This window comes from Macrotis lagotis, chromosome 3 (genome assembly GCF_037893015.1).
Source record: "Macrotis lagotis isolate mMagLag1 chromosome 3, bilby.v1.9.chrom.fasta, whole genome shotgun sequence".
NCBI classification, from domain to species: Eukaryota; Metazoa; Chordata; class Mammalia; order Peramelemorphia; family Peramelidae; genus Macrotis; species Macrotis lagotis.
The window spans coordinates 96,969,284-97,257,641 of NC_133660.1; the positions used below are offsets into that span (position 1 = coordinate 96,969,284).

At 34.5% G+C, this 288,358-nt stretch overlaps 1 protein-coding gene and 1 long non-coding RNA gene across 3 annotated transcripts; one reads left to right on the forward strand and one right to left on the reverse strand.

Annotated features, from left to right (window-relative positions):
• Positions 1–37,699: 37,699 nt before the first annotated feature.
• Positions 37,700–103,774, forward strand: SLC25A27 (solute carrier family 25 member 27). Of its 2 annotated transcripts, XM_074227417.1 has the most exons (5): positions 37,700–39,594; positions 62,426–62,523; positions 77,330–77,418; positions 101,566–101,690; positions 103,686–103,774. In XM_074227417.1, exon 1 carries the CDS (start codon positions 37,828–37,830, stop codon positions 38,794–38,796), a length of 969 nt encoding a protein of 322 aa, XP_074083518.1. In that variant the 5' UTR covers positions 37,700–37,827; the 3' UTR covers positions 38,797–39,594; positions 62,426–62,523; positions 77,330–77,418; positions 101,566–101,690; positions 103,686–103,774. The 2 variants fall into 2 exon arrangements, with proteins under 2 accessions (XP_074083518.1, XP_074083519.1); XM_074227418.1 differs by lacking the exon at positions 62,426–62,523.
• LOC141517712 (uncharacterized) lies at positions 90,242–155,223 on the reverse strand. Its single transcript, XR_012476959.1, has 3 exons — positions 155,150–155,223; positions 154,890–155,073; positions 90,242–90,292 (listed from the first exon to the last, which is right to left on the reverse strand). It is a non-coding gene; the product is annotated as an uncharacterized LOC141517712 (long non-coding RNA).
• Between the last annotated feature and the right edge of the window lie 133,135 nt (positions 155,224–288,358).

The following is a 288,358-nucleotide window of genomic DNA, read 5'->3' on the forward strand; positions in this document are numbered from 1 at the left end:
AATACCTTTTCTTCTTTAGTGAAAAGTTGATAGATAGATAGACAGATAGATAGATAGATGGATAAATAGTATCATAGACATACAGACAGACAGATAAAGAGCATCTACCTATCTACTTGATTAAGAAAAGAATCAAACACCTTTGGGAATAAGTCATTTGGGCTTAGTATAAAACAATAAATGGTATTCTAGTGAACTGAAGACTAAATGCAATTTCTATAACTGACAAAATTTCTCTAAGGAGTAGATAGATAATGTATTAGGAATATTCACGAGTATATGTGAATGTGTACATTTTACCTATGTATGTGTAAACATTTATGTATACATGTACATGCATGTATGTGTGTATTTTTGTATATATCACTTATGATTAAGTCTATGATGTATGTGCCCAAGGTGAAAATTCAAAACTGAGTAAAACATGTCTCAATAGAAAGGAAGAAAAATATGTTATTGCCATCTATGATGAACAGAACGCATTTTAAATTTCTCATACTATTTCCCATATTAAACAAAAATTTGTGACTTGGCTCTATTACCTTAAAGAGAGGGGTTATAATAAAATGGAATAATATCCATTTTGCTTTGTCCCACAGGTGGAAGTTTAAGGATAAATTATGCCAGAATAATTTTATAATCTCTTTTGCAGCTGCTTTCTTACTGAGGCATGCTTTAGAAACTTGGAAATATGAGAGTTCAGGTGTGGAAAAGAATGCATGTTCAGTTTCCTTTTACATTCCATGGACCATATGAGATCTCATTTGTAGCTTACATATTGCCATTTCTTAGAAATAAACAAAGATAGAGAAATTGCATGAAATATGCCCTCTATATTGGATGAGTCATTCTGAACTGATTCTTCTGAAGACCTGGACTCGATTCTCATTTTAAAATTGATTTTATTTAATTTTTTTCTTGATGTGAAATTGAAACAAAAGTATAGCAAGCTGAGATACACTCTTTAGGAATACCATCATGGCAAGGTAGTTGCCAAAATAGAGACATTTTGAGGGAGACTAAAAGAATTTCCTGAATCAAAAGTGGTTTTTCAGTGGTTTTACTGAAAGCATTTTTGAGAGAAACTTAAGCTTTACAAAGTAAATGGAGCACTCATATAATTATTCTGATGAACTTCTTTTATCCTTAGAAATATTAACATGATTGCCTCAATTCTCTGACTTCTCAGGTATAGATGCAAAGTTTGTTTTTATATGTAACCTGATAAAGTATTTTACTAATTTGACTAGCTTTTTTGAATTTCAAGAACAAAATAAACTGATTGTTTAGTGGTTTAAAAACTAAATTGTAAAGTGAATCTCCCTTTTCAATAAGTTTTGGGGTACTATAGGGACAGATCTGTAACTAAACCAGACTTTGTCTCAGAGAACCAGTCTAGGGAGATGCTTCTTAACTTCAGTCATCATTTCCCAACCAGCCTTGGAAATCAACAGCACAGCCTTATAAGGTTCCACTTTTTTCATAGAACCCTTCTTTCTACACTCCCTTCTACAATCTTGTAGGTGAGGGGCTCAGGAGTCTTCAATAAAGTGGAGAACAAGGCTAGACACCATGGGGAATATGTTGTCTCCTCTAAATGGTACTGCAACCAACTGGGGCCCACTCAATATCAACCCATAATTTAATTTGTCCTGTGCCAGAATTACAAGTTACTACCCTTCATTTGTACTCAGTGTTAGTTACTGGAGTCAGAGAATAAAAGTGATTAAACTATTTCTAACCCACAAGGTATAATTGTTCCAAGTATTATACTTCTCCAGAACTTTGCTTTATCTAATTTTTCCCCAAAGAATTTTGTAGGATCATTAATAAAGACCACCCCAGTGATAGGTTGGATGATAATTAGAAACATCCTTCCACAAATTAAGATTCTCCTTGGAGCTTCAGATGAAGTTGTCCCATATTTATCTTCACTGAGATCTTCATAATGTTGCACAGGTGTTCAGAAAGGGGAGGCACACAAAACTATACCAGAGGCCAAAACCTAGAGCTGGATCCATGCCCCAATTCTATAGCTTATTTGCAATTCATATGTTAAGTTTTACTTTGGATATTCATTTTGAAAATACCATTATCATCTTTAGAAAAATAAAATTAAGCTTGGTGATTAAAACCTGGAAGAAACTTAATCCCATTTATCTTTTTTTTTTTCTCCTGACAACAAAATTTAGTGTTGACCAAATGTTGCAAGCTGAACAGGTTTATTTTTAGATTGTCTCAAAAGTACTTAGAAGCTACTATTAATGGTGTGGCAGAATGCTGAGCTCTTTATATTTCTGTGGCTGCAGAATCTTGTCTCTACTGTAGATATGCCCTTGGGCTATAGAATAAACAAAGAAAGTATTTATAGCCATTCCTCTGTACAAAATAGATCTTCTCATTCAGAAAGAGGGTGGTCAGTGTATTGCTTGGTGTTTTCTATGAGTGTAGGTATTTATTTGAGGTTCTTTCTCTAATTTAGTGATAAATTCAGGGCTACATCTACTCTGATGCTCCATTCTATTCAGAGTTAAGAATGCTGATCAGGTTTCAAACCCAATGAGAACTAATACTAATACGGGGATATCCTGGAGTTAACTGTTTTATTTACACATATAGGCATGCCACTATGCTATATATGTATCTACTTTACCATATTGATTAATATATATATATATATATATATATAAACATGCATATATACACATACTTACCTTTCACATATGCACATATACAAATTTATGTGTGTAAATATCGATCTCTAGTTATTTATCTCTTTTTCTACATATAAATGGGTATATACATTTAGATATATCTATGTATATAATACAGCTAGATATATCTCTATATCTATAAATATAGATATGGAACCATAGATAATGATATATATACATACATATATATATATATATATATATAGCCATAGAGATGAAAGACATAGATCCATATCCAGATCTAGATATATCTATAGATATAGATATATGAACGGACAGACAGTAAGACAGTAAGACAGACAGAGAGAGGCAAGACCTGAACGCAGATCTTCTTAGTTTCAAAGTCAGCTTACTTGAATCCAGGAAGATCTGGGATCTGTGATTTGTGGCATACTTATATATTGGTTATCTGACTCTGGGCAGAACACAACTTCTCAGTCATCTCAGTAGTGTCAAACTCAAATAGAAATGAGAGCCACTGAATCATAGTTTGATTTAGAAAACCACCTATTAACATTATGTCCTATTATGTTCTTATTTATTTTGGTAAATGCTTCCAGATTACATTTCAATCTGAATCAGCTGAACTGAGGAGAACTGTGGGCCATTGGCCTCATGGTTGACACCTCTTCTCAAAGTAATTCTCTAAGATTACAATTTGCAGAAACGCTACTGACTTGAAACTCTCAATACCAAAAATACTCACAGGTCTAGTTTCTCTCCCTATTACATCATACCAAAGCCCTTCTCTGAAAGTCACATTCTTTGCTATTAACTTCCTTCAGCCAGTCCTCAAATTTGTGTCTAACTTAAGCCTCCATTTTTTTAAACAGATCATTAAATATCACATACAGAGTGTTTTGTACAAATAGTTCACTTTATAAAGGCTTGCTCTTTCTAGAAGCAACCTGAATCTCAAACAGAGAGAAAAGGTCATTGTTCTATCTCCTATTTCTGTAACAGAAATAAAAAACAAAAATACCCCTTGATTGTACACACACACATACACACACACAAACACACATATCTGAGGAGACCAATTGTACCATCCACAGATGTGGACAACATTATTACTATTACTATTACTATTACTATTACTATTACTATTACTATTACTATTACTATTACTATTACTATTACTATTACTAGTACTAGTACTAGTACTATTACTATTACTATTACTATTACTATTACTATTATTATTATTATTATTATTATTTTAATTCAAAGGTGAAAGAAGTCTAGACTCATCCATGAGTTGTTCTATCTATCTACATTTTAAACTGGAGTTGAGAAATTCCTTGAAAGGAAAGAATTAGTCTTTTTTTCTCACCCTTTGTAAGGAGATTAGTAACTTATTCATTCTCTTTTTCACCCTTTCTCCAGTATTCCTGGAAAGGAATAAAGATCATAGCATGACATCTAGTTTGGAAAGGCCCCAACAGAGGCCATCTAGTCCAGGCTTGATGAGTTACAGATGAGAAAATTAAAACATAAGGGGGTTAAGTGACTTGCTCAAGATAATAAATAATCCTCACAGTTGGGATTTCATACTGGTCTTCTGTCTTAACAGAAAGTGCTTTTCCCAGGGTATCACTAATTACCCCCTTTCAATGTTGTTTCACCTAAATTGCCACTTTGAAGGAACCACTTCATGAATAGGTAGGAGGTATACCTATACTTTTGTTAGTCTTTTAAAACATTTTAATGAAGAGATTAATTCTTTCCCCCAACTATGTGAAGAGCTGTTTCTTTTCCTTCATTACCACAACAAAGCTGCTCTCTCTTTCCCATCTTTCCTTATCATAAAAGAACATCTGAGGGAGTTTTGAGTTAAAAGATCTTTTGAAAATTGAAGACATTTGTTAGATGATGGAGTTGCCAAATAACACAGTCAAAATAGCCTGTTTACCTTTCTGTCAGGATATCTTTACATTTTGTAATATTTTAAGTAGTATAGGATAGAGATCTGAAAACCTAAATGATTTCAATATAGTTATAAAGAGTCTAAAACTCAACAGTACAAAATATTTTCATAACCATGTTTATTCCCATCATTTTTACCTAGTAAATGAAAGGATAAAATGTTCCTGGTTACTATTACGACTGTCATTGACAGACATCAGTTCCTGAGAATAGAATCCAGCAAAGGAAACATCTAGGAGAATAATTTCCTCATACGTAATGGGAGAAGAAGTAATTCTTGAACCAAGGAGTGTTGAAAGTAAAGGAAGGTTTAGTATGGGGCTAGAAGGTTCAAATCCATAGTACTTAAAAATATTTTCACTTTGATTAAACAATTTTATCCACATTCATTCCCCTGAAATCATTCTTACCTAAGATGACCACCATAGAAGCCCAAAATTTAAAAGGATAGGGAAAGGAAATGTTAGGAGAAATGAAACCATGTGAAAAAGGAAATGAAACAAAGTTTAAATTATATTTTACTTATAAACCACAGGAGTATTCTTGGCGGTGGGTAAGGTAAAAAAAGTTCATATTCATTTCTTCATGGCATTCATGAAAATTCATTTGAAAAAGTCAATTTTCATTTTTTTTGGTACCATCTTAACATGATGGGAGATGGTATTGACAGTCATTCAAAACCAATGTGATCTCTCAGAATTCAATTATAAAAGTCAAAAGTATTAAATTTATTTCAATTAATGGTATTTAATGAGGAATATATTGACTTTCAGTGAAGTATAATATTATCATATACAAAAGGGAATAGGAATGGCCTGCAGTTTCACTAGTATAGGGAACTCCCCTGTAAGTAAATTCTTTTTACCAGTATATAATCAAACTTTCTCTGGGAATTAAAGAGTAGTCTGGGGAGCCCTGATATATTAAATTATTTTTCTAAATTCATATAACCATGTGTCAGAAAAGGAACTTGAAGTTAGGTATTTCTAACTTCACAATTCACTAAATAATGTTGCCTCTACACTAAAGGTAATAGGAATAGTTATTGGGGCACTGGAAATATTGACTCTGGGAGAGGAAGGGCATAGTCGGGATGTCAGAGTGTAGGCAGCAATTCAGCTAAACTCAACCAATATTGTCCTTCAAACAACTTTAAAATAACACCACAAACTGAATTTTGAAGTATCAGGATGAGATTCAGGATGAAACTTTTTTCCCGGTCCAGTCAGTGAGAGAGGTCTGTGACACTATGGCAGGTAGGAGTCAGTCCTAGACTACAATGCAAGCTGAGGCAATGTTTGCAATAGTGGTCAAAGCAACTTTGGGAGCCTTCAGCTCAGCTCAGATAAGGTAAGGGAGTCAGATGATCAGTTAGTAAGAGATTATGGGGATTCTTTGCTGGCATTGTTGCATTGCCAGTATGCAATTCCAGGTCACATTCCTAGGGTTAAAAAGAGCAATAATATTTGAAACTTCAGGGGAGCAGGGGACTTGGTTGCAGTTGCGAATCAGAGAAGAGTGCTTTGTGGTTGCTCAGAAGGAAGCAGGGATCTTGGCCTCAATTCTAAGGCAGAAAGTAACATTATCCCTTATGGTTGCTGGAGAGTAAGGTCACTTCCTGGGAAGACACCAAAGCACAGACCAGGAGAAAAGTGGATCATATCACCTTTTGGAGCACCAAAATCTTATAGAATAGACCCCCAAAACTAGCTCTGAAAATAGTAACATAAAAAATCTGAAGCTTAGAGCAGTGACCCCTCCAACACAGGAGAAAAGCCCAACTTTTAATAAGTTAAAAGTCAAGAAATAAATTGGAAAAATAAGCAACCAACAACAACAAAGAACTTTTTCATAAAAATATACTATGGTGACAGGAAAGCAACACAAATTGAAAAAAAGCCAAAGATGTTAAAACAGCTACTCCAAACAAAACCTCAAAGAAAAAAATATAAATAAGAAATAATCCCCCAAAGAAATCCTAGAAGAGCTCAAAAAAGCTATTAAAAATCAAATATGGGAGGTGGCTAGGTGGCACAGTGGATAGAGCACTGACCCTGGAATCAGGAGGACCTAAGTTCAAATTCGGCCTCAGATACTTAATAATTACCTAGCTGTGTGACCTTGGGCAAGTCACTTAACCCCATTGCCTTGCAAAAAAAAAAACAGAAAAAAATCAAATATGAGAGCTAGAGGAAAAATGAGGAAAAGAAATGAAAGTATAGAAGAAAATTATGAAAAGGAAGTCAAGAACTTGCTAAAAGAAGCACACAAAAATATATTGAAGAAAATAACTTAAAAACTAAAATTGGCTAAATAGTAAAATAAAAAAAAGACACAAAAATCCATTGAAGAACTCCTTAAAATATAGAACTAGCCAAATGGAAAAAGTGGTACAAAACCTTATTGAAGAAAATTCTTCAAAAAATTAAAACTGGCGTGGGGGGGGGGATAACTAGGTGGTACAGTGAATAGAGTACTGGTCCTGGAGTCAAGAGTACCTGAGTTCAAATCTGGACTCAGACACTTAATAATTACCTAGCTGTGTGACCTTGGGCATGTCAATTAATCCCATTGCCTTACAAAAACCTAAAAAAAAAAGAGTGGCAAAAAAGTAAAACTGGGCAAATGGAAGCTAAGAACTTCATGATACATCAAGAAACACTTTTTAAAAAAAGAAAAAAAATAGAAGAAAATATGAAATATTTCATAGAAAACAATTTACCTGGAAAATAGATGAAGGAAAGATAATTTAGAAATTTTTGGGAAACTTGAAAATTATGATGTTCAAAAGGAGCCTAAATATCATATTTCAATAAATTATCAAGGAAAATTTATTGTGAATGTTTGTTTGAATAGTATTGTGCTATAAGAAATGATGAGCAGGATGGTTTCAGAAAAATATGGAAAGACATAACTGATTCAAAGCAAATTAAGCAGAATCAGGAGAACATCATGCACAGTAACAACAGTATTGTAATAATGATCAACTGTGAATGACAATTATTCTGATGAATAGGATGATCCAAAGCAATTCCAATGATTCCAAAACAATTATAGTAAAAAATGCTATCCACCCAAACAGAATGAACTAATGGAATATAAATATAGATTGAAGCATATTTTTTACTTTCTTTGATATTGTTGCAATATGGTAAATATGGAAATACATTTTTGCATGATTTCACATATATAATTGATATCACATTTCTTGACTTCTCAATGGCTGAGGAGGAATGAAAGGGAAAGAATTTGGAATTCAAAAATTTTAAATGAATGCAAAAAATAAATACTTTTTTAAAGGGGATATTTATTGAGAGTTGATATCCTAACTCAAGGAACCTCAAATTTCAGAATCATAAAAATAGACATTTGAAAAATATGTTAGAAAATTATTCTTGGTATTTCTGGTAGAATTAAGTTAAAGTTTATTATGTGTATCAAACAATTGCCCAGAGGCCTTTGGATAGCTTGTACTTTTTTTTTTGGCTTTTTCAATATAATAATGTTCTCACATACCTGGAAAACTCTAGCTAACATTACTTTGTGGTCTAAGATGAGAAGATAGTCAAATCCTTTAGTCCCTACTCTTTTCTTAATTTTATAACCCTAGAAAAAGTTTTTTTTAATCTTTGCTTTGGACATCTCATTTAAATCAAATGAAAAATGTTATTTTTTAATTTCTATATTCCAGGAATAAATGAATAGGAAATTCAGAGATGAATAATGAATGTGAACAATAATGTTGAAGAGACACTTTTTGTTGGGGTTGAAAAACTGACCAAATTTGATCAGAAATGAGAACCCACCATGCACAAAGTTGATACAAGTTATAGTTAATTCAAAAGGCAAATATTTGCATGAAACATCTGATAACCCAAATAATGATGCTGAGTGAAGTGAGCAGGTCCAGGAGAGCATTAGCTACACTAATAGCATCATTGTGAGATGATCAATTATAATGGATGTGACTCCTTTTAGTAATTCAGCAATAAAAGATAATTCTGAAAGATATAATCATTAAAGAAAAAGGGGGGAAACAACTATGGATTCTGAATGCAGAGCAAAGCATAGTATGTTCACTTTTTAAAATTCTTTTATGCTTTTTCTTTTTTTTTCATGCTCCCGCTTAGTTTTAGTTCTTCTTTCACAGCTTGACTAATGTAGAAATATATTAAATTCAATTTAATATGTACAACCTAAACTCATGATTTCTTATAGAACAATAGTACTCCATAAGATTCATATACCATAACTTCTTCTCCAGAATGGTTCACAACTTTACCAACAGTGCATCAGCGTTCCAGTTTTCTCACATTCTCTCTAACACTGAGCATTTCCCCTTTTTGTCCTTTTAGACAATCTGTTGGGATACCTCAGAGTTGTTTTACTTTGCATTTTTTAATCAATAATTATTTGGATCATTTTTTATCTGACTACAGATAGTTTTAATTTCTTCATCTGAAAACTGCCTGTTCATATCCTTTGACTATCAGTTGGAGAATGACTTGTATTCTTATAAATTTAACTCAATTCTTTATATATTTTAGAACTTTTCTTGTTCTCCTAATCAGTTTATGGTATCACCCTTTATGTCTAAATCTTGTACCCATTTTGACATTATCCTTATATAGAATATGAGATATTGGTTCATGTCTAATTTATGACATACTATTTTCCAATTTTTCCAGCAGTTTATTGTCAAATAGTGAGGCAGTTTTGGGGACTGTTGCTTTATAATATTGTTTTAGTTTTAGATCTAGTATGGCTATCATATGTTACTCATCTACCCACTTTTCTGGCCATATATATTTTTGGCCATATATACTCAACAGGCTATCTATCTGGCTATATTCCATAATGTAATACAAATGAATTTTTTCATTCACTTTGTTTTCCCTGTTTATATGGTCAGATTTATCTCTTTTATATCACTATAGATTATGCTGAAGAATTATTGTTGAATCCAGGAACTTATGCAAGATATAAATAGATGAATAGATATAGATAGATAGATATAAATATCTATACATATAATATATATGTCTAATGTCATTTGACAATAGGAGCATTTTGAAATACCTCACTATCAAGATTTTTATTAGACTTTATGTAAGACTTATTCCATAACAATTGAAGACCTCTTTGATAGCATTTAATAGCTTGTTTGATGCCATTGTTCAGTGGATATTTGAGTAAATTTATCTCTGTAACCATATACTTTTTATAAGCTTGTGTGATATACTGATTGATGTTAGCCTTGCATCCTGCATCCTTTGTCCAGGAAAATCCCAGGTCATTTTATTCTCTCTTTGATACACTTCTTGGGTAGGGGAGAAACATAGTTCTTCATTCTAAAATTCCATTTTGTGGTTTCAGTTAACTCTATATATTTTAAAAAGTCAAGATCTAATAAAATCAAGATTCATAAGGGACTCCTGGTAAAATTCTTACTTTCCTATCCTGGAAGACAGAGAAGGAAAAAAAACCAGAGAATTTTCACTAATCAGAGTTTTTTTTTAATAGAGTTTTTATTTTTGATGATGTAAATTTGGGACTTTTTAAAACATCATCTAATCTTTATGCTTCAGGTCAGGTTCTGGCTATAAAAACAATAATACTGGAACTACTTAAATCAGAATCTGAAATGTCATATACCAAACCACATCTATGATTCTTGAAAGAATTTTATGTAGATTATTATGGGAATATATTTGTTTTCTGGGAATCTAAATCAATGGACAAACTGTTAGGAGCACTGATATCGATAGATGATCCAAAAATGACAATTTTGAATTCATGAGCTTTTAAGTTCATCAAGAATGATGACTTATCCATGGTGAGGAAAGATTTGATTTTAAAATATACATAATTCAGGTATTTTATTGAACTATTTTAAAATGTAGATATATATGCATTCATACATATGTATGTGTTATATGCTCATGAAAAAATAAAGAACCTTCATGGATTACTATCAAAAGAATTCAAATCTGTGATAAAGATGTAAGGTTTACAGTTTAGAATTAATTCAATTTCTTTTGGCAAAAGTTGTTACATCTCTAGTAGTTAGTGGATTGGTTTAGGAAACTATTATTTATTGAACTTTTGAATGTAGTGGTTTATAACAGTACTTTGCATGCTGTGGGCACTCAAAAAAATATTGATCTATGATGATATTTTCCTAACACGTGAGCTTCACATGTCAGTCTTCCAAATCATTAAAAAACATTTAATTTGGGTGGTACTGTGGTATGAAGAATTTTAAGTACATTACTCCCTTACTTTGTTCTCAAATATATCCATGCAGTTCAAAAGGAATTTAAAGATTAGTAACCTTGATTTTCCTTCCTATGTAGGAGAGATCAACTTTCTGTGTGGTTTCTAAAACAATTACTTCTTCCTGCTATGAGCAAATGAGTGGTAGACTCATTTGCATGACTTCTTTTCTCATGTATAGTGGTATAAGGGATTGCAACCAGGTTGAGACCAGAGTTGTAAGGAAGAGCCAACTCTCAATTTTATAGACTTCAATTTATTCCATGAAACTATTGTCCCTTTGAATTTTAGGGTAGATTTTTGGTGGAATTTTTTTGTCATTGGATCTAATGATTATAGTTTGGTTGGGGGAAATGGGTAGCAAAATAAACAAATACATAAATCTGTGCAGGATTAACAAGAAACTGTGACCAAGGTCATAGCAGATAAGAGTTCTGAGCCTGATGTCAGGAAGACTCATCTCCCTGAATTCAAATCCAGCCTCAGATGTTTACTAGTTGTGTGACCCCTAGGCGAGCCACATTTGCGTCAGTTCCTCATCTGTAAAATGAGATAGAGAAGGAAAAAAGCAAACTATTCCAGTATCTTTGTCAAGAAATCCCCAAATGGAGTCATAAAGAGTCAGACTCTATTGAACAACAACAACAAAACCATATGAAAATTGATTTATGTAAACTAGCATAAAAAGGAAAGACTAAAATGTACCAATTTAATTGAATAAGCCCTGGAACACAGTAACTTGGCTACAAATGATTTGAAATCTGTGAGCAGACTAACAGTGAACTGTCATGAAACTGAAGTAAATGAGGGAACTGAGAGAGGATAAATAAGCAAAACCTTGGATTTATCAAATTTAAGAATCTCTGATCTTTCAAATTATGCCACTTTTTTGTACACAGTGCTACTCAATAAATAATTCAGAAGGATCTCCCTGCTCAAACTAAAATTTACCAAATATATTTGGAGACTTCAAGACTTACTTAATACAACAGAAATAAATGTCCTTTGTGGTCAACTCATTTTCCATATATTTATTAAATGAGAAGTAAAGATGGAACACCTCTCTTATGTCCTCTAAAAGAAAAGCTATTAACAATTCAATTAATCATAATATTTATGAAAATGTCAAAAGAATAAAACCTAACTATCAATTATTTATCCCTGACTATATTATGAAACAAAATGAGTTGTAACTGCTGCTCAAAGTCTTGTAATTAAATTGAGATCAGAGAACTAGGCCCATTTTGTCTTATTCCATGGTTAAAGTTATACAAGGATATTTTAGTTTGACTTATTTAATTTGTCTTTTATTTGTAGCAAGCTTTATTCAATAGTATAGAGAGGGGGCAGCTTGATGGTGCAGTGGATAGAGCACTGGCCCTGGAGTCAGGAGGACCTAAGTTCAAATCCAATCTCAGATACTTAATAATTACCTAGCTATGTGACCTTAGGCAAGTCACTTAATCCTATTGCCTTAAATAAAAAGATAAAAATAAATAGTATATAGAGAAGGATGTTATATTAATCTTTTAAATTTTTTTCTTTAAAGTAAAACCTTTTTAATTCAAAATAATTGATCTGAATTTTTATTTATATAGCATATTCATCTTTATTTCCACTTTATGCTTTGGTGGACTGTCCCAAATTTTGTCATTGCTAAATGAACATTTCAGATTTTTGTCTTCCCAAAGAATTTTGCATTAAATGATGTTGTTGCAAATTTATTTCCCTATTAAAATTTCCTGAAAAAATAAAATTTCCTGACTATGCAGCAGACTTAAAAACAAATAGATTATTGGTCAAAGGATTTGAATAGACAGTTTTCATATGAAGAAATTAGAACTCTCTATAGTCATATGAAAAAATGTCCTAAATCACAAATTAAAACAACTGTGTGGCACCATCTCACACCTACCAGATTGTCTAATATAACAGAAAAGGGAAATGATAAATTTTGAAGGGATATGGGAAAACTGGGGCACTAATACAATGTGGGTAGGTTGTGAACTGATCCAATCATTCTGGAGAACAATTTGGAACTATGCCTAAAAGGCAACCAAACTGTATCCCCCTTGATTCCAACAATACACTATTAGGCCTGTATGCCAAAGAGATCATAAAAAAGGTAAAAAGAACCTTCATGTGCTAACATATTTATAGCAAATCTATTTGTAGTGGCAAAAATTTAGAAATTATTGGATTGCCTTTCAATTGGGGGATGACTAAACAAGGTGTAGTATATGAATGGAATGGAATACTATTGTGCAATAAGAAAGGATGCACATAAAGAATTTCATAAAAATCTGAAAAGACTTGTACAAACTGATGCAAAGTGAAATGAATGGAACCAGGCGAACATTTTACACTTTAAGAGCAACATTGTGTAATAATGTTCAACTATAACAGATTTAGCTCATCTCCTTTAGATAATTCTAAAAGATTTATGATGGGAAAGTCATCCATTTCCAGAGAAAGAACTATAGAGACTGAGTGCAGATCAAAGCATTCTATCTTCACATTTTTATTTGTTTTTATTTCTTTTTTCTTTCTTATAATTTTTCCCTTTTGTTCTGATTTTTCTTCCATAATATGTGTTGAACATGATTGCATATATATTGTCTATACCAGATTGCTTGATGTCTTGGGGAGGGAAGAAAGGGAGGAAGGGAGAAAAATTTGAAACTCAAAATTTTCTAAAAATGAAAAATTTGAAACTCAAAATTTTCTAAAAATGAAAAATTTGAAACTCAAAATTTTCTAAAAATGAATGTTGAAAATCATTCTCAAATTATTGATAAATGGTCAAAGAATATGAACAGGCAGTTTTCAGATGAAGAAATTAAAATAATCTATAGTCATGGGAAAAAAGTTCCAAATCATTATTGATAAGAGAAATGCAAATTAAAACAATTCTGAGATTCTACCTCAGACCCACCAAATTGGCTAAAATGACAAAAAAGGTAAATAATCAATGTTGGAGAGGATGTGGGAAAATTAGGACACTAATGCATCCTTGCTGGAGTTGTGAACTGATTCAACCATTCTGGAGAGCAATTTAGAACAATACCCAAAGGGCAATGAAACTGATTTGGAACAATGGAATTTTGGAACAATGTTATTTGGAACAAAGCAATTTGGAACAATGCCCAAAGGGCAATAAAAAATTGATCCAGCAATATCACTAATTGGCTTGTATGCCAAAGAGATCATAAAAAAACAGAAAAAGACCTACATGTACCAAAAAAAAATATTTAGAGCACTATCTTTTGATAGTGGCAAAGAAATGGAAATTGAAGTAATACCTATCATGTAGGGAATGACTGAACAAGCTATTTGTGAAATACAATTATTCTGTAAGAAATCATGCATGGTCTGACTTCAGAGAAGCATGGAAAGATTTGCATGAACTATTGCTGAGTAAAAGAGCTGGTCCAGGAGAACACTGTACACGTTACAGTAACATTGTGACATGATTAACTATGATGAACTTAAACTTCAAGGACAATCCCAAGAGTCATGTTAAAGAAAATGTCATCTACATCCAAAGAAAAAACTGTGAATTTTGCGTAAAACATACTATGTTCACTTTTTTTTTTTTGCAAGGCAAATGGGGTTAAGTGGCTTGTCCAAGGCCACACAGCTAGGTAATTATTAAGTGTCTGAGGCCGGATTTGAACCCAGGTACTCTTGACTCCAGGGCCTGTGCTTTATCCACTGCGCCACCTAGCTGCCCCTATGTTCACTTTTTAAAACTTCTTTTATGTTTTCTCCCCTTTTTCATGGGTTTTTTGCCCCTCAGTTCTAGTTATTCTTTCATAACATGACTAATGTGGAAATATGTTAAGTACAATTATACATGTACAAGCATATTGCTTACTGCCATGGAGAGGGGGTAAGGAAGGCAGGGTGGTAGAAAAATGTGGAATTCAATAGCTTGCAAAAGAATAAATGATGAAAACAATCTTTACATGTAAATGGAAATTAATTAATTAAAAATGAATGTTGAAAACTATCTTTACAACTAATTGGGAAAAAAATAAAATACTATTAAGATGGGGGCAACTAGGTGGCGCAGTGGATAGAGCACCGGCCCCGGAGTCAGGAGTACTTGAGTTCAAATCCGGCCTCAGACACTTATTACCTAACTGTGTGGCCTTGGGCAAGCCACTTAATCCCATTTGCCTTGCAACAACCTAAAAAAATACTATTAAGATGAAAAAAATTGTATTTATAACTTTTTCTTGATTCTTATTATATAAGTACTATGGGAGAGTGCTGAATGAGAAGGCAAGAGAGGTAGATCAGTGGAAAATGTTTTGCCCCCAAATCTCCAGAAACAAGTTCTTCCTATAATCTTTAACATTTTAAAATCCCTAAAACTAATGAAATATTGTCCAGCAGATTATCTTTCCCATAGTAACACTTTTCTAAAATTCAATAAATTAAAACATTTTAATAAAGGAGTATCACTATCATATGAGTATACCAAGTACTTCAGTCCCCAAATCTGCCATTCCTGAAGAGTCATCTTTTATCCCCTGGTGAAAGGAAAGATCATACAGGGAAAAACAAAGAAAAGTATATATCATAATGTAGGTTCTAACCCAGTAAAAGATCAATTAATCGTCAACTCTGTTTCTATCTTTAATTATTTAACATACCAAAAGCACTCTGCTTTGTGTGGAAGCTAAAAATACAAAAATGGGTACCTGCCCTCAAAGGGCTGGTGACTGTGGCAGAAAATTAAACTGGCCCCAGAGATATGCAAGTAGTCATTCAAAAGAAGAAAGGATCAAAGGCATGGTATTGCATAATATTTTATGGAGCAACTTTTTTCTCTACTGGAATAGTGGTTTTGTCTCCCAATTTTGTTTAATAAGAAATCAGTATTGAAATTTGACAGCAATAGCTTTCTCTACCATTTCATTTGGAAACACCACTCCATCCCAATTCACAGTGTGTTTGAAAGCTTTTGGGGATGTCAATTTCCCTGGATAGGTGCCCATAACAACATAGGAGTCCAGCTCCATAATCCAATATCATCTATTCCACATCCCCTCTATATAGATTGTCTTTGAATCCCAAGCAAAACCTCCCTTTATAGAATTCTCATATTTAACTGAGCGAGGATGCAATAATTGCTGTAAAAGTGGGAAAGGAAAAATATTTTTGAAAAAATTAGAAATAAAGTTCTTCTTGATTATAACTGTGAAGGCACCTACTAGACTCTTTTTTATTTAGGTTTTTGCAAGGCAATGGAGTTAAGTGACTTGCCCAAGGCCATACAACTAGATAATTATTAAGTGTCTGAGGCCAGATTTGAACTCTGGTACTCCTGATTCCAGGGTCTATGCTCTATCCACTGCGCCACCTAGCCCCCCCCCACATACTAGACACTTTAATAAATTCTTTTATCATTCATTCATTAAACTTCTCTCATGATACTTGGGAAAAAGGGAATCTATCTCAAAGTTATTAAATAATTTTGGCAATAAAAAAGATAGCCCTTCTGATTACAACTATGATATATAGTTCATTTTGTCTTAACCAAATAAGTGTTAAATAACTCCATCACTGTAGATATGTTCTAAGAATTGGTGGCTTCTGGAGACATATCATGCTCATATCTTTACTTCAGACACAGAAATTAAATGCCCTGGTTACTGTGTACTATTTCAAATAACAAATCAACACCTTCAGATCCATTTATCAAGTTGCTGTGATCACCATAAAGCAGATTAAATTATTTATCACTTTATTAGCAAGGTTAAAAATACAGTGAATTTGAGCTTTACCTTTGAATTGTGCATGGACAGTCAACCTGGTATCAGCTAACTTCTAAAGCTTGACTTGAAACCATTCCAGGTTGCCTGTAAAGACCTGGTCTAAAAGTGAACTTCATTAGTTACACTAAAAAATAAAACATGATTTCATTCATAGGACTAAACATATCTTGGGAAATGTATAATGATATATTTTATATTAAAAAGGAAAAATCTGAAAATTAAAAAAATGTAATTCTTAATGAGAAGTCATGTGTTTGTTCCTGGCAAAAGAAAAAAGCATTGTTTCTCAATTATATAATTCAAATAACAATTCCTATTTATATGTCTTTGTAAATTCATGAATGTCAATTAACAATCAAAATGGAAGACAGGATGTCAAAGGACAATATTTCTTAATTAGAAACATTTTTGAGTTAAGGTGTGTTGAAGGATAGGAGAATTCTGTGAAGAGGAGGTTATCTATAAAAAAAGGATATCAGTCTCTCAGAATCTCTTGCATTTGACCCTTTTCTAAGAAACAGGGCTTTCTCTAGGTTAAGAAGTGGTAACTTTGAGTGATAAGTATATTTGTTTTCAGGATATATTTTTTATTCCTCCTAGGTAATATACAGAAATAGATGGTGATATGGGCTAAGGCATAAATTTTGCCACCATCATCCTGAAAGTCCTTTATATGACATGCCTTGATTATTACAATGGCCTCCTGAGAGGTTTATCTGCCTCAAGTCTCACCCTTCTTCAATTCATCCTCCAGCCCCTAAAGTGATTTTCCTAAAGCTCAAATCTGAACACAACTTACTCACTAAACTCCACTGGCTCCCTATTGCCTCCAGGAACAAATACAATATACTCTAGTCATACACCCTTTATAACCTAGCCCCCTTGGACCTTTCCAATGTTCTTCCATCTTACTCCCTAAAACATAATCTTCAATCCAATGGCATTGAAATCCTGGTCACTCCTTCTTTCTCAAATCCAAGACACTCCTTTCTCAACTCCAGGCATTCTCTCTAGCTCTCTCCAATACTTGGATTATGCTCTTTCCTTCACTTTGACAACCAACCTCCCTAGCCTCTCTTGAGTTCCAAAATTCCATCTTCTACAGGAAATCTTTTCTAACTACTCTTAATTCTAGTTCTTTCTCTCTTTTTAATTATTTCCTATTCATCCTATAAGGGAATGAATTCAGTTTAAAGATAAAAGATGTTTGATCTTGGGCCATATCTATATGTTAATGAGGTTGATGCTGCATTGCATGTGGAAAGTCCATATACATAATCACATGAGTGCATTTAAGTGGGAACATTAGTAATGATTATAATACATGATACATGTGTATGGACTCTGCTTCATATATATATATATATATATATATATATATATATATATATATATTTGTGTGTGTGTGTGTATAGTCACATTTTTTCCTATTACTGTCCTTTTCTCCCCATTTATAGCCCCATTTTTATAGATTTGGTTAAATAACTAAATGTTTATTTTAAAAAGTCATATAGTGACCCATGTTAACCTGGAGACTCAGTGTTTCTGTGGGATCATTTGATCCTCTAAAAGTCACACTTTAAAGGAAAAACATAGCTCCACATTCATTAATGTCAACTAATAGAAATTCACTAAATGTCATTCATAGCTAGTAAATATTTTTTTCTTTCAAATGACTGATAATCTATTTTAATTTTTAAAACCAAAGAAGGAAAACTTTGACAAGCTACCCTGATGCTCTCCACATATGTAGATTTATGATTTGGTTTTTTTTTTCTTTTTTGGTAGTCTTGAAACTAACCAAAAAACCTAAAGACTGTCAATAAAATATCAATCACTGCCTATCATGTGGTTTTGGAGAATGTGGTACACATTCTGTGACCTAGATAGTCATTCAAAGTGGTAAAGTATAATGATATATCATTTGAAGGAAACTAAAATCTAATATTGGGTTTAGCAGAAAACCAGCTTGAGCCAACCAAAATATTTTTTGCCTATGAGTAAACCATATTTCTCTGAAGGAAAATTATTCAGAGAAATAAAAGGCAAATGTGTGTATCAGTCTATAGATGACTCATTTGATTCACACATAGCTGAATTAACTTTGAGAAATAAACTTTTCTTATCTCTATATCTCAGACAAAAATAAGTGTGGCTGAAGGTTATTTTGGGAAGTCAAATTTTTCCCTAAATGTCCATTTTAAATGGAATCTACATAAATAGAATCTCATTCTATTTTTAGAATTTCATACTCACGATTTCTACAAAGCATTGAGTGAGCAATAGCCTCATACAGATTTGTTATATTTATAACCTGTTTTATATAGAAAGGAAAGTCAGACAGGACATCAGGGCATCAGTGATATCATACACTCCCTCTTGAAAACATATTTATTTTAGTTACCAATTATAACTGCTTAGATAAATTTGGAGTCCTTAAACACACCCACACAGATTGACACAGAATGTTGAATTGTTAGCTATAGTTTTCAGGATTATATAGAGAAACATCTCTGTATTTCAGGAAAGATTATATCAGGTCAAAGTGATATGGAAGGTTAGCAGTTATCCAGTGAATAGACTGTTTGATAGGGTAAACAAATCATACTGGGGTGTGGAGGGCAATATGGCAAGCTATACTTCCCAATTCAACATAATATTGTTAGTTTTCCACTTTCCTTTGACTATATAGATTATCCTTGGGACAAAAAAGGGAGATATATATATATATATATATATATATATATATATATATATATAAATTTATATATAGATCATACATATATATATATCATACATATATATAGATCATATATATACATATATATATATATATATATATATATATATATATATAAAGAGAGAGAGAGAGAGAGAGAGAGAGAGAGTAAATTCATTGGGTCAGTACACATTTCAGCTTGGAGTAGGTAATTTAATATATCTGTGACTGAGTTCTAAAATCTCAAACTGGGATTGGATTGAATTTTGCTGATTCCTCACTGATATATTTTCCTTTGAAATGTCTCTTTTACTTCCCACTGACTCCTACTACTTAATGGAAACCTCCCTTTTAAAAAGTAAACTTACTGAAACAAAGCAAATTAATACATTGTCACCTCTTTAAATATATCTCATTCCATACTTTATTTTTACCATTCATCTGGTAAGAGGCAGGAGATATGCCTCACCATTATCTATCAACCTCCATTTTCATTGGTCATTGCATTGGTCAGAATTCTAAAAGTTATACATGTTTTCCTTTACAGTTTGTGATATAAACCATTCTCTTCTGCTTTTTTAGCTCTGCATCAAGTTATATACTTGTTCCAAAGTTAAAAAAAACTCTTCATATTTGTAATTTTTCAATATACATTAATATGCGCATATTTATTTAGCACAGTTTGTGGAATCATTAACCAATTTGAGGCATCTTTATTTCAGAGGCAGCTGGTGGAACAGAGGATAGAGAGCTAAACTTAGAATCAGGAATAACTGAGTTCAAACCCAGTTTCAAACAATTACTAGTTGTATCACTGAGCAAGTCACCTAACTTCCATTTGGTTCAATTTCTCCATCAGTGAAATTGTAATATTAATAGCACCTCTACTTCACAGAATTATTGTGAGAATCAAATAAGATAATATTTATTGGAAGCATTTATTATGGTACCTGGCTTATAGTAGGTGGTAAATAAATATTTATTCTTTTCTCTTACTTTATGTCTAGTTCTTTGCTATTATAAATAATTTGTATATAAGGAAACTTTCCTTCAGCTGTAAATTACCCTAAAGTTTGTCAACAGTTATTTGGTCAAAGAATATGTAATGACTTTTGGGGTAAATTCCAAATTGTTTTCCAAAATAGTTGAATTAATTTCCAGTTTCACCAAGAATTCACTAGGGTACTCAACTTCCAGATGCCCTTCTAATATTTAACATTTTTGCTTTTCATTATATTTGCCAACATACTAGACATGGGGTGAAATTTCAGTTGTTGGCTTTGCATATCCTTTGATATTAGTGATATGGAATATTCTTTGACATAATTGTTGAGAACTTGCAGTTCTTTTTGTTGAAAATAGTGTTCAGAGCAAGCCAAGATGGTGGCAGAAGAGTCTCTTAGGTGCTCTCTCCAAAATATTTCAAAAACCTTAAAATTATGAATCTAAATTTTTTTGAGAGGCAGAATCCACAGAAAGATCCAGTGAGGCAATTCTCCAGCCCAAGGTAACCTGGAAAATAGTGGGAAACTCTATTCCATGGGATTGGAGGAGTGGCACCACACCAGAGGGAAGGAGCATCAGCCTCACAGAACAGCCCCAGGGTGTCTGGGAGCACCTGCACCTGGCAGCAGAATCAGTTTCCTGATCTGCACCCCAGGAAACAACAAGCACAACTTGGAAGGTCAGCAGGGAGACCTCTGAGAGAGCTAGCATGAAGCCCAGCCCTCAGCGCAGCCACAGCACTCTGCTAGCCCAGGCCCTCAGCATGACTGGCACTCAGCCTGGCCAGCACTCAGTGCAGCTCAGATCCCAGGAAACAGAAGCAGGCCCATGGAGTCATCCAACAGGAGCCTCTAGGCAGTTCCACCCTGAGTGCTCAGCCCAAGGAAGGTAAGGGAGTGGAGAGAGACTGCTGAGGTCTGTTCTCTGTCCCTGGAACAGGACTCTGGGACTGTGACCACATTCAGATCCTGGTCACAGCCTAGGCCCCCTATAGAGCAGGGACACCCCACCACACAACCTCCAGGGCAGAGGGGTGAGCTTGTCGTCATTCACAGACCAGGAAAGCAACCACACACTGAGTTCCTTGGGGGGGGGGGGGATTTCCCAATAAAACTCAAGAGCTCAGGAAGCACCCCAAAATCAGGCACAGACGGGGAAATGAGTAAACAGAAAAGCAAAAAGGAATCTGACCATAGACAATTACTTTGGTCCCATGGAGGATTAAAATACTCAATCTGAAGATGATAAAATCCAAGCTTCTGTGAAAGACTCCAGGAAATATCAAAGTTGGGCTCAGGTTATGATAAGAGTTGAAAAAAGATTCTGAAAATCAAGTAATGGAGATAAAAGAGAAATTGGGAAAAGAAATGAGAGAGATTCAGGAAAAACATGAAAATGAAGTCAACAGCTTAGTCAAGGAGATCCAAAAAATACTGAAGAAAATTATATGTTAAAAACCAGCTTAGGTCAAATGGATAAATCAGTTCAAAAAGTTATTGAGGAGAAGAATGCTTTAAAAAGCAGAACTGGCAAAAAATTTTTTTTAAAATTTTAAAAAATAAAATAATAATAATAATAATAACAATAATAATAATAAGCAGAATTGGCCAGATGGAAAAGGAAATAAGAAAGCTCTCTGAGGAAAAAAAATCCTTCAGACATAGAATGGAGCTAAAGACATGATACTTCAACACCAAAAGAATGGAAAAATTGGAAGAAAACGTGAAATATCTCATTGAAAAAAAACAACTGACCTGGAAAACAGATCCAGAAAAGATAATTTAAAAATTGTTGGGGTACCTGAAAGTCATGATCAGGAAAGGAGCCTTGACCTCATTTTTAAAGAATTTCTACTGGAAAATTGCCCTGATATCCTAGAAGCAGAGGGCAAAATAGAAATTGAGAAAATCCACCAATCTCCCCCAGAAAGAGATCCAAAAATAAAACAACCCCAAGAAATATTATAGCCAAGTTCCAGAACTCCCAAGTCAAAGAGAAAATGTTACAAGCAGCCAGAAGGACGCAATTTAAATACAGTGGAGCTATAGTCAGGATCACACAGGACTTAGCAGCAACTACATTAAGGGCTTGTAGGACTTGGAATATAATATTCTGGAAGGCAAAAGAGCTTGGAATGCAACTGAGAATCAATTACTCAGCAAAACTGAACATCCTCTTCCAGGGGAAAAGATGGACTTTCAATGAAACAGGGGAATTTCAAATGTTCCTGTTGAAACGACCAAAGCTGAACAGAAGTTTGACCTTCAAATACAGGACTCAGGTGAAGCACAAAGAGTAGACAAGAAAGGTAAAGCATGAGGGACTTAATGATGATGAACTGTATGTATTCCTTCATGGAAAGATGATACTGATAATATTCATATGAACCTTCTCATTTAGTAGAGCAGGTAGAAGGAGCTTTTATAGATGAGGCACAGGAGAGAGCTGAATTTGAAGATATAATATATGGTAAAAATGGAGTCAGTGGGTGAAAGGAAAATGTACTGTAAGAGAAAGGAGAGGTAGAGTAGGCTAAGATATTTCATATAAAAGTTATTTCATGTAGCTTTTACAATGGTATGGAAGGAGGAAAGGTGAGGGGGAATAAGGGAGCCTTCATCTCATCAGAAATGACTCAGAGGAAACAGCATACACACTCAATAGGGTAAAGACATCTAGAAGAAAAAGAAGAGAAGAGGGATGGGGGGGGGCTGTGGGTGATAGAGGAAAGGGTAGATCATAGGAGGACATAGTCAGATATAACACATTTTCTTTTTTTACTTTTTGCAAGGTGCTGGGACTGGGTGGTCTGTCCAAGACCAAGGGGCTAGGTGGTTGCTCGGTCTCTAGGGTGGGGTGTGGGCTTGGGGTCTCTTGGCCCCAGGGCTGGTGCTCTCTCTGGTGTGCCACTTGGCTGCCCTACAGCACATTTTTGAAAAGGGACAAAGTGAAAGAGGAGAAAAAATACAATAGATGGTAGTGGGGAGGAATGGATGGAGGGAATTACAACCAGCAATAACAACTGTGGAAAAATATGGAAGTAACTACTATGATGGACTTATGATAAAAAAAAGTGATCCACCCAAGATAGAACTGATGGTATCAGAACACAGACTGAAACATATTTTTTTCCCTTTCTTTTCCTTTATTTCTCAATTATCTATGTGATATTGATCATTTCTTAACTTCTCTGGGTCTTAACTCCATTATCTAAATTTTAGTGAATCAGAAGAGACACAGAGAATTACAACTTATACTCTTCCACTTATTCCATCATCCAGCCTAACTTGCCAGTTTGCTGCTTTTTTTATGAGATCCTCCCTCTCCCAAAGCTGCATTTTCATTAGCCGTCCCCTAATTCCTAGAATATTCTCCCTCTTTATCTCTGCCTTCTGTGTTCCCTAAATTCTTTCAAGTCTCCCATATTCTATAAGAAACCTTTCCTTTGTCCCCCTTAATACTAGTTTTTGCCTTCTGAGATGACCTCCTAAATTATCATAAATATATATATATATATATATATATATATATATATATATATGTCTTATTTGTACATAGGTCTTTGCATGTTATCTTCCCCATTAGATTATGAGCCTCTTGAAGGCAGGGACTGATTTTTGTTTATTTTGGTTTTTACCTTTGTTTCCCTAGTGCTCATAGTAGCTGCTTAACAAACTTTCGTTAACTTGAATTAGACAATCTCTGAGGTTCTTTCTAAGCTGCAGAATTCCTTGATTTGACAAGTAGCAGTCACTCAAAATACTAAACTTTGGGAGTTTGGTTTTATATCTCTATATCACTAAAAAATACAAATTCACATGAATCAGAGAAGCGACTTTGCCTTGTTCTCTAACTGTGGTAGGTAAAGTTTTTGTTTTGATTGGGTTTTGTTCCTGTAGCTTCATGCTTCAACTTGAAAACAATACAGTAGTTTGAATGGGGGAAGGGGAGGATAAAGATTGTCCTCACAGTAGTAGTAGCCAAAGTTCAGCAAGGAGAGAGTGGGATAATAGCCCATTTCCTTTTTTCTGTTTAAGCATGGGTGGTAGCCAAAGGTATTCTGTTGAATGTTGCTTCCTGTATACACCATGTATCATTGTGTATGCTACTCAATCCAAATTTTAGCAACTTTGCCAAGTGGAATTTCACATCAAGCTTGGCCAAAGGGAAAACGAACAGTCAACTCACTTCCCCTCCTAATATAATACCTCATTCCCACCCTTTACCATGCAACAAGGAAGACTTGTGAACACTGAGTCATTTCAATGAAGTCAAACATGGATTTTCCAGGTAAATCTATCAGAAAATAGTGGTCTATTGTTGTTATTATTTGTTGTAGGTAGAATCAATCAGCCAGCTGTAATGTGAATGCCCTCTTGCCCTCTTTCTACTCAGAGAATTCAAAACTTTCAGTTCCCCCAGTATGGATGCTATCCCTCACCTCTCATTAAATACCTATAAAAGAGACCCCTCATTAAACATCACCCTCATTTTTACAACATAGTTTAATTTTGTCATATAATGAAAGGTAAAAAAAAGAACTCAGAAATGGAGAAAGGTTTTTAGCAGAAACTAGAGTCCAATCAAGTTTGAGTGAGAAAAAGAGAAAGATCAGCCCAGCAAAGGAAAAGGTTCCTAATAGTCTTTGAGGTTAAAAGGAATGAGGAATATCGTTTACACATATCTCAGAGAGAAAGGGGTAAACTAAGAGAAAATATCTCTCTTCTAAGGGAAGAGTATTTCAAATGATGAGCTATATAACAGGATTTAGTAAGAAAATTTTAAAAGTAGCCAAGGATGAGAAATAGTATTATTTGGAACATCAATTTTAAAACTATAAGCACATTATAAATTATAATTACAAGGTATTACAGAGAAATGAATATGAAAAATTAAATGTAAAAGCAACCCCCAAATAGAACTGAAAATACCTTTCAGTCTGTTTTGAAACCTTGGGGGAAATGGAAAAAAAATGAGGAGGGATGTAGACAAATCATAAAACCTAGTCATTTTTCACCTATGGCATTGGAGGATTGGAGCTAATTTACTGCCTATCTTATAGGAGAGGATAAGGCAGGTGCCAGCAGTGTAAAGAAAAATAAATACAGGCATCCTTTAAACAAAGGAGAACAGGGAAATCCTGGAAACTACTATTAACCTGTCTAACTTCCTTCCCAAGTAAAGAGATGGAAGAAATATTAGTAGGAAAATATGTAAACAACTTGGAAAACTACAGGCAATTTTCTTATTCCAAACTTACTCCACAAAAGTAAAAGTTATTTTTTAAGGCTGAAGATTTAAAAGAGGCTATCCTTATATCTGCAGCTTTGAACAATAGAACCATTTCAAATTAGGTGAAAATAGATTTAGAACAAGAAGGGACAACTAATCAATCAATCAATAAGAACTAAACCAGTTAATTTTGTCTCTATAAGAAGAATTTTCTAGTGGCAGTAAATAGAACTATTCTCAGGAAGAAAGAATTGGTTATCTTCTAGGACAGCAAAGTCATTCTGGAATTAACAAATGGTTTCTTTCTTTTATTCAAATTTAAATTGAGTTTTATTGTAAAAGGATGCCTTATTGATACTGCTACCAGTAGGCAAAGGAACATAGATATACAGCTGGAAAAAGACCTTAGAAGTCCATCTAATCAAGCATTCTCATTTTACAAATGAGAAAACTGAGTCCCAGACTAGGGTTCAAGAGACCTGCCCAAGGTGAGAGAGGCAGGATTTGAACCCAGGATTTTTGACTTAAAGTTTAGGGCTTTTCCATGGTACTAACTCAAATTGGGGACAGGTAGTTAGTTGGTGGTGGTGTGACTTACAGAAGCAAAAGTAGGGAGTTTGGCAAATGTGAAAGAGACATCCAAAACCATAGTGCCCTAGGAACTGGAGGGTTTGAGCTTATTATTTTCTCATATGTAGGTCTAAATAATCGTGGGAACTGAACTGATAAAGCAATTACTATTCAGATGACCTGAGAGGCTTAGCCAATCTACCATGTGCTATGCTTGGAAGATGGTTTACAGCTGAAGTCTGAATACTGAAGTGAACTATTATATACAGATCATAGTTTGGATGAAGCCATGAGGTGTTGACAGCTCCCTGGATGCCATCTAGCCTGCTCATTTAAACACTACACAGTCTCTGAACAGAGCAGGTTGTTAGGCATGTAGACATGTTGACATGTTTAGTATATGACTGATAACTATTCAGGGTGGGTTGATAATTGTGGTTTCACAGATTTTGCTTTACCCTGGGGTATCTGCTATTTGCTCCTTCACAACTTTTCAAATTTCTTGTTTTATAACACTTAATGATTATCTCTGCTTTATCATGTATTCATGGCTGTCTGCAAAGTCTCTCCCCCATTAGAATGGGAATTCCTGGAGAGCTGAATCAGGTTTTTTGTCTTTGTAACTCCAGGACTTGGAATTGTGCCAGCAAATAGTATGTGCTTAATAAATGATTATTGCCTGAAATTGAAAAAAAAAATCCTCTTAAAGGACCACCTACTTTAAAATTGAACAGGAAAATATCTTAGAAAAGAATGGACATGAAAATGTTTACATTATTGGAACACTTTAGAAAGATGAACATCTCATGCTTTCCATATTAATCAGTAAACTCTTATTTATGAAAAATTAAATAGCCTCTGCTTTCAAAGAGTTAACATTTTATCAGTTAGACAGTATATCTGATTATGTAGATATAAATTGTAAACAAATTCTTTTGGGTGTGTATGTACATGCATGTGTGTGTGTGTGTGTGTGTGTGTGTGTGTGTGTAAATGTATGTGTATATGTGACTAGGAAAACCTTTGTGTGAGAGGCAGTACTTGAGCTAAACTTTGAGGCAGAATGAAGGAAGGAGAAAATGCATTGTGATCATGGAACCTGCGTAAAGACATGGAGACGAGACATACACATACAGTTTGTCTGAGCCCAGTTTGGCAGAGGCAGTTTGGCTACAGTTTACAGCATATAAAGTAGGAAGAGTGTTCTATTAGTAGGAAAAGTAAACTGGTCCCAGATTGGAAAGGACATTAAAAGTTTAACAGAAGAGTTTGCATATTATCCTAGAGACAATAAGAAATAGAACTCCTCTACTTTGCAAGCATTATATGAAGAAAAAATGTATCTTTGGTTTTATTACTATTATTGTCCTTTGTGCTATGCTAACTCAACGTCTTAGAAATACAAAAATGCTTAAAGTATTTGCTAGAAATGAATTACTTTTCAGAACAGCACATTTTCTGGGGCACCCCATGCAGCTTTTTGAAATAAAAGATGCAAGATTTCTTCCAGTGTTTTAGTCAGTGAAAAATTGCTTTTCCTTGCAATAAAGTCTATTTAGCAATGCATTTCTTTAATCCTCTCATTTTCCCTTTATTTCTTAATATCAAGGATAATGAAAAATTCCACATAGGAAACCTGCTTTCAAATCAAATGAACAAACTGATAGAAAAGAGGTATGAAGATGTATGATCTATAATTAAAGATTAATGAATGATTCTGAGATGAAACTTCCCAGAATTTTGCAGATATTTGAAAAATGAACATGAATTGGCTAGGTTATCAGCAAAGGAATGAAAAGAAGCTAATGGCTTTAGGGTTGGGCAGTGCTACATGGAAATAAAATTAAAGGAATGAGGAGGTAATACCAAGATGCCAGAGAGATGAGATAGAACAATCCAGATTCCTTTAATTCTGGCTTAAGAGATAAATAGTATTTTAATTAATCTCCCAAGTAAAGCTAAATTAGTTCCAGATCACCTGGACTACATGATGGAGGACTAGATATTTTCTCTCACCTTGATGACCTCTCAAACTTCTCCAAATTCAGAAATCATATGATAAATATAAAGCAACTTCTGCTATCTAGGATATGTGAAACCGAAAAGAAGATAAAACAGATAAACAAAAATGACATCTTATCTGAGATCTTGCAGCAATCTCTCCTTCACCTCCTGCCATGCTACTGGTGATGCTGCACTAGTTGACCCAAGGGCTCCACCCCAGGGTTTGCCAATAATCCTACCCACAAACTGGTCAGCCCCTCCTTCTTTTCACTCCAAACTGTAGAAGTTTTCTGGGGCTTCCTTGACCGATATTGCGGCAGTGAAGAATGGAAGGAAAAAGGCAGGGCACATGACTGTACTTCAAATAGAGCTCAGTATCTCTCCCTAAACACCAACACTACCACTCAAAACCTCACAGACCCACTCTCCAAAATGGCAGAAATCACCTTCAGCTGCAGTGACACCACTATACCAATGTTCTGAACTTTGGAATTGGAGAGAAGGGGTTGTGAAGTGCCCCGCTAAACCTAAGGGAAAGAACCCATTCTCTATGTGGGACCAGTTCTGTTTCCCCAAAAGTCATTTGTGGCAGAATACTAACCTGGTTTTATGAATTGCTTAGCATGAGAAAGCTGAGACTTTTGAGATTTAGCCCCCAGGAAAAAATACTACCACAGGGAGGAAGTCAGAAAGTGAGTAATAGGGGTGAAAAATAAGGAAAATGTCTAAAATTATCCAAGCTCTAAAGAAGAAGAAAATTCAAAGGCATTGAAAATAAGCAGAAAAATAAACACTGAAAACACTTTACAGTAGAAATAAATATGTCCTCAAGATCTAGTAAATGAGTTCAGGTCTCAATGCATAAATATTGTAAAACAGAAAAATAATCACTTGATAAGACAAAGGACCCTATGATTTTGTAGGAAATATGGAATTATACCAAACTGTTCCTGAGTGGTTTAAAGAGAAAAGACAATTATGAAAGCAATATTTATGGCCTGCATAGCAAAAAATAATTGGTGGGGGGGGGGTGGTTAGGTGGCACAGTGGATAGAGCACTGGCCCTGGAGTCAGGAGTACCTGAGTTCAAATTTGGCCTCAGACACTTAATAATTACCTAGCTGTATGGCCTTGGGCAAGCCACTTAACCCCATTTGCCTTGCAAAAACCTAAAAAGAAAAAATGGTGGAATGAAAAAAACTAGAATCTGAGATAGCAAGTCTCATAAAAAAAACAGAACAATGAATTAGGAATTCAAATATAAAGAAGTGATGAATGAAAAAAATAGTAAAACAAAATATGTTCTTTTCCAAAGTATAACTGAATCTAGAAGACAGACTATATAGAAACTACTTAAAGATCACCCAGAAAAACATGTCAAAGTTCCAAAGGAAAAGAGGTAACAAATGAAAGGAGTGAAAGAAGAGTCAGTCAAAATTGGGTCATCTCTTTAAAAAAATAAGCTCAAATAGTTGAGGAGGTATAGTATTACATTAACCAGTAAAAAAAGTGGGAGAATCATAATTTTAAAAAATAGAAATAGGAAAATTCTAAACTTAATTTCCTTGACCTTAAATATAAGTAGATTTAAAAATAAAAATAAAACTTAATTGTAGGTCAAATAAGAAAACAAAGTTCTATATCTGTTGCTTACAAGAAACATATTTAAGAAAACAATGACATACACAGATGAAAACTAAGGGGGTAGAAATTTTTGTTTTTACAATTCATCAAATGAATCCAAAAAGTAGGAGTTGTAATGATGCTACCTGATAAAGCCAAAACAAACATCAAAAATTAAAAATGGATAAACAAGCAAACTATTGAGAGAAACCGTAGGAAATAAAATAAAACAACTAAACATCTTTAAATGTTCCAGATGCCTTAATATCCAAATTCATAAAGGAAACATTAACTGAGCTACAGGAAGACATAGACAGTAACACAATAGTGACAGGAAACTTCAAAACCCCTCTCTTAGTATTGGATAACAAAAAAAGATTTAAAAAGGGAAAATAGGGATTGAACAAATTACTAAGTAGAAAAAGGAGGATTACTGAAGTGGTAGGTGTTTTTTAATATTAAAAATCTAGCAAATAAATGGATTTAAAATAAGCATAAGTGAGGATATATTAAAATCAGCGAAGAAATAAACTAGAAAAAATAAAACTCCACTGATAAATAAAACTAAAAACTACTTCTTTAAAAAAAAAACTAGTAAAATTGAATTACTCTGATTAAAGGAGAGGGTCAATTAATTAGGAGGGTCAAATTAGGAGTTGTGAAAAGTATTAGCGTTATCTATGTACCATCTTATAAATTCCCCCCCCCCACCGACTTAGTAGTCAGGTAGTAAAGATGATTTTAGTAATCTGTCTCAGACTAATTTAATTATGTCTGTAGTAGTTTGTACATGTCTCTCCTATTAAACTGGAAGCTTTTGAGAGCAAGAACTATTTTTTACCTTTCTTTGCATACCCAGTCATAAATATATATGCTTGTTGATGGACTAATTTTTTTCCAAATTGACAAATATTTCATTGACCCAGAAAAATATCTAATTTTTTGAAATATTGAAAATCATATATGAATGTAATTTTCCAAGGTTTGATGGAATTTTAAGGATCATTAACGAAAGCTTGTCTCAGTGGTCATTTACTATGGAGGTTTTCTTCAGCAAAACATAAATTTTCAGGAATCATTCCTGTGACATTACACATTAGTATTATTTATAATTTTAGCCTAGGGAGTTAGAATTTGGATTTTTCTGGATTTGCAAACTGGGAGCCAAGTTGTTATTGTTTAAGTCATTCAATGTCTCCCTTATATGAGGATCTGGGAAAGCCAGGTCACCACTTAGGGACTTAGTCCAGGCTCATGTAAAAGTCATGCCATGGCACAAGCAGATCCAGACACTTTGGCGAGCACCTTGGAAAAGCAGTCCGAAATGGAAGGCTGGAGTGAAGTCTGGGTAAGGATCCAGGATTCCACAATCCTTTCTCAACTGAAGAAAGATGGAAAACCAGATTGATTTGAGTCAGGACAATTAAATTAGATAGAAGGTTATAATTTAAAATGCACCCTCAAACATCTGTATGGCAAAAAGGTTTTATGTATAACCTTCAACACCGCAGCCAAAATTCACTAGAAACATCAGCAAGCTGATCAACATAAATCTAATCCATAAAGGATTCACTTCCAAATAAACTCCCTTAAAGAACTCTCAGGGGCCATGCTTTTCTGCTGAGATGATGCTAAAAGGCTTATTATCCCGGAATCAGCAGAATCACCTTCCCTAAATGCTAGGAAATATCATGACTAATTGAAAGTCATTACTGTTTCCATGAAAGAGAACTGTGGCATAACAAATCAGAGAATCAGACCTGAATTCAAATTTTAGCTTCTACTTAGTAGTTTCATGATTCTTAGCAAGTCATTTGACAATTTAGTGGCCCTTAGGGTACTTCTTTAAGACTATAAATTAAAGAGTAGGTGATCATTTGCATCTGTGAAAGAGATTTTCTCAATGGAAGTTCCTGGATGGGGAAAAAGAAAAAAAAACTGATTTCATGAAATTACTCTAGAGATCACTATTCTGGAGAATGTTCTGTTGCTATTACTGTTGTTAAGTTGTTTCAGTCATGTCTAACTCTGTGTGACCCGATTTGGGATTTTCTTGGCAGAGATGCTGGAGTCGTTTGCCATTTCATTCTCCAGCTCATTTTATAGATGAAGAACTAAGGTGAACAGAGTTAAGAGACTTGCCTGAGAGCACTTGGCTACTAACTGTCTGAGGCCGGATTTGAATTCAAGATGAGTCTTCTTGACCCTAGGCCTATCGTTCTATGCACTATGATGTCACCCAGCTGCCATTACTTAGAATCATAAACATTTGTACTAGAAGGGGTTTTAGAAATAATCTGGTTTAATCTCCTCTTTTCATAGATATGAAAACTGAAGAGAGAAATGAAGTGAATTTCACAAGACTGCTAGATAGCAAATAGCAATGCAAATGGTTAGCAGAGGCTGGTAGACCAAGTACTGGACCTAGAATCAGATCTTAGTTCAAATCTTAGTTCAAATCCAGCCTCAGGTACTTACTAATGTAGCCTTGGGATTAACCTCTATGTCTAAATTTTATTAACTGAAAAATGGGACTAATAATAGCAAAATGGTGATCAAAAGAGATTAGTAAAATGCTTAATATAGTACCTGAAAAAAAGAATAGGTTCTTAATAAATACTTTTTGCTCTTCCTTTCTTCTACTCTAGATTCTATCCAAATATCACCACCAATATACTAAATGCAAAAAAGCGGCAAATAATATAAAAAATATTCCAAGAAAATTTACTTGTTAATAACTTTGATTAACAGAGGAGATATTAATTTGAATTGAAGCAAATGTCAAGCTAAGAAATTTGTATGTTATCCTAGAGTCAATAAGAAACTACTGAAAATTTTTTAAAGAGGAGTATTATGATCAGATCAAAGTCTTAGGAAAACATTAAGGCTTGGAGAGAAGGAGAACTTCCAGATTGGAAGGCCAATTTGAAAGATGTTTACAATGGTCTAGATGAGAAGTGATTAGAATTTGAACTGGGGTATTAGTGATAAGATCCTGGTCATTAAGAGAAGAAAATGATGAATGTAAGAGATATTGTAAATGGAGAATTAACAGGACTTGTCAATTTGATCAGATATGAAGGATGTGGGAAAGGGAACAGCTTATGATCAAGTTAGCTCAAGAAGGAGAAAAGAGTTATTGGAGAAGATAATGTTTAGCTTTATACAAATTGACTTTGAAATATCTATCTGACATATGGTTCAAGATGTTTGAAAGGCAGTTTAACTCCAAATAGAAAAGTTTGGGATGAATAAGGAGATTGGAATATAATGCATTGGAGTTGATATGAAAATTCTAGTTGCTGATGAGATCAACAATAGAGGAAGAGGACTAGGATCAGAGACTGAGACCCTCAAGGTTGGTAGGTATGACTTAGATGAAGATCCAGCAAAAGAGAGTGAGAAAACATGATCAGATGAGTTGGAGACCCAGGAGAGAGTGGTATCTTGAAATCCTAGAAAAGAAAATTATCAAAGAGAGAATGATCAACAGTGTTAAAAACTGTAGAGAAGTCAAGAAGAATGAGGACTGAGAAAAGGCCATTGGATTTGGCAGTTAGGAGATGATTAAAGAGAGAATTTTTAGATGAATATTGAAGCAGGAAGCCATGTATAAGATTTAAAAATAGAGATAGAGGAAAGAAAGTGGAGACAACTATTGGACAAAAGCCTTCTAAAAGATTTCATTTACAAAGGGCAGAAGAGATAAAGGATGGTAGTTAGTGGGGATGTATGAGATAAGGTTATGTTTGTAGGCAGCAGGAAAGGAGCCAATAGACAAAGAGTGAAAAATAAGTGAGAGAGTGGGATTGGCAGAGAAGGCAATCTGCCAGGGAAGATGGGATGGAAAAGGATTGCCTGTGCATGAAAAGAGGTTTGCCTTGGCAAAGAGTAGGGACTAATTCTTTGTATGTGACAGGATAAAAAGGGGAGATAGTAAAAGAAGGCCGCTGAGTGAAAGGAGATATGGAAGATGGAAGGAAAGAGAGCTCTTGATGAAAGGTCTCATTTTTAAATTATAAGACAGAGTTCTGAACCAGAATTGTGGGAATAGGGAAAGTCATGGGAAGTTTGAGGAGAAATAAAGAGATTTGAAAGAACCTCCATGATAAGTGAGATAAGGAGTTGATAAGGGAAGCATAGAATTGCCAAACAGCAGTGAGGATCTACTTGAAAGCATAATCTAAATTTAGAGTATACCCAGTCAGAACAGTTGCATGATTTTTTCCCTACCTTCAGTAGCCCAATGTGTAGGAGCAAAAATCTGTGGGTGGTAAAAGTAATCCCAGGCAGAGGTTTGAAGGAAAAAAATCACCAATATAATAAGGGGGTCAAGAACTCAAGACAAAAAGAGAGTATAGAATTAAAATGATTCACCAGGGTTCAAGAAGAGGAAAGAAGGAAAAAGTGGCAAGTGCCAAAATAAGGGTCTATGAGAGACCTAATGGATCACAGAATTGAAGGTCTTGGTAGAGATGAAGAGTGGGGTTTATTATGGGAAGGCAGAAGGAGAGGTGGGAAGGAAATATATTATGATCAGAAAAGGGAATTTCAGAGTTCTTGAATATAGAAGTGATGCTTTTTGAGTAGTGGTAACAGCAAGGGACTGATGATCTTTGAAATGAAGTAGAGGATTATGTCACAGGGAGCAAATAGGTTGAAAGGTGAGGATATTTAAAAAGATATCAGTAAGCATGTTGAATCCCTTTAGTATGAAGCCCATGTACAGGAGTTGGGTAGAAGAAAAATATTGTGAGTTAGGTATGGAGCTTTTTGAAAAAGAAAGGGTTTTTTAATTAATAGTATTTTTTCCAATTACATGTAAAGATAAATTTCAGGATTCAATTTTTTTGTTCAAAACTTTTAATTTTTTCCAATTACATATACAGATAGTTTTTAACATTCATCTTTTTGCAAGCTTTTGAGTTCAGCATTCATTTTTCTAAAATTTTGAGTTTTCTCTCACTCCCTCCCTTCCCTCCCCCACTTTAAGACAGCAAGCAATCTGATATAGGTTATAGATGCACAATCATGCGAAACATATTTCCATATTAGTCATATTGTGAAAGAAGAATCAGAAAAAGGGGAAAAATTTCGAGAAAGAAAAATTTAAAAAGTGAATATAGTATGCTTTGATCTGCATTCAGAATTCTTTCTGTGGATGTGGATGGCATTTTACATCACAAGTCTCTTAGAACCATCTCTGGTCACTGCATTGCTGAGAAGAGTTAAGTCTATTTTATCACACAATGTTCCTGTTACTATATATAAAATGTTTTCCTGTTCTGCTCACTTCACTCAACATCAGTTCATGTTAGTTTTTCTAAGTTTTTCTGAAATATACTTGCTCATCATTTCTTACAGGATAATAATCTTCCATTACATTCATATACCACAAATTGTTCCCTTCTTTGTCACCAAAAACAAAAAACAAAAAAAAACAGCTATCAGTATTCTGATTGAGTAAAAGATGTAGATTATATGGAGAGGTCAATGAATGATGATGGTAGGGGGAGAATCTAAAAGTGGCAGTGAGGATCAAGGAATATTTGACCAGCTATCCCACCTCAGTCAATTAGCAGAAGGTAATGAAAATACAGTCAGAACTGGAAAAGGTGGTGAGGAAAGTTGTATCATCAAGAAGGAGCCAGGTCTTAATTATTTGCCAGAAGATGGAGAGGGAGAGAAAAAGATTTTAAATGAAAACAAATTTATTGACTATGTATCAAGCATTACAGAGGGCACAGGGGAAAGGGTGGATAGATTTGGTTTGAACTTTAGCATGGGTGAGTTGAAGGGGATGAGAATAAACAGTCCAGAGGTGGGAATGGGGAATAGGATTTGGACAATTACTTACAGTGGTTCAAAATCACTGAGACATATAGGCTATGATCAGGGGTATATTTTGCTTTATTTTTTGGAATTGAGTTTTGTTTTTAATAAGAAAGAGATACCTAATCTTTTTTTTTTTTGGTCTCTTTCCCAATGTCCTACCACATAGGCTTCTGACCAGTCTCCACTCTCTTGTCAGAGATCTCTTTCCCACTTCCTAAGTTGTCTTGGGCTAGAAGAATATCTGTTTTCTCTCTCACACCAAAATTCAATTTAAGGCATTATTTTAATGATATTTGAGGGAAATATTATGACAGCTTGGCCAAGTGCTTCCTCTATTCTGCCATCTTGACTCCACCCCTGTCAAGTGGATGTTAATGATTGAGCTCTACTATTCTATTTGTCTGTTTTGAATAAACAGAAGATGTTTTTTAATTACTGCTTTATAATATAGAGGTATGAAAGTCATATTTTCCCTTCATTCCTTTCTTTCAATATTTATCTGATATTCTAGAACTTTTATTTTCCAAATAATTTTTTTAAAAAAATTCTGTAACTCATTCTTGTGATATTTTGATTGATATATAACTTTAAAACTGTAAATTAACTTTGACAGTGCTTTTGTTTTTATTATATTTATTTTGTTATATTGACAAAGTAGAGAGCTGATATCCTTGATAATTATTCTTTAAGAAACACTTTTGAATCTTTTTTTTTTGGCAAGGTAATGGGGTTAAGTGACTTACACAAGTTCACACAGCTTGGTAATTAAGTGTCTGAGGTCACATTTGAACTCAGGTATCTCCTGACTCCAGAGGCAGTGCTCTATCTACTGTGCCACCTAGCTGCCCCCTTGAATCTTCACAAGTATCTTATAGTTTCATAGACTGATTTCCTGCTACTTTATGCATTTTGAAGTTATTTGCAATGAGTTTTCCATTTATATTGTTGCTTCGACTTTTGTTGTTATGATATATAAATTCTGGGTAGCTAAGTGGTGCAGAGGATGGAGCACTGGTCTTGGATTCTGAAGAATGTAAATTCAAATCTAGCCTCAGACACTTGCCAATTACTAGCTGTGTGACCTTGGGCAAGTCTCATAACCCTGATTGCCTCCAGAGTAGTCCTATTTGTATCTGGCCACTGGACCCAGATGACTCCTGGGACTTGTGACTTAGCACTCAGATCCATTTCATATGCTTGTCGTGGTATCAACTCCCTGATGTCATGGCCTTCTTCAAAAATGAAGGACAAACATTAATATAGAAATGCTATTGCTTTTTAAAAGCATTTTTTTTGTGGCCAAAATCTTGCAGAAGTTATTATCTTGAATAGTATAATTTCTGATTCCCTAGGATTTTCTAAGTAAACTATAATGTCATCAGTAAATAGGGGTAATTATTTTCTCCTTTATACCTATTTTTATGCCTTTATGTTCTTTTATCTTATTACTACTGTCAGTATTTCTAAAAATATGTCAAATTATGTGTGTATAGCAAGGTTCTAGTAGATCTCTATTGTATATGATGCTAGCTTTTGATTTTAGATATTTTGAGATATCAAAAATGTTGCTCTATGCCTGTATTTTGTAGGGTTTTTAGCATAAATGGTTGTTGTGCTTTGTCACAATGAGGGATTTTTGCATCTATTGAAATAATTGTAGGGTTTTTTTTATCATTTTGCTTTAATTATGTTGAATGTTTTTCTAATAACGAATTATTCTGTATCTTATAAAAACAAGATGGTCATGGTGAATTACTTTTTTGATGAATCTTTCAGAATTGCATTTCTTTTGAATTAATATTTATTAATATGTTGGTCTCCTTTGTTTTATCCTTCTCTGGCTTAGGTACTAGAATCATATTTTTTATCATAAAGGAACCTAGCAGGGTGATTTCCTTCCCAATTTTGACAGTCTGACTGTGGTCCAGCCAGGCTGGGGGCGGGGGGCAGGCAGGTGGCAGGCGGGCTCCCCTCGGGGGATCGTTGGGCACTCCTGCGGGAATCGTTGGGCTGAGCTCCGCGGGAGATGGTTCTGATCGGGCTGCTGGCTGTTTGAGACAAGGGCTGCCCCCGGCTGGGAGGCGAGCCCCGGCAGGGGAGGAAGGGGAGTGGGGTTCCACGCTTGTCCTGTTGCTGAATGTCCCGCCAGGTGGAGAAAGAGAGAAGTTTGACACTCCCTCGGAGATGGCCCAAAACAAGCACGTTCATACTGTCCTCCTTCGCTTCCACTGTGGCCGAGATATGCACCTTTCCTCTTGAACTCACAAAAACTCGACTCCAGATGCAAGGAGAAGCAGCAGTTAGCCGTAACCGTTTTTTCAGAGATAGTACCCCCTACCGGGGCATGATAAAGACAACCATTGGCATCGTACAGGAGGAAGGCTTTCTAAAGCTCTGGCAAGGAGGAATACCTGCAGTTTATAGACAAATACTGTATTCTGGGGTCCGAATGGTCATCTATGAATATCTTCGTGACTCGGTTTTTGGGAAAACTGAAAATAACGAATTTCCTTTTTGTCAAGCAGTCATAGGAGGAGTATTGTCTGGTGCGTTGGCTCAGTTTTTTTCTACCCCTGCTGATCTAGTGAAGGTTCAAATGCAGATGGAAGGAATAAGGAAACTCCAAGGCAAGCCTTTACGATATCATGGTGTGCATCATGCCTTCTTAAAGATCTTGAAAGAAGGAGGAGTGCGTGGCCTTTGGGCAGGCTGGGTGCCAAACGTCCAAAGAGCAGCCTTGGTGAACATGGGAGATTTAGCTACCTATGATTCAGTGAAACGCTTTTTATTATTGAACACAGTACTTGAAGACAATATTTTGACTCATAGTTTGGCAAGTATGTGTTCTGGACTGGTATGTTGTCTTCTGGGAACACCATCTGATGTCATCAAAAGTCGAGTGATGAATCAACCCACAGATAAAAAAGGAAGGGGACTGCTGTATAAATCCTCAACCGACTGCTTGATTCAGTGTGTTAAAGGGGAAGGATTTCTGAGTTTATACAAAGGTTTTTTACCAGGTTGGTTGCGAATGACGCCTTGGTCAATGGTATTCTGGATTACTTATGAAAAAATCAGAATTTTGAGTGGAATTGATCCATTTTAAGACTTTAAACATATACATTCAACATCATTAAAATGTGGGCATTCACAGAGTCTATCTCCTACTATTTATACCTCAAGAATGTACTTTGTGGGGTGACAGCCCTAAATTTTCATTTTTAAGATCCCAAGTGTCCTTGGTCCCTTCTCTTGCTCCAGGAAAGACTGTATATCACATCAGAATGTGCACTAATGAGCTCCAACACAGCATATTCTAAAGAGCCATCGGGTCCTGGATCCTGACCACCTTGGGAGCTAGGGCCTGGAACATTCAGTAGAATGATACAAGGTAACTTCAAGGAGTCCCAATGATGAAGCTGCTCAAGTCTGAAACACATGCTAGAACATAAAAGAAAGAACATGCCTCTTCTGAAACAGACATAGCCAGGGAAATCAGTTTTCTTACAATTAAAGTTGAAAAATGCACTAAAAAAAGGAGATGAATTAAAAAGGTGATGAAGAGAAAAGATGAGTTTCTTAAATGTAGGATGGAGATGATGGATTTCTTTCTCCCAGAAGAAAGATAAGAATGGAAACTGAGTCTACTATCCCTTCAACAGCAAAGAGATCTGCCTTGATAAGCCAGAATTCTATGACAAAAGTTCATGAATTGCAGTACCTGGAGAAGTAGCTAACAGAAAAAGTCTTGGACCCTGGCATGAGCCCTGTTTAAATTTTTAACTGTTCTCTGACTTTGACATTTTATTCTTTATGAATAATTACTGTATTTTTACATGCTAACTAAAGTTTCTCTGGATACATTCTTTTTTTTTCTTCTTCTGTTCTGATCAGCCCTTCAAAGGTATTTACAATCTTAATAGGAATAAGTCAGAGTTGGCAATCTTCCTTCTTCCTGTTTACAACTTCTACTCAGAGACACTGTACATTACTAAAAAACTAACTACTAACTAAGGTCTCATGATATACCAGGTCTTTAACTCTTATAAAAATAGTTAACTGTAAATGATTAACTACTCACAATGGCATCCACTCTTTTTCAGTAGATTTTTGCTGACCTATGTAAAACTTTTTGACACATTGCCCCTTAAGTAATATCACAACCATGTAATAAAGCAAAACCTAAAATGGAATCAGAGTCGCAACCCTGGTCTTGTTGTGATGGCTCTATAAATACCTGAGCTAATCAGCCATAATGATGATCAGTTTGTATGAGACTGACCACATTGGGATCATAGGATCAGTTAAATACTGAAATATTTACTAAAATTGTAATGATAGCATTTATGTATAATCAGTGCCTTTTTACAGAAGTTCTAACTATTGTCTTTGTCCAACTATTTGGACTATTTGTCTATTTGTCTAACTATTGTCCCAATTTATGCCTCCTGGGGTTTCCTAGTTGCATACAGTCAAAACTACTCTTCTCACTAATTTAATTGGTTATTTGCAGAATGGGCATTGTTTTTTGTTTTTTTATAGGTGATCTAAATCTATATGCCTTTGTCACAATTGGTTCAAGCAAATTAGGTTAAAACATTTAATAAAACCTTCATATAAATTCCAAAATGTCAGAACCTGAATAGTTGGAGCATTTTAACTCTTTAAGACTTGTGACACTTTAAGTCAAAAGCACAAAAGTTTTGTAATTTAATCCCAGACAGACTGAATGGGGATCAAAAAAATTTAGTCAGCTTTATTCTTTGGTCATTATCAAGAACTAACAGTGATGTTTAATGTCTGTCTCTAACATATTGATGATTTGCAGTAAATCAAAATTACATTTAGACATAAACAAGTTCAGGCTCCTTTACCCCTCACAATCTCATATTTTTGCTACCATGTTACATAATAGCAAGTGTTCAGCATACCTATCATTCTTCCTATTTTTTATTTTTTAATCCATTCTTATTTCTTCTCCAACTTGGTAAATTGTAATAAATCTTCTCTTAAATACAGTTCTCTTTTAACATGGCTTCAGTTGTGTAGCTCCCAATAGTCAAATAAATGAGATTTCTTAAATCTTTCTATTGATAAAAGGATGTTTTTATCAGTATATTTGATATGCTTCCATTGTTTCTCCATTTTATTGTAAACCCCTTGAGGGTGGAACTGGTCCTCTGTTTTTTTGTTTTATTTTATTTTAATATCTCTACCTTTCAATATCTCTGCAATGGAAATCAATGTTCAACAGGTATTTCTGGCTAGTTTGTTAAAGTTCATTTATTTGGTATTCCCTGATTCAAGAATCTGTGATAATTCTGTAAGGATGGGGTGAAATATAGAGCACCCAAATGTGTAGAACCTGTGGGATAATTTGAGCAAATCTAAAATAAGATGCAAAACTACTAAAAAAATTTAAACTTTCAAATGCCTTCAGTATGCAAAGACAAATTACCAACCATTAACATGTATCCATTCCCACAGGAACTCTTCTAGAACAACTTGCCCAATTGTTTTATGGATCCGAGATTGAAAAAAGTAAAACAACTTGAAAAATGTGCTATAATTCAAATTGTTAAAAAAAAAAAAAACTCAGGCAGTTCTTATATGGCCTAAATCTATAGGGTCTTAGGTAAATATCAGAAAGCCAAATTTTCAATCTTTTATGTTCCCTTAGAAACCTTATTTTGTTACCTTGTTTGAAAGACACTTCATAGTGAAATAATGATTTTTGAAGGATTTCTCTTTATTTTTCTTTCCTGAGATTTAAGTTTTATGTGTTATTATTCATTTTTACAATATGAGAAAAGTAGCCCACTGATTGATATAATAAATAGTTTTTAAAATGCAGATCATATATTTCAATTGGTTAATGTGCCTTATGAGCACTATTAGAAAGCTAGTAGGTTTTCACTGGTGTTTCATCTTCTCTTAAATATAATCACGTTTTTATTCCAGGGTGATACTTTAGAGGGCATGAAGTTTAGCAATTAATATATCCATGCTAGTGGTGCATACTTTATTTTTCCATTTGTTATAAATAAAACTAAATTATAATACAAAAAAGAATAATTTGGGTAGTACTTTTAGTGTCCTTTAAAAGTTTGATAGAATTCTCCTTTAGGATCCTCAGTCCTCTGAGTTCTTCTATAGCAAAGAACACTGCCATATTGTTGTCCCATTCAGAGAAAGCTTTTGACTTTTTTGGTTTTCTGTAATTCTTAGAGGAGGCAGGGGTAGAATTGGGTTCTGCTGAAAGCCTCTGGATCTGCCTGTGCAATCCTGTCTGAGTAATAACTGAAGTGATGTTGAATGACCACAATAAGATTTGAGATTATCCTCTGCTATTAGTTTATCAGATTTTAACCTTGCTTGAGTTCTTAGTGTTCTAGACCTTATAGACAGCTGAAACTGCTGTAATTTATATTTTCAAGAAGTGTTAGGGGTCATGAGGATTGTAGAAAATGAGTTATCCTCCATCTTGTTGGCCTCATGACTCAGAAGTCAGTATTTACATATTAAAGAAAAGCACTTTAAAATTCAAACTATCTTTGTCTTTTTCTCATTTCTTCTCTCTCAAACATATACACACACAAATATGTGCCTTTGTCATTCTGAGAGACAGAAATTCAAGGAAACAAAGGATAGAAAAGAGGAAATCACAATACCATCATATGATCAAAGATTTAGAATTCTTAAGAGATTTTAGAAGACATTTTGTCCAAGCTCATTTTAGAGTTGAGAAAACTGAGACCCAGGAAACCTTGACTTGCTAGACCAAGAGCTGTTTCTACTCTAACCTAACATGTTACTAAGACTGTAGGGGCCAAAATACTGATGATTGCTGCTCCCCAAAGGATCAAATGCTTTTTACAGGTTCTAGCTAATTCTTCAAGTGCCAAAACCAAAACTCAATAAAGACAATATCTTTCTCACTTGCCTTCTTTAATGAAGCTACATTCAAAACACTGTTAATTCCACCTATACTCATCTCCCAATGGTTATAAATTTCTCATCCATTCTTATTCTCTACAATAGTTAGATACTAAATCTCAGTGTACAGATTATTCTCTCATTTCCATCATCCAAAATACTAGCCACCTCTACAATGCAACTAGGCAAATCTTCTCACCATTCCTCCAATGGTTACTAGAATACTGGTTCCTTTTATTGCAAAAGTCTTCCTCATTTTCCTTCCATGTCCTCATTAAAACTTAATTTCTCTTGGAGGACACTGTATTTCAATCTGTCTTTTTCTAGTATTGGTTGCATCACCCTGACTCACTGGCTATGGAATGAAAGACAGGGTACTGCATACCTTTCACTGTCTCTTCCAGATTCTTATCACACAGCAACTTCACCCCTTTTAAGATTCACAATGTCAAAAGGTATTACCCAGAGCAGCTAGGTGGCAGTAGTGGATAGAGCACCAGCCCTGGAGTCAGGAGTACCTGAGTTCAAATCCAGCCTCAGACACTTAATAATTACCTAGCTCTGTGGCCTTGGGCAAGCCACTTAGCTCCATTTGCCTTGCAAAAGACCTTAAAAAAAAGGTATTACCCAATTTAGACTTTCCAATCCTAGAACTTGCTCTCTCCCTTCTAACTGAACTTAGAGTCTGCCTCAGAGCTTCTGCCCTCATAATTCTTCAACACATGTTGATATTCCTTCCTAAAATTCCCTAACCTCCCAGTTCTATAATCTGTACTTCTCCATACCCATCTCAGCTATACTCAAAATGATATCACTCATGATCTTGTTATCACTCATAAATGATTCACCTTTTGATTAAGTATTTAGTAGTCCTTTATCATTCACAATATATCATTTCCTTTCTATTTTGCTTATACTAAATATAGTCTTTAACTTTGTTGTGTTTGAAAGCTCTTTATTCCTAATAATTTTGCTAAGTCATCATCCTTTTAACTTAGTTACTCTCTTCTATCACCAATCTCCCTTAATGAATTAGGTCCATTTCTTGTTCTCCTTCATTCTTGGATCCCTTGTTCCCTTTTCCTAACTCTGCTCAGACTTTACCAAACCCAATACTGAACTAATCTCACAATCCATCTTCTCCACTTCTGTTCATGTGTTACTGTGTAGAGAAAGAAAAAAATTATGTAAATATGTTAGCTAAATTTACTACTACACAAAATTATGTTGTATTATATCAACTGGGACTTCATTGTACCAAGGAAATTCTGTTTGATTCTCATTCCTCCTCCCTATATCAGCTATTGAAAACTTTTGGTTTTCCTTTCCAGTTTGTTAGCTGAGAGTCATGTCCTTCATATATTACCAAAGAAAAACTGGGGCTGCTCCCCACAAACTCTTTGCTTGCCTTTATCATTACCTGGCACCATTCCCTTACACCTGTGCCTTTAGTTTAATTTAATTTAACTTATTTATTATTTATTTATTTTTATTTTTTTATTCTCATTTTGTACAAATTTTTTTTACATTAATAAAATATTCTTGTTTACAAGTAAACAAAATACCCCTCCTCCCCCATGAATATAGATAGACTTGCTTGGGCAAAATAAAGTAAAGGGGAGAGAAAAAATAATTTAAAAAAATAATAGTAATAATTATAGGTATGGCCAGGTGGCGCAATGGATGAAGCACCAGCCCTGGAGCCACAAGCACCCAAGCCCATATCCAGCCTCGTAAACGCAACAATCACCCAGCCGTGTGACATGCAAGCCACCCGATCCCCACTGCCCTGCAAAAACCCAAAAGAAGTAAAAAAAAAAAAAAAGACCCCAAATAAAATAAATAGTAATAATAGTAGGGGTGGCTGGGTGGCAGACAGAGCATTGGCCCTTGAGCCAGGAGCACCTGGGTCCAAATCCGGCCCCAGACACCCAAAGATCACCCTGCTATGTGGCCCCAGGCAGGCCACCAAGCCCCACTTGCCCTGTACCCTCCCCCAAATAATAATAACAAAAATGTGCTTGAGTCTTTGTTCCAACACCAACAACTCTGTCATGGGTGGATCTCATTCTTTATGATAAGTCCATCACAAAAGTTACTTCCATATTTTTCCACCTTTGCCATTGCTGATAGCAACTCCCTCCTTTCTTATTTCTCCATTACCATGTACTCTATTTTCTCTCTCCTTTCACTCCGACTCTGCTGTAGGGTCGTTGACTGGCTCAGCAGACAGATCCCTGGTCCTGGGGCCAAGAAGCCCTGAGCCCCCATACCACCCCTTGGGCCCAGAATCCACCTGGCCCTATGGACCTGGACAGGCCTTCCAATCCCAGCCCCTTGCTAGAAGTAAAAAGGAAAATGTGTTATATCTGACCACTCTCCCCCCCCATGGTCCATCCTCTCCTGCTTTATTCACATCCCCACCCCTTCCCCCTGCTCCCCCCTCCTTCTTACTCCAGATGTCTATACCACATTGGTATATATGCTGTTTCCTCTCCTAGCCATCTCTGATAAGAGCATCATTCCCCCTTGCCTCCCCCCTTCCATATCATTGCAATAGCTCATTGTAATAAAAAAATCTTATGTGAAATATCTTGGACCATTCCCCCTCTCCTTTTTCTTTCTCCCATTCCATTTCCCTTTTTTTCTATTGACTCCATTTTTACACCATATTTTATCTTTTAATTCAGCTTTCTCCTGTGCTTCAACTATAAAAGCTCTCTCTACCTGCTCCATTAACTGAGAAGGTTCATATGAGTATTATCAGTGTCATTTTTCTATGCAGGAATACATGCAGTTCATCCTCATTAAGTCTCTCATATTTCCCCCCTCTCCTCCAACCTCCATGCTTCACCTGAGTCCTGTATCTGAAGATCAAACCTTCTGTTCAGCTCTGGCCATTCCAAAAGAAACATTTGAAATTCCCCTGGTTCATTGAAAGTCCATCTTTTTCCCTGGAAGAGGACATTCAGCCTTGCTGGGTAGTTCATTCTTGGCTGCATTCTAAGCTCTTTTGCCTTCCGTTATATTGTATTCCAAGCCCTACGAGCTTCCAATGTAGTTGCTGCTAAGTCCTGTGTGATCCTGACTGCAGCTCCATGATATTTGAACTGTGTCCTTCTGGCTGCTTGTAATATTTTCTCTTTGACTTGGGAGTTCTGGAACTTGGCTATAATATTCCTGGGGGTTGGTTTTTTGGGATCTCTTTCTCGGGGCGATCTGTGGATTCTCTCCATTTCTATTTTGCCCTCTGCTTCTAGAATATCAGGGCAATTTTCCTGTAGTAATTCTTTGAAAATGATGCCAAGGCTCTTTTCCTGATCATGACTTTCAGGTATTCCAATAATTTTTAAATTATCTTTCCTAAGGCTGTTTTCCATATCAGTTGTTTTTTCAATGAGATATTTCACATTTTCTTCTAATTTTTCATTTTTTTGGTTTTGAAGTATTGATTCCTGATTACTGTTAAATTCATCAATCTTCCTGAATTCTATTCTTTGTCTGAAGGATTTGTTCTCCTCAGAGAGTTTTCTTATCTCTTTTTCCATCTGGCCAATTTTGCTTTTTAAAGCATTCTTCTCCTCCATAACTTTTTGGACTGTTTTATCCATTTGACCTAAGCTGGTTTTTAGCATGCTATTTTCTTCAGCATTTTTTTGGATTTCTTTGACTAAGCTGCTGACTTCATTTTCATGTTTTCCCGGCATCTCTCTCCTTTCTTTTCCCAGTTTTTCTTCCAACTCCCTCATTTGATTTTCAAAGTCTTTTTTGAGCTCTGTCATAGTCTGAGCCCAATTTCTGTTTTTCTTGGAGTCTTTAGATGCAGGAACTTGTGCTTCCTCATCTTCAGACTTAGTATTTTGATCCTTCTTGGGCTCATTTGCAAAATATTTCTCAATTGTCTTCCTTTTGTTTTTCTGCTTGCTCATTTTCCCAGCCTGGGCCTGGTTTTGGGGGTGCTTCCTGAGCTTTTGGGACACTCCCACAAGGGTCTCAGTGTGTGAGGCTCTGTCTTCCCTCCTGGTCTGTGAATGACCATAAGCACCTCCCTCTGCCATGGGCTGAGGTGGGGGGGGGGCCTGCTGTTCTATGGTGGGGCTTAGACTGCGATCAGGATCTGAATGTGGTCAGAACCCCAGAGTCCTGTTCCAGAGGCAGAGGACTGAGCTCACAGTTTCTCTTCACTCCCCTCCCTCAGCTCAATGGGCTCATGCCCTGGGGGCTCCTGCTTAAGGCTCCGCCTGCTTCTTTTTCCAGGTCTGGGCTGCAGAAAGACCAAGCTGCTTTCTATGTGCCCTGAGGGCTAGGCTCCAAGTGCTCGCTCTAGCAAGGGTCCCCTGCTGTTCCCCCACTTTGTGCCCGGTGCTCCCTGGGGTGCAGCTCAGGAGACTCCCCTGCTGCTGTGAGCTGTGACTCCCAGCGCCCTGGTGCTGCTTCCCCGGGAGGCTGAAGTTCTTTTGCTCTGTCAGGCTACCCCTCCAGCGGACCGCCCCTCCGACCCTGGGGACCAGAGCCTTTCTGCTCTTTTTCCAAGTTACCTTGAGTAGGAGAACTGCCTCACTGCATCCCTTTGTGGGTTCTATCTCTCAAAAGTTTAGTTAGAGTCCTTAGCTGATGAGTTTTATCAGAGAGCTCCTAAGACTCGATCCCTTCTTGTCGCCATCTTGGCTCCACCACCCCCCCCCCCCACCCCCGTGCCTTTAATTTTAGATGAACAGTTACTCTTTTTCCTTACCAAGGTCACCCACTCTGCATGCAATACTTGAACCCATACACTAATATTTTAAATTTTCTCCACTCTCCTCATTCTACCTAATCTTCAATCTCTCCTATTCCTCTAGTTTCTTTTCTGATGCCAACAAACATGCTCATATTTGCTTCATCTACCAAACAAAAGATAGCTAAAATTTCAGCTATTATTTCTTATATCTCTTGTCCTCTTTTCAGCCAAACAAGACCACTCTATCCATTTTAGTTCAACTTTTTCTCAACTAATTTCATCTCTCAAATAAAACTTCTTTCTGCAAAGTTACCAATGATATAGTAACTACCAATTTTTTTCTACTGTGAAAATTGCTTTAATTGTGCTATCTGTAAAGCATTTGATGTCAAAGAACAAAACAGCAAGATGTGAACTTCAAAAAAAGTTTGTGAATGAATAAAAAGAATTCATACAGCTTTCAAAGTAATTTACAGAGTATCCAAATGAACAATTTTACACCACTTCTTCTTCATCCTCCTCCTCAAATTCTCCCTCCTCTTTAGCTGTGGCATCCTGATCCTGTTACTGATGCTCAAAAAACCAAATCATTCATGTTGCTTTCTCCTTAAATGAATTCCATTTCATTCATACTCCCTCCAGTGTACCAGTATAAAAAAAGCCTTTTTGAAAAACCTGGCTATAAACTGCTCAGAAATGGCACTTTAAAAGCTCTTGAATGGTAGGACTGTTACCAATGAAGGTGGCAAATATTTTCAGATCCCGGTGTGGGAAATAGCTATTTTCATTGTTCCAGATCCATTCAAGAAAGAAACTGCTGTTCTTTGAACATTGAGTATTTGCTCATGCATCTCTTTTATGGACCAATAGCCTCTGAACAGGGCTGCCACTATCAGATAACACCCATTCTTTGGTTCACAAACAGCCAATATGTTTTTTGCTTCAAACATATGTTGGATGATCTCTGACATGATAACTAACAAATCTAATGGCTTTTGAGAATGAGAAAGTTCAATTTTCAACATGCTTGACTTGTCTGATACATTTTACTATTGACTACATTCTGAATACTCTCCCCTCTATCATGGTTTTCCTCCTACCTGTTTCATCAGTCCTTATCAATGCCCTATACTGATTCACCATCTTTGCCATACACAGTAACTGTGCATATACCCCCAAGGAAATATTCTTGATATATTTCTTTTCTCTTTATAGTTTCTTTATAGTTATAGTGACTTTATCACTTTGTAATGGTTAACTTATCTGTATGAAGTTCTAACCTCCAAGATCAATTTACTCTATTTAGTGATCTATCTATTCATAATCTCTTGAACTCTAATCCCACATAGCCAATGAACTATTAAATATTTCAAACTAGATGTCCCATAAGTGTCTTAAATTCAACATATACAAACTAGAATTCATTATCTACCTGTGCATATTCCCAAACTCATTTTTCTTTAAAACCTTCCTGTCTCAAGTTTGTTTTTTTTAAACCAGCTCTGACTTTCTGGCTTCCAGTGTCCCCTAGGCCTAAATCCAGTTCCAAAGTCATAAACAGTCATAAACATAAAACCTAGATGGTTTTACCTCTACAAGATACAGAACTTCTTATTCTAATCTGGATATGTGGACACCTATTGACTCGTTGGGATGGCTTGTTAATTCTAATGTACCCTTATATGCAGGAAGGAATTTCAAAGAAGGAATACCAACCAGGCAGTCACACTCCAAAACCTCTCAAAATCATCTAGAGAATTGTTTTTAAGGCAAGTATATTCTCCTTGCCATTCTATTTCTTGAGCCCCTACTGATGTGTTTCTATTTATACAACCAGCCGCTCGCTATAATGACTTTTTTGGATGTTAAACATAAACATTTACTTAAAAGTAAGACAAAAGCATTAATAATGTCATAGGTTTTCATAAATTAAAGCAAATTCATAAATAATTACATTATAATTCATGCATAAACCTCACTCATAGTCATCCAAAAAGTACTGAAGTATCTATGAAAAATTGTGAACATATTCTTAAAGAAAGCTACCAAGTAGAGACACAAATGAAGAAAACTCATGTGCAGAGTAACTCAACTCTGGAAAAGTAAACTTTTGTGACTCATTTCTGATCAGAAATTATAAATTAAAAAACCCTTGATGAAGGTAGCTTTCTGTACTGAATAATTGAATGCAAATTTCTACTTTTTAAGCTGAGTTAATTCAAGTTGTGTTCAACTAACACCTCACTAGACAGATGCTAGGTGGCACAGTGAGTAGTGCACTGGCCCTGGAGTCAGGAGTACATGAGTTTAAATCCCACCTCAGACACTAATTACCTAGCTGTGTGACCTTGGGCAAGTCACTTAACCCCATTGTCTTGCAAAAAAACTAAAAAAAAGCCCCCCAAAATTATTAAAAAAATAATCCCCTCCAAATTCTAAGCATAATTAACTCAGAAATAAACTCTAAAGGGACAGTACATTATATTAATACACTCCCTTCTAGGGATAAGCCAAGGGTGGAGTGAGAGGAGGAGGTACTTCCCAGATGAAGGCAATGCCAGGGTAGGGAAGTACATTGAGAAAAGCTCCCTCAAGAAAGCAGAATCCTGAGATAAAGAGGTCATTTAACTATCAAATTCTAGTGAAAGTAGCAAAAATTGATTGCATATATTGGCAAAAGTACAGTCCCTGGGCCACAGGGCATAGAAGAAGAATTTCAGATAGTGTGCCTCTATCTCTAGGGGCTGCCTTAAGGTTCTAGCAGTGGGAAAGCCCTTTTCTTCATAAAACTGAGAGGAGGGAGATGACAGCAGCTCCCCTGGATGGATCACTATACAATATACAATTATAAGAATTTCCTAGACCTGATGATGATTGGCAGTTCCCCATGCTTAAGAGGAGTTTCTTTGTTGGGAAAAAGAATGCTAGGGCATTGTATTAATATATTTTTAAAAGTATTAATCCATTTTTTCTTGTTTCATACTAATTTTTTTTACTGACATGAAGTTCCATAAAAGAATGTTTTCACTGCATATTTCTTTTCTAGCCATTATTATCACTGAATTTCATGATTATTGCTAAAAATAATTTTGTTGTATCAAAGAGAGGAATGTTAAAAAAATTTTCTGTTCTGGGTAAAAAATATTCTGGTTTACCATTACTCCCTTATTTTCTTTCCATCCCAGTGATTCTAAAGTTCTAGTTGCCCATGAAAATATCTTTTCACAATCCTAAGCCACCTATTCCTTCATTCTTATCCAGCTCAAGCCTATCTCCTCAGGGTCTCACACTAAATAGATTTACTTTTTCCAGGTCTTCTGCTCTATAATTAATTTTATTTCATCTTAAATCCCTTCAGTTCTTACTCCTTCCAACTCCTGGTATTCACTGAGAACATGACCCTGGTTCCTTGGAAACTTTTTCTATCATTACCAAAACTTTCTTACATAAAAAATCAGAATATCCCAATTTTGCACCCAATTGTTGCTGTAGATTTCTACTTTTACATGATTCAACTAACTTCTTCTCCTTTGAAGGGAAGAAAATAAACATTTATTAAGTAATGTTCAAGGACTATGCTAAGAATTTTGCAATTATCTCATTTAATCTTCACAAAAACCCTGGGAGATAGGTGCCATTATTATCCCCATTTTCCAGTTGTAAAAACTGAAACAGAGGATGAGAAATGTCTTCAAGTATCACACAGGTAGAAAGCATCTGAATTCAGGTCTTCATGGTTCCAGGTCCAGTGTTTTATCTGCTCTGCTACCTAGTCATTTATTTGAGGTTTACATTAACTGTTATTTATTAATTCTAAGATAATTTTCTATCCTCCCTCACTAATTCAAATATTTCTCTCAATCCCAACCCTTGGCCTTCACAGAACCCTCAACTCTCCTAACTCCCTAGTTTCTCAATCTATTCTATTCTATGACCTTCTTAGGCAATTATACACAGAGATAGTCATTTTTTCATCTGTCACTCATAAATACTCTACTTCCATGTTCATGAGCACTTAAAATTCCTCTATCTGATAATAATTTTTTTAACATTCCATCTTTTCTTATAGCTTACAGTTCTTAACAATGATCATATTCTCATCAAAAGCTTCTATGTCTCCACCCCTCAATATTTTTCCCAAGACATGGAAAAACATGTAGTTGATACACTTTCCTCTCTTCCTGCTACAATTCATCTCAACAGTTTCCACTATGCTCAGGTCCCTTGCCCTTTTATCCTTGCCAGTTCCCAAACCCAGAATTCTCCTACCAATTGTCTCCTTTGCTGTCATTTATCTGCTGCTGAATAAAATCAAAGGAAGTCATAAAACTCCTAAATATTTCTTGAGGTTTTCTTTTTAATCTCACCACATCCTCATTGCAACAAAGTAAGCCTTCTACCCCTTCCTAATAAATTCCCCATTCCCATCATGACCAAGGCAATCCCAAAGCTTCTATTCTGATCTGCAGTCTCTCCTGGTACCTTTTCCCCTAGTTTTATAATATAAGGAGGACCTGGTCAATATACATTGAAAAAAATGAGCATGGGGTCATCCGATGAGAACTACCTCTTATCCCCTTCTCATTCTAAATGCCTCTTATAAAAGTTTCAATTATATCACTTTGGTCTCTGATGAAGAGGATGTCCTTCTTCTTGCCAAGATAACTGAACTGTATATACCTTTTTTCTCTTCTTCCTCCTCCCAACTTCTCCAGAAGATTTCCTCCATTTCATCCCCATTCATTCTGCATTATCTCCATATCCTTTATTATTTTATTACCTAGAAACATATACCTGTCTCAACCTTACTTTAAAAACAGAAACCTTCACTTGATCCTACTATAGCTAACAATGAATATTCTACCAGCTATTCTAGTTGATTTTTAAGAATTGTTTTAAAATTGAATGTGTGTGTGTATATATATATATATATATATATATATATATATGTATATGTCATTTTATTTGTTGGAATGATCCCCAAAATATTTGAATTATTTTGAATGGAATTTCTCTTTATATTGTTGCCTTCTTGATTTTATTATATAGAAATATTATTTTTGAGTTTATTTTGTAATCTGCAATTTTTCAGAAACTAGTATTTCAATTAGCATTTTTGCAGATTCCATAGGATTTTGTAAGTAAACTACTATGTCATCAGCAAATACGGATAGATTTATCATTTTTGCCTATGTTAATCCCTTAATCAATTTCTCTAGATTTATTGTTGTTGTTACTAGCACTTTTAGAACTTTTTAAATGATCATTTTAAAAAGTATATATCTTCCATTAGTCCTATATTCATTGGATAAGTTCTTCATTATTTCCATTGCTTTGGGCTTTGGATATTTTGGGGATATTAAAAAAATTTTTCTATTGTGATACTTTTTAAAGTAATTAATTTTTTGCATAGTTTTAAGTATAAATGAGTGTTGTACTTTGCCAATGGGTTTTTCTGTTTTTCTGTATTTATTAAAAGAGTCATGTTGTTTGGGATATTTTGTTTTTTATATCACTAATGATATTGTTTCCTCTTTTTTTTTTGGTAAGGCAATGGGGTTACATGACTTGCCCAAGGTCACACACCTAGGTAATTAAGTAACTGAGTCAGAATTTGAACTCAGGCACTCCTAACTCCAGGGTCGGTGCTCTATCCGTTTCACCACCTAGCCTCCCCACTACTGATTGTTTCCTAAGGTTAAAAACCATGCTTGAACCTCTAGTAAAAATCTAACTTGGCTATAATGAATGACAATCTGCTTGACTAGTTGGATTTTAATATTTTGAATCAATATTCATTAATGACACTAGCCCATATTTTTAATCCTTTATCCATCTCTAGTTTTGGTATTAGGATCATATTAATCTCATAAAAAGAGTTCTTAAAGCATTTTTCTTATTTTTTTTTGGGGGGGGAATAATAAAAGTACTGGTACTCATTATTCTTCAGGAGCATGACTGTTCTTCCCTCTTCCCCCCTTTCTTATAGTTCCATTCAGTTAGTTTTACTCCCTCTTCTGATAGTGGATATTTGATCTTCTGTTGGTTTCTTTATTTTACTAAAGCATCGTGTGTGTGTGTGTGTGTGTGTGTGTGTGTGTGTGTGTGTGTGTTTGTGTGTGTGTTCTCAGTTTTGTTATTAACATAAAAGTGTTCTTAGTACATTCTGATAATTCTCTTTTTTCTTTCTCATGTTGTTGATTTGATTTTATGCCCTCTTATTTTTAATCAGATAGGCTAAAAAGTTTGTCAATTTTTTTAGTTTTTTCAGAGAAATAGTTTTCTTTACCATTTTCTAAAGACTATGGTTTTTAGTTTATTTCTCTTCAGATTTTTAATAGCTCCTTTTTTTGTGTCAATTCTAAGTTTCATTTGTTAGCACCATGTCTTATAACTACTAAGATTTTAATAAATGCTTGTTTATTATTGGCCAAGGTCACACAGATACGAAGTAGAAAAGCTGAAATTCAAATCCATGAATTTTGCTCCTCTAAATTAAGTAATCATTCCACTTTACCATGTCAAAGCTTTAGGGCCTACACCATTTGTTTCACAAATAGCTCCAAATGCTGCTGTCATATTTGTTCTTGGTTGATTTCTTTCCTTTAGTCTACAGGGTACTAGACCCATCTTTTTCAAACTATATCTGCTGCATTGTATCCTTTTTTATTATTATTTTTGGAGGCAATATGGGTTAAGTGACTTGCCCAGGGTCACATATCAGTTAAGTGTCTAAGACTGGATTTGAACTCAGGTCCTGCTGACTTTAGGGTCAGAACCCTATTCACTGTATCATCTAACTGCTTCAGCAACCTTTTTATAAAACATTTTCCAAGCCATATATCATTAAACTACTTTACCTCTTCCTACAGATGAAAAATAAAGTTTATATGTATATATGCATGTATGTGTATATATATATGCACACATCAGTGCAGATAGATATATATGCATATATACATAGATATTAACAAAATAAATTTCATTATATTTTATGTAATTAAATTTTTCTAATTAATGGTATATTTATCTTCATACACATATTTTCCTGCTTTCTAGATTATAAATTTCTTGAAGGTAGGTATTGTATCCAATATCTTTATATATTCTCCAGCACTTAGCTTGGTATTTTACACACAATGGAAAGGTTAACAAATGTTTATTGTGAATTGATTAGGCAAATTGAAATTGATAAAATCACAGAGGTAAAATCAGAAATCATCTAGAGATACATATACCTAAATAGGAATTTCTTTTCTACTATCTACAGAACAAATACCCATCATTTTCAATTTCCCATGGTCTCCTAAGGAATCATAATTCATATGCCTTATTCCTTATCTGCCAGTCCTTTAGATACTTGAGGCCAGTTATGTTTCCCTAGATATTATGTTTCCTTCCCATGTATTCTCCACAATAAACAGGAATAATTCCTTTAACCTAAATACCATTTTAAAAAGAGTTTAATATTGGCAGTTTGTTATAAATTGGTAGAGAATGAATAAACAAGATTTTTTTTTAAATAGTAAAATCCACCAGTAGTAATACTTATCTTTTGTCTGGAATTACTTTGAAAATGTTCTTCCCCCCCTTAATTAAATGTCAGGATACCCCCAAATCTGGCTAGTAGATTATGAAGCCACTATTTTCTGAGAATAAATGTATATAAGGATCATTGTTCTTTTGGCAGAAAGATGAATATACAAAATAATATTCCCTTTACTCTCACATTCTGTAGTAATCTCCCATTGAGAATGAATCTCAGAGAACCTTCAGTGAACAGATGGTAAAATTCTAATTTATCTCTTTGCTGATCACAGTATGCTTCTCCATAATGTGGTCCAATAATACAGCCACAAGGTTTCCTTTATTTCTCTGTTGGTCTCTCTCCTACAGAAAAATGTTTGATTTTTTCAAAAATAATTATTTCACCTCTGTCTAAGCTTCTTTCTCAAACCAATACTGGATACAAAACTGAAATGGAGTCACCTTATACAAACCATTCTTTGGGAATTGCTGGCCCTTCTGGGATCTGAGATTTAGCTTTCCTCTTCTTACTTTGCTTGGAGATTATATTGCAAATAGTGTTGTTTTTACATTGGTATTCCTCTTAGACATATTCTACCTAACAGAATCTCTAAACTAGAGGGAACTTGAGTCCACAGAGTCCAGGCCTAGAGCTAGAGAGGACCTAAGAAGTTACTTAGTCAAACTTAATCCAAAAGTTCTCTATTCCATATTTATTTGTGTTGGCCTGACAAGAGCTCCCTCATCTCTATTATTCACTTTATTCATTACAAAGAAGATTCATGGAGGAGCTCTGCTTTATATAATTGAAGAACATCTCAGAAGGGGCCCATAGACTTCACCTGCTTGTCAAAGAGAATATGAAACAATCAAGAAACACTAGTGTAAAGCAGAGTGGAGAGAGAGCTCAGGTCAGGAAAATGAGTTCAATTACCACCTCAGACAGTCAAGAGTTGGGTGATAATGAGCAAGTACCTGAAGCTCTGCCTCAGTTTCCCCATCTGTGCAACAGGGTAATAATAACAAATAACTTATTTTCCATTGTTGTTCTAAGGAAAAATAAGATAATATTTGTAAATCACATTACAAACCATAAAACATTATCTAATTGCAAGCTGTTGTCAAATTAAAAATAATACAAAATTACAGTTTGCAGGTTAAGAAATCCTTGCTTATACTGAGGCAACTATAGCAAAATGAGGAATAAGGATAGAGGGAAAGAGCAAAGGATGATTGTCACTTCTCACATAGTCTCTTACAAATACTAAAATATTGACCAAGAACAAAGAACTTTTGGTCAACTTCTATCTTCTTTTTGACCATATTTATATGATCATTTCATGGTAATTTGGATATGATTTTGATGTGTGTTTAGTTATAAGCTTTTAATTTAATTGATCTCTCCAACTTGAATTTGTACATTCTATTTTTTAAAAACTGTAATATATCATATTTATATATATTAAACTGTCAGACTTCTAGACCTAATACATATGACACCTATGGACATATCTTTAACCCCCCTCCTCCTCCAAAAAATGAAAAAATCAGCACAGATAAAATTAGGAGGAAAGAAGGAAACTAGATAGAAATTTTACAGCAAATTTATCTGAAAGGCTTCATTTCTCAAATACATGTTGTACTGAATCAAATTTATAACATTATCAGACATTTTCAGTTGATAAATGGTAAAAGGATATGAATAGCCAGGTTTTAGATGAAGAAATAAAAACTATTTGTAGTCAAATAAAAAATACTCTAAATCACTGTTGATTAACACAATGTACATTTAAACAACTCTGAGGTAGCTTTTCAGACTTATCAGATTGGCTAATATAGCAGAAAAGCGAAATGACAAATTGAAGAATATATGAGAAAAATGTGACATTAATGCACTATTGGTGGAGTTGTGAACTGATTCAACCATTTTGGAGAACAAAAGCAACTATGCTCAAAGGGCTATAAAACTATTTATACACTCTGACCCAGCAAAAGCAAACATTACACACACACACATATATATACATATATATGTATACACACACATACACACAATACACACACACACACACACACACACACACACACATATATATATATATATACAAAATTATAACAGCTCTTCTTGTAGTGACTAAGAATTGGAAATAGAAGGGATGCCTATCAATTGAAGAATGGATGAATAAGTTGTGATATATAATTGCTATAGTTTACTATTGTGCTATGAAAAATGTTAAGTAGGCTACTTTGGGAAAGACTTATATGAACTGATACAAAGTGAAGCCAGTAGAATCAGGAGAACATTGGATGCAACAAGAGTAACATTGTATGATGATCAATTGTAAAAGACTTAGCCATTTTCAGCAATTCAAAAATCCAAGACAATTCAAAGGACTCATGATGAAAAATCCATCCCACATCCAGAGAAAGAAATGAAGAAGTCTGATGATAGACTGAAGCATACTATTTTTCCTTTTTTTCTGTTTATTTTGTCTGTGCTTTCTTTCACAACATGACTGATATAGAAATATATATATTTTATGCCTGTGCATGTAATAACTACATCAAATTGCTTGCCTTTTCAATGAGAAAAGAAGGGGGGAGAAGAGAGTTTGGAACTCAAAGAATTTAAAATATTAATATTAAATTTAAAATTTAAATTGTTTTTATATTTAATTGAAAAACATTTTTAAAAGTAAAAGATAGGGTTTTACGATTACCTTTAGAGTTCCAGCATTAGAATTATTCTCTAAAATGTCATAAAGATATGGAGTTGATGGAGCTAGAGCTGGGGGAGAACATCAGGAGGTACAAAATATAATCTCTACAACAGATAAAGAAGTAAAAGCCCAGGCAGGTTAGATGGCCTGCCCAGGTCACACAGGTAATGTCAGAGATGAGAATCAAATCTGGGGGCTCTGACTTAACAGCCATTGATCTTTCCGTGATACCTTGCTGCAAGTAGTTGCCACTGAAACTCAAAATGGGGCAATTCTCTCTCCTTCACTTTTTTCACCTCTCCTCAAACCTCCTGTACCTCTCCCTCCATTGAAAAAATAAACAAAACCCTTATAAAAATGTGCATAGTAAATCAAAACAAATTTCCCCATTGACTATGTCCAAATATGCTTGTTTCATTATGGATATTGAATCCATCAATTAATCAGGAAGTAGGTAACATACTTCATCATCAGGCCTTGGGAATTATCATATAACTTTATGATGCCTTGATTTCTTTATCTGTAAAATTGAAATATTCTTGCATTGTCTACCTCAAGATTCCCATGAAGACAGCACTTCCTAAAGTTTCTTGTGAAATCATTGCTAAAAACTCTGAAGGTCAGCAAGTACACCAAGAAGAATTAGTTCTCTAAGATTTCTAAATGTTCTACAAGGGACTGAATCATTGACCTCTGGCAGGAGGTTGAAGAACAGAATAATTATCTGAAGCCACAGAAATGAACTGTCTCACTTCCCTCTCACTATACCAATTGAGAAGAGCTGTTCGAAGATGCTCTGTCCTGGGGATTTTTGGAAGGTTCAGGTTTCAAGACATTGCAAATCCAAAGCAAGTAACTCAAAAGGAAGCACACTTCTCATTGCAACCCAACTTTTGACAGCATTTCTAAAGATGCCAAGAAAAAAAGAACCTCTCAGAGGAATGTGGCTCTTTGCCAGAATTTCCTCCTGCAAAGCTAGTCTTCAGTTTGACATCTGGGGACAAGTTATGATTGACATGCAATGAAGACAATGAGATGCAGAATGGGGTGACAATGGGCAAATGGCTCCCTATTAGGAAGCTTACACATGGTGAAGAGAAATTCTTGATAGCTTAGTATCGCAATATCTCAAGAGAATAGACCATCAAGTTAAAGCTAAATGAGGAGATTGAAAGAAAACATCTTGCTATTCCCACTGAGAACAATGTGTTTGTAATTTGCTTTATCATGTTGAGCCTTTGCAATGCGTCATTGGTGAAATGAAGGATATAGGAAAAGTACTGCATTTCCATACTGTCTCCATTAGAAAACAATTCAAAAAGTCAGTTCCACAGAGACTATATAATAGAAAAGAACAGAATAGAATATGTTATTCTCTAAATTCCCTAAGGCTCATAGCTTTAAAAGCAGAATAGAAGGTCATCTAGTTCTCCCTCTCATTTTCAGAAGAGGAAAGAAACTAAGGTCTAAAGAGTAACTTGCTCAAGGTCACACAGGTGGCATTTGAACCAGGTCCTCTGAATCCAATGCAATTTCTACTTTCCTATTCCTTCTCCTTATCCTCGATTGTTAGAGCTAGAGCAATCCAGTTTGCTAGAGGTAGTAAGTTTTCAGTATAAGCATTTATACTGATAAACATTACATATCAGGAACGATTTATTGTTTTACTGATTATCTGATCTTAAGAAAATGATGGAGAAAATATTAATAATGCAGGTTAAATTTTAAAGTGTTCCAACAGAAGTTCCTCCTTGCTTCACAGTCAGCTGTTCAATATTTACTAGCTCATCTCTTCCTTGATTTCACTAATTTTGGGTGAAAAAAGTTTGAGAATGGGGGAGAGAGAAAGAGAAGAGAGAAAAGAAAGCAATTTCTTAGTAATATTAATCCACCAAAAGGAAAAATTATAATATAAATAATATAGACTATATTAATACAACACTATATTATATTAATAATATATAATTATTATATATTACAAATTACATAATATATAACAATATAAATATAATAATGATTCCTAAGGTGAATAATTCTTATTTCTCTCTTTTTGTTTCTATATTTAGAATTTAATATTATTTCATATTACTATATTTGAATTGAAAGGCAGCTAAGTGACACAGTGGATAGAGTGCCAGGCTTGGGGTCAAAGAGATTAATCTTCCTGAGTTCAAATCTGACCTCACAGGAATACTAGCTGTGTGGCCCTGGGCAAGTCACTTAATCCAATTTACCTCAATTTCTTCATATGTAAAATGATCTGGAGAAGAAAATTACAGTATTTTTGCCAAGAAAGCTCCAAATAGGATCACAAAGAGTTGAAAACAACTGAAACAATTGAATTGAATTGAAAATAATATACAGAAGATCCATCTTTATAAAAATTTAAATCTAAATGGAGGGCATTGATATTTCTAAAATCTATTTCAAAGCACCATTCCATATTAAAGACCCTTCTGCACAGTTAAGAAGGTGGAGTCTTCTGAAGACTTAAATTTAAGACTTTCATTCTCCTCAGTCTTTATCTTGATTGCAAAGTCAGCTTAAAACCCAACAAAGAGAATTTCCAAATCATTACTTCAACATTTAATGGATCTGTTGTTTCTTTTAATGTCAACATTCTGTTGATACTGACTGCATTCCCCCAAACACTTTTACAATACATTTCTTTTTTTTTCTTTCTTTTTAAGGTTTTTGCAAGGTAGATGGGGTTAAGTGGCTTGCCCAAGGCCACACAACTAGGTAATTATTAAGTGCCTGAGGTTACATTTGAACTCTGTTACTCCTGACTCCAGGGCAGGTGCTCCATCCACTGCTCCACCTAGCTGCCCCAGTGCATTTCTTAACCATATCTTTATGCACATCTTTCCAAGTGGAGCCAAACTCCATGGAGGAAGACTCCTGGTCTTTGCATACCACTTGGACTAGTATTCTCTCTGCTTAAGTATTTGATTACTTTAATGATTATATTTCAGGCACCTTTTCCTAAAAGATGGCATCCTTGATTCCCACAGTCCTCAGTGCCTCCTCAATATTGTTTTGTTCATTTGTTTATATTTGTTTATTGTTTATATTGTTTATATTTGTCAATGGACACACAGAATGAAATTCCTGTGGATCAAAGATTATTTCATTTTTTACTTTGTGCCTCCTACTGTTTAGCATAATGATGGTTAGCATAATAATACATGAATCAATCTTGAATTCAGATGAAAAGTAGTTTGAAAATACTTTAGTCTCTATGTTATTTAAATGTAATTTAAGAGAATAGTATGGCTTAATGGTTAGAGAGTTGGCCTCAGAAACAGAAATACCTAGATTCAAGTACATCATCTAACACATAGTATCTCTCTAAGTAAACCACTTAATTTTTCGGTCTTCTCAAACTCAAATGGAAATGGATGTCGCTAATCTCTACATAAGAATCCCTGTGGACTGACATCATTTTAAAAATGTATTATTATCTTGTTTTATAGTATTTAATTTATTTTATTAAATATTTACCAATTACATTTTATTCTGAGTTTGCCACACTGGAGAGTATTATGGGTCTGTGGGTCACAGTTGGCACTGACCAACTGTTTGACACCTCTACTCTAGACAGTATTCTAAAACTACAAACTAAAGAGAAAGTAACTTCAGCTGGGAATTGCCTATACCAAAGATATTGTAAATTCAATCCTTATCCCTGCATTTAAACTTGAATTATGAATATCTTTTTTCATTAAAATATAAATAATTCTAAGTATGCTTATCATCTAAAATGTGAAAATATGAAAAGTAAATATATTACTGACAAAAATTATATTAAAATTTGTTCAGCATTATTCTTATTAAAAAACACTGATGCAGCAGAAATGGAAACAATGATATGTTTAAAAATTTTGGTCTTGTTAACAAATAGGACAGATAGCATCATAATCAAAATGATTTATATAGACAGCATATTAGAGATAACATTGAGCCAAAGTTCCATATAAAACTAATGCATTCTATTGTCACAGATGGGAGAATGACCTTTTCAATTTTAAAACTCCACCTTTATGAATTATTAGCAATTTCCCTATTATAGGGAATATCTCCTTGATCTGTTTCTTGTTAAAAAAATCTTTTTCCATTTACACATACAATGCCAACAGATAGATAAAAACTATTGGCAAATTGTGGAATTCTTTAGGGGAGGCACAGTTTTGGCATGACTATCAATGAAACCTCTCCAAACTTTTGAATGGGGTTTGTAACAGTAACCCATTTTCTAAGAAGTACTACTTTGCACAGAGAAGAAAAATAGTATTATAAAGAACTGGAAGTGACTTTGGAAACAATCTAATCCATCTTCCTTATTCTATGACTGATGAGTAGAAGGATAGAAAAGCTTATTCACTGGTCCTAAGTGACAGAGGTAAGTTATAGGTGAGGTATATAGGTAGTTAAGATAAATGGGTAAATTATAGTTTTAGTAAAATTATACAAGTGAGTTATAAAGATAAATTACATAGGCAGTCAAGTTATACAGGTAGTAAAGTTATGCAGTAAATGGCAAGTCCTGGATTTGAATTCCAATCCTGTGACTCCAAGTTCAACCCTCAAAAATCAACACTCTTTTCTGTGCATCATTTGCTGATAATGGGAAAGGCCATAGGGTCAAGTGAAATTTGAATATAGTCAGATTCTAGATGTACTCTCCTCGCCAAATACAATGTAAATATGTATGAGTCTAATGTAAAAAGATTGGTCCACATGTGTCTTGGGTAGATAGATGTCTGATCTGGGATCTGGAATGCTCCAATCTTTGTTTTTAGAGGAATTCTATTTTTCTGTCTCTGTGAAAGAAGGAAGACCTTGGCTAACCAAGCAGAGAAGGGAAAGGCAGGATCCAGTTCAACTACCCTTAAATTACTCCACTCTTCTATCTCCAAGAGGATTTGAGGTACATTTAAATCTATAATATATCAACTATCTATAGTCAAGGAATAATTCTTTTGAAATTTAAGAGCAAAGCTATTTTTCTCTGGTCATAAAGGGAAGATAACAGCACTTCATCCCCTTAGCTCCCTTCTACCAAATTATTGGCTTTACAAAATATAATCATGAATCACAATCAATTTCTTTTCAAAGGAAGCAGAAAGTAAATTAATAATGTTATAAATATAAAGGTAAGACAGTATACTGGAGAGAATAAACTCTGTGATTTGGTACCAAATTAGAATCTCAACACAACCAAGGAGAGAATGATCTCACCAGGGAAGTCTACTATTAACAGTCTCTAGGGTTGAAGACACTGGAGTTCAGGGAACATGCTATAGACTGACTTCTGTACATATCTGTGACTGTCAATGGGGTACTATGAACAAAACTGGTTTTCTCTTTAAAATAGAAATTGAATTGAGAAAGAATATCTTCAGTCCTTTACCAAATTCCTACAATATTTTAGAATGAAGAACAATTATTAAATTTTTTAATAACTCAAGCCATATTAGTTTGACTCCCTAGGTCTATTCATAGGAGGTGGCAGCAGAACTCTATATAATAATAGAAGCATAGCATGCAGTTTAGTGCAACAATGGTCCAAGTCTCTTAACTCCTTGTTCATTTTTTTTCCATTTGACTGTTCTATTCAAGCATCCATATCAAGGTCAAGTTAATCTTCATTCGGAGAACTCTGAAGAAATCAAAATTTATGCTAGATTCCTTCAAGGGTTCATATTGATCAGCAGTTTCTCCTGCTTTTAAACAAACAGAATAAGGGATAAAAATAATTCATATTTTCTCCAAAACCCATCTGTCATCTGATTTTTCTACTTTATATGAAGGACTCCACCCTCCTTCAGTCACCTAGATTCTCAATATGGTATTATCCTCAACTCTTCAATGTCCTTCACTATACTTACAAAATGGTTTCAAACTTGGGGTCATTTCTACCCATCATCACTCATGTCCATCTCCTTCTCCCTGTTCTTAGTCACCATTGTCCTAATTGGTTTCCTTGCCTCAAATTTCATAGCACTTGTGTCTTCCACACAATTTCCAAGGGGTGATTTTTCATAAAGTCCAGTTCTGACTATAACCAGTTTCCAATTTAAGAAGCTCCAACAAAGTCCAGGAGCCTTTAGAATCAAAAGTAAATATTGCATTTATTTTATTCTATCATCTTTCTCTGTGCCTTTGTATCAGCTATCTCCTAAGCCTGGAATGTATACTGCTTCCTCCCCTTCAGCTTTTGGAATCCTTAAATGTCTGTAGAAATCAGTTCAGAAGTTACTATCTATGCTATGTCTTTCCTAATTTCCTCTAGCTTCTAGTGTCCTCTCCTTAAAATGAACTTTTATTTATTTTGTAAAATATATTGTGCAAAAAATCATAATAATGGAATCCATAAAATATGATAAAATATATTGTGTTTCTGAAACATAGAGTTTATTTAATAATGAATATGAATTGATTGGAGCAAAGAACCATTCTAAATGCCCAAATCACTGTTGACAGCAACTGGTCCCCTCTGGAAAGAAAGTGCTTTTCTGTCAAAAGCCTCAAACCAAGAAATTCTAGAAGTAGCTAGATCTAAGGATATGATTAATGTTTTTGTATGTAAGACTATATTGAGAGAGTATTGAGGCAGAACTGGTAGGAAACATCCCAGAGAATTCTTCAGGATATAATCTCTTATTCTAGTGGATTTATGTGTGTGCATACATACATATTTATATATGTATTTCTATACATTGCATAGATATGTGCACAACACATCTAGTTATACAGGTCTATACATGTGTCAGATATACATATATAACTTGTGTGAACAACTGTGTGTATGTATGTGTATCTGTATATATATTCCATATGTTCTATTACTACATCATGTAAGTATTCTCAGGACATCCCTCACTGAGGTCAAGAAATAAAATTACAATTTCTTCATTAGATTCTTTTTAAAGTATACTGTCTAGTTTTGGTTATCAAAATGCTTTTAAGTTAAAGAAAATTCTTTTAAGACAAATTCTCAGTAAGAAAATAAAACAAGAGAAAATTGACCTAGGTTAAATATTTGACCAGAGATTTCACATGAACATGAAAATCTATTCTCCAGATAATTAAAAAAACAAACAAACAAAAATACCATGGCCTATCTGTCTTTGTGGAAATGATGATGATATAGATGCAGATGAAATGAAGAATATAGATAATGAAAAATTATGTGTCCTACCTGAATTATTAACATCCTCCTACCTGAAGTAGAGTTTAGAGTCGTAGTCCATTCTCTCTCTCTCTCTCTCTCTCTCTCTCTCTCTCTCTCTCTCTCTATCTATCTATCTATCTATCTATCTATCTCCCTCCCTCCCTCTCCCTCTCTCTTATTTATTTAAGGCAATGGGATTAAGTGATTTACCCTAGGTCACACAGCTAGGCAATTAAGTGTATGAGGTTGAATTTGAACTCAGGTCCTCCTTGACTCCAGAGCCATTGCTCTACACCACCTAGTTGCCCCAGTTCATTCTCTTTTACCCTATATTGATTTCCCTAATTTTAGACTATTGCTTTGGAATTATGCATACTTTTGTCCATACACACACACACACACACACACACACACACATACTTATGCACTTACATCTGCATAGACAACAAATTCACTTCTGTCCTCAGATACTTAATAGCTGGGTGAGCCTGGGCAAGTCATTTATCCCTGCTTGCCTCAGTTTTCCCTTCTATAAGTTGAGATGGAGAAGAATATGGCAACCTATTCTAGCACGTTTGTCAAGAAAACCTTAATGGAATCACAGAGAGTCAGACAAAAAGTTGGTTTTGTACATATTTGTTTTCATATCATGTCCCTGAATAGAATGAAACCTACTTGAGGGCAGGAGCTATCTTTTATCACTTTTTTTATTCTCATGTTTTTAGCCCAGTGCTAATATACAGCTAAATGTTTATTGATTTGGCTGATATTGGTTAGTTACACTTTAGTATCAATTTAAATTATATCTACAGCTTTCATAATCAGAAGTTAACACACTTAAATTAAAATATTGGGTATTTTAATGAGAGGTCAGACCTAAAAGAGGAAAGGAAGGGGGCAGATCCTGTAGTTAAAGACTTTAGAGAGCCAGAAGAACAAGAGGTGATGACAGGGTTTTAGAGATAAAAGGCCACATGAAAGTGATATAGTTGCTGCTAAAGACAAACTTCAACTATTAAATAATCTTGCTTAGAATAGAACCCATTCTTGTCTGTAACATACTTTTTTCATGTTCATTGTTTCATATGTGTAAGCCTCTTCCTCCACTAAATTCCTATTCTACCACACCATCCATGACTGGAAGGGACCTTGGACTCTTGTAATCATACTGAACTAAATGGTACCAAATTCTTAAAAGAATTTATTAGAACAAGTGCTTGACTTAGGAATCTTATAACATGATTTCTGAAGCATCCTTCTAGGGATGGATTTTTTGAGATGACTTTCTATAGGTCCAAAGTCTTCTTTAACTGTACTGTGGATCAAGGAACTGCTAAAATCTATCAATAAGTAATATTCTTTCCAGAGAGACAGTATGCACAATGATAATATATAACTATATAAAAATATGTATAAGATAATTTTGGGGGTGGTACTAAAAAGCAGGAGAGTCAGCTAAAAGTGACATGTAAGAGATATCATTTGAGTTGGATCTTGAAGAATAGTAGATATTCTAGGAGGGGAAGATAAAGAGACATGACTTCTAGGCATGTAAAAATAGCAGATAGAAGGTTGTGTGTGAGGTACTTATGACATTTGAGTAAGGTATAGCACTAGATGAGAAGGTTGGAGTCAGTTTGTGAAAGACCATGAATAGTTGATATTTTTTCCTTGAGCAATAGGGAGCCATTATAAGTTTATTATATTTTCAACACTTTTTCTTTGAGGAGTAAAGTATCTCATTTCTAAGTTGCATTTTTTCAAACCATTTATATATTCTCTGAAAAGACAGTCAATAAATATTTATCAGTTACCTTTTATGGATCAAGTAATTTGCTAATTTTATTTATTAGACAAATAAGTTTCCTCAAGGATCTTATAATCAAATAGGTACAAATAAGTTATATAGGAAATGAGAGATGGAAGGTACTAGGATTAAAGAAGTTGGGAAAAGTTCCCATAGAAGATGGAACTTGAGAGTTGATTTAAAGTTAGCCAAGTAGTAGATATTTTTGGAGGACAGCATTTCAGGCATGGTTGACAGCGGATATAATGGAATTTCTTATTCATAGAATAGGCAGGAGACCAGTGCCACTGGTTCAAAGAGTATGAGGTATAAAATAAAATGTAAGAAGACTGGAAAGGTGAGAAGGGTCTAAGTTGTGAAAGGCACAAAATGCCAAAGAGGAGTTTGCATATGATTCTGGAGGTAAAAGGGAGCTACTGAAATTTATTGAGTTGGGAACTTGGTCTAACCTACAGTTAAAGGAAATCACTTTGGTGGTTGAGAGGAGGATAACCTTGATTGTCCTCTGTATGGAGAGATTGATATGTGACTTTGTAAGTGGTATATTGTTGGATTGCCTCTTATAGAAACACAGAAGGATAATAGGATTATAGGATTAAAGAGAATTCTAACACTCATCCCTTCTAATTTTTAATCAATCACAGAATATTGGAAAGGGACCTTAAAAATCATCTAGGCCAGGGCAGTTAGGTGGCACAGTGGATAGAGCACCTGCCCTGGAGTCAGGAGTACCTGAGTTCAAATCTGGACTCAGAAACTTAATAATTACCTAGCTGTGTGGCCTTGGGCAAGTCTCTTAACCCCATTGCCTTGCCAAAAAAGAAAAAAACTAAAACAAAATCATCTAGGCCAACCTCCTTGTTTCCAACCCCATGATTTTACAGTTAGGGAAACAAAGAATTCTGTTTGCCAAGGACAGAAAGTTCACATTTCGCTAATATGAGAATTAGAAAATGCTCAAATGTTTCAACTATTGAAACTTGAGAATCAAGGTTATAAAATGGCTTCCATATAATTCCAGTTTTCAGTTGCTTGTGACTCTTAGAAATGTTGAGCACCAAGAATTCATGTTTTATGTTCTACTCAAAGGTAACTCTGTTTTTAGAATGTGGATTTTAAAAAAAAACAGCCATTTTTGGATTCTGAAAAATGTTTTTCATTTCAATAAAATACTACATTGTTCATTTAAAATAATAAATAGGGTTTATCTTTGAAATATCAAACATAATATGTCAATTGTGAAGAGAATTGGAAAATTTTCCAACTTTGAAAAATAAAAAAGTCTGAGATTTAAGTAAGCTAAAACTATTTGTGAGTTCTCTTCCAACAATATGTAGTTGACAACATTGAACAAAGAACACCGACAATATTGGCCATGTGTGCACATATTTGAAGTCTAATTACTTAAGGGATGTGACTTGAGTTTTCAAAGCAAGTCTTATGTGCCCATCCATTAAACATACATTTCAAGATGCCCTTGTCTGTCCCAAGGGTTTCTATAACAAATATTAGCACAGTGCTATAATATGGCAATGCACACAGTTTTACTTAAGTCACCTTGTAAATGCAATAAATCATTGTTTAAAAGAAAGGAATGAAAAGAAAATGAATTCATCCTAATTGTTTCAGTTTGTAGCAAACCACAAATACTAGTGCACGGGCCATAGATAATATTTTTCATAAAGAGTTCTTTTCCAAAATCTTCCATCAAATAAGTAATTACAAAGAAAAAATGATTATACATGAAAATAAAATGTTATTTTGCAATGATCTATGTAATCAAGATCATCAGTGGCCTTTCTTTTGCATTCAAGTTTCAAATAAATATAATCATTAAAGAATTACTATATGTTATCACTCAAGGAAAAAATGTAATAGTAAATAAATCACAAATTTTAAAGTCAGAGGAACTGGTTTCAGATTCTAGCTCTATTACTTGCCAACTATGAGATGCTGGCAAAGTCACTTTATCACTCTGAAACTCAGTTTCTCCATATGTAAAGGGAGTACATTGGACTAGATTATTTCTTAAGTCCCTTTCAACTTTAAAAACATATGAACCACAAACAATGAGTTCAATGGGATAAAATCCATAATTTCTAGTTTCATGAGAACTTTGAGTGCTTAAAACTTTTTTCCTAATCTTGGGCTAATAATGCACATATATTTTTCCTTATTCCTTATAGCCTCTTGATAACATTTTTTTCTTTTTTATAATCTAGATATTACTCGATTTTATTACATTTGGAGAAAAATACATATTTTTAGTTGGAAACTTTATAAACTCTCAAGCTTTCCAGATGTTTCTGGAAGGGCCATAGAAGAATCACAGTTGACAAAACTTTCTCTACCTAAAGTGAGGATCAAAACTTAATTTATATCCTGCCTTGTAAATTTACTTTCATCATTCTGAGATCTTGTTTCCCAGTGAGGCACAGGACAGATTTAGGCTTAATTAAATTCTCTCAAAGTTAACTATCTCTCATCTTGGAAATTGTGTTTTATGTATGATTTTGTAAGTGATCTTTATGAAGAAACAAACCTTACTATTAAATGATTCATTCTTTCACAATGCAACCTTGATTTGAAGTTAGATAACTTCTTTAAAAATATTTATATTTATAATTTTACTTAGCTATTCATTTGTCTTTATGTCTGTTTATCCATGTATCTATCTAAGTCTACCTAATTATTTTGTTGTTTAAAGATTCTTTATCCAAACCCAGCCTACCATTGCAGACCCTTCCCTAGGTCTCAATTTATTGATGATAAAGTTAGTGATAGATAATCAGTCAGAACTCAGAATTCTGAAGATCAAAAGATCTACCAGTCTTGTTTTCCCCAGGAATAGAATGTAGACTTGCACTACCTTGATGGAAGTTATATATCTTATTGAAAACTCTGCTTTCTTCTTCCAATCAGTTAATATGGGGATGATTTAACTTCCCACTTGAACTTTGATTTTCTGAACATATCAGAAAATTAATTGCTATAACTCTTTGAATTTTCAAAATAAATCACTCATCAGCTGATGATTTAAATAAAGTCATTTTGGAAAGTCATGTTACTTTGAAATAATTTTAGAATAATTTGAATAACCCCAATCACTTTTTAAGCTAGGTGGGTACTTTTTAGCAACCGATTCAGACAAATTAGCTGTCCTAAAGAAATACTTCCTTTTATTCTATTTCCTCACCAAGAAGCACCTAGGTGGTACAGAGAATGAAAGGCTAGGCTTGGAATCAGGATGACCTGAGCTCAAATCTAACCTCAGACACTTACTAGCTGTGTGACTCTGGGTAAATCCTTTAGCCTCTATTTGTCTCAGTACCTTCACCTATAATATGGGAAATTATAGCACCTACCTAACAAGATGGTGCGTATTAGTGAATGTCAGGCATTTTGTAAGCTCTCATTAAATATTTATTTTCTCCTTTTAAATCAGAGATTCTCACTTTGGAGTCCCTGAACTTCTTTAATATTTTGATGACTACATTTAAATATAATTAGTTTCTTTTGTATTTTATTTTAATTTTATGCATGGAAAAAACAATATTCTGGGAAAGCATCCATAGGCTATACCTGACTTCCATATAGAATCCCAATGCAACAGCAGCAGCAACAACTAATGCCATATGTTATCTCATTTGTACCTCACAACAACGCTATTATATAAGTGCTATCATCTCAGTTTTACAAAAGAGGAAATTAAGGCTGACAAAGGCTGTCACTGCCCAAGGTCACAGTCTAGTAAGAAGAACTTGTGACTGAACTTTGATTTCTGATGCTCCTGACTCCAAGGCCAATATCCTATCTATTGAGGCCATCTAGCCTACTACAAAAAGCATTAGGTAGAAATTAGGAAGAGTTTCATGAGATACATCAAGAGTATATAATTATTGCACTTCCTATGCATTTATGAAAACACTTAAGAAATGGCAATGAAATCTCTTACTTTCCCCATAAAGGGGAAACTGGTTATCCCAGTATCAGAAACAGGTCTAGCTAAGACACATATCTGAAAAATGAGCTGGAAACAGAAATTATGTTACTTATTCTATATTCCAGTTTGCAAAGGGAGCCAAGACATCCATTTTCCATAATTACAAAGCAATATTGTCTTTAGATCTAAAAACTATCCTGGGAATAGTAAGGGACTGGTGAGTGTGGGGGTAGGGGCAATTGGGATAAGATGTCTGATATGAATCTGTAAGTTAAGACTTTCCTAAGAGAATTTTTTTCTTTTGAGTTTGAAACATTTATATCCCTTTCCAAATAAAGATCCACATGCAAATGAAATCTACCTGAAGGGGTTAAATGAAACCATAGACATTAGCTTCCAAAATATCTGCATAATTCTGGAAGAATACACATAATTGTGACTTTCCACTCCTTGCTCTGGTTTCCAGGGCTACCCTCCTGGTAGATATGAATTATTAATACAAAGAAAGAATGGTAAATTTATTCAATGTAATGGCAATATAGAGTAGCCTGAACTATTAACCCAATCCACTTAAAAGCATGCTATAGAAATAAAGAGTTGTATTAAAGTTAATGGTGACATAAGATCTACAACCTAAAATATGGTTAAAACATGCTCTTCTTCTTATCAAGAAAACACAAATAAATTGTAGATTTCCATACTCCATTATAGTAAATCATCTGTTATCACTGACCATGAACCAACTGATATAGGTCATAATGAATTCATCAAACAGTACAGCAAGTACTGGGGTAATAGAGTCCAAATGAAATGACTCCCCTGTCATTGACAATGATAATCATTTATAAAAATGCAACCCATATCATTTTGCACCTGTTTCCTCTTCTTGTTTGATCTCTTAGAGCTCCCAGAATTATCAACACAGTTGAATTTCAGACCAAATTATCTTCAGACTGGTATTTTCTTCAATTGTTTCTCACTATTTATGGAAAAAAAATACATTTTATATTCTTTGGGCATCTTCAAGAATATTAAAGAAAAGAGTATTCTACTCTGATATTTTTCATGCTTTGTGTTATCTCTTTGGTGAGATTAAGTCAAGAACAGCTAGATTTAAACAAACATTTATATATTTCAAAAGATGTTTAATTTCATTAATATGGGTACTTCATCTGATAGTAGACATTAAAACACATCCACACTTGTTGGGGATTGTTGTATGTGGGAATACTGTAGATTATCATCATCTGGTGCCTTTGAGCATCAGAACCTTGTTTTACTAACAGCCATGGGCGTGGGAGTAGATGAGACAGTGGAAAGGTATTTAAGCACTGGTGTTTTGGTAAAGGAACAGAGCACTTGGAGAGCTTGATGGAGTACTTGTCTCCTTTGTCATTCTTATTTCCTGCCCCTCCAATGCTCTCCTGGTAAAGATAAGGAAGTCCAGAAGTGGTATTCCACATAACAGTCCAGGAAAGGGACTCTACACATATCTAATCCTATAAAAATTTTGTTCAAATCTTTCCATAAATCAATTCAACCTGATAAGGGCCTTCCATTTTTCTCTCCTATTATATGGCCAATCCATCTCCTTATAATTTCTGAACATCTTTTACATTATTTTTTCCCTTATTTAATATTTTATTTTTTCCCAATTACATGTAAAAACAATTTTAACATTATTTTTTCCCTTCAAATTTTGAGTTCCTTTTTCTTTTTTTTTTCCTCTTTGGGGTACAGACCTAGAAGTGGTATTACTTGGGCAAAGAGATTTATAGCCCTTTGAGCATAGTTGCAAATTGCTCTCCAGAATGATTGAATCAGTATGCATAGTACATTCCCATATCCCTTGCAATATTTGTCATTTTCCTTTTCTGTCATATTAGCCAATCTGACAGGCATGAGGAGTAGCTCAGAGTTGTTTTAATTTGCGTTTTTCTCATCAATAGTGATTTAAAGCATTTTTATACAACCATAGATAACTTTTTTTCTGAAAACTAATTGAGAAATGATTCTTTTTTTGAAATAAATTTGACTTAATTTTCTAAATGTTTGAGAAATGAAGTCTTTACCAGAGAAACTCACTGTTAATTTTTTCACAATAATGATTACAACTATATATTTCTCTCCATCCTCTTTTCCCCCTGTTTATCCTACTCTTTCTTTCCTTTGATCCTGTCCATTCTTGAAAGTGTCTTCCTACTAATTTTTACACCCCCAAACAGCACTCTCTTCCTTTCCTACCTCAGTGTATATTTTATTTTCCTGAGACAAATCTGTTGAAAGTAAGGTTTATATGCTCTCCTCCCTGCTTCCTCCATTTTCCCCTTCACTATAAAATCTCTTTCAGGTCTTTTCCCCTTATCCCAATGCAGTTTTCTTTCTCATCCCTTAATTTTATTTTTTTTAGATATTCATAATATCAATTTCAACTCATACATCTGCTTTCTACCTATATATACTCTTACCTGCCCTAAGAATGAGAAAACTTTTAGGAGTACTAATTATTATTTTCTCAAATAGGAACCTAAACAGTAACTTTATTGAATCCATTATGATTTCTCTTTCCTCTTTTTTTTTATTCTTCTCATGAGTCTTGTATTTGAAGGTTAAATTTTTATTCAGCTCTGGTCTTTTCATCAGGAATGCTCAAAGTCTTCTATTTCATTGAATATTCATTTTTTTTTATTCAGTTTTGCTGGGTAGTTGATTCTTGACTATAATCCTAGTTCTTTTGCCTTCCTATCCTCTTCAGTGCTTTAATGTAGAAGCTGCTAAATCTTGTGTCAATTTGACTGTGACTCCATAATATTTGAATTGTTTCCTTTTGAATACAAAAAGAAAAGAAAATAACTCCTTGATCTGGGGGTCTGAAATTTGACCATAATATTTCTGGGAGTTTTCCTTTTGGGATTTCTTTCAGAACATGATTGGTGGATTCTTTATATTTCTAGTTTACCCTCTGTTTCCAGAATATCAGGGTAGCTTTACTTGATATTTTCTTTTTTTTTTTTGCAAGGCAAATGGGGTTAAGTGGCTTGCCCAAGGCCACACAGGTAATTATTAAGTGTCTGAGGCTGGATTTGAACTCAGGTACTCCTGACTCTAGGGTCGGTGCTCTATCCACTGTGCCACCTAGCTGCCCCTACTTGATAATTTCTTGAAAGATAATTCTAGGGGTTTTTTTTATCATGACTTTTGAGTTGTCCAATAATTCTCAAATTATCTCTTCTGGATCTATTTTACAGTTCAGTTGTTTTTTTTCCCCAAGGAGATATTTCACATTTTCTTCTATTTTTTTCCTTCTTTTGATTCTCTTTGATCATTTTTGATGTCTCATAAAATCAATAATTTCTACTTGTCTACTAGCTTTTAAGGAATTACTTTCTTCAGTTAGCAATATATAATACCTCCTTTCCATTTGTCAAATTCTATTTTTTAAGTTCTACTCTTCAGTTAATTTTTGTATATTTTTTCTATTTGTCCAATTCTGCTTTTCAAATCATTCTTCTTTTCATTGGATTTTTTGCCTTTTTAAAAATCATTTGGCCTATTCTATTTTTAAGCCATTACTTGCTTCAATATTTTTTGTGCCTCCTTTGCCAACATATTGACTCTTTCTTCATGACTTTCTTGCATTATTCTCATTTCTCTTCCCAATTTTCCTAATTATCTCTTGCTTAATTTTTAAAATCCATTTTGAACTCTTCCAAGGCCTGAAACTAATTCAAATTTTACTTTGAGGCATTTGAATGAGTGATTTTGACTTTGTTGTTTTCTTAGTGTTTCTTCTGATCTTCTTTAACACCAGGATAACTTTCTCTGGTCAGAAATTTTTAGGTTTTTTTCATTTTCCAGACTATTTCTTGACTTTTAATTTTTTGTTAAAGTGGGGCTCTGCTTCCCAAATGGAAGAGGCCCTGACTCAAGCTTCAGGTTTTTTGTGCAGCTATTTTCAGAGGTAATTCTTGGTAACTATAAGATTTTGACTCAAGATGGTATGATCTAGGGAGCAAGGTGTTTACTACTGGCCTGTGAGTAGTTACAAGCACTCTTTTTAACCCTGGAACTGTGACCAGAATCCTTGCTCCCCTGAAGCTACAAATTCTGAAATTCTAGTGCTGCTTCTTGCACTGGGACTAAGAACCCCAGTCCAAGGATGGGTAAGGCAACAGAATCCTTCCCCTGGTATCAACAAAGGGACCCCGATAGATCTCCTTATGACCCACTATTGCATCCCTTTACAATCTGTGGGTTGAAAAGTCTGGAAACCACCACTGCTGCCACTAATTCAGTCACCCTGAGGCCTTCTACTAGTTTTCTGGGTTCTAGTCTGCCTTAGGATAGCCTGCATTGGACTGTGTTCATCTCTCACCCTGATGAAACAGACCTTTCCTGCTGACCTTCTAAGTTTTCTTGTGTTGGAAAACTTCTTCACTCTGTATTTTTTCGTGTGTTCTGATACTCTAGAATTTGTTTAGAGTCATTATTTAAAGGTATTTAGATGGTTTGGGATAAAAATCAGCTAAGTCCCTACTTTTATTCCACCATCTTGGCCTACACTATTTCTTGACCACAAATCATCACTGGCTATCTGCTACAACCTATTTATTCCTACCACATGTCTCTGTACTGACCTTTGGTTGACCCACAAATGGATAAAAGATGCAGATGGCCCAGAGTATGATATACAGTTGAAGAGACAACCCTCTGAGCGGATCCATCATTACATATATCTTGGACAGATGCTACAGATGGACAATGACCTGAGTCCGGGATTTAATAAGACATGATTAAGAAACTATGCAGAGCTTTCAATAAACCTATAATTCCACCTGAATGAAAAACTCATTTTTTAACACCAATATTTTTCCAGTGATGCCATGTGGCTGCAAATCATGACACATCCCAATTTCAGAAGAAGAAAAACTGCAAGGCTAGAGACATCTAGAAATCTGTACTGAACTTAGGTTCCTAGTACAAGTTATCTTCAAATAAGAAAGGCTGAAACTCAAAAACTTACAAAAGGATGAATGTAGAAAACTAGCTTGGCATATAAATTGGTAAATAACTAAATAAATAAATAAGAAAAAAGAAAACTTGAAAAAAAGAATTTAAAAAATTATGAATTATCATAGCCTCAAAAAATATGAGGAAGAAGACATGAACTACTTCCAATAGAGGGCTACCTTTCCATCTTTATAAAAAAATATAGGATGGTTTAGTCACAGGCAGGGTACTTAGAAACAATCTATGAGAAAGAAATAGGTAAGCTTTAAAGTCTCTTAGGCAATATTAGTGAGTCAATAGGTACTTATTAAGTGTTCACTATGTACTAGAAAGGACTGGGGATATTATAGACATGGTCCTTGCCTTCATGGAGTTCATATCCTAATGGCAAAGAAAATATACTAAGACATCTGTCAAGACATTATATATGCTAGGCACTAGGTGGGGAAGGAGGAACTCAAAACGGTCTTGGAAATTTGAGCTGACTCTTGAAGAAAGTCAAAGAAGCAAGGAAGTAGAAGGAAGAAGGAGAAAATATTTTGGTTCTGGGGGTCAACCCAGAAAAAGACAAAGAGACAGGAGATATTGTATCATGTGAAAGGAACAAAAAGAAACTCAATCTTTTTGAGATGATAGAATAGATGGAAGGAAAAACTGTAAGATATTGGATTCTTGATGGAGCCACTGTCTTTTATTGAATATAGAGACATCATGATCAGTCTTGTGCTTTAAAAAGATCAGTTTGTTAGTTGAATGTGGGATGTATAATGAAGTGAACTTTCAAAGGTTCTAATCAAACATAACATATCTCATATCAGTCAAATTGTATGATATACCAATATGACCATGGAACTCATTGTTTAAAAATACTTAGAGGCCCCTTAACTGCCTTTAGATAAAAATAATAGAAGTAATATTAACTATCATCTATTTAGCACCTGCAAAACATTTTATAAACATTATTTTATTTGGCCTTCACAATTACCCTTGAATAAAAGTATTGTTAATATTCTAAATTATAAATGAGAAAATTGAGGTTAAGGGAAGTAAAATGACTTAACCATGATCATAAGTGTGAAGGGTTCTTCCATTGCAGCACATCTTCCACCTTGTGTGAACACAAATGGACTCCCTATAATGTATGTCCCAAGAGTATGCCAATAGTCATTTCCACCTTGGTTTGGTACATCCCTGATGGATACAGCAAAATCCTCCATGACAAATTTTGATTTCAAAATAAAAGAAGATGATCTGTTGCATCATAGTTGCTACAATTCAGTATTCTGGTTGGCAATGTCAGCTCTAACAAAGAGGGAGGATTGTATAAACTCTCCTTGCAATCTTGAATTAATCATTTCTCAGTGTTCAAAAGGGGGCTATTTTCAGTGAGGTACTAAGTAGTATTTTATGTAAAACACTTTTTCCCATGTGCTTGGGCAAGCCTTGTTTTTGGAAGTCCAGAAATTACAAAGAGCCAGAAACTACAGGAGAGCCTTCACCTGACTAGAGAAAAAATGTAGAAAGATCCAAATACATTCAGACCATTTGCTCAGTCAAACACTCCCTAAAAGAGAAGTCTGAGTTCTTTTCATTTCAAAGGTTTGCAGTACTTGTTCTCACCCCACAGTGATGTGTCAAATTGGTCATGGGCAGAGTTCATCAACCCCTTCCTGATTCAAAAATAGACATATACATCCACTTTGCTAAATATCTAAAGAGAAGAATTAACCATTAGAATCAGAACTTAGAGATTGAAAGGGCCCTCAGACTCCACTAAATCAAACTCCTTTATTTTACAGGTGAAGAAATTACAGGTCAGAGAACTTGAATATCTTATTCTAGCACTGCTCTATCACAAGATTTGAGTTCAAGTCTTCTGACTCCAAAGGTACTCTTTTCCCACTTTATTTCTTGAATAAAAGACTATATACAGTCATTTTCACCATTACATCTGGACTCTAAGTATAATACAAATGGAATAAAATAACTTGAAGACCAAACCTGTGATTCATTATTATAAAGAATTGTTAATGAGAAAACATCCTCTACCAAAGCAAATCAGCGTCTGTTTGCAATTTATAATCCCAGAGGGTTGTCTGGGGACACTGAGATATTGAATGACTTGTCTAAGGTGACATCCAAGATTTGTCAGAGATGGCACTTGAATCTAGGCCTTCTAGGCTCTCAGGTCCATATTGACCCTCACTATATATGTAACATATTAGAAAGAAAGAAATATGTAAATGTCATTTCAATGATTTCTTTAAACCAATACATCAAATATATTCTTGCATTGAAATTAACATTAACCTTTGACATTTTCATTTATCACTTTGGGTCCCTTATTTTTAAATGCACGTTTCTATTTTTATTTCATGATTTATTTGTGGTCTCCAACATTATCTACAAGGGAGAAACAACAGTTAACCTTAATGCTAAGGATTGAAAGATGTGTTTGATTTACCAAGGAAGTCTCTGAAATCATCTTACTGTGGATTATAAAACAACCTGAAATATAAGGGATCTATCTGAGTCCTTTTGGGAAGAAGAATGTGGCATGTATTCATTGATAATTTAAAATAGTACAATTTTTTGATACATTAGCTATTTTTTTCAATTTCTGTGAAAATGCTGCAGGTTTTTCAAACTCTTTGCTCTCCCTGTAGCGGAAAAAATCAATAAAACTGAGAACCAGGAGAACCGGATTGCAATTCCAGCTATGTCATTTTTGTATCAATTCAGTTTCAACTACAAATTTAATGATTTTTTAAATGATCTTTTAAAATCTATTATCCTACAATTATACTCTAAGTTCAAGTAATGGGGGAGTTCATATAGTCCAATGTCTAGCACATTGAAGAGATTGAAGCTGAGTACAATTTCACAATTCTGTGGGTGAACCACACATATGGCACCCCCATAATTGGGTATCTGCCAAATTTTTGCCTGATTCTCTTCAGGGTGTTGAAACTTGATGAAAGTTCCTATGAGTCTTGAATTCTCCTAAATAGAGTTCTATTTTTAATAATTTAACCAGAGATGGACATTTGTCTTGAGTTTTTCTTATAACTATCTTATAATAGCTTATAAACTGCTTTTATAAGCAGTCCATCAGAACTACTCAATCTTTATTCTGGGAAGTTCTACCATTGCAGAAAACTCTTTCCCCATCACCACTACCAATGGAACCACTGTTAAGTTGCCTGGCGCCATAGGAATCTGCTAAGCTAGATAGGTGAAAGTAGAAAAGACATATAATGCACTCATTAAATCTCAATTGTCAGTAGTAGCATGGAATTATATGAAATTATATCAATCAAGAAATATTTTAAAGTACCTACAATGTGATAAAACATTGGTAGGCATCACCTTTTCTCACTCATCTTTCCTATCACACTCCTTAATGGTGCATATTCCCCCAGCTTTGTCCTGAGCACTATTTAAATCTCCTTCTAATTCCTAATTATTGGATATAATTCTTCCTTCATCTCTAATTGTGTATTGGTTATTATAAGTGGATATCTTACAATCATCTCAAATACAACATATCCAAAACTGAACCTGATCTCTTTCCCAATAAAATCCAGCACTCTTCTATACTTCCTGCTTTCTGTTACCATCACTACCATCATTTTTCCTTTCATCCAGGTTCACAATCTTATAGCTAGATGGCACAATATATAGAGCATCACACTTGGAGTCCAGAAGACCTGAATTCAAATCCTGCCACAGGACACTAATTGTATGACCCTGAGCAAATCACTCAACTTCTCTCAATCTCAGTTTCCTTCTCTGTAAAATGAGAGTATTAACAGCAGTTCCCTCCCGGAGTTGTTGCTGGGATAAAATGAAATGATATTTGCAAAGAATTTAAACCTTGGGGGCGGCTAGGTGGCACAGTGAATAGAGCACCAGCCTTGAAGTCAGGAGTAGCTCGGTTCAAATCCGACCTCAGACACTTAATAATTACCTAGCCATATGGTCTTGGGCAAGCTACTTAACCCCATTGCCTTGAAAAATCTAAAAAAAAAAAAAAAAAAAGAATTTAAACCTTAAAGTGTCATATGTTTTATTACTGGATTTTATACATAAATATAAATAAACATTATACATGTTTATATTATATATATATATATATATATATATATATATATATATGTATATGAACTAATGGAATAACCAAGTGGGAAAACATATAGAGTTTTACAACTTTAAAGCATTATATAAATGGTAATCATCATCATCATCATCATCATTATCCTTAACTCCTCAGACTTCTTCATTGCACTTGTCCAATCAGTTACCTTCTTTTTTACCCTAATAGCTCTCTTGCTAGTTGAATTTCTTACTGACTGTCTTATTCTCTCTACTCAGTGGGCTATCACTATAATCCAAGGCCTCATCACTTTTTACTTGAACTTTTATAAGTCTCTGTCTCTGTCTCTGTCCCTGTCTCTCTCTCTCTCTCTCTCTCTCTCTCTCTCTCTCTCTCTCTCTCTCTCTCTATATATATATATATATATATATATATATATATATATATATATATATATATATATATCTGGTTCAAGTCTCTTCTGCTTCTAATCTATCCTACACAGAGATGTGAAAGTGACTTTCCTAATACAATTCTGATCATATCACTCCTCTCTTACATAAACTCTAATGGCTCTTTATCACCTCTACTAAATTGGCTTTTAAAAATTCTTTAACACTTGGTTCCTACCAATATTTCTACCCTTCAAATACATCCCCCCTTCCTTTATTCTATTTTCTACTTGCTATCCTCACACAAAATACTCCAATTCCTATCTTCCTATATTCTGACTGGTTATCCCCCCATACCTGGAATGTATGAGTAGGAGGAGTACCTTCCTCACCTCCATTCTTAGAATTCTTTGTTTTTTTCAACTCTCTGCTCAGATTCCTTCTTCTACCTTTCTTTATCCCCTCAGTTGCTAATGTTTTCATAAAACAATTTACCTTCTGCTTATTTTCTGTGTGTGTGTGTGTGTGTGTGTGTGTGTATGTTCCTGTTGTTTCTTAGTGAAGGTCAGTGATTAGGTATATAACAGGTGCTTACTGTTTTCTGATTTATTGGACAATAAAAATGAAGGATCTCCTCTCTGTGAGGAGATTACATTCTATCCATATCAAAGTGAAAGAATTTTGAATCTGGGGTCCTGGCTATTTGAATTCCTACCTTATCTGGAACAATTGTTTTGATCTTGGTAGAATTTACACAAACCCCTTTCTCAGAAACTATGTATATTATCCCTACATCTTTTAGAGAGATTGGAATCCTAGGAAAATGGCAATTTTAATTTGAAGATGATTGCCCATCATGACTAGAGACAGACTGTGTGAAGCACAGAAATAGATGACTAAGAAATTTTCATCAGAGACTGAGTTAACTGGATTTGGTGATTAAAAAATTTTTTTTTAATTGTTCTTAAGAAAGTTTAAAAAAGTGGTTCTCTGAGATAATGGAACCAAACACCTATTTTGCAGATTAAGAATTGCAGAGAGATTTTGACTACCATTCTGGGACGGATGAATAGTAGGACTATATTTCCAGAGTTGAGAATAAGTCATCAATTACCAGAAGTGGCTAAATCTTACTCTAAGCATGCTTTTTTTCCCACTGATATACTTACATATGTTTTTATATTGTTTGTTACAATTGTATAGCCAGTAACATTAATCAATCTTTGAGACTAAGGAGTTTTAAAAGAGAAAGGAAAAGATTAAAAGGCAATAGGTTTATTTTCTAAATTGAATTGGAGGATCAGTGCTAATTAGTTAATCAGTGAAAAAGAGTATATATTTCTATAAATTTATGAGAAAATAAAGGGATATAATTTTAATTTCCTCAGAATCAAACATGGTGATTATAAAGTAATAAAACAAATAATTAATGGAGTAAATATCAATTTGTGTAGAGTACAACCCAGCCCTCTCCATTTTAAAACTATTACATTCTAAGTTACTACTTGTGAAAATAATTTTAAAGAATTAGTAATTAAAATGATTGGTCAATAAAATAAAGTGAGAAAGAAAGCATGCCAAAATCAGTTTGATTTTATGCATATTGATGAGAACAAAAGGCATGATTTGGTATTTAGAAGACCCATGTTCATTCATAGCCTTAATGTTATTTTGATAAATGCTCTCATTTTCTATGGGTAAAACTACCTTCAGTTTTTAAAAAATATTTCTCAATCAATATGTGAGAATTAACTCAATACTTCAAAATATCTGTGTATTCATCTTAACTCTCTACACTGAGTCATATTGTCACCCATCCTACCATCAGTGGGTAATTTCAATAACCATCAAGTGATAATTCCCTCCATCACCCACTTTAATTAACAGTGTATGGTCCCTTTCAGGACTCAAAATCAAAATCTTATTCTACTGGCATAGGCTTTGAGACTTCAGAATCATCTCAATTATACAAGAAAATATAGGAATTGGTCATAATATTTAAGCTATATATGGGTGATGCTTAAATTAATTTGTGATCTTATCAATGGGGCTATTCCTTCTATTGGTTTAGATCACATACCTATGTGACTCCTGTTCATGTTTCCCATATGTTTGCCATAAGGACATGTAGCCAACATGCTTTAGGTCTTCCACTCTTTCTGATGACATGACAAAGATAGCCATGGAGTAATTGACTTACCTAATGATTATTCATCATGCTCACTATGGTCAGCCTATCACCTTTCCACTGATATATTTCTTTGATTACATCCTTTAGTCTACTTCTCCATAACTGCCGCCCACCATGTAACCTTCTGTTGTATTCTGGGTGATATACATTTTCATTTCTTCAGAGAACACAGTGCTCCATGTCTCACAGTCATACAACAAAACCAGATGAATACTGGCATCAAAGAAACAGACCACTCTATCACATATAGAATATAAATGGAAAAGGTTGATGGTCACATTTATGATCACACAGAACATATAGTAGGAATAGTTGAATTAATGGGATTTATTTACAGTCAGAGATGATGTATATAGTAGTGACCTGCTAATCCCTTTTCTTTTTGGATCATTCCATTACAGCATTTTCTCATTTAGCAGATTATTATTGTTGGTGATGTATCTGGAAGATTATAATTCAACCAAGCTGTTATGTTATTGGGTGTATTTTTAAAATATCCTTACAAAAACATAACCGAACTTTATGAACCACTTGTTCTTTAACTCCCCTTGTTCAAAGGGTGATGGGGAAGGGGTGGGAAGGTGTGTCTACCTAAAAGAAAACACAGCACAGCATAACACTTTGTTTCAAATGTTATTTGAAAATATATTTGAGATCACTGCAGAGAGGTCCCAATGCCTGCTGACATGGAAATAGATTACACTATGCAATACATATTACCATCTGCCCCGGCAAAGTCACCCTTTTTGCTGAGTTGAGTGGAAAGGTTCGTTTCAGCTTAGCTCTGTGGTTGGGCAGTTCACCAAATGGAGCTCAATACCAAAAGAACACAGGGGAATGGTTTGAGAAAAAGCAATTTCAAAATTCGTTTGTGAAGGCTCATGCACTGGGTTAATTTCCTGTGTGCTCTTATGAGGTAGATCTGGCTCTGGGAGGGAAGTTCCTAGAGAGGGGAGGGGTCCTTCACACACTACATGTAGGTGGCCTGGGGGCAAGGTGAAAGTTCACCCCAGACTTCAGCAAAGGGGCCTACCATAAGGAACTGATTTATGGACTCCACCCTGGAGAGAGGATGAAGAAGAAACTCAGCAAAGATTTGTATAACAAAGCTAAAAAAAAGTTTCACCTGCCATGGGAGTTGTGATAAAGTTGGAATGCACTGAAAGGAACCTAACAGAGCCAGTCTATTTATCTTGAAGATTTAGTATAAAATAAGCTATTAGTGTTAGAATATTAGTGAGATTTTTAGTGGCACATTCTTGAATGTTCTGCCCTGTATATTAAAAAAAAAAGTAATTTGCATTCTGACAGTGCAAGGGAGCCATTACCCTCTTCAAGTTCATTCCCAACCATAGGCCCTAAAGACATGCTTCACATGTGAATGTAAAATTCATATGACATGTACAACAATGCCAATTCAAAAGAAAATCATTTTATGTCCAGAACTTTATTTCCAGCTGTTCCCTTCCCTTCCTCCCCCCCCACTTCCTATCCTCTTCTCTCAATTCTCAGAATATGCTGTGAATTTCATGCTTCAAGGTTTAGTAAAGAACCATGGCATCTACTCACTTAACACACCAGAAGTCTCTTTATTTGTGTATCATTTGATTTAAGAAAAGGCAACCTATGAAGACATCCCTGGGTTCATTCACAACAAATAACAATGTTTAGCATGAAATAAGTGAAGCCAACTGGGATCTAGATGAACCCATGCCAAAAACCTAGCTCAAAGAAAATAAACCTTGCCTCCTGTTCCAAGCAGTGAACCATCTTCAATCTGTAAATAGAACTCTGCCTCCTAGAATACTGTATACTATTTCTTAGGCTCTCCAAAATATAAAACTGCCAAGTGCTAAGATTATAAGCTTTATGTCTGTACACTGCCTCTAGAGCTCAGAGACAATCACCAAGATATTCATTTTGAAATGCTATTTGAGTAAAACCCTGGATGAAAATATTGTAAATCCCAAGATTTGAAACAAAATAAGGTCAGATGAGATTTACATATTTTAGAATTCATGAATGTACATCTTTAGAGTTCTGTTTCCCTTGACTCATTCATTCTAAGTGAAAAGTGATTATAGGATTGGCAAATACACTGATACCATGAAATACAATTATTTTAATTTCATGTGACTCAATAAAGCTTAAAGATAGTTTCTGAAGGAAGATAGTTATTAGAGGAAGTCTCAGCAGCTCAGTTATGGGAAAAAAAATCTCCTACCCTAGCCTTCTCAAAGTTGTGGCCTGGCAAAGATTCTTGAAGGCCCCATTACCCTTTCCCTGGCTCCATGGGTCTCTTTTTCAATACAATGTGAGTGATCAAGTGGTTATTTAAAAGGAGTAAGGACAGAGAAACTTAAATTTTCACTTGAAAAATCTTAAAGGATAGATATCTCGGTTTTACTTAGAATATTAAGTAATCAAAACCCCAATAGATCTGATGTCATCAATGTGGGCATTTCCTCCAGTGATAGACACTCAGATAAATTCAGGCCTGTCTATCCCAGGCAACTCAATAGCACCAGGATATTGATGATAGCACTAAGAATTGATGATAGGCTAGTTCTCAGTTCTGCCAAGACACCAAAATGGACAAACAGTCCCAGAACAGAATGGAAAGAGATCATCTTTGGGAATCTGCAAAGTTTTCTACCCTGAAACTTGCCTATCCTTAACATCATTGAGTATCACTCAAAAGGATAAATGCCTACATATGTGTATTAATGTATTAATGAATGCATGAATATTGCATGCATATGCATGTGTGTGTCTATACGTGTGTAAATGCATGTGTATATATACCACACATATTATATGGCCCTTAGATGTGGTCCTCCTAGAAATTCTGGAATTTTCTTGTCTCCTATGTTTTGAGTCCTCTGCTTTCAGGATTCTTTGGACCTTTCTGAAATTTGGTGTTGTTCATACATGATGTTATTCAGTCATGTCTTATTCTTCATGATTCCATAGCCAAAGGCTTTTCTATTCTTCCAAAATCTATTCAAGTTCATACTCTTTGCTTCCATGACACTATCTCTCTCATCCTCTTCTGTTTCCTTCTCCTTTTGCCTTCAATCTTTCCAGCATCAAAGTCCTTCCCAATGAGTTCTGCCTTCTCATTATGTGGTCAAAGTATTTAAGCTTCAGTTTCAGTGTCTGACTTTCCAGTGAATAGTCTGAATTAAGTCTTGATTTGATCTCCTTTCTTGCTCTAAATAGGACTCTCAAAATTCTTCTCTAGCACCACAATTCAAAAGTGTTAGTTTCATAACTTTATTTATAGTCCAACTTTATATTCTCAAAGCCATACATTACAACTGGAAAAACCATAGTTTGGACTATAAAGACCTTTGTCAGCAGGTGATATCACTGCTTTTTAGTATACTGTCCAGATTTGCCTAATTTTCCTTCCAAGAACAATTTTTATTTCAAAGAGCAAGGAATTAATTTTATGACTGTAGTCTGCAGTGATCTTTGAACCCAAGAATAAAAAATCTGACACTGCTTCTATTTCTTCTCCCACTGTTGCCAGGAAATGATGGGACCAGTTGCCAAGATCTTAGTGTTTTTGATAATAAACTTCAAACCAGATTTTATATTATCTTCTGTCATTCTTATAAGAGTTTTTATATACTTCACTTTCTACCATCAGAGGGGTATTCTGCATATGTGAGATTGTTGGTATTTCTAATGGGAATTGCAGGACAAAATTGATCTATTCAGCCAGGCATGATGTTCTCTGGATATGTTAAATAAATAAAGTGACAATATACAGATTTGTCATTCTCTTTTTCGTCTTAAATCAATCAATTATTTTATGTTTGCAATTTTGTTTTGTGACTACATAGAGGTTCCTCTGGTAACAAATAAACTGATCTGAAACTATCATCTCTTTGAGAATTTTTCACATTTTGTTGTGATCCACAGTCAAAGGATTTGATGTAGCCAATGAAGCAGAAGTAGATGTTTTTTTGGAACTCCCTTACTTTCTCTATAATCCAGTGAATGTTGGCAATTTGGTCTCTAGTTCCTCTGACTCTTCAAAAGTCAACCTGAACTTGCAGTAATTTTCAGTTCATATATTACTGAACCCTAGTTTGCAAAATCTTAAGCTTAACCTTGATGGTGTGCTAAAATGGTGCAATTATTCAGTAATCTGAATATTCTTTTGCCCTGTCCTTCTTTAAGATTGGGATGTAAACTGATCTTTTCCAATCTAGTAGTCCTGTTGAGTTTTCCAAATTTGATGATTTATTAAGTGCAGGATTTTAATAGCATCATCTTTTAAGATTTTAATTAACCCAACTGGAATTCCATCACCTCCTCTAGGCTTTGTTTTAGTAATATTTCCTATGGTCCACTTGATTTCCTTTTCCAGGATGTCCAACTTACATCTGTAACCACACTAATCAATGTTAATAAGGCTATGTTCTTGTCATCCTTTTTTAAATCTCTTCTAGTTCTGCTTGGTCCCTACCATTTTTTGTCTTTTATCATGTCCATTTTTACAAGAAACATTTCATTGATATTTCTAAGTGTCTGGAAGAAATGTCTTGTCTTTCCCATTCTACTGTTTTCTTCTATTTCTTTGCATTGCTCATTTAAGAAGACCTCCTTATCTCTCCTTGATGTTCTCTGGGATTCTGCATTCAATGGGTATTTTTCTTTCTCTTTTATCTTTCCCTTGCCTTCTTTCCTCAACTATTTGTAAACCCTAATCAGGTAATCATTTTGCTTTCTTGCTGCCCGCTGTACTATATTGCAAACTTCTGTTCATAGTACTCCAGAGACTATAAGATCTAATCCCTTAAATCTATTCATCACTTTTAATTCATTATTTATAAGGGATGCTATTTAGGTCATATCTATACAATCTGATGGTTTTCCCTACTTTCTTCAATTTAAATCTGAATTTTGAAATAAGAATCTCATGATCTGAGTTAGTGACAGTTCAGTTCTTGTTTTAACTAACTATATGGAGCTTCTGAACTTTTGATTGCCAAACAAATAATCAATCTGATTTTGATATTGATCACCTGACTTGCAATAACCTTAGTCATACTTCCACTTCCATTCAAGAATTAGTAACTTCTACTGCCCCTGTGTGTAAAAAAGTCAAAGAACCTAAGGAAAACAAAAAAGGTTAACTGGTAATATGAGAAAGCTGGTCCCACTGATTATAGCTAATTGCTTATATATCTAATAAGTTTTTATTATTTTCCCTTTTAAAGAGTATAAAATCATTTTCAAATTTTAAAATGCCAAATTTTAAAATGAAAAACTATAACTTCCCAAAACAAGTCTGTGAGACTGTGCCATACAGTCTAAGGATATAATAAATATTAATGAGTAACGGAACATATAAATTGAATATATCTCTGCCTTATGTCCTAAACCAGGCTACAGTATAGGAAGTTTTTTGCCAAGATTAAAAAAAATGAACCAACTCATGCCCTTGCTAGTGCAAAGGAAAGCAGTATCAGTTTGTAAAAGACCATTGACCTAGTCAAAAGATTTGGGTTAGAGTTCCAGCTCTGCTGTTTATTAGCCATGTAATTTAGGATAAGTCATTATATCTGTCTGAGCCTCTGTTTCTTATCTGTCTAATGAGGATAATTAGATATTTCCTACCTCACAAATGTTGAAGAAATGAGATTATATATGTGAAAATTTTATAAATTGTTAAGCACTATGTAAATATATGGTATTATTGCTATGATGAGTTCTTAAAAAAACAAGAATTGGGATATTTCTATCTTCAAACTAAATTAAGGTTATAGAAATGTGTCTCTTATCTAGTTTTTCTCTTCAGCAATACTCGGGGCAGCTTCATCCAAAAGGCTTTTCCTATAGAAATGCCAACTCATTATAAGGAAGTTTCACTTAGAAAGCAACCTTACAGAATATAAAATATTCTGAATATAAATAACATGGAAGTTTCATACACATTTCCATTTGGGACCCATGCCTTTATGCTCTCTTTTCAGGTTGACTAGAACCTTGACATAGGACAGATGTGGTTGGTATTTGCCACATTGGGATCAGGTTTTTAGAATTCTGAGATTTAGATAGATAGCTAGGAATCAAGAACAGAATTTGAGGAGGCAAAGATTACAATATCTGGGGCAGAAAGTGGGATAGTGGATAGAGCACTGGCCCTGGAATCAGGAGGCCATGAGTTCAAATCTGACTTCAGACACTTAATTATCTAGCTATGTGAACTTGGATAAGTCACTTAACCCCATTGCATTAAATAAATTTTAAGAAAAAGAAAAAAGATAACTATCACTGGGCGAGAAGTGGGGACATTGCACAAAAACATGGACTCTAAGAAAGGTAGCACAGGACAAGTGTAAAGAAAACAGCTCTTAGAATTAGGAAGTCCTAGGTTTTAACCTCACCTCTGACATATACTAACAAATGACCCTGGGTAAATAACATTTCTCCAAACTAATTCTAACTATTCTTTGTCCTTTATTGTTGAGGGAAATTTCTTTTTTCTTTTTTGGAAGTAACCTAGATTAGAAAGATGCATGAGTTTAGTCCATCTGGCACCAGATTAAAAGGTATTAGCAAAATGTTTAACACAATAAAAATAAATTACAACATAGATAATTTTCATTTTTGAACAATATGTGGCCGAAGGGATTCTAACTTCTAACTGAGTCTGGCACTACTGCCCAATACCAAATGCAATCACAGGTTCAGGTATTTCTCACCCCATCTGCAACAAATTGAAGGTAAGAAAAGGAAAGAGGAGACAAGAGGTAAGGAGAAAAGTGACACATATAGAACAAATGAAAGATAAACTTGGAAGGGAAAACTAGCATCCCAAGGAACTGGAAAATGCCTCCTACAGAAAATGGAATTTGAGTTAAATTTTGAAGGAAATCAAGGATTCCAAGAGGTGAGAGAGAAGAGCATCCCAAACATAGAAATAGGAGAGGGATTGCCGTGAAGGAATAAGTGAACTGGTAATGTTGAATTAGTGAGTAGACAGGCAGATAGATAGATAGATAGATAGATAGATAGATAGATAGATAGATAGACAGACAGATAGATAGGAATGATTCAAATTATGAAGAGCTTCAATTACTAAACAAAGGACTTTGCATTTAATCTTGAAGGTAAGAGGGAACTTCCACCATGGGTTTAATGGAGAACTTGTGCCATCTTGTGACATAGCCACCAAGATTCCCCCTTGTCTCCATTGGATATGACTTCTGACCTGTGAAGTTCAATTAGGGACTGGATGGCTCTCCAAGGCCAGCAGACTGACTCTTAGTAGCTCCTGAATGTTAGGACTGAATTAGTTTTATTCTTGGAAGTCAAGATAGAGAGCTGAAGATCTTTGTAAATTTAGTTAAGTAGGATTAACAAGGTCGAGTCTCCTTTAAATCCACTGTAAAGTAGACTAGACAAAGATGCCAGCATGGGTTTGAACAATTCTTTAGGTGCTCTTTGTCTACAGATGGATTAGTCACTTTGGCTCTCTTATGGATGCTACTTCCACCTCTGGCTCAAGTACTATCTTCTATTAATGCTATATATGTCTTTATATGCATTTGTCTTCTTCATTAGAATGTAAATTCATTGCAAGCTCCCAGCACCTAATGTAGTATATAGTAGGGGGATAATAAATACTTCTTATTGATTGAATGGGTCACATATTATATGATTGTACTGCTCTAACCACTCACTCCTCAACCATCTGTAATATACAACATTAATAGAAAATAAATATAAAATGTAGTTAAATGCAAGGCAGTTTTGGGGAGAGTACACTAGCACTTTAAAGATATCAGGAAAAGTTTCTTACAGAAAGTGATCACCAAACACCTCTCAAATTGTGAATTTTTGGACCTCTTCTTGGCCCTCATTTTCCTTGACCTTTCTACAAAATATCACACTATTGAGATTTTTCAGCATACTCTCCTCTACCTTAGCTTTTAGAACACAGTAGTCTCCTGGTTCTCTTTTATTTACTTAATTGTTGGCTATTTCAGTGGTTTGTCCTGTTCTTCCTCTCACCTCCTTTAATGTGGTGTTCCCCAAAGTTCTGTTTCTGATCTTCTTCTCTCTGGAAAAAAGAAGTTGACTATAAGTCTTATTGTCTGGAGAGAGACTTCAGTTAAGAGCCTTCTTTTGACACCTCCTACTCAGGAAGTGATTTAACCTCTTACAGACGTAACAAATGTCTGTAGCAGGATTCTAACCCAAATGTTCATGATTCTAAGTATGGCATTATGCCACACTCCTATTTCTTTGAGGGCAAAACCACTTCCTAAATATTGTCCTTAGTCACTGTCATTAATCACACAAGACAGGATAAGTAATCAAACACTCATTTATTTCAAGGGGAATAAATTTATAGCAATGAATAAAATATATAAGTGGATCAGAAATAGAGAAAAGGTCTCAATTATGGAACAGAGTCAATTTCTCTTTTAAATCTACCCCCTTGTTCCTGAAGATTTAAAAGACCTCCAAACAGATGAGTTGGACATTTAACAAGGGTGTTACCCTTTTGCCCAGAAAGAAGATGGAGGAAACAAGTCTCAGGCATCATAATGCCAAAGTAATTCCTATGACACCAAGACAAAGGGAAGGACCCAGTAAGAAAAGATGTCCAGAGATCAGACCCACAATTCTGACCACTACTTAAAGGACAGATTCTCCTTTTCTCTCCCCTCTCCCGCACTTATTCTCTATCTTTCTGTCTCTCTGTCTCTTTTTCTCTCTGTGTATGTTTCTTTGTATCTATCTCTCTGTCACTCTGTTTCTGTGTCTGTCTCTGTCTCTCTGTATCTCTGTCTCTGTCTCTAACTCTGTCACTCTCTCTTTCTCTGTCTTCCTGTCTCTGTCTCTCTCTTCTTCTCCTTCTCTTAGAGGCCTTTTCCAAAGCCAAATTCAAATATAACAATTACTATGACTTCTGATTAAAAGTCTTTGGTTGGGGCGGCTAGGTGGCATAGTGGATAAAGCACCGGCCCTGGAGTCAGGAGTATTTGAGTTCAAATCTGGCCTCAGACATTTAATAATTACCTAGCTGTGTGGCCTTGGGCAAGCCACGTAACCCCGTTTGCCTTGCAAAAACCTAAAAAAAAGTCATTGGTTATAATAGGTACACAGTTATCCAGGATTTATGGGAAACCTTATTACTTCATCAGTCAGGAAGTGAAGGATTACATGTAGAATGGGGATAATACCTATTCTTCCTAATTCACAAGGTTATTGTGAGGATTAAATAACATAATATAATGTTTACTTCTTGCCCCTCCTGGTCCTATTTCTAACTTTCACTGAATTTCTAACTCTTTCCCCCTTACTGTTCTCTTAGTAGCTGGTGCCTCCTCGCCCCAGAAGCACCTACCACCTTCATGACCTGATTACCTCCACCTATCTAATACCAATGCTGGGGAGCTTTGTTTTGTCACATTTATGACCCGTGTCCACTAGCTCCTCCTTAGGTAACTCACAGTACCAGATTTAGTGCAAATATCAGACTGCTATAGCAACCCAGAACTCCAAACTACAGTTCCGTCAGCCTCAGCTTCCCTGGTCACTGGGATTACAGGCATGAGCCACCATGCCCAGCCCAACAAATATTTAACTGCCAACTATATGCCAAACTCTCTGCATTCAAGAACAGAAACTAAACCAGTACCTGCTCTCAAGGAACTTAAACTCTATAGAAGGAAAGGTAACTTTATGCATGTAATTACAGACTCAAACTTAACTCTGATGTTTGCTCTAATTCATTTGCATGTCGATACCTAAATCTCTAGGTAAGGGAGGACAGAAGAAATACTGTGGAAGATCAAACTCTCACAACTTGGGGGGAAATTGAACTGTAATAATGAGAATTTCCTAACTCTAAATCAGAAAGTTGCTTGGGGCCAAAAAAAAAAGCATCTTGTTCAAAAAAGTAGTTCAAAAAATAGGCTTAATTTTAATCTGGGACCATTTTGCCTGCCTCCTTTCATATTTAATTTTTTGCATTGAATTGCCACTGACGCAACTAGATTAATCTATCTTCAACAAAGCTTCATTTGTTTTATCTATAAAATCTGTTCTCCACACATCACTGAATTGTTGGAGGCTCAAATGAAATAATGGATGTAAAACTCTGCAAACTCTAAGGTGTTATGTGAAGGTGTTTTGCTATTTGAAATGAAGTATGACCTTAGTGAATGGATCACTTATCTAGGAGTGAGAATACCCAGCTTCAGGTCCTGCCTCCAAATTCATATTATCTTTGGTTTCATGAATTAGTCATTTAAACTCTCAATGCCTTAAGCAATTCTCTATGACTAAAAGAACATTATAATGGGTTACTGATCTGAACTGGTGGAGGAAGTTTGTATATCAGAGGGTACTCTGTATTGATAATAAAACAGGGCCAGCTTGCCATTGCTGCACCAGCCTGCAAATTAATATTATTATGCTGAAAAAATTCAGTGATTCTCTATTCTATATAAAATTCCAAACTCCTTGGAAAACTTTCCTGCTATATGGTCCCTCTAAGATTTCCTTATACTATAATTCTAGAGCAACAGGTATTAATTGTTGTTGTTGTTGTTTTGTTACGTTATTTTCAGTAGTGTCCAACTCTTCATGACCCTATATGAGGCTTTCATGGCAAAGATCCTGGAGTGGTCTGTGATTCCTTCTCAAGATCATTTTTACAGATGAGAAAGCTGAGGCAAACAGGGTTAAGTGACTTGCCCAAAGACACACAGCTATTTAGTGTCTGAGGTGCTATGCATAAGTTCAAATACCATCTCTGATGTTTATGAGTTGCGAGATCCTCAGAAAAACACATGATTGTTCTCAGCCTGTTTCTTCAACTACACAATGGAGATAGGAATCGCATCTACCTCACAGCATTGTTGTGAAGATCAAATGAGCTAAAACATGTAAAGTATCTCACAAAATTTAAAGCTCTATTAAATGCTATTTCTTACTTTATTATCATTGTTTTCATTATCATCATCATCATCATCATCACCTGTATTTGCTTTTGTACTTCTATTTAAATCAGTACCAGGTAAAATTCATCGAGGGCAAGCATTATCTCATTTTAGTTTCTATGCCCCCAGGTACTGCCTGGAATATAGTAAGCATTTAATAAATGTTCATTAATTGACTATGCTTCTTGGTTGAAAATTCCTTATTCTTTATAATTATCTAGATTCTATCCTTTGGTCAAACTTAAGTTTGGGTTCTCCAGAAGCTTCCCAAATCAATGGCCTTCAAGGGAATTTTCTTTTTCTGAACTCTCTGTTGCCTAAACATTTAGTGTTTTTAATATGCTACCACATATAACTATTTTTTATTTGTTCATCAGAGTCCTTAAAATCCAGAAATTTCTTTTATAAAGCATCACATGTGAAGCAGCTAGGTGGTGCAGTGGATAGACCACCTGCCAGAGAGTCAGAAGGACCTGAGTTCATTAAGTGTCAGCCTCAGACACTTAATAATTACCTAGCTGTATGGCCTTAGGCAAGTCACTTAACCCTGTTGCCTTAAATAAAAATAAAAATTAAAAAGAAATGATTTAAAATAAAGCATCATATGCTTTAAAAAAGGGGCTGTAAGCAACAATAAGATTTAAACATATATATTGCTTGGTTGATTGATTGATCAGCATGGATCAGTGGGTAAGTGGTTTTTAAGAAACATTAAAACCAACATTTTTACATGTTTGAACCAACGCTAATACTGCATACCAAATCCTTTCCCAGATGCCCTGGAAGATCTGGTTGGCCACAAGGAGAGTTCACAGGAAACCTTGGAGGTTCTCCCTTTCAAATCAAGTTTTTCAAGGACAGCATTTTTAGTTCCATAAATGTGACTTCCTTTTTCTGAGAATGTAACAACAACAACAAAAAAGCATGCTTGAAGAAAGCTTATTAAGATGGCTTATCCAGCTTTCTGACTATCACACACTTCTTACCAAACAATACTTTGATGAGTTAATTGTAAATGAATCAGAAACATATGGATAAAATTTCCCCTCAAATATACGTGGGTTTAAAAATGAATGGAAAAAAAGCGCTTGGCAAAATGCATTTTAGGTTTTATTTTACCCAAAATGTTTGAATAATAGTTCAAGATGTTCAATGAAACCAAAACACAGCTGGTCTCCCCCATCCATGGTAATTATGTAATTAGTGGGCATGGGATAAAGCCATATTTTTAGCTAAGAGTCGACAAATAGCCAATGAGAATACAAATATTCAGATAATAATCAGATTCAACAGTTCTCAGTGAAAAATTATATTCCTTTTATGCTTGAAGTACCATGAAATCAAATAAATTTTAAAATTTCATTGCCATCAAATAGTCAAGGAACTTAATAACTAATTTATTTCATATATGTGTAATTACATCTTCACTAATAAAAACACACAAGAATATGGACTCCATATTTCACATTTCATAGTAATCAACACTTGTTCAAATTCCACTAATGTCAGCAATAGTTAGACAAAACTAGAAGCTACCCATAGGGCATTCAAAGTCTCCCTTCTTAAACTGTTGCCCTTATTCAAATAATTTCAAAACAAATACCACAGGCACTGGAGGAAGACCTTTTATGTTTTTTTTTAACTGAAGGATCAACATGACAGAAAAAATCAACTTTTTATTCTTAAAAAGCAAGGAAGCAAGGATTCAGTCTTCTAGTTTGTATATTGTGGTATAACTTCAAGTTTTGTGACCTTAAATACAATATGTATTTTCATTATATGCAATCTATTTACAATTTAAGATTTCTAAACTAAAACATTTAGAAATAAGAATTAATCATTTCTCAAAGGCCCTCAATGACTCTCTCTCTTTCCTTTCTTCATTTAATGAACTAATGAAATTAGTTCTCCAAAACTTCATTTAAATGAATTCCATTTAATCCTTTATAGACAATCTTGAATACCCTTTTCTTTCAAAGAAAACCATGCAAATTTCCTTGGAAAATTGGTATTTCTATTATGTTTGCCTGAAGGCAAAAAAGTAACAACTCTACTAGCTCATTCTAATATTTTATCCTATGGTGGAATTGACCCTTAGTTCATAAAGACTATGATAGGTAAGGAGCAACATCTACTCTACATAGGTTAAGCTAGTTTTGTAACTTCTAAAAAGGTACCTACAATGTAATTTTGTTTGTATTTGTGTTTGTGTGTGTGTGTGTGTGTGTGTGTGTGTGTGTGTGTGTGTGTGTGTGTGTGTGTGTGTGTGTGTGTGTGTGTTTTCTCTCTAAAAAGGGAAAGCCCTAAATTGGCCAGGGGTCAAAAAGAAGGATTAGAGCTTCTTGGTCTGACTCATACTCCTTCTTGCCTTGGGTCTGAATACATCTTCCCTTTTCATTAGATAGCAGCACTTCTTTACAGAGATAAGGAGAGTTATGTACTCCCTGAACCATGGCTTTATCTTTGCTAAATATTATTTTATTCTATTATCAAGTAAATTATTGTTCTTGTTAAAAGTAAGAAAGTTCTTCTAATCTTGATCTTGATGCAAAGGGGAGGTCTGATTCAGGATAAAAACAGAGCATAATTTCTGCTATTTTCAACTGGTAGATATACCTGAAACATTAGCTAAGTCACCCTGGGCAGGGATTTTTAACTGAACACTTATTAAGGTCAGATAGGAACTGTATTAAGTGCTGAAAATATAAATATCAATACAATCTCCAGCTTCAAGATTACATACATTCTATGAAAGTCACTTTTCATTTCTAAATCTGACTTTTTTTCCTTAAATGCAGATAGATTAGAAATATCTATAGAACCTGTCTCACAGGATTTTTGTGGACTTCACAAAAAAAAAATTCATTAAAAGTGCTTTGCAGACCTTAAAGAACTATTTAATTGCCAGTTATTATTATTGTCGCTGTTATTAGTTATTAAAAGGGACTCATCAGGGGAGGGTTGGTTGCAACCTGATACATTATTTTATCTACAATAATTCACAAAGATTGGATATGTCATAATTTTGAAGATTTCTAATCATTTTGGAATGGGATATATTAAAACTAATCTTCATTAGAAAAGGGCATAGTGCTTGGACAATAGCAAATGACATGAATTTATGCTTTCCTTGGTTGTTACATTACTCCCAAGTTAGTAAAGTCTATCTATTCAATGTGTATTGCCTCTGCACCATAAAAGTTAAGCATTTTGCCTCCAACATTGAAAGGATAAGTGACTCGTCCAGGGTCACACATTTAGTATGTATCAGAACCTGACTTTTAACCTAGGTCTTCTTGTCTTTGAGGTCAGCTCCTTAACTAACTACTATACCTCATAAGCTCTCTTAGCTTTAACACAGCTTTACTTTTTCTATATTCATTTTTGGTCATATGAATAGCATATGCAACTTTCAATATCATATTCTCTTTCTTTTTTATCAGATACTGAAATGTGATAAGGATCAAAACAAAATAGGATTCCTGCCATTGCACTATTCAGCAGAATTTGATTTCATGCTATTATGCATTCTTTATCTACTTATGGATAATGTAATAACATGTTTTAGGATAAGGATAGGAAACACCATTTTCAGATGGATAGCCATAAGAGAATTTCATTGAATTCTTTTAATAGATGAAGAAACTGAGGCATCTAATGGTGAAGTGACTTGCCAACAATTAATAGAGTTAAGGGCATAGTCATTACAAGAATGCAAGATTTTTTAGTTTTTCATTCTTGCATCCAGTGGTCTTTCAAGTGTAATATATTGACTCCAGAGAATATAAAGACTTTTTACTTGTCCATGAATATTGTTACTAGACTAGTATTACTGGAACTGCACTTCAGAAATCCCTATAACCAATTTAAGCCATAGAGTAAGAGGTTAGTAAAAAGATTGTGAGGGAATTCATCTCTAAATTCTCTTTATCTCACAAATCTATAAATGAAACTTTAGGCAAGATTTATAGTCAAAGTTTCAACTTCTATTCCTCATAGTCAATCATTTATCTCTGAAACCACTACTGTAGTAACATCAAATGAAATCTCCTTGTTGGTTCAGACATAGTTCTGCTACAGACCAAAGGGTTTTAATAGGTACCATAAAAATAAAGAAGAAAACAGAATGACTGGAGAAAGCATTTTTAAATTTGTGGAATTTCTCATCATTAGAGCGTGAAGCCCATTTTGTATCTTCTTTGCACTCAGCAAAGCATATTATAGAATATTATTTGTGCAATTGTCATATTTCCAGGCAAAGTTCAGATAACTGAATGTCTTGCTGAAAGGTCTATTGGTACAATATTACATATTTAATTTAACAAGATAGCTTGTAACATATTTCCTAGTGCCTTGAAATATGTCCAATTAACATTTCATCACACATATTCCAAAAGGTCTGACATTCATTTATCTTCTTTTTGAAGGCAAGGTACTTTATATTGAAGGAAAAATTACCAGATCCAACTTAATTCTTACCTATTCTTCTCCATCTACAGCAATGGGTGGCCCCCCAAATACTCCCACTGATTGGTCTCCATTGGCAACTTTCTGCTTATTCAAAGATTTAGAGTCCCTTGATTCAAAGTTATCCCTACAAAAAAAAAAAAAACCTACACTGGCCTTCATGATAAAGGAACTTAGAATGTAGAAGAGGGAATAGAGCTTCCAGTTATCTCAAAGTCAAGGAATGACTCAGGTCTAGATCTTAGCAGGTGATCTGACTAGCATAGAGGTCCTAGAAAGACTTTAAGACAAATGTCTCTTCTGCTTTATCTTTAGTCTCTCTCTCTTTACTGTTAAGCATATAGGAATATTTTGTCTCCTTTCCTATATAATATAGAAAATTAGAGCATTTTATCTCTGCTCTGCCTTGTCTTCTCTTGAAGCATGAATACTATGAGACATTTTGACTTTTTACTTTCTCTGGAGGAAGTGATGATTGCCCCATCTGCTTCTCTTCTCTGCAGAAGGACAATAAGGCCCTTTGGTCTCTCTGTTAGGAGTTAAAGATATCATATCATATAATATCATAAAGAGATATGATGAAGTAACTCCTATTATTCCTGTAGGTAAAGATGGAAAGATGTTGGGTAGCAAGATGGTACAGTGGATAGAGCATGGGGTCTGAAATCAGGAAGATCTTAATTCAGATCTGGCCTCAAACACTTATTCAGATTCTCGGTAAATCATTTAAACTCTGATTTCCTGTAGGGCTATTATAAGGATCAAATGAGATAATATTTATAAATTGCTTAGCATGCTATCTGGCAAAAAAAGACATGATGTTATTTTTATAAGATAGAGAGAAAGATGTGATCTTGATTGATTGATTCATAGATGAATGGATGAACTGAATAAAAGAATCATCATTAATGGTCCAATGTCAACTTGGTAAGCCCAAAGATCTGGACCTAGCTCTAGGCTAAGCTGTTCAATCTTTTTATCAAAGATATAGATAAAGACATAGAAGTCATTGTTCATCAGAACTACAAATGACACAAAACTGGGAGGGATAGTCAATGTCTAGTATGACAAAATCAAAATACAAAAAAGATTTGACAGATTAGAATACAATAAGTAATGTTTTACACTTGTGTTCAAAAGACTGACTTTCACAAGTATGTGGAATATGCAGTTACCTGGGGGGAAAAGATCTTAGGGTTTTAGTGGAGCACAATCTCAATATGAGTCAACAATGTGATGTAAAAATGAAAAAAAAAAAAGACTTCGGCTGCATTAAAAGAGAGGTATGGTTTCTAGGAATAGAGCAGTAATACTCTGTCCCTACTCTGCCCTTGTCTGATCACATCTGGAACACAATTGTAGTACATTCTGGGGAACAATTAAGAAAGGACATTAATAAAGAGTGTCTAAAAGAAGCAAACCAGATGGTGTAGGACAATTTATTCATGCCATATGAAGACTGCTTGAAGAAATTGGTGATTTTTAAGCTAAAAACGAACATTCAAGGGAGATATGACAGTTATGCTTAAGTATTTGAATGGATGCCACATGAAAGATAGATTAGAATTGATCCCTTTGAACAAAGAAGACAGAACTGGGAACAGCATGTGATATTTATAATGAGGTAAACTTAGGCTTGATATCAGCAAAAATTTCATGCCAGCCAGGGCTCTCCAAAAGTGGAATTGAAAGTTTTTGGTGTCAATGGATTGACTATCCTTGAAGGTCTTCAAGCAGAATTTATAGATCATTAAATGTAGTACAATGTAATGGGCATGCTTTGAGTTATATAAGTTGAATTAGATTGAAGTTGAAATTCTCTTCTGATTTCAAAATTTTGTGATTCTGTGAGGTGAGTAGTATATGCAGCCTCATATTGAGGTAGACTCAACTGAGCACAGGAGGGTAATCGAGGACCATTTTTTCTTGTGATATTGTTTTTAATTGTCTCAAACACCATATTTTTCTTTTTGGCAAGGTAATGGGATTAAGTGGCTTGCCCAAGGCCACACACCTAGGTAATTATTAAGTGTCTGAGGCTGGATTTGAACTCAGGTACTTTTGAATCCAAGGCCAGTGCTCTATTCACTGTGCCACCTAGTCACCTCTCAAAGACCATCTTAATAGTTTCTCATGTTTGTCCTGAATTGAAAATTTTCCAATAATACACTTAATTAATAGTATTAATTGACTTTGTTTTCCTTTCCTCCCTCACACTTATTCAATAGCAAATTTGCTCAGTAGGTACTTAAAAGGCCATGGTCAAAAAAACATTCATAGGTGGAAAAAAAAAAACCTACTGGCCCTTAAGTATAGTGCTACAGAATTAGCCTTCCTTAAACCTTCAAGGAAGAAATTTCAGTGTGGGTGGCGAATGGATAAGCTAGTTTGTTTTTCTAAAGGATGTCATTCATTATATAATCATCAAGTTATGACCAAAAGAGATAATGACATTAGAGATAACTAGAAATCTAACATTGCTCTATGTGATGGAGAAAAACCTTTTCCCCTTATATATATAAATCAGTCTTATAATGTTAATGAAAAAATGAAAAAAAATATTATTGACATTTGAATGTCAACTCTTAAATTCCAAATGAAGTCAAACTTTGTTTTGGTTCTAAGTTTCCATTTCAGTATCTATGCTGTTTTGCTCATTTCTCTTACTGAAACAAAAATATTGCCAAGAAGAAAAAAAGCTATGCCAATGAAGAAAAGATTCATAAGAATCAAGCACAGCAAAGAATTGTGTTGCTCATAGACTTTGGTCCTCCACTAAAGTACTACTTCAGTGCCATGTCATGCATGGAAAAACTATCTTTTCTCTTTACAAAAAAAGATGAAAGCTCCAATAAGTCCTACCAAACTAGGAGTCCATCTGACTTATTTTACAGATGAGAAAACTGAAGTTGAAGAAGTTGCTCAGGTTCATACAACTTGTAATCATCAAAGGTTGTATTTGAACTCAGGTCTTCCTGATTCCAAATATTGGACTCTAGTCTGCCACATTGCATTCTTTTGAATATAGACAAAGAAATATACTATGTACAACTGAGTTCACTCAAGTTCATAACCAGAAGGGTGGCCACCAGGTGATTAATTATTTTTATTTGACAATTCTTGAAAAAATTAATATGTTATAATAGAAAGAGCATTCTATTTGCTGTCAGATGATGTTAGATGAAATCCTTTATCTTCCATTTAGGGAGCACATGACCTAGGCTACTTAAACATTCTGCATCTCAGTCCTCCTAATCCATAAAATAATTGAATTGAATGGAGAAAACAATCCTATTAGGGTGTGTTACCAAGCCTGCTTCACCCCAAATATATTGAGGGACAATACTTGGAATCTTCTTAAGTAGAAAGGTACCTGGAAAACTAACCCACCAATTAAAATACGTTATTTTGCTTGAGAGAAAAAAAGGAGAGAAAGTATCTCAGAGAACACCAGATACAAACTAGAACATGTGAACAATGTGAACATGTAAATCCAATATAATGTTAATCTAGAATGAATTGAGAGCAATCCGAAATATGAATTGTCTATTTTTTGTCTTAGTTTTATGAGCAATGGGGTTAAATGACTTGCCCAAGGTCACATAGTATCAAGTGCTGAGGCTGGATTTGAATTCAGTTCCTGTTCAAAGGAATACCAAAGAAAAGATCTTTAATAATAATTTTTAAAATAACAATCATGAAAAAAAAAAAGATGAAATTAAATGCCTCTTCTGGTCCTGGATGGTCCTTCTTTAATTGAGATCACATGAACTATTTAACTTCTTGTAAAGAAAAAGATAAGGAGAGAAAAAGAATCCTTGATGTTTCTCTCTCTACCAAAAGAATAGCCTTTAATTCTCTGCTGTTTCTAAAGATGAGGAGTCATTATTCTCTCTACTACTCTAAATTTCAGAACAACATAGAGGCTTCCAGAAGAAAAGACCAAGGATAAAAAGCTTCTGTTCTTCTTGCCACTGGGTATGGAAAATCAAGAGGCAGCTGTTTTCTTGCCCTGAGAAACTAAAAGAACAGGACAATGTGAGTCAAGAAGATATTTGTCTTCAAATCTCAAATGTTTGATCAAATTAGGTCACATGCTCTGATTATGTCCCTTATTTCTTAGGCATAAACCTACTTAACTCTTTCTTATCAAGAATTAGAAGCTATCTTGTGTTGTTCAGTTGAGTTCAACCCTTCAAGAGCTCATATGGGGTTTTCTTGGCAGACATACTGGAATGGGTTGCCATTCCTCCTCCTCCACTCACTTTCTAATGAAGAAACTGAAGCAAACAGAGTTAAGCCTAGGGTCTTATAGCTAGTAGGAGTCTGAGGCTGCATGTAAACCTAGGTTTTCTTGACTCAGGGCTCAGGGTTCTAGCCACTGTACCAACTAGCTGCTATCTCCTAAAGGTTAGTGGGTTATTACCTTCCTTTCCCAAGTAATAAATCACTTTGAATTTTTTTTAAGGTTTTTGAAAGGCAAACAGGGTTAAGTGGCTTGCCCAAGGCCACACAGCTAGGTAATGATTAAGTGTCTGAGGTCTGGATTTGAACTCAAGTACTCCAGACTCCAGGGCCCGTGCTCTATCCACTGCTCCACCTAGCCATCCCAATCATTTTTAATTTTAGGAGATTACTCATTAATAAACAAAATGCTGCCTTCTCAATCCAGTCCATATAAATCTTTGGGGAACACTTTCCTAGATGAAGTTGAAGGGACATTTTACTCCCCAACTAACTTATTTCAAGTAGCTAAATGATAAATAGTGACCAATTCAAAGGTGGTAAATAAAAAGACAGGATTCTAATAATTTCTATTCAAATAAAATTACAATGCATACTAACAGAGTGGTGGATATTCCCAAGTATCAAAGGCAGCATATAAATATTTATGGATGAGAAGTGATCATGAGAAGGGTTATTAAAATAAATAATCCAACACTCTGTGATCTCATCTGAGAAGATATTCCCCCTGCCAGCTAAGACTTAGAACCTCATCACAATTTTTTATATTGTCACTAAAGGTTCTGTGACCTCAAACAAGTTCTTAACTAGGTGGTCGTCTCTGAGGCAATGACCCTCAGATCACAAGCCTGAAGACCATTACTGGCTCTGACTTTAATACTTGTCTATGTTGCTCAGCTCTGCTTGGGTTTGTGTTTCACTGGTAGGGGCTTCCACAATCCACTTCCATTCCATTCCATTCCATGAGGAAGCAACAGAGAATTACTGGTAGCAACAGTTCATACTTGGAGAATACTTTAGGATAGGGATATGGGGCTGTACCTGTGATGTGATTTTCAGATAAGAAAACTAACTGTACCAATATGGGTTGGAACTTTTAGGCACCTTATCCTGAAACAGCTATTTCAGTGTATAGAGTCAGGAAGTATCTTGCTAATTATGAGACCCTGGGCAAGTCATTGAACCCTGTTTGCCTCAACTTCCTCATCTGTAAAATGAACTGGAAAAGGAAATGACAAATTACTCCAGTATCTTTGCCAAGAAAACCTAATGGATAATATGGTCCATGAGGTTATGAAGAGTTGGACACAACTGAAACAACAATGCCATTTATACTCTTGGAGAATTCATAGAACATGGAAGCTAAATGGTTTATCCAGGATAGCAAAACCCGGGCACATCAGAGGTGGAACTTGAATCTAGGTCTAAATTGAAGACCAACTTCACTATCTAATGACTATCCTACTATGCCACAATGCAGGGAAGTGTGGAGGGAATTTATTAATTACCTACTATCTAACAGGCACTGTGCTAATTTACAAATATTATTTCATTTGATCCTCACAAAACTTTGGGTAATAGATATTCCTAATATCAGGGTCACATAACCAGTAAACGTCTGAGACCAGGTTTGAGATCAGATCTCCATGACTCCTTGTCCAGCACACTCTGCTCTGTATCAGGACATTTTAGGAGAAATGTCCTACATCCCTCATTCTCCAGACATGGCTACTATGGTAATGTTCTTAAACAACTTTTTCCCTTCCCCTCCCCTTTCTTACTTTTCAGCTTCTCTTTTTAAGGAATGGGCTTTCCCCCATGGGAATGTAAGCTCCTTGAGGATGGGAAATGCCTTTCTCTTATCACTGAACCTGGTAGGACTAAATGTTTAACATATGCATTGACTAATAGATCTATTTCCTTGGGTGGATCACAAAGATCTTGGTGGTTGTATTTCATCCTAACTGGTTTTTAAAAAAGGAAGCTAACTCTAGATCAGGGCTTTAGAGTGGACTATTTTCCCCAACAATAGGAGTTTGTCTTTTTATGGTAGTTTACTGATTGTCCTTGCCCCATACCTACTCTAATCATATCTTTTTATTCCCTAAAAGACTATATTTGACTACATTTATTCCTTATAAAATTAACCCTATTCTTGCAGTTTCTTGTGACCCTTTGTTCATGAATGAGGATAACTCTGGGAGCCACTTAGGAAGAGAATGAACTTTTCTAGACAGGGTTAGAATTCTAATCTCATATCCTATAATTAAAGAGTTTTTGTTCTTACCTGGGGCCATAATCACAAGCCCTTCATCAACTTGGTAACTACACTTCCCAGGGCAGAATTATTCTGAACTTAGAGCATTTTAAAATCTATTTCTTCAAACACAAATCTAACATGGTGTCCCTCAGGTTTACAAAAGGACCAACATCAGGACTTCAGGGATGAGGAAGGGATGTTAGGAGTATAAAAACCCCAGACTATAGAGTATTGGTGATGGAAGTTATAAAGTTATTCCCATTGCCTTTTAGGAATGTCTTTTTGTCCTAGCATGACCATCAGCTAGGGGAATGAAGTAGATTTTTTACCTAAATTACTATCATTTTAAGCTTAGGTTTTGTATCCTTTATAACCATCTGGGTCATAGAAATGTTTTAATTGATACAGCTTGGTTGATGAAAGCATCAAGGATTGTCTGATCATGAGTTTAGTCATGCTGGGAAAGGGGGGTAGGGAGACTAGCCCATGCTATTCCTGTGAGAGCTGGAGAGGAAAAAGATTCCCTGCAAAGGGCATGCTTCAGTCAACAGACCCTGGTGACGCCAGTACAGGTTGGGAATCACAAGAAAAAATGAAGAGATGGTCATTGCCATAGGGAGAAAGAACACAGCCTAGGGATGGGAGAATGCATCATGGACAAAATCCTGACCACCTCACACTAATTCTGAAGTACAATAAAACCATCTTGCATTGGATTTTCTCCTTTATTCTTCCTTCATCTTAGCCTTAGAATTCATGGTTATTTCATTAAGAACTCAAAAAGACACTGCCTCACTATCCAGAATACCAGTGGGTTATCCATACCAATAGCAGTCCTTGATATAATAACCACCCCTTGCATGTGACCTCAGACCTATAACAGAGTTAGCTCAGGGCAGTAAGCCTCACTTGAAAAGACGCTAACTTGATTTCAGTAGTTTCAAAAAAAAAAAACAATGAACCATGGGAGTTATTTGAATGGATGTGTCTAGTGAGACATAGCCTGTGTCCACTTTCTTTATTTTCTAGTCAAATGGTAAATGTCTTAGATCAGAGTTAGCCCTCAGCATAATTTTTGTTTCACACTTCTAGAAGGTCTTTTTTTTTAACTTCTCCAATTCCTGGATACTTCAGAGAAAAAATTCTTGATGGTTCCTGCTGGTGGATATCAGGAAAGCTTTTGTTTCATTCCCTCACCTTACTCTTTGAATATTCTTTTCAACATTTCTAATTCCTGGAATAGTTTTCTCTATGAAAGCCTTAAGCACCAAGGGCAAACTGAGAGGAAAATGGCTGGGCAGCAGCCAATGCTTTCTGCTACTGGGGACATCCTCCTGTCTCCCTCATACCACCACTATATTGGTGCCACTGTGTCCAGGAGCCATCTCTTCCTTTAAAGAACATAAAAAGTAATCTTTAATCAGCAGACACTGATTAAAGAACACTAATATACACAGTACCTTTAACTGAATGCTTCAGGGTACAAGAAGAATGGATCTTATTTAGTCCTGATAAGAAAATATTATTTCTTTTATTATGTCAGCATTCCACATGTTTATTGGCCCTCTCATTGATATTTTTTCCTTGTCTTTGTGGTCTATAATCAGACTACACTTTTGATGGGCAAAAAATACAGACTTTCTCCAGTTTAAGCAATGAGGATAATAGAAATTCAGTTTTTATAAAACAAAATATGGGGGTCATTTCTTTACAAAAAGATTCTTTTGAAAGATAAACTCTAGGGTTCTTGTTCTAAAATAATGAAAATAGAATTTCTTTTAAAATATTTGAACAAGGACAAGGTTTATTGATCAGCATAATTGGAGAGAGGGTCATTCTTAAACTCAGGAAGTCTAGTCAATCTAGCTTCTGACACATACTGGCTGTGTGACTATAGTCAAATCTTTGTCCCAGGTAGTAATCTAAGAATATAAATATGGTGCAGATTAAATGCTGACCTGTATCAGGAGAGAGATTTTTCTCTTCCAAGAGATCCATAGCAGCAGTTAAATCAAAGTTCCAGATCCATTCTCCCAAATGTTTTGTAAAGTAAAATATGCCCCAAAGGTATTAAAGAAAAAGGAAAAGGACACACACACACACACACACACACACACACACACACACACACACACATTTATAGCAACTCTTTTTGTACTAGCAAAGAACTGAACACTAAGGATCTGCCAATCAATTGGAAATAAATGGACAAATTATGATGTATGAATATAATGAAACTGAGAGAAGCTTGAACTGTTGTAGAGTGAAGTGAACAGAATCAAGAACATAATTCATACAGCAATAACAATATTATAAAGAAAAAAAGCTTTAAAAATGTAAGATTTTTTTTATCAAGAATGAAAAAACTCTTTTGGATAGGCTTAGTTTAGTCACCTGCAAGAGGAATGAAATTGCTAAAGACTCTAGGGACAAGATTCCTCACCACCCCCAACAGAGTTTTTGTAGGCTCTGTTGAGAGGAAGATGAGAGGATATGAGAAGAGGAATGCAAGGTATCTTTCCTTCTTCCTCTCTAATCCTCTTTGGAGGCTTGGATCTATAATTGTCTTCCTCAAATCCAAGCCTGCAAAGAGGACTCCAAGAAATGGAAGCAAAAAGGGAGGCATAACACTGTGTTATGTGTGGAGTAGCTAAGTGGCACAGTGGATAGATTACCAGTCTCAGGGTCAGAAGGACTTGTGTTCAAATCCATCTTCAGACACTAGTTGTGTAAACCTAGGCAAGTCACTTAACTCCAATTGCCTCCAAAGAGGAGGAGGAGGGAAAGGAGGAGGAGGAGGGGAGGAGAAGGAGCTCACTCATGTGACGAGTGATGAAAAAAACATATGAAGGGTAACTAATAATTTTTATTTCTCCTCTTTAGGGGAGTATAATTTATACTTCTAATTGTGTTCTTTTTTATTATACAGTTAAAGACTGCATCTGTCTGATCCAATATTATTTCTCATAAACACCTGTGGGTGACCTTGTTTCCCATATTTTCTTATGTCCTTTGTTACAGGAATAAGAACTTGGGATATAAATAGAAGTCAAACAGAATAATAACCTTTCCTGAGACAGAACTGAGATCTCAACTTTACAATTCTTTGCAAATGAGTTAAACTGCTGCCTAACTGGAGGCATTATCACAGGACTTTGTGTTTCATAACTCTAAGAGGAGAATTATTAGAATTTTGGAGCCTTAAATCATGAACCTAAAACTTTTTTATGACTCTCAACTCATAACAAATGTAATGACCAAGTGTGATCCCAGAGGGCTGATATGGAAGATTGCAATTCATCTCTTAACAGAGAGGTGATGGATTCAAGTTATAGGAAAAATATGTATGTAAGAATGTAAGTAACTATATGACACAGACAGTACATCAATATGTCATATTTGACTGTATATTTGCTATGTGTTTTGTTTTTCAGTGGATGGGGATAGAATAGGATGGAGAAAAAATAAATTTCTGTTAATTAAAATAATTAGAAATATAGCTAAGTATCCACATAGCTAAACTTTGCTCAATATCTACAATGTCACATGCACATAGGAAGTAGATATTGAATAAATATTTAGAGTTGATCATGAAAATTCAGAATTGTTCTGTACCAAATAAATACCAATAAAAAGAATATTTCCATGGAGTTGTTATCTGGCTCCTGTTTTTAAATAAACAGTGGTTAACTCTTTTGAGGTGACTTGTCTGAGGTCACTGAAGGAGTCAGCCAGAATTTAGAAGTGGAATCCTGCTGGCTCCCAGCCCCATTTCTAATAACTATCCCACCCTTGTTTCCCTAGCAGAACAAATGGACACTTGATAGGCAAGCAGGTGGCACAGGCTATAGTAACAAACCTCTCCTTTCCTGTAAAAGAGCAGCAGAATAGGTTTATGGGTCCATGAGTTTTCCTGTGGGAAGCCACTATTTCCAGTCAAAAGTGTAGCTGAAAACTTTGCTTTCTGTCTGTCAACATCTCAGTAACCTGACCCATGTACTGTCCAGAGATGTTTTTCCCCCCATTGACCGATTAGTTCATATTTGTGCCTAACAAGCTTCTGTGCTAAGAGAGACCACACAGGGGGAGGGATGGAGTCATTACTTTGGATTGCCTGTGCCAAAAGCCACCTGTCCATTACTGCAATGGTAGAGGAGCCAACTCCAGCTTAATGTGCTCTTCAGCTGCATGCTTCCTTTGTTCCCAAAACATCAAGCACTGTGGCTTTGGGATACCAGACTGTTCAATGGAAGGAAGGCATGGGCTCATTAGTTGGAGCCAAAAGGTCACAATTAACTTCCCACAAACAAATCAACCAACATCCTTTGCTTTACCCTAAACATAATAGGGAAACCTTACCTTGCAAATAAATGAAGCTTGGAGTTGTTTCAGTAAACTCCTATTGAAATTTTCCTGATTAATCAGAAACTTTGGCATGAAGAGTCAAACTCCTTCGGGGCCAACACTAGTCTAGCTAAGAATTTCTTATCAACAATAATAGTGACATGAATGGGTTCTCTACCCAAACTGGTACACGAAGGGTGCTTCATCAATGTTGACAATTTCAGGACAATGAATAATAGTGCTTTTCCCTCCTTTGTTCCTACAAGCTTCTTCAAACTTGAAAGAATATGAAAATCAGAATTTCCCCAGCAATGGTCTCAAAAGAGGAGAAGTAACTTGGGTTGTTTTTCAAAGGATATCCCTTATGCTAACAGGATTCTATGACCTGAATCGAGGAGTACCAAAGCCAGAGGCCAATGCTGGCCAAAGAAAACTCTGTTTCTATTGGAGTTGAGTAAATCATGGAGATTTTTGATGAATCAAGAATGAGTGCATAGTTAAACTCTTGTTTATATTATATTGTGATAATACTAAGAGTAATTAATAGCAGTTACGAAAAAAAGGCAGGAAGCCAAGATGTAGAAAAAAAAGAATTCTTAGACCATCTTTTTGACAGTCAGCAACATGAAATAGATAGAAGCCTGTTTGTAAGGAAAAAACCCAAAATTACATATGTATTATGTATCTAATGAAAATATGTATTCATTAATCAATATCTAAAATATAGATAATATATGCCTAATATACAAATTTGATTTGTAAATGTGAACTAGATATGTAAATGCAAATTAGACTTAGAAGTAGAAAGGACATTAATTCCCCCTATAATAATAATAAATAACAAATTTGAGACTTACACAGGTTAAGTGACTTTACTTCAGTGGTTATGGCTTTCATTGTAGGCTTCTGAATGAGACCCATAAAAGAATTCTCAAAAAAGAATTTGACCTATTTACAAATGTAAAATCCAAAAATCTGAAGAAGAATTCTTATTATCAAGATTATTACATGCAGTTATACAAATAATTTATAGAGATTGTCCATCTAAGATAGACCCAGCAAATATATAAGTAGAAATCAAAATCAGGCGGTGGGGGGGGAGTAAGTGATTTGGATTGTCTTTGAGAAAACAAAAAATATTCCAATCTTCTCCCTGGGGAGAAATCAAGTCCATCTTCTTAATACCAGCATTTTATTGGTGATGTTGTATGAGTATGAATTATAGAATACTACAGTCTCTGAAGAATTATTAATGAATATCAGCAAGAATGTACTGGAGAAACATGAAGTAAGTGTGAGTAGGCTGAAACAAAATAAGAAACTAAAAAGAACCTGAGTTAAGGATATTGCTGCAACAGAAAACTGAGAAGGGAATAATTGATGGACAAGGTTATGTATTCTGCTGATTTCCTTCAACAGAGAGAAAGCAACAAAGGTTCTAGTATGTTGAGTGGACCCCTGAACTGAATTTATGTGGACATGTACAAAAGTTGTATAGGATGTCTTATGGTATGCATCATTGATCTCATCAGTATACATACATGCATATATATGTGTGTACTTAGATAATTTTGTTATTGTTGTTGTCCAGTCATTTCAGTCAAGTTCAACTGTTTATGACCTCTTTTTTGGAGTTTTCTTGGCAAAGATGCTGGAGTGGTTTGCCATTTCCTTCTCTAGTTCATTTGACAGAGGAGGAAACTGAGGAAAACAAGGTTAAGTGACTTGTTCAGAGTCACAGAGCTAGCAGGTGTGTGAGGTCATATTTAACTTAGCAAGAGTCTTCCTAACTCTAGAACCAGTGCCTATTTATTGAGCCACATAGCTACATTTATCTATCCATCTATCTGTCTGTCTATCTATCTATCTGCTTATACACAGATATATACTCACATATACATAAATACACAAACCTACACATATATCTATATCTATATATAATATATAATATTAGGTAGATTCAAACTGGGAGAAATAAGGAGAATACTATTTATAATGTTTTATATATGTGTGTCTGTAAATACATAAACTTTTTGCTAGAATAAATGAGAGACAGCAAGGCATGGAAGTTAGAAAGATTCCCAGGAAGACCTGAATTCAAATCTTGTGTAGAAAAATACTGACTATGTGATCCTGGACAAAATATTAAACCTCTATTTGCCTCTGGGCAACTCTCTAATAATATTTAAAAGTTGCATAAGAGCTGTCAATCATTGCAATGATCCTTCATCACATATAATCATATAGGTTACATGGCAGATAGTGTCCAGCTTTAAGATGGGAAAATCCAGGTTCATTTTCTTCCTCAGACACTTACTAGCTGTGTGATCCTAGATAAATCACTGAACTTCCCTGTGTCTTAGTTTGCTTATCTGCAAAATAGAGATAATAAAAGTCAATACCTCAAAGAGTTTTGTGAGGGTCAAATGTACATTTTAAATACTTTGCAGCTATCTAAAGTGATATAAGAGCTAGCTATTAAATACATACATGCACACATGGATGTATGATATAGGTCTTGACAATGGATAGGTACTGCACTTGGACAGTAAATTGGGCCAGCAAATAAAGAGGAAACCATCAGATGATAGCTGACAAATAATAGAACACTTCTCGTGATGCATGCTACAAAATAGCATCATTATCATCTTCTCTTTCTTTCTTCTTTTTCTCTTTCTCTTTCTCCTTCTCCTTCTTCTTTCTTCTTTTTTTTCTTCTTTTTCCCCCTTTCCCCTCCTCCTCCTCATTCTCCTCCTCATTCCCCCTCTTCCTTTTTCTTCTCCTTTGTCTCTCTGGTGAAGTCATATGACTATGAATCCCATGCTCCTAGAAGAACTAAAAATTAGAGGATGTCCCTAAGGGCAATGACATGCTGTATGGTGAAATCAAGTAAGTATATGACCAAAGAGCATCACTTGCAATAATGAAGTAATGAAAAGGGCAGTACCCATATCATCTAAGACCAGAAAAGGATTGAATACTTGTCTTGTGGTCAGAATGAAAGGTCACATATGGATGCTCTGAATGTTGTATTAATAGCCTCAAACCATTTAAAAGAGCTGAAGAAAGGTTTTCAGTACCTTGGGTGGTCATTCCACCCAAGTATCATGAAAAGACATGGACCAGGATTAAACAGGAGAAGACATGGAGAAATTGGGACCTTCATCAAGGGAGGGAAAATTCATGCTGATGAAACCACAGATGCATCAATAGATGCTTTATTCATTTCTCAGTCTACAAGAAAAGGTTTGAGTCCTCCAAAAATTATTCAAATGGAAATAGATCCCTTAGGCAGATTCAAACAGGGTATCTGGGGAAATAAGCAAAATGCTGCCAGAGCTTTTCTATGCCTACCACAAAATCAACCTCCCTCAGTATAAGTGCTGATATTCAGGCAATGTTTAGATTTCTGCTCTTTCCATACATGAGCATAACAAGCAGACCCCTTAATTCACTTTTGAAATGTTAAACAATTACTGAAATCATTAAATAGTGCTGAGATCAAGAGCACATTTCCCAGTGTGGTGTCTGATTTGTTTGTAAATATGGGTGGCCATGCATTGACCTCAGAAAGGCCCCAGAAGATAGGGCATGGCCATTGTATGAACTAAATATTTGTGTAATAACATTAGTGAGCAAACAAGCTTCTCAAAAAAAGAAAAATCAAAGCAAAGACCACATCTAAGATCTTCTGGCTATTAAATCCAAAGTTCTATGAATATCTATAAGACAGGCAAGTTTATTAAAATTTTTCATCTGTAAGATGGGAATAATATATGACTGTACTATCTTATGGGTTTATTGATTTTAAGTCATAAAGAACTATATAAATTACTTATTCATTAAATATTATGAATATTAAACATTAGGAATTGAAATTTCCTAAAGTACACAGTGTACACTAGTATAGATATAATAGTAACTGTGAGGTGAGTGTATAAATGGGAGACAGATTCCAAAGATGGCATATCAAGAACTTTACCATTCCTTAGTTTAAATCAATTAATTACTCTGGGATTCTTTGTTGACTTGCTAGACTTCGTAAAAAGCAAATCATTAATGATAATCAAGAGACCTATTTTATCAGAAGGAAGGAAGGAAACAAGTATTTATTATGTGGTCCTTATATGCTGGACACTGTTGTCCTATATTCAGGTCTTCCTGAATCCTGACCCAGGAGCTGCCTAATGAAGTGAATATTTAGAGGGGGAGAACAAAAGTCAGAATTATGGAAAGGTAAGGAATGGGTAGAGAGGCAGCAGGGGCAATGACAAACCAGGAATTCTCTGGATGATATTATTGTCATAATAACTAAAAAAGATCTTTACTTTTGTTTAGTTGTTTTCAGTTGTGTCTGACTCTTCATGGCCCCATTTGGGCCATGGCAGAGATAATGGAGTGGTTTACCATTTCTTTCTCCATTTCCATTTATCTATGAGGAAACTGAGGCAAATAGCACCTTGTCTAGGGTCACACAACTAGTAAGTGTCTGAGACCGAATTTCAACTAAGATCTTCCCAATTTCTGGTCTGGTACTTTATCCAATGTACCAACTAACTGCCTAAAAGGGAACTTACAGAACATTTAGTCCAATTCTCTCAATTTACAAATAAGAACACTGGACAATAAAGGTAAGGCTATTTATAAAATGTCATACACAATTAGTAAAAAGAGAAGAACTTGGATCAAAGTTTTGTTATTATGAGCTAATGGTCTTACTATTACATAGGGCTAGTATTTATAAGAAAAGGACATAGTATATGACAACTTGAGGATGAATAGGAATTGATAAAATGTTCAGGGTCATGTTGTAGAATAAAGAAAATCTCCTCAGACATCTTCTTGAAAGATAGAAAATGAAAAAGTGGTATAATTTTGTCTTTCCTCCAAAAGGTTTCTTTGTGACTTTTTTTTTTTACTTTAAAAAAATTCATTGAATTGTTCAGGGAAATCACTAATTTTTATTTTTTCCACATAATTATGTCTGAATAATTAAATGCATCTGTATTCTCACTGATTTGTATTCTCCTTTAAATGATGCCTGGAATCTTCATATCAAAGTCCATCTCATTTCTCAACTTCCACTGTGGACTCACCTGGTCTGCTCAAATGGCCATCTGCTTATCCAGGGGTAATAATTAGCCTAAACACATTTTTCAGTTGTTACTATATTTATATCTATAATATTCTCTCTATTACAGAGGTTATGAACCCTCAGTTGTCAGAATATAATACCATTTCCATCCTCAATTGTCTACTTGTTTACTCCCATTCTCCTTAAACCAATTCCTCCGCTCGATGTTCCACTCTAAAGATACTGAATCCTTCCACTGTGCTCAATGGAATAAGTGATCCATATTAAAACAAAAACTAAACTTCTTTTCATTAAAGCCTTTTCCCTTATCACTCTATTCATTATCTTGCACTGAGACCTGATTCCCTTCAGCTGGCAGAGCTTCCTTGGCCACCATTTCAAGTATTGGTTGCATTTTTCACTCATGCTTCCTGATTCCTTGATCATGTTTAGGAATGAGGGTGTTAGCATACTCTATTACACTTTGCCACACCTATACTATTGCTCTATCATCACCTCTATCATTCAATAGCCTCTCTTCCTTTAAAGTTCATTCAAATTATATTTATCACTGAATCATTATTGAATTTGCACAAACTCTGGTAAGCTACTGTTTACCCTTTCTTCACTCTTCAGAACATACTCTTTCCTTCCTCATCAGTACCTGACACAAGTTTTTTGTCTCTGCCTCAATTCCAGTCCCCATATAAGAGTAATAGTCCCTCAAATACCCTAATTTCCATACCCCCTCCACACCACCTCAACTCCATGCAAAGATACCATTTTTTTGCTTGTTACTACCCATAAATACTCCATTTCTATGTTTATTAACTCTGAAATTCCATTATCATAATCATAATATTTTTTATTCTACTCTTCTCTCTGACTTAATAATCTTTGTCTTTATGGTGGCTCCAAACCCTTGACCTCTCAGTTCTTCTCCAGGCCCACAAACATTTTCTCCCAGCTGACATCTATTCCAGAATCATTGTTTCCCCCTATCAATCCCACTCTCTCACTAGGCTTAAATCTCTCTTGTTTTACTGACTGCTTTTCTGATGTCTACAAACCCACACATGTCTCCAGTATCTTTAAAAATCTCTCATTTGAACCATTCATCCCTAGTGGCTATCTTTCAATATCTCTTTTCTTTGATGGATAAACTCTTTGAGGAAACAACTTCCTTTCTTCTTACCTCTTTAGAATCTGGCTTCTGATCTCTCCATTCAACTGAAAGTGGTCTTTCAAAAGTTGCCAATGATCTTTTAATTGTCAAATGTAATGGTCATTTTCTTTTACTCATTATCCTTATTGACCTCTCTGTAGCCTTCTTCTCTTTAGTGTTATATTTTATTCTCTTTGGTTCTTCTTTCTGGCTCCTTCTTTATGACACTAAGGACCATTCCTCTTTTATTGGTTCTTCATTAAGGGTGCCCTGGATAACTGTGAGCAATCCCCCAAGTCTAGGGATTTTTCTTGGTTATCTCAACAATTCCAATGAATTAAATTATCACTTCTATGCAGATACTTCTCATATCTACTTATGAAGCCCTGACCTCTAGTCTTACATCACCAATTGTTTATTTAATATCTCAAACTATATATCTCCTCAACATCTGGACTTATTATTATTATCTTCCCCCCCAAAACACTCATTTCAATGACAAATACTGGAAGAGATGGTGGAAAGTGGGTATACTAATAGAACTGCAAAGTGGTCTAACCATTTTAGAAAGCAATTTGGAGCTATATCTCAAAAGTTAAGGAAAACTAGGTGGCCCAGTGCACAGTGGCCCTGAAGTCAGGAGGACCAGAATTCAAATCCAACTCCATATGCCTTACCTGTGTGACTCTGCACAACTTAATCCTGTCTTCTCAGTTCCTTATCTGAAAAAAAAAAAGAGCTAGAGAAGGCAGTGGAAAACTTTTCCACTTTCTCCATCAAGAAAACCCCAAATAAAGTCATGGAGGGAAAGTCAACTCAACAACAAAATAAAAACAAAAACTCCAAAGTTATAAAACTATACATATACTCAGCAATACCACTACTAGGTTAATACCCCAAAGAGATCAAAGAAAGTGGAAAAAAAGACCCATGTGTATAAGAATATTCATAGAAGCTCTTTTTATGGTGGTAAAGAATTAAAAACTAAGAAAATGCCCATCATTTGGATATCGGCTTAATGAATCATGATTTATAAATGTGATGGAATACTATTACTCTAATAAAAGTGATGAAGAGGTGTGTTCAAAAAAATCTGGGAAAACAATACAAAGAAATGTGAGCAGAATTATGAGAACAATTTATGCTGTAACAACAAAATTGTAAGAGAATTAACTTTGAAAAACAGTAACTCTGATTAATAGAGTGAACCACCACAGTTCCAAAGGATTCACAATAAAAAATGCTTTCCAATTCCAAACAGAGAACTAATGGACTCAGAATACAGATTGAAGCATATTTTTCTCTTTCTTTTTCTTTTTTTCTAAAACAAAGCTAATGCAGAAATATGTTTTGCATGCCTTCATTTGTGAAATTAATTTTGTTTTTCTTGCCTTGTCAATGGGTAGAAGAAGGCGGGAGAAAATTTGGAACAAAAAAATAAAAGAATGCTTTTAAAATTTCTCCTATCTTCCAAATTTCCCCTTTTATGTTGAAGCTATCATCATTCTCCCTGTTACCCAGGCTCACAAAATTGAAGCCAATCTCAACTTTTTAGTTCTCTTTTTATTCTCCTTTTCATATATCCAATCAATTTTCAAGTCTTGTTGATCCCATCTTTGGTAATGTCTCTCTCATATATGGCCTCTTCTCTTCCCTGACACTGTTACCACCCTGATGTACTAATCACCAAACTCCTTGACTATTGCAATAGTCATCTGATTGTTATCTGTCCTGAGGTTCTTTCTTAAACACTTAGATGTTCAAAGGAACTTAATAAAGATCAAGTCTACCTATGTTACTCTTATTTAATAAACTCTAGTGGATCACCATTACCTCCAGGATCAAACATAAAATTCTCCATTTGACTTTTAAAGCTCTTTATTGCCTGGCTCATTCTTTCCTTTCCAATTTTCTTATACTTGATTTTCTTCTAGTTATTCTACCATTTAGTGACATGAAATTGATTGCTATTCTTGGAATGCTATACCTCCTCACCCACTCCTGGCTACCCTGGCTTCCTGCAAAAACCTTTCCTAATCTCTCTTAATGTTAATGCCTTCACTCGACATTTACCCAATATGACCTAAATATAACCTGTTTGAAGACAGTTGGTTTTATGTTTTCTCCCCCATTAGAGTGTTTTTAATCTCCCCCCCCTTTTTGTATTCCCACTGTTAATCAGAGCACAGTACAAAGTAAACATTCAATATATATGCTCATTGACTGAATGAATTTTTTTACTCCAAATTTTCTTATTTTTTATATAGTTAAATAAAATACCCACCATGCATCTCTCCATTGTTCTCTTGATTAAAAGAAGGCCACAAAAAACCTTAAAGCTGAATGAATTGAGTCCTTTCTCTGAGTAAATTAAGTTCCATATTCTTACTATCTTAATTTATTTTTGCTTCAGAGCCATCCAAATTCTTGCCTGAAAATATGAAAGTAGCATTAGATAGCAATGCTGTTTTTCAATCATTATCCTTATGGTTTGATTAAAAAGGAAATAGATTTGGATATTCAATTAATTCCCATCTCAGCTCCAGCAGCCCTTTTCAACCACATAACAAAAGATTTCTTTTACCAGTTGAGGAACTGTCCAAACCAAATACAAAAGAACCCTGACTCTAGTCTTTAAACCTGATTTGTCAAACTTCAAAAGGGGAAATCTGACAAAATATTTTAAGTGAATTTAATTACATTTAGAACACAGTCAGGTCAAAGTCATCACTGTATTGTTTAAACTTTGAACTAACTCTTAATTCTAGCTGATTTATTTTTTAAAGTTGCCACTGTCTTCTATTAGCTTTCGAAAAGTCACGCATTTCAATAACCCTATGGAGGACAGCTAGGTGGTGCAGTGAATAGAGCATCTTCCTTGGAGTCAGGAGTACCTGGGTTCAAATCCAGCCTCAGACACTTAATAATTACCTATCTGTGTGGTCTTGGGCAAGCCACTTAACCCCATTGCCTTGCCAAAAAAAAAAAAAAACAATCAATCAATCAATAACCCTATAACACGGTTTGTTTCTATGTGATTTGACTGAATGAATGTGAATAGTTAACTTAAACTTTTATTTAAACTAGAGAAATAGAAGAACAAACAAGTTAACTTCATGTCTAAAATATAAATAATACATGAAGGAAATTGTTTTCCTGCCATATGATTCATGCATTTTGTAAGAACATTCAGAAATAACTCTAATTCCCATTTACATCGGAGCAATAGTTCTCAATGTATACTCCAGGGAGATCAAAATATGCTCCCCAAAACAGGAAGATGGTTTAGTTTCTAATTCAATAAATATAGACAGATAGGACCTCCATAAATAAAAGCTTTTAGGAGGAGTTCTTCATATTTTTTAAGATTGGAAAAGGATAGTTGATAAAAGTTCATAGGATATGAAAAGGAAGTTTTCAGATGAAATCAAAGCTATCTATAGTCACATAAAAAATAAAATTACTCTGATTAGAAAAAGGCAAATTAAAAATGTAAAAAATGCAAATACTTTAGGGGCAGCCAGGTGGTACAGTGGATAAATCACCAATCCTGAAGTCAGGAGGACCTGAGTTCAAAGCCAGGTTCAGACACTTAATAATTACTTAGCTGTGTGGCCTTGGGCAAGCCACTTAACCTCATTTGCCTTGCAAAAACCTAAAACAAAATGCAAATACTACATCATCCCTATAAGATTAGTCAATATGACCAAAAATGTTGGAGGCGTGGAAAAACTGAGATTGATGATCTTTTGGTGAAGTTGAGAACTGGAGAGCAATTTGGAAGTATGTCCAAAGTTCCATAAAACTGTATACTCTAATACAGCAAAACCACTACTAGGTTCATATCCCAGAGAGATTTTAAAAAGGAGGAGGGTGAGAAGCAAAGAACCTATATGAACAAAAATATAAAAACCAAAACAAGAAAGGAAGCTCACTGAGGGAAAAATAATTTAGCAAAGGTCATGGAGGTAATTATAGCAAAGTTGGGAATGAATACAAGGTCTTATCGCTCCAAATGAACACTATTTCCACAGCATCACAATGGTTCTCAGCTCTCACATATTATCCATATTACAGAATCACACATACACAGAGAATTTTTCATGGTTGGTTTAATGTTTACAGTTATAATTGCGTATTCTTTTTCTTCTCTGTGATTTTGGCAGTCTATAACACCAGAAATCAGCTTGAAGTTTTAATGTTAGTCATTGAAAGTTGATGTTGAAGCTGCTGTATTCAGCATTCTACATAATTACTTTTGCAGAATTCAGGGAAGTTCACCATATCTCACCTTCTCAGAAGAAAATTGGCTGGAATTTTAAAGTCTAGATTTATACATCATTACCAAATAATGTTTTATAACATGTTCATGAATATGATTATACTTGGCATCATTTCTAGCATTATCCTTTGTGTAAATTAACAGAAAAACAATCTCTTCTAAGTGTTTATCATCGAGTTGGCCAAATAATGGAAGTCAGGAAATAGAAGAAATATTATAGAAAAAAAAAGCTATGTGCAAAGGGTACAACATAGTACAATTCTGAGATACAATAAAAGGGATTCATCAAGGTGTCAGGAAAATGCATTGCGAGATAATCCTGGAATCACTGAAAAAATTCAGAAAACTCTGACAAGTTACTCATTTCTTTGATGAAGATATCTTTTTCTCTGTGTTTGATAAAAGGATACCCCCCTTCTCTTTGCCAAGACTAAATCCTCCACATGCATCTTTGATCATATTTCCTTCCAGTTCTCTCCAGCAGTTGGTCCTCACAATCATTCCCTTTTTTTATTTTCTGATTCCTTTCCTGCTACCTTCATGTAAATTCATATCTCCTCCATTCTGAAAAAATGTCCATGGGATTCTACAATCCTCTCAAGTGACCATCCTATAACTCTTCTTCACAACCAAATTCCTAGGGGTAAAATTATACGTGTAATGCATGTATAATTTTTTCTCCTAGGAGTTTGTTAAAGATTGAGTGTGCATATTATCACACACACGACACATATACACATATATGTATGTGTTTGCACACATGTACACACACACACACACACACACACATATATATATATATCCATACACATACATACATTAGCTCTATTACTCTCATTCAATTCTCAACCTTTGCGATCTGATTTCCAGCCTAATGGGATCCTCATTGATTTTTTTTCCTAGGTTTTTGCAAGGCAAACAGGGTTAAGTGGCTTGCCCAAGGCCACACAGCTAGGTAATTATTAAGTTTCTGAGACCAGATTTGAACCCAGGTACTGCTGACTCCAGGGCCAGTGCTTTATCCACTATACCACCTAGCCACCCCCCTCACTGATTTTTAAACATCCAATTTGTCTTTTCCAAAGAAACTAGTAATCCCTTAATTGCCAAGTCAGATGGTCTTTTCTCAATCTTCATTCTTCTTGTCCTCTCTGCAGCATTTGACTCTTTTAAACACCATTTTCTGCTTAGATACTCTCTCCTCTGGGTTGTTTTGTTTGTTTTGGGGAAATTGCTCTCTTGGCTCCTCTGTATAATCCCTTCTCCATTCCTCTGAATGATTAATCATCTATATCATGTTCCCTAACTTTAAGTACTCCCATTGCACTCTGTTCTGGGCACCCTCCTATTCTCCCTCTACAGTCTCTTCATTTGGTGACTTTATTTGTTCTCATGAGTTAAATGAACACCTCCATGCTGAGGACTTTCAAATCTATTTTTTCAATCCTCATCTTTCTCCAGAGCTCCGGTGTTATATCTCTTACTACCTCTTGGTTATTTCAAAGTGAATATTCCATGAGCATCTTAAATCCAAAATGTTCCCAATACCCCATTCCCTTCAGAATTTTCCTTTTTCTGCTTAGGACATCATCATTATCCTTCCTATCACCCAGGTTTGCAACCTTGGCATTGTTCTTGACTTCTTACTTTCTCTTACACACAAACAAATCTTGTCATTTCTGTCTCCACAACAACTCTTGAATTGATCCCATATTATCCATATAGGCATCATGCTAATTTAGTCCTTATCATCCTTCATCTAGAATATTGTAATATCCATCTAGTTATTCGGACAGTCAGTTAATGAGCATTTACTATTGTCTATGAATGAGACAATTTCTGTGGATACAAAAGAAAGAGACAAAAAAGTCCCTGCCTTCAAGGATCTTATATTCTAATAGAAGATTGAACATGTAAATAATTCTGTACATAATAAGATATTTATGGATTAGCTGGCAAGTAATCTGAGAGAAGTAGACACTAGTAACTGAAGACAATTGGGAAAGGCTTCCGGCATAATGTAAGATATGAACTGAACCATGAAAGAACAACTCATTGGTTTATCTGCCTCAAGTTTCTACTCTCTTGAATCCATCTTCCTTTCATCTGCCCAAGTGATTTCCCTAAAGTGAAGATCTAACATATAATACTTCTATTCAATAAACTTTATCAGTTTTAATGCCTCTAAACTCAAATATAGCCTCTGTTTACCTTTTGAATACCTTCACAACCAAATCTCAACTATTTTTCAAACTTAATTGAAGTTTTATCTTTTCCCATACTCTATAATCTGCCTTCTTGTTGTCCCTCATAAGTCCCTCCATCTGTCTCATCTCATTTCTTTTGCACTAACTGTTGTTAATACCTGGAACTAATCTCTTTCTTGTAGGATTGGACTCAGTTTTGCTGGATAGGTTATTTTTGGTTTTGAACATATATATTTTGCCTTTTGTAGCATCATATTTCATGCTTTATATTTTTTTTAGGTTTTTTTTTTTTGCAAGGCAAATGGGGTTAAGTGGCTTGCCCAAAGCCACATAGCTGAAGATAGATTTGAACTCAGGTACTCCTGACTCCAGGGCCAATACTCTATCCACTGTGCCACCTAGTCACCTCTATATTTCTTGACAGTAGTAAAACTGATAAACTACCTGGAATCCCGAGAGGATTGTCTTATACCTGTCCTAGCCTGGAGTTTTTACAAACAAGTTTAGCTCTGGATTCTGGTTCCTGAGAGTTTTCATTTGGAATTTCTTTCAAGAGATGACCAATGGGGTTTTTTTTTTCATTTTGCCCTCTGGATCTAAGAGATCTGAACAGTTTTGTTTCATGATTTTTTTGAAACACAATAGCCAGACTATTTTCTGAATTCTCAGGTGACCCAATGATTCCTAAATAATCTCTTTGAACAGTTGCCCAAACAAGTCAGTTGTTTTCTATATGAAATAACCTATATGCTCCATTTTCAGTCTTCTGGCTTTGTTTTAACATTTCTTGTTGCCTTATGGAATAATTAACCTTTGCTTGATCCTTTCTAATTTTCAGCCTCTCTGAACCTTATTTGGATAAGTTTTTTTTTTTGGGGGGGGGTTTCACCTCTTATGCTAACAGGTTAATTCTTTTTCCAAATCTTTCCTTCATATCTCTCATTTCTTTTCTGGTTCTTTTCCTCTTTTGCTTTCCTTATGTATAAGACCAGTTTAAACTAATTTTAAAATCTTGTATCATTTTTTACAGTAATTCTAATTGATCATGTGAAAAAACTGTATTTTTCATTGAGGCTTTGCTTATAACAATTTGGAAGTTATTCTCTTTGGAGTTTGTGATTTGTACATCCCTTGCCTCATAATAGTCCTTTTTCTGTGATGGTCATTCTTCCAGTTATCTGCTCTGGGCAATCCAGAATTGCTGGCCTCTTTGGAAGATCTGGAAATTTAGTCTGTAATCCTAGACTCTCTGGAAAAGCCATTTATTCTGTTAGTCTGAGGGGAATAAGATGAATCTTTGATCAACTCTCAGGATTCCCTCTACCTGTCCTAGCTTGGAATTCTTGCCACCAAGTCTATGCTTCTAAAGCCTCTGGAAGATACTTTTATTATTGGTTTTGGTACATGACAAAAAGGAGGTCCATGATTCTGACTATGAATTGCTATATGGGGGGTTAGGGCTGAATTCGAGATTTTCTCTGAGTGTCCTGTGCTCTAACTTGGAGCTCTGGGCAGAGTCTGTGATGCCAGTCCAAGCCTATTACAGATTTCCTTAAGTGGTTATTTGCTGTAATTCTTTCTTCAATTTACTAATCACTTCTAAGTCATTGTGAAAGGAGATCAGCTATATTGCTTCTTCCTATATTGCATCATTCCCCTGATCCTCTATACCCAATACTTTTTTTTTTTTTTGGTTTTTTGGTTTTTGCAAGGCAGTGGGGTTAAGTGACTTGACGAAGGTCACAAGCTAAGTAATTATTAAGTGTCTGAGGCTTAATTTGAACTCAGTTCCTCCTGACTCTAAGCCCTGTGCTCTATCCGCTGCACCATCAACCTACCCTCTACCCAATACTTTTTAAAGACTATACAGAACCATAACTAAAAGAGCATTATATTTCTAACATGTAGATGGGCATAATTCCAGATGAAAAAATGTGCAGGTACCTGGTGATCCCTCTTGCTAAAACTATCTCCCTTACTTCTTGTGATTTTTCCTTAAATTCTATTATTGGAGATTTATTTCCCTGAATCTAAAAGCTTTCCTTATTCTAGGATGATAACACTTAAGTGATAACACCCTAGTTAACCAGGATTAGTTGCAGCAAACAAAGCAGGAAGTGCTTTGTCCATGGACAAGACACTAAAATGGGCTCCTGAGGGGGTCAAAGACAAAACTCTCTGGCCTCACAATTATATCTAGAGTTGACCTCCATTAATAATGCAAGACAAACACTGTTTCTTTCTTCCTTGTGATAAGATAGAGAAGACTGCACATTCCAGTAATGATCAACTAGTACAAAATTGTAAGTCTGAGTAAGAAGAGTTAATTTACAAAGACAAAAATCACAAGAATTTCATGGGACAACAAATTCTGATTCAAGTCTGATGAATCTGAATTCCAGAATTCTGATCAGGAAGCAAATGAGTTAGACACTTTATAAGCACTAGAGAGATTTTCAAGATTCTTTATCTAATGGACCTAAGTAATTCCAAATATAGAGAAGGATACTTGTAGTGGTCCCTTATCTCACAGGGCCATTGTAAATGGAAAAAAAAATGTTTGAAAAGCAATTTGTAAATATTAAATCCTTTTGAAAATGGCAAATAATTGTGATATGCTAACAAAGTAAAAGGTTTTTGATGCTTCATATATACATATGCAGACATACATATAAACATAATCATTAGAAGCATTTTTTTAAAGTATGATTTGGCTCTTAGATTATTCTCTCTCTTAAAAGAGCCCCTAAATGCTATATTTTATTTTTTTTCTTGCACAGAATTATAGAGTAAGATCAGACCTCAGAAGCCATCTTCCAGTTCTCTTGCTATTCCTGGCAAATAAGAGTGACTTAACAAAAACTAGTGGATTGATTGACTAATTCCTGTACAATCTATGTTAGAAAGAAAATTCACTATATCAAGAGAAGTGGCCATTCAACCTCTTCTTGAGGACCTTGAAGAAAGTGAAGTTACTATCTTTTAGGGCAGTCTATTCCACTTTTGGACACCCTAACTGATAGCTTGTTTTCCAAGTGTTTCATCTCAAATATCTTTACAACTTTCATTCACCACTTCTGGTTTTGCCTCTTTGGGCCATAAATGGAAAGTGAAATTTCCCTTACACATGACAGCCCAACAAGTAACTGAAGATAGCTATCTAAAACCTTCTCTTCTTCAGGTCAAACATTCATAATTCTTTCAACTAATCTCTATATAATATGGATCCAACCAATGTGAATGCCTTTCTAGGGATGCTCATCAGATTAACAGCATCCTTCTTAAACTTTGGTATCCAAAATTGAGAATAATATTCCATATGTGATCTGGCCAGAGAAGAACACAAAAGAACTCCTTTCCCACTTAGGGCTAGACTTCTGACTTGTCATATTACAGATGACTCATATGGAGTTTGTGGTCCACTAAAACTTTCATATCTTTTTTCCCACGCAACATCATAACTTTGTACTTTGTGAAATCTGCAAGGGAAATTGTTTTTTATGACTCAAATATAAGCTTTTTTACATTTATCCATATTGAATTTTATCTCAATTTCAGTCCTATATTCTAGCTTAGTCTGTCTAAATTTTGATCAATCTTGATTGGCATCCATTGGATTATCTGAGGTTCTTTCCCTCCTAAATTAATTAGATCATCTTTTGCTTCAATTCTTATCTAGCCTTTAACTCTTGAATTGACATTGTCTTAGATAATCTGAGACCTGGGAAAGACCTTAGCTTAAAAAGACCAAAATCTTCCGCTGTATCCAGAATCATCACTAGTCATCTTTCCCCATCTCTTGCCACTAGATTCTTATCACTCCCAAGAAAGAGTGAGACTGATGACCCTGCACAGTTCGGCCTCACTTAAATCCAATTCATTTACAAGTCAAGACGTCATCTTACCAATGTCATTGATCCTTTTTGTGAACAAGGGATGAATTATTAAAAAAGTATTCTTGTACAATATATTCCACACTCACACTCTCCAAACTAATCTTCCCTCTATCTGATGGAATTCTCTTGAACTCCATATCCTTTCTCTATAACTTTTTCACTGGTCATCCCACATGTCTGGAATTCATTCTTTTATTACTATAGAATCTTCTTCCCTTAAGATTTAAGTCATTTAATTTAAATTACATTATACTTAACTACTTTGAATAAATCTTATTTGCTCACTTTATATCTATTGTATATATCTGAGCATGTGCAATTATTAGAATGTAAACTTATTTCAAGTAAGGATTGATTTATTCTTTATACTATTAGCCCAAATGATCATCATACTTGATCATTTAAGAAATTGCTGTTCAGGAAGAGCTAGAAAGAGAAATCCCATTCAAAGGAACCTCAGACAATATAAAATACCTAGGAGTCTATTTGCCAAGGCAGATTCAGAAACTTTTTGAAAACAATTACAAAACACTTCTCACACAAATTAAATCAGATTTAAATAACTGGGCAAACATCAAGTACTCATGGATAGGTTGAGCTAATATAATTAAAATGACAATTCTACCAAAACTAAGCTACCTATTTAGTGCCCTACCAATCAAAATTCCAGAAAAATTACTTCAATGAGTTAGAAAATGTTGCAAGTAAATTCACATGGAGAAATAAAAAGTCAAGAATTTCCAAGGATTCAATGAATAAAGTGCAAAAGAAGGTGGCTTAGCCCTACCTGATCTAAAATTATATTATAAAGCATCATTCATCAAAACTGTTTGGTATTGGCTAAGAAATAGAGTGGTGGACCAGTGGAATAGACTAGGTACAATAGCAGGAAATGATTATAGTAATCTGCTGTTTGATAAAACCAGAGTCCACCTATTGGGATAAAAACTCTCTCTTTGATAAAAACTGTTGGCAAAATTGGAAGTTAGTATGGAAGAAACTTAGATTAGACCAACACCTCACACCCTATACTAAGATAAGATCCAAATGGATACAGGGTTTAGACATAAAAAAACAATATTATAAGCAAACTAGAAGATCAAGGAGTAGTTTACCTGTCAGATCTATGGAAAGGGAAGCAGTTTATGACTAAGGAAGAGATGGAGAATATCACTAAAAACAAACTAGATGATTTTGATTACGTTAATTAAAAAGCTTTTGCACAGACAAAGCCACTATAACCAAGATTAAAAGAAATATAGTAAACTGGGAAACAATCTTTGCAACTAATGTTTCTGACAAATTTTTTTGAGTCAATTTTTTTAAAAAGCCATTCCCCAATTGACAAATGGTCAAAGGATATGCAAAGGCAATTTACAGATGAGGAGATCAAAGCAATCCATAGTCATATGAAAAATTGTTCTTAATCATTACTTATTAGAGAAATGCAAATTAAAGCATCTCTGAGGTACCACCTCACAGCTCTCAGACTGGCCAATATGACCAGAAAGGACAATGATCATTGTTGGAAGGGTTGTAGAAAATCTGGGCCACTATTACATTGTTGGTGGAACTGTGAACTCATCCAATCTTTCTGGAGAGCAATTTGGAATTACACCTAAAGTGCAACAAAAATATATATACCTTTGATCCAGCAGTACCACTACTTGAGCTATACCCAAAGAGATGATGAAAAAGGGTAAAAACATCACTTGTATAAAAATTTTCATAGCAGCCCTGTTTGTGGTGGCAAAGAATTGGAAATCAAGTAAATGTCCTTCAATTGGGGAAAGGCTTAGCAAATTGTGGTATATATATGTCATGGAACACTACTGTTCTATTGGAAACCAGGATTCCCAGGGATGGGAATTCGGGAACCCTGGAGGGATTTGCATGAACTGATGCTGAGTGAGATGAGCAGAACCAGAAAAACTTTGTACACCCTAAAAACAACATGGGGTGATGATCAACCTTGATGGATTCACTCATTCCATCAGTGCAACAATCAGGGACAATTTGGAGCTGTCTGAAATGGAGAATACCATCTGTACCCAGAGAAAGAACTGTGGAGTTTGAACAAAGACTAAGGACTATTACCTTTAATTTAGGAAAAAAACCTAATATCTTATTGTCTGATCTTACTATCTCTTATACATTATGTTTCTTCCTTAATGATATGATTTCTTTCATCCCATTAAATTTGGATCAATGTATACCATGAAACAATGTAAAGATTGGTAAATTCACTTCTGGGGGTGGGGGGAGGGAAATAAAATTAGGGGGAAAACTGTAAAATGCAAAATAAATAAACTCTTTATAATTCAAAAAAAGAGAAATTGCTGTGGATTGATTGATGTTCTCAAGTGTAAATGGGCTAGAGATTCAAGGATTAGATGCTATTAATGACTATATACTTTTCATAAAGTAAACTGTTTCTCCCTCACAAACACAGGTCATCATTTGGGAGCAAATGGTGGTACCTACACCCATGTTCAATTATCATATTCAGTAAATATTTATTGATATAAGAAAATGATCATTTGACCTTGGCTTACTAAGAGTTAACAATGTGGTTGGACAGATAAGACATGAATACATACATATATATATATATATATATGTATATACATATACGTATATTAACAATATTAGGAATTAATTCAGAACAACACATAGTTAAATTCCAAGTAAAGTAATCAAAAGCCCCAAAGAATGAAATCAAATTTGTTAGACTGGGGAGGCTAGGTGCACAGTGGATAGAGCACTGGCCCTGGAGTCAGGAGGACCTAAATTCAAATATGACCTCAGACACTTAATAATTACCTAGCTGTGTGGTCTTGGGCAAGCCACTTAACCCCTTTGCCTTGCAAAAAAACAAAAAAAAAATTCTTAGATCATAGGATCATATAGTTAGAACTCAAAAGGATCTTAGAGGTCATCTTGTCCAGTCCTCTCAATTTATAATGCAATCAAGGCTTAGGTTTAGTGAATTACCCTAGGATCAATTGGTTCTTAAAGTATATCTTAATCAATATATGGGTAACAAAAAGTTACAAAGAAAAAAATCATTACTTTGAATAATTTCCAAATCATCAAGAACTAATCAGCAAATCAATACAACAATAATGAGGAAGAAAGTTCTCATCTTTTAAACTTGACTATGGCGACTTGACTTTAGTCCTAGACAAAATCATAGAATAGAGGAAGTTGCGCACCCTCTGTTTTCCCTTCTGCTCTTTTGTAGCATTCCATCCCATGAAGTCAGAGAATCATTCTCAGTTATACCTTCTCTCAAATTTTAAGAATCTTAAGCCCTATATTTAACTACCACTTTGTCCAAGCTAGTTGTCAAAATAGAAAGAACCTACTCCTTCTAAAAGGTATTTTTTGGGGGAGGGGGATCAAATAACATTTCCTTAAGCTGCTATTTTTTTCTGTGTATGCATAAGGCTCACCCAAGTTTTACTTACTACCAAGAAATTTGATCGTGTTTGTTTATTAAAGATGATTTTTGTCTGATTATCTTACATAGTTTTTGAATTCTTTTCTGAATCTTTTCCAATTAAATAATTTTGGCCTTTTTCAAAAGACTAGCTCTCTCCATTAATCTCCTTTCCACAGAACAAGAAATATTTCCAAGTAATGAGGAAAAAAAAGCAAAAAATAATATCCTTTTATAAAACACCCAGGATTTCATGACTATCAATTGAACTCCAAATGAATATGTGATCTCAATATAAAAGGTCATAATCATAAATTAGATACAAAAGAAAAAAATTCCCTTTCTCATCTAAAGATAAATTTCCATACTCAAACAGGGATAGAAATGACCAAAAAAGATAAAATGGATATCTTGATTAATAAAAATAAGCATTTTTGCACAAAATTCTACATAACTAATAATTAGATGGAAAATCAGTAACTGAATCAGAAACTGAAGTTTCTTCTATAAATATCTCATTTCCAAGTCATAGGAAACTGATTCAAATTTATAAGACTAAGAATCATTCCTCAATAGATAAATTGTTAGAGTACTAAGAGGCAGTTATCCAGGGGGAAAAACCCAGGCTATCTATAGCCATATGAAAAATGCTCTAATTTACTAATAATTAGAGAAAAAATACAAATTTAAAAATCTGTGGATCCAATTTATATCTAACAGATTAGTAAAACGGACCAGAAAAAGAAAAGAAATGAGAGAAGGGCTGTTGGGGGGGATATTTGGATGAATTCAACATTCTGGAAAGCAATTCAGAATTACATAAACAAAAAAGTAACTAAACAATGCATGCCCATTGATCCACCAATACTACTACTGGGTTGTTATTATGATCATTTAATCATTTTTAGTCATGTTCAACTTTTCATGACCTTATTTAGGATTTTCATGGCAAAGATACTAGAGTGGTTTGCCATTTCCTTCTCCAGTTCATTTCACAGGTGAGGAAACTGAGGCAAACAGGATTAAGCAACTTCCCTAGAGTCAAACAACTAGTGTCTGAGGTCAGATTTGAACTTGGGAGAGTGCAGGTATATCCATTGTGGCACCTAATTGTCCATTGCTGGACCTATACCCCAAAGAAATTAAAGAAAGAGAAAGAGGCCCTAGATGTATAAAAATATTTATAGCAGTCTTTTTTTCTGTGATGACAGAAAAAAAACCAAACAAACAAAAACCTGGAAATAAGTAAGTGTCTATTGGGGAAAAGCAGAACAAATTGTGTCAAATAAATCTGATGAAAGGCTATTTTGATGCAAGGAAAAAATAGTTTCAAAGAGACAAAGAAAGACTTGTATAAACTAATTCAGAGTAAAGTGAGAACCAGATCAATTTCTACTAAGACATCAATATTGTAAAAACAATTTTGAAATACTGAAAAGCTCTGATCAACTAAATGATAAAGATGCTACATACCTCATAATATAGATGATTCATGCAGAATAAGAAGTGCATCTTTGGATATTACCAATTTGGGAATTTGTATTGCGTTATTATGCTTATGAACTATATGTTTTTTCTCCCCCCCCCCCACCCCATGCTTTAATTCTTTATTCTGCTGATTTTTTTCTTCCTAACTTTCTATTTTCCATTTTCAGTGAGTAGGGAAAGGTAAAAAGCTAAAAAAAAGAATGTTCGATAAACAAAGAAAGTTATATAGAAGATAATTAAGAAATAATTAATGGAGGGAAAGCACTAGAATTAAGAGAAATTGGTGCTAGTAACACAGGACCCATAATCTTGATATTTTATGTCTTGCTCTTTAGTTGTGGTTGCTAACAGTTTAGTACTCCTGATTCCAGTGACATGTGCAGAAAATTTCAAGCTAATCCTTCTAAGTTTTTGTTTAGAATTGTTTAGCTATGACTCCATTGCTTCCTCCCTTTCCCTGCCCCCCATCCCAAATCTGATTCAACTAAATAATTGTCTCCATTTTTTTTATAGGAAGGGAAAAGGAAATGTACAAATAGTCCCTGAAGTTCATGCTTAATAACCACAAGTGCATGTTTAACCAGAACATACAATACCTTAAACACAAAGGTGACTAGAAAAGAAATTTCAAAATAGTTTTATTACAATTTTAAATGAACCCAGAGAATGGCAGATTTTCAAAATTTGAGCTATTGTCCCTAGCTTAATCTGTATCTATAATCTGCTAGGTTTATGAGTCTATATATTATATTCAAATCCCACCATTCTCAATCCTTTATAACCTCAGATTGTGCTGGACAGAACTAAGTCTCCCTCATAATTTTAGTATACATTTATTTAGTATACATTTATCTATTTAATTTTCTATGGAAATTATGAATGATTATAACTTCCCTTCATTTTAACCAGTTTTAGGGGAATGGGAAAAAAGTGGAACTAGCAATTTAAAGTTGATTTTTTTTATTGTTTTATTGAATGTTTCTGTTTGGTTTTAAAAGGGAAAAAAGTTTTATCTTTTAGAGCCAGAAGTGAGGAGTTAGTAGGAGTAGAAGCTGACCCCAATCTACTTGGTATAGTCTCTACTCTAAGGACATGAGCAGGAAATGGTCAGCCTAGAGATACAATGAAAGGAAATTCGGCAGCACAGGTTTTACTGATAACATGGGATTTGAAGGCAGTGAACAGATTCCACAGTCACTCACTTGCTCAGGCTCAAGTCAATAGCCCTGTGCAAGCTCCATTGAGATCTTGTCCTAAAAAGTACCAGAAAGATTGATGCTTTACAGGACAAGCTGAGACAGTGTTTTCATACTATTTCACCAGTTAATGTAGGAGAACAGAAAGTAAAGATGGGAAGGAAATGCATCAATAAACTTATTTTTTCAAGAAGGGAGCATATTGAGAAAGGAAGGTACTGCACAAAAAAAAGATATCAATTAAAAATTAAATAAAAAATAAATCATCAAAAAGCTCTTCTTTATCAATGTACATCCTGCTAAAACTTCATATCCAACATAATGGGGGTAAAATCCTATAGAAAAGGCCCCATTTAATAAACAATAGCATCTTCAATATTGAAAATTATGTTAAATGTATTTAGGATAGTAAGGGCCTTATCCATTTAATTCAATTTTTTTTTAATTTAAGAATTTTTTTATTATTTTTAAATTTTTTTAATTTAATTTTTTTAAACTTTAAATTTTTTATTTTAAGAACTGGGGGAGCAATATTTCAAAGAAGTATTATACTAAATAAATAGACATTGATTAAATTCTTCCTATGTGCCAGGTTTCTATTAGACACAAAGAAAACAAGAATTAAGTAAAATGTTCATTGCTCTTACTTACTGTCTATATATGTACATACATATCCTCGTTTTGGAGAGAATAGAAGTGGTTCAGGTGTATAATTTTATCACTCAGTAACTTCTACTGTGGATAATACTTACACACACACACACACACACACACACACACATACACACACACTCATGCATGCACAGACAATTTATCTGTACTTTTCAATGCTAAATAGTTGATGGGGGGCACTTATGTCTTAAGTAATGTGCTTACAGTCCTAGGAATCAGGTATCAAAGATAATATTTGTACTCAGATTTTCCTGATTCCTAATTGACCAACAATCCACCATATTATGCTGCTTCTAAAACACTCGGCGACATTTTAGAAATATTATAGAAAAATTACTGTGCTGTATGTAATGCTATTTGGCTTAAACAAAGTCATTCAACATTCCTGGTTGTTTTTTTTTAAATCTTGTAGTTTTAAAAATCTTATAGTTTTTGTTTGTTTGATTGAATTGGTTTCTTTCCTATTGGGATGTTGGTTTCTTTCACAGTTTAATCTTTGGTAGGTTTGGAAACCAGATTATCAAGATTTTATTTTTTGGTTATATGAATAGGATGTGTTTGTATGCTTGTGTGTGTATGTGTTGATCATGCATTTCAAAAATGAAACAGATCTTAGAGCTAATCTACTCCCAGTTCTACCCAATGTCAGAGACCTCCAACATTCCTGATAGATGGGCATCCAGCTTCTGATTTAAGGGTTCTCAACCATTTTGGGGGGTGACAGGCCCCTTTGACAATCTGATGAAGCTAAAATAAAGTCCTTCTTCATGATAAATACATTAACCATTCAAATATATTGAAATACAATTATCAACTTTTTAAAAAAAAATCAGATCTCAGATTAAAAACCCCCAGACTAAATATCTCCAGGGTTAAAGAACTTAATCTAATCAACTCTCAGAGTTAGAAGGGACTACAGAGGTCATCAACCCCCTTAATCTGCACTTTCATAGGAAACTCCTCTACAACACTCTAACAAATAATTAACCTCTAGTGAAGTTGAACACATTATCTCTTTAAGGGTCTACTTAAATTTTGGACCTTTTCATTCCCTGGGAAGTTTTTCCTTCCCTAAATCTATTTATCCATAATTTATACTCCCTAGATGTGCTCTTTGGAGCCATTCAGAAAATATCTAATCCTTCTTATGCACAGTTATACCCAAATCCAGCTAATTAATGATTCTTTTTATGTTGGAATAGAATCTTCCTCTTTGTCTTTTCCACCAAGTTGTTTTGGTTTTATCTGCTAAATCAGTCTGCCCTCTGTGGTGTATAGCAGTCTTACAGATATTTAAAGAAAACTATCAAATTTTATTACATTCAAATGTAATGAAAAGAACACTTAATGGGTCCAAATAAAAGGGTTAATGTTGGCTAAGAATAGGGATATCTCTTTTTTACTGAAAGTAAAAGAAAGTGTAGTTTGCAATAGCATGATTCTGTCTTACACTGAGTCCTGGGAAGGAGAGGGAAGGAATAGGCAAAATTATCAGATGTTTTGGGGTAAAATTCCCATATCAATACAATCACCCTTTCTCAGTGAAAATAAAATTCAAATCAAAATCAACAGAAGTAAAACTAATACTATATTTACTCTAAGTGATAATGAATGCACTGCAGTAATTATTTAAAGCAATATGCACAAGGGAGATAAAATGAGTTGGTTTGTGCCAATCTCAATGATACTGATTCTGTCAGTCAGCAAAGATTGATAGCCCCCACGAATGACATCATGTTGTCCTGAACTTGAAAATGAAGGCTTGAACCTCAAGTCAAACAATCTTTGTACAGAGGTAAAAAGTTCCATGATGTCTTTTATGTGCCTTTCACTCATTTTATGTTAAAAAGCTACTTTCCCTAAAACTACAACTTGTAAAGATTGAAATAACTTTCAATTGATCTTAAATAAGTCCTTGAAATTTTCAGCAGCTAAATTAGGAATTTATTGTGTTTTTAATTGTCTCTAATTTTTAAAGTAAAATAATTCATAATAGAGAAGGGCATAAGGAAATTCATTTAAGCAGTAGCAACCAGTATGAAAAAATTTAATAAATAAAAAAATTAATTTAAATAGATGTCTCTGGCAGGGTGAAATGGATATGTAACTTTGGACCTGGAGTTAGAAAGCCCTGGATTCTAATTCCATATCAGATGCTTCCCAACAGTGAGACTCTAAGAAAATCATTCTAAGTCTCAGTATCCTCATCTGAAAAACCAAAGGATTGGATTTGGTACCTCTGAAGTGCTTTTTAGTTCTGAATCTATGATACTTTAATCAAAATAAAAAAACTGCAGTCTACTGTATTTATCATTGCGATCCACAAGCAATGTTATTGATAGAAAGACTGTTATTTTCTCTGAACAAGTGTTTCAGCAGTATTTAGTATGAAATATAACAAATGAAAACCTCTTGAAAGGTACCTACTGTGCATTCTAGTATGATTTCTCATTTCTGTCTAGTTGGAGTATTGAGATCATTTCTTAATATCTTTCTGTCTCCTTTCTCCACCCTTCTAATCTATCTTTCATGGCTGCCAATTTCATCTTTCATATTCATAAATAGTTATGTTATTCCTCTGCTCAAAAATGTTCAGTGACTTTATTCCCTGCTAAATAAATTTCAAACTTCTTTGCTTGATTTCAAAATAAGCCATAACCTGGTGCCACTTTACCAATTTAACCTTACATTTTCCTCTCCCTATTCTCTATACTCTTGTCACAATGGACTCTCCACCATTCCTCTAAATGACTTTCCTGTCTTCATCCTTTTCTCACACTAGTCGCTGTAGTCAGAATGTCTTTCTGTCTCCTCTTTACCTGATGAATCCTTACCAGTTCTAGAAAGAACAATTAAAATGCCACCTCCTCCATGCTGCCCTCCCTAATTGCATCTGCATTGATTGTGCTGTTTATGTGTTCTACTCCTTCTAGATGAAAACTCTGTGAAGACAGGAGCCCTATCTAATCTGAATTTTATTACATTTAGCCCCTCAAAAGTACATTTTGTAACACAGTATTAACACATTATAGATACTGAATAAATGTATATTAAATTAAATCTATACATAAATTTTCCCCAGCAGGAAAATGACAAGTACAAATGTGTATATAGATGTGTAGATGGATAAGTTATAGTTATATAGATAGATATAGATAAAGACATAGTTATGGATATGGATAGAGATATCTGCTGAATGAATTCATTATCTCTTAATGTTCTGGCTCTTATAACACATCTGGTAAAAGGAACCACTCAAAGCCTCAGGTAAAAATCCTTTTACTAAAAACATGTTCTACAACCAAAGGAGAAACAATTCTCTCAGGCAGTTTAAAAGCAATCCAGATGATAAAAATAAAGGCCATTGGCAAAAACTGTGTAGAAACAGTCAATAAGAGGTTTCCCAAGAGTTCCATAAACTCCCTACTTCTTAAAAGTTATTTTATACTCCTATTGCCCAAAGGACCCACAGCTGGGTCCTAGATAAATTCATCCATGGACAAAGTTAATCCCAATTGCCCAAGGTCTGTTACTTAAGAAAGTCCTAACTGATGCTGTGGAAGCAGATGTGTGGGGTTAACACACCTCCAAAGTTCTATCAATATCCTGGCCCATAACACCTAATAAATATAAAAGCTAAATATTCCAACACTTTGTACCCTTCAAATGTTACCAATATACTTACATTCTTATTCTGTTTTCTGGCCCTCCTAACACATAGCTTCATCACTTTGACTATCATATACTTTATCATGGAGTTTTTCCTTCAATGATTTATTTTTTCTTCTCTAAATCACTGATGATGAAGTGGTCATACTCCAAACCTTATCCACTTGTTATATAGGGTGAAGTCTATCTCATTGATAAAACTTTTTCTTATGATATTTTCTATTTATTTTTCAGAAGTTATCTGCATTATTAAACTTACTTTTATAGTTTGATTTAGCTCCATTGTTCACACTGTCTCAACTCTTTATAAGTGATCTTTGGTGAGGGTCAACCTTTCTAGTCTCAGTATTTATTATCTAGTCATTTCAGTCATGTCAAACTCTTTATGACCCCATTTTGAGTTTTCTAATGGCAAAGATACTGTAGTGGTTGGCCATTTTCTTCTCCAGTTCATTTTACAGGTGAGGAAACTGAAGCAAACAGGGCTAAGTGATTTGCCCAAAGTCACACTTCTAGTGAGTATTTGAAGCTGGATTTGATCTCAGTAAGATAAGGCTTCCCAACTCTAGATTCAGTACTCCATCCACTGTGCCAGAGGCTTCACTGTCCTCATCTATAAAATTAAGAGACTAGAAAACCTCTAATTCCCCCAAATTTGTGATCCTATAATTTCTTACATAGAGAAACCTCAAGTCGCAAGTATTAAAATTCAATCCACTATCCTTTTTCTAGTGATTACAAGGGGCTCAGTCCTATACCAAGTGCTGGAAAAGGAAAAAAAGAGAAGGATAGAAAAGAAGTATGATATGGTCCCACTTTCCTGATTCATGAAGTTGTTTTCCCTTTCTGACAGACAGCTTCATTTCTTAGCATTAACTTTCTATAAATTTATATTTACCAGTTTAGACATTCTTCCCCTAGTCCTTAGAGAGCAAACTACTTGAGCACTGGAATTGTTTCCATTTTCTTTGTATTCTTATTATCTAGCACAGGTTCTTTTATAAGCACTGATTTAATGCTTAATGAATTAACTTGTTTCATCCCTCAAAGAACTTACTATCTTAATTGGGAAGGAAAGAAAAAATACCAAATTTCAGAGTTATAAACCATCTAATTCAACTTTTACTCCAGCAAGAATTTCATAACTTCTCTGACAAGCAGGCATACAATCTAGTCTTAAAGATTTAAGGGAAAGGGGAGTGTCACTACCTTCTGAGATAACTCATCTCTTTAACAGATATTTCTAATGGTTGGAAGTTTTTCCTTCCTTCCAACATAAATCTGTCTCTCTGCACCTCCATTCCCTGGAGCATAGAATTCTGCCCTCTAGCACCAAGCAGAACAAATATAATCCCTCTTTCATATAAGTATAAATCAACTATTTAAAATGATTTTCATATATACTCTTAAAGCCTTTTCTTCTCTAGGCTAAGCACTTACAAATTCTTTCAATGGTTCTTTGTATGCCATGACCTCCAGTACCCAAGTTATCTTGGGTGCCTCCCTTTAAAAACTCCAGGATGTCAATGTAATCCCTAAAAGATAAAGCCCCAAACCAGAAGCATTTTTATATGGCACATATATAACCCAGTTCTCAAGCCTGAAATGAATTCAGACTCTCTTCCTGGATAAAGACAATGATGAATCCATACTGTGTTTCTATGTGAGAGGTGGAACTGGTGTAAAAAGACAGTTTTCAAATTTACTTAAAGGGGAAATTCCCTAAAGACTCCACAGAGGCAAAATGCCAGTCAGGGATATGATGAGGAGCTGGCTTTCCCTACACATGTTTGCCATTTTCCAGCATCTTTCTTTTCTCTTCTCTTCTCTCTCTCTCTCTCTCTCTCTCTCTCCAAAAATTTTTACTTAAAGAGATCCAAGTGCCCTTTTCAAAGGAAAAGTGATAATTCCCCTTTCCAAGGTTATTACCACTCATACAGGCACATGACCTCAATTCTCTCCTCTAATGAGTAGGGAAGAAGAGAGAAACAAGCATGTATAAAAGGGCCTACTGTAATATAAGCACTTTTTATAAATATTGTCTAATTTGATCTTCACAATAACCCTGGGTAGGTGATATTATTATCCCCTTTTCATAGTTGAGAAAATGAGGCAAACCCACAGTTAAGGGACTTGCCCAGAGTGACACAACTAGTGTATCTGGAGCCGTATTTGTTCTTAGGTCTTCTTGACTCTGGGTCCACCACTCTCTCCACTATGCTACTAGTGTCCTCTTCTTAGCCCATCATATCATACACATATCATGCTAGATTTGTGTCTTTGATTATAAATCAATGAAACAATTAAGAATGAGATATCAAAGGATAGAATATGGTACTGAACAGTACAATATGGATTGTAACTACACTAGAAGTTCATTAAAAAGGGCAGCTGTGAGGGTAGGAGTAGGCTACAAAGGTCTGATAAAGGAAATGCCTTGTCTGTACTCAGGCTTGAAGGTTGAATGGAATTGGAGTTCTGAAGATAGAAATGAGCAAAGAAGATTTGGAGGAGGAGAGGGATAGCATAATTAAAGGCAAACAGATGAAAATGAATGTTGCATGGGGAAGGGGAGACAGGGTCATGAAAGAGAATTGAGGGTTGATTCCAATGAGAACTGATGGTTTATTTTAAAAAAAACCATAGAAAATAAGATTAGATAGAAGAAAGTACTATAATTTGGCAGTGGGGCATGAGCCAGGAGTATATTTCAGAGGATGGAAAAGATCATTAAGGGCCAAAAACCAGGCAAAGAGAGATTCAGTTTTGGATTGATAGAATACCAGGGACTGTCGTAGATTCTTAAGAATAAGAGACATAATGATAGAAATTATCGAGTAAAAATATTTGAATGGCAGTATAAGAAATTTATTTTAAGGAAGAAACAGAGAGAGCAGTTAGGAGACTGTTGCTACAATTTAAGCGCACGAAGATATAGGTCAGACATTGGAAAAGAGAGCAAACCAAGACCTAGTCTAAAGGAAAAAAAAAAGATTTGATAGCAGATTGGTTAAAGGGGAAAGGGGAAGAGAAGGGAAGCTAAAGAGTTAATATTCTGGACAACTGAGCTAAGGTATTTTGGAAAGACCCAGCAGACTGATTATACATAGGAAACCCTTCTTTGTTCAGAAATGACAATTATTCCTTGTTTGCCAAGTTATAGCTGCCATCACCTATACACTCCAGACAGGCATTCATTGTATAGTTAATAGGAAATGAAGAGCATGGTGTCAGCAAGTGGCAGAATTAGCAAGAGGCAAACTCAGCCACTTTTCTTTCACAATAAGAGCCAAGTCAGAACTAGGGAATCACTTGCCATTACTCCCAGGAAACCTCTCATTCCCCAACAATCAGAATTCAGTACCTGAACTCACACAGGTCACTGGTTATTCCAATTTACAAAAGCCAGCTGATTAGGAGGAAAGTCAAACCACACTGCCCATATCTTGACTACAATTTTCAGGCATTTATTAGATTTCTAACTAGTGTTGGAGAAACAAGAACAGAAATGAAAATAGACCCAACCTCAAAGAGCTTGCACCCTATTTTGGGGAAATAACATATACATAGACAAGTAAATAAATACCCAGTAATTTCAAGATCTTGATCGGCACTAATTCTGGGGAGAATGAGGTCTCCTGTATGTAAGAGGAAGCTGTTGAAAGGAATATTGAATACAGACAATGATATATTATAGGCATGGCAGACAGATTATGCAAAAGGTGCCAAGGAAGGAGGTAGAATATCATACATGGAGAAGAGTAAATAAGGAAACCATTGTCCTTGAGAAATAAAAAGAAAAGATTCAGAATACTGCTGGAATATGGGGAGAAGAAATTCTCTTAGAACTGTGTGCATTGCATTATGCCACTTTTCTCCTTCAATATTATCTTCTATCCTTCAAACAACTATACTGAGTGGTAATAACAAGGAGGTATATAGAGGAGCTTATCTGACTTAGCCAAGTTACTTGGATCTAGCAAAAAACTAATTGGACTAAGATCCTCTTTGCTTTGTTCACAAGTGCACTTTGCAGAAAGCAAAACAGACCTTTTTCATCCAGGCAGTAGTTTCTCAAAGATGTGCCTTTGATTGCAAACCTAGTAAGGAAATTGTGAAGAGCTCAATGTGTTCATCTTTACAGAGGAAAAGTAACTTAAAACACTATGAATCACTATTCAGTAGTATTATAAACTCTTAGAATATTAAAGCTAGAAATGGCCTAATATCATTAGTAATCCATTAATCTTTCTCTTATCCCATTACTATTTTATAGATAAAGAAATTCAAGTATAGAGAGGTTAGTGGTGGTGATAGTGGGAGTTTTTTTTGCCCATGGTTACAAAGCTGGGACTGAAACCCAGCTATAGATAAACAAGTTACCCATAAAAAGGTGCCTTGTCTTCTCTGGTGAGGATGGCACCTTTCTCATCACACAGATTTCTCATCTAATTCTCCTTAGAGGAAGACTCCAAAGTGCTATATGCCTTCTTAGAGGTCTTATTCTTAGGTCCTTTTTCCTGCCATACCAAAGGGATACTTTGGTGCCATTTATCTCATACATGAAGTTTTTGAAGCCTACCTATATTCTTCATCTATTTTTTTCATTCTTCTCTGAGTCATGTGCAATCTTAATTTTTCTGTAAGTGAGGTCATGATTCATAGTCATATAGCATCATCAACAGAATATTAGTATAAAAGATAAGAATACTCCATAATCAACAAAGTATAATCTTGTCTACTTTCTGCCCCTATTCAACCTTCAGTCTAGTTCAATTGTTCATTTGAAGAATATATCCAAAAACATATGGACTGAATGGCTAACCCAAACAGACCAGTGTATTGCAAGAGGAGCTTACTTAGTTTATCAGGTCTGGGCTCATAATCAGTGTGATTTGGTTTCAGCCTCTGACATATACTATCTGTGAAGTCCTGGGCAAGTCACTGAACCTTTAAATGATACTTTCCCATCCCTCTTCCAGGAAACTTTTTTAAGATTATATGTAGCAGAAAAATTCTTGTATTGGTTTAGGGAATCTCCTCATTGCAGAACTCTTAATGGTATCATAGGTCGAGATATTTAACTCCAAAAAGAGCAGGTGCATCAATGGACACACAAAAAATATAATCTTATTTTGAAATAAAAAATTTCCTCCTATCTCTTTTTTAACCTTATGGGTAGAACATGCTAATGCAGCAAATAACATGGTTTTGTCCTTTGAAGTATTCTTAAATTCCAGTCCTTCTTTTAAAAAACTTCTGTAGTGTCCATGCTATAGTATATATATCAGCTAGCAAACTGTTGCTTTGGGGCATCAGAGTAATACTTTTATGACCTGAAAATATATATACTCCTTCCTAAGGTGTCTGTATTAATTCATCACTGATTACACATCTATTTCTGGATTTTGTTGACTATTCTTGGCTATAGAGTCAGGAAGACCTAAGTTCTAATTCAGTTTTAGATACTTAGTGGTGGTCTTAGGATAGTCATTAAATCTCTGTATCCTTTTCTTCAACTTTAAAATGGACATAATAGCACCTGCCTTTCAGGAGTTTTGTTAAAATCAAACAAGATATTTGTAGAGTTTAGCACAATACTAGAATAGAGTAAGCAAGTAAGCTATATTTTATTGCTCAGTCATTTTAGTCATGTATGACTTCTCATGACCTCCTTAGGGGTTTTCTTGGCAAAGATGAAGTTGTTTGTCATTCTCTTCTCCAGTCCATTGAATAGATGAGGAAACTGAAGCAAATAGGGAATATGTGCTTACCCAGTATCACTTGGTTAGTAAGTATCTGAAGCCATATTTGAACTAATGTTTTTTCCCAACTCCAGGGTGAACACTCGATCCACTTTGCATCACCCAACAGCCCAGTTACTATACTAGTACATTATTATTATTATTATTATTATTATTATTATTATTATTATTATTTATGTTATCATTATTATCATCATCATCATCATTATTCTAGGGTAAATTTTCTTTCTACCCCTTCAAGTCAGCATTATTTGCTTGTATTAGCTTAACTTCCATGTTTAGATCATGAAGCAGATGTCCTTAATAGCTTCCTTCTTTTTTAATAAGCCACACCTTAGTCCCCTAAACATGACCAGTTGAACAAACTAGACGTTAGTTATTTATAAGGAAGACTGATCAGCAGAGCAGGAAGAGATCAACACAAACCTATTAGATCTTCCCTGACAAAGGCATGGAATGAATAACAACAACAATCACTTTTTGTGGATAAAGGATAAAAAGTATAGGGCATCATTTTTATCATTTTGGAAAAAAGTAGTTTTTAAAATGGAGAGGAAAAAAATGAGGATGAATAAATTTAACATCTTTCTCAAGTTTCCTGACTTTTCTTTTCATTGCAATTCTCTCTCTCAGATGCAGTTTCTTCTTCATAAAATGAGGAAAATAGTAGTGCCTACCTCACAAATTGTTTGGGTATCAGATGAGATAATATATGTTAATAATCACAAAACAGTGAGGATCAAAAGATATTGTGAATAGAAATTGCTGTGTAAAACATCAGATCCTCTACAAATGCAAGGAATTATTATCTTGTTATCTGGGGGAGAAAAACAATTCTGAACTATTTTAGGACAAGACTACTCTTATGAAGCATGACATGCAAAAAAAATCTTCTCCCTGGGCAGTATGCTATACTGTAGAGAACAGCAGGGGATTTTCACAAAATAGAACTTTCTTCATCTCCCCCCCCCCCCACAAATAGCTTTGTTCTGCTAACTCCAAATGGTACTCCAGCTGTTCATGCAGAATTTTGTGTTATTTTTCACAATCACCTTTGAGACAGAAATGGCTTAAAACACACAGACGTTCACACATATGAAATAACCTTCTCCAAAACATGGAATTGACCCTTCAAGACATTCCTTGATGAATGAACCAAAAGAGACAAGGGAAAGATGCAGAAAGCCAAAAAGAAGAATCTTTCCAAAGACTGAGAATTCAGGGTCTTCACAAAGTGAAAGGAAGGAAGATTTATCTAAAACATTTACAATTAAAGGAATTTTCTCCTCAATCTTTCATTTCTTCTTCCTTTTCTCTCTCTCTCTCTCTCTGTCTCTCTCTCTCTGTCTCTCTCTCTCTCTCTCTCTCTCTCTATATATATATATATATATATATGACTATAAATATATTTCTTTACATACATATATTTACAAACAAATCTATTATTCTGAATATATGAATGTAGTTAAATATGTTCATATTTAAGGAAAATTAGTTAAAATTAAAAGAGGTATCCATCTTTTTGCTCTCATTAACTTGGGAATCCATTTTTATAGAGCAATTCACTATATAAACTTATAAATCAGTGAGCTGACATCCGGAATTGAAGATATAAAGTAATTCTTAATGTGGGGGTCATTGGACTTGATTTTTGTTTTTGTTTTTTTTTAGGTTTTTGCAAGGCAAATGGGGTTAAGTGGTTTGCCCAAGGCCACACAGTTAGGTAATTATTAAGTGTCTGAGACCGGATTTGAAGCCAGGTACTCCTGGCTCCAGGGCCGGTGCTTTATCCACTGTGCCACCTAGCCACCCCGGACTTGATTTTTTAAAAAACATTTGATACCTATTTCATTTTAATCTATTTTCTTTGTAAGGTGATTAATTTAAAAACATAATTCCAAAGAATCCATAGGTTTTTACCAGCATCCAGGCTGTCAAGAGTCCATGATACATGGGGCAGCTAGGTGGCAGAGTGGATAAAGCACCGGCCCTGGAGCCAGCAGTACCTGGGTTCATATCCGGTCTCAGACACTTAATAATTACCTCGCTGTGTGGCCTTGGGCAAGCCACTTAACCCCATTTGCCTTGCAAAAACCTAACCCCCCCCCCAAAAAAAAAGAGTCCATGACAGAAAAAGATTCAAAAATCATGATTTTTAAGACTTATCAGGTTCTTCTGAAATCTCCTTGTTTCATTTACTGTTTATGTTCATTATTTTACTGACATGTTTTAAACCAAAGCCACAATTGTCAAATATACATCTATAAAGGCACTGATAAAAATGCTTAAGAGTGCAGAACCAAGAGTTAAATCCATGGCATACTCCACTAAAAACTTCCTTTCCAAATGAACATTGAACAATTAATTATTCTTTTCTGGATTCAATCATGTAAGCAACAAATTCACCTAGACTTACCATTTACAAATTATAAATCCCCCTAATCTTATTGTCTAACCTTCAACTCTCTATCTTTACCACAAGAATTTCATAAAAGACTTTGTAAATCTTTTGTTAAAATTCAGATAAACAAAACAGTTCTCTTTTGATCTATGAGTTTAGTCATAGAAAACTTAATTTGTATTACCTTGGCATGACCTGTTTCTGGCACAACTAGAAAAAAGTCAAATCCTTTTGTAATCACTGTTTCCTTTTTTTAGATGGACACCAATCCCTTTAAAAATACATTCCAGAATTCTACTAGAAATTAAAGTTCATCTCCCTGCCCTTTAGTTTTCACACTCCATTCCCTTCCCCTCTTTGAAAAGTAGGACAATATTTAGCTTCCTCCTGTTCTGTACTACTCTCCCTTTTCCATGACATTTCATTTCAAAGATCACTAGAGTGTTTCAGCAATCACAACTGCTAGCCCTTTCCTCATGCTCGGCTGTGAACACTGAATTCATCAAGGTCAATTAGAAACTCGCATCTCCCTTTTCTCTTCATCATTCACCACAGATTCAGGACATCCTTTTTTTTTTGAGTTTTACTTCTATTACTTCTCAATAGTGTTGGGTATAACTATTTTCTGCCTCTATTGATTTCTTTCTTTAAATTGATTTTGTGAAATCAAAAAAGTATTTCCAGAACATAGTATAATAAAAAGGTGATTATATTTAAAACTATAAATCTATTCTAGTTATTCTTTTAAAATACATAATAAAGTATCCTGTATTTTTTTCCCTTTTTCCCTTTCCCCCCTTTCTCCCCCTCCTCCACCCTAATCAAAGAGATGGCTACTATTAAATATGTGTGTGTGTGTGTGTGTGTATCTGTGTGTAAAATCATGCTGTACATTCTTCTATTAATCTGTTTTTTTCCTCTGGATGCAGATAGCATCTTCCTTCATATATCCTTTAGAGTTAATTTGGGTATCTGTAATAGTCAAAAAATTGTTCTTAAAATAATATTACTACTGCATACAACACTGTCTTGGTTCTATTCATTTTCCTCTTCATTATTGTGTGTTAGTTTATTCACATTTTTCTAAAATTCAACATTTCTAAAATGAACTCATCATTTCTTACATCATAATCATATCCCACAACTTGTATAGCTATTCATCTCTGAAAATAGGCCTAGATTATTCAGTGTTATGCCCCCTATTAACATCTCTATCCTATTTTATTTTTTTTAATTTCACATAGCTTTTCCAATTATATGCAAAGGTAGTTTTCTACATTCATCCTATGGCAAGTTATGAGTTTCCCATTTTTCTGCCTCTCTAACAGTGAACAATCAGATATAGGTTTTACATGTACATGCAAGTTTAACATATTTCCTTATTAGTTTTGTTGTGAAACAAAAAATTAGAACTAAGGGGGAAAACATGAGAAAGAAAGAAACAAACATAAAGGAAATTTTGAAAAGTGAACATAGTATTCTTTGCTCTGCATTCAGTCTACATATTTTGTTTATTTGTTTTTCTAGATGTGGAAGTCATTTTCAAAAACAAGTCTCTCAGAATTCTTCCTGATCACTGAACAGTTCAGAGTAGTTGCAGCTATCATAGTTGATTCTTCTCACAATGTTATCCTTTAATGTGTGCAATGTTCTCCTAGTTCTGCTCACTTCACTTCATTCAGCATCAGTTCAAGAAAGTCTTCCCAGGCTTTTCTGAAATTTATCAGTTAAAGGTATCTCTCTCTCTCTCTCTCTCTCTCTCTCTCTCTCTCTCTCTCTCAATTACATGGAAAGGTAGTTTTCAAGACTCATTCATTTGCAAGTTTTTTTGAGTTCTATATTTTTTCACAACTATCCCTTCCTCTTTCCTCCACATGGAAGTGAAAAACCTTGTATAAGTTGTACATGTATAATTGAGTTTAACTTATACCCATATTAGTCAAGTTATGAAAGGGAAATTAGAACTAAGAGAGAAAATCAAAAGAAAGAAAGAAAAAATATAAAAGAAATTTTAAAAGAGAATAGAACACAGAATGTTTTGTTCTTCATTCAGACTCCATAGTTTTGATTTTTTCCCTTTGGATATAGATGGCATTTTCCTAACAAGTCTCTCAAGATTGTCCTTGATCGCTGAAATGCTGAGAGGAGAGGCATCCATAGAAATTGGTCATCTCACAATGCTGCTACTCTACTCACTTCACTCAGTATCAGTTCATGCAATTCTTTCCAGGCTTTTCCAAAATCCATCTACTCATTATCTGAAAGTTGTTTCCCAGTTTTCTGAACTCCTCCTAAACTTGGTTGCATTGGTTTAATTTATGCAAAGCTTTTTACTTTCCCTCTGTCCCATCTTTCCCCTATTTGTACTGTCTCTTTTCCTTTCCCCTTATCCTTCCTCACCAATATTTTGCCTTTGACAGCTGCCTGCCTCACACTGTACTTGCCCCTATTCCTTCCTATTTCAATGTAGAATAAGATAAATTTCCTTTTTTTAATTTAAATATTTTATTTGTTTTCCAATAATATACAATAGCAGTTTCCATCAATAACTTTTGCAAGGTTTTGAATTTAACAAATTTTTCCCTCTCCCTCCCTTCCTTCCACCTGCCCCCCAACAGAAGACAATCTGATAGTCTTTATATTTGTTTCCAGGATATGCATATATCAGAATTGAATGTGTTGATAAAAAACCAAATTCTTAGGAAAGAAAGAAAACATGAGAGATTGCAAAATTATATAATACATGACAAGTTTTTTAAAAAAAACTTGAAGATAATAATCTTTGGTCTTCATTTAAACCCCACAGTTCTTTCTCTGGATACAGATGGTATTCTCCATCAAAGATCCCCTAAAATTGTCCCTGGCTATTGCACTGATGGAGTAAGCATGTCCATCAAGGTTGATCATCACCCTATGTTGTTGTTTAGGTGTGTAATGTTCTTCTGGTTCTGCTTGTCTCACTCAGCATCAATTCATACCAAGTTTTTCCAGGCTTCTCTGAAATCTCATCCCTCCTGATTTCTAATAGAACAATAGTGTTTTATCATATACATATATCACATTTGCTCAGCCATTACCCAATTGATGGACATCCCCTTTGTGTGAAAAGTGTTTATATTTGTTTTCATAGAGTTTCTGAGTCTGACTTGGCAGGTTAACTCCAAAGTATTTTGTGCTGCCTGATGTTTTTTAAATGGGATTTATTTTTCTAACTCTTGCTGCTTGGTAATATATAGAAATGCTGAGGGTTTATGTGGGTGCTTTTTAATATTCTGCAGCTTTGCTAAAGTCACTAATTGTTTTCAGTAGCTTTTTAGATGATTTTTTAGGTTCCCTAGTTATACCATCATATCATCTACAAATAATGAGAGATTTGTTTGATCCTTTCCAACTCTAATTCCTTCAACTTCTTTTTTCTTCTATTATTGCTGAAGCTAATATTTTTAATACAATGTTGAACAGTAGTAGTGATGATGGACATCCTTACTTCACCCTGATTTTTTTTTAGGATTTTACAAGGCAAATGGGGTTAAGTGGCTTGTCCAAGGCCATGCAGCTAGGTAATTATTAAGTGTCTGAGACGAGATTTGAACTCAGGTACTCCTGACTCCAAGGCCAGTGCTCTATCCACTGTGCCACCTAGCCACCCCGTCACCCCAATCTTATAGGAAATGCCTCAGCTTATTCCCATTGCATATAATACTTGTTGGTGGTTTCACAAAGATGCTGCTTATCATTTTAAGAACCAATCAATTTTCTACACTTTCTAGTGTTTCTAGTGAGAATGGGTGTTGTATTTTGTCAAAGGATCTATTGAGCATCTGTTGAGATAATCATATGATTTGTTAGGTTTGTTATTGATATAGAAAATTATGCTGACAGTTTTCTTAATAATGAATTAACCTCGAATTCCTGGAACAAATTCTGCTTGGTCATAGTCTACTATCTTAGTGATAACTTGCTGTAATAGCTTTGCTAATATTTTATTAAGATTTTTGCATCCATATTCATTAGGGAAATTGGTCTATACTTTTCTTTCTCTATTTTGAATCTTCCTGGTTTAGGTATCAGCATTATATTGGTGTAATAGAAGAAATTAGGTAGAGTCCCATCTTTGCCTATTTTTCCAAATAGTTTATATAGAATTGGAACCAATTTTTTCCTCGAATGTTTGATAGAATTCACTTGGGAATCCAGCTGGCCCTGGAGATTTTTTTCTAGGACGTTCATTAATAGTTTGTTGAATTTCTTTTTCTGAGATAGGATTATTTAGGTATTTAATTTCCTCTTCATTTAACCTGGGCAATTTATGTTTTTGTAAATATTCATTCATTTCACTTAGATTATCAAATTTATTGGCATACATCTTGGCAAAATAGTTCTGAATTATTACATGTACTGCAGAAAAATAAAGTATATTTCTATCTGCATTCAGTTTTCTCCAAAAGTCTATCATGTCTAAGTTTTCTAACATTCTGTTTACCTCCTTAACTTCCTTCTTCTTTATGATTAGATTACCTAATTCTGAGAGAAGTAAGTTGAGGTCTCCCATCAGTAGACTTTTGTTGTCTATGTATTCCTGTAACTCATTCAGCTGCTCCTCTAAGTTAGAAGCTATACTGTTTGGTGCATATATATTTAGTATTAAAATTACTTCTTTGTCTTTGGTACCTTTTAGGAGAGTATAGTTTCCTTCCTTATCTTTTTTCTAATGAGATCTATTTTTGCAGCAGCTTTTTCTGAGATAAGGATTGCTATCCCTGCCTTTTTTCACTTCAGCTAAAGCATAATATATTCTGCTCCAGCCTTTTACCTGTAATTTGTATGTATCTCTCTGCTTCAAATGTGTTTCTTGTAAGCAGAATGTTGTAGGATTTTGGTTTTTAATTTATTTTGCTTATTTACATTTTATGAGAGAGTTCATCCCATTCAGATTCAATGTTATAAGTACTAATTCTATATTTCCCTCCATGCTAACTTCCCTCCATTTGTATTTTCCCTTTTTCCCACCTTATCCCTATTCCCCAGTATTTTGCTTCTAAATACCACCTCCTTCACTGTGTTTGTCCCCTTTTGCTTTGCACCTTCTTCCTTCCTTCCCTTCCTTCTTTCAGTTCTTCTTTTCCTCTCCCCTCCCCATTTCCCTTCTTAATTCTTGAAAGGTAAGATAAGTTTCTAAACACAACTGAATATGTACATGTATTTATCCCTCTTTGAGCCAAATCTGATGAGAGTAAGATTCAAGTGGTTCTCACCTCCTCCCTTCTTCCCCTCTATTGCAATAGGTCCTTTGAACCTCTTCATGTGATGTAATTTGCACCATTCAATCTCTTCCTTCCTAGCCTCTCCCTACCCTTTTAAGGAGATATTATTTTTAAATCATTCCATCAGAGTCACAGACAAGTCATGAATGTCCATTACTTCTGGCTAAGTATATTCCATCTAATAGAGTGACAGTTCCCAAAAGTTATAACAATCTTTCTCCCAGGTGGGGATATCTTATTTGATAAGAGGGTTTTTTTCTTTTCTCCTTTTTCACCTTTTCATGTACCTCTTGAGTCTCCTGTTTGAAGACCAAATTTTCTATTTGGCTCTAGTCTTTTCATACAGGAAATCTATCCTATTATCACTTATGGGTTGGGGCAGTTAAATGGCACAGTGGATTGAGTGCTAGATCTAGAATCAAGAAGACTTATTGATATCAGTTCAAATTCAACTTCAGACACTTACCAGTTATGTTTCCCTGGGCAAGTCAATTAACCCTATTTACCTCAATTCCTCAACTGTAAATTTAGCTGGAGAAGGAAATGTCAAACCACTTTAGTATCTTTGCCAAGAAGACCCTAAATGGGGATATAAAGAACCAAACACAATTGAAAAGCTATTGATGTTGATGTTGGATACATCTATATATGCACATTTGTGAGTTATGTGTGTTTGCAAATTCATTTATGTGTATATCTATGTATGCATGTATATTATGTGTGTATATGTGTGTATATATAATTATATTTATGTGACTTCAGTTTAGTGGATAAAGACTTGACCTCAAAAGCCAGAAATATTTGGGCTAATATCCTATCTCAGAGGATTAGGTAACTCCAAGTGAGTCACTAGCTATTCAGTGATCTAAACAAATCAAACTTCATGAGCATAGGATGTTCCTTATTTAGTAAAAATCTCTCTGGTTTGTGTTGTATTTAATATTTTATTAATTTTGCTAATAATTTAATGTTTAATATATTGTCATTTCTCAATTAAGTGAGATATTCAGCAAGTCAGAGTAGTCTATTACCACAATGGCCCTGGATTCAAGATAACCTGAGGTCAAATCTGGCCTCAAACAGTTAATAATTACTTAGCTGTGTGACCTTGGGCAAGTCATTTAACATCATTTGGCTTGCCAAAAATAAAGGACAAAAGAGGTATGTTTGATAAGTGTCCTATGCAAGGAGTATTCACATCAATAAAATTATGGAACCACCGAGATTTTTAAAGTTCAAAAAGAATGGCTAGGCAGAGTGGCAGGTGGCCAGAGATGGCTATATGACTTGGAGTCAGCAAGACCTTAGTTCAAATCCTACACTGCTCAAGTCGGTTAACTTATCTATAAAATGAGACTGATAATAATAGTACCTATTTCACAGGATTATTATGGGAATCAAGATTTGCTATTTATATATATATATATATATATATATATATATATATATATATATATATACACACACACACACAAACACATACATATATACATGCATGTGTACATAAACACATGCAGACATACACATTCATATATGCATATCAGGATGTATTTGTATATGCACCTGTATGTATACAATATGTTTATATGTGGAGTGGCATTTTTACATATTTTACATATAAATAGATATTTATGTTTACCTATATAAATGTGTTTATATATATATTTGCACATATAAAGTTATTTGCAAACTTTTAAGTCCCTATACATATACATATATGTGTTGAGTGCATATATGACTATACTTGCTAACATTATTAGTTTATCTGAAGTGATTAAGCCACAACAGATTTTAGAAGACAATGAAACCAAGAATCTGATTTAGTGAGTTCTCTTTCAAACTAATTATTCTCAAAATAAGCACCTGGTCCCAATAAATAAATTATTAGTCTGGAGAGATAGTTTAGATATAAAAAGAGGGAAGATAGGAGTGAATTTATTGTAAAGGTACATTATAGCAGGGAGAGAAAATCTATTAGCATTTTAATCATTTCTTCTTTCCATGATATGATGGAGGTCTGAGGAAATTCACTTGCTCTTTATTTATAGCATCAATTCAACTGTAGCCCAATTCTCTTTGAAATGAATTCACTTCAAGTCACCATGTCATTATTAATCCATGTCCTCAACTGCTGATAACTCTTTGATTGTACTTCACTATCATTCCAATTCACTGAAAGTATCAGATCCCTACCATCCTGGAATTCTGAGCTTTATTAATAGCTGCTGGATTGTAATTTCTAGCCATAGCCTTTGTAGGGGGTACAGTAAAACAGTGGGCAGTGGTTATTTAGACCATATTGAATTCAACTCCTGCCAAATTCCAGCGGCGAAAATATGTAATTAGTCTTTTAGGGAGGAGTAGAAAGACATTTCCATATGCTCAGGTTTAAGCAGATTTCTAAAACTACTACCAAGGGCCCCATTCAATCAAATATTGAAAGAGTATAGTTGGGTCATTCTTCAACATAAGTGAGAAACATTTGTCTTTTGTCTTTTAGAAAATTTATGAAGAACAAAAGCATGTTTTATCAAGAAACATAAGGTAAACTGTTCTTAACAGAAAAAAAAGTACTCATTTAACAAAAGGAAAAAAAAAACCTCTTCTCATAGAAAAAAATACAGGAGGGGCAGCTAGGTGGCGTAGTGGATAAAGCACTGGCCTTGGAGTCAGGAGTACCTGGGTTCAAATCCGATCTCAGACACTTAATAATTACCTAGCTGTATGACCTTGTGCAAGCCACTTAACCCCATTTGCCTTGCAAAAATCTAAAAAAAAAATACAGGAGACATTTGAAATTGAAATTTATTCTTAGAATGTCTAAAAATATTTAAGGCAGAAAAAGGTAAAGATACATGCAGAAAATCCCATGAAAAATAACAAAATAAAAACTCAAATGTGCCTTTATAAAACATGTTTTATATTATTTATATTTCCTTTGAGTTGGGATGTGTGCTTTTAAGAATTAATATGGGAGCTTCTTTGAAATGAAACTTGAATTTCTACCATGTACAGTTGATAAATCCATCTCCTTCAACAGATGAGAGTAGAGAGGGAGAGATGGAACAGCTAATTCCTTTGACCTAATTGGCACCATAGTGTATAGCTTCATCTTCATCTATGTAAGTTAATACTAGGAGTTGCAATATTTTCATGGTCTCTTGAAGTTAGATGAAGCATTGCATACTTATTGTCCTATGGGCCACTTTTTAAGAGACAAGCTCCTTTTGGATCAAATTAGAACATTAAACAAGGTCTGATCATGTCACTTCTCTGTTTAAAAAGTTTCATTGGCTGTCTTTTTGCCCTAGGGTACTATATAGATTCCTCAGTTTGACAGTTTAAGCACAAAAATCTGACTCCAACCCAAGCTTTCCCCCCATGCAATCTATGGTATAGCCAAAGTGGCCCACTTGCTGTTCCCCATAAGAGGAATTTAATCTTCTGTTTACTATGAGTTCTCATAAATTATTCCTCCTCACCTCTCCTCTTATCTTGTTTCCTTCAAAGCTCAACTCAATGACACATCCTTATGCCAACAGTTGTTAATGCTCTCTTTCTCATTGCTGAAATTACTTTGTGTATCTGTATGTAAACATACAATGTGTGTATATGTATATATATTTGTATATATGTATGTATGTATATATATGTCATATTTACTTATCAGTGTCTCTTGTTCCTAATACACTCCTAGAAGAAAGGTAAGCTCCATGAGAAAAGGGACTAATTATTTTTTTCTTTTATTTCTGGCCCTTGCTACATATTAGGCAGTTAATAAAACATTTAATTGAATCAAACATATAAATAATTGAACTGTTTTTATGTTTGTTCTGCTTGTTTAATTTCATTTTTTCCTAAATATTGTATCAGCCATTAAACAAAAGCAAGCACTGGCCCTGAGCCTAGAAGAAATCAGTTCAGGTTTAATGAGAAATGATCCTAATGAGAAAAGTAATATATTATTCCTTTCCCTTCCATTTCCTTTTAGGAGTAGTTGTTTTCGTGTTTGGTGCTAATAAATGTATCCTCTCCCCCCCCCCCCAGCCCCACTGTGTGTTTGGTTAGACAAATTCTCATGATCTCTTAGCTTAGTGATAAAGATTTAAGTGGAAAATGATGCCAGAAGGAATCAGCTTTAGTAGATGAGTACATTTTGCAAACCAAATTAAAATGCTTAGGGACTTTTGGAAAGAAAGTAGGAGGTCCTATTAGATAGCTATCCCCAAAGGAAAAAGTCTGTCTTCTCTAAACAGTACTATGTTCTCTTTCCCCAAACAACATCCTAAGCACTGTACTTATGTTAAACCAACTCACCACACCCATCCACACAGCCTGGCAAGCCTGCTCTTCTTTGTGGGGCTATCTTGATGAACCACAGGAAACCAGGTCAGAGCTTTCTGTTCCGTCCACTTCTGCTGAAGAACTCCAGAGTCACAGCCCTGCATCCCTCTAAACTACTTAAATGGATCTGTGATTTCAGAGATTTGGGGTTCCCTCCAACCCATCCATACTTGTCCAGATTGGACAACTCTTATTAATATCCTACCAAAATTTTGTCATATTCAATTAAAGAAAAATGATTGGAAGATCTGCATTTAAAACTGGACTCTATTCCTAGCTGTTTGAGCCTAAGTAAATCACATAATCTGTTTGCCTCAATTTCCTTATCTGTGAAATGGGCTGGAGAAGAAAATGGCAAACTACTCCAGTATCTCTGCCAAAAACCCCAAATGGGGTCACAAAGAGTAAGAAGTGACTGAGCAACCACAAATAAACTCCTAAACTATTTTAAGTTTATAGAAGAACATAGATGATAGATTGAAAGATAGACAGATGATAGATGATGGGATTTGTTTTTAAATTTCTTTCTCTGCTCTGTTCAAAATATTATGTGGTAGTTTGTTGATATCCTATAGAGTTTTCCAATATCAAATGTGATCAAAATGGATTGTTATTCTGATATAACATGAAGTAATTTATCTTATCCTTTCTCTCTCTCTTTCTCTCTCTCTCTCTCTCTCTCTCTCTCTCTCTCACACACACACACACAGAGAGAGAGAGAGAGAGAGAGAGAGAGAGAGAATAAAAAAAATGTTTCAGAACTTCCCACTCAAATAAGAGACTAGGCAGATTAGTTGGAAGTGTGTTCTTAGAAGCAGTTGTGACTCCATCAATTCAGAGCAATCTCTGAAAGCTACCAGAAAGATACAAATCAGTGGAGGTTTCTACTTTTCAAGGTTTATACCAGAGAGTTAAACCACTTTCCCTTAGACTAGAGCCTGAGACACCAACTCAGAGCAGAGCAAATACCTACATTCAAGAGTAAAAGTGGGCTGACTAATGAGTTGACATACTTCTTTGGTATATCCAATACTATACAAATTTTGTAATTCTATATCAACAATTCTTTACCTTTTTTTCTGTAATGGATCCCTTTACCAATCTGATGAAACTTATTGACTAAAACTTCTCAGAATAATTTTTATGTTCAAGATATAAAAAAAAAACATAGGATTTCAAAGGAAACTATAGAAATGCAGTTATCAAAATACTTTTCAAATATTTTCATGGGTAAAGTAGTTTCTCTTTATTCACACAAATATGAATGCAAAGAATGAAGAAATAGAAATGACAGTGAATTGGAGAAAGAAATAGAGCAACTGAGATCAAATATGCACAAAAGAATGTATCAGTGATGCCATAATTTTGAGGATGTTGAAGGATGGATTCTTATATTGTCAAAAAGGGAATATCAAAGACACAGATAAAATCTCAGGTCTTATTACAAAATAAAAAGAGGAAATATCAGTAACTTTTAAACCTAATACCAAATCTCATCTGTACAAAAACTGTGTACCACTCACCTGATTCTTGCTCCTTCCTAGTGTGATGGATTGTAATGATAGGGAAGGGTGGGGGTGATGTCACACTAAATCATTCCTCTTTCTGTGAGTAGCTTTAATTGAAGACCCTTCCTTGACAAGAGGAGGGAGAGGAAGGAGAAGCCTTTCCTTTTATCCTTTGATCAGTCTGAGGCTGTACCAACTCCTATAAAAGAGAAGAGTTGAAGCCTTTTCCTTGGAGGGGGGGAAGGGAGGAAAGATAGACTTTTTATTTTATTTACCTCATGATTTTTGAGATCCATTAGTTCCACTACCAATTAAGGCCCATCTTCCTTCTGCTCCCCATCCTTTTTTTTCCTATAAAAACAAAGGTCAGGGAGCACTAGGTTTTGTGCTGAGGTTGTTCTTTTTTTTCTTAGTACAAAGTCTTCATTTTAAGGGTTGCACCTTGGACGATATGGCTCATATCTGCAGCTTTAGAGAGTCGGGGAAGATTTAGGTTGTTTGTAATAAGTTTTATTAGTTGGGGGCTGGGGGATTGAGGGAGGGAGAACTGAGCTGGAGTATTTCCTTCTACAGGATCTTCTTGGTCCCTTGACAATCGTTTCTGACTTACACTGAGCCTTTTGACACCTGCCAATCCACCAAGCCTCATAACCAATCAGACATGACCTTTCCTTTGCTTCCTGTATCAGGAGAGGCTAAAGATTCCTTTGAGGACAGGCTTCATCCCCTCCCCTGGACAGGTCTCAGAGGAACAATAAGGTTTTTGAAGCTCTAGGTGGAAGGGCTGATTCCAATCTGTTGGCACTCTCCCTCTGTTGTTTTTTTATCAGCACAGAAATGAATGGAAGCATATGGAATAGTCTCCTACATACATTTCTACTCATATCTTCCTGCTTCTCCCCAATCCAGAGATGATGCAGGATAACATAATGGAAAACCTACAGAATCCAATGATATGGATTATTAGTCAATCAATCAGTATTTATTAAGGGTCCTCCATGTATTATTAAGCATTATTGAAAGACCAGAGATGGGAAAAGAGGCAAAAGATAGCGCTCAAGGACATTACAATCTAATAGATTCAGATCTCTTCTCTGACATATCTTATATGATTTTAGGTAGATCGACTTAACTTCTTTGAATATCACTACTCCAAAAAATAATAGAGTTGGGCTAAATACCTATGAGGTCTCTTCCAGCTCTAGGCCTTAGAATCAGTCTGCTAAAATATAAATCTTGGGCAAACCCTAGAAACGGTCAATGAGTTGGACCCAAAATGGAAGGAGAACAGACATGGACTGTCTTTGAACAATTATATAATGTTTTCAATGCCTCTTCAAGTTTTCTAAGCTCTCCTGTTTGTCCACTCTCTTGTCCTTGTCCACCCTTGACCTTGTCCACCCACTCATCTGCCTTCTTTTTTATATTAATACTCCTAGCTATGGTTCTGTGGGATATTGCAAGGGAGAATAGAAGAGGAAAGCAGGGGGAAATAGATTAATAGATTTTGTAGGGATCACCTCAGTAGGTCACATGGGAAGCTTCTTATTACCTGGTCTACAGTTGACCTGAACCTAACAGGCATAGGAGTCAATCAGTAGTAGTTCTACATGTGGAATCTTCTCCTCTTGTCTTGGAGACTATGGATGAGGCTGAGACCAAAAAACACCATGCATAATGAATAGGAGTAGAAAAAAGAGCATTATCTGGGCAAAGATACAATCAGAGGCCATGCTGGAATCTTGTGCCATAGATTTAGAGCTGAAGTGTATCTAAAAGATCATCTAGACTGTTTCTAGATGAGGAGACTTAAAGTAACTTGCCCAGGATCATGAAGGGAGTATTCACCAGAGCCAGTCTCTAAATCCAAGTCTAACATTCTTCCCCCTTTCCATATTGAATACCAACAGAATACCAAATCCATAGAATGTAGAATCCAGAAGGCTACACTTCTGGAAAGGAGTTATCTGGTCTTTGGTTGAATATTCCAATCCCTACTTCATTTTTAAATGCTTCTAATTATTAACAAATTCTGTTTTCATGTTAAAACTCAAATAGGCCTCCCTTACCTTCTATTTCATAGAAAATATAAAAACTAATTTTTCTCAAATATTTGAAAGTAGTTATCATGAGACATCCACTAAATTTTCTCTTGTCTAGACACCAGTCCCTCTTTTAAGCTATCTATTTCTCATGGAAATGGCAGACCCTTCTACGAACATGATTATTCTTTTCTACAGCTGTGGTTTCTCAAAATTCATCCTAAAAATCTGACTCTCCACCTCCACAGTATTTCAAAGGCTAGTTTGAGAGCTCAAATAAGAGCTTTCCTAGTCCAAGGTTTTAGGAAAAAAATTATTAAATTATTAAACATTCTGATTTTTAGCATTAGAGTTGATGAGTATAAGAGAGTGAAGTTGAGCAGAAAGAATATTTCATTGATAATAGAAGGACCGGGCCAACTAGGTGGTACAATGGATAGAGCACTGGCCCTGGAGTCAGGAGGATCTGAGTTCAAATCTAGCCTCATACACTTAATAATTGCCTAGCTGTGTGATGTTGGGCAAGTCACTTAACCCCACTGCCTTGCAAAAAGAAAAAAAGAAAGAAAAAAAAAGATAATGGAAGGACCTGTTTCTTTTACTTTTTCTGCCATTAAGTAACTGTTTGGCCTTGGGTAAATTACTAACATTTTCTTTGAGTTCCTCATGTATATGAAATGAGAAGATTTGGACTAGATAATTTCTCAGACACATTATTGTTTTAGATTTCTATAATTCTATGATGCCAGGAGGTTTAACTATACTCATTTAAAGTCAATGTGTACTACTTCTTGACCTTTATTCTGCTTTGCCTTGTGAACATATAATAAATTGGTTCTAATTTATGTTTTAAATTTTACTTCTCTCCTCCATATTACCCTCTACCTGAAAAAGAAAGTCCAATAGTTAATCAAATAATCAACCCATAAGCACCCACGCTATGGTAAGTGCTGAGAATACAAATATATATTCAAGGAAAACAATCCTTACTCTCAAAGAGCTAACATTCTAATAGGAGAGAGAATAAGACCATGTATAAATATGCAAAGAATAAACATAAAGATTGTTAGGAAGAGAAACCAGCCATTGGGAGAGGGATATTGTTTTAGTCTACATGTTCAGATCAAAAGGGCAAGTGGAAAAAAAAAAAACTAAGTATGATTCTCTGAGGGAAAGGAATGAATGAGGGAAAGACCAATCCTTGGGAGCTACATGTTTATGCTTGTAAAAAGATGAAATCATAATCTTAACAGAATCCATGTATCTTGCCCTCGGGGTGGCTTCAAGAATATGAAACTCCAGTATGAAGAACATAGGCCTAATATGGTACAATTTGATTAACCAAATAAAGTTCTTTGGGAATTTTCTAGATTTTAAGTTATCTCCCCCAACAATCAAGTCCATGTTTTACCAATAGTGCACTACTAAATACTTGGTGAATTGAATTTGGCCTAAATATATTTCTCTTTCCTTTTTTATCAGGATTGTTAGTTGAACTTAAAACTTAAAATCATGTATAAGTCTCTTAATCTAGTTTCCCAATAAATTCCTTTGTATTCTAATCATTTAAGCATCTAGACAGGATGCTTCTGTGTTCTACACAGGACAAGTTACAAAGGCTGTTTAGGAAAACCATTATATAACAATAATAGCTACATCAGTTTTTTCTCTTAAGTGCTCTGGAGTAAAAACTTAAGCCATTTGGGGCTTTTAATATTTTGTCTTTTTCAAAATAAATGAAAAAAAGCTATTACTGGAAAATTCAGGTGTGAACAATATTTGTTACAATAATATAGGCTGTGATCTTACCTACATATTTGTTAGGAGAAAGAGAGGAAGGGAAAAAAATCACCTTTTTTATAAAATACAAAGAAAACTTGGTAATACCAGATCAGAAGAGGGATCTTCACAAAGGAAAAGTACTTCACAGAAGCCGGAAACTGGGATTCCAGAGAGAGGAAACTGGTATTAGAATATTTCATTTAATGACTGTATGACAAGTCCATCACAGGTCATTATTTATAGGCCATTTTCCTGTCAATTGTAGGAATCCTGGCCTTAATCATTTGTGTCAACACGCACTTCCGTATAAAAACTTCCAATGGTGATACAGATAATTCTGAGAAACACGATATGTGTTTTGACGATTCTGTGCTTTCCTTTAGACTCTGAATTTGCCAAGATATTTCCTGTTAACTCCTTGGCATGGGTAGTTTTAAAGTGTCCCGTTAACCAATGCCAGCATTAGGTGTCATTCTGGGAAAATTACAAAACTTTGCTGTCAGCATTTAGTTTAAAGGAACCCTGCAATGTGTTATCATCTTAAATGTTTTAAATAATTTCATCTTTTATTTCATGATGCTGTCTTTTTCCATTAAGCAATGAGTTCATGACGAAAAGAACTAAGAGTAATGTGGCCATCTTGTGCCTGGAGAGTTGGTCATGAACTTCTGCCCCCAGAAACAACATAGATCACCCCAAAAGCACAAGACATTTTCTAGTATTTTCAGGCTTTTGATAATTTAGAAAAAAGAATATGGAGTCATCCAAGAGGTGACTATCTGAGAAATAGTTCCTTAGTTCATAAAAGAGGGAAGATCTTTTCTTTTATTCAGCATTTCCTTCCTTCTACAAATATCTATTTTCTGCCATGGCAATAAAGATTTTCTCCAATAAGACTTTGAAAGAAAATTATAGTCTTTCTAGATCCTAATTATTTGAACAATGTTAATAACTTTCAAAAATTATGATGATAATAAATGATATGCAAGTCATCTTCTGGGGAGACTTTTTTTAAAAAGGATATTTCTTTTGTTACAATGAATTTTCAAAGCACCAATTGGTGAGACTTGTAAAAGATGACCACACCAAGATATCTTGAGAGCAGGAGACTATCTTTTGCCTTTCTTGGTATCCCTAGCATTCAGCACAGGTGTTTAGTAACTGGTTGACAGTGTAATGCATAGTCTGGACTGGAGGTAGATTTAAATCATAATTAGTATCAAAAACACCAAAATAAGTGTTAAAAAAGTCAAGTTAGAATTAAATATATTCATTTTCCAGCTTACAGAAATAAGTCACACAACTTTTAAGTACAAAGTGGCACAATGAAAAGGACATTGGACTTCAAATCAGAAGACTTTAATTCAAATCTGACTCTGCCATTCACTATCTGTATATGACCTTGCACAAGATATTCTCTGGATATTAATTCTCTCATCTGTAAAATGAGGGAACCTCTTTGGTCCCTTCCAGCTTTTATCCTAAAGAAAAGAGTCAGTGCTAAATTTTCTGAGATTATGACGTTCCATGATATACAACAAGCAATGTTTGTTCTTCATTTTTGAAGAGGATCAATGATATCACAGATGACGTTGTGACTCATATATGAATTGGATCTAAATGAGACAGAGTAGCACAAAATTGTCAACCTCACTCTCTCTTCCAGAGTCAAGAAAGCCCAGTAGAAATACAAAAGAAAGGACAAATGGCAATTGCCTGGTTGATAACTTTGGCATCTTTGATATTTGACCAAATTCTAAGCATTTCACAGCATCTGCTTTAGTCTTCTTCTTGGATATTGGATCAAACTGTTTTCATCCACTCATTTTCCTGATTGAAGTCTTCACATGCTTGAGGTAGCTATCCCCCTAGCTCATCAATGAGTTTGAGGTCCGCTAATCACTCTCAACCTGGTTTAGTCTGAATGTCTAAGATGGTTTTACTGGGGTGTGACAGCTGGAATGCTATAGTTTCCTGGAGCCATAGGTGAAAGTTGGGTGGCAGGTGGACAACAAAGGTAGAGGAATAATCCTGAAAAGGGCTTGATAAATTCCTAAAAGTGCTAGTTCTCCATGAACACCACATATACCACACAAACTTGCAAATGAGCAAATTGGTGGTAAAAGATAGTTTTTTGTAGCAGGAAGCATTCTGAACTCAATGAAAGTCTTCTGACTCCAAATCTAGTAGTCTTTTCACTATTCTTTGTTGTATCTTTAGACCTTTCAAAGATGTTTAAAGCTGATGATGAGAGGGTGACTTAATGACAATTAACAAGCATACAAGAATGCATGGACATCATCAAGACTTTACAGTTAGGTCTCTTGTTCTGCCTAGATAACAAATCAAATAACAGTTTTGAAAATAAAAGGAAGGGGCGAGGCTAGGTGGCACAGTGGATAGAGCACCAGCCCTGGAGTCAGGAATACCTGAGTTCAAATCCAGCCTCAGACACTTAATAATTACCTAGCTGTGTGGCCTTGGACAAGCCACTTAACCCCATTGCCTTGAAAAAACTTTATTTTTTTAATTTTTATTTTAGGGTTTTTTTTTTTTTGCAAGGCAAATGGGGTTAAGTGGCTTGCAGCTTGCCCAAGGCCACACAGATATGTAATTATTAAGTGTCTGAGACTGGATTGTAACCCAGGTACTCCTGACTCCAAGGCTGGTGCTCTATCCACTACGCCACCTAGCTGCCCCTTGAAAAAACTTTAAAAGAAGGAAGCAAAAGAATTTATCAAAGCTAATTAATGACAGAATCAAGATCATGAAGGGATAAAATAAGACATCTTTAATTATGACAAATGTGGACCAGAAAAAAGTAAAGAACAAAGAAATCTTTGCTTACACATTTTCATTAATAATTTGTGAAAAAATCTACCTATATATGTTATCTACATAAAAAAGAAGTTTGTGAAGATATTATGCATAAATTAATACACTCTGATAGAAAAGGAAGTGATAAGTGGACCAGTAAAGAACAAATTAATTTGATAAACATGAAATTTAATTGTTAAAACCCCTTCTATTAGTACAACATACCAGAAAAGAAAAGTCTTATCTATTGAAAAATATCCTAATGATTCATGAAGAAACCTAAAAACTGTTTGGAACCAGGTATTCACATGAATACAGCCAGGTAATTAATCAATTAATCAATTAGTACAGTTGCAAGTATTTATTAAATGCCTAATATGACCTCTTTGCTATGCTTGTCCCTGTGATATAGAAGTGGATATGATCCCTGCACTTAAGGAAAACATCTTAGAATCTAATGGAGAAATATGAATTATAAGTTCATCATCAGTAGGGAGGAGATGAATTAGGACAGTCTTTATGGAAGAAATCCAATGATACAAGGAAAGGACATGTGCATTAGACCAGGAAGAATAAGTTAAGGGAGAAGGGAAGGGCATCTCTGGTATGAAATACCATAAATCAGGATAAGAGAGAGGAAGTAGGAGAAGGCAAAAGACTTTGGTCATAATAAGGTAGGAAACAGGGATCTATTAAATATTTTTGAAATGAGAACATTGATAGTTTAAGGACTATTAGGTCTGTGTTTTTGTTGTTATTGTTTGTTATTTTATCATTTAGTTTAAAATGTTAGCATGGAGTCCTCTCTGAGGGCAAATGGTTATTCAGATTATGACACTCAATTGGAGCAATATTCCAGTGAGTTAGTATATAAGTATCATTATCATTGGTATATATGTTTATGTTTTAAATAACGAACTGGTTCTTGAATGACTAGGGGAAGGAAATCAGAACAGATTGCATTTTTATATCTGCATAATCCTTTCAATTATTCCAGGACATTCCCTGCCACAAAAGTTTATCTTCTGAATATTAAATTTCTCCCATTGAGGTATGTAGCTAGAAATCTTGGAACACTGTGATCTCAGAAGAATCAATATGGCAGGTAATCCAAAGAACCATGAAAAAACACAAGGTGAAATAATGACAGACACAGCAAGTGATGTAAAAGATTTCATCCATCATAATCCCATGGCATTTATTCATTTTCGATGATGTACAAGGAATTTAACACAATTATATTAAGCTCTTGGAATCCAAAGTCAAAATAAAAGCAATTCTTATCCTCAAGAAGTTTACTTTATACTAAGAACCTTACATGCAAAACATTAATATAAAATCTAGAGAAAGGAATTTACTAAGAATTAAGGGGATTAAGGAAAACTTCTAGGAGGAGATAGTGCATAAATTGATCCTTAAAGGAAGTTAAGGATTCTAGGATATGGGGACCAAAAGAGAAGAGAAGGTCTTGTAACCTAAGTAAGAAATAACAAAGGACATAAGTACCTCATTAACATTCCTAAAAAAAGTAAAAGAACCAGAGATTGGTTTCCATCATGTCGAATAGATCTTTGTCTTTGTTTCAGGGTGATAGACCTTCATTCCAAATTGTCTCTATCTCCAACAATGGTCAACTGTTGATTTTAAAAGGTGCTTTAGTAGAACAATGTGAAAAGAAAGCACTGAACAACTCCATTGGTAAAGAAAAGTCATCTAGTGGGGTTTGGAATTACATTATCATATTCTTTAAGTGTAGGTATAGGACAGGGAAAGTTCTGTATCCATAAAAGGAAGTTTTCTGAAGTCCTCACTTAAATTTTCTTAGCTATTAGCAGTAATATAATGCAGTTTTTTTTCCTCCTCTACCAGTCATGAGAATTTAGATTAACCTTTCACAATGAAATAGTACAATCAGGAAGTATTTTTGAATCCAAGGGAAAAAAACTGACTCATGATTAATGGATCATCATCATTATTAAAATACTAGATCCATGCTCAAATTCTCATGTCCAAGTAGAGTTAAGGGAGATGAGTGAACCACAGATTTGTCTAAAAAGGCAGTGATTATATTTGCCAGCTATAATTTTTTTAGCCTCAAATGAGGAAGTGAATATAAAGCTATTTTCACCTAGTTCCTTTAACATAATTGGGTTAATTCTATTAGTCCATCTTTAAAGTAATAAAGTAATTGGTTTATCATAACCATCAGTCTGTCAGCTACACAGGTAATACAAATTTCACACATGGTAGATACTAAATAAATGTTTGTTGGACTGGATTGAATTAGACTGGGCTAAATTCTAATCTTGTCTGAGATAGTTAATAGCTTCATTTTATAAGAGCCTCAGTGACCTTATCTGGAGAATGAGATGGTTGTAATCAATGACTTTTAAAGTACCTTCCAACTCCAAAAATTTCTGATCCCATAATAATAACTTATTCACTTCAATAATGTTAAAGTATACAAAATGTATACTTTTGACTTTAATGAGAAGGGGAGAAAATAACTGGGTTGAAAAGTTGATCTAAAGGAAACACACTTAGTGAAGTTAGAGGGGTTGTTTGATGGAGAATTTTCACAACAACATCCCACAACAATAATGGTAAAAGAGTTTGCCATGATTTTCCAGTTGCCTTATATGCACCTCAAGGGCTCTAGTATTTAAAAATGAACCTTCATAGATGAGATGATGCTTCTCCTACAAAAGAAATACAAAAATTGTAGAGGAAGCATGTAGACTGGGTCCGATGTTCCCAGACTTTAATTTTTTGTGATTCTGACAAAATGGAAGGAAATGGTTACAAAACTCTGAGAAAAAAAATAATTTAAAATTGTGAACATTACCAATTCCTGAAACATCTGGTACTTTAACAAGCTAAAGTATAACAGTTTCCTCTCACAAGTTGTACATATATATATATATATATATATATATACATATATATATATATATACATACATACATACAGTCCTGTTACTTCTTTTTTGAGTATTTAAATTATGTTTATTGCATCACAGAACTTTTAGCCATTTATTAACTATTTTATTCAACATGTTTTAACTAGATCAACATTCTCATTACTCAATCCAACATGCAATTATTAAGTACCTACCATATGTCCTGCTCTTCTAAAATAAGAAAAACTGTATTGTTTCTTCTGAGACATATTTTAACTAATCATCTTTGTATCAGAAATCTTCAACTTGGAGGCAGCTAGGTGGTATAATGGATAGAGCACAAGCCCTTGACTCAGAAGGACCTGAGTTCAAATCTAACCTCAGACACTTAATAATTGCCTGTTTGATCTTGGGCAAGTCACTTAACCCCATTGTTTTAAATAAATAAAAAATTTGAAAAATGAAATCTTCAGCTCATGAATTTTTAGTTGAATTTATTTCAATTCAATTCAATAAATATCTATTAAGTGACTTTTATATAAAAAAAGGAGCTTTAGATAAAGAGACAGAGAGTGACAGTCCCAAGGAACTTTGGGGACACATTTAATTATCACAGATAAGCATAGTATAAGGTAGAATATGATGAACTCAAGGTCTTTAAGTATTCAAAGTACCTGAGAAAAATTTGAGAAGAGAATGAAAATTTCCAGCTGAGAACCTCAAGGAAATTTTAATAAATGAGGTGGGCTCCAATATAAACTTTGGAAGGAAGAAGAATAGTCTGATGCTTCTTATGAGATGGAGGTAGTACAAGGTGATAGAAAGAGAGTCAACCTCTGAATCAAGAAAACTTCTGGTTTAAGTCCTTCCCTTGATATATATTGGCCCTATGATACTTCTTTAAGACTATATTTCAGAAAAGTTAACAGTCTCTATTAGAAGAGAGGTTCCTCATTAAGGATTCCCTATATTAATAAAATCAGATCCTGGACAAAAAATAAGTATAGGAGGGACTGAGTTATGCTAGAGATGAGGGGATGTAGCCTGCACAGATGTCCAGGGACAAGAAGTGACATGTTGAGTTTGAAGGGAAATTGATTATCCATTTTGGCCAAGATGTTGAAAGAGTAGAAGCAAGTGATGAAAAATAGATCTATTTGCAAATAGAGTCCAAAATATCCTATAAAATAGAGGATAATGGACTTAAAGTTGAAAGACCTTGAGAAGAGGGGGGGAAGAATTTTAATAGAATCCAATAGACAAAACTACTTCCTTACTTATGAATGACTAAATAAGATAAATGAGAAAGCACAGGATGTGAAAGTCAATTTCAGATACAGGTATATTTGCTGATAGAACTTTCCAATATTCTGCTAAAGTGGTTACTTCAATATTTTGGTTGATGGGGCTCTGGACTTAGAATCCTGAAGACCTGGGACTCAATCTCTCCTCAGATATTTACCAGCTGTTTGAACCTAAGTAAGTTACTTTTCCACAGGGTTCTCATGTATAAAAGGAGGGAGTTGGCCCTGATGGCCCTCAAGGTATATTTGTTAGTTCTAAATCTATGATTCTATGGTTTTCCTTCTCAAGCCAAATTTTTTCTAAAAATAACATTTCTAATCTAAATGCCCATATTTTTGTATAGTCTCTGCTAGTTCATCAGACAGTTTCTTGTAAAAGGATTTCTCTATAGGTCATAGAACAATATAAACATCAATCTCACCTCCCTATATAGTAATAACAGTAAAATATAATCATTTTTACTGCTTAAAATAATCCTAGAGTAGTTGGAACTCATAGCTTCTGGAGTTTCTCCTGCTTGGAAATGCAGTGTTCTGAGAATATACCTAAGGTTAAGATTAAAAAACAATCGTGTTTAAATTAAAAAAAAAAAACATAAAAACTAAAACGGGTTTATTTCCTTATTTCAGAATCAGAAAAGGATGATGAGGAAAAACCAAACAGATATGTATGTCCTTTCCCCTTGAGAAAAGCCCCAAAGGGAAGAAGACATCAGAAGTTCCTACTATTCTCCTTTCCTTCTGCCTCTTTCCTTTGCTTCTGAAATAAATCTTGATAATGCCACTACGATCTTAATTGTGTTTACTAAAACAGATGTGCTCTGGGAACATTTTCCTTCTTTCTATTTGTAGACCTCCAAGCCTCAAATCCCCTTCTTGAATATATAAAGGTTTTGTTTTTATCATCTCTTAGGAAAGAATTAGAAGGAACAAAATTAAAATTAAAGCCAAAGACATATATAAAGAACTCTCTTCGATGTTACTAATATTCTAAATTATTTAAAATGCAATCTACCTAAAATAACTAAAAATTTGGTTGATATAGACATAAATAACCATTTGTTCCATTTAACTTTTCTCTAACTCTGAATTAACAAAGACTTTATTAATGATTATTTTATATGCTCAAGACACTAAGAATACAGAGAAAAAAACTCAAAAAGCCTCTGCTTCCAAGAGTTTGCATTCTACATGAATTAAAAAGTAGCAACAATTGATATTTACACTGCACTATAAAGTTCATAAAATATTTTCCATATATATTAGCAGACTGGATCTTCCCAACTTTGGAAAAGCTATCACGGATATATTATTCCCAAATAGAGATGTGGAAAATGAGTGTCAGTAAGATTGTTAAACCCACATGACCAAACATAGCTGATTAAGTCACTGATTATGGGACTTACCCATGATTCATAGGATATCTGATTAATTTCTGACAAGAAAGTGCTTGGGGAATTTTTTCATATTAATTGTTCAATAAATACATAATGAAATATTCCATAAGGAAAACACCTATACACATTATGTTACCTTTCTTTCTCAGATAGTTGTGACCTGTATTTTACTAGAATGTGAGAAATCCCATAGTTTAAATATATCAAACTCTCATTGATAGTTTTTCCTCTGAAAATTTTCTAATTATATTAGTCTTCATTAGTCTTTTTATTATTACTATTTGTCATAACATTAATGAATAATATGGATGCTATTGATGTTATCAATAATCTAAAATTTATAGTGATATTGATATTATTACATATATGGCATTATATAAAACTTTAAAGTTTACAAAGCACTTTACAACAATTAAATCACATTATCTTCATAACAACACTGAAAGGTAAATGCTCCTATTAGCCACATTTTACATCTGAAGAACCCAAGGCAAACAAATGGTAAGTGATTTGAATAGGATCACAGAGTTAGGAAATGTCTAAAGCAGATTTGAACTCATGTCTCCTTGACTTACTTTTATTTAAAAATATTAAGTTGGGAAAGCCTAAACTACATTGATGAAAAAACTTTTTTTTTAAATGGTAGGACTGACAAATTGAAAAAAAAAGACAGTCTCATGGGATATTTTAGGCTACCTTGAATCACAGTGGCCGGGCTTATTTCTTTTGGTCATTTAGGAAGTTGTGATTTACAGGGAAATACCTTCAAAATTTTTTAAATGATTTAAAATTTGATGCAATTTTCTAGAGAAAGTAGAACTAAGATACACAAGAAGCTATATATACAGAGGTTTTAATGAAATATAAATTTAATAAATCCACCTCAGACATATGCTTTAGTTTTATTAACTTCAGCAACAGCAGCAGATGTTTAGCTGCATATATACCAATGAAACTCTTATGGTCTACTTGGATTTCTTAATGGTGACAATGGCTTTTTGTCCTCTGAAAAGGGTCCAAGTTACTGTTAAGTAATTTTTTCCCAAGTTATTGATTTTCAGGGCCAAGATTTTCTCCATCTGGTAAATAAGCCCCTCTGTATATATTACTGTCATTTCTAAGGATGAACATATGAGATTATAGTTTTACAAAATAATAACATATGGAAGGCTTTTAGAGAGGTCTAGGGTGAGGAGTAAAAGTGAGATGGGGGAAGGGAAAGGAGAAGGGTTGTTCAGTGCTATGGAAATAGTAGTCATGGCCAGCAAAAGGTTACAGATGACATGTTTCCCTCCTCTAGTGAATCTTGCATGTTGCACCAGAAAAAAGAGAATCAATTTTCTGATGTCTTCTGAGACAGAATGTATGTCCCATGCAATATTATTATTGGCCAAAGCAAAATTGTCCCTATTCTTATTCTATCTTCACAGACTCCTAAAATTAAAAGATCTCTCAGAAGTCATGTATTCTTAACTGTAGCTCACCAGTTCCCTCCACTATATCCCAAACAGTGATCATATACACTCTTCTTAAAAATTACCTCAAAGCACAGTGTAATTGAAGATAACCATGAGCACCTATTCAACTAGTCTAAAAGTTCTATGTGTTTTTGTAAGTTTTTCATTACATGGAAGGGAAATCTGCCTCTCTTCAACTTCTATAAATTGCTTGGGATCAGGAATTCCTTAATTCTGGCTGTCCATATCACTTGATGGTTCATGACAGTCAAGTGCTCATTGACTAACATTGTCAAGTTATTTCTCTCTCCTGTCATCGTGAAGTTGATTCTTCAAAACTAATCACTGAATTTTAGAACAGTAAAGAACACTCAAAATCAGCCAAAGCAAGCATTTCATTGTCACCAAGTGTTGTGGATGCTCAGACTCTACATCTAGTATCCTCCTAAAACATCATGCATCCTCTTAAAATCAGATTTCAAGAAACAAGGTCAAGATTTGTAGCAATCATTTTAGTGGAAAAGTGGAAAATACTCACTGCTGGCATTGAAAGAAATTGCAGAAGACAAGAGTGCATCAATCAATAAGCATTTATTAAGTGTTCTGTGTGTCAAATATTGTGCTTCTAGTAGTGGATATGAAGACAAAAATGAAAAACACTCTGCCTTCTAGGATCTAGTCTAGCATAAATGACAAGAAACTAGATGGTATGTAAAAGTTGCAGCAAACTTAAATAGAAATAGGGACCATTAAACCACAAAGAAGGATCCTTGCTTTCCCAACTTGGAGAGCAATTTGGAAATATACCCAAAGGGCTTTAAAACTGGGTTTTTTAAAAATATTGATTCAATTTTCCAGAAAAAAGTAAACATAACACAAACAAGAATCTATACATATAGTGTTTAAATGTCAGCAATGACCACTAGCAAGTTTATATCACAAAAAGAAAAGGAGAAAGTGCCAGTGTATAAACAAATATTTATAGTAATTAATTGGGAACTGAGGGGATACCCACCAATTGGGAAATGGATGAACAAGTTGTGGTATATTATTGTGAAAGAATACTATTGTGCTATAAGAAATGATGAGCAGGATGACCTCAGAAAAACTTGGGGATACGTATATGAACTGATACAAGTGAAGTGAATCAAAACAGGAGAATAATCTACAGAGTAACAGAAATACTGAAATGATTATCAGTTGGGAAAGATATAGATACTCCAATCAATGATATGATCTACCACTATCCCAAAGAAATCATGATATAAAATGCCATCTACTTTCAGATAGAGAACTTATAGATTTAAATTGCAAATTAAAGCATTTTTTCATTTTCTTGAAACATGACTAAGGTTGAAATATGTTTTACATGATGGTACATGTAAAATAAGTAGTGTATTTATTGCTTTCTCAATGGAATAGAAGGGAAGAAAGAATGTAACACAGAAATTAAAATTTAATTTAAATTTTAAAAAGAAATGATGGGATGATTTCAGAAAAAACTGTAAGAAATAAAAAAATAATACAAAGTGAGCAGAACTAGAACAATGTACATGGAGACAGCAAAACTTTAAAAAACTATTTAAAAAAACTATTAAAGATTTAATAATTCTGATCATTATGAGACACTACAATTGAAAAGAACTCATGAAATGAAAATACTATCCCCAAAAGAATACTGATGAACTCAGAAGTATAGACTGAAGCATAATTTTGTGGAGATTTTTTTTGCTATTTTTCTCAGAACATGGCTAATTTTGTATGACTTCAAATGTATTACAGGATATCATATTTCTTATCTTCTCAATAGGTGGGGGAATGCTAGAGGGAGGGAAGAATTTAGAAATGAAAATAAAAACAAAATTGAAACTAAGTATATATAATACATAAATATATATAAAATAAAAGTAAAAATGAATAAATAAACAAAAAGAATAGATAGAAAGCTGATAAGTATTATTCACTTATAATTCCATAATGGTAGTGATATACTATACTATTTTACTGCTAGGGAGGTGGTATGTATATGTATATGTAGTACAGAAAAATGAGAAGATCTGGGTATTAGTCTCTAATTTTCTTTGTGATCTTGGACAAGTCACTTTACCAATCTAGACTTCGGTTTCCTCTTCTAAAATCTTAAGGATTTGAAAGAAAATATCTCTTAAGTTATTTTTCAGGTCTAAGGTTCTGTAATGTCTATTTATATATGTAGTATTTTTTGCATTCTCCCATTGTAATAATGCTTCAGATTACTCAATATATGGCAGATAAAATCATTTTGTCTTCTAACAAATGAAGTGTATTTCTATGATTTTTTCTTTATGAAATACTATTTTCCATATAGTGATTACAGAATAGGTAGGTAAATAAGAAATTAGGTGGTGTGATAGATAGAGCAACAGACCTGGAGTCAGAAAGCTCTGAATTCAAATTCAGATTCAGAAGTATATGAGCTGTGTGACCTTGGGTGAGTCACATCCCCCATTTGCCTTAGTCCATCTGTAAAATGGGAATGCACTGGAAAAGGAAATAACAAACCATTCCAAAATTTTCGCCAAGAAAGCTTCCATGGCTATCACAAAGTTAGACATGACTCAACAACAACAAGGTAAATACAAATTCACTGAGTTTAACTGTATTGGTGAAATTATTTTCATAAAGGTCTTGTTGAAAGACAACATGAAATAGAGGATGGAAGGTCAGCCTAGAGGCCAGGAAAACCTAAGTTCAAATCTGACCTCTCCCTAGTATAGTCCATGGGAAGTGTTGATTAACTAACTTCTCATTGATCCAGGTAGATCTCTCTTAAAACTACACAATGAGTTATTGAAAGTTATTTGCAAAATGTGGATAAGAACTAAATGGAAATAAGAAGTCATAGAGGAGGAGTTGTCAATCCCAACAAGCATTAAATACCTGCTATGACAGGTACTATATTATTAAGTGCTAGGGAGACAAAGAAAGGCAAAAAACAAAAACCTCCAAAAGCAAAGAAACAAAGAAACAAACCAAAAACAATCAATCCTGGGGTCTCAAAAAATTCACAGTATAATGGGGAAGACAAACTACAAACAACTATGTACAAATATAATACATACAGGATAAATTGGATATAATCAACTAAGGGAAGGCACTAGCATTAAGAGGGAATCAAGAAAGTTATGACTCACTCTGCCAAAATTATCCTAGAACTGTGGAATCATTGAGTGCTTCTGTTTTATGCTATTATTTTCTAGTGTCATGGATGCTTAATACCTTACTGCAGAGGTGTCAAACTGAAAACAACTCTCTGCAAAAAAAAAAAAAAATTAAGTTAGGAAATTTAACAAGATGCAATCAAAGATAGATAATGGTAATATAAGGTTTTCTAAATTAATATGAAGCCCACCAGGACCCTTATCTACAGTTTAGTGACCCCCTTCACCATTTTTCTTTGAGTCTGACAGATCTTCCTTACCATTAAAGGTCATTGGCAATGGGGCAAAAAAATATGAAAATCTATGTATGATGAGTATTTCTACAAGTTACAGTTCAAACTACATAGAGAAATAGACATTGAAATTGAATTATCGGGGCAGCTAGGTGACGTAGTGGATAAAGCACCAGCCTTGGAGTCAGGAGTACCTGGGTTCAAATCCGGTCTCAGACACTTAATAATTACCTAGCTGTGTGGCCTTGGGCAAGCCACTTAACCCCATTTGCCTTGCAAAAAAAAAAAAAAAAAGAAAAGAAATTGAATTATTGCATTGCAAATGGCACCTGGATAGACTGAGCTTGGAATCAGGAAGATTCCTTTACATGAGTTCATATCCCACCTCAAATACTTCCCAATTGGGCAGGTCCCTTCACCCAGTTTGCCTCAGTTTCCTCATCTGTAAAATGAGCTGCAGAAGGAAATGGCAAACTACTTTTATATCTTTGTCAAAAAAAATCCTAAAATGGGATCACAAAGAGTCAGATACAACTGAATAGCTGTGATCATTCTAAAATTCTGTGGATCTTTCACCTTGATCTTACTACTTGACTAATAACTTATATTTCATCCCTTACTAATCATACAGGTAGCATTCTATGAAATGCAGGATAGATAAAGCTACAAAATAGCAGGAAATGATAAGTTCCTCTGCACAACTCATCTATTTCGTCAGGACTCAAAAAAAAGCACAACTGTGGTATTTCTATTCAGGTCCCAAAGTGGGTTTTTTTCCCTCCTCATTTTATTCTTTGTTTTGCTGAATGTGGCCAGCCACCACAAACTCATTTACTGACAAGGTGAGTGACACTGTACCCCGTATGCCCCAGACCCATGAGTTCTAATGACAGTATATATTGGCTCACGGATGTATTGGCTTTCCACAGCTAACACAAACTCTGTTCAAGTCATGCACAGAGACTGTTGCCAAAGAAACAAATCAAATTGTAAAAGAAAGAAATAAGATTTTCATGGCCAGGAGGGGGATTATATTCAATTTCTCTTAGAGGAGTCAGAGCTTAATAATATGCTTTCCACTTGTTTTTATGAATTTCATACATCTTTACACATTTAAGTAGTGAGAAAACTCAAAATAGAGATCTGAAGAACTTAACCAGTTTTTCAACCAATAAAGATTTTTGATTGGAGAGTGCAGATGGAACTCAAAGCCAGGAAAACTTAGATTCAAATTAGACTTCTGGCACTAATTGACCCTCAGCAGATAATTTAACTGTTCTGTACCTCAGTTTCCTATCTGTAAAATAGGAATTATAATAGTACCTGTCTCTCAGAGACACTGTGAATATCAATCGAGATTATAATTGTAAAATATTTTTCGAACTTTAAAGTACTCCAAAACCATGGACATTTATTATTACTATATTACTTCTTGCCTATTTGGGCTAAGATTAAGTAGGATAGTATTATTATTACATGCTTTGTAATGGACTTTCTCATTGGCTGCAGGCTACACTAAACCATAGGGGCATTGATGAAAAGACTAAAAAGAGCTTAAAAACACAAACCTCTTTTAAGGACTAACTTCTTTTGTTCTTTGGAAAATTAACATTTTGTCATTTTCAGTAGTTCAATGAATGCGCATATTTTAGGCATCTATCACGAGAAGGGGAAAAAACTCAAATTTTGTTTTCTGGGATACTGCATAATGGAAAGAATGATCCCAAATTTAGAATCAGTGTGCCTGGAATTTATCTCCATCTCTGGGATCTTGGGTAATTTACTTATATTCTTTGAACTTCAGTTTCCTTGCACACAAAATGAGGTTGGTGGGAACCAGATGACCTCTGAAGTAACTTTTAACTCTAAATATATGTGCCTCTTAGATTACCAGACTTTACCATCTCTCCTGCCATTATGCCCTCCACATCCCTCAGGGTTGTCATATACCTTGCCATTAAACTCATAAGACTATTGAGCCTTTCTCTTTGCTCTTCAGCTGAACTTTCTATGTGGAGTTTTTCCCCATTAGAATCTATGCTCCTTGAGACCAGGGATGTCTCACTTTCCTAACTATACACTTAAAGCATGATGCACTTACACATAGCATTTGCTTAAAATAAGCTTTCATCCTCTCATCCATTCATCTATCTCTCTCTACCCCCTAAAATGCAATGTAAGCTTGGTGATCAGATGCCCTCAATTTTCTAGCATGATCCCAATTTCAAATAAAGAACAAAAATTTCTTATATTCACAGAAGGAAAGTTCTTTGTCAGATCTGGGCTAAAATTTTGACCTGGAAAATATAGTCAAAAATATGATTTGCATCTTTCTGTTTCCCTAGAACTATTTCAGATTCCACTTTCCAATATGCCCATGCTACTTAAAGACTTATTATTTTCACTTGTTTGTTTTTGAATCATTTTTCAATTATATCCCCATTTGGGGTTTTATGGGGGCAAAGATACTGGAGTGATTTGCCTTTTCCTTTTCCAATTTATTTTACAGATGAGAAAACTGAGGCAGACAGGGTTAAATGATTTGCCCAGGGTCAAATACTAAGTAAATGTCTGCGATCAGGAAAATGTGTCTTCCTAACTCCAAGCCCAGCTCCCTATCCACTGTACCACCTATATGTGTTATATTCACAAAGAGCTAAATAAATATGAATCTGAACTTTGACCCAAATTTTCAACTCAAAATACTTTCTCTGTACCCTGACATGTAGACCTATGGTCAAGACAAATAAGAATAAACATTTATAAATAATATCATTGATTGCAAACATTTAAATTGACTTGTCATCCTCCTTCAATCCGTGGAATCAGCCAGCTGTTGACCACTTAACCTACAGTCTCACTTGAAATTTTGTATTCTTTCCCCTTCTGGTTAAGGAATACTAGAAAGAAATTTTCTTTGGAGTTATCATTAACAATATCAATAATGGTTACTGTGGGATACAAATATGACCTTTCAGTCATTCCATGTGTGCTCTGCTTGCCTGGCAGCAGTCAAGATGTGAATCCCCACAGCTGGCTTTGTCAGTGAACAGAAATATCCTCTACTGACCTAGTTGGGCTTATCAGATGTGAGCACACCCTGTGAATAGGTGCCTGGGCTTTTCCTGTTTAATGACAGATTAATTCAAGTTATAGTCATCTGCTAGGTCATACTTTTCTCTGATTTAATGTTTGATCTATATGTGGTGCATTGTCCACCTGACCAGTTTGTCCAAATTCAAACACCCATAGTTACTACTCTCAGGTTGACTTCTTAGAGGACTGAACAACATTACTTCAACTAGGTTTTTTAGCGAGTTTTGGTCCCATGCTCAAGAACCAGATTCATTCAAGAAGCAGAAAAATAAGCTCCTTCTTCTCTGACACTATATGTTAAATAACATAGATAAATGAAAAATTAGTTGGTATATGAAGGTCACAAAGTTCCAATTAGTTGGTATATGAAGGTCACAAAGTTCCATCATATCCTCTGAATAATAGAGAATTCTTTGGCCTAAATCTAAGACCTCAGAACCATGTAGAAAGTTCATATGTAATATATAAGAATATATCTTTCAATGCTGTCATGGGGGGGGGAGAAGTGATGTGAGCCCTAATTTCATCTCACTATTTGTGAGATTTTGGACAACTTTGTTTTCTTACCTGTGAGGGAAATTGATTCAGGTAACCCTAATGGTCCTTCCAGCTCCAGTTCTATGATCCTATAAGCACTTACACCAATTGGAAACTATGAAAAGTTTGACATTATTGGAACAAAATGAGAGTGTAAAATATTAGCATGATCAAAAGACAGACTTGTGAAACTAACATTTATGAATTATACTCTAAGTAACCTCCTGGTTGAGGAAAATATCATCACATGAAGATCTATGTGTTTTCTCTCACCCACTAATTCCACCTCCAACTTATTCCAGAACTACAGGAGTAGTTCTGAAATAAAGAAGCTGTGGTTTAAAATACTCACCAGACTACAGTATTCAAAGCCAGTATTCAAATAGCAAAAATATCATTCCCCCTCTCCTCTTGGAAACAATTAGGTGCAGCAGAACTAAATATAACAGGCTCCCTTTCACTCCCTTTGCTGCTGTGAATGCTAGGCTAAGCCATGAAGAAGCCTAGTGGCATGTGGAGCAAGAATGAGCTTGTTGGTGGAAAACAATGAGGCCCTGGGCCCATTACCCTCTCCTTCACTGGAACAGCAAGACAACCACATCATGGGGTAGGGGGAGGCAGAGGAAAACAGTCACAAGCAACAGAGCCCAGTTCTTTCAAGGAATTCATTGATGTGTGTGGGTGTATACATATACACATATATGCATATTTATACAGTTATATATATAATATATGTACAAATATCTGTATACATATGTTCACCTACATATACATATATATAATGTAACTTTTTATATGTCTATATTTTTATAGATGCAGAGCTAGAGGTATATAGATAGATAAATACATATACATCTGTATAGATATATGTAGATATAGATGTTTCCTCTAAGTCTCCTCTTCTTCAGATTAAACTGTCTTAGAGTCTTCACTTAACTCTCAGACATGATTTGGAGTTTCCCTTACCATAGGTTATATTTGCATCCCACAGTAACCATTATTGATATATGTAGATATATATACATATATGTGTAGATAGATATACATATGAGAAATGGAGAAAAACAAGTTGTGATTGGGCAAGCTACTTTGTTCTGAGAAACCAGATAGCTCAGGGGAATCATAACAACAATGAGACAGAGAGCTTTTCCCCCTCCAGGTCACATATCTGAATTTAGGTCACTTTCCTCTGCCCCAAAGGGAGTTTATCTAATGACAATTATTTCTTATTTAAATGTTATTTTAGCACCTAATAAAGAAATAATTCTTGTTAGGGCACCCCCGCCAAGGCAATGACTTTTATTTGATTAGTGCAGATAATTGCTTTAGTTTTCTACCTCACTGTAGGTGTAGAGACCAATAACTATTAAAATCATGGATTGTTTCATCTAGCCAGTCATCAAGGGGTGGGTGAAGGACATTTAAATCTTGGATTGCGGGTGTGATGCAGGGCAAGGTATGCAGATGTCTGGAGCCAGAAGGCCTGGTTTCAGAAGATCTTACTATTATATTAACCAGATATGTGAACTTTCTATCACTGCATCACTACATTTCTCTGATCTGTAAACTGGAGATAAATACACACACACACACTCACACACACACACACTCACTCTACATCATCACAGAGCTATTGTAAAGATTTCTGTAAAAAAATTGGGTAAGTGGAAAATATTAAATAAATAAGAACTATCATCATTTATACTCATATAATGATATAGGACTAGTACTGACATTTTCTGCCCTAGTAAGGTTCCATCCTATATACTCTAAGGGCATTAACTCAGGTTATAAATTTATAGGGATAATTATCTCCTCCCTCTTCACCCACCTCCATTTCCCAGCAAGAGATGTATCACCACCACCACCACCACCACACCACCACCATCACTTCTACTGTGCCCCACCCTAGAGGGAGTAGACATTTCTCCTGTTAGGAACAAGTGAAATGTAGGCCATATTTCAGAGAACATAACTAAGAACAATTGGAAGAGATTGCAAAGAGAAAGAATTAGGAAATACTTCAAAAGGGAAAAAAAATCCTAACCATTAGAGCTGCCCTAAGGTGGAAATGACTTCCCTAGAGTTAATAAATTCAGTATACTCAAAGGTTTGCAAGAAAAAGGTGTATGATTATTTCTCATGTTCAGGTAGGGGTAGGCCTAGAGGGTCACTAAGCGGACCCTTCCATCCTTGTGATACAGTTAATTCAGAGTGGCAGAAGTCTATATTTGGGTTTCAGGAAAATGGGGCCCAGCTGTACTAGGACTAAGACCCCTGAAGGTCCTTTAATTCTCCCAAGTGGGTTGTGATTGCCAGCATGTACATCTATCTTTCTAATACATAAAGAAAGCTATTGGCCCCAAAGCACAGAGCTTCCACTCCCATACCTGTAAGAGAAATGTCTCTGCCAAGAAACAACTTCTCCATGCTCCTGCACTTCTGATGGGCTGGTGACCTTTCATCCTCATCTCTGATCTAGCTATGAATTAAAGACTATACTTGAAGTCAGGATAAACATAAATTCCTATCCCACCTCAGACACTCACTAAATGTGTCACTCCGAGGAAGTCACCTAACCTTTTTCTGAGTGTTTCTTTTACTGTAAAATAGGTTATAAGCAGCACCTATACCACAGGAGTTTTGCATTGTAAAACTAAAAGTGGGAAGGTAGCTATTATCACAATCACTTAGAGATACCACTAAGCCAGAAAATTTAGAATTGGCTAGCACCAAAGTGAAAAGAGAATGAAAGCAACTGAGGATGAGACAGAAAAATGCATTAATATCAACATCTCCTAATTTTTTTTTTCTGTCAGTACTGCAACTCTGTTCTCTTGCCAGCCTTACACCTGCTCCTTCAGTTCCTGGAATTCTCTCCTCCCCCAATTAAAGTCTGCAAAGATTCTGGATCTCCTACCTTCCTCTGCCTCATATGTCATTCTGAGCTATGTTTGCTTATCTGCCCTACAACCCATCACTGTCCTAACCCTCATATTACATGTATACTCAGCTTTCCTTGTGCTAACTCTTGGCCAAAATCCTGATATACAAAGTGCCAGATCTGGACAGGACCTCAGAGACTGCTTAATTCAATTCTTAACAAGTCATGAGTCCTCTTTACAATATTTCTAACAGATGGTGGGGAGCTCATTGGAGAGCTCGTTATTGCGTAAATCAACTTATTCACTCCTTTTTTGACAGCTGTAATTGTCACAGAGTTTTCCCCTCTCATTTTAAGTTGAAATTTGTTTCCTTAGGACTTTATATTGGTTCTAGCTATAGCCTCTGGGATCAAGAACAAATCTAGGGGTGGCTAGGTGGCACAGTGGATAGAGCACTGTCCTTGGAGTCAGGAGGACCTGAGTTCAAATCCGGTCTCGGACACTTAATAATTACCTAGCTGTGTGGCCTTGGGCAAGCCACTTAATCCCATTGCCTTGAAAAAAAAAATCTAAAAAAAAAAGAACAAATCTAATCCTTCTTCTATGTGAAAACTTTCAAATATTTGTTGACCAAAATTATGTTTCCTCTCAGTCTCCTCTTCTTCAGGTTAAACTGTCTTAGTCTTCACTTAACTCTCAGACATGGTTTGGAGTTTCCCTTACCATATTGCTTTCCCTCCTATGGATACCTTAAAGCTTGTCTAGATCTTTTCTAAAATTTGATGCTCAGAATTGGACATAAGACCACTGACTAGATAGCAGGACTAGTAATATAATTAGAAAAGCCAAGGATCTGCAGTTAGAGGACCAAGTCCTGATATTATGCAATCTGGAATCCTTGTACCCAGGAAAAAATAATTTAACTTTGTGATTCATGTTCATCCATGAAATGGGATTGATATACTTATTCACCCCACTTCATGGGGTTGTTGGTCATTTGAGATAATAAAAAGGCTAATAGTTTAATAATAAAGGAAGAAAGAAGAAAAGAGAAAGTGAGGAGTAATTGAGTAACAGTAGTAGTAGTAGTAATAGTAGTAGTAGTAGTCATAGTAATGAAGGTGGAGATATGATGATGTCATGGTGGTGGTAGTGATAATAGGGAAACTAGGTGGTACAATGGATAGAGCATTGACCTTGGAGTCAGGAGGATGGGAGTTCAAATCCAGCCTCAGACATTTGATTCTTAGTAGTTGTGAAACCTTGGACAAGTCACTTAATCCTGATTGCCTCATATCCAGGGCCATCTCCAGTCATCCTGATTCATATCTGGCCACTGGATCCAGAGGGCTCTGAAGGAGAAAGTGAGGCTGGTGACTTAGCACAGTACTCCCTCACTCAAATCCAATTCACATCAACCTCCCTGCTCTCATGGTCTTCTTCAAAAATGAAAGACAAATGTAAAGGTAAGTAGTGGTAGTAGTAGTGGGTGTGATAATACTAGCTAGTAATCAATTTATGGTAGTAGTAAGAGTGAGATGGTATTAATAATGTTTGTCCTTCATATTTGAAGTCCACAACATCAGGGAGGTGATACCATAACAAGCACATGATTTGGATATGAGTGAAGGGGTGCTGTGCTAAATCACCAGCCTCACTTTCTCCTCCAGAACATTCTGAGTCCAGTGGCCAGAAATGAGTCAGGATGACTAATGCGAAGCAATCAGGAGTAAGGGACTTCCCAAGGTCACACAGGTAGTAAGAGTCAAGTGTCTGAGGCTGGATTTGAACTCCCATCCTCCTGACCCCAAGGCCAGTGCTCTATCCACTGAGACACCTAGCTTCCCACTAATAGTAATAGGAGCTAATCATCAATAGATAGTAATAATAGATAACCAATTGATGGTAGGAGTGGATGGTGGTGGTGTAGTAGTGATAGTGAGGCAGCAGTCTGTATGGCAACACTAGATTTTGTTAGCTGCTATATTAAAATGCTTACCCATAATGAACTTGTATCCCACTAAAATCCTTAAGTCTTTTTCATATGACTTGCTCTCTAACATGAACTTCTCATACTTGGTGCAAATTTTTTAACTCAAGTGCTAGATGTTCTATTTTTCTCTCTCAAACCATCTAATTTGATTCTGTGTTCTAATTCCAATTTGTTAAGATTATTTTGGATATGTGTCACCCTTAAATTGGTGTCTCCTAGAAATCTGAGAAGCACTTCACATATATATTTATGAATCACAGGAAAATAGATTGAAGTTGAGAGGAACCTTAATGAGATTCTAAGTCCCCTCACATTAGATATGAGGGGGGAAAAAAGACCAAGAAAGCTAAATGAGTTATACAGTGTCACACAGAGCTAGTTTAAATACCAAGAATTTTAATCTAGGTCTTCCTGATTCCAAGTTCAGTGTTCTATAGAATATAATGTTGACTCCATCTCAGGGCAAAAACCATTCAGTACTCCATAGCATCATCCATGTTGACAATAATCCTCTACTCAATCAATATTCTTTGGGTCTGATTGATCAGACTGGCTGTTCACTACAGGCTGTGACATCACTTTGAAGGGTACACAAAGCTGCATCATCTACACAAAGGAGCACCAGTCTGTATGCTGGAAGTGAATCTTGTTTTCCAGACAGTTTTACACAGTCATTGTTTTCTTTACACCTGCTGTCTCCATATTGGTGTGGGTATAGTGGACTTCAAAGACTTTTAAGCCCCAAGGCTTTAGTATAACCTTGAGAATTTCAAAACACAATTCCTACCTCATCTGAGGTTATATAGATATTTAACTTCAGGAGACAATGGGGAAGTAAACATGAGATGATTTATGCCCTGAGACAGAGACATCACAGTGAAGTTTGGCTACAAGGGTTTTTCTTCAGCTCTAAAAGGAAATACAGCATTGCATCTCATGTACAATCCTGGGATGAGTGTGTCACAGAGACAGGGTAAAGTGATACTGCAGGGAATGTTCTAATCCCCATTGATCTTACAGTGACAGATCTGTTGATGGATGGAAACACCAGCACCAGCCAAATTGAGGAAAGAGCCCGGGGAAACGTTTCCATACCAGACAGATATGACAACTGGGTCATGTGTTGAAACCATTGCAAAACACAAGACATATTTGAATGTGTGAGGAATTTGAATGTGGGGAATTAAAGGTCTCAAATAGTCATAATCACCTTGGTTATCATCATGCCACCTTTGATGTGGCAAGTACTGAAATCATCTGAAAAATGCTAATGTGTTACCTTATAATCTATTTTGTATCTCTCTTGTATAAGACCATTTACATGCATGGTTGCCTCATTAAAAACTGTCTCATTGTCTCATATTTGACAGATATCTGAGAAATTGATGAAACATTCATAGTTTTGCTTCTAACAACCTTTTGTGATTTCATTACAGTTTTCTTTTTGTTTCCTCCAATGATCAAGAAATGGATTAATTTTTCTCATTATGTTAAATGCTCAAATGAGCAACTCATTCTATGGATAGTTGCTTTCTGAGTCCATCCACCTATGGTTCTCTGATTTTGCTTTTAAATTAAAGAATAATAAAAAATAAGACTCCAGATGACAAGGATTATTTTTACTTTTACCCAATGTTTAGAAGATAAGGGACAAATACTACTTAATGGATTGATGAAAAGCAATTATTCCTACAAAGGAGAATATAGTACAGCCAACTCTTGATATAGCTGCTGGGGTGGGGAGTATACCATAATTTCTAACCTGCCTTGCCTGTGCCCTTCCCCAAGACTGGCCTCTAAAATCCGCTTCCTCTTCTCCCTCCTCATCGGACCAGAGCCAGTATCAGGCAGCTGCCTGGGCCATACAGGAAGGAAGCAGTCATGACAGCAGTGAAGCCCCCAGAGAGGGATGCAATACAGCCTGGCCCTTGGGAAACCTCAAGAAAGAAAAAGTCACTAGAATATCTTGACAGTAGGGTGTGTCTATCTAGAGTATTTCCCAGAGGCATGTCTGCTCCCTTCTTCTGTCCCTTAGTTATGAGGAGAGACGGAAAACAGAATTGTGGGCTGAGACAGGATGGGAAGGTATACTAGCCCTACAAAGAGTAGGGAGAAAACTCGTGACCCTTGAAAGTTCCTGAGACAGGGCTTTCTCCTACGGCCACTCCAAGAAAACATTGTGATCCTACAGTGAGCAGAAAGAAGAACCCTCCATATAGGAAGCAGGACCAATGAAAACAGAAGAAACATAGACAACCCTAAAGCAAAAAAAGGGAAAATAAATTTTAAATGGCATTAACAGAGACACAAATGATGAGAAATAGAAAGATGCTTCTGATAGCCTCAGCAACAAATGTTTTAAAGAAAACAAGGAGATGAAAAAAATTGAAATGATGTATAAGAAATGTCAGAACTAAATAATTTTACTTGACAAGAAACAGAATAATATCCAACTTCAAGGTGAGGATGAAAACTTAGAGAAAGGCTATGGAAGATTTTTTTTAAAATCAGAAAGAGACAGCTTGGCATAATGACAGAGAGCTAGATGAAGAATCTAAAACCTTGAGTTCAAATTCTATTATTTGACATACACTAGCTGTGTGAGCCTGAGCAAGTCATTTTACTGCTAAGTCTCAGGTAACTCTAAAAGTTGTCAGAGTTGGTGCTGATCTATAGAAGTAGAGAAAAATTTCTTCATTGGGAGTTCCTTACAAAAGGTTTAGAGGGGAAAAAAAATAGAGAAGCCCCCAGGTAGGTAGACTCAGAAAGCAACTATCCATAGGATGAATTGCTCATTTGAGTATTTACCATAGTGAGGAAAATTAATCTAGTTCTTGGTCATTGAAAGTAAAAAAAAAATTGCAATGAAACTTCCATAGATTGTTAGAACAACTATGAATGTTTCATTTTCACAGGTATCTGCCAACTATGCCATCTTGGGGCTTAGTTGGGCAGAACATTGTGGTATTCAAACATAAATTCATAGAATTCAAGAGAAACAGATCTCTTGAGGAATATTTCATTTGTCATACATAAACTATCTCTTACATGATATTTCATTTCCGATCACTGTGCTTTTCACAGCCTGTTCCCCATGTCTGGAATGCCCTTCCTTTTCATTTCTTCCTTTCAGTAACAATTTCTTCAAAGCTCCACTCAGTTACAGAATTTCTAATGATCTCCCTTTTGGAAACTATTTGCATATATTTATAAAGTTATTTATCTCAATATATTGTTTCCCCTTACCTAAACAAGATAAACACATTCTTCACTTTTGTCCCCCCTCTATTTTCAGTGCCTAATACTTACCTAGAACTTAATAGATTTTAGAATGAAGAAATGATTGAAAGAATGAGATATATCAAACCTCCATGATTTCATCAGCATCAAAATTTGGTTCTAACTCATCACAGAAAAGAAAGCACATCTCATCATGCCCATATAAATTAATTTACTATTCAGTGTTGGATTTTTTTTTCAAAAAGAGAAGTCTGAAGTAGATGTAAAAGTTACCAAGTTATTGTTTGAAGTTTAGCTGCCTATTAAATCTTTGCAATATCAAGATTCTTTATTGCTCAAATATGGCACTCATCCCCCATCTCCCTCTTTTTACACTATCACTTGGAATTCACTCTATCTGCCCCCATAGGATCGCTTGTTTCTTTCAAGATTTTGCTCAAGTAACACCTTCAATATGAAATCTTTTCTTCTCATCTCCCCACTAGGTCATAGTTTCTTTTGCTTATGTTCTGAAGCTAGCTTCCATCATGTACTTATCTTCACCCCTGATAAAAACTCAACTCTGATGAAAATAGGGAATTTTCATTTTTGCTTTTGTTTCAATACCTAGCACACTGTCTGATAAATAGTAGGTGTCTAATAAATGCTTGTGGGTTGATTATGTCAAAATGTACAGGTGGTAGATGAATAGTATAACAGTGATTAGAGAAGCCCTAATGAGGATGCTTTCAAAAAACAGCTTATAGACTTCTGCAAAGTGAAAGATCAGAATTTGAGCTGCAAGAGAACTTAGGGTCTATATATTGTTTATTTATCTCATTTTAGAGATGAGGAAACTGGAGCCCAGAGGTAACTAGTAGAGCAAGTGATAGAGCACTGGACTTGAAATAAGACCTGATTTCAAATCCCACCTTAGATACTTACTAGTTATGAGACATTGGGCAAATCTCTTGATCTCTGACTGCTTTAATTTCCTCATTTGTAAAAATAGGACCAAACTCAAAGGGTTGTTTTGAGAATCACACTTCCAAAGCATTTAATATAGGGCTTGACATTTGGTTTATACTTCATAAATCCTTCCCTCCTTCTTTCTTTCCTTCCTTCTTCCCTTCCTTCCTTCTTCCTTCTTTCTTCTTTCCTTTTTCCTTCTACATTTCCTTGCTTTTCTTCCCTCCTTGCATTATTGAGTCCTTCCTCTTCCCTTAATTCTTCCCTTCCTCCTTTCCTTCCATCTTTCCTTTCTTCCTTTTTTCCTTTCCTTCCCACTTCTCAGAAAAGTTAAATGACTTGCCTAATGTGAAAAATATAGGAAGTGGCAGAAATGAAACTAGAATATGGGTCCCTTGATTTTAAATCCATTTTTATTCCATTCTTACATGCTGAATTAAAGTTATTACAAAAGTGAGAACATGTTTAGTATAGGAAAGAGAACAAAGATGGCAGGAAAACTACAATTTTCCAATCTGTTTTGTGTTTAAGATAATTTTATGTGGATCATTATCAATGGCCCAATTTGCAAGATCAGGATCTTCTATATATGCAAGCTGAAGATGGAAATCCTTGTGATCTTGTCACAGATTATTAGTGATTATAAATAGGATTCCTATCTTTCAGGAATCCCTAACCTGGGGTCCATGAACTTCTGTTTTTTTTAAAATATGTTTTGATCACTATTTAATCTAATTGATTACCTTTTTAATATTTCATTTATTTACAATTTTTTTCAAAGAAGAGTTTCACAAGACTGCAAAAGGGTCTATGTCACACACACACACACACACACACACACACAAACACATAACCAGGAAACGTTATAAACCCATATTTTGTTAAGTTTTTTTTCTTTTTCAGGAGTAAAAAAATTTTTCAAGGTATTAAGGTTCTGATAGTTTTCAATAATCCCAAGTCAAATGAGGATCCACAGGTTCCCTGCTAGGATTCTGGAGGACTAGGTATAAACAATTTCTAAGACTGTAGTTTTGTTGGAAGCTACAACCATCCTCTGTTCTTAGAAATGATGTAGAGTCTGACAGGTAACATTAGGGTGAAAGGAACTCCACTCATAAACAATTTCACATCGCTATTCCATGGGTTCATAGGAACCTTCTTTCCTGCTCTGTTCTGTTATTCTAAACTTACACAATGTGAATTCAAATATGATATTCCAATCTTCAGCTATCCAAGCTCACCTTTTCCTCAAAGATTCAGTGTCTGTTCTTTAGTAAAACCTTTCCTTATCCTCTCTAACCTCTAAGTGAAAGGAATCAATTTTTCTCAAATTACTCATTTCACTTTGCCTGGATCTCTCTTTCATAATCTCTCATTTTACTATGGATCAGAGTTTTTAACATAAGTCTTTGTCCCATTAAATTATAAATTCCTTGAGATCGTAAATCTGTACTTCATCTGTCTTCCTGTCCCTCATGCCTAGTACAATATTTTACATGCAATAAACACTTAATTAGCTTTTCTTGAATAGAGTCAAATTGGAATCTCAAAAAAACACCAGATCATATTTTCCTTCACTATCTCTAGTCTCTCAAAAAGTAATGATTTGCTACAGAACCAGGGCTGAATCCAAAGACCCTGAGCTTAGTCATAGTGAAAGTCAGACTCTTATACAATCATACCACCAAAATATTAGAAAGTATAGACACAGCAGATAGAACACTGAGTCAGGAGGATGTGAGTTCAAATTCAACCTCAGACATTTGAGATTTACTGGGTAAATCTCAATCCCTATTACCTACGGGGAGGGGAGAAGCAGAGAGTCATTATTCAAATCTTCTCTTAAGCAAACCACAGGAACAGAATAAATTACATTACTGGTGGGGTAGAGGTGGGAAAAGCAGAACCACTAATTAGCATTAAACTTTCTTGATTGAGTCTATAACTCCTATTTAATTATACTCATTCTGGTCAATACATCCCAGGTTCCTTCATCTTATCCTTAGAATGGCATGGACTTGCAGCTTTTTATATCCCAGGTTGTCTGCCTGTGCATACCAAAGTGAATCAAAATCCTTTCTAAACTGTGGTGCTCATGATCTGATCAAGACAGGAAACCATGAGATATATTATCTTCTTATTCCTGAAGCTATGCTTCCTTTAATGCAGTCCACAATTGCTTTTTCAGACAAACTACTAGTTTAATCATGAAATTCTCATTTTGTTCCTGAAAAGTTCATTTTCTCATTTCATCTAAATCTTTACATTTTTCTCTATTAAGTAAGTACCAGATGACTTGTTCCAGCCAAACATTCTACTATAGCCTTCAGGTTCTTTTTTAGTTCCATTTTGCCAACCCGTGTTTTAGGAAGACCTTACCTGTTGGTTTGTTTCATCTGCAAATTTGATAAGCAAAGCATTTAAATATTCCTTCACCAAGTCATTATGAAAATTTTTTAATAGCACAAACCCCAGAAGTACTCCAATGGAGATTTCCTGACAGGTTGACATCAAATGATTAACAAATACTCTTAGAGTATGATCATTCAACCATCAAACCCATTGAATTGTACTATTGATTTAAATGAAGCTCAGTATTTTTTTCCATAGAAAAACGAAGTGGTACAATGGATAGAGCACTGGTCCTAGAGTTAGGAAGACTCCTTTTCCTGAGTTCAATTATGGCCTCAGAAACTTACTATGTGACCCTAGGCAAGTCATTTAAAACTATTGCCTCAGAAGAAAATGGCCCATCACTCCAGTATCTGTGAAAAAACATGGGGTCAAAAAGAGTAAGACATGACTGAAAAATTACTAAACATTTTTTCCATAAGAATATCATGAGAAATTTTATAAAATTGTTTGCTAAAATCTAACGTAAAATCTAGAATTATAACATTTCTCTTATCTGCCAATTTAGTAATTCTATCAAAAAAGAAAGAAAGTTAGTAGAACAAGACCCATTACTGATAAAAATTATTCTGGTTCTCTATGATTGTTGTTCCTTTTCCTTGTTTTTAACTGATCATCTCTCTAAACATTAGTTTGAGATTTCCTCCAGAAATTTAATTCAAACTCACTGTGCAGAGTCTGATCTCTTGCACTATAAAAAGAAAACAAAACTGAAACATTTGCCCCTTCTCCAGTCCTGTGATACCACTTACTCATCATTACTCTAAATATACCAGACTATATTTCATTTAGGCCAGCTGTTTTGAATGAGGGCATCCAGATAATTCCTTGCTACCTCCTTGCTTATCTTAGCTATCAACTTCAGAACAGTCATTTTTGTCCTGCCTTTTCAGAACTAGGACACAAAAGTTCTATGTATTTTATTTTGTACATTTAAAAACATAATTAATTAAAAGGGGTCCAAAGGCTTCTTTAGATTGCCAAGGGTTCCATGACACACAAAAAAAGACTATGAACCCCTTCATGAGACATTGTGGATGTGACTAATATTGAGGATATGACCAACAAAATGAAGGGCAAGGAGGCTTTTCTGATCCTCACAACCTCTCAAACCTCTCCAAAATAGGAATCATCCATAAGAGATGAAATAATTTTAACTATTTTCTTAGTCTAGGATACCTAGAACTGTAGTAAAGTAAGAAGTAACAACAAAGAAGGCAAATTCCTACCTCCTAGTAGATGTATTCAGTCATGCCCATCTCCAATATCATCTACCACTCTGCAGCAGCAGGGTTGGAACACAGGTTTACAACAAAATTTGTCTCTACCTTCCATCTTCCCAGTGGTAGAAAACCAAAAGGCAAAAGATTTTTCAGGCTACGACAGTAAATAGGTAGTTCCCTATGTGTGCTGGCCACAGAATTAAGGACTGAAGAATGGAAGGAGCAGAAGCAGGACACTTTTCACAGCTGTCTGGGAGTCCATGAAATCTGAGGGAGAGAGCCTAGCTTTCATTGGAACCAGTTCTGTTCCCCTCAGAAATCACGTGGGGAAGAAAATGAGGTCTATGAAATGTGAACTGCCCAATTTCTAAAAAAGAGGTTAAATGGCATTAGGTTCTCCCCAAGGGAAATCACCATTAAAGAAGAGGGAATCAGAAAAAGTAAACTAATCAAATGAGAAATCTGAATAGAAAAAAGTACCTAGTAGGAACTTAATAAATGCTTGTTTCCTTCCCCATAGAGACTGGAAATTGCCAAGAATTTAAGGAGAAAGAAATTCAATTATATTAATTACAAAAGGGGATGTGGTCTCCAGATTAGATCAAAGAATTCAGACATCTATGACTAAATACTGCAAGAGAAGGGCAAATGAATCTACTTGTGAAGAGGTAGAAGTCCATGTGGATTCTCAAGAAAGCATGTAACAACAGCAGGATGTTTCCAAATGGTTTAAAAGAGAAATAAGAATTATGAAAGCAGAATTGTTGGTCTGTATATAAGACTATATGGAAAGCATCATACTAGAGGAAGAACACTGAAGTTAGATGATCACCTAGATTCAAAATTCTGGCTCTGATTCTTTACCTCCTGTGTCATCACTTCTGCCCCAAGCATCAATTCTAGTCCTTCTTTGATCTATCTTCTGCCCTGCCCCCATTCCTATCAATATAGCTTTTTAAAATTTTTTAAAAATTACTCTTAGCAGTCTCTTCCAGTCTAATGTTGTATTGAGATGCTGATACTGTCTTATAATAAATACTATGCTATCCTTTGGGGTTCATTTTTAAAATATAAATTGGTCGTCAGAAGTGGCCCTTTGCACAACTACATATGTTTATTCAGGCAGCTTCCATTTTCTCTCTGCATTTTTTGCTTGTTTGTTTGCCTTCAGACTTTCATTCTTGAGAGCTATTTATTCCTCCAAATCTGAATTTCTCAACAAACTTTTATGTCATGAAATAGAATCTTGTCTATCTTTTCTTTTCTTTGAACTTTTGAAACACTAGTCTTCCAAAATTTAGCATTCAAGTTTAAAAAATATATTATAGACTAACTTTATACTCCATTCTATCACAAACTCTGGCAAGGAGAGATAACACCTTCCTCCCCAAGGTCCCCATCATTTTTACCCCTGCAACCATTCCTTCATTTTGGTAAGAACTGAATCTAAAACAGATTTCTCCTTATTGGTTTATTCACCTTTTGAATGAAGAAATTATTAAGAAATCATTACCTGGGGCTGCTAGGTGGTATAGTGGATAGAGCACAGGAGAACCTGACTTCAAACCTAGTCTCAAAATCTGGGCAAGTTGCTTAACCCCAAATGAACGAAAGAAAGAAAGAAAGAAAGAAAGAAAGAAAGAAAGAAAGAAAGAAAGAAAGAAGGAAGGAAGGAAGGAAGGAAGGAAGGAAGGAAGGAAGGGAAGAAAGAAAGAAAGAAAGAAAGAAAGAAAGAAAGAAAGAAAGAAAGAAAGGAAGAAAGAAAGGAAAGGAAGGAAGGAAGGAAGGAAGGAAGGAAGAAAGAAAGAAAGAAAGAAAGAAAGAAAGAAAGAAAGAAAGGAAGGAAGGAAGGAAGGAAGGAAGAAAGAAAGAAAGAAAGAAAGAAAGAAAGAAAGAAAGAAAGAAAGAAAGAAAGAAAGAAAGAAAGAAAGAAAGAAAGAAAGAAGGAAAGAACTCTTTAGATGCTCTGGAGGGACAGACAGAGAAACAGAGAGAAATTTTTGTGACTGTCTGAATAATTGAAGCTCTCCATCCTTTGTCACCATTTGGGGTATTATAATTATCATTATCTGTTTCTATCTTGTCCCTAACAAGGCTATGAGATCACTATATCTTCCTTAGCTCCTAAAGCAATGGTCTATATAGGAAGTATTTAATAAGTAACAGTGGGATTGAATTGTCTTGAAGGTCAACCCTCTATTTCATTCTGAAAGAAATGAATGACTCCTAGGAGATTACTGAAATGAAATAACAGACTAAGCAAGATGACATAGACTAGCAGAAACAGATTGTGATTCTCATATAGGGCATTTTAAATCTTCACAGACTATAATAATGCAATTTGAGGAAACAAATATAACTTTCCAGAGGATTAAGCAGGTATGAGATTTTTGTTCATAATGTAGGGGCGGCTAGGTGGCGCAGTGGATAAAGCATCAGCCCTGGAGTCAGGAGTACCTGGGTTCAGATCCGGTCTCAGACACTTATAATTACCTAGTCATGTGACCTTGGGCAAGCCACTTAACCCCCATTGCCTTGCAAAAAAAAAAAAAAGCCTAAAAAAAATGAAGGAAAATCATCAGCCTACATAATGCCAATGACTGTCTCATATAATCAATCAACTCAGTGTTGAGCCCTAAGGCTAAAAACATCAATGTTGCTACCCATTTTATAGTGGAGACCTTAAATGGCAAACCCTAAATTATCATGGTTCCATGTATTAAAAATGTCTACTATTATTCAGAACAATGATGATGTAGTAGAGGTCTTGTTTCATGTCTAGACGTGAATGGTAATAAAACATCAATATTTGTATAACATACTATTAGCTAATGATAAGGACATTTAAAGGATTTTTGACATGATAGTCATAGAGGTGAGGGTAAGATAGAAAGATAGTTTAGCCTTGAGGTGAAGGTGAGTTTAAATAGTACAATCAAAGATACAATAAATGACCTCTACCTGTATCAATTTTTTAAAAGTCAGTAGAAGCAAGGGTATTTTAGCCTGGGATCCATGAACTTGTTTGTTTTAATAGTTTAATCCTTCTGTTTCAATTTAATTTGCTTTCATTTGTTATCTTAAGTATTTTATTTCATGCATTTAAAAATATTATCCTGAAAAGGGGTTCACAGATTCCCCAGACTGCCAAAGAGATCTGAGACAAAAATGATTTTGAATGCCTTTTAACTTTTTAGGAGGTAGTCTGATGTGGTGTCTTGAGGGCTAGACTTATCCTGACAAATACTATCTGTGTGACCATGGAAAAGTTAGACATCAAACAGCTCTGTTAGATGATATGAAAAGGTATATGATATAATGAAAGGATACTTAAGTCAGAGGACCTGCATTCAAATCCTTTATCTTACTGCCTACGTGACCTTAGTCATGTCAGTAAACATCCCTGGACCTCAATTTCCTCAAATGTAAGCTGTGAGGAGTTGGACCAGATGACTATGAAGTCTCTTCCAGCTCTAGACATCTGCTTCATAGATCTACGATCTATAATTCTATGATCTAAGTTGTCAAGGAATTTCCAACCTTTATCAGTAGGAAATTCCATGCTGGGAATATACCATATAAATAAAATTACAGACACAAAGGAGGAGGGGGGAAATTTCCATACTTAAATTAATATTTCAACCCTTTTTCTATTATTATTATTTTTTATTATTATTATTACAAGCTCACATAGAAGGAAATTGCTCAGAGCACAATTCTATCATGCTGACAACTTGTCTAGAAGAGAATGACAAAGTCTGGCATCCTAGAAACTAAGTTTACTGCAAAACTTTTAGGTTCAAACTCTTAAAAGATGCACCCAAACATGTTCTTCAATGAAGGTTAATTGGTTTCACTTTCTCATTCATCAAAATGAGAAGCAAGGACAGGAAAAAGGAAGAGATAATTGAAGAATATTCCTCTTGTTCCTTCTTTTTGTCCTGGCATATAGTACAGGAGCTGGCTCCTGGAGCTGTGGGCATAGGAGAGGAGGTCAAGCAATCAATCTAGTGACATGTCACAGGATTTCCTTTGTACGTCTATATGACTCAATTTTCAGGGTTTGTCAAATGAAAAGTGGGGATCAAACACAACTAGAAGGCTGAAGGGCTGAAACCTGGCAGTACATTTTATAAGACTCCAAATATTTCAGTCTTTGCCTATTATTTGTAGACATGAAGCTGCAGAATGGCTTAAAGATAAGACAGCATGGGAAGCTGACCCACTGAGTCACCTACCCTTCCAAATTGTAGGGATAACTTCTCAAGGTGGCAGAAACAGATTTTTGACACAAGGGTGGAACAGTTTTCCACAGTATGATTCCACCACCCACCACTGTGTGTCTTGATTTAATTTCTTCCTATTTGTAGTCACAAACTGAGAAAGCCTTTATTAACTTCTTTTAAACTGTGGGTTTTGAGTAAAAATGAGTAAGATCTGACAGACCCTCAAAATGAACTTTTCTATGCGGATAAGAATAAATGTTTCAGCATATAGAAATGGGGGAACAAACCCCATTCCTATATGCCACAAACATTTTTCATATAGGGCCATTATTTTAAAGAGTTCTAAGTGCTTCAAATACATAAAATGATTAGTACTTGAAGTATTATTCTGAAATATTTTGAGTTTGGGATTTTAGGATTGGGAGATTTTTTGTTTTATTCTTACTAGAAAGGCTAAGTGAGATTTGCCCAGGATGACTCAACAAGCTAAGACTGTCAGAGTCTTATTTCAAGCATCTTTACTCCTAAAGGCTCTACTTTAGATCTATCCTTTCTCCCATAGCCATTCAAGGCCACAATTTTATTTCAGTTTTTGTGAAAAGATGCAAAAATCTGTCTTATACCTATGTACATACAAGCATATAGTGTATACATATCTCATACTCCAATACTCTAAAATTCATCCATCTCTTCATCTATCCATCCATCATTTACTTGTTCACAAACATCAAGTGCCTGCCTATTTTGTGTTAGGTGCTGTATTGGAACAAAGACAAAGCTTTTATAGTTCTTGCCCTCTTAGAGCTTGCATTCTGTTGAAGGGAAGGAATTCTGGCTACATAAAGATAGATAGGTAGGGAGGTAGATAGATAGGAAGAAAGAAATGAAAGAAAGAAAGAAAGAAAGAAAGAAAGAAAGAAAGAAAGAAAGAAAGAAAGAAAGAAAGAAAGAAAGAAAGAAAGATGATAGATGAATTGATGGATCATAGATGGATTCATGGATAGATAGATAGATATACATAAATGAACAATTAGAGAATATATACAAAGTAGAAAACAATATAGGAAGAAGTAACTACTAGAGGAAAAGCTTGATTTAGGAGATGGTACTACAATTTAACCAGTGAGGTAACTCCTTCCAAGGAATGCAGCTCACAATTCTCCCATAACTCACAGTATACTGTCTTTAAGAGTAACTGTGGCCAAAGAATTCATACTCTGGTGTTCAACCTTTCTGATTTCTATAAGTTTCTAACGGCTCCCTTAATCTCTGTAGTCTCTCTTTTTTCTTATCATAGCCATGGTCAGAATTGTAACCATCATCTCTATGAAGCTCATATCCTTAATCTTTGATTCATTTCCAACTGCTTACTAAGTATTTTTTGTCTAGCAATCACCCTAATATCTCAAAATCAGAAAAACCTGAGTTTATTAACTTTCCTGTCTTGTATCTTTTCTCCACTTAACATCCCAGGACCCCAGGCACAATATTAATGAAATCATTGGCCCAGGTCCATTTCCCCCTTTTTTTAAATTTACTAAACTTAACTTGATTTCATAATCTCTAATAAACTACCTTTTTCCTATCCTTTTTTTCCTCATTGTCCTTTCTATTAATAAACCAACAAATATTTTTTAAGCATCTGTTATGACTAGGCACTAATGAAACAGTCTCTACTGTGTAATGAGCTTACTTTCCACACTAGAAAATCCCCTGCCTGCTTCCCAGGCTTTCCCTTCTAATGAGGAAGGGTCATCTCAATCACTGTCTCCCATTAATTCTCTCTAAGAACTGGAGATAGACAGCTTGGTAAAGTGCCTTATGGGCAAGGGGTATATTGATGCTAGTAAATGTTTAAATTGTACCAAAATTGTACCACAGAATATACTTTTAAATTTAATCTAAATTAAGATTCTCTTCATCATTTTCTAAAGCACAGACAATTAACAGCAATGACAATTAAATGTTGATTTATGGTGTTTGCTGATTTCTACCAGGGTTGGAAATGTTCACATGGAAATTTTATCTGTCAATTCTCCAACAGGTTTGATCTGGCTTCAGCATAACATAACAGAAGGTCAGCCTTAGAGTCAGGAAGAATGGGTATAAATCCTAACTTGAATCTTGGCAGCTACTTAGCCTTAGCTGGCCAGCTAAATCAGTGGAGGAAGTTAGCATATTGATGAAATTGAGGGGGAGGAAAGTTTAAGAATCATACAGAGACACTTCTAGAAGTTTCTCAGAAACATAATAATAGTAACTCAAAAATCCTAAGATATTAAAAGCTGATGTAGAAAGCCTGAGCAAAAGAAAAGGGGATGGATGTTTGATAAAAAAATAGGCTTTTAAAAATATTTTTATTTGTTTGTTTTCAAATAACTTCAAATCATTTTTGCAGTTTTGAGTTTTACATTTTTCTCATTCCCTCCCTTTTCTTCCCCCCTTTCCCTGACAGAAAGCAATCTAATTTAGGCTCTACATATTAATTAGGCTAAAAATGGATTCATCTTTTTTTTTAGTTTTTTTTTTTTGCAAGGCAAATGGGTTTAAGTGGCTTGCCCAAAGCCACACAGCTAGGTAATTATTAAGTGTCTGAGCCCGAATTTGAACCCAGGTACTCCTGACTCCAGGGCCGCTGTTTTATCCACTGCGCCACCTAGCCACCCCAAAACGGATTCATTTTAATCATGTTTTATAAGAAGAATCAAATCCAAAAGGAAGGGGAAAAAAAAGAAAAAAACACATAATATATAAGACAACTTTTAAAAATTGAAGAATCAGCCTTTTAACTGTAGGATTCTTAATGTATCATTAGTGAACTTGTTTGGGTTTTTGAAATATATTTTGAGAACTATTTCAATATAATCAGTTTCCTTTTAATCCTCTGACTTTTATTTTATGCATTTTAAAACATTATCCTGAGAAGTATATATACTTCCCCAGACTGCCAGATGGATCTATGACATAAAACAAAAGATTGAGAATGAGCATAAATAAATAAGCAAGATTTCAACTTGTGCCATGGTGGCAGTCAATAAGGATTTCAAACATTTAGTTTCTAGACCTGATGGTCTGGTTTCTCCTGGAACATATACAAATGCCTCCATTTCATTTCTTCTTTGCCTGTGCCTCCACATTGGCTCCCATAGGAAAAAGCAAAGGAGAAATATTTATGCAGACATTCCAAAGCCATGGAAGCACCATGCCAGACACTACTTACAAGCCCAGAGAAGAAACTTCTCTTTTTTCTCTGATGACAACACTGGAGTCAGAGCAAAAAAAAATGGGTTATTTGGAACATTATAGAATGTGCATTCCAGAGTCTACATGGGCCTTGATGAAATAAAACTGATTAATGAAAATGAGTATTTTTAGAATAGACAAATTAAGGTGATTGACTTTTCCAAAAGATTCAAAGAAGAATTTCCTTTGAAAATTACTTCCCCGTGTGTATTTAAATATGCTTTGTTTTGCCTTTAAATTTCCAGTTAACACATCTATTATGATCAAGTGAGGTAATCAGCTAACAATCTATGAGTCTAACAATCTATCAGTTGTCCTATTAAAGGTATTTACAAAAAGAATAGTCTCAAAAGGGGGTGTAGAGCAAGCAGAAGCATCAAGGACTTGGTAGAAAACCAGAAATTCGATTGTCAAGCTTAAGAATTCTGTTATAGGGGGTGGCTAGGTGGTGCAGTGTATAGAGCACCGGCCCCGGAGTTCAGTACCTGGGTTCAAATCCGGCCTCAGGGACTTAATAATTACCCAGTTATGTGGCCTTGGGCAAGCCACTTAACCCCGTTTGCTATGCAAAACCTTAAAAAAAAAAAGAATTCTGTTATAGGCAATCCTACTGATTTTTTTTTATGAACTTGAAGCCATAAAGGTGAGTTTGGGGTGTGGGGGGTATCTATTAGAGATCTATTGTCTTCTACATGTGAAAGGATAAATGTACTGAAGTACTATTCTTTTCAAAAGAAGTTACTGATGTAAATCTTCTATTATCAAGGTTCTTAACCTTTTTTGTATGTGTCAGTGAAGCCTATGGAACCCTTCTCAGAATAATATTTGTAAATACAAAAAATAAATTAATAGAATTGCAAGATAAACAAATTATATTGAAATTTATTTATCCAAATGTTAGAAGATGCAAATTAAAAATCCCTGCTTATAGAGCAATAGAAAATAAGAGCCCTTCTAAGAATTCAGGGAATAATGTTTATATGGATTGTCTACGTGGGGGGGAGAAAAAGAGGGAAAGTAGAAACTAGTAATATTTTATAAATACTCTCTTCAAAAAACTAGCTGCAGGATACACTTTTAAGAAATCACCAACCTAATTGAATCTATATCAGGAGTTTAGGGTTTATTCAACCAACTGAAGACTATAAATATAATAACTTATGCCAGTAATATAAATAATATAAACCATATGATTACATCAATAGATGTTGAGAAAACATTTGACAAAATCCAGTTTATTTCTATTGAAAACTCTAAGAAGCATAGAAATAAATGGATTTATCTTTATTCTAGCTAAATATGTCTCTATCAAAAGTAATATTTATCTAAAGCCAAAAACACTTATATGTAAGTGTGAAAAATAAAAAGTTTTTCCAATATATTAAGGGATTAGTCAAAGATATTCATCATCATTACTACTTTTTAACATAGAAATGCTAATTGCAGCAATAAGAAAAGATAAATAGAGGGAATAAAAAGGTAAATTTTGGGCGTCTGTGTCTGTGCATGTTTGTGTGTGTATGTAAGTATATGTGAGTGAGTATACATGTGAAATGTGTGGTCACACACACACACACACACACACACACACACACACACACACACTTTTCCTGGTTGACAATTTCAAAAAACAAGTCACAACTAATTCCCTGTTGTCCTAAACCATTATGAGCACATGGGAAGGAAACAGCAATTTCTGAATCAAACGTATTCACCAACCACCAACTTTACTTCTGTCCCCACAACTGTCCCTACCAACAATACCCCCTCTCCATTTAAAATAATATATTTCATATATATATATATATCATATATATTAATGTGTCTGTGTCTGTGTGTATGGATATGTGTATATATGCATTTATATGCAATGTGTACATATATATATATATTCATGTGTATATAATACATATAAATTTGTTTAAATCTAAAACCTAAGCCATTTCCCAATAGATAAATGATTAATATATATGAACAGGCAGTTTTCAAATGAAGAAATTCAAGCCATCAACAACCATACCAAATAAATTTTCTGAATCACTATAAGAAAAATGCCAACTAGGGCAATTCTCAATTTCTAACTGATGCCCAACAGACTAGCAAAGATGACAAAAGAGAGAAATGACAAATATTGGAAAGGCTACAAGGAAATATTTTCCCATTTGGGAAAATAACTTAATATAAGGCCCCACCAAAAGTTGCTAAAATGTGTATAACCTTTGATTCAGTAAAACCACTACTAGACTAAACCCAGAGCTATCAAAGAAAGAGGAAAAGGTCTTTTTATCATGCACAAAAAATGGAAATTAAGGGTTTTTTATTGGAAAATGCTAAAGCAAATTATAATATATGAATGTAATAGAATATCACTGTACATAATAAATGATAAAATGGACAGTTGCTAAGAAAACTTGGAGAACCTCAATGAATTGAAGCAGAGTGAAGTGAGAAGAAATAGGAGAATAAGTTATACAATAACAATATTAGAAAAACAATTTTGAATGACTTTAAAAATAAAATCCAATGCAATGATAAATCACAAATCCAAAAGGTAGAATATAAAACATCAACTCCAGCAAAAAAGTGATAAATTTAAAGTACAAAAGTATATACATATATATACATATTATATATAGATATATAGATATAGATATAGATATATAGATATTTCAGGCAATAGAAAGTAAGAGCCCCTCTAAGAATTCAGGGAATAATGGTTATATGGATTGTCTACATGGAGGAAGAAAAAGAGGGAGGAAAGTAGAAACTAGGAATACTTTATAAATACTCTCTTCAAAAAACTAGTATAGAAATTTATTTTGCTGGAATATGCATGTTTATGATAAGTACTCTATTTTTTATTTTGTTTTTCTCCAATGGGAGCAGTGAGAGACACTGATTATGAAAGCATATAAAATGAATGGACTTTATTTTTTAAAATAAAAATAATCTTTGCCACTATCACTGTTATTTTTCCAGGAAAATGACTATTTAAATAACTCAAGTGTAAACAGAGTTGAAACGACCCCCAACGTAGGCTAATTATTCACCACCCAATTTTGAGGGGAGAATTTGACTGGTACAATTTTTAATGAGCCAGACATCATTTATGACAAATTTGAAGCCAGTGGAAAATATAAAAGATCCACTTTCAAACTTCTCAGTCAAGCAGTTTTTAAAGGAAATGCTGACAGACCCACTGCTGGGTGCTTCTATGATAAACAGATGAACCCTTTCTCATGTGTGCCTTAATTTAAGTTACACCCATTGGCCAGATCTTTTATGGGCCAAACCTTGCTTCTGAAAATGATAGGCAATGATGGAAAAATATGCCAGGAATAATAATTTAGAGTGCAGGCAGGACTCAAGAGGAAACCATTGATGTCAGATGTGAACGGGCCATTGTTTTAAGGGAGAAGGGTTTAGGAAAGAGAGAGAGAAAGAGAGAGAGAGAGAGAGAGAGAGAGAGAGAGAGAGAGAGAGAGAGAGAGAGAGTGTCTGTGTGTCTGTGTCTGTGTCTCTGTGTCTCTGTGTGTCTGAGAGTCTATGTCAGGGGTTCCTTATGTATAAATGTCTATTTTCAGGGAAAAGGGCCTTATTTTGGCTTTTTCTTTTGTGGTCTCCATTGGTATAATTCATTTTGCATATTTATTTTAAGATTAATACTTATAGATTCACCCAGAAATTTTTCCTTAACATACAAGTAACATGTAAACAATATTCATGGGATATAAATTTAAATTCATGTCATTGTATATAGCATGCTGCCCACCCATCTTTACTTATCCTAGATGGCCAGTTGAAGTAACCACATGTCATAAACCAACTCCCCATTGTTATAAGCCGGCAGCAGGGCTTGGGAAGGAGACAGCGGCTTGCCTCAGTCTCAGAATCAGAACAAATGTCAATTCTCCTTCTTTGCCCCCACAATTGTCCCTACCAAAAATCCTTCCATCACTACCACCCCCTCAAAAAAATCCATAATTATGACCTATACAAATCCACCAGTTCTCTTCAATAACCACATATGGGTAGACCAAAAGCCACATGTAAACTTGTGGAATTCTTTGGAAAGCCCTGGTGTATTTAACTTAACCAGAGTTTTATACTTAGACCTACTTCCTGAACTTGACATTTCTGAATTCAACAAGCCCCTAAACAGGATGTTTTAACTTGTCATTTGGGTCCATTCCCTTCAGGGCTATGTTAACCCTAATGTGCACTGCATTTGAGTAGTTTTAATTGTATACCATATCATTTCCCCCCTCACTTTTATTTCTTCCTCTAACTTTATAATGATTTTTATCTTTTCTAAGGGAATGTCATAGGCAATTGATTCCTCTATTTTATTCCTATGAGAAAAGGAAGTAACTCAGCCTTCTCTGATTCTTGGGCAAAGATTATAAGCCAGGTTTCATCATCAACCCACTAGCAACTCTATTAATCCAAAAATCACTTCCCAGGTGATTTGTGAGAAAATACATGTACCTTAGCAAGGGACCAATAATAGGATGATAAGCTCTGTAGGATATAGTAACCCATTCTGAAACAGTGGTCAAAGTCTTTGATCCTGAGAAAAGGACATGAGACTTGTGCAAAATAAGGGAGACAGTTCAGGTCATGTATGCAACAAGAAGAATGAACTTCTTTGAAAATTATTGTGTTGTCAAACAATCACATGGAAAGCTCAGTCCAGGCTCAGTATCAATCCTCTAAAGAACCTTAGTGATTTAGGGTAGCTGGGTTTATAGTGGAAAAAACATTTTATGTCTTTCTCAGTAGTTTGCCTTGGACATTTCATGCTTCATTTTAAAAGTTAGTGGGTCTATTATACATAAAGTTATATTCACATAAAAATCATTCAGAACACTACAATGTATATTTATATATCTATCAGTAGCACAATAAACTATTCTGAGATAGACTTTGGTATCAGAATAGCATATATAATATTTGTAAATATGTCTACTATGTACCAGTAGTATTATTCTACAATTATTATTGTAGGACACAATAGATACTTAATAAATGCTTGTTAACTGATTACACTGAAAATCAACTGAGAAGCATTGTGGTACAGTGGGAAGGATAATGAATTTATAATCCCATCTCTGTTCCAATCCTATCTCTGCCACTCACTACTTATTTAACCTTGGATGATTCATAGACTCTCTAAGCCTCAGTTCCCTTATCAGTAAAATGAAGTGGTTGGATAACTTTATTTTGCATTGCCTTCTAACTCTATACATTTGATCCTATAAAATTTCCCATCTGCTGTTAAAAATGTGTCTACTTGAATGTCCAGAAATAAGGCATAGTGACTGATTAATTCTCAGTAAAATCCTCCTCCCCGCAACTATCTTAAAACAATTAAAAAAAAAATACCAAATAAATTAATTTTACAAGGAAAAATAAGAGAAGGTAGGAAACAGATTAACATAACATAAAATTTTCTGAAATGAAAGCAAAGGGCATCATAATCCTTCTGGAAAAAGCACAATGAATTAAAACTCTTTAATATTATATTTTTTAAATTTCATTTATTTAAGGCAATGGGGTTAAGAATGACTTGCCCAAGGTAATATAGCTAGGCAATTATCAAGTCTTCCTGACTCCAGGGCTGGTGCTGTCATCCACTGTGCCATCTAGCTGCCCCTTTAATATTATATTTTAATAAAGTTTTTAATATGTTCAAATAATGGAAACCAAGACTTAAATATAGTTGACCTCTATGGTCCTTTCAGGCTTTAGTTCTATGATCCAATGAGAAAGATAGAATCCACATATAAATGCCAGAGAGAAATTATCTCACTATTAGTATGGAAAAAAAGACAATTTACATTGGAACTGTGACTTAGTTTAGAAGGGTTGATTGATCAGCTGTCCCAAGTCATAAGATTTGGAACATTTGTGTCTGATTCAAAGAGAGATTCATAGAATAGGTTTTCTCTTGCAAATTGGTAAGCCTCTCTCACAAGAAATAGGCATAGTCAAACACAACAAATCCAAACAGTAGAAATCTCAAAACACATGTCTCATTCTGTACCTTTGCTTCATCATTTTCCTGTCAAAAGAGGGAGGGGCATATTCTTCCTTGATCCCCCAGGCTGATGTTTTGTCATCCAAGTTCATAAGAATTTCAGAGATTTTTTTTCTTTAGTCTTGAGAACCACTGCTATAGTTCATTGAGTAATCCTCTAGGGAGAGACATAGACAAGAATAACAAAAAGTGGGAAGGCAAGGAGAGTTTTGCACTACACTCAGCAAGGATGCCAACAGGGAAATTCCAGGTGTGTCAAAGAGTCAAATGATGACTTTTGATCATTTGTTTTTCAGACCTCTTACCTTTCTGGTCTCTACCAATGCTTTTGGAATGTGAAAAAGAAAATTGAATATCTACTCCATTTGTTTTGAGTTGAGAGATAACTGAGAAGCATAGTAAAATATGACTAGATTTATTCTTAGAATAGTTAACGCATCTATTCTTCAAGTGAATAGTTCTTAAAATAAGTGGCAATAATGTTACTAAAATTAAGAAATGAATCAATCAACAATGGACCAAATACTGTGCAAAGAATAAAAATAAGAAAGACATCAAAATTAAAGAATTTTATATTTTATAGATTCATTTTATCTGTTCTTCCTATCCATGAATTCTCTTATATAAAAATCAATGAAAGATATATAACTTCTTAAATTGTGCCAGTCAAGTAGGTCTACTAGCTATTCCCAATCTACAACATTCCTTATTCTGCATCCACTTTCTTCCATGATCTCCTATGTCTGTTCTGTACCCCCTCCTCACCTATGCTTATTGGAATACTTCACTTCAAATCTCAGCTCAGATGCTATCTCCTTCACACAGTCTTTTCTGATCCCCCCAATCAGTAAACATTTCTCCCTCTTGAAATTATTGTATATTTTTTGTATATGCTTTAAATTAACTTGTATACATACATAGACTATTTTTTATATTAAATATACATACATACATACCTTTACTTGTGGACATAAACATATATGTATATATACAGAAACATTCCTTTTATGATGGACTTAAAATAGAGATTATTTCCAATTTTCTTTGTACTCCCTAGCATCTAACATAGTTCAAATCATAGAATAGTTAATAAATATATATTGTATTAAATTGAAGAGGAACTCCCTAATAGCAAGGCAGCTTCTACTTGTTTTACAATTCTTTATTTTATTGAACCACACTGTGGCTCCCAATAACTTCCAATCAATAATCCTGATCCTTTGTCCTGGAGTAATAAAGAATATGCCTATTCTCTTCTACAAGATATCTTCTACAAATATCATGCCTCTTAAATCTTCTTTTGTATGAGCTAAGCAGCCTTATTGACTTAGATTCTTTATCATGTGGTTTTCAGGCCTCTTACCTTTCTGATCCCTACAAATGCTTTTGGAATGTGAAGCAGAGAACTGAAAAACTACTCCATTTGTGTGCACTTTGAGTTGAGAGACAACTGAGAGGCAATGTGGCATAGTGGAAAGAGTGCTGAACTTGGATCAGATTTGAGTTCAAATCACCCTTCAAACATTTACTATCTTTGATACTCTCGGCAAAGCATTTATCCTCCATGGGCTACAGTTTCCTCAAACATAAGATGAAAATGTTGAATTCAGGGACCTCAAAGGTCCCTTTCAGCTCTAAGTAGAATGATTGAAGAGTAAAATTTTACTTTATTGGGATATTTTAGTTCCTTTTCCTTCTGTGATTGCATTGCAGTTACAATTACATTGTATTGTATTTTTTATTTTAATTTTTGTTTTTAAGCAAATTCTCTACTTATACTTGTGATCAAATGAGAGCAGTAGGTTTTGATTTGCTTTGTTTTTATCCATGAACTTTCAACCCATAGCATCCAATGTGTGAGGCAATCTAATTTTTTAAGGTCAAAGAGGCAGTTAGCCAACCTAGGTAAGTTTATGGATAAATTTCAGGAAACCTTATTATTGCATTTGAAGTAACTCCTGAATTTATTATAATTTATATTTATCTATTTGTCACTATTGTGATAATGATGGAAATATGGCAGACTTTGTTCTGAATTCTTTTGAAAACCAGCATAAGTGAAAAAGTCACTTGCAATCATTTTTTATTTGGGGGAATCTATATCAATAACTTTAAATGAAAACAGTTCCACAAATATTTACTAGGAAAACCTGAAACACATGTGAAACATTTCAGTAAACCCCATTCACCAAGCAATTGTTTATTTTGTTCAACTCCACACAGCTACACTGGGACTAGGGCCAAGGCTGAGAAGGTTGTTGAATAAATCCCAGGGTGTCTTTCCTGTTACACTTTGAAACTCTGTTATAGATGTTTAATACCACTTTCCCCCTCACCCCTCTCATGGTTTACCCCTCATGAGGCAAATCTTCACTTCAGTTTTGATCTGTTGTCAACAGACTAATATTTTGATAATGTGCTGAGGGCAGAAAGTTATTTACTATGGTGCATTTGGGATGCAAAAGAAATGACTCTATACCCTGCTGAGTCAGGAAAGACAACAGAACACTAAATATATTACTAATACAAACTAATATTTGTAAAGGACCATGATTGGGATCATGGGAAACAAATCTGACTTCATCCACTGAAATACCATTACTTCATTACAATGAGTCAAACAGCCAAAATTTAATTTTGGAATTTACATCCTGACAAAATATACCACTGTAAGGATAAATGCATTTTTGTGTGGATCAAATCTCCATGTCAGGCTCCTTGAACAACCTGTTAATCTATGTGTGAAGAAAATGTTAAGATGTATTATAATGGTTGTAGAATCATGCCAACAATGTTAAAAAATGCTTTGCCTGTAGATATATCATCAATTTTGAATGAATATAATTTCTTTGAAAAGTCTGCTTCCTACATAAAAACAGATTTTCCCCCCACCCAGTGTTACATTACTTTCCTTCTTCTCTCTCTCTCTCTCTCTCTCTCTCTCTCTCTCTCTCTCTCTCTCTCTTCCCTCTTTCCTTTGAGAACATGGAAGCTCTGATGCTCTCATGCTCCTGGTGAGTTCACTGTCCAATTACCTATCATCACCCAGCTGTGATTCACACCCTGAACTCAGATTTAGTGGCTTCAAAATTCACTTCCAGCACAGTTCAAATGGAATGGGTCAAAGGGACACATCATGGGTAATTCTAAGCACACAGATGTTCAACAGAGACAAGTTTAGATCTGAGCTTGGAAATAGCATCATATTTGCAGTCCCAGGACACTGTGGCCTTTAATAACAGAGAAGTCATTTAAAAAAATACTAAATATATGTTCACCTGTTTATTCTGGCCTGTACCACCTAAATCCACTACAGATATTTTTTTCCAGTAGCATCACAATTTTATCCTGTCCCAGTGGCCACAAGTTCTTTTACCTTCAATAATAAACCTAAAAATGAATCAAATAGAGATTCACTGGATCTTCTAAGTGCATTTACAGCTTCTGGTAAATTTTTACATTCCACAAACTGTCTTTGAGACATTTTAAAAATTAAATTAAAAAGTCAATAAAAGGTACATGAATTAGACTAGTATTCAAAATCACTAGAAAACAACACAATAGGTCTGCTAAAGAAAGTGTGATTAAAAAGAAAATTAATAGCGGACTCTCACCAAATAAGCTTTAGAGACCTGGAATCCTCAGGAAGAAACAACCAAAAACCTCTCAAGATCATGGATGGTACTTGTTCCACCCTAAAAATCACTCAGGAACCCTGAAGAAGCTAGTATTTTAATCTATCACCTACAATTCTTTTTAAAAAATTTAATTTATTTAATTTTGAATTTATGGCATTAAATAAATATTTTTATAACATATATCATCTACAATTCTTTTTAAAATTCTATTTAATTTTTAATTTGCAGCATAAAACAAGCATTTTCTTAACATAGTTTAATATAAAAAGGCTGTAATTAAAAATGATTGCACAGTTCTTTAGAGAGCTCTTTTGAAGTGCTTACCTTTGAGAAAAGAATTTTCTGAGCCTGAGGCACTTAATTTACTTATCAATTTCCCCGGGGGGGGGGGGGGGATTGCAGTCTCTATCTTCACAATTCATTGAGCTGAGTTAGAGTTGTTCTGTGGTGGCTCTATTGAATATTCTTTATGGGAAAATAAGTAGAAGCAGAATCTGGTGCTTGTCAGTGCAGATGTTTTAACTTGAGCATCAGACAAACTTGTCTCAGGAAGTTTTGATTAATCTGAAATAGCAAAGAGCATGAATGTGCACAAATGTTCAAAACCCATGTCTTTGCTGTCAAAATCTTAAGGGACTTTCTTTCGTCTAGCTAACATTAATTATATCAAAAGGTAAAGGAGATTATTTAGAAAAGAGAACTATGTCCAAAAAAAGAATAGAGAATATGGCACTGATAATTCTTGCCTCAGTATTTTTAGAAGTTGTGATTTTTGCCAGTGTGGGTGCTCTTCCACTGATGCAGAATGCCATTCTCCACTCCACAAGTTCTCATACACACACCTCATTAAATGGTCTTTATGAATTACTTTAGCTAAAAAAAAAAAAAAAATTGTTACCTAACAACCAAAGTTCTGGTGATGAGCCTCTTGAAACTTAGTTGACAGGACTTAGTATAAAAGCATACTCCATCACTGGGGTCATAACTGGAGTCTTTCTCTCTTGGAAGAACATCTGTAGCTTATCTTCCATTATCATAACCTCCCATATAGGGTTCAAAGTCATAGAAACCAGGGGAAAGAGTAGAGTTACAAGTAATCTATAGATTAATCTTAAAAACTCAAAAATCTTTTTTTTTAAATTCCCAGGTAAAATAATCTTAAAGTAATAGTACAAAACATCTCATCATTCCTTAAAAAAATAAAATAAGAACTCTTAACCTGTTTTACTGTATATACTCCTTTGCCAATCCAGAAAAATCAGTGAACTGTTTCTCAGAATGATGTTTTTAAATAGATAAAACAAAATGCATAAAATTACAAAGAAAAAAATTTATAACCTGTCAAAATAATTAAGAACCTCTGACAAATTGTTCATTGCTAAGCCTTTTTTATGGAACTATTACTGACAGTCATTAGCATTCCAAAAGTTTTTTGTTTAGAGAGCACGGCTTTCTGGGATATGACTATTTAAAAAGGTGAATGATAAATGTTTGGTTTAATATACTTTTCTTTATCTGACTCCATCCAAAATTCTCATTTTCAAAAGAAGAACTCATTAATGGAATGTACCTTCAAAAAAGGCAATTAAATGACTTCATGGTTAAGAAAGGATGAAAAGAAGATAAGAACCCAGAGGTAAAAGTATTGCTATTTCAAGATGAATGTGCCTGAAAATGGCTTTGGGAGAATAGAAATTCAGAGGATATCAGAAATACTCTCTGGAAAATGATGTATGTGAAACAGAAAGGGGAAAATGAAAGAAATAAGAAGCTTCTTCAGAGGAAGGAAGCATCCACTTCTGAAGGGTACCATCAAAGCTTCTGGAAGCAGCTATATTTAACATAAGAGAGTTATTGCCCTTCAAATAATTTTCTTGGAGCTATTGAATGTGCTCCTTCCATTTGAACTGGACAGATGTTAGCAAGAGCTGTAGCACCTTATTATTATAATTCACTTTTTAATCCTTAGCATTATCAAATAATGTCAATAAACTGTGAATAGGAATATTAAGTCAGTGATTACTGAAAGATTTAATGTTATTGCATTGGTAATATATATTTATATAAGTTATATATATATATATATATATAAATGAGTATAAGCAAAAGCATATCTTCAAATGATTATTGTGAAGCTCAAATGAGATAAAGTTCTTACCTAATTTCTAAGTACTATATAAATGGCAGATAATAGGAGCATTTTATTTGGGTCTAGATGATAAAATAGGTTAATCTAAACTAAAGGGAATTCTTCAGAATTCAAAAGATAATTCTTATGCTTCAGTTTCATCTGGTTCAATAATGATCATACTCCAAGCTTTTGGCACTCCTAAAGAGATAGATAAGGATACTTAAGTTAGACCCTTTTCAATCATAAAGTTTTCAGAATTCCTTAGTTCAGTTCTCTCTTTCAATGCTAGCTGAGACTCAGTTTCTGCATCTATAATATGGGAATAATAAGAGAATAAATGATGATATATGAATAGAATGTTATTTTATTGGGTAGTAAAATATGATGAATATGCAGAGTCGAGACAAGATTACTTTATCTCCATTTACTTTTGACAGTAAATCAACAATCATTTATTAAACATATATATTTTTTATGCTATACAGTATGAATACAATGACAAAGGAGGCCAACCTTCCTTTCAAAGAAGTACCTCAGAGTCTAAAAATATCAAAAGTGATTCCTTATGGTAGACTTATGGAGGAAACTTAATGGGGATAGAAAGGAATATACCTTTTTCTCGTCAGTACATGGAAGTTTTACAAAAATTGACCATGTACTAGGACATAAAAACCTAATGATCAACTGAAGAAAGGCAGAAATAGTGAATACATCTTTCTCAGATCACAATGCAATAAAAGTCATATGCAATACTGGGCCAAGGAGATATAGACCCAGAGCAAATTGGAAACTGAATAACCTCATTTTAAAAAAATGAGTGGACCAAAAACCAAATTATAGAAAGAATTAACCATTTTATCCTAGATAATGATAATAATGAAACAACATACCAAACCCTATGGGATTCATTCAAAGCGACTCTCAGGGGATGTATTATAGCTCTAAATGCTTATATTATTAAATTGGAGAAAGAGGAAATCAATGAACTAAACATGCAACTAAAAAAAATTAGAGAAAGAACAAATCAAAAATCTCCAATTAAGTATCAAATTAGAAATTCTAAAAATTAAAGGAGAAATTAATAAAATTGAAAGCAAAAAAACTATTGAATTAATAAATAAAACCCAAAGTTGGTATTATGAAAAAACCAATAAAATTGATAAACCTCTGGTCAATTTGATTAAAAAAAAGAAAGAAGAAAACCAAATAGCTGGTATCATAAATGAAAAAGGTGAATTCACCACCAATAAGGAGGAAATTAAAGTAATAATTCAAAATTATTTTGCCCAACTCTATGCCAATAAATATGATAATCTAAGTGAAATGGATGAATATTTACAAAAATATAAGTTGCCCAGGTTAAATGAAGAAGAGATTAAATACCTAAACAACCCTATCTCAGAAAAAGAAATTCAACAAGCCATTACTGAACTCCCTAAAAAAAAATCTCCAGGGCCTAATGGATTCACAAGTGAATTCTACCAAACATTTAAGGAATAATTGGTTCCAATCCTATATAAACTCTTTGGAAAATTAGGGAAAGATGGAACTCTGCCTAACTCTTTCTATGAAACCAATATAGTAGTTACCTAAACCAGGAAGAGATAAAACAGAGAAAGAAAATTATAGACATATCTCCCTGATCAATATAGATGCAAAAATCCTAAATAAAATCTTAGCAAAACGATTACAACAAGTCATCACTAGGATAATACATTATGATCAAGTAGGATTTATTCCAGGAATGCAGGGTTGGTTCAATATTAGGAAAACTGTTAGTATACTCAATTATATCAACAACAAACCTATCAGAAATCATATGATCATATTAATAGATGCTGAAAAATCTTTTGAGAAAATACAGCATCCATTCCTATTAAAAACACTAGAGAGTGTAGGAATAAATGGACTGTTCCTTAAAATAATTAGCAGTATCTATCTGAAACCATCAACAAACATTATATTCAATGGGGAGAGGCTAGAGGCATTCCCAGTAAGATCAGGGGTGAAACAAGGGTGCCCATTATCACCACTACTATTCAATATTGTATTAGAAATGTTAGCATCAGCAATTAGAGAAGAAAAAGAAATTAAAGGAATGAGAATTGGTAAGGAAGAGACAAAACTCTCACTCTTTGCAGATGACATGATGGTCTACCTAGAGAATCCCAAGAAACCATCTAAAAAACTACTGGAAACAATTAGCAATTTTAGCAAAGTTGCAGGTTATAAAATAAATCCTCATAAATCCTCAACTTTTCTATATATGTCTAGCAAGAAACAGCAGGAAGAGCTAGAAAGAGAAATCCCATTCAAAGTAACCTCAGACAATATAAAATATTTGGGAGTCTATTTGCCAAGACAGACTCAGAATCTTTTTGAAAACAATTATAAAACACTTCTCACACAAATTAAATTAGATTTAAATAACTGGGCAAAATATCAACTCCTCATGGATAGGTAGAGCTAATATAATGAAATTGACAATTCTACCAAAACTAAACTATCTTTTTAGTGCCCTACCAATCAAAATTCCAAAAAATTACTTTAACGAGTTAGAAAAAATTGTAAGTAAATTCATATGGAGAAATCAAAGTCAAGAATTTCCAGGAGCTTAATGGAAAAAAGTGCAACAGAAGGTGGCTTAGCCCTACCAGATCTAAAATTATATTATAAAGCATCAGTCATCAAAACTGTTTGGTATTGGCTAAGAAATAGAGTGGTGGACCAGTGGAATAGACTAGGTGTAAAAGCAGGAGATGATTATAGTAATCTGCTGTTTGATAAACCCAAAGAGTCTGGCCATTGGGATAAAAACTCCCTCTTTGATAAAAATTGCTGGGAAAATTGGAAGTTAGTATGGAAGAAACTTAGATTAGACCAACACCTCACGCCCTTTACCAAGATAAGATCCAAATTGTTACAGGACATAGACACAAAAAAACAATACTATAAGCAAATTAGAAGATCAAGGACTAGTCTACCTGTCAGATCTATGGAAAGGGAAACAGTTTATGACTAAGGAAGAGTTGGAGAACATCACCAAAATCCAATTAGATGACTTCGATTACATTAAATTAAAAACCTTTTGCACAGATAAAACCAATGTAACCAAGATCAAAAGAAATGTAGTAAATTGGGAAATGATCTTTACAACTAATGATTCTGACAAAGGACTCATTTCTAAAATATACAGAGAACTGAGTCATATTTTTAAAACAAAAAGCCATTCCCCAATTGACAAGTAGTCAAAGGATATGAAAAGGCAATTTACAGATGAGGAGATCAAAGTAATCCATAGCCATATAAAAAATGCTCTAAATCATTAATTATTAGAGAAATGCAAATTAAAGCTTCCCTGAGGTACCACCTTACACCTCTCAGATTGGCCAGTATGACCAGGAAGGATAATGATCATTGTTGGAAGGGATTTGGGAAATCTGGGACACTATTACACTGTTGTTGGTGCTGTGAACTCATCCAACCCCTCTGGAGAGCTATTTGGAACTGCCCAAAGGGCAACAAAAATGTACATACCCTTTGACCCAGCAATACCACTACTGGGTCTATACCCTGAAGAAATGATGAAAAAGGGTAAAAACATTACTTGTACAAAAATATTTATAGCAGCCCTGTTTGTGGTGGCAAAGAATTGGAAATCCATTAAATGTCCTTCAATTAGGGAATGGCTTAGCAAACTGTGGTATATGTATGTCATGGAACACTATTGTTCTATTAGAAACCGGGAGGGACATGATTTCAGGGAAACCTGGAGGGATTTGCATGAACTGATGCTGAGTGAGATGAGCAGAACCAGAAAAACACTGTACACCCTAACAGCAAAATGGGAGTGATGTTCAACCTTGAAGGACTTGCTCATTCCATCAGTGCAACAATCGGGAACAATTTTGGGCTGTCTGCAAAGGAGAGTGCCATCTGTATCCAGATAAGGAGCTGTGGAGTTTGAACAAAGTGCAGGGACTATTCCCTTTAATTTAGAAAAAAAAAGCAGATAGCTTATTGTCTGATCTAGTTACCTCTTAGACTTCTCTTTAAGGATATGATTTCTCTCTCATCACACCCAATTTGGATCAAGGTACAACATGGAAACAAAGTAAAGACTGACAGAGTGCATTCTGTGGGGGGAGGGGGGAAGCAAGACTGGGGGAAAAATGTAAAACTCAAATAATATCTTTAATAAAAATAAATTTTAAAAAAAGTGATTCTTTTTGGCTTCCCTCTTGTTATAAAAATGATTCTATTCCTCCATGTCCCGGCCTTCCTTACTCTTCATTTTGTTCATATAATGATGACTCTATTGAAATGGCCAACTGACATTTTAAAGAAATGAGGTAGATTAGTATGTCCTGATACAGCATATCATAAGCAAAACCAAAATAAAAATGTAATGATTAATAATAATAATAGTTAACATTTGTTAGGTATTATCAAATGTTGTTCTAAGTGCTCTGTGATTATTATCTCATTTGATCCTCCCAGATAGTACCTAATTTTCATCCCCATTTAGCAATTGAAGACACTGAGGCAATCATTTGGGATAATTGAATTTTGGGGAAAAAATTCTTTTCCCCAAGAAATGCCTGACATAAAGATCAAAGAGATCAATAAAACACAAAAAGAAACAAAAGAAACACCTGTTGTGTTTATCTTAAATAACTGTTATGAAGCTCAAATGAGATAAAGTTCTTAGCTGACTTCTAAGTGCTATATAAATGGCAGATAATAGTAGCATCTATTATAATAGTAGAATTAAAAAAAACAGGCTGTTCATAGTATAGGGGTCACTAAGATAAAGAAGAGACTCTGAAATTGTAAACATGAGAACAGGCTATTTGAAAAATGTTTCTGCATCTTTTCAAATCTAAATTTGTATTTTGTATGGTACTGTTCCAGCACATTTTGTTTCTTTAGGTATTAAATAATTTTTTGTCATTGATCAGTCAGTTCAATCACGTTTGATTATTCATGACCCCATTTGAGATTTACTTGACTAAAATAATGGAGTAATTTGTCATTTCTTTCTCCAGCTCATTTTCCAGATAAGAAAACTGAGGTCAACAGGGTTATGTGACTTGCCCAGGGTTACATAGCTACTAAGTGCCTGAGGCCAAATTTGAACTCATGAAGATGAGCCTTCCGGGCTCCAGAATCCAATACTCCATCCATGGTGCTACCAACCTACCTATCCCATCTCATATTAAATAATACATACAATTATAATAACAATAGTGGCCTTATCCTCTATGTTAGTTTATGGGAAATTTATTAAATGTATAACACTTCAAAATAATTGTTACATATTTTTCAGAATGGATTTCTTTCTATGCCATACAGGATTTCTTTAGAATTAATACCAATAAAAAGAAAATGCTAAAATATTACTATAGGTTGAATTTTAAAAAAATGTTCTCTTACTCCTCCCCACAAACCAAATGTCCCAAAGAGATTTCCAAGTTCATTCCACAGCTGAGGTACACCACATTCCCTCATCCGGCACCCTGGCGGACTGCATAAACGATACTGTGGCTCTTGGCCAACAGTAGAGTTTCAGCCAATAGAGCAATGACTACCTCGGGAAACATGTCAAGGAAATGTTTAAGATCCACGAGTTTTATTTTTACCCCAGCCAAAACACTTCTACCCCAATTTGTAGAGAGATTAATTGTTGAATACAAAGGGATATAGTAAATGGATCCAAAATGAAATTAAATTCAGAAGGAAATAGAAACATTCCATGTGGGGAAAATCTCCAAAATTCATTGTGTTTGCCTTTCAAATTTCAACACCCAACCCAGTTTTGCCCAGTTACAGGTACTGCTATAGTGTTGTTATTCACTAACATTTTTTAAAAAACTGGAACATAAAAGAAGCCATTAAATTTGCACAGTGCCCCCCATTTTCCTTCTTTTAGACATATCCGAATTTCCTAATGCCTAATTTCATAGTCCACCAAAGGTATTAGATTCTCAGACTTGCTTTGTAGTGTCACAGAGTAGCCTGTGAAGAATTATTTAAATAAATAAATAAATGAATGAATATTTTCCTTTTTCTTCTAAAACACTTTCTTAATGGGTGTGTTCACATTCACACAGAAAGGATCACAAGGAGGGTTTCAATATCTCATAATACATTTTTTATAGCTTACGATAACTGATGTCCAAAGTACCAAGAACCTCAAACAGAGATAGAAAACCCAAGATAAATTCCTTCTTCTCCCTTGAATGGAATCCTGCCATATTGGGTAAGGAGGAGTCCATGACTTCATAGTATATGCAGAGAGTTAGAAAGAATGTTAGAGTTATGACTGATTGTTGAAAGGTTAATTGATACTGTATTGCACCATGTTAGGTCAACTCACACATTTGCCAGCCAAAAAAACAAGACTCACCAAATGAGTCTCCTTCTATGAGTGGGTCTTAACAGTATCAAATTGTCATTTAAAAGTGCATTCTGACACAATGTGGGGGTAGACGTTAGAGTACATAACATTTCTTTTTAAAGGTGTCTCGATTTAACCCTTAACAAAAATTAAATCCTTCACATAGGAAGACAAACATTTTTTTACACAGAAAAATAAACTCATCTGTACAAACCAGGAAAGAACTATGGAGCCAGGATAATACCTTGCTGCCAGATTCATTGGGTATATATCTGAACAATGTGGAAGCTGAATTCTGAAGAATTTATATATGTCATATTTTTATGTTGTGATAAAATGAAAATATAGATAAATATATTATTTTTAAAATGAATCACAAAATTAGTAACCTTCAAGGAGAAATATTTGGGATTTAACCATCAGTCATGAAAGTTCCTTGAGAGTAAGAATTGTTTCATTCCTTTTACTTGTATCCCCAGTGCCTAACATAATACCCAATACATAATATTTGTTAAATAATTTTTTCTTTCAGTTTTTTAATTTATTTTTTATTCATATGCACAGGTATATTATTACATTACAAAATTTCCTTCTACCCTTCCTTCCCATTCCCCTCCCCTCAATGGTGAACAGTCAGGTTGTTAACATTGTATATACAGATTTTTGATAAACACATTTACGGATTAGTCATTTACCGTATGAGGAAATAGAATTAAGGGAAAGAGATACATAAGAGATCATTTTTATGAAGTGTTCATCAGATTCTGAAGGCTATTTTTATTTTTGTTTTGTTTTTCTTCCTCCAAATGGAGATAACATTGTCCATAGTCAGTCTAATACAGTAGTTCTAGCTCTCTGAACTATTGAGAGGAGCTGCTTCCATAAGGTTGATCATCCCACAATGTTGCTGTTAATGTGTACATTGTTCTCTTGGTTATGCTCCCTCCCTTCAGCATCAGATCCTGTAATTCATTTCATGCTTCTCTAGAGTCTGAACATTTATGCTTTTTTATATAACAATAATAGTCCATAGTATTCATGTACCATAACTTGTTTAGCCATTCCCCAATCGATGGACATCCCCTCAATTTCCAATTTTTTGCCAATACAAAAAGAGCTGCTATGAATATTTTGGAACATGTGGGACATATTTTTTTTATGATTTCTTCTGCATATAGTCCTAGAATTGAAATTGCTGAGTTGCTCTTTGGACATGGTTTCATATCACTCTCCAGAATGGTTGGATCTGTTCTCAACTCTATCAGCAATGCATTAATGTCCTAATCCTCCCACAACCTCTCCAGTATTGATTATTTTCCCCTTTCTCTCATCTTGATCAATATGATAGATGTGAGGTGATACCTCATAGCTGTTTTAATTTGTATTTCTCTAATCAAAAATGATTAGGAGCATTTTTTAAATATTATTGTGCATATAGCTTTAATTTCTTCATTTAAAAACTATATATTCATATCTTTGACCATTTATCAAATGGGGAATGACTTGTAACCTTATAAATTTGAGGCAATTATCTATATATTTTAGAAATGAGACCTTTATCAGAACTCATGGTTGTGAAGATTGTTTCCCAGCTTTCTGCTTTCTTTCTAATTTTGGTAGCATTGATTTTATAAGTGCAAAAACTTTTTTAAATTTAAAATATCATAATCATTCATTTTGAAGCTTATAATATGCTCTATTTCTTGTTTGGTCATAAGTTTATCCCCTTTCCATAGATCTGATAGATAATTTCTTGGTCTATTAATTTATCTATATCTAAATCCTGTACCAAATTTGACCTTATTTTGGTATAGGGTGGGAAATGTGGATATATGCCCAGTTTTGTCATACTTTTTCAGTTTTCCCAACAATTTTTGTCAAATAGTGAGTTCCTATTCCAGAAACTGATACCTTTGTTGTCAACAGTAGATTGCTGTAGTCATTTAATGCCCTTTCTTTTGAACCTATCCTTATCTACTCTATTTCTTAACCAGAACTAGGCAGTTTTGATGACTGTTGCTTTATAGTGTAGTTTTAGATCTGTTAGAGCTAGGCCTTTTATTTTTTTCATCAGTTCCCTTGCTATTCTTGACCTTTTGCTGCTCCAGATGCATTTTGTTGTTATTTTTTCTAACTCAATAAAATAGTTATTTGGTGGTTTGATTGGTATGACACAGAATAATTAATTTTAGTAGAATTCTCATTTTTATTATATTAACCCAACCTAACCATGAGCAATTGACATTTTCCAATTATTTAGATCTGACTTTATTTGGGTGAGAAGTGCTTTATAATTGTGTTCATACAGTTTCTGGGTTTGTCTTGGGAGGTAGATTCCCAAGTATTTAATGTTGCCTATAGTTATTTAAATGGAATTTCTCTTTCTATCTCTTAATCTTGGACTTTATTGTATATATATATATATATATATATATATATATATATATATATATATATATATGAATGCTGATGATATATGTGGATTTATTTTATATCCTGCTACTTGGCTGAATTTGTTAATTGCTTCAAGGAGTTTTTAAGATGATTTTCTAGGTTCTCTAAGTATACCATCATATCATCTGTAAATAGTAAAAGCTTTGCTTTGTCATTGCCAATTCTGATTCCTTCAATTTATTTTTCCTCCTCTTATTGCTACAGCTAGCAATTCTAATACTATATCAAATAGTAATGGTGATGATGGGCATCCCTGTTTCACCTCTGATTTTATTGGAAATGCTCCAAGTGTATTCCCATTACATATAATATGTGTTGATGACTTTAGATAGATACTATTTATTACTTTAAGGAAAACTCCATTCATTCCTGAACTTTCTAGCATTTTTTAATAGGAATGGATTTTGTATTTTATCAAAGACTCTTTTTTAGCATCAATTGAGTTAATCATATGATTTCTGTTGGTTTTGCTATTGATATGTTCAATTATGTTGAGTGTTTTCCTAATATTGAACCATCCCTGCCTACCTGGTATAAATCCTACCTGATCATGATGTATTATCCTAGTAATAACCTGCTGTAGTCTCATTCCTAAAATTTTATTTAAGATTTTTGCAACAATATTCATTAGAGATGGGTATTTAATTTTCTTTGTTTTGGTTCTTCCTGATTTACATATCAGCACCATGTTGGTGTCATAAATGGAGTTTGGCAGAACTCCTTCTTCTCCATTTTTTAAAATAGTTTATGTTGAATAGGAATTAATTGTTCCTTAAATGTTTGGTAGAGTTCACTTGTAAATTCAGATAGACCTGGAGACTTTTTCTTAGGCAGTTTATTGATAATTTCTTCAATTTCTTTTTCTGAAATGGGGTTATTTAATTTTATTTCCTCTTCTGTTAATCTGGGAAGTTTTTATTTTTGAAAATATTCATCTATTTCACTCAGCTTATCCAAATTATTGTAATACAGTGCAACAAAGTAGCTCTGAATGATCTCTTTCATTTCCCTCATTGGTAGTTATTCATGCTTTTCGTTTTGGTTATCTTCTTTCTTATATTTTTAGTCAAATTAACCAAAGATTTGTCTATTTTACTGACTTTTTCTTAAACTAACTCTTAGTTTTATATATAAGATGAATGGTTTTCTTGCTTTCAATGTTTATTAATCTCTCCCTTGATTTTCAGAATTTCTAATTTGACATTTAATTGGGGATCTTTAATTTATTCTTTTTTCTAGCTTTTTTGATTAAATACTCAATTCATTGATCCCCTCTTTCTCTATTTTATTCATATAAGCATTTAGAGATATAAAGTTTCCCCTCAAAACTGCCTTGGTTACATCCCATAAATTTGGGTATGGTGTCTCTATATCATTTTCTTCGATAAAATTATTGACTATTTCTATTATTTACTGTTTGATCCACCCATTATTTAAGATAAAATTAATTTCCAATTAGTTTTTGGTTTATCTTTCCCTGATCTTTCATTACATGTAATTTTTATTGCAACATAATCTGAGAAGGTTGTATTTATTATTTCTGATTTTCTGCATTTGATTATAAGGTTTTTGTGTCCTAGTACATGGTTTATTTTGGTATAATTACTATGTACTGAAGAAAAGGGTATATTCTTTTCTATCACCATTAAGTTTTCTCCAGAGGTCTATTATATATCTAAGTTTTCTAAGATTTCATTCAACTCCTTAACTTCCTTCTTGCTCATTTTGTGGTTAGATTTATCTAGTTCTGAAAGGAGATTGAGATCTCCCATTATTAAAGTTTTGCTGTCTATGTCTCCTTGTAATTCACTCAGTTTTTTCTCTAGGAATTCGGATGCTATTACGAATGATGCCTTTTAGGAAGATGTAGTCTCCTTCCTTGTTCCTTTTAATGAGATTGATTTTTGCTTTTGCTTTTGCTTTTACTCCATCTGAGATTAGGATCTCTACCCCTGACATTTTTACTTTAGCTCAGGCATAATATATTTGTTTCAACCTTTTACCTTTACCCTGTGCATACCTCTCTACTTCAACAACATATTGTAAGATTCTGGTTTGCCATCCATTCTGCTATCTGCTTCCCTTTATGGCACAGTTTATTCCATTCACATTTACAGTTAAGATTACTAATTCTGTATTTCCCTCCATGCTATCTTTCTCCATTCATATTTTTCTCTTTCTTTTCCTCTTATTCCTCCTCATGAAAATTTTACTCCCTTTTCTCTTTAACTTTTCTTTTAAAATTTAATTTTTGGTTTATTTTCACTTATAACTTCATCTTCACCTTCCCTTTTTATCTGTCCTTTCTTCCCTTATCTTTCCTTTTCGCTATCCCTCCACCACCTCCCCTGTAAATTAGGATAAATTTTTTACCCAAGTGGGAATGTATCCTATTCCCTCTCTGGGCCAAGTCTATTGAATAGAGTTTGCTCAACATTCACACTCTTGCTTTAAAATTATAAATCTGTGTGCTTCTTCACCTGGTGTTATTTATCACTCTAGTACTATTAATCAGGTATCATCAATCAGAGATTGATTATTTGATTGCTTGATAAACTCATATTGTTATCAAAATTTCATCACATATTGATTGCTTGATTGCTGGAGAAACAGCATTGTCTCAAATTAAATCAAATTATAAATATAATCTTTTTTTATCTTATCCCATTTTTAAGTACCCTCCAAGGACACACAATCCTGTTTATGAGTCAAAGTATCATCCAAAGCCAAATCATTTCTTTGTGTCCTTCCTCCCAGGTCTATTTTCTCTCACACTTTATCCCTCCCCTTCCCACCCAGGGTACTTAACCCCTTGTTAAGTGAAGCAGGGATTAAGTCAAACCCTGATCTAATAAACTGCAAGAATTTAAATAAGTCTTTAAGGCTCTGGAGGGGAGACATTGACTCAGGGCTGTTCAGCTTATGATGCCTTCATTAGATAAAGTGCTATGCTTCATCAGCACAACACAATTAAAGTGGGTCAAAGGATTCACTGAAATTTAAGTTAACACCCCTGGTTTTCATCAGGGCTTTTTGTCTCAAGCTTAGTTATATTATCTTGGACCTCTTCAATAGAGAGACAAAACCCAACTATACCCACAATTATCTTTTGTGTTTCCTTTTAAAAGGTGTTGAATTCTCTAATCAACTTTTCATAATTTTCCTCATTTCTTTTTTCCATTTTTCTTCTTCCCCTCTTCTTTGATTTTTAAATTTTTTAAAGTTCTTTAATGAGCTTTTGTATTTGAGTCCAATTTATAGACTGTTTTGATTCTTCCCCTGTGAGTGATTTTTTCAATGACTTCTTCAGATATGGCATTGTTATCATCTTAGTCTATAAAGTAGTTTTCTATAGCGAGTGCTCTCTTAACCTTTTTGTTCATCTTTGTTGTCTTAGTTCTGGGAGTATAAAACCAAGCTTTTTTTCTTTGCTAGGACTCAGGTCTTGTTGTTAGCCAAAATAAAAATAATTTTTTTCTTGACAGAATGACTTACATAATCAATTGTATTCAATTAAATAAACATTTATTAAGTTCCTACTATGTTGCAGCATCTATGCTAGGTGCAGGAGATACAAAAGCAAAAAGGAAATTGTCACTACCATAAAGGAACTAATAGTCTGTCAAAGATACATTTTAGAAGATAAATAATGGTGATGCTGCTGCTGCTGCTGCTGCTGCTGATATTATAATATAGCTAGTATTTATATAGCATCCACCACATGACAGGTATTAAGTTAAGATTTTTACAAATAGCAACTCACTTGATCCTCACAATAACCTTAGAAGGCAGATGTTTCTATTATTCTCATTTTCAGATAAGGACACTGAGGTAGACCACAGTTAAGTAACTTGCCCAGGGTTATTCTGCTAACTTTTGTCTGAGACTGGATTTAAACTGAGGTCTTCCTGAATCCAAAATACAGCTCTATCCACTGGACCATCTTAACTGTCTATAAAATATGTTCAAAATAATTTCAGGAGAGAAACAGCAATAATGATAGGGAGCTAGTAGGATACCAAAGATTTCATGTGATAATGACAACTTATCTTTGGTTTGAAGTAAACTCAGAATTCTCCTAGGTAGAGGAACTTGGAAGGGTATCATAGACAATAATGCAATATTAATATTAAACTTTTATGCACCAAATACTGTGCCATGTAAATTTTTAATAGAAAAGTTAAAGAATCACATGTGGAGATAGATAGTGGGGGACTTCAGTCTTCCACTGTTAGAATTTGATCAATTTAAGCAGAAAATAAAAAAGAAAGAAGTCAAGAAAGTGAACAGAATTTTTGATAAGCTAAATATGTTATAAATCTGGAAAAAATAGAATAAAAATAGAAAGGAATATACCTTTTTACTCAGCAGGTACCTTTACAAAGATTGACCATATATTAGGACAAAAATTTTTTATAGTTAAAAACAGAAAAGTTAAAATTATAATTTTCAGCTAATACTGCAATAAAAATATCTTTCATAAAGGACCAAGGAAACATGGATGAGAAATGAATTGGAGATGAAAGAGCCTAATCTTAAAGAATGAATGGATAAAAGAATAAATCATAGAAACAATCAATGATGTCATTAAAGAAGATGACAATAATAAGACAATATATCAAAACCTATGAGATGCAACAAAAGCAATAATCAGAGGAAAACATGTCTCTAAATGCTTACATCAATAAAATAGAAAAAGAGCAGACCAAAGACTGGGGTATGCAATCTAAAAAAAATAGCAAAAAACAAACAAAAATTCCTTACTAAACATTTAATTGGAAATTCTAAAAATTAAAGGTGAATTAGTGAAAAAAACTATTAAATTAATAAATAAAACAAGAAGTTGGTTTTATCAAAAAACATTAAAATAGAATAAACCACTGGTTAATTTAATTTTAAAAAGTAAAGCAGAAAAATCACTAGAATAAAAATGAAAAAATGAAATTTCAGCAATTATAAAGTTATTGCTCAAATAAATGCCAATGATTTTATAATTTAAATAAAATTGAAGAAAATTTACAAAAATATAATTTATCTAGATTAGTAGAAGAGGAAAGGCAATATCTAATTAGACCCATTTTAGAAAAAAAAATTAATAGTCGATAAATGAGCTTACTTTCCCCTCCAAAAAAAAATCCCACCAGGACCAGATTGATTTAAAAGTGAATTATATCAAATCTTTACAGATCAATTAATTCTGATATTGAATACACTATTTTGAATAAAAGGAAAAGAAGGAATCCTGTCAAACTCCTTTTTATGAAACAAATTTGATACTGATAACTAAACCACAAAGAATAAAAAGAGAAATAAAATTAGAGTAATTTCATTAATGAAAATGGATACAAAAAATCCTAATTAAATTTTAACTAAATGATTACAACAAAATAATACAAATTAATATATTACGACAAATGAGGAGTTATGTCAAGAATTCTCAGATGGTTAAACATAAGGGAACATATTTACAAAATAGATTATATCATTATTAAAGTTTAAAAGTCCTATGATTATATCAACAGATATAGAAAAAGTTTTACATTAAGTACAATATTCATTTCTATTAAAAATACTTGGAAATATAAGTAGAAATAGATTTTTCCTTAAATTGATAAAAGATGTGTTCATCTAAAAGCAAAAGCAAGAATTATTTTTCATGGGTATAAGAACCTTTTCTGGTAAGATTGGGTGTGAAACTACCATGTCCACTGCCACCATACTGTACTGGAAATACTGGCAAAAGCAAAAAGGGAAAAAAAAGATATAGAATGAATGAGAATAGGGAATGAGATAATAAAACTATCTCTTGGAAAATCCCAAAAACTCAACTATAAAGTTAGTTGAAATAATTACCAATTTTAGGGAAGTAACAGGATATAAAGCAAATCCACATAAATTCCAATATATCTCAAAAAAAGTACATGAAAAGATTGTAAGAGATACCCCATTTAAAATCAGCCTGGCGGTGGCTAGGTGGCACAGTGGATAAAGCACTGGCCCTGGAGTCAGGAGTACCTGGGTTCAAATCCGATCTCAGACACTTAATAATTACCTAGCTGTGTGGCCTTGGGAAAGCTACTTAACCCCAGTTGCCTTGAAACAACCTGAAAAATAAAAAATAAATAAAATAAAATCAACCTAGATAGTATAAACTACATGGAGTACACCTGCCACAGAAAATCTAAGAACTATATAAAAATTATTTAAAAAATTTTTCACAGAAATAAAACTAGATTTCAATAACTGAAGAAATAACTGTTCATGGGCAGGTAAGACCAACATAATAAAAATGACAACATTACCTGATCTAATTTATGTATTCAATGCCATCTCAATTAAATTACCCCCAAAATTTTACTGAATTAGGAAAAAAATATTCATTTGGGAGAATAAAGTCAGGAATTCTAAAGGAACAATAAAAAAATATAAAGGGGGGTATGTTTAGCAGTACCTGTTCTTAAACTATATTATAAGGCAATGATTATCAAAAATATCTTTTATTGACTAAAACAGTAGAAAAGCAGACAAATGGAATAGAGTAGACATACAAGTTACAATAGTAATTAAATATAGTAACTTGTATTTCATGAGAATACAAACTAAAGATTTTGAAAAAAAGAATTTGGCAGGAAATTTTTGGGAAAACTGTAAATAAGCATGGCAGAAATTGGGCATATAACAATATTTTATGTGACTCAACAAGATAACATCAAAATAGATAATAAACTAGCTATATAGAGAGATGTAGCAAGAAAATATGAAGCATAAAAGAACATATTACTTAGAATTATGGATAGGTAAACAATTAATGAATAAGCACGAGATAGATAGTAGAATGAGGTAAGAAATAAATAGATTCAATTACATTAAATTTTTAAAGTTTTGTACAAATAAACCAAAGAAGGAAAACTGAAAATTGAGGTGGGGGCGACTATAGACAAATTCTCAGATAAAAATCTCAAGTATATAAAGAACATTATAAATTCTATAAGGACACAAGTCATAACCCAATTGAAAGAATTGGTCATATGAAGAAATTAAAACAAGTTATAGCCATATAAAAATGTTCCAAATCATTATGGATTAGAGAAATGAAAATTAAAAAACTTTGAGATATCATACTATACTTAAAAGATTGTCTAAAATGTTTAAAGAGGAAAGTGACAAATGTTGGAGGGGATGTGGGAAAATCAGAACACTAATTCATTTTTGGTGGAATTGTGAATTGATTCAACCATTTTAGAGAGCAAGCTAGAATTATGCACAGTTATGAAACTGTCTATACTCTTTGACCTAGCAATATCACTACTGCATCTATCTCCAAAGATGATTAAGAAAAAGGAAAAGAACTTAAAAATTCTGAAATATTTATAGCAGTTTGCTTTGTGATGACAAAGAACTGGAAATTGTGAGGATACCTATCAAGTGAGGAATGACTAAACATGTTGTGATATATGTTTATGACAGAATGTTACTATCCTAAAAGTATCCAAATTAACTACAAAAGATATATGATGGAAGATGTTATCTGAATCCAAAGAAATAATTTATAATATACGTGTGTGTGTTTGTGTGTATAATTTTACAAATATATATGTATATTATACATATGTATGTCTAATGGTAGCCATTTCTAGTGCAGGGGAAGAAAATAAGAGAAAAATTTACATGATAATCTTATGAATTTGAAAGAAATAGCAAGTTGTTCACAATAGATTTGTTTTATGTGCAATCATCTTTTTTATTTTATTATTATTTTGGAAATGCTTCTGATTAAATTTTTCTTAAATTTTACTTTATAATTAAAAATAAAAAGAAGGCAAAAAAGAAAAGAGTACTTTCCAATCATAGGGACTACCAGGGCAAAGGCATAGAAGTGAGAGATGGAGCATGGAACTATATAGCAGTATTCTAAAATTACTTCTTTACTACCAAAAGTTGTTTGGGAGGAAGATTGTTTTGTTTTTATTCCAAACACTTTTGGCATAAAACTGTTTAAATAAAGGTGATTTGATGGTATTTGGCATTTCTAGTTTTCTCCTGAAGTGTTTACTTATTATTACTAATGCCTCAAGTTTAATTTAAAATGTTAAAGTGAAAAATCTTGGTTTATAAAAAGGAATCTTCTCTTTATTCTGGTTGGAATATATGTCCTATTCCAGAACACTTTGAATTCATCTGGGGACATTTAAAATTCCATAGTTCAATAGCCCTTGAAAAATAATTTCTGGGGAGTAGTAAACTTTCTATTTTCTTCTTAACTTTTTTACATCTCAATGCAATTTGTATCCCAGTCTTCCCCTTTCCCCCCCCCTCTCACTTTCTATTACTCTTTCTTTTAAAAGCATCAGAATAGGAATGAAAAAATTAATAGCAAGGAACTTATAAATAACGAACAAAAAGATGAAAGATAAATGATAGAGATAATAGAAAGATAACTATAGAAGAGAGATGATAGAGAAACAAGGAGATGATAAAGAACACAGTTAAGATTGGCAGGTAAATGATAAACAGAGATAATATAAATAAAGATGATATGGAAATAGATGTTAAGAAGACGATTTAGACTAAGAGATGATAGAAATAGACATAGATGATAAGTGATAGGGAGGTGATAGAGATGATTGGTAATAATAGGATAGATGGATAGACAATAGAGAGTGAGATGATAGAGGAATTGATGTTAGATGACAGAAACAAAGAGAAGATAGATGATAGATATATAATTAAGGCATATATATATTCATAGATGTCATATAGACACATGCATAGACAAATGAACATAATTTTGAGATTAGAATATAGAAAGAAAATGAAACATTTTAGTGATATTCATGATATGTACCTATGATTTGTTTATTTGTCAAGAATCAATTAAGCACCTTACTATATGCAAGGAACTGAGGGTACATAAATAGAAATATTAATTCTGATCAGAAATTTCACTCTGATTATGCAGTTACAGACTTTGTATCCCAGTCTGGTATCTCTCATAACTAGAACTAAATGAATATGTATGTATGTATGTATGTGTATATTATATACTGATATGCAGTATATATGACTATACACAGATTCATGTACATCTATGTATATATTTATGTGTGCATGCATACATGTATGTGTGTGTGAACTACCTTTTAAAAACATGTACAAAGTATATGAACATATGAAAAAATTCTCCAAATCATTATTGGCTCAGAGAAATGCAAATTAAAACAGCTGTGAGGTACCACCTCACATCTATCAGATTGGCTAAGATGACAAAAGGAAAAACAAGTAATGCCAGAAAGGGTGTAGGAACATTGGGATCTTAATTCACTATTGATGGAGTTGGGAACTGAGAACTCTGGAGAACAATTTGGAACTATGCTCAAAGAGCAATAAATCTGTGCCTACTCTTTAAACCAGCAATACAAATACTAGGTCTATATATCAAAGAGATCATAAGAAAGGAGGAAAGACATAAATCTACAAATATATTTATAGCCATTCTTTTTGAATGGCAAAGACTTGGAAATTGTGGGGATGCCCATCAATTGGGGAATTACTGAACAAATTGTGTTACATTATCATTATGGAGTACTATTCTTCTGAAAGAAATCATAAGTGGCCAGGCTCAAAAAGCCTAGAAAGACTTTCATGAGCTGATGCTGAGTGAAATGAGCAGAACTAGGAGAACATATTGTGAGATGATCAACTATGTTTGATGTAGATCCTCTCAGCAGTTCAGTGATCAAGGATAATCTTGAGAGACTTGTTATGGAAAATGCCGTGTTCATCTAAAGGAAAAAACTATGGAGTTTCCAGAGAAAAGCATATTATGTTCACTTTTTAAAACTTCTTCTATGTCTTTTTTTCCTTTCTTTCTCATCATGTCTCCCCCTTAGTTCTAATTCTTCTTTCACAACATGACTAATATGGAAATGTGTTTAACACAATTGTACACTTACAACTTGTTGTACAAGAGGGGAGAGAAGGGAGTCCGTAGAAAACTGGGGAACTCAGCTTGCAATTATGAATGTTGAAGACTACCTTTTCATGTAATAGGAAAAAATAAATAAAATTTAATTTAATTTTTTTTAAAAATGCAAAGACATGTTTGTTATCCCAGGAAAACATTAACTTGTTACCCAATGATATTAAAGAGTTCTTCATAAGATATATAAAACCAAAGTTAGAGCAGGGAATCAGAGAAGAAATAATTTCCATTCTTATTTGAATAACCTGGAAAATAAAGCATGTTCACTATGAATGTATGCTTGTTATTTAATGGTGATTTAGGACTAATGTGGCTCACTGAGGGGTTTTTTTAATTTTATTTCTTTATATTAAACATTTTTTTTAAATATTAAAAAGTAAATGCTCACAAGTGGTGAGGTGATATCCACTTAGTGGAGATTACCATGCACATGATGTTACCAGATTTTCTAAGTGTGGGTGAGAAAAGGCAATAAGCCAAGTAAATTAAAAAAAACTTCCCTGAAGTGATTCCTTGAGCTTTCAAGTCTTGAGAGAGTCTCTGACACAAGGGTTACACAATTACTATAATTAAATTATCTACCTACAAAACGTTTCAAGTCCAAGTGTACCGTATTCCAGATGGTGGGTTGACAAAAGTTGGAAGAATAGTTTTAATAAAAATTGGTAATAGCAAGCATAAGAAGTGCCATTGAATGGAATGTACATTGTGGAAACTCAAGGGAAATTAGCCTTTTGGAAGGCATCATCTCTGGTTTCCTCAAATGGATTCTGCAAATAATTCTGTTAAAGTGTTGTAACTTGATAATTCATTATGAAAGCCCCTGAAGCCACCAAGAATTTTAGCAAATTATAAATTTATATATTGCCATGGTTAAAATGACTTTTCCTTATTTCAACCAACCTGCTTCATCCAAGTGGTATCCTGAGGCAAACATCTGAGCTAGCAACAGGAGACTTTATAGATGAAAGCATTTTTGTTTTTGTTTTCCTTTGCTCTATGTGTGTTCCTACTAAAATAAACTTTCCACTCTCCTTGGTGCTTTCTGTAGGAATTTAATTATCCTTTTTAATTATGTTGGGGCTACAGCACCTGTGGTTAGCCATCTCTATCTTCAAATTCTATCAGGATATCTTAGCAGCAACTTAAAAAGAAGTTCCAATTCTCTGCTTTAGAGGAAATATGCTCCTGGCTCCTCTAAACCTAAGAACAGTTCATTTGTTAAATGCATCTCAAGTATAGCTAACTACTCTCCTGGTAGCAATGTTACATGAGAAGGAATACCTTCTGATAGCTACTGGATTTTTCTACAAAAATGATGAGAAGAACAAAGGAGATTTGTAGATTAATATAGTTCGTTGTTAACCCACCTGCATGGGAAAAGAGAGGGCAGGAACCATTATTTGATGGTCATTATAGAAATTCAAATAAGCTTTTTAGTGTTCAAATAAATTTTTTTGGCCCAAGAGAGGAACTTAAAAAAAACAGAGGAAAAAGATCATTACATTAGGTACTTTGAAAAATATTTTAAACACTAATTCTTAGCTGCTTTTGCACTCCCCCCCCCATATTACATTTGCAATAATTAGAGAAAAATTTCCATGGATTTCACAATTCAAAATATATATTTTTGGCCTTTCCCCTGCCTGAAAATATCAAAAGAAGATCACAAATTTTTAACCTGAATCTCTTCTTCACAACTGTTTTTAACCCTTCTTTGTGTATGTCATGGACTCCTTTAGCAGTTTAATTAGGCTTCTGAATCTCTTCTTGAAATAGTGTTTTAGAATTCATAAAACATAAAATACATAGTATTATAAAGGAAATTGTATTTTCAAATACAGTTATCAGAATTTCTAATAATAAAACAAGTTCATGGCTTCATGTTTAGAGAAAAAGAAAGAATGAGAGAAGAAAAAAAAGGAGGGAGAAGGGGCAGCTAGGTGGCCCAGTGGATAGAGCACCAGCCCTGGAGTCAGGAGGACCTGAGCTCAAACCCGACCTCAGGTACTTAATAATTCCCTAGCTGTGTGACCTTGGGCAAGTCATTTAATCCCATTGCCTTAAATAAAAATAAAAAATAAATTTAAAAAAAAGAGGGAGAGACAGAGGGAGGGAGGGAGGGAGAGCAGGAGAGAGGGAGGGTAGGAAAAAAGAAGGAAGGAAGGAAGGAAGGAAGGAAGAGAGAGATGAAGGAAGAAAAGAAAGATGGAAGGAAGAGAAAAAGGGAGGACAGAGAAGAATAGGAGGAAGGAAAGGAGAAAGGGAGGGAGGGAGAGAGGGAAGAAGAAACAAAGAAAAGTATTTGTTAAGGGTGTACCATGAACAAAGCACTGTGTTAAGTACTGAAAATACAAATAGAAAAGTAAAGCTAGGAGCTCACATTTTACCAGGGGAGACAACCACCTAAGGCAGGTTTCAGCAACAAACCAAATGTGGTTAGTTTAAGACGTGAAATCAGTAAGACTTGAGAATCTGAAGAGATCTCAGACATTTACCAGCTGTATAGTAACCCTAGGCAAGTCACTTAAACACTGTTTGCCTCAGTTTTCTCATCTGTATAATAAGAATAATGATACCACCTACATCAAAGGATTGCTGTTAGGATCAAATGATATAATTGAGAAATTCTTAACACAGAGCCTGGCCAAAAGTAAAGTCCTGTATCGAAGTTCACTATTTTTAAGTCAGATGGAAAAGTCTCCAGGCCCTTAAATTTCAGGAGTAAATCAGATATCGATGCTTCTTCTTTAATGTCAATTCTACTGATAAATAGATCTATCTATTTCTGATCTCAAACCATTTAACAGTACTAAGAACATGAGACACAATGATTTTCTTTTCTAGGTCTTGTTTACCTGTTACTCTAGTGCTCATAGAATCAGTGGTCTGGCTAGTTCGCCATAGGTTTTGCTACCCAAAAGGATGACTGGGATCACTAAGGCCTCTGGTGAAGTCTGAGGGCAAAAGGTACTCCAAATGATGGTGGTTGAGTTTGGACTTGCCAATCCCATGTTGCCTTCCATCACCCCCTCAGCACAGTGGACTGTTTCAGCTAGCCTGGTTTACTGGGGGAAGAGAAGTTGGTGGAGTAAATATTTATTTTAAAAGGATGTTTCTTAAACATGTTGATGCAGAAAACTGAGTGTTACACCAACAAGGTTTGCACACAGACAGACACACACAGTGGATGAGCCAGCTAAAAGTCACACCCTAGATCAAGACAAGGTTTTTACCAACTTCTTCTCCTTGATCTGTTTATTGTGCATGCACAATTATTTCTTCTCTCAATCTCAACCTTACATAATTGTGGGCAGTAACTAAGGTCTTTTAGTCAAAGAGTGTTTAACCTGTGTATCATAAATATAGAGGGAGAGACACAGAGGCAGACACAAAGGCAGAGAGACAGAGAAATGGATGCAATTGCCAGAGAGATGGTAGATAGATGATGGATGGATAGATAGATAGATAGATAGATAGATAGATAGATAGATTGATAGATAGATGGAAGGATAGACAGACAGACAGTAGACAGATGATAGGAAGATAAAAGAGTGATAGATGAGACAGATTGTAGATAGACAATAGACAGACAATAGATAGATAGATAGTAGATGATAGATAATAGAGATGATAAAGAGATAGACGAGATAGGGAGATGAGAGATAGACAGACAGACAGATAGACATTTTAGGGTTTGATAAACCCAAAGATTACAGTTTTGAGGATAAGAATTCACCATTTGACAAAAACTATTGGGAAAACTGGAAAACAGTACAGCAGAAATCAGGTATGGATCAACAACCTCCATCATCAAAAATTAACACAATGACAAAGAAACAGAAATTGATGAGATACCCATTGGTTAGGGAATAGTTGAACAATTTGTGTTATGTGATTGTGATGAGATACTATTGATAAGTGGGATGACTTCAAACAAATCTGAATTTACACAAACTGTTGCAAAGTAAACAGAACCAGAAGAACATTGTAACAGCATTATTATAGAATGAACAATTCTAAATGACTTAACTATTCTCAGCATGAAATGATCTAAGACAATCTAAAGTATTCATAATGAAAAATTCTATCTGTCTCCAGAGAAAGAGTTTATAGCATCTGAATATGAAACAGCATACTATTTTCACTTTTTTTTACCTTTTTGGTTCAAATTTTCTAAAGCAACATGACTAATATGTAAATATTTTATATGATTACATATGTGTAACCTATATCAGTGGCTTACTGTCTCAGGGAAGGGAAGTAAAAAAGGAGGGAGTGATAGAATTTGGAACTCAAAACTTTTTTTTTAAAAGAATGTTAAAAATTGCTTTTACATGCAATTGAGGAAAAATAAAATAATAAAAATATAGTTAGATTTAATTTTATACCACTAATAACTAAAAAGTTATTATTTTTTAATTTTATTATAAAGAAACCTTTGATCTTTTTGATTATGGCAAAGTTATCTCCTATTAGAAGGACATATTAAAGTGTTGTGGATGTAAACATTGAATTATTTATAAAAGATGTGACTTTGAAATCATCATCTTCCTCTTTATTCTACTGTAAAAACTAAAAGACTATCTTCATATGCTTCAGGAAGAAAATATGGTGAAGAGAACTGTTATTAGTGAGGACAATGCTAAAAACATATCTTGGAGGCATCTTTGCAGTATTTTCCTACTACTTTCCAGGTACAGATAATTTTATCTGGAAATAATCTCTTCGGTTTGAACTGGTGTGAAAGTAGACAATGATCCATAGAGTAGGTGCTTAATAAATGCTTACTGACTGACAAATATAGTTAAAGGAATAGCTTAATCATACATGGAAATTCCATGATACTCCTCTAAACTATTTACACTCTTCTGTTTAGCTTCAAAACTGGTTAAAACCTTTCTGCCACTGTTCATGACATAATACTTTTTGTTGTTCTGTCATTTCAATTGTGTTCAATTCTTCATATCCTCATTTGAGGTTGTCTTGGCAAAGATACTGGAGTAGTTTGCCATTTCCTTCTTTATCTCACTTTAAAGTTGAGGAAACTAAGCAAACGGGGTTAAGTGACTTGCCCAAAGTCACATAGCTAGTAAGGATCTGAGGCCACTTTTGAACTCAGAAAGATGAGTCTTCTTGACTTGAGGTCCAGCAAGCACTCCATCCACTGTACCAGGCTGGAATGCCCTCCACACATATGTCTGACCAGGAGAAGATCAGTCTATCTTCAAAACAGAGTGAGAATCTGTTTGTTGGGTTTTGTCCTAAGAGTTCTAAAGTATATTAACCTGCAATATCAGAATATACAAATGAACTTACAAGTCCACATGAAAAAGACCTTGAGAATCTTCTCAAAATATATTTTTCTTAAAAGACTCAGTGAAAAAGTGCATAAAGAAATATATGGAATGACAAATATTCATGTTATGATATATATATATATATATATATATATATATATATATATATATATATGTATGTATGTATAGCTCTTCCTAGACTCTCAGAAAGACTTCTGTCTAAATCTGATCTTATAAGTTTCCTAAGTATTTTCCAATGCTTGCTACGGGTTTCTTATTTTACTCCTCAATCAGAGACAGAATATACACTGGGGAAAGCTCTCAATTTAGCATCAGAGGACCTAGTATTAAATACTGGCTTTTATATTTATGATCTGTGTGACTGTAAGCAAGTCAGTTATTTCTGGGTCTCATTTGTAAATTGAAGAGGTTGAATTAGTTGGACCAGCAAGCTGGGTTTGGAAGCAAGGAGCTTGTATATGGTTTTTAGCTTTGCTACTTAATACCTTATGACTTTGGACAAGGGCACTTTAATTCTATGTTTCTTAATCTTTAAGTTTCTGAATCTAAAATAAGATGCCTCAGACTAGAAGACAGTAAAATTCCCTTTATACCAGGAATTTGTAACCATTTTTTGTTATGGGTCCCTTTGACATATTGATAAAACCTATACCACCCTTCTCAAAATAATGCTTTGAAGTACACTAAATAAAATACACAAACACCTAGAAAACGAAGTCTAGATAAAACAAATCTCTTATACTCTATGTGTTGGCTCCCAACTTGAGAATCTTTTTATCTACATTGGTAAGCCATGATCCTGCTAACTCTATGATCTGTTCACTGCCAAAGTCTTTACTGATCTAGAAAGGTAGGAAAAAGTGATTTAACTGAGATATCAGCCTCAAATGACAGAAATTGAAGAAATCAGTAAAATCTAAATACTATGCTATTAGATTTAGTAAAAATTACAATTTGGTCCACTCATGTTGGAAAACAATTTGAAACTGTGACTAAATTATCATTAGTCTATGAATTTTCTTTGACCCAGTGATAGCACTACTAAATTTATACTACTAAAAAGATTAAAGAAATAAGGGATTCATATAGACAAAATATCTACAGAAGTTCTTTTGTAGTAGCAAGAGGTATACCCAACATTTGAGAAACAGCTGAACAAACTGTAGCATATAATTGTCTTAGAATAGTGTTGTGCCATAAGAAAAAAAGAGGACAGTTTCAGAGAAACATGGGGAGAGTTTTATAATGCATAGTGAAGGGAGAACAAATTTGTACACTGAGTCATATCCTAAAAACAATGAACTTTAAAAACCAAGAGAATCCTAATCAACACAATGATCAACAATAATTCCAGAGATCTATTGATGAAGCATGCTACCAACTCCATATGAAGATATGGGGACTAAAGTTGCCAAATGAGACATATTTTTGCACATGATCAATGTAAAACTTTATTTTATCTGATTGCAAATATGTGTCATAAGGCGATCTTTTTTTCTTTTTTCCTTTTCTAATCATAAGGAAAGAGTATTGGGAAAGAAAATAAATGTTTGTTATATGAAAATAAAATAAAATAAAGGCTAGGAAATATATATTCTAAATACTGAACCTAGAGATGAGAAAAAAAACTTTATTTTTCCCAAAGGAAAAATGAGTTAACCAAAGTCAAATTGCTAATTAGTTGCCAATTTAGGACAAGAAGCAGGTCTTAATACTTTTAGGAGTAGAGTTCTTTCTACCACATAGAAAAAATTTACTCCTTATAAAATAAAAGACTAAAAAAAAATCCTTTTGTTGAACATGCAATTACCAGGACTGGATGAGGGAGACTTAAATTAACAGTTTATATTCCTAAATAAACATCCCATAGGTCAATATCATCAGCCATTATGTTCTATTGTAGATAAGCCAGCAAATCTATTTATTCGCAGAAAATTCAGGAAGAAGTCAAGAAAGGAAAGGGAAGAGGAAGACAGTTTATACTATATAAAAAATTCTATCTCAGAAAAAAAGAAAACAAAATTTTAAAAGACTTTCCTAAAAATTGTATTGTACTGTCTAGTGAATCAACATTAAATTAAATGAACATTAATTTAATTTAATTAAATCAACATTAAATTAAATCTGATCTGAAATAAATTAAAGAAATAATCTACCACTTAGTGGTCAAGTGAAGTTGATTCTCCATCCTTTTCTGCCAAATGTACCATCTCTATTCAAGTCTGTTGCCCAGATTGTGTTTTGGTTATTGAGATCTGATCAAAGAAGAATTTCTTTTCAATTTCCCCTTTTCTTTGCTTAGCATTTTCCAGCCAGAACTACACCAAAAAACAAACACTGGCTGCTGACCTTTTAAATCCAGTTCTTTTTGAAACTTCAGTCATAGAAAGAGTGCTTAGGAAATAATGGCCCTTTCATCTTGTGAAGGTTACAGTCCTTCCCAAGGAAGTTGGATCCCCACACTTGCTCACTTGTGAGAAATTTTCTGAATGAGCAATTTCCAGTAGGGTTCTCAGCCTTCTATTTCCTTCTTTACTTTAGATGAGGAAATGGTTTGGAAAAGAAAAGCAGTTTGCTTTGGTTAATTCATTATCTTCTTATCTAGTCTGGTTAAGCTATTAATCTATATCCTTGCCTATAATGGAAACTGAGTTTCCACACAGTCTTAGACTAGAAACCTTTATATTGAAGAGTTTATTCGGGGAAAGTGGGAAAACCAACAATTAGTAACTTGTTGTCAATGGGTTAGACAGAGTATGTGCAAAATGTGTATAGATACAAAAAGTTCCCAATTACTACCCTCTCTCTCCCCCCACCAATTTCTGCAGGGGAGCCTTGGAGAAGTTCTTCTAAAATTAGGTTATTTTTATTTAAACTCCTTGGATTTCCAGAGATATAATAAACTTCAAATGCTGAGACACACATATTTTTAGACATGGTTAATATGGAGATTTGTTTTGCTGGATTATGAAGCTATGCATTAAGGACTTTCATGGGGAGTTAATATGTTGGGGAGGGAGAAGATATAGGAGAGGAAAATTATTTTTGAATGTTTGCTAAATTAAAACATAGTAACCTACTTTAATGAAAAAACATTTTGATCTTTGTCTTATTATTTTTATAGCAGGCTTTTGCTTGCAGTTAGGTTTCTTTTAGGCTAACATAAAAAATAATATGCTTTTCTTAAACTAATAAGAGCAAAACCCACACATTTTATTTAAAGTTAGGTGGATTTGCCTTCAATTCATGCTATATAAGGATCCTTACACTGAACTGCTAATGTTTAGCTAGAAGAGAAAACTGGAAGTGGTAAGAAGAATGTTGATATATTATTTGAAGAACAGTCATGAATGAAATATGAGGTTTGTTTAGCTTGGTACCACTGAGTAAAAAATGAAGCAAAGATGGTAGCTGTACATTTGGACTTGATGTAAGGAAAACAAGTAGAATTGTTCAAAAGTGAAATTGTCTATTTCTGAAGGTAGTGGTGTCCCTATCACTGAAAAGTCTCCAAGCAAAGAGCCTGGCAGAGAAGGAATGCTATGGTTCGATTAGGATATAGGATTTCCCAAAAATCTTGATGTAGTTCAATAGATTAGTTAAAGGAATGTGTTCTTAAAATGCACTAATGTGCAGGAAGAATATCCTATATGGACTCTAAGGTTTTTTCCAACAGTGTTTCTGTGAAATTTTACTGGGATAAAAAGTTGCCATATATAATTCCCAGAATGAACTATCTACTACGTGTATCACTGAAAAGTCTAAGGATATTAATGCTCAGTGATGTCTTTGACATGTTTCACTTAGATTTTAGTACTTATCAGTATGGAAGAAAAAGACTTTCCATTCATGCCACACACTGAGAATTCCAAACAACTCTTTTTTTTTTTTTGAGTTTTCTGGAAAGCACAAAAGTGATAGGGGTAAAAAGTAATGGTTAAGATAGCATGCTATTGCTGACTTTTTTCCCCATGTTAAAAAAAACTGTTTAAAATAAGTAAAATCCTATAGCTCTGTTATTTCTTCCAAAAACTTTTTTTCTGATCTACCACATACTATCATACTTGTCATTTGATATGCTGAAAGCTTTGAAAATGGGAAATTATTAGAAATAACCATAATTATCAATGTTATTATTGCAACAGAAAAAGAAGCCAAAGCAAACAAATCATCAATCATAAAAGCCTTCTAAAAATGTTGCACATTATGTTTTACTATTATAATTACTAAAACATGATGACTTGATCTAGACCAGTACAAAATCAAGCTAAGGAAATTATGCGTCCACTAGGCAGCTAGGTAGTTCAGCGGATAGAGAGTGCTGAGTATGGAGTCAGAAAGACAAGTTCAAATCTGGCCTGAGACACTTACTAGCTTTGTAACCCTAGTTACTCAGTTTCCTCATTAGTAAAATTGGGGATATTTTATACCACCCACTTCCCAGAATTGCCAGGATCAAATGAAATAACAGTTATAAAATTCTTATTACAGTTCCTGTAGGCATTTAACTTTCTTCCATCACAGACTTAGGGTTAGAATGGACTGTGGAAATCATCTAATCTAAAACATTCATTTTACAAATAAAATGCATTCTAGAAAAATAAAATAATACAACCAATGTCACACAGGGTCAACTCAAATTTTAATCCAGTCCTTGGACTCCAAATCAAGACTTCTTGACATACCATAATTTTGTTTGCCTTTTAATGCTTTTTAACATCATATTTATAATTTGACCAAATCTTTATAAAATACACTTGATTTTATTCGTCCTGCAAATGTAATCTAGAAAAGGCTATGTTTAAAAGCAGCTTCATTTTGACCCTGGGCAATTGAAGTCTTTGCCAGGTGATAAAACATTAAGAAGGCTTTGAGGATGAGGGAACCAGCCTAGCTAATTTCAGGGACTTATTAGGCTACTTACAAGAGGGATTGAAGGTAAAGCCACAGCAAACAAACTCTTAATTTGCTAAGGCACAATTAGAATTCTATCACAGATTCTTAGGAATTGAAGTCTTGAGAAAGCATTATATTTTTTAAAGAACATTGGAATAGAATTGATTAATCCATTGTCTAATGATGCCCATATCCAACAAATGAATAGATTAAAATTACATAATCTCATATATGTACATATATATATTAAAACATCACTTAATGTGCAATCTTCATTTTTTATTATATTGTGTTATGGAAATGATTTTATTCTATAAATAAAAAGCTAAATAAATAAAACTTTTAAAAAATAAAAGGAATAATAAGTTGTATGTAAAAGATTTGCAGTTTCATGTACAATCATCTTTTTTTCTATCTACTATGTTAAGAAATGTTTCACTTTTTAAGTTCACAATAAAATAAATTTTAAAAGTTTTATTAGCTTGAAAGAAATTAAATTGTCAGGAAAGGGGAACAAACTTTTTCAATCATTATATTTATATATATATATATATATGTATTTTTATATATGTGTACACATATGTACACACACTCACAAATATATGTGAAGAGATTTTCCTAATTATACTGCCTGTTTTACTTCTTAGTCAATTAATCAATTGTTGTTCAGTCATTTTCAGTTATGTCTGACTCTTCATGATCTTTTCCTGGCAAAGACCCTGGAGTGGTTTGCCATTTCCTTCTCCAGTTCATTTTACAAGTGAGGAAACTGAGGCAAAGAGGGTTAAGAGACTAACCCAGAGTCACACAGATAATACATGTCTGAGGATAGATTTGAACTCAGGAAGATGAGTTTTTGTGACTCCTGGCTCTGAACTCTGTGTACTTTGCCACATCTCTGCCCCTATATTTTGTTATCTATGATATTTATTCTTAGAACTGAGATGTATTTAAAAACACAATACGTGATATATAATTGTCTAGGGAGCCAAGATGGCAGGGCAAATCTAGGAAGCTCCCAGAGTTTTTCTCAAAACAACTTTAAATGAGGTCTCCAAACAGACTCTAAAATGGCAGAAACCACAAAAAAAAGAATAAAACAAATTCTCAATTCAAGATATCATAGGAGAACTTCAGTCTCCTGTGGATAAAATGGGAGTATAACCCAGAGTAGGCAGGCTAGATCTGGAAAGTCAGTGGTAGCCTCTTAAGCAGCCCAAGTACAGGCTCAGCAAGCCAGTGGTGCACCAAACTAGCAGGGCAGCAGTGAAGGTTCCAACTCCCCCTCAGAAGACAAATTTCAAGTCCCAGGAATGCTGGTGTAAGAAGTGAGACTGGGTTGAGTTATCCTAACACAGGACACAAATTGTAGGCACCTGAAACACCATAGGCAATACCATAGGCAAGTGATAAACCAGGACCACATTCCTGGTCACACACAAAAAACTTGGAACTATGCCCCTTTTTTTGGCCCCAGAGGAGAGATCAACTTTCAAAATGAGCAAAAAGAAAAAAAAGAAAAAGAAAAAAACACAGACCCTAACAACCTACTATTCTGAAAGGAAAACAAGTAACAAAATGCCTACAGGGGAAGCCTCAAAGAGTTTTTCAAATTGTTCTCAAATCCAAATAAAAGAGGAAGAATAAAAATGGAGAAAAGAAATGAGAAGTTTGCAGAAGTATGTAAAATTGACAGAAGAAAACAATACCTTTAAAAGTAACATTAGTCAAATGGAAAAAGAAATCAAGTAAAAATGTCAAACTGGAAAAGAAGTACAACTCATCAAAAAGTAAAATTGACTACCTGAAAAGGAATGGGAGTCGTCAAAAAATAAAATTAACCAACTGAGAAAGGAAAGAAACTCACATAAAGCAAAAAAGTTGACTGAAGAAAATAGAACCCTAAAAATTAGCAATGGATAAATGAAAACTAATGACTCTATGAGACATCAAGATTCCATCAAACAGGGGCAGCTAGGTGGCATAGTGGATAGAGCATCTGCCCTGGAGTCAGGAGTACCTGGGTTCAAATCCAGCCTCAGACACTTAATAAATACCTAGCTGTGTGGCCTTGGGCAAGCCACTTAACCCCATTTGCCTTGCAAAAAAAAAAAAAAAAAAAAAGATTCCATCGAACAAAATCAACGGCTGCAAAAATAGAAGAAAATGTAAAGTACCCTTTAAGAAAAAATGACCAACCTGGAAAATAGAACCAGGAGAGATAATTAATAAATTAAAAGCCTTGAAAAAATCTATCAAGAAATTTTAATTAAAAAAATCTCTAATATCCTAGAAGAAGACAAAATAGTCCTTGAAAGAATCCACCAATACCCCCCAGAAAGAGATCCCAGAATAAAAACTCCAAGTAATATTTTAGCCAATTCTCAGAATTCTCAACTAAAGGAGAAAATTCTTTGACAGAGGGTGTGGGTGCAAGACAAGAATAAAACAATGAAGACTTGAAAAAACGATTATACTGGGAGTAGAAAGTAGAAGCATTAGAGGATAATTTGTACCACATGTAGAGACACAAGGGAAATATTTTAGTAAAGAGAAAGTAGGGAGTGTGTAAACACTACATGTATCTTACTCTCAACAGATTGGACTCAGAGAGTAAATGCTATATAATCCCTATTGAGTTTAGACATTTGTCCTACCCTACAGGGAAGTAGGAGGAACAAGGGAAAGGACAGTGTGAGGAAGGCACCAATCAGAAGAAAAACAATGGTGAGGAAGGGTAAGATGAAAGGAGAAAGAAAAATACAAATAATGGAAGAGAGGATGGAGGGAAAGAAGTTTTTGCACAAATAAAATTAATGCAACCAAGTTTAGAAGGAATGCAGAAAGCTAGGAAACAATCTGTGCAGTTTGTGTTTCTGTAAAAAAAAATAATGAATGGAGTTTGAAAAAAATCTAACAAAACTTGATCTTGATGGCAAGCATGAAATGATGCTGAGTAAAATGAGTAGAAACGGGAGAATATTGTACATATTAACAATAACACTGTGAGATGATCAACTAAGATGGAAACAGCTCTTTTCAGCAGTTCCATATCAAGGACAATCCTGAGAGATTTGTTATGGAAAAGGACATTCACATCCAGATGAAAAAACTGAATGCAGAGTGAAGCAAAATAAATTCTTTTTAAAACTTATATGTCATTTCTCTCTCATGATATTCCCCTTAGTTCTAATTCTTCTTTCATAACATGCCTAATATGGAAATATGTTAAACACAATTTTCCATGTACAACCTATTTCAGATTGTTTGCTACCATGGGGATGGGGAAGAGAATTGAAGGTGACAGAAAAAAGTGGAATTAAAATGCTTGCAAAAGGATGTATGTTGGATACCACCTTTGCATATAAAGAAGGAAAGAAAGAAGAGAGGAAAAATATAATATGGCTTAAAGGATTTCTCTTTTTGGACTTTAAGTATTCAGTCAGTTGTTTCTCTTGAATAATCTAATTTTTTGAATATGAATCCCATCTCATCTAATTAAATTACTAAGGTAAGATGGGGAAAGTAACTGCAATAAAATGTATAATAAGGAGAAAAAAGAGCAAGAACATCTTGCCTAATCAGAACAATTCTCTTTTACTCTTAGGAGAATGTTTAGTTCTGGGTACAGAGAGTAGTGTTGTAGAACCTCCCTGAAAATTCTTATGATAAATAGATTAGGAAAATCTAGAAGTTATGGATTAATTCAATCCAATATACATTTTGTTAAGCATTTCTATATCCTAAGCACTGTGTTTGGCAATAAAAATACAAATCTATAAAACATCCCTTCTCTTAAGAAAGGAACATTCTCCTGGAGAGATATAATGCCCCAAACAGATAATAAATACAAAATAACATCCAAATGGAGAAATTACTAATAGCTGAAGGAATCATGACAAAGAATATCATTAATAATGATAGAAGAAAAATATATTTTATACATATAGCTTTGAATGATAATGTATTTAAAGCACCATTGAAAAGAAATGGATTAGAGAAAAAGAAAGGACTATGAAAAAAGGCGAAATTTGAGTTGACTTCAATAATCACATGCTTTCTTTAAATTTACTTTTAATAATAAATATCACATTTTCCTTAATGATAAGTTCATTTCTTTTGAAACATAGAATTTTTTTAACCATATGTCTGTGGTTGAGAGCTTTCCCCAGTGCTGACATCTTTGGTCAATAGGTTAGCATGGGCCTGTAGAGAAATGTCTTCAATGACCACTGAAATCACAATACCTGTGAGATAGCATCTGATACTTATTTAATTAAAACCCCCAGCATCTCTTTCAGAGACTTTTCAGAGAGGATAAGAAGAGCCTATTTGAAAGTGATGCGCACATTTGATCAGTACATTGTAATTATTTGACTTGGAAGTCAGCCCATTCAGCTGACTTGCCATCCCATATCTAACTAATATCAAGAGATCGTTAATGATCAGATAATCCATTTTAGACCCATACCTCCAGCTTCAGAGAAACCTCTCTTCTTCCTCCATTTTGAGACAAAATCTCACACTGAGCTATCACTAATATTTTCTTTAGCCATCAGTTCTAGTTGCCAGAAATCATGAGAGCAAAGTTTTTGAGATGGATAATTCCATTCAGGCCAAATTCATATTTAATTCAGATTATCTCTGAATTAAATAAGTAAGAATACTTATAGAAGCTATAGTATTGTTATTATTTTATTACTATAGAGCTATTATTACTATATAGAGCTATTTCTCTATATTAGGAAGAAACATTGTTCCCTTTTTTTCAAACATATGTCATAAAATCATAGGATCATAGATGTAGTCTTGGAAGGTACCTAAGAGATCAGCTAGTGCAACATATTAATTTTACATATAAGAAAAGTGAGTCCCAGAGAGACAAAATTACTTCCCTGTGGTCACATGGAGCCAGGATACAAATTCAAGTATGGTGAATCAGCTGTTCAGTTTCTGCACTCTTCCCACAGCTCTGAATCTCTTTAATTTGATCTTCCTTTGAGTTCAATAGAGGGCATACATTTAAATGACTCATTTTACAAATTAAACTTATTAGAGGAACATCCATCTGCAACCATAATCAAAGATGGTACATATTTTCCTGAGATAATTAAATTAACCATTGAAAAATAAGCTTGATATAACACAGGAATGGTAAAAAAAAAGCCTTTGGACCAAAACTCCTTGTTTGTGTAGAAGTAAAAATAATTTTTACATTTTCAAATACAAAAAAAAACCTGTTTTTTAAAAATGCAAAACTATTCTTAGTGCACAGGCTGTTCAAAAAAACAGGTAACACTGAATTTGACTCTTACTATAGTTTGCTGATCCCTGTATTCAAAGGTTTAGAAGATGGAAGAGGATAGGAAGGAAGGAAGGAAGGAAGGAAGGAAGGAAGGAAGGAAGGAAGGAAGGAAGGAAGGAAGGAAGGAAGGAAAGAAGGAAGGAAGGAGAGAGGAAGGAAGGAAGGGGGAGGAGACAAGAAGAATAAAGAAAAAGCAACAAAGAAAAAGAAACTTTAGAATTTTACATGACTTTCATTTTAATAGATGTCACAAATTAGGGCTAGAGAGCTAAATTATCAATTACCCAAACTAGAATCTATTAGCTCAATTACCTAATCAGTGTGAAACTTATGTGTTTTTCCAATTTCCAACTTTTTCCAATTTTTAAATATTTTGGTTCCCAATGGCTTGAATGTCTTTCCTCTTAAGAATTTTTCCAAATTAAGTAATTTTTTCCTTCTTCTTGGAAAAGTTCCCCCTTGTTACTGCATTTAGCTCTATTTTCCTTTTATTTAATCTTTGTGATTAGTCTTAATTACATTCCTTTGGATTCCTCTAAACAGTTTTTTTCTTTCCTTGATCTTTACACTGATTTGTCAGAAAGAGACAAATACCATCCATTTACCCCCCCCCGAGAAAAAAAAAATCACTGTTCGTTTCATCATTTTAATTACTTTGCTTTGAATTTATCCCCAATCCATCGCTGAATTTACCTCTATAGTTGATATGATACTCGGCATCTTCTTGGTGAAGAAAAGTTAGAACTTTAAACCTTGTATTAGAAACTTCTCTCACCAACCTATTTACAAAGACTGATTTTGACTCCAATGCATAATCAAACTGAAAACAAAGTTTTAACCATTTCTTTTCATAACCCCCAAGACCATCTTAGAATGTTCCCAAGTATAATCTTTATCTGACTATCTTATCAATTAAATTTTCTCATTTTGCCAAGTGCTTGCCCAACAGCTACAACTAATCATAATGATAACGATCTCAAGTTCAAGAAGTCCAAAACTCATCTTTCCCAAACCTTCCCTCTAACTTTGCTCTTAAACTACAACTTTTGAGGTTTTCACCATCATCCTTCTTGTCAATGAGGTTTAAAACCCTGAAATCTTTTACTTTCCAACTTTCCTCACCTCACCAATTCTTATCAATTCTTTAGCACTTCCATATCTCTCAGACCCTCCACACTTCTCTATTACTGCAGTAATCTAATTGCTTTCTGATTCCAACATTTGCCATCTCCAGTCAATCCTCAATGAAGCCACCAAAATAATCTTTCCAAAGCTTAGACCTGACCATGTTACACAGAGGTTCCCCTATTATTTCTAAAACACCAACTTTCAACTTGAAATTGAAACTTTTCCCAACCTAGTTTCTTGCCTTACATCATATATTATTTCATACATTGTCATTCCAACCAAACTTACCAATTTCCTATTTCCTGAAACCATTTTTCCATATCCTGACTTCCCTACCATTCCACAGGTCATCCCCAATACCTAAAATATTCTCCCTTATATATGGTTTCATTCAATGCTCAGGTCATTGTACTCCCTACTAGGGAAATTTTTCTTGATCCTTTTAGTTGACAGTGAACTCTCCCTTCTCAAAGTAATATATATTGACATATATAGACATGGATATATGTATGCATATACATACAACTAGACATACACATATGCACACATATTTATATACATATATTTGTGTTATTACCCAGAATTAAAATAAATATAAACTTTTTGGAGGTAAGGATCATTTATTAATTTTTTTATATCCTACTCTGGCTCATTGCTGCCTTGCTTATTAGGACAGAGACGCAGTGGACAGGAGGTTAATTATTCAGCCAGATGATTTTAATTATTACAGAGTACAACAGCCAAGTGAACCGCAAAGTAGTTCTCTATGATCATAAATGACTAAATCTTACCTTACAGTCTAAACATGCCAATAGTTTTCTCTACCTCCAGTATGGTGTCCTGCCTATGTGGCATTTTCCCTTGGTTAACAGTTTTCTCTATTTATTCCAGGATGGATAAAATGGAACGTTTGAAATACTAAAATGTGAAATCTGTTATTTCTCATTGACTCTGAGTTCCCACCCCATATGGGTCATCCATTTTCTTAGATCAGTTTCCAATATATTCATACCTGGTATGCTATGATATCATAGTTTATTACTGTACATATAATAAAGCAAAAAGGATATTACCCCCATCCTTATGCAAAGGCAGTCACTACCAATCACTGCCTTTTCCTAATTTCTTCCTCCCAGCCTTCACCCAGAACTTTAGTTTTAGATGAAGGGAATATTGGCCATACCCACTCACAGCCCATACAGACATTCTGTGATTATAACAGTGACTTACACTGCATTCTCGAGCTCCTAAAAATGCTCAATCAAATCAAGGAATCTGATATTTATGGAATATTAATTTTCAACATAGCTTGATAGAAGTAAATAGTAGGGACTAAAAGTAGGGGGATCACATTCTAATCTGATCACTGATATTATCTCTCTGATGTCACTCTTTATGTAATATTTTCTTCTTCTGTAAATCAAAATTGGGATCATCTCTAATATTCAGTCTGAGTCTAACTCCTACGATGCTATGTTTGATTGCCTTGTCTGTGGATTGACAGTAATAATACTTGCACTATCTAACTCACAAATTTATTGTAAGGAAAGTACTTTAGAAAAATGAGATATTAGTATTAATATGAAAGTAATAGAAAACAAGATTCTATCAAATGTATTAGCTATATTTAAAAATTAATAATTCATGCTTATAGAATACTTCTCAAAGTTTCAGCACACAAGCCCTTCCTCATTTTAGATTTATTAAGCTCATGTTTGACCTAGATTTATTGTTAAAAATCAAGAAAGATTAAAGTAGACTAACAAAGAGCACTAATATAGTTTCATATTACAATAATTAGAGCTGTCAAAAAAGTTCTTTGTATCACAACATGCAACATAGTTGATTTCTCTTCAAAAGTAACCTCCTCTCTTAAACCTGTATTTTGGATACCAACACAGCTCTTGAGGAGCCTGGCACCTACATTCATTCTGTTTTTGAATAGAATTTTTAAAATTCCTTCTTTACTATTAGTTCATTCCTCTTTTTGACTTTAAACATGAACAAATTTGTCTAATATTAAAAAAACACTTCATCTGACCCAATAGCCCTCCCTTATTACTAATTAAATCTTACATTCTCTACTGCTAAAATTCTTTACTTGATGATCCCACTCATGCCTTCTTATACTTTCCTCCTCCATCATATTCTAAGATCTAGTAACACTAGCTACATTGCTATTCCTTACAAAAGAAACACCACTGTTCTTCCCTCCTTATCTCCACCTCCTGGCTTCCTTCAAATCTCAGCTAAAATCCCACCTTTTATAAGTTTTTAACAGTCCTCAATGCTAGTGCTTTGCCATCTAAGACTTACCCTGCCTATATCTTGTACATACATTATTGTTTGCAAGTTATCTTCTCCATTAGAATGTGAACTCTTTCAGAGCAGGAATCAAAAAATTTTTGCCTTTATTTTTATCACCAGTACTTAGTACAGTGTATATTAACTGGTGCAGCTGTACAAAGGAAATTTCTATTAGAATATCCACCATGTTGAATTCAATAGATTCATACTGAACAAATTATTGACTTTTCCAAATTGGTTTCCACTTCCCAATTTTTCTTTCTCTGCCAAAGGCAACGTCCCTCTTAATCATCCAAGTTCAAAATCTTGGAATCAATTTCATTCATTCTCTTCTTTATTCATCCCCTTAAATCTAATAAATTGCCATGTCCTTTCAAATCTTCAGAATTTCCCTCACATCCATCACTTCCCATTCATTTTCTTGTCACCACAGTTCCATTATTTAATACCTGGATTATCCCAAAAACCTCTTCTCTGACCACCCTGTTTCCATTCTCTCTCCTTTTCAATTCTTTTTTTTTGCTACCAAACTAATATTCTCTAGACAATGATTTCATTTTGACATGCTCTTGCTCAAAATTCCAAAATCAGTGGTATTGCCTATTATAACAAGTCAGAACTGCTCTGATTCATATTCAAAATCCTCCATAAAAAGCTTCAGTTATTCTATTACAATGTATTTCCTATAATTCTTCAACATGAGTCAGTAAGATCAGAATCATTATCAATAAATATAGGGTGTCCAAAAAGTCTTAGGGCAGTTTTAAGTTATTCCCATTTACCTAGCACCCTTAGCACTTGGCACTTAAATGGCAGTCACATGAGGGGTGTTTCATCAGGAATATCTGGGTTCAGATTTTGCCTCTGACATGTAATGGTTGGGAGTACACAACAAGAAGCATCTGAAACTGCTGTCTAACTGTCCAGTGCTCTCTCCCCTGCCAAATCCTGCCTCGCCTAGAGCATGCTAATGAGGTCACGGTCATGGGTTTACTAGAGATCATTTACATTCACAGAGAGACAAATTCTCTTCTAAGATCACACATTGAACCTTTAACTCCAGTCAAGTTTCTACAAATGTGTCATAATGAAATGAACTGAAACTGGAACCAGGAAAAAATATATACAAGAACAGGCTCATTACTACTGCTAAATAAAATTTCAAATAGCACTCTCCATATCTTGAATGTATCTAGTTATTCACATGTCATCTCCCCCATTATAAGTTTCCAAAAATCAAGGACTAGTTTTGCATTTCTCTGTATACCTAACACTTAGGATAGAGTGTGACACATAGTAAGCACTTCATAAATACTTGTTATTGGGCTGACTGAATAATGACTCCATAAAATCATCTTTATTTACCAAGGACAGTATGTTTTTACAATAATATATTCCCCTCTATAAAATAAGTGGGAGAATTAAGGGGAAAGAATAGTTCTGGATGTTTGTTTTTAGTCACCCCCAAATAAATCTAATATACTTAAAAATGTTTTTCATAAATTTATAACCTCCTCCATTTCTTCTATTTTATTAATAGCATTTACAGTTTCATCTAATGCAAAACAGGTCAAGGCTGGCTCTCGAAATAATGAGCTCCCTGTCACTAGCAGTAACTACAGTCTGAATCATCACTTGCTAAAATGCTGCAAAAGCTGCATCTTTACATCCTATAAAAGTTGGAAATGGATCACTTGGAAAGGTTTATTTTAAATTCTGTGATGTTTCAATTCCATAAATTCCTTGCAAAAGGTTTGGAAAGAATAGATAAACAAAGTGCTCATTGAATACTGGACAAGAAAGGCAAAATTAACCTAGCCCATTATTCCATTCATTCTATTTCTGAGATGAAGATGACAATCTTAGGGTTAGTCAAGGAGATGACAATCAGAAAATCATCATCTTGACCTTTATCAGCTATGATTCATTTCTTTGCTATAATTTCCTATTTTTCTAACTTTGACTTTTCTCTAGAGTCAGAGAAAATAACAATGGTAAATAACGAGCACTTGGTGTTCCTGGAACAAACTATTCGTTGCTAGTAATATGGGCTACAGCATGTGCTGAGAAGGCATCCAGATGTTAACCAGCTGAAACAATACATCCCAGTGCATCTGAATATATATTTCATTTTGACTTTAGTAACAGAAGTAGAAATGAGGTTCAGGGTTCACATTAAAAGCATATTGACTCAAGAAACTGTATGAGAAAATGAATTCCTGAAACTACAGGCTGCCAGATGATGGTGTCTGACATAAGGCTTAGGAAGGTAAGAAGCAGCAACCAATCAGTACCCTGGATGCCGACAATGGTTTCCATAATGTACTTACCAATTCATGCAAGAGTTGTTTTCCCTCAGATCCAGACATCCAATCATTCCACCAAATAGTAAGGAATATATTTATCCCAAGAAGGAAAAATTGGTTTAATAAAGAGGCAATAGCAATTACTGAGGGATATGGTCCTAGGACAAGGGGGTGGGGTAAAAGAATTGAATATAGATCTCTCTATTTGTCCTCCACTTATCCTGCTCTGCCAAAAACAACTATCTTTCTATTATTTCAGTCCAATCTGTTATTTTATCCTTGAAAAGATATACCCAGGCAACTAGGTAACCTAGTGGATTAGGGTCAGGAAGATTCATCTTCCCAAATTCAAATCCAGTCTCAGGAACTAACCAGCTATGTAATCCTGTTTGCCTCAGTTTCCTTATCTGTAAAATGAGCTGGAGAAAGAAATGGAAACCATTCCAGCATTTTTTGCCAAGAAAGTCCCAAATGGAGTCACAAAGAGTCAGAAACAACTGAAAAATAACTAAATTGAAATGAAGGATTATCTCAGTGAGGAAATTTCCTCCACCCAAGCAAGCAAGAAGACTGGAGTTCAAAACCTAACCTGGACAGCAGTGTTTCCCTGAGTCAATGACTTAACTTCTCTGTCTCAGTTTCCTCATCAGTATATTGGGGATGATATTATTATTATGAATCAAATAAGAAAATATGTATAAACCATTTCACATACCTTAAGGAACTATGCAAATTCTAGATCTTATTATTACTTGTAGTCTTAGTTTCCTGGAAAATGAAAAAAGTTATATCACTTGACCAGGATCACATAGCCAGCAGGTATTGGAAACTGGACTTGAGTCCAGCGCATTCTTACTCTGAGGCCAGATCGCTCCCTGCTAGTTTGTGTGTGTGTGTGTGTGTGTGTGTGTGTGTGTGTGTGTGATAGAAACACAGACAGACAGACACAGAGACAGAGGAAAAAAAGAAGGGAAGGGAATGTAGAGAGAACAGATAGAGGGACAAAGATGAGGGAGGGAGGGAGACAGACAGAGAGACAGACAGAGAGAGAGAGAGAGAGAGAGAGAGAGAAGATATAGAGACAGAGATAGATGATATAACTATAGATGATATAAATATCAAAGACTTTGAAGTTAATTGAGAGCTCTCTACATGCATTATCTCCTGCATCCCCCTTTATTCATTCAAATTATTTAAGTATGGCTGTGACCTCAATGATGTGGTTATTTCCTCATTTTCCTTAACGGATCCCAACCCACCCTCATCTGCCCATATCTTGTCCAATTTTTCCTATAAATTGATCATGGGAATTCACTCATTATGCTAAGAATAAGTTTAACCTTCTCTTGACATCTCAAGAAAATTAAGAAATTGTCAATTAACCTTCCTCTTGCCATGTGACTAGTGTATCTTCATTTTTTTTACTTCTACAATCCTTTGAGGACATACTTTAAACTATTTTTTCTCATAATTACTGTTTGTAAGATGATACAACTTGCTCATGCCTACTGTATGCCTTTCTATGATCTAGATATCACTTATTCAGAAACCATTAATTTTCTATGATTTGCAAGCATTTTCTACTACCAGAAGAAGATAACTATGTCAAAGCTTTTACATCCAAAGCCTCCAAGAAGTATATGATTTGGACTTAGGCTGTGGAAGAGCTCAAAAAGGATTTTCAAAATCAAGTAAAGGAGATAAAGGAAAAATTTGAAAGAGAAATGAAGAGGATGTAGGAAAATCATGAAAAATGAAGTCAGCAGTTTGGTGAAAATACTGAAAATACTGAAGAAAATAACATCTTAAAATCCAGACTGGGAAGAATAGAAAAAGAGATCCAAGAAAGTCTAAGAGGAAAAAAAAGTTGTCAAAAGCAGAATTAGCCAAATGTAAAGGAAAGACAAAAGGTCATTGAAGAAAATAATTCCTTAAATATAGAATGGAGCAAAGGGAAGCTGATGACTTTATGAGAAATCAAAAGTCAATAAAATAAAACCAAAAGAATGAAAAACTAGAAGAAAATGTGACATATCTCATCAGAAAAATAACTGAGGGGGTAGCTAGGTGGCACAGGAAATACAGCACCGACCCTGGAGTCAGGAGTACCTGAGTTCAAATGCAGCCTCAGGCACTTAATAATTACCCAACTGTGTGACCTTGGGCAAGCCACTTAACCCCATTACCTTACAAAAAAAAAGCTAAAAAAAGAAAAATAACTGACTTAGAAAACAAATAGATAACAGGATAATAGAAAACAGGAGAGATAATTTAGAAATTATTGGACTATCTGAAAGTGATAATCCAAAAAAGGATCTAGAATTCATTAAAAGAAAAACTGCCCTGATAGTCTAAAAGCAGAGGGTAAAATAGAAATTGAAAGAATCCACCAATCCCCTCCTCAAAGAGATACCAAAATGAAAACTATCAGAATTATTATAGCCAAATTTCAGAGCTCTCAAATCAAAGAGAAAAATATTACAAGCAGCCAGAAAGAAGCAATACAATTATCATGGAGCCAGAGTCAAGATAATATAAGATTTAACAGCTTCTACATTGAGGAACCATAGGTCTTAGAATATGATATTTTGGAAGGCAAAAGAGCTTGAATTACAACCAAGAATTCAGTGCCCAGCAAATTATTTCAGGGGAAAAGATGGATATTTAGTGAAATAGAGGACTTTCAAACTTCTCTGATGAAATGATCAGAGTTGAACAGAAAATTTGATCTTCAAATACAAGACTCCAAAAGGAAATAAGAAAGGCAAATAATAAGGGACTTAATGATGTTGAATAACTTATATTCCTGCAGGAGAAAATGATACTGACAAGTCAAAAAAATTTTCTCAGTTATTAGGGCAGTTAGAAGGAGCATATAGAAACAAGGCAGGTGGGAGTTGAATTTGAAGGGATGAGATATTTTTAAAAATCATGAGAAGACTGTACTGGGACAAAGGAAAAGGGGGAGGTAGAGTCATGTAGGTTATTTCACCAAAAAAAGAGTCAAGAAAAGGGTTTTACAGTGGAGTGCAAGAGGCTTGAAGTGATGGGGATTGAATGACCTTTACTTTCATTTGAACTGGCTCAGAGAGGGAATAACAGAAATCTATCTTACCATAGAGGAAAGTGGAAGAGGAAAAGTATAAGAGAAAGGGTATGGGGATAGGTAATATGTCCTTAAGGGTGGACATATATGTGATGGAAAACTATTGTTCTATTAGAATCCAGGGTGGATGGGAATTCAGGGAAGCCTGGAAGGATTTGCATGCACTGATGCTGAGCAAGATGAGTAGAAGCAGAAAAACACCATACACCCTAACAGCCACATGGGGGTGACAATCAAACTTAATGGACTTGCTCATTCCATCAGTGCAAGAATCAGGCACAATTGTGGGGTATCTGCAATGGAGAATGCCATCTGTATCCAGAGAAAGAATTATAGAGTTTAAACAAAAACCCAAAACTATTACCTTTAATTATTAAAATACTTATCTTATTATGTAATTTTGCTATCCTATCTCTTATACTTTATTTTTTCCATAAGGATATGATTTCTTTCTCATCACTTTCAACTTAGATCAATGTATACCATGGAAACAATGTAAATACCAACAACAGTTTGTCTTCTGGGGTGGGGGAAGGGAAGCGAGATTAGGGGAAAAAATTCAAAATGAATAAATTTTAAAAAAAAGATTGGACAACATCATCAGAAATAAAACACTTTTGAGAAAGAGATGTGTGAAAGGAGAGAGGTAATAGAATAAATGGGAGTGGAGAGAAAAGTATTGAAGGAAATAGTTATAGTAACCATGAGGAAAATATATTGAAACATTTCTCTGATAAAGAACTCATTTTTCAAACATAGAGAACTAAGTCAAATTTATAAAAAAAAAGAGCCACTCCTCAATTCTAAATGATCAAAAGATATGAGTACTTTTCAGATGAGGTGATCAATGTTATTTATTTAAATCATTTTGTAAAAATGACCCAACTCACTATTGACAGGAGAAATGTGAATTGGAACAATTCTGAGGTATTAACTTTATTTATTGGATTGACTAAAAGGACAGAAAGAAAAAATGACAAATCTTGGAGAAGATGTAGAAAAAATGAGACATTAATACACAGTTGGAGGAGTTGTGAAAGAATTCAACAATTCTGTAATTTGCAACTATGCCCTAAGGGCTATAAAACCATACCTACCCTTTGACCTAGGAAAGCCACTACCAGGTCTATATTCCAGAAGAGATGGGGAAAAAAAGAAAGGCAAAGGACCTATATGTATAGCAGATCTTCTCTAGTGGCAAGGAATTGGAAATTGAAGGGTTGTTCATCAACTAGGGAATGATTGAAAAAATTGTGGTACCTGATTAAGATGAAATACTATTAGAAGAAAGGATATACAGGATGCTCTCAGTAAAAACTTGCATGAGTAGATGCAATGGGAAATGTATTAAATACATAGTAATAGTCATATTGAAAGATGATCAGCTGTGAATGACTGATTTACCTATTATCATCCATGTTGTGACCCAAGAGAACTCTGAAGGACTTGGATAAAGAATACTCTCCATCTCAAAGACACAAATGGAGAAAACACATTGAGGCATACTTTTTTTAACTTTATTTTTCTTGAGGTTTCTTTGGTGAGGGAGGAGGGGAGGGTTTTGCTTACTTTTACAACATGACTATTGTGGTAATATTTTTCATGACTACACACTTTTAACTTTATCAAATAACTTGCTTTCTCAATGAGCAGGGTTAAGATGGGAGGAAGGGAGGGAATTCACAACTCTGGGTTTGAAAAGTTTATATTGAAACATTTTTGCATGAAATTGAGGAAAAAGAAAAGAAAAAAGAAAAACAAGTAGAAAAGATTGCATTATGATTAAAGGTATCATGATGATGAAATAATTTTTACATTAAATATATGTATGAACTAAACTGAATAACAACTAATTTCTGAAAGGAAAGGCTAACTAAAATTTTTAAAAAGAACTATAAATGCTAAGACTGTTCAAAGAGATGTTAATCTTTCCATTTCAGAGCTTGATGAATCCAACAAAAATATAAGCATGAAGAAAATTACAGGACTGAAGCCTATTTTGGAAAAGCAAGATTTGATAGACTATGGGTTATTTCTGAATATGAATTCTTGAGTCATATATTTTAGTCCCACAATAAATTTATAAAAATGATCATGATCTATGACACAATGTCCTCATGAACATTTTCAAAAAGAAATTATAATATGTCCTTATATTTTATGACCAAATTGTGATAAATAAAATAAAAATAAAAAGATGACAAAAATGACATTTTAAAATGAGTGACAAAAAAATAAGTAATGTGAAGATATTTTTAATTAAAGAGAATGACAATAGTAAGGAAAAACATCAAAATTTATGAAAGCAGCTAAAGGAGTCTTTAGGAAAAAAATGTATAATCCTGAAATTAAGGACATAAACATTGAAATGACTAGTGAATTGCACACTAAAAAATTAAAAGAAAGGATAATACCAAAATAAATAAATAAAAGAGAGTTTGAAAAGTAAAAGCAATTTCAAGTGGACATTGAAACTAAAAAAAGGGGAAGCTAGGTGGCACAGTGGATAGAGCACCAGCCTTGGAGTCAGGAATATCTGAGTTCAAATGTGGCCTCAGACACTTAATAATTACCTAGCTGTGTGGCCTTGGGCAAGCCACTTAACTCTATTTGCCTTGCAAAAAAAGCCCTTAAAAATGAGCTGTCATTTGAAAATATTAAGAAAATACAGAAACCACTAGCTAATTTAATAAAAAAGAGAGAAAAAATCAAATTGATAACATTTTAGTAAAATAAAGAAAATTCACAAAAATAAAGACATATAAATAAAACTATCTGGAATTAATAGTTTATATCTATATAAATATATGAACAATAATGCAAAGTGAAAATTTAAAAAATGAATATTTATCTAAGAAAAACAAAAAATACATCAGAAAATAGATAACAAGCCAAATAAACAGGAAGAAACTTAACAAACTACAAATAGACTCTTATAGGAAAAGAATATCCTAGGCAAGATTTACAAATGAATTCAACCAAATATTTAAAGAACATGTAATCACCATGTTACATTAAATCTTTTTAAAGAATACTGAAAGAAGCTCTTTCATGAAACGCTTCCTCCATTTTGAGAATTTCAAAACAAGGAAAGATAAAGCAAAGAAAGACAACTATTCATCAGAACATTTCCTGAAAAGTCAGGAAAAATATTGGATACATTAAAGACAAAGAAAATACAGCTGAATCTCAAAAGTATTCATTATGACCTTGTTATATGGTCAAGTATTAGGAAAATAATTACCATAAACACAATATTAACGTGAAAACAATATTTTATAATGTAAATATTTCAATAACTGAAGAAAAATAATTTTTCTAAAATAAGAACACTGGGTTTGCATTTAAATCCTGCCTCACACACTTACTAGCTATGTGACCTGGAAAGGTCACTTTACCTCCTTTTGTTTCTAGAGAAGGGAATGGCAAGTCACTCCAATATTTTTGTCAAGAAAACTCCACGGACAATATTGGGAGTAAAAAGCTGAACAATATATTCAAAATGGGAAAATGGATAAACTGATAATTTTAATATGATTAAAAGTATTTCTATAAGGCCAGTTAACAAACATTATGAAGTACAGAATAAATAATATGAGGGAGGAAAAAAACAAGTGGAAGTTATCATTATTTGTAATGGGGAAGCACTGTTTTTTATTAAATTGAGTTTAAAACAAAGTCTACTTTCTTTCTCTGATAGTACTTTGTATAGTACAAAAAAGATAACTCTAATAATAAAAAAAGAAAAGAAGTTAAAGGATTAGAGCAAGGAAAGCCAACTTTTATTATTTACCAAAAAATACTGATTTTCTAAGAAAATCCTAAAGATTCAATGAAAACCTCATCAAAAACAAAATTATTTTTAGGAAAGTGACAGAATACAAAATAATTAAACAATTTTTAACAATTTGAAATTTTAAACAATAATTTTAAATAATAAAAAATAAAAAGTAAGAGAATGTCATTTTAAAAATTAAAAAAATACATAAAATATCCAGCAGTTTACCTACTAAGATGTCAAGAATATATAAATTCAACAATAAAACAATTTTCATAGAGATAAAACAAGAAAAGCTGTGTCAAATATTGACCTTATCCAGTGTGGCATTAGGAGGAAAGAGACAGAAATGGTTTATAACTCAAATGTAACAAAAAAATTAAGTTAAAAAATCATTTAATATTTGTTAAATAAAACAGAGAAGGTAAAATGGTACAGCAGAAAAAGTGATGGATTTGAAGTCAGACAATCTGGGTTTAAATTCTGCCTCATTCACACAATGCCATTGTGCTATTGAGCAAATATTACTTAAATTTCTTCATGATTCACTTTCCATATCTTGAAGCTCTAAATAAAGGATTCTATTACCTTATGAAGAGGTTTAAAAAAGTGAAATGATCATAAAAGCCCTTGTAAAGTAGCTAAAGATAAAGAATGTTTAAATAAGTATTGAATAAATATGAATGAACTTGGATTTCCATATCCCAAACTATATTATAAAATAATTATCAAAATTACTTTATACTGGTGTTTTAAATTTTCTCAGTAGAGCAAACTAGATAACCATGACCATAAAATTTATATAATAAACTCTAAAACTCCAAGGAAAGAGTTATTTATTAGCAAGACCTATTGGGTAAACTATTTAGCACTTTGGTATCAAATGGGATTAGATCACCACTATATTACAGAATTCCAAATCAGTAAATGAACCTATAAAATTTTGTGCCAATATAATATAAATAACAGGATATTGCATCTATCACAACTGTGGGCAGAGCAAAACAAAGTAAAATATTTGAAAATAGCAAGCCTTTCAATCAATAGAATAATAAAAGACATACCTATCAAAAACAATTTCACTGTCTTTGATTAAATCTACCATCCCAAGTCCAGAACTGACATGAAATTATAAGAGTAAAATCCACTCCCCATCATTAAAGAACATGAACAAAATGTTTTAAATCACTAATAACCAGAAAAGTGCAAATTAGGACCCCTTTGATTTTTTTATTTGACATTTATTGATTTGCAAATAAAATTTTTCAGACTTTTTTGATGCATCAATAATTTTTGCTGATTATTTCTATTCTTTTTGTTTTGAAAATTACTTGTTTATATAGAATGGTTATATTAGAAGGTCAAGTGAAGGTATAAAAAAGGAGATTTTGAAGATAGAGACATCAATAACAATTTATTTTAAAATTTTATTTTAAAAATATCCTTTAAGAAAAGGTACTCACATGGAACAGGGAATATCTGAGAAATATTGACAAAAGAACATGAAATAAAATAAAATAAAATAAAATCAAGAAGCAGGGGATGGAGCCAAGGTGGTGGCATGAAGGCCCAAATTCCTAGAAACTCATTCCCCAAAAAACTCCAAAAACCATCAAATTCTGTCCCTAGCTAAAATTTAGAGGGGGCAGAACCCACAAAAAGACTAAATTATACAATTTCCCAGTCCAAGACAACTTAGAAGTTCTACTGGAACAGTCTGTTTCACCCAGACCGGGGGTTAGAAAAAGCCGTAGCCACAGTGCAGTGCAACTGGACTAAGTACCTAGATCACAGAGGGTACCTGGGTCCATGGTAGAGGAGGAAGTTTTCAGACCTCCTGACCCCAGGATCACTGGGAACAGCTTGAAGGGATGGTGAGAGAATGCTGTCACACCACAGTGAGTGCAGAGCCAGCACCAGACTCAGAGCAGCCCTGGTGAGAACTTACAGCAGGAATCAGGGAAGCCAGCCTGAACCTCCAGAGTGCAATCCACAGATGGTAAGGGGGTCAGGGGAAACTGCAGAGGTCTCTCTGCTCTCCCTGGGGCAGGATTCTGCTGTTTTCCCACACTCAAATCCAAGTTGTAGTTTAGGTACCCATACCACCATAGCTGAGCAGGGACCATCCTCATAGCTCCAGGGCAGAGGGGAGCGCCTGTGGTCATTCACATATCAAAGCATAGGCAAGAAAGTTCTCAAAGCCTCTCATAAGACCTTTGAGGGATTAAGGTTTCTGTGGGGTGTCCCAATCCCCCCCTGCCAAAAGACTTGGAATTGCAGTAAATCAGTCATAGACTGAGAAAATGAGCAAACAAAAGTAAGGGAAGAATCTGACCATAGAAAATTACTTTGGTCCTGTGGAAGATTCATAGGATAAAATCAAAGCTTCTGTATCCAAAACCTCCAAGAGAAATAGAAAATGAGCTCAGGTTATAGATGAGCTCAGAAAAAAGCTTTAAAAAGCAATTAAGGAAGTAGAGGAAAAATTGGGAGGAGAAATGAGAGCTATGCAGATAAATCCATGAAAACCAAATCAGCCACTTGGTGAAAGAAATAACAAAAAAATACTGAAGAAAATAATATGTTAAAAACCAGTTTAGGCCAAATGGAAAAAAAAAACAACACAAAAAGGCAAATGAAGAGAAGAATGCCTTAAAAAGCAAAATTGACCATCTGGAAAAGGAGATAAAAAGCTCTCTTAAGAAAATAAATCCTTCAAATTCAGAATGGGACTAAAGGAAGCTGATGACTTTGCAAGAAATCAAGAAGAAATAAAACTATCCCCCCCAAAAAAAAACAAAAATTAGAAGAAAATGTAAAATATCTCAGTGGAAAAGCAACCAATCTTGAAAACAGATACAAGAGAGATAATTTTAAAATTATTGGGCTACCTGAAAGTCACGACCAGGAAAAGAGCCTAGACTTTATTTTTCAATAAATAATACAGCAAAATTCTCCTGACATCCTAGAAGCAGAGGGTAAAATAGAAACTGAGGGTATTCACTGATCACCTCCTGAAGGAGATCCCAAAAGCAAAGCTTCCAGGAATATTATAGCCAAATTCCAAAACTCCCAAGTCAAAGGGAAAATACTAAAAGCTGTCAGAAACAAACAATTCAACTACCATGGCTGTATAGTCAGAATTACATGGGATCTGGCAGCATCTATATTAAGGGCTTGTAAGGCTTGGAATATGACATTCTAGAAGGCAAGTTTACAACTGAGAATCAACTACCCAGAAAAATTAAACATCCTCTTTCAGGGGAAAAGATGGACTTTCAACAAACAGGGGACTTTCAAATTTGCCTATTGAAACAACCAGAGCTGGGCAGAAAGCTCTTGATCTCCAAGTACAGAACTCAGGTCAACCATAGAGGGGGTGGACAAGGGACTAACCATGAGGAACTTAATGATATTGAACTGTTTGTATTTCTGCATAGGAAGAAAATACTGATAACTCATTTGAATTTTCTCATTTATAAGAGCATTTAGAAGGCACAGGAAGGAGCTGAATATAATGCTACAATATAATAAAAAGATGGAGTCAATGAGTGATAAAGGAAAGTACTGGGAGGAAGAGAAAGGAGAGGAAGAACAAGTTAAGGTATTTCACATAAGAGTCAAGAAAAAGCTTTTTCAACGGATTGGAACAAGGGAAGTTAAGGGGGAATTAGTGAGCCTTCATTCTCATTAGAAATAGCTCAGAGAGGAAATAACATACACGCTTAAAAGTGTATAGAAATCTATCTTATCCTTGAGAAAAAAGAGAAGAAAGGGATGGGATAAGGGAGAATGGGGGAATAAGTGATAGAAGAGAGGGAAGATTGTGGGAGAGGGTACTCAGATACAACAATCTTTTGAACAGGGACAGGGTGAAAGGAGAGAGAGAGAGAATAGAATAAATGACAATGGGAAAGAATAGAGTGAAAGGGAAATAAAGTTAGTGATAGCAACTGAGGGAAAAAATATTGAAGCAACTTCTTTGGTAGACTTATGATAAAGAAAGCAACTCATCCCAGAGACAGAGCCATTGGAAATTGAACACAGACAGAAGTACATTTTTTCTCTGTCATTATTCTTGACTTTTCTCATCTTCTTGGGGAGGGGGGGGGGGGTTGAGGGGGTTTTATGTTTACTTTCATAACAAGATTGTAAAATAAATGTAAAATAAATGTAAAAAGAAATTAAAAAGCAAAAATAAATAAATAAATGAAATAAAATAAAATCTACTTTTAAAAACTTTAAAAAAAAGAATACCAGTTACCAACTTCAACTAAAGGAAAACTGCAAAAGAAATAATACCTTGTGTATTATTATAAAGCAATTATAGAGAGAAATATTCAGTGAGTTACAGGAAAAGATTTAGGTAAAATGCTTGCTGCTTAAAATGCTTAGAAATAAAAATTCTAACACACATTGCAAATTTTTTGTTTACTTGATTTTTCCTTTCTAAATGGTAATAACATTCTGCTTTATATGCCATTCAAATAAATCAAGAATAATTCATTTTATTATGTTCTAAAAAGTTGCAAGTCTTAGAGCCCAAGTTTTATCTTTCTCTGGACTTCAAATGGATTTCTATATTGAAGATCTAAGGTCCATTCTTGAAGGTTAATGCAAAACCATTTCAAAGAGCCTGTTCTCAAGCCCAAGGTTCCCAGAGCTATCATAAAAGCCTTCACATCAGAAGAAAGTTCTCACACACTCTATCACAGGCGTCATATCCTGAGTGGAAGCAGAAGAAGGTAATGAGGCAGAGTAAAATTCAAAGATTTCTTTAAACTTAGCAAATGAGTCCTAAGGTAGTACTTTGTCAATCAAGAGAAGCAGACATAACTTCCTGTAATCAGTCTACTCTATCACAGTCACAGTTTTGCCTTGTCTAATTTTAATACAATTTTCCCAGTCTTCTATTTTAGGAATCTTTATGAGCCTTGTCCTCCCATTAGATTGTTCTCTCCATTTTTCCAACTCTTAATATCTTTTATCTAGCCAAAATGACTTAGTATCTTGCCCAAAATGGGTTCAATTGACTGACCAATAATATTCCAAAATATTTGAGCTCCTTCCAACATAAATACCAACTGAGTACTTTAATCCTGGCTAAATACTTAATTCTTAAACTGTAGGAGAAAGCTGCAGTTTAACTGCCCTTCCTCAAACCATGCATCCTAAATTACACCCCCCAAGACACATTTTTCCCTTCTTTTATGAATCTTTTCTTTAACTATATCCTTAGCTAACATTTATATCGCATTTATTATTTACCAGGCACTATTGACTCCACTATAGTGATGTCTTTGTGATCCTCTTTAAGAACAAAGGACAGATGTTATTATTATGATTTGATGGAGGATGTATGAATTCCAAATTTGTACATACAAAACCAAACACTCGGTAGTTGATTCTCCTCTTTTCAAAGAATTTACAACTGATTTGTTTTAAATAGTTAAACCCCATAGTGAATTGTAGATGAGATACATCTAAAACAATTTATCTACTTTAGAGGGTCTACTTCTTTTATAATTGACTGTGGTCCTTTAGAGGGAGGAAAAGACTCATAAAGATTCCTAAAACAGAAGACTGGAAAAATTGTATTAAAATTATGCAAGGTAAAACTGTGACTGTGATAGAGTAGACAGGAAGTTATGTCTGCTTCTCTTGATCAACATAGTACTACCATTTGAATAAAAGGAAAATCAATTCCTAAGTGTTTGGTTTTTGTATGTGCAACTTTTAGAATCCATATATCCTCCATCAAATGATGATGATGATGATGATGATAATAATAGTAATATTTGTCCTTCATTCTCAAAGAAGCCATCAGGGAGGTGATGCATGACAAGTGTATGAATTGGATTTGAGTGGGTGATTCCTGTGTTAAATCACCAACCTCAATTTCTCCTTCAGAGCCATCTGGGATGAGTGGTCAGATATTAAGCAGGACAACTGGATATTGCCCTGAATGCAAGGCAATCAGGGTTAAGTGATTTGCCGAAGGTCACACAGCTATTTAGAGTCAAGTGTCTGAAGTCAGATTTGACCTCTAATCCTCCTGACTCTAAGGCCAGTGCTTTATCCACTGTACCATAGTTCCTGTCAGAAAGTAAGTGCTTAATAAATTTTCATTCTCTTCCCCATTCTTATATAATAACTAGAGGCTGTTGCTAAAACTCTACTTATAAATTAACTTATTGGGGGATGAGTTACAAGATATTGAGGATGTTCCTCTGGTTGTGTAGTCTATTCTTTGAAAATAAATTTGAGTTTCAATTCGCAACATCTAAAATAGTCAGGGTGGGATAATGCAAAGACTTGTTTTGGAATCTGAGGCTGTAGATTTGAATCCAGATTTATTTGTTGGGAGACCTTGGACAAGTTAAATTTGTCTTTCTCTGGATCTCATTTTCTTCACATGTCAAATGAAGGGGTTGGATTAATTGAAGTCTTGAGGTCCCTTCCTACTCTAAATGAATAACTACTTAAAATGTACAGTTGTGAATATGGTATACTAGAAAGAAAGAAAAGGACTCTAGATCAAGAGGATATATGTTCAAATCTCACCTCTTTGGATTGCTCTGTGTTACTGCTCAAATAATCTATGCTCCCTGGGGTCTCAATTTCCTCATCTGTACAATGAGAGGGCTGGACTAGATGTCCATTAAAGTTGCTTCCAATTCTAGATCTATGATCCTAAAATTAAAATAAGGTTTTCTAAGATGGTCTCATTCAGTCTGAAATAAAAAGTTACATATAGTTCAGAAATAGAAACTATCACTGAACAAAACATTCTATCAGTTATACTCTCTTAGGTAAAAATATTTTACAAAGTCAATTGAATAAGCTTTTTGTATCTGAAAGAAATCAGTAGCTGATTCCAGTTTTCCTCCAATGATTTATTTGCAGGCACATGAAGAATAGCCAAATTACTTTAAAGGAAACCTTTGTTTGAAAATGAAATAGACAAAAATCTACTTCAGATATTTCCAATAGTAAAAGCATATTCTTCCATTATTTGCCTTCTCAGTCATGATGTATTATTAAAAGTGGATTTTGCTGATAGTATAGATTATATCAACAGCATTACTAAGGAAGGAGGAAGTGTGACGACATTTTAAGGATAGTTTGTTTCATCTTGGGCCAACTGGAAAACTTTTCAAAGATTAACAGCATTGCTCACTTTCTTCATACTGAATGAAAAAGCAAGGACATTGCATGTCTATTGATCTGGTCTACTAAAAGTCTGGAGGCAGGGAGCAAAGCTGGTGAAGAGAGGTTTCCTTTCTGAGGTCTCTGAGTTTCCATATCATGTTGAGAAAATCAAAAACTGATGAACCATTTTCCAATGGGATATCTCAGCACCATAAATTTTACTTTTTTGTGGATTAGGTCAGAAATGTGACAGAGGTGAATGACATAAAGTCCAATTTTTTTAAAAAGAAAAAATGAAAATGGAATTTTAAGTTAACTTCTTTGCAAGTACAGCTGGTTAAAAACCTGGGTTAAAACCATTATTCTGCTTTAAATATTATATATGTATGCATATGGGCATTTACATACATATATTACTTACATATAAAACATATCTGGAGAGAGGAAGATATATTTAAGAAAGTCTGCATGAAATTTAAAAAGATATCCTAACTTAGTTAACATAGATTCTTTTTCTAGATAGTTATAAATATATTTGCATGTGGGAAAGGAGAGAGAGAGAGAGAGAGAGAGAGAGAGAGAGAGAGAGAGAGAGAGAGAGAGAGAGAGAGAGAGAGAAATGGAATTCATTGATCAACCTGTAGAGTTTATATGTGGTGAATTTTGGTTTGAAACTCTGGTCAGATCTTTCTTTGAAGTTTATGGAAATGTCTTCCCAGTCATGTGGAGAGGATTAAAAATATCTCCTGTACATCATGATGGGTGATTTAAGTAGCTTAGTTTTTGTGAGTCAGAGTCACTCATTTGTGTGGGCCTATAAAAAGCAGTTTACATGGCAAACTTTTGCCCTTTCCTGAATTTTTCCTTTTCTCCTTTTTCAGAAAGACAGTGAAAGAGAGAGTTCTTACTGAACCTAAATTCTGAGTCTTAGAGTTCTTTCCCCTTTCTTCCCTAGGCACATGAAAATAGCTTAAGGATATAATAGTTAAAGTGCTGGACCTGAAATAAGGAAGACATGAGTTCAAATTCAATTTCCAATACTGATGAGTTGTGCCATTATAGAAAAGTCATTTAAAGTCATATTTTCTTTTTCTCCATCTTTATAATAGAAATGATAATAACACCTACTTTGTGAGGATAAAATATGAAAACATGTAATGTACCTTGCAAATTTTATATAAAATTATCATCATTATCATTATTCCTCCAGCCAAGGGTAATAAGAGTCATTAAGTATCACATGGGGAGCCTCTGGGGCCTAGTAAGCTACCATAATCTTGGACAGGGAATTTTCACCAGGATTTGAGTAAGACATGATAAATATGGTATACTATCAAAAACCCCAAAAGAAGTATCTGATGATATAGATCTGGGGTAGTGATATACTAAAAAGTTAACAGGAATCAACAATGGAATACTGCTGTAAGAAAACAAAATTCCTGTGATCTTAGGCATTTGTAACTGATCCAACTGCACCTGTAATACTGGGTTTACTTCCCAATGCCTCATTTAGGAAAGACATCAACAGTTAGGGAGAACCCAGATAAGATCAACTAATTATGCTGCTACTTCTTCACATTGCACATTACAAATTGAGAATAACCACTGTATTTGGAGCGCAATCCAAATAGCATAGTTACTTTTAAAGATGAAAAAAGATACAGAAATACAAGATGCTTCCTTTCTTCAGTCATTTATTAGGTATTACATAATTTGCAATGTGAAATAACCAAGCATCCCATTAAATGACATTTTTTATTATAATTCCTGCTAAATGTACATTCTTGTTACAATATTGCCAACTCCCCCCCCCCCAACTTCTTTGTTTCTACAAGATATCTTTCATTTGGCTACCTCTTTCTCGTATCTTCTTGTTTCATTTCTAGCAAGAATGTCAATTTTCATATGGCATGTCATTTGGTGGAATATCAATGGTTAAAATTGCTCATGGTCTAAAAATGAATTTCCAGTTCCTGGCCCTATTCCATCACTCTGCAAACCAGACTACACAAACAGAAATATTGAAGATGATCTTGTTTTGTTGTTGTTGTTGTTGTTGTTGTTGTTGTTGTTTCTTGGGTTGCCATGACTATTGACCACCTTGTGATGAAGAAAGAGAAGCCATCCTCAGATTAGTCCTCAGGTAAAAAGACACATTCTGTTGTTGGGACTAAATTGGAACCAATTCTATAGCAAATGGAATGAAGACTCCATGGATTCAAGAAAATTAAAAATTGGTAAGAAACTTGATCAGTTTCTCATACCTATTTCAATTACCACATTTTGAGGTTCCATTTAAGGGAAAAATACTTTTTTCCAAATGAGGTATTATATGGTAAACTATCAATTTTAAGGAGAAAAGAAAACTTACATGCAAATGTATACAAAGGAGATTAATTAGTGGGTTTTCTTTAGAGTCTTTCAAGATTTATCCAGTTTAAGGCAATAGTGTGGGGGGTTTCCCAGATCAACTTGATATGGAAATTCAAATATGGTTCCCAGTTTTCCTTTTTATATAAAAGGGGAAAATCTCTTACATGTGTTGAGATTCCCTTCTTTCGAAGAGAGGTTTACAGAATGGTGATTGTTGTTTGGGAAACAAGGTAATATCTCTTCTATACCTTTCTAGATGTATGTATTTGGAACTTTGAGAACAATGTATGGTTGAGGGGATGATTCATTTTTGTCTTTGAATTCTTAAGCCCAGGGATAGTGTCTGACATAGTAGGTTATGAATGAATGTTGTTTAACGAGCAAAAATAAACTTTACAAGGGAATATAAATGGTCATTGTTTTACTGACGACTGATTAACAAGGGAAATAAGACTGGAAAAAGAAGGGGGGATCTTTTTTGGACTATTTTAGAGGAAAAGAGGGGAAAGCAAGAGACAAAACTTTTTGATGTATATGTCAATTGTCTGGAAAGTGTCAGAGACTGAACTTTGATTATTCTCTCAAGTAAGGAATCAAAGACCATATAGTGTATTGTTTCTGTTGTCACTGTTTTGTCCCTTGGGATTCTAACATGAACTACTATGCTAGATTGCATAAGGGAAAAGAAGACATTACTCATTGATGTAGCTTTGTTTAAATTCATATATAATTCTGCCTCACTAACAGGCACTAACACTCCTCAAAATAATTGATGTCATTTTCTATATCCACCTTTGGGTTAGTCTGTCCTGTTGAAGCCATTAAAAGGACATTCTGTTGTATTTGGTATGACTAATAATTTCAAAGGAAATGAGCTGAAGATACTTGAGACAATGGAAAGCAGCTTCCGACAGTTTAGCTCATTCGTGGTGTTTCTCTTCCAATAGAATTTTACATATATTACCCTTTTATATAAAATATTAGCCTGAAAAAAATCTGAAAACTTTATTTCCTAGAATAGAGGGGTATGTATCAATGGGAAGAGACGTGGTTTGAGTCAGAATTCACAACTCAATTCTGTCACTAACTAGTTTTGTGTGACCTTGCTAAAGTCACATTAAGAGAATCTGTGTCTATTTCTTCATTAGCAGAATGAGAAAGTTGATCTCAGTAATCTCCAAAATTCCATTCACCACTAATACTCATTGATCTATCAATTCATGCATGCATTTATTCATTCAAGAAACATTCATTATGTGCTTCATGTGGGTAGAAAACTATGCTTGACACTGAAAGAGGTTAAAAAATTGAGTAAAATATGCCTTCATGAGGTTCACATTCTAAGAGGTCACAGTAAACCATAAACATAAAGAGCTATTGTTTACATGAAGATAAATGCCTTAACAAGGATTAAAATCAATGTGCCAAATCCAAATTTTCACCACTGAGAAATCAGCAAATGTATCGTGTTCAAAGGCAAGTTTTAATAAAGCTGAAAGAAATTTTAACAATTTAATATGACATTCGTTGTGTCTGTTTCACTAACAAAGATGTTTAACACTGATGTAAAAAAAAATGACTGTAGTCATTTGGATTTAAATTTCAGTAACTTTAAGCATTGAGAACTCCATGATCATTATTAGATGCATAGGCTTAAATTAAGTGAGACTGTTATTGCCCTACCCATAAAGTAAATGCCAATTGGTTGTCAGAAATAATTTTTCTGAGTCTTTCCTACTCTGTAATGGGATACATAGAATATATATTTCATAGAGTAACTGTGGGTGGGGTTTGAAAGATGTAAAAAACCAGAATGAAGCCAGGCACCAATTATGTCTTCCTAGTATGAGCTACCCATCTTCTCTCCTGATCTGTTTTTGGCTGCTTGGTCATTTCTGTCTTACTGATATATGAAGAGTTGCATGACTGGGATCTAGTGACAGAAAGAACCAACCATAAGAATAATATTTTTTTTCAAAACTTTCTCAGATATGGTAGAGGCTTTAACATTATGAAATCAGAAAAGTTTCCAGATGTTGGTTTTGCCTTATTTTTACTCTGATGGATCTGAAGATCATACCTATAATATGTCAAAATTAGTATTTATGCATGTGTATAAAACTTTAAATTTATAGTGTATCTGTACACATAAAATGCATAGGATTACAAAAGATACCAAAGATTAGTGAAAATAAAAACACAGTAGTTTTCCCCTTCAAGTTCACAGAGTCCCTGAAGTCTATCCACATACTCTAAGCATATAAAGGTCTCAGATTAAGGATCGCTAATCTAGGGGGCAGCTAGGTGGTACAGTGGATAGAGCACCAGCCTTGAAGTCAGGAATACCTGAGTTCAAATCCGACCTCAGACACTTAATAATTACCTAGCCATGTGGCCTTGGGCAAACCACTTAACCCCATTGTCTTGAAAAATTCTAAAAAAAAAAAAAAAGAATCCCTAATCTGCTCTGAGAGGCAGTTGGGTAATATAGTGAGTATATTACTAGGTTTGTAGTCTGTATGATCTGATGGTCTAAATTCAAATCCCACATTAGAAGTTAGCTGTTAAACCCTGGACAAGTCCCTTAAGCTCTGTTAGCCTCTGTTTCTTCATCTATAAAATGGGAGTTATAACATTACCTACCTCACTGGATTATAATGGTGATAAAAGGAGATAAAAATCAAGCACTATATAAATCCTAGGAATTATTGTTGTTATTATTACTACTAATAATGTCATTATTTCCATTTTAGAAATGAAAGAAGGGCAAAGGAGGCTAAGTTATTGTCATTCAAAATTTGTTCAGTGCTTGCTCTATGCAGGGTATTGTGTTAGAAGTCATGGAGATTTACACAGGAAGGCATGGGCATGGAAAGACAATTCATTCAGGTGAACATTAACCAGAAGTATTATTCTCTGGAGTAACTCTCTGTTCTATTATTCAACATTTTAAGTAGAAGGCAGTTTTCTTTTTTGTAACAATGTCTTAACCAGTCTAATACAATAGAGGACATTAGTCATCTATACTTTTATTTACTAAAGTTAGCCAATTAAAAACCCATTTTTAAATTGTTTTCTAGCTATATATCTTTGTTTTCTTTTCTGATTAAGCTACTATATTTTCCCCCTTTTCTAATCATATTTGTCATGAGAGGGGAAAAAAAGGAGGTACTGGTTTATTCTTTACAGAAGGAGTCATCTCTTAGAGATTTGACAATTTGAAAAATATTTCTGATTCTCACTTTGAACATTTCATGAAGCCAAAATAGAAAAAAAAAGTTCTCCAATGTCACTTTTTGAATTCATTTCTAATTCAATAAAGAAACCTGATGAAAAAAAGAATTAGGGAAACGCTCCATCATCTTCTCCAAAGAAGTATTGATCAAAGCCAAATCCTTGTTAAATAACATTTTGCACATAGAGATGAAAATCTTCAAAGCATTCTCCAAGAATTCTTTCAGAGAGTTTCTTAGGACTGCCCTGAATCTGAACAAATAACTTAGAAACAAAATGTTAAGTATGCCATTTAACATAAAAAGATCAATCTCACCTCAAGCACTCTTACTAAATCCTGTTCTAATGCCTGAAAGGGACAGATTCATTCCACTTCAAGTGTTTCCTCCATTTTACATTGATGTCTGACTGCCACAAGAGCCTTTTTCAGTCTGGAAAGAAATCATTTCAGTTGGGGGAGAGGCTTCAAAAGACTGACAACTTAGACTCAGAGGATTTGGAGGTAGAAAATGCCTTAACAGATCATCTGGTAGTTCAAGGAGTGAACAAACTACAACTGGAGAGTTAAAACCTACCATCTCCCATTTTTTAAGACACTAAATTTAATCATAGTTCAAGGTTGTACAAAAACAGGGGACTGGCCATATTTACCTCTTCAGTCATAGTTTTCCATACAGTGATTCTCCACTAAAACCATTTTATAGATGAAAACTTTGGGGCCCAGGGGATTAAGTGTTTGGCTCCTAATACACTGAGGCTAGAAAAACTAAGACTTCCAGTTATGTCCTGGCATTTCCCTGTCATACTGAATGTCTTAAAAACCCTGATACAAAGCCAAATATGTGCTTATTCTGTGAGATGTCTTCTGAATATTTGTCTCCCATTATTTTGGAATAGAATTACTGAGATAGTAGCACATATGAATTCAGTCTGGTTCAAACTACACATATGAGTTCAATCTGACTGTACCTCTTCTCATCTCCCCTATGACCAGAAACTGAATGTCCACATAAATGCCTTTGTCCTTTCTCTTGAGTAGAAGCTTCAACAGTTTTCCTCAGGTTTCTCTTTCCTTCATATCCTCCAGCAAAATAAGTCCAAAGGAAAGTTAATATATTTTGGTTCCCTGTAGTCCTTTCTAGACCTTTTCTCTAGTGTCCTCACAAAGTAGCCTATCCTTTTTTGATGTTCACTCAATCTGTCTTTATGACCCTAGTCAGATGCATGTTGTTGTACTACACTGGTCTTCAAGTCACTCCCATCCTCCCTCTTAGTGTTTACCAGGTCTTTTTCACCAGCCTAACTCTAGACCCCTTATTCTAGAACTGCAATACACATGGTGATATGCCTTCAAACACTCTGACATCTTTCTCAATTCTCATGACTTATTTCAGCAACTGGCAGAGTGAATTCATTATCTCCCATAATTGTATTGTTTCCTATATTTTAAATTTCCATACTTCCCTCTTATCATATCTTGTTCTTACCTCTCTATATCTTCATCTTTAATATAATATTCAGTTTTCATAATGTCTCCCAATTAATTATCCTTTTTCTGGTTTCTCTGACTTAATCTTCTCCTATAGTTATTGAGTTTAACACTACATTATCCCCTAACTTGGGTTCCCTTGTCTTCTTTTCCTAACACTTCTTATGAACTTCTTGTCCTCATACCTTCATCTCCTTCATGTTTTCTTTTTCTATTCATACTCTTGAATTGTTATATGCTCCTAGAGGGAAAAATATTCTATTCTATCTGTATCTATTAAAATCTTCTTCATATTGCTTATCGTTTCAGTGAGTAAGAGAAGGATTGAGGAAGGAAGGAAGGGAGGAAGAAAATTTGGAGCTCAAAAAATTTTAAATTAATGATTAAAAAATAAAAACTTTCTTAATTAAGAAAAACGTGTATTTTAACATACTCACTTGGCCTTCAAGGCCAAATTTTTAGAATTCCTCAATCGATTCTCTATCCTACTCCCCTTGACAGTGATTTCAAACCTTCTTTTCTCCTCTCCTCCATCTTCCTATTATCTCTCTTTTGTCTCTTATCAGATGTCAGTGTTTTATAATTTAATTTGAAAATTCAGGGCAAATATTATGAATTCACTCTCATTTCCCCTTCTCCACATCTCAAAGGTCTTTTATCTGTACATACATCTTACCCTCCTTTATTTCTATATTTCATGGCAGATGTTTTTTTTTAACAAGAAAATCCCTTCACTTATATACACTAGTCCATTCACCTATCATTCCCTAATGTAGCTTGCCTGATTGGTCAACCTTTCTCTCTCTTTGATCTCCCCATATCTACTGAATCTTTCTCAGTCTTACAAAGATGGTCAGTTCATCTTCATCTTTTGGAAAACCTTCCCAAAGCCCTGATGATCCCTGTAAATATTTGTCCCACACTCCTCAACCCTTCATGACCAATTTGTTAAGAATCTTGGATTCTGAGGGAGCAGAGCCAAAATGGCCACATGAAGGAAGGAATTCCGAGAAACTTGTTCCTCAAAAAACTCCAAAAGCCATCAAATTATGATTGTAGCCAAACTTGAGATGGGCAGAACCCACAGAAAGATGGATTAATACAAGTTCCCAGTCCAAGACAACTTAGAACTTCCATAAGAAAGTTCTGTTTCACCAGGAAGGACCGGGGTTAGAAAAAGCTGCAGCTGCAACCACAGCACAACCAAGCCAAGTGCCTAGATCCCTGGGGGCACCTCCATCCAGTCCATGGCAGAGGGGGCAGTTTATAGACCTCTTGGCCCAGGGATTTCTGGGAACAACTTGAAGGAGTGGTGAGAGAACTCTGCCACACCACAGTGAGTATGGAGCGAGCACCAGCCTCAAAGCAATCCTGTGGTGAGAACTTGCAGCAGGAATCAGGGAAGTTAGCCTGTACCTCCAGAGCTCAGTATACAGATAGTAAGGGGATTGGGGGAGTCTACTCTCCCTGGGGCAGGATTCTGCTGTTTGCCCATACCCAAATCCAGGTTGTAGTTTGGGCTCCCATACCAACATAGCTGAGCAGGGACTCTCCTCACAGCTCTAGGGCAGAGGGTAGGGCCTGTGGTCATCCACATACTAAAGCATAGACAAGAGAGTCAAAGCCTCTCATAAGACCTTGGAGGAATTAAGGTCCCTATAAGTTCTCCGCAAAACACCCTAAAGCCTTGAAAAGTGTAGTAAATCAGTCATAGGCTGAGGAAATGAGCAAACAAAAGAAAAAAGAAGAATCTGAGCAAGACTACTTTGGTTCCATGGAAGATTCAGAAGATGAGGAAACTGAAGGTTCTGTCCCCAAAACCTCCAAAAGAAATAGAAAATGGGCTCATGTTATGGATAAGCTCAAAAAAGACTTTGAAAAGCAATTAAGGCAGCTAGAGGAAAAATTAGGAAGAGAAATGAGAGCAATGCAGATGAATAATGAAAACCAAATCAGCAGTTTTGTGAAAGAAATGGATGAGAAAGACTAACTATGAGGAAGTAACTTTGATGTTGAACTGTTTGTATTCCTGCATGGGAGGAAGCTACTGATAACTCATATGAATTTTCTCATTTATAAGAGTAGTTAGAAGGAGCAATTAGAAGGCATGGGAAGGAGCTGCATAAAGTGGTATAATATAATTAAAAAGATGGAATCAATGGGAAATAAAGGAAAGTACTGGGAGGAAGAGAAAGGAGAGGAAAAAGGAGTTTAGAGTCAAGGAGTCAGAAAGCTTTTTGATGGAGTAGAATGGGGGAAGATGAGGGGGAATGAGTAAGCCTTCATTCTCATCAGAAATGGCTCAGAGAGGAAATAACATGTACATTTAAGAGGGTATAGAAATCTATCTTACCCTACAGAAAATTGAAAGGAAAGGGATGCACACTTTTGGTCAGGGCCAGGGTGAAAGGATAGATAGAATAGAATAAATGAGAGTGGGAAGGACTAGAGTGGAGGGGGAAATACAGCTAGTAATAGCATCTGTGGGAAACATATTGAAGCATCTTCTTTGGTGGACTTGTGACAAAGAAGGCAATTCATCCCAGAGACAGAGTCATTGAAACCTGAACACAGATGTTCTTTCAGTACCTTTTCTCATCTATGATATCACTGATAAAAAAAAAAAACCTGGATATTCTTTCTTTCCTTGTCTTCCAAGATCATGACTTTTTTTATCTCTTTCTAACTGTAAATATTTTATCCCCTCATCTATCAGTCTTGTAAACTTAATAAACATAAAAAGGCTACTCTCTAGACTTCTACTCTTATCTTCCCCCATACACAGAGCTCTGAACACAGTAAGTATAGCTTATGTTTGCAGAAATGTTGAATTGACTAAGTACTGACACTTCAGTCCCCAACTCACATCATATGGTTCAACAACATAAGTCTTCCTGTACCTCCTCAAGCTCGATTCTCCATCTATAAAGATTGTACCTTTTCACTGACTGGCCTTGTAGAATGTTCTCCCTACTTTTCTCTATCTCCTGAACTTCCCCAACATCTTCATTCAAGACACAACTCAAAGTCCACCTTCAATGAGAAATTTTCCCCATAGTTCCACCTATTCCACTCCATTCAAGGATTGTCTCAATGATTAGTGAAAGATAATCTTACAGTGTATTTCTTGGGCTTTTTTTATTCAGTCATGTCCAACTCTCCCATTTGCTGTTCTTGGCAAATATACTAGAGTGATTAGCAATCCCTTTTCTAACTCACTTTACAGATGATGAAGCTGAGGCAAACAGAATTAAGTGATTTGTCTAGCATCACACAGCTAGTAAGTGTTAAAGGTTGGATTTGAATTCAGGTCTTCCTGTCTCCAGTCCTGGTGTTCTGTCCTTTGCCACTTGGAATAATTCCATAATATGCTTAGTTATTTCTTTTAGGTTCATTCTCTCTCTGCTCAGCTTAAATGAAAAAGTTCAGATTTAGGTTTAGTTTTTTTTCCCTCAGAGATCATCTCCAATTTAATCTGTACATATTTTGTTTGTACAAAAAAGTTTTCATGTTGTCTTCCCTTATAGAGTATGAACTCCTTGAGGACAGGGACTCTTTTTACCTTCCTTTTTATTTCCAAGATGTAGCACAGTGCCTTGGCACATAGCAATGACTTAATAAAATATTTGTTGACTTGATCTAATTACTGAGGTGGAAGCAATTTGGAAATCCATATGGCAAGGAGCCCAGATGAATTAAAGCATTGAGTGAGAAATTGTGAGAAAATGATCTTCCCTGATAGAAGAACCAAAAGGGAGACCTGTTGACAAAAGGCAAAATTGAAAATGAACTTAAAAACACAAAAAGAGAGAAATGAGAGAAAAAGATTAGAGGAAATACCTGATAGAAAACATATGTAAAAGATTAAGGTTCTAAAAATTAGAAAGTTTGAAAAACAACGCATCAAATTCTGAAACTTGAATGAAGCTAAAATATCAAGGCTGGAGCAAGAACTGAATCATTTGATTTCAAAAAGCAAGAAAATGGGAACAAGGGAGAAATTTTGCAAGAATTAAAGAGGGCATAGGGATGTGGTAGGGTTTTTTTAGAGGTTAAATAGGAGCTATTTAAAACATGTGCAAGGGACAGCAGGACAGCTAGGTGGCGCAGTGGATAGAGGATAGAGCACTGGCCCTGGAGTCAGGAGTACCTAAGTTCAAATCCTGCCTCAGACATTTAATAATTGCGTAGCTGTGTGGCCTTGGGCAAGCCACTTAACCCCATTGACTTGCAAAAAAAACTAAAAAAAAAAATTGCAAAAAAAATCTGATATCACATAAGGAAGTTCAAAACATGGAATACTTAAGAGGAGAAAAAGACACTCCTGCTATTTCCCAGATTCCCCTTTGAGTCCTTGAATGGCTGTATTTGTATGAAAACATGATCTCTATTTCCAAGCTCCCTCCAAGTCAGTTCCTCACCTGAAGTCAAAATGTTGTTTGTGACAATATGAAGTTCCTCACCTGAAGTCAAAATGTTGTTTGTGACAATATGATTATTTCGACAGTTACTATAAAACTGTGAACAGCAACAACAAAAAAGATTAGGATAGTAACTGAAGAATATGCAACTGAAAAATTTCAAGCCACAAAGAGTCACAAAATTTAGGCACCAACATCAAAGCATGTTAATTGAAATGGAAATAATGGATATAACAATAATGATAACAATAATAATAATGATAACAACAATAATAATAATAATATAGTCTTTATATAGCAACTATATAAAGAGCTTTAAGGTTTATAATATAATATATATCCTACAAGGCAGATATATCTATTATATCCACTTGACAGAAGAAGAAATTGGATAATAATAATTATAACAAGAATTTAATTAGTGTTTTAAGATTTTACAAGCACTTTACTTCTCAACTGATCATCATAACAACTACTAAATGAAGATGTTATAATCATCTACAATTTACAGATAAAAAGTTTTTTTATGATAATAACACATTTATGTAGGATTTTATTTATGGTTTCAGTTGATTCTCAAAACTTTGCAAAGCTTGTGCTTTTTTATCCCCTTTCTATAGATAAGAAAACTGAAATTGACCCAGTTAAGTAGGCAAGGTCACACATTTAATAAGTGGCTGAAGCAGGACTGGAATTCAGCTCTATACCTGATCCCAAATCCATCACTCTATCTGTTGGGACATCTCAGTTGCACCTGGCAAGGTTATACTTGCAATAGTTTCTCAAACTTTGGTAAGGTGGCTACTGTTTCCCCCTTTGGACTTGGCACATTTATAATAATGTCCTAGTGGTAACACAAGGTTTCTACACTATGGGTGAGAAAGATATTAGGTAATGATACTTGCACTGAAAAGAAAATTCTTCACCTTGATTAATAAGGCAAAACTTTGGTCAAAGAGAAATAAAAGGAGTTTAATCTAAGTGCAGCAAAATAGCAACACATTGATGCATTGGCCACTGGAGATCTTTGATGGCTTCAAGGTGGGGACATATTTTATTGATAAATTTAAAGGTGATTCAGATAGGTCCACTTCCCCAAGATAACAAGTATTTGACAGCTTCCAGGTAAAAATAACAAAATCACAGGTAAGGGGGTATGTGACAAAGACCAAGTTATACAAAAAGAACTGCAGATATTGACAAGAAGGGGCAGGGGAATAATAGGTAAGTTAGTCAAAATAACATTTAATACTTTCACATAATTCCTCTTCCCCTCCCCATCTTACTAGGGTCACCCAGGAAAAATATTATGCTATGTCCTTTGGGAGGAAAGGCTTAATTCAGTTCATTTTAACAAATGTTTTTTGGTTACTTATTATGATCCAGACTATTATGGCTAATCTCTGGGGACACAAAACTAAAATAAAAGTCCTCGCCCTCAAAGAACTTGCATTCTACTGGGAGGTAAAGAAATATGTATACAAATAATCAACTAAAAAATATATGCAGAGTAATATGGGAAATAGAATTTTAGTTTAATGGAATTTTTATTCTTTTAGATGAAACAAAACAAAATGTAAGAGAAGATGGTCAGGTAATCCCCTAATCTTATGAACTGAATTACCTCCCATGAAAATGCACGTTGATAATGGCACCTTGATGAGTAATTTCTATTCTATTGGGATGCTAAAGTGAATTCCTGCTTGTTTCACATAGCTAGAGTTTCAAAGTATACCTTGAGGGCATGAGAAAAGGTCTAACCAACATAACTGGAGTGCCCTGAACACCTGCAACAGGTATATTTTGGCAAGAAATGGAAAGAACTAATGGCTACCAATCCTATCTTAATCACTATATCTTTTGGGCATCACTTTTCTCCTCTATAAAATGAAGAATTTGACTAAATGCCAAGGAGATCTATGTATAGTTCGAGATCTATGATCTTAATTGCCAGATTCACAAGAATGTCTTCCCTAGCACATAAGCTCCTTAATATGTTCTGCTATTACTTGGTAATTTCAATTCTTGTTTGTATACCTGCTTCTTTTCAAAACACTCTCATTATTTTTGGTAGGTCCTATCATGCCCAACTCTTCATGACTCCATTTGGGATTTTATTGACAGCCTATTTTACAGAGGAGAAAACTGAAGGGAACTTGGATAAATGACTTACCCAAAGTGACATAGCTAATATCTAAGCGTAGATTCAAACTCATGAAGATAAGTTTCCTTAATTCCAAGCCTATTTATTGCTCTGTCCATTGGACCACCTACTATTAATCTCTAATATCTGGTTTGGTGCTCAACTCTGAGAAGGGAAGGGAAGGGGGAGGGAGAGAAAGAAGGGGAGGAGAAAAGGAGAGAGGACAGAAGACAGGTACAAGGAAAGGGAGTTATGAGATAAGAGAGAAGAATCTTGACAAGAGAAACAGAAGCAACTGTAGCTAAAACTTTAATTTGTGTATAGGAGAGTTAATCTTTGATTATCGCCCATTCCACAGGAAAGCCTCAGACCAAAATCATAATGTGTTAATGATATGTTAATTTGTAAACCTAGTGTAGGTCTTGTTGCTTTTATGAGGTGTGAACACCTTTTTATGATAGAGTTAAGAAGGGAATATTAAAGATTGATTGAATTAAACTTGTCATCTCCCTGAGATTTTTAAATAGCTCAATCCTCCTAGAGTTTGGGAGAGTTCCCAGTATAGAGTAATCAGACTTCTAATAGGAAAAAAACTCCATTGGGGGAGAAGTGAAAAGAACATTTTTTTTCCTGTTTTCCTTACATCACATCTCCCCCTTGGCCATATATTTCAATTAGTTTTTGAAGCAGTAAGAAATAACATGGTCTAGAGTCAAACTCTCCAACCTAAGATGGATACAATCACTCAACAATGGCAAGAGTAGTATCAAGGAAGTGGTCTCCTGGCAGCAGAGAAGAGAACTCTTTGGAGAAAGCAGATATGGAAACCCATCTGAACAACCAATAGTTATGCTATACCTAAAGGGAGCTGCATAAAAACTCTATGAAGAAAGTTCAATATCATATTTATATCTTTGTCACAAGTTTTCTATACCTGTGTCTAAATCTGATTATACTCTTAAATTTTAGCCCATGCTTCCAGTGTGAACACTAAGTATTTGTGAGAAAATGAACTTCCAGTTTTAAGGTGAGATGTTTTTTGTATATACTGTTCATAGGATGCTTTTGACGAATGCTAATTATATCTACTGACTGACTGTTAATGAGAAGCACATATGCTAGCTATTAGGAGTGAAGACGCACACAGTTAACCACAGAATTTATGTAAGATAGCAGCCAATCTCAAGGGAATCCAACTGACCAGCTGGAATGCATTTGGGGAGAATACCCTAGAGGAAGAATTACATATGTTTTCTTTCTACCTTCTTCATTCCTTTCTTCCTTTCTTTTTGAAATTGATTCTCCATAGTTCATTGAGGCTGAAAGCATATACCTTTACAGGTCATATCCTATCATTTATCAGAACAAGAGAATACCATATTGGTGTCAGATTTAATGTGCACAGCCTATCAACTTTAGCCCACTGCACTCAGAACTCCTGTGCTCAGACAATCCATCATCTCCATTCTCCCCAGGATCAGGGTTTTATACGCTTATTTCTTCCTATCTAGGACTTCAAGTTACACCTTGGGGCCATGGAAGATGGGCAGCCAACATAGCTGGAGTTCGCTGAACACCTTTTCACAAGCAATGGAAAGAACTATGGTTCTCAAGACAGATGACTAATAATCCTACCTACAATATACGAGCATTTGCTTCCTTTTAAAGATTTGATTTGTGGAGACAGTTAGATGGCACAGTGAATAAAACACCAGCCCTGGAATCAGGAAGATCTGAGTTCAAATCTGAATTCAGATACTTAATAATTATCTATTGTAAGTAATTGAAATTACCTGTGTAACATTGGGCAAATCTCTTAATCACATTGCCTTAATCACATTAAGATTGCCTGGTAAAAGCAAAAACAAACAAACAAACAAAAACACAAAAGATTTCATTTGTTTTTAAAAAATCTTGTAGATGAACAGTCTTGGATTATTATTTTCATCCTGTATAATGTTTTAGCCTAAAAGCAAGGGATAACTGATACCCTGCCATGCCAATGTAATGTATGAATTTCCTTGGCAAGAGGTAACTACATTACTTGGAGAAATTAATCTTGAAGGAATCTTCAAAGAAAATGCTAAGCGCCAGTAATGCATAGATGATCACAAAAGATACAATCAGAATAACTTTTAGAAATATTTTCATGCTTCTTTTTGACATTGCTTAACCTTCAAACTTATCTCACATAGTGATCTGGACTCTGCCATATCTAAGCTACTTACCTGATGGATGGAATAACTGTTTTCAAGGATTTAAAAGCTTATCATGTGGAAAAAGGATTAAATTTGTTCTACTTAGCTCAAATGAACAGATATAAGAGCAATGGGTAGAAGTTGCCAAAAGGCAGATTCAGGTTTGAAGTTGAAGAAAACTTCCTAATTATTAGGACTGTCAAAAAGTAAAAGTGGTTACTTTGAGAAGGAATGGGTAGCATCCTTCTGGAATTATTCAAGAAAAATTTGCTGATGACCTGGTGGGAATGTTACAGAGATTTAAGGGATCTCTGAAGACCATCCAAAGTAGATAGCCTAGAGTTAGGTAGACCTGAGTTCAAATCAGCCCTCAGATAATTACCAGTTGGATGATCCAGAGCAAGTCACTTAATTTCTGTTTGATTCAGTCTCCTCATCTGGAAGTAGGGATATTAAAACCTCCCACCTCCCAGAGTTGCTGTGAGGCTCAAATGGGCTGATAATTACAAAGTTCTTAGCACCGTGTCTGGCTCACCAGCTATAAAGTCAGATAGATGTCGCAATGGGTAAAGCACCAACCCTGAAGTTAGGAGAACCTGAGTTCAAATTCAACCTCAGACACTAACCAGCTGTGTGACCTTGAGCAAATAACCCCAATTGCCTTGTATCCAGGACCATTTCCAGTTGTCCTGATTCATATCTGGCCACCAGACTCAAATGGCACTAGAAGATAAAATGAGGCTAGTGACTTAGCACAGCACCCCTCATTCAAATGCAACTCACGTGCATGTCACCTCCTGAATGTCATGATCTTCTTAAAGGACAAAGGATAAAATATCATAATCATTGTCAAGTGCTTAAAAATATTAGCTACTATTAAACATTATAATTTTAGGGCAAAAGAACAGTGTCTTTCTTTGAGGAGTAAAGGAAATGAGTTAGTCATCATATAGGGAAAATCCTCCCCCCAGACACATGTCAGCAACTTGACTCTAACTCACTGTGTTCCACAGATACCTGGGACACTGAAAGATGAAAAGTCTAGTCCAGGAAAATAAAACCAGTATTTGTCATGGGATAAGACCTAAACTCAGTTCTCCCTGAATCCAAGGCCTATGCCATGCTGCCTCTGCACAGTGACCCTAAGTACTCATATTTAATATATTACACAGAATATTAACGTAGTGACCTGAGTTATAGCTGCTTTCAAATGTGTCTTATAAAAGCATAAGATGGTACAATGTAGTAGAAAAAGCCTAGAATAGATATCAGAAGACTTGATCCTTACATCAAACATTTCTGAACATTGGTTTTCTGTTTGTATAATTTCCTAGACCAAAGAAATGAGAGAGGGTGAGAACCAGCGAAGAGAAAGGGGAAGGAGAGAAGGAAGGAGGGAGACAGAAAAAAAAAGTAGAGAAAGAGGAAGAATAATATCATCCTACCCTTCCTGCCTTTATCTTAGATTAATCTATTAATCTATCTTAGATGAAATGGCATTTTGTGAAATAAGATATTAGTCACATGAAAAAAATGTGGTTTTAATTTACACTGAGTATAACATACACACTGTCTTTGTCTCCTTGACAAAGAAATAACTTTATCTTAATTATTTCAAACTATTCTTGCCCAATCATGGCAGTTAAAGACAGAAGAAAAACTAGTCTAATAATTACCATCCATTCTTTCCCTTAATACTGCTTCCTATTTAGGTTTTTTTTTTCTGAGTGGTTTGTCTGATCTAATTTTATCACCTTAATAAGATGCCTTTCCTCAACTTTCTCACTGTTATAGGCAGAAATTCCTGCAAGTATGTCAAACGCATGAATGAATGAATAAATTGGCATAGTAGGAGGGCACAACAAAAAAAAATCTGCCATGATGGCTGGCTGATTTCCCTAATTACTAGAGTTTTAATGAGATGACAAAGCTCCTGCTAAGGCTTACTGAAGCTTTATTAGAAGTCAGGAGGTTTTCAGTGCTAACAACTTATAGGGAGACAGAAAGTGACTAACAAAAGGGCAGTGTCTTACTCTTTTGAAAACTACTCACTATGAAGAGTACAAAAGAAGCCCCAATGTACACAAGTGCTGAACAAACAACAGACCAAAAAGAAATCAAAGGGAACCAATCTCAATAAACAATGAAAAGGAAAATCAATGAAGCAAAAATGGACCAAGAGTCAAACCTTTTCATCTTTTCTGCTGTCAGCTCTGTTTGGGCTCATCTTGGGCCCCCAATCCCCAACCCAAACAACTGAACATGGATCTGTGTCAGTTCCAAATTCTGCCATGACAGCTTTTGCCCATTCACTTCCTTCTCCTATCAAAATCATGCTCATCCTTCACTTGCCGACCCTAAACTTACCCTACATGATTTAATGAATGAAAAATATTTAAGTGTTTTCTACATGCCAGTCACTGAATGAAATGAAGGAATATAGGTAAGATTTCCTTTCTCATAAACTTTTTTCTTTTTAATTAGCTTTCACTCATTTCTTCCCTCTACTGAAAGGAACGATTTTATTTATATAGAGAACCCTTGAGATGAAGAAGCTCTCTTTATTAAAGCAGGTTACCTTCTTCACCCTATATGGTCTAAAATTAAAATACAACTGGGAAATATTTAGAAAAATAAATAACAATGCAACAAAACATAAATAACACATTTTAAAACAAAGTGAATTTGTGAAATGCAGTGATCTTTATGTATTGTTTATTGGACCCTGTTTCTATGTCAGTTGACATTAAGGTCTAGAGCTCTAAAAGATTATTACTTGAGCAGAGTCATTCAGACATTATATGTTAGGAATGAAACTTGAACTCAGGTTTCAAAATTAGGAAGTTGTTGGTGTTTATCAGTTATGCCCAAATCTTAATGACCCATTTGGGTTTTTCTTGGCAAAGATATTACAGTGGTTTGCCATTTTTCTTTTTCAGCTCCTTTTACAGAGCAGAAAACTAAGACAAGCAAGATTAAGTGACATAACCAGGATTACACTGCTAAATAAACTTCATGTTCTAACTAAAACTTCATCTTTTACTTGAACTCCTTTTAATTCTACTGCCTTCCTCTGTGAACCATTTCCTATTTATCCTGTATGCTGCTCATTTTTATATATTTAATTTTATGTTGTCTCCTTCATTACATTGTAAGTTCTTTCATGGCAGAGTCTTTCCTTTGCCTGTTTTTTGCATCCCTAGAGCCTAGCAAATAACAGCACAATAAACTTTGATTGATTCTGCAGTTCTATGAGGAACAGCCTTACATAGCACTTTGACTTGTATCTGCTTAAAATATTTATCATTTAATATTACATATTCTGCTTGCCTTTCATTCCCCATTAAACTATAAGCTCCATGAGGTCGAGGACTGTGCTTTAATACCCCAAAACCTATAGCAGTATTCTCCCCATAGTAGATACAAAATAAGTGTTTTCATGAAGAGATGAAAAATCAAATTTTCTCTTCAACTGCATGTGCTATCGTCAAGAGGGCACTGGACTAAGAGACAAAAGATGAGGATTTTTTTAGCAGAGTTAGGCTACCTGTGTATCTTTTGGCAAATCCTAGATTCTCTGAGCCTCAGTTTCCTCATTTGAAAAATGGGTAGAATAATATCTGTGCCATTGATTTCCTAGGATTATTGAGAATAACCAAATGAGATTATCTGTGGCAGTGTTCAGTAGTTAAAAATGACTTAATTATAATGAATAAATAATATTGTTTATTAAATTAATTAAATATTATATCCATATAAGTCTTTTGAGTAGCTGACATTTCTTTCTCCAGCTTCTTTTACATATGAGGAAACTGAAGCAAACAAGATTAAGTGCCTTACCCAAAGTCACACAGCTAAGTAAGCTTCATGTTGCAACTAAAACTTCATTTTTTACTTGAAGCTTTTCCCAACTCCTCTTAATTCAACTGCCTTCTAAATAAGCTATTACTTAATAATAATGACTATTTTTATTATTAGTTGCTTAAATATTTTCAAAATGTTCAACCTTAAGAATAAACATGCAGGGGCAGCTAGCTGGCACAGTAGATAGAGCACAGGCCTTGGAATCAGTTCAAATCCGGTCTCAGACACTTTAGCATTGTGGCCTTGGACAAGCCACTTAACCCCATTTGTCTTGCAAAAATCTAAAAAAATAAAGAAAAAATAAACATGCAGTTGTAAAATAGTATTTACAATATAATTTATACTTCCCATGGTCTTCTTTCCTTCCCTGCCATCATTCAAATTTGAGTGAGAAAAATGAACAGTCACTGTCTTCCCATTATTCTGTCCTACATAGGCTATAACTAGTCTATCCCTATGGCTATGTCAGTCTAGTATAGAAAACAAACCCATCATCAGAGGCAGTGTGCAAGAATGGAGAGTGTGCCAGATTTGTTTCAAAATTTACCTCTTTCATTTACTACCTATGTAACACTAGTCAAGTCACTGGTCTGCATCTATCTCATTTGCAAAAATGGGAGTATTGGATCAACATTAAAGGCCTTTTCAGATCTGACTCTATGATGCCTATAATTTCATGCTCATTGCATTCAAAAGCAGTGCAACTGGTGGTTATGGTTCCCTAACCAGCAGGCAAAGATACAAGATAGATAGATGATATTTAGATAACTTTAAACTAATTGTTGTCACCTTAGACGTCTGACCTCTCCCTCAGATGCAACACCATTTTGTTTGCTTAGAGCTAAGGAATCAAAGAGCCATAACATCCATTATTTAAGAAAGTTGCTAGAGCAGTCAAAAATCCATTGAAATACTCTTATTCTTTCCTGAGTTCAAACCCCTAGCCCAGACACTAAGTGACTCTCCATCTCATTTTGTTCATCTGCAAAATGATAGGGTTTGACTTGATGACTTCTAACACTCCTTCTTGCCCTAATCTATAATTATTTTACTAATACCATTCTCATTCTAAACATTTCCTCCTTAATGTAAAGAACTGAAACCAAATTTCCAAACCTTTACCAAAAAAATTATCCTAATTTTTTTCCTTCTTTTAGACTTTTCATTAAGCAAGAAATTTCACCCACTTTCATCTATGGAGGGTTTCCTATAGTATTTGCAGCATGAGTTTGTACCCTGCATCTCCTTTCCAAAAGACATGGCAAATGTGGCTTTGTCTTGTTCCCCAGATGTGATATTTGATTCCAATGAAATACCAACCTCTACAACAGCAGAGAAATTGTGAAGACCTGTCTCAAAGAATTATTTGTCAAGAAGGCCTCCTTCCCAAAGACTGCTAAAGCTATTTCTCATGTACAATTGTTCTTATTGGACATTGCTAATACCATCTTTAAGTGACCTCTTAAAATTAGACATCTGACAAGTACCTTTTCATTGTCCTGAACACATTCTTTACTTTGTTTTCAACTGCCTCTGGCTCAACTCAACTTAAAGTAATGAAACCTGTCATCTGCTTCTTCCATTTCTTTACTCTGTGGGTGGTTTACACAGGATCCTATTCAGAGTCTTTTTTTCCCTGATAGATGAAGCCCACCAGACTCTGTCCAAAGGCAGGGAATGGAATTGATTCTTCAGAGAAAAGAAAGCATATACCATTTCAAATAACCAGAAAAAAATAATAATTCTCAAAACAGACCTCAAATTCTCTAGACAGGGATACCTTGAAAGAGAATTATCATATGGCCATATCAGTATGATGAAATACTAATTTGGAGATCTCTTTTCTCATCCTGCCTCTTTCTCTTCCTCCTCCTCTCGCATTTTCTCCTCTCTCCTTCTCTTCCTTTCCCCTTCTCTCCCTCCCTACTCCCTTCCCCCTTCTCCTCTCCTTCCTCTCCCTCTCCCTTTCTCCCCCTCCTCTCCTTTTCCCTTCTTTCCTTCTCTCCCCTTACTTCTGTTTTCCCCATCTTCCCTTTTCTCCCAACCTCTTCCGTTCCCCTTTTCAACATCTCCCCTTCTCTCCTCTTCCCCTCTTCCTTTCTTTTCCTAGATCCCACTATCCTTTTCTCTCTCCTTTTTACCCCCTTTCCCGTCTTTCTCCTTCTCTTCCTCTATCCTCTTCTTCTCTTCCCTCACTCCTCTCTCTCTCTCTCTCTCTCTCTCTCTCTCTCTCTCTCTCTCTCTCCCACTCCACCTCCATCACCCCCTCCCCTACTAGAACTCATGAGGAAGCAGCATGAAGTAGGGGAAAATAAACCAATTAATTAATCAATAGCTATTTCTTAAGTGCCTGCTCTGTGGTGTAGAGATCAGGAAGTTGTACTGTGATACTTCCCAGATAAAAACCTGGGTTCACATCTCAACCCAGACATTTACTGGCTGTGTAACCCTAAGCAGTCACTTAAACCCTAAGGGTCTCAGTTTCCTTATATATAAAAGAGAGTGCACTTCTAAGATTCCCTGAATCTAAATTTATGATCCTTCTGTGCCAGGAACTATGCTAGCAGCTGTGGTTTCAAATACTAAAAAATAAATTTATTCTATCAGTAGAGTATATACTAAGTTAAGTATTATATGTACAAATAAGTATATGAATACAAGATAATTTGGGGAGAGGGCACTTAATGGCAATTGGGAGAATTAGAAGGAAGTGACTCAAGCTGAGTTTTGGGGGGGAAAACACTAAAGATTGTAGGAAGTAAAGGTGAAGAGGGAATATAGTTCTAGGCATAGAAAATAGCTTATACAAAGAACTTACCAATTGAAAACATAGATTCTGATTTCCAATTTCTAGCTCTAACCCTTACTACCCATCTGACTCTAAGCAAGTCAAATAACCTCAGGCTCAGTTTTCTCAAATGTAAGAGGATGAAATTGGAAACATGATTCTTAGGCTACTTTCTAAAAATAATTTGAATACTAGAATCGGTAGTATTTGCTTCATGTTTCTATTACAGGTTGAAGATTTCCCTCTTATTGAGGAAAATTCTCTCCTATATAAATATGTTATTTAAAATGAGCATCTGATACCCCTAACACACATATTGCAAGCAGAAAAACCAATGATGAACAGGGTAGATAATGTATAACAAATCAGCAATCGATTCCCATATTCCTCTCTGTCAAAATATTCTCAGCAATTTATCCTGGACAAACTATTCCAACCATCTACACTGACTATGTGATTTCTGTGGCAGCTGGGATCATATACCTTTCTCAACCCATTATCCCATGTTAAATCAAGTACAGAAGACAAAGGATCCATCCCTTCCGAGCAGCTTCCCCAGGAGAAACCGTCTGTGATATCCATTTGCTGGTACTGGGGCCAACTCCCCTGGAACCTTTCCTATGTGACCCTGGATTTCCTCCTTCCCACCCTGAACCAGCTGGTGTGTTCCCATCAGAACTTCTTGGGCCAAGTTTCCATGAGACCTTTACCACTTGAAATCTGTGTTTTCTCTTGTGATTGCTTTTCACCCAGAGGATAGAAAGTAATCTTTGTAAGTATGTAACTGAATTTGTTGGAGGCTACAAATGGGTCCTCAGAATTCCCTTTGAGGTCTTATTGAGCAGCAGTGCTTTGCTGCTACTCTCTCCTCTCTAGAAACCACCCATTCATCCCAAGACTGGCAGGAATGCCAGCATCCATTAGTGTTAAATACGATGTTCATCTTGCCTCCACTTTGAGCCAGGTGGGAATCAAGGCTCAGATTCTCTGTGTCAAGGACAATTTGTTTACTCATTTAACAAAATCAACAGGCAGGGCCTTCCTGAATAGGAAAAGAATTCTGGACGCACAGAGAGTCAAGTGCTTTTTTTTGTCCATGGTATCTTAAGTGTCTTAAGACAATTGATATTGCTAATAAAATTAATGTTTCAACTTGAATGTTGGAAGGATTTCTGAACTGAAGTGTATCTGTGACAATGTGATAACAAAGTCATTTGTCAACTAAGAAACATTTATGGAGAGATACTACTGGAAATCAGGGTGATTTACTCATATCAACTTCATTTCAAAGACTAGGATTATAAACTTTAGAGGAGGAAGGACTTAAGAATAATAGTGAAAATCTGCAGGAGTACATTTCAATATTCCACTATTAGAACACAATAAATAAAAAAGACAAAAAGGAATTGAATAAAGTTTTCAGCAAACTAGGATTAATAGCATATGGAAAGATCAATTGTAAAAGCAGAGAATATGCTACCTTTTCTCGAGCTCCCATAGATTATTACCCCTAAAAATGTTAATGTCACAAAGAATAGAAACATACATTTTTTAAAGCAACAAAGGCCTTCACTTCAGAGGACAGATCTTCAACAGTATATAGATAAAGGAAGTAAAAAGTAAGACACTGCTAATCTTTCTTCCATTGTATAGGGGAAATATCAATTTTTCAGAGCAGGAGATGGGAGAGCCCATGTGGAGGAGTCCCACACTAATTTGAGGCAGTTTATGACCACTGCCATCTATCATCCTTCTTCATCATGATTCCAAGGAAAAGTCAAGTTTTTGACTGAGACTGGGGTGATAATCTCAATGGCATGATATCTCTTTCATATTTAATAGCAGCCCTAACCTATATAGGGCATGTGGTAGTAAAGGTGTTAATAACTCCTGAGTTAAAATATGATAATGGCAAAGAGCCATTGGAGATGGAAGGTAAAAGAAATTCAACCCTGTTAGTAGCTCTGCAGTCCCAATATTTAAGGGATGATGATTTTGCAGCCTCTAAGTTTTGCATTCTAAATTTCACAAAGACAAAATAAAAATGAGAACATTCATATACATTTGAGAGTAGAAGGGGCTAAACATGAAACCAAGAATCTTAATTTGCTTTTCTTTGTAAATAAATATACAATGAATTCTTCATGCAATTTTCAAATCTGCCCTGTTTGGTTGTGGCTGTGTTTCCTTCTAATCTTTTTGTTCTCTTCTGTCCAGATATTTTTAACATTAGGTCACCTAGTTTCCCCCTGAAGATGTTTATCAAGACAGAAATCTAGAGGTGAACTCAGCTTAGTTCAGATAAACCTGGGATAAGGTAAGACAACATGCTGCAGTGGATAGAATTCTGGCCTTAGAGTCAGGAAGACCTTAGTTCAAATCCCACATTTAATACCCAATTAGCCATGTGACCTTGAGATAATCATTTAACCTCTCTGAGACTGTTTGCTTATCTCTCAGGGGATTTGACTATATGGCTTTTAAGATTCCTTCTAACTCTAGATGTATGATCCTATTAAAGTTTGGTTCACCTTATTATACTCACTTCATGTTGTTATGGGTTGTTTGAGTCACTGGCAATAAAGCCTTATATCCCATTCAAATAACATGAGATCCATCCTTGGGGAAGAGTCACATTAGTAGAAGCTCTCAGGTTCTTAGAGGTTCTAGTCTCTGCATTCACCTGCTCTCTAGTATAGATACAGTCTTAATCCAGAACCCTTAGATTCATTTGTGAGAGTAGGAATCTAGATGAGAGTACTTGGCTACCTAATATATCTTTTTTTTTTTTGGTTTTTGCAAGGCATTGAGGTTGCCCAAGGTCGTACAATTAGTTAATCATTATATATCTGAGGCCATATTTGAACTCAGGGCCTCTTGACTCCAGAGCTAGTATTCTACCAACTGCACCACCTAGCTGCCCCTGCCTAAATATATCTTGGGGGGTACACTCAGTACAATCACAGTCTCTTTTTCTACACTCTGCAACTCACTGCACCTATCTTGGCCCCTAAACTCTCTGAGATTTCAAGCACTCTCAATATGGTCCTTCCTGGTGTTCTTAAATATCAAACACAAGCCATCCCATTGTAGTAAAGGTTTAGACTAAATCTTTTCAAAGAAGAGGCAATCTCTGAGTCTTTCTTCCTCTTTCAATCTTGCAGCATTTCCCAGCTCCTAAAAAATTATTGGCATCTCAAACCTTTTGGAATCCACTTCCTCAACCCTTCTTAATTCTGGTTCTGAAAATGTTTGAGATTAGGGGTTTTTTTTGGCTTTTTTTGACCCCCACACACTTTCTGGCTTCAAAGACTGAATCAACCACAGGGTAACCAGAAAATTTTGAAAGATATCCCCTCAGGTGATCTTACTCTATCTCTTGGCCATGAACCTAGTTAATTCCTGCTACTGATTCTTTGGAGGAAAAATGCCTTACAAATTCTTTCTCAAAAACTGTCTGTCCTAGTTACCATATCTATCCTAATAGAAGGGATCAATTCATTTTTCATCTTTCTATCCCCACTATTTTGCACAATGGCCCTCATAATATTTATTTAATAAATGTTCATTTATTGATTAGGGCTCTTTTCCTGGACATGTTGGACTTGAATTATCTGGAAGATCCTTTCCTCTAATCTTTGACTCATTCTTTCGGTCCTATTTACATACTTAATTCAGTCCCTTTTTTGAAAGTTTCTCTATTCTCTGAACCTAGGGTGACAGCTGGACTCACTCCTCTTAAGTGACCTGCAAGATCTAATCTGCCATCTCTCCCGTCTCTAATCTGATCATGCTATGCTACTCTCCACACAACCCTAAGGATTTTTATCTCCCCTTCCTGTCTGAAGCCTGAACCATCTGTTGGCCTTTTCCCAAGTTCCTACTTCTGGTTGCCCTATACCTAAGTCATTGATAGGGTTTCAATAACAAACACATCCTGATCCAGGCATCAACAGATAGCTCTTCTTTTGTTTGTTTTATTTTTAATTTATGGAATAAAATGAGCATTTCCATAACATTTTAGAATTTTTAAAAATGATTTCACATAAAACATTACATGAAATCTTGTTACATTCAAATTTCTATTTTTAAGTGT

What these genes read in the sequence shown, in the direction of transcription:
- SLC25A27 (XM_074227417.1), top strand. Translation starts at nt 37,828, where the DNA reads ATGTCCCGCCAGGTGGAGAAAGAGAGAAGTTTGACACTCCCTCGGAGA.